The sequence below is a fragment of the Ceratotherium simum genome, chromosome 27 (genome assembly GCF_057802395.1).
Source record: "Ceratotherium simum simum isolate JZ-2026a chromosome 27, ASM5780239v1, whole genome shotgun sequence".
Lineage (NCBI taxonomy): Eukaryota > Metazoa > Chordata > Mammalia > Perissodactyla > Rhinocerotidae > Ceratotherium > Ceratotherium simum.
This window is the reverse complement of record NC_141926.1, coordinates 1,743,195-2,029,299: the sequence shown is the minus strand read 5'-3', so window position 1 is coordinate 2,029,299 and position 286,105 is coordinate 1,743,195. Positions and strand designations below refer to the sequence as shown.

Sequence of the window (286,105 nt, the reverse complement as noted above, 5' to 3'; positions counted from 1 at the left end):
TGGTAATTCTGTGTTCAACTGTTACAAATGTAAAAACACATTTATACTGTCTTTTCCATTTCCCTCTGTAGTTACCCTTCTCAGTGTTCTTTATTTCTTCATGTCAATTTAACTTACGATGTAGTGCCCTTTCGCTTCAGCCTAAGGCCTCCTTTTAGTATTTCTTGCACGGCAAGTTTTCTAGTGATGGATTCTCTCAGATTTTGTTTACTTTTGTTCATTTTTTTAAAATTTAAAAAATTCTTTGTATTATTTTATTTATATTTTGATTGTTTTATTTTGTTGTGCATTTTCTTTATTTGTTTTAGTTTCTCTTTTATTTTGGAAGGACAGTTTTACCGTGTATGGAACTCTTGGGTGACAGGCTTTCCTTCAGCACGTTTAATGTGGCATTCCACTGCTTTTTGGCCTCCGTGGTTTCTGATGAGAAACCAGCTTTTAATCTTATCCAGGATCCCTTGTACGTGATGAGTCACTTCTCTCTTGCTACTTTAAAATCTCTCTTTGTCTTTGACTTTTCACAGTTTGATTATGCTGTGTCTAGCTGTGGATCTCTGAACTTATCCTACTTGGAGTTTGTTAAGCTTCTAGCCTGTGTAGATTAATGATTCTCGTCAGATTTGGTAAGTTTTTGGCCATTATTTTTTCAAATATTCTCTCTGCCCTTTTGTCCCTCTCCTCTATTTCTGGGACTCCATCATGTGTGTTTGGTATGCTTATTGGTGTCCCACAGGTGTCTGAGGCTCCGCTCATCTTTCTTCATTCCGTTTTTGTTCTATTCCTCAGACAGGATAGGCCGACCTGACTTCAAGCTCCCTGATTCTTTCTCCTGTCTGATCAGATCTGCTAGTGAGTGAATCTTTCATTTCAGTTATTGTACTTTTCAACTCCAGAATGTCTATTTGGATCTTTTTATAATTTGTATCTCTTTGTTGATATTGTCTGTTTGGTGATACATTGTTGTCACACTTCCTTTTAGTTCTTTATATATAGTTTCCTTCAGCTCTTTGAACATATTTAAAAGGGCTGATTTAAAGTCTTTGTCCAGCTAGTTTAATATCTGGGCTGCCCCAGGGACAGTTTCTATTGATTGCTTTTTTCCTGCATATGGGACATACTTTCTTGTTTCTTTGCATATCACTATTTTTTTTTAAACATATCCCTTAAACAATACAATGTGGCAACTCTGGAAATCAGGTTCTCTCCCCTCCCCAAGGTTTGATGTTGTTGCTATTTGTCGTGGTTGTTTGTTTAGTGATTTTCCAATTCTGTAACTTCTGTATTCTTTGTCATGTGTGGCCCCTGAAGTATCTCTTCAGGTAGCTTAGTGGACAGCTAATGATTGAACAGAGATTTCCTTACATTCTGGAACAAGTGAGTCTCCTAGTCTTAGCTGAGGGGCTCTGTGGGGAAGGAGGTGCACCTTGACAACTCTGCCTTAGCTTCCACTTCTCGGGTCTTTACTGAGAATGTGTGCAGCCCCGGGCATGCACTGGCCTTCTGGATCCCTAGGAACATGGAGGAGCTTGTCATGTCTCCCTGTGGACGTGTCGTTCCCCAACTTTTCCTTTTGAGCTTGTTTGTTAGTCTGTATTTTGCCCCAAGTGTTACCCTCTGCCACAGGTGGCTGCGATGTTAAACAATCAACTCTGATTTTTTTAAAAACAAGTGTCCTTGGGGAAATGGCCGTTCCTACTGGGCAAGCTCAGAGTCAAGTCTGATGAAGACAGCCTTGCAAGCGTGGTCTACCAGGGACCAGCAGACAGGTCAGATAGGATGCTTCTCTGGGATGGGGCTCTGAGGGGCTCCACCTCCATTCTGCCCCTCCAGCAGCTGTCAGGCTGGTGGTTTTCAAATCTCCTGTGGAGGTGGGATGGGAGGACGGTCATAGGGCACGTTAAAATGCCACAAAGCTCCCTGATCTTACCAAGATCCGGCTGTTTTTTTGAATAAACATTCCTCACTGCAAGTCTTTGGTTAATGTCCAGAGGTCTGAAAATGTTGATTCTGACCCTTTTTGCCAGTGTTCTCATTGCTCTTATGGTGAAGAGTCTTTTCAGATGTCCTTACTCTGTCATTTTATTGATATCATTCAGAATTTTAAAAACAGCTTTATAGAGATAAAATTGACATATAATAAACTGCACACATTTAAAATGCACAATTTGACAAGTTTGACGTGTTTATACACCTATGAAGCCATCACCACAATAGAGATAATGAACTTATCCATCACCCCCAGTCTCCTCCTGCCCCTCTGTGATCCCTGCCTCCCACCCTCTGTACTGCCTCCCATCTCCAGGCAACCACTGGTCTGCTTTCTGTCACTGTAGATTACTTTGCATTTTCTATAGTCTTATGTAATGGAATCATTCTGTCACTCAGCATCATTTTTTGAGATTCATCTACGTTGCTGTGTGAACCAATGTTTCATTCCTGTTCATTGCTGAGCAGGAGTCCATTGTGTGGGCATACCACAGTTAGTTTATCCATTCCCCTCTTGATGGACCTTTGGGGTGCTTCCTGTTTCTGGCTATTATAAATGAAACTGCTATGGACATTTGTGTACGAGCCTTTGTGTGGATGTGTGCTTTCATTTCTCTTGGGGAGTAAAGTGGCTGGATCATATGGGAGACAAATATTTAACTTTTTAAGAAAATGTCCAACTGTTTTCAAAAGTGGTTGTACCATTTTACATCCCCACCAGCAGCGTATGAGCTACTCCACATCCTCGCCAACACTTGGTATTGTCAGTCTTTTTATTTTTAGCCATTCCACTAGGTGGGTAGCGGTCTCTCATTGTGGTTTTAATTTCCCCAATGACTAGCGATATTGAGCATTTTTTGTGTTCTAATTTACTGTCTGTATATCTTCTTTGGTTAATTGTTCATATCCTTTGCCCATTTTTTAAATGGGTTATTAGTTTTCTTATTTTATTGAGTTTTGAGAGTTCTTTATATATTTGGATACAGGTTGTATCAGACATATAGTTTATAAGTATTTTCTCCCAATTTATGGCATCTTTTCATTCTCTTAAGTGTCTTTTATTTTTTACTTTTTTATTATTTTTTTTGTGAGGAAGACCAGCCCTGAGCTAACATCCATGCCCATCTTCCTCCACTTTATGTGGGACGCCGCCACAGCATGGCCCTATAAGCGGTGTGTCAGTGCGCACCCGGGATCTGAACCCGGGCCGCCAGCAGCGGAGCATGCACACTTAACCACTACACCATGGGGCCAGCCCCTTAAGTGTCTTTTAGAGAGCAGACATTTTAAATTGTGATGAACTATAGTTTATCTATTTGTTCTTTTATGGGTCATGCTTTTGGTGTGGAATCTGAAAAATCTTTGCCTAACCCAAAGTCACAAAAATTTTCTCCTATGTTTTCTTCTAGAAGTTTCACAGTTTTATGTTTAGATCTACAATCTGTTTTGAGATAATTTTTGTATATGGTGCAGGGTATAGGTAAATGTTCATTTTCTCCCCACGTGGCCTGACAACTTTTCCTACGCTGTTTGTTAAAAAGACTCTCCTTTCTCTACTAAACTGCCTTTGCATTTTTCTCAAAAATCAGTTGTCCATATGTATGTGGGTCTCTTTTTGGACTTTATTATGTAAACACCCTATCTTAATTACTATCTTTATAAAGTCTTGAATTGAGGTAGCATAAGCCCTCCAACTTTGTTCTCTTTCAAAGTTGTTCTGGCTATTATAGATCCTTTGTATTTCTTTACGGATTATTAGAATAGGTTCATCAAATCCTACCAAAAAAGAATCCTTCTGGGATTTGATAGGGATTTTGTTGAATCTATAGATCAATTTGGGGAGAACTGGTCTCTTAAGAATGTTGAATCTTCCAACCCATGAAGACAGAATAACTTGCATTTCTTTAGGTTCTGTTTAATTTTTCTCAGCAATGTTTTGTTGTTTTCTGTGTATGAATCTTTCACATCTTTTGTCGGATTTATCCTTAAATATTTCATTTTTTTGACTTGGTTATAAATGGTATTGTTCTTTTTGTTTCAATTTCCAGTTTTTTGTTGCTGGTATATAGAAATACAATTGAGTTTTATATGCTGCTCTTGAGCTCATAACCTTGTTAATCTCGCTCATGAGCTCTAGTAGGTTTTGTGTAGATTCCATTAGATTTTCTGTACAGATGAACTTGTCATCTGCAAATGAAGATAGTTTTGCTTGTTCCTTTCCAACCATGACGCCTTTCATTTTCTCTTCCCTTCCTAATTGCCCGGCTAGAACCCCGTAGAAGTGGGGAGAGCAGACATCCTTCCTGGCCCCTGATCTTAGGGAAAACATTCAGTCTCACCACTGAGCATGACGTCTGCTGTGGGTTTTTCGTAAGTGCCCCTTATCAGGGGAGGAAGTTCCCGTCTATTTCTAGCTGCTGAGAGTTTTTATCAGAATAGAGGTTGGATTTTGTCAAGTGCTTTTTCTGTGTCTGTTGAGATAATCATGGTTTTTTTTTTTTTTCAGTTTATTAATATGGTGAATTACACTGATTGAATTTTGAATGTTAAATCAAACCTGAATTTTTGGGTTAAGCTCTACTTGGTTATGGCATATTATCTTTTTTATGTACTGTTGGATTCAGTTGAATATGCTTTTGTTTACAACTTTTCATCTGCGCTCATAAGATACATTTGCCTGTATCTTTTCCTTTTTTCCTTGTAATGTCTTGTCTGATGTTTTGTATCAGGGTATTGCTGGTCTGGTAGAATGACATGGGAGTTTATGTGGAATTGCTATTAGTTCTTCCTTAGCAGTCTGATGGAATTCCTCCGTGAAGCCATCTAGGCCTGGAGTTTTCTTCACGGGAAGGTTTTTAACTACAAATGCGATTTGCTGCTCCATCCTCTGGTGTACACTCGGGAAACTCTGCCTCTCCCTGCGGTTCTCTGAGACAGCTCTCTCCTCTCTGGTCCTCCGTCCTGCAAACTGTAGCTGCTTTGGTGTCTCTGGATTCTTGGCTTCCTCAACTCAGGCTGTCCACCAGCCTCCACCTGGTGCCCCTCCCCGCGCTGTGGCCTGGAAGCTCTGTGCAGGCAGCCAGCTGGGGCGCTCGTCCGGCTCACCTGTCTGTTTCCTGCCTCTCGGGCTTCACAGCTCTCCATCACCTGGTGTTCAGCACCTTGAAAATGTTTGGCCTGGTTTCAGACATTTGGTCTGGTTCTTGGTTGTTTCAGGTGAGACAGTAAATCTAGGCCCTGTCGCTCCATCTTGGCTAGAAGTGGAAGTCTACCATCTTTTGTTTTCTCATTATTAGAAAGTAATACATGTTTATTGCAGGAAATCTAGAAAATACAGAGATGTCTGAAGAAAAAGGTAAGAATCACAGAGGGTCTCATTGGCAGCTAAAATGTTTGGTGTTCTTAATAGGATAATATTTTCTAGTCTGCTGTGCACCCCACCCCCAGCAGAGGGGCACCCCACTGCCAACCTCCTCATACCACCAGGCTAGCTCTGGACCGTGAGGGGCCAATGCCCCCGCTGACTCAGAGAAGCCGATGTGTGCCCAGGGCTGCGCGGCCAAGGCACCCAGGGGCACCCTGCTTCCTCTCCAGCAGCGGTCAGCGAGACCCGCATCCTGCCCGGGACCCTAGTGCCAGGGCGTCTGGGAAAGCAGCCGCCCACGCTCGGTTCCAGCAGTGTGGGAAAACCCACCAGAGGGCTGAGGTGGTGCCACCATGGATCCGCAGAATCCTGGGGGAGCAGAGTTTCTTGAGTCTCTGATCACAGACGTTAGGCCCCTTCCATTGTGTGTAAATGGATCTCGGTGCTCGGCACTTCCTTAGAGTAAGTTCCTAAAAATGGGATTTCTGGGTCCAAGTGTGTGAGCTCTGCAGGCTCTGACATTCGGCCGAATATCCCTCCAGGAAGGAGATCACAGTTACCAAGTAACGGCTGTGTTTTAAACAACACACAGCAGAGCAGCACACAGAAGCCAAGAGTCTGATGTCTGTGACTTGGTCAGGCCCCGTAGACGGCGTTCCTGGGGCGCTGTCTGGCTCCCTGCAGCTGTGGGCCCTCCATTTCCTGTCACGGGGGCCACAGTCCTCAGCACCCTCCTTCTGAGTTCAGGTTTAAAATAGAAACCTTTCCTCCTCCCCGGGCCCCGGGCACCTCCCAGCCAGGCCTCTCTGTGTCCACAGCTGGCAGACAGGACCTTGGCGCGGCACCTGGGATGCTGGGTGAGGGGCCACTGGCACACTCGCAGCCTGACCTGGGACTCGCAAGGGTGGACCTGTCACAGGCTCTCCCAGGAAGGACACTTTGTCCCCAGCCCCAGCACTGATCCTGGGCATTGACGCAGCCCCTAAACCCTTAGCGGGGAGCCCAGGACCCCGCAACAGCCCCCTGGGCTTGGGCGGGTGTTGGACAGTAAACTTAGCCGAGGGCCTCACTCAGTGGGACGCAGCCTCCATGTGGACGACGAGGGTGGGGAGGGGCCTGGGGAGCCGTGTCTGTACAGCTGTGGAGGCCGCTCCTGTGGCTGCCGCTCTGATAACTGCAAAGACGGTTCGTATGACAACGGGCCAAGGGAGACAGTGGTGCAGGTGCAGCCAGGTGGCAGCCGCCCCGGGATGCTTAGATGTGGGAGACCCACGGCTAAAACCAGAAAGTCCTGGGCACGCCGGGACGCGTTGGTCACCCTAAGTGTGACCTCCCTCCCCCCGAAGGGGAAAAATATTAACAGCAAGAGCAAAACGCCTCCTGTGTCGTCCATTTGCACCGTCCGTCTGGCCCACGGGACCCTAAGCTTTGGGATTCAGTTTGTCCTGATGTGACCTTCATGGAGGGTGCGTTTTCAGCTGCTGTGTCTGCAGGTGCAGAAGCTGAGACTGGGCTCTGGTGGCCGAGAGGAAGCAGAGCCCACCCAGTGCTTCACATCATCCCCTGAGGACAGGCTCCCCTGCCTGACAAGGGCCTAGGAGAGCGTGGTACACACCAGAGCCAGTGCCCCAGCCCCTGTCCCCTGAGCTGCCTCTGCTGGCCCCTGCCACTCCCCGTTCAGCCTCCAGCCAGGAGCTGCCTCACACTGGGCAGCCTGGGTCCAGGTCTGGGGTGGCCCCCTCTGCTGGGTGGGGCTGGACCCTTCCCTCTCTCCAGGCCTCAGCCTCCTCTCCCCAATGGACACAGCACACCTTTCTGCTCTCCAGCTATGTAAACAGGCCGCAGAGGGTCAAGGCTGAACAAGCCGCCCAGACTCTCCTGGACGCCAGCAGCAGGCCGGATATCTCCGCAGGATGCCAGCGGAGCCAGCAGAGGGGCCGGCCTCTCCTCGGAGACCTGGCTCTGCCCATCAGTCAGACCGTCCACTCGTGCTGCCAGCACCCAGCGGGCCTGGTCTGTGCACCTGCTGTCCTCTGATGGGGGATCTGAACTCCTGTTCTAGGGGGAAAACCGGTGATAAAGAGAAAGCCAAGACAGGCAATTGCGGGGATCAGAGGAAACAAAAACAGGGGAGGCTAGGGAGACAGGGTGGGGAGGAGCCATTAGAGCAGAACGCCGCCTGGGTGAGGAGCCACTCGGGGGTCTGGGAGAATGTTCTGGTAGGAGGAGTAGGTGTTCAGTTTCTGGACGTGATGAGAGGCCAGGCTGAGGGGTCTGAGGAGGTGACAGGACAAGGGGACAAGGGGAGGAAGGCAGGAAATAGGTGTGTGGGGTCCCTGGGCCACACAGGAGGTTCGAGTTGAACTCCAGATGTAACAAGAGGCCCATGGAAGGTTCTAGCAGGGAGAGGCAGTTCTGATCTGGTGGAATAGTATACATTTATTGTCTCTTTATTTGGGTTCAAAGGGCGTGGGCTGGCCCACTGTTGGTCACACTCTGCCTCGGTGCGGCTTTGGAAGTCCTCCTCCCCGGCTGGGCAGAAAGCCCACGAATCTTCTTTTGCACATCTCAGCCCTTTGCAATTTTTCATGACTGCTTGCAAAAGTGAGAGGATGGTCTAAGCCGACCAGAGCAGGGGAACCTGGCTTTAGGGATCGGCTCGGGTGGTCCAACCAGCATGAAGGCCCTCTTACCGCCAGTGGCACCCGACATGGGGAGGCAGGTTGGGCAGAGGGATGAAATGGCACACCCCCTCCACCGTCCTGGGCAGCCCCTGGATCAGCCATGCCTGAAGCCCACAGCATGCCCAAACTTCCAGTTCTGACCATCCTGAGTGAATGTTCTGGCCGTGTGGCCAGTTGGAGAAGAGTATCTGTTAGTTGCACCTGGAGCATCCTGGTAGTGGCAGGTGGATGGAGCCAGGATGGTACCAAGAGGCAGGAAAAAAAGAAAAGCGGAGAGGAGGGGGGACAGGGGAGGCGCCTGGGGGTCAGGAGCAGGGAGCGGGGTGCCGTCAGCCTCCCCAGCCACTGTTTACCTCACGGCACCCCGAACTGCTGACCCCAAGGCTGATCCTCACTGAATGAGCCCCAAGGACCCCTCTGGGATCCTCCAGAACCAGCGTCCTGTTTGTCGGGCCACGGCCCAGCCTGCTCTTGCCAAGTAATGCCCGACCTTGATTCGGAGACTCAGGAGAAATTTTCTGAATTCGGTAAATGCAGCTGTGAAGCCAGGTGGGGCGAACCTGGCCGTGGTGATTGTGTAGACGCAGTAGAACACGCAGCATGACTGTCTCTCTGAGGTTCCGAACGGGCGAGGGAGACTGTGAAGACAGAGGTCGGAGTCAAGGTCACGGGCTGGGTGGGGGCTGGTGATGTTCTGTGTCTGGATCTGGGTGCTGGTTAAACAGTGGGTTCAGTCTGTGACAACTCGTCGGGTGTCCACGTATGGTTCATGAAGCTGGGCCGGGAGCCGCCACCTGCAGAAGCTGTGAGGCAGGTCACAGCGTCCCGTACGAGGGGGTCTCCAACCCTGGGGTCGTGTCTCCCTGCAGGACAGTGGTGACGCACTCATTTGAGAGCTCAGAGGCAAAATGCACCTTTTTCTTTGGCTTGTTGGTTGGCTGTGTGAGCTCAGCCCATCTTCTAGAAGTCAGCAAATCGCCAGCTGTCGCCCTCCACGGGGCCACAGGCCAGAAGCTCAGGGAGTCACTGTGGACTTGGCCTCATTCACCCACAGCCTCCACAGACCCCACCTGGGGCTCAGGCGCTGGCGGCTCCCAGTGAAGCGACCCCATCCCCCAAGAGCCGCTCCGCGCAGGAGACAGGCGAGCAGCCGGGACAGAAGCTGTCCAGCAGGTTGCCAAGGACGGCACATGTTCTCCATCAAATTAAATATTTCTATCCATTTGCTTGATGGATGTTTGACCAGAGGAATTCAAACCTTAAATGTAAGCGGTGGGTCTGCTTTACAGTGAATTATTCACTAGGAAACAGACCAAGCATCCCATGAGATCAATACTCGGATTCTGAGCTTTTCTTTTCTGAAAGGATCACTAAACGCTGGCAGGCAGGGGCAGCGAGGAGCCTCTGAAGGAACCTCGGGGAGTGGCTTTGAGCAGGAGCCACGGCCAGCTTCGTTTTGGGGTGACTGTACCCCTTGAATTGTGGGGCCCCCGATGGAGGACGTGCATGCAGTTGGGAGCTTTGCTGGTGACAGACAATCACAGCTTTCGCTGTTGGGGTCGGGGATGGCCAGACCCTGCTGACTTCTCTGTGGCTGGGGGGTGACTGTGGGGGGCACCGTGGGAAACCTGCTCTCACATCAGGTGGGACAGATGGGCCCGGCCAGGTGATTCAGGGAGCCGGGGAGCCGCATGGCCAGGGGAGGGTCTCAGGGGGAGGCCCTGGGCCTTCCACTGGAGGAGATGGGGGCCTTTGTGAAGACTTGTGGGCTGGTCTAGTCCCCACCACTAGTCCGCCTGGAAGGATGACTGGTTAGCGGGTGAGCTGCACCAGGCCGTCCACTGCAGCCCATAGATTACCGTCCGAGAGCCAACCTAGGACGCTGACAGGAGGCCATCCCGTTCCCACAGCTCCTGTCACAACTGGCAGGGGCCTGGGGTACCCTCTAACCTGTTATTAATAGCGATGCTTTTCCTTTTTGTTACAAAATCCATGCGTCGTCTTTTTAGGAACTTGAGAAAGTGCAGATGGGCAGCAGGAAGACAGTAAAACCTGCTGGTATTCCAACCACTCAGATAAAATTACTGTGGCATTCGTTTTATCGGGTGGCATTTCAGATTTGTCTGGGACTAGCTTCTCGTGCCCTTTGGCAACCTGCTAGTTCACTCATGCTGTGAGCCTCTGTCCAAGTTACCACGCACCCCCATTTTAGCTGGTCGGGTGTGTCCCCAAGTCTATTAAGCCGGCACCAGACACGCGGTGTCCCGTGTTTTCACTCTGATTTCATTCTGAGAGCGAGGCAGCGATGAAAACCTGGGGTGGCCTTATGTCTGTTATCTGCCCAGCATGTAACTGGGGACCCCGTTCTCAGACCACGTGGTTTGGCTGGAGCTAATCACTCTCCAGGTGCCAGACAGGGATGTGTGGGGCAAGCTTGACCAATCATCTGGTCAGAGATTGGGTCAGGGTGGCCATGTGGCCTGAGCTGAGCCATCGGAACCCTCCCGGGGAAGGAGGTGGGCTCTGATCCTGGAGCTTGCTGGCCGTGGGGGTCACCTCTGGGCCACCACAAAAAGAAGCAGGCTCTGGGTGTGAGGGGGACAGTGCGGCTCACCTGGACTCCCGGCTCAGCTGGGCCCAAGTCAGAGTCCCATCCATGTCTCAGTAGCACCAGCCAGTGGTGCTGATTTGCTTGTCTGAGCTGGCAGGAGACCCACCTGGAAAGTAGACCTGGCTTTGCAATCAGAAGCATCTGGACAGATGCAAAAGTGGTCCCAGGAGGGGGACGTTGCACATGGCAGCGCCAGAGGGGAGGACGGGCCAGCATCGGTGTGCTGCGGGCAGGAAGGGTTCCTCGGCCGCACAGGGCGTCCGCAGGCAGCGGCAGAGCGCGCCTTCCACCAGGTCGCGGGATCCTGGACTTGGCCCAGGGGCTTACCAAGGCCAGGAATGTTGTCTTGGCCACTTCCTGGAGGCTTCGACCCGTGTTGGCCCCAGTTCAGCTCATGCGATTGCGGAGAGGGAAGAAAATACAGCTGAGCGGGGAGCAGCCTCTTCAGAGGTCAGTGGGCGTCCCGCTGACAAGGGCGGGAGGGGTGTGTGCCTCTCAGTATGAGAAAGCAGAGGCTCTTCCCCAAACCAAGGCCAGGGGCTGGAGCCCGCGCCCAGAATGACGCGGGGTGTAAGGCTGGGGCCCGCCTCTTGCCCCTACCTCCCGGGTCCCTTACTGTTGCTGTCCGAACCTTGGCGACAGCCTGGGGAGTCGGGGGGAGGCTCCCCTCCTATCCTGTGGCCCCCTCGTCTCTGGGCCACCAGTGAGCAAGGCCTCAGGGCCTGTCCTGAGAGATGGAAGCCCCAGGCCAGGGTCTGGGTCAAAGGTCAAATACCATTTTCTCCTTTTGGGTAATGGTCCCGCCCCACACCCCCATAATTGGGTGAATGCAGTCAACCCACAGAAACAAACGAAAGTCTGTGATTGCTCCAGCCCGGGGCAGTCTTGGACCTCCGCCCCACCATGGGAAGTGGACAGCTAAAATGCTGTTGACCCCAACTCCACTGTGCCTGCTTTGCAAGTGGTCACTGAGATCATGAAGCAGAAGTGCTGGGGGCCCAGACGGACTGGACGTGCCCCTCCTCTGACTGTACAGCTGGGCTGTCCCACAGCTCCTGGCCCGGACTGTGGCCAGCACCCCAGGGCCTTGTCCCCACCCCCGTCTCGGCAATGCCTGGTTCTCTACTGTTTCCGTGGCCAGTCGTTCATGCCGGGCCTGAGTAGCTGCATCCTGACCCCCTCGGGCCTGCAGGTCACCAGCGCCTGCACCTGGAGCAGACTGTGACCTGACCTGGTGGCCTCCGCGGGGGAGGGGGCACGCCTTCCCTGTGTGGTTCTGGGGGACCCTCTGCAGTCAACACACCTGTGACCTGAGTGAAACCTCATAGGATGCTCCCCTAAAGCCGAGGACGTGACGCAGGAGAAAGACTCCACACATCCAGCCAGGAGGAAGGTAGAGGGACCCAGGAGAGGTGAGGTTGGGGGCAGAGCCACGCCGCGATCCATGTGACGACCTGTGGTCCTTGTCCCAGAGCCCATGGCAAGGTGAGGGCTGAGGGTACAAAGACGGCCGCGAAAACCAAAACCAAGAGACAAAGAGGCAGGGGCCCCGCACTCAGCCTCGAGGGCTCCACATGGACCCTGTCTGAGCCTCGGCCGCACAGGAGGGCAGGGCAGGCACCCTGGGCTCTCTCCTTCGTGCTGCCAGACTTGTGCGCTGGGTGAAGGGTGGCTGAGACAAAAAGAAATGTAACCAAGGAAAAGACAAGGAGGCCCCCTCAGGGCCGACGGTTGTCGGGCTCAGACCAAGACCCGCGCCAGGGCCCCTGGGCCCACAGGAGCCTCCCGGGTTCCTGTCGGCTGGCTGCTCAGGCTACTGCTTGTCAGCAAACCCTTTACTGCAGATAAGACATGAGGCGGTGGGAGCAGAGACAGGAGTGTTGTCTGGGGTCAGAGTCCAGCCCCCACCAGACCCCACATCCTCCCTGTGAGTTGGATCTGGACATAGAGGGTTTGAGCTCCCTCCAGCCCCAAGTCTCCACCTGCCCCCAGTGCTGGGTCCCTGTGCGGCTGGGACCCGGGGTGCTGGCCGTGCCAAAGTCAGCAGCAGGGCCCGGAAGGCAAGCTCGCCAGCCTTATCTGCCACACTGTTTTCCTTGAGGCTTGCCGTGTCCCGGGCTGGCTGGAAACTCTCACCCCCGGCTGCTGTCGAAAGTTCCCAGACATTCTTTGGGCCCCTGGGCTCCTGGCATCCTGGTGGGCGGCGCTGGGAAGCGGCCCAGCTCTGGCTCCCACATGCCCAGTTCTGCCGTCGGTCCTGCTCTGTTTTTGTGGGCAGCACACCCTGGGGCTCCATTCCCACACTGCCTGGGCTGCAGTGTTCTGGCCATCGGGGCTGACCCGTGGGGCACTGTGCATGGGCCACTGCCACCGTGGACAGCCAGGGGATGGGCTCTGAGAGGGGAGCGGCCCGCTGAGATGGCCCAGGCACCCAGGTGGCTGAGTGGAGTGCACGGGGGGCTCCCTGGTCTTGGGGAGTGCGGTTTGCCAGCACCGGCTCTCGGGCAGCTTGGGACGGGGCTACACTGTCCAGTGCTTTGCAGGTGGCGTATTCCCACTGACCCCCTCATTCCACAGATGAAGAGACTGAGGCTGCCAGGTCGGTGCGCAAGGGAAGGGGGTGTTAATAGAACCCAGAGGGCTGCACCTGCTTCTCCAGGTGGGGTCCTCACCCACCTGTGTCAGATTACCTGGGTGCTTGTCAACAATGCAAGTGATTCTTAGTGTTGGGAAGGCAGCGACGTGGAGAGGGCTTCTCAAAGGTAAAGCGCAGATCTCCTGGGCACCACGCTGACCTGGTGCAGGGGTCCGTGTGACCCGGGTGCAGCATTCCTAACCAGCTCCAGGCTATGCTGGTGATGCTGCTCAGAAGCCTCACTGTGAGAACCCAAGGGGTGGAGGTGGGGGAGCTAGCAAGGTGCGTCCAGAAAGGTCGGCCAAGCCAGCCTCCGCGCGGAGCTCAGAGCACACCAGAGACTTGGCCTCGAGCCCGGCAGGCAGCCAGGCAAAGCAGGTGGGCAGGGCTCATGGAGCCGAGGCTACACCGGGCTGCACGTCAGATGTCAGCAGTTCTGCGCTGGGCGCCTCTCCCAGAGACAGGACGAGGACGTGTCCACAGTGGCACCGTTGGCAACAGCTGGGCCTTGGAAACAACCTGACGACAGATAAATCAAACACTGGCTCCAACTTCAAAACCAAATCTGGAACCCTCCCCACCGCCACCACCCCCGTCCCAGGCCAAGCTGCCCCCTGCTCTGCCCTTGTGCCTCCCATCCTGGACGAAACAGCTGGAGGTAACCCTTCAGGGCTCCCACCTCCCAGGAGAACCTGGCCCCACAGGACCTGTTGCCCCTCTGACCCCCCAGCCCGCCCACTACACTCCTGCCGCCAAGCGCCTGCCTCCCCTGCTCATCTGCCAGGCTGGCCCTGTCTTCCCTCAGCTATGTGCTCAAACGTGCCCTCACGGGGAGCTCTTCCTGGGCCCCCGAGTATAGCGTAGCCCCCCTACCCTGCATCACCTGTCTTCTCAGCCTGCTCCACTTTTCTCCCCACACTTTCTACCAATGATCCGTCTGCTCGCTTGTTGTCCCTCTGGCCACCGATGTCCTACTCGGGCAGGAACTCTGTCGATTTGGTTTGCTGTTCCATTCCTGCACCCGGCCGGTGCCTGATAAACGATAAACGCCTGTTGGACGGTACAGTGACGACCCACACGTGGCAGACGTTCCGTGGAGTGTCACCCAGAAGCCAGAAGCACTGCCTGAAATCTGGACGATTGGTCGGGACACATTGCCGACGGGATGTGACGTCTGCCCACGACCACCGCACGGACAGAAAGCTGCTCATCCGTGGCTCGCGGAGACATGCATGTGCAAAGGAAACGTTGAAGGGCTGGCACTGGCAGGCACTTGGGGGCCGCAGAGCATGTGTCCCGGAAAGAGGGGACAGGAGGACGGGACAATGAGGCAGGTAACCAATGCCAGCCACAATGTGCGCGACTCGGCTCCTGAGGTTAGAGGTGAGCAAGCGGTGTGAGAGATGAAGCAGACAGCGCTGGTCCACCAGGAACCAGTGAGCATCTGGACCAGGAGAGATGCAGGGACCAACCTGAATGGTCCCCGTCCTCAGTAGACCAGGCCCACGTGCCCAGTCTGCACAGCCTCACAGTCGCTGGAAGGACACAGCAGAGCCCAGACTGCTCCACCCACCTGCTCCATCTCTCTCCTCCTGCTCCCTGTGCTCCCTGGGCTGGGGAGGGGCTGGGGAGAGTGTGAGCGTCCTCACCTGGTGACAACGCAGATTTTTGGGGGCACACCTAGAGGGGTCTAGTGGAGGGCTCACACTTCCTGATTTCACACTTATGACAAAGCCACAGTGATCAAAACAGGGCACTACCTGTGTAAGGACAGACACATAGGGCAGTGGAGCAGAACAGATTGCTCAGAGAGAACCCCCGCACGAGTGGTCACTAGACATTCCAAGAAGGTGCCAGGACCGTTCAGTGGGAAAAGGACAGTCCTTTCAACTAAAAGTGCTGCGAAAACTGGAAATCCATGTGCAAAGGAATGAAACTGGACCCTTACCTCACACCGTACACAAAAATGAACTCCAAATGGATCAAAAACCTAAATGGAAGGCCTAAACAATAAAATTCTGGGAAGACGACACAGGACAAAAGCTTCACGACGTTGGATCCGGCAATGGTTTCTTGGATGTGATACCAGAGGCACAGGCAACAAAAGAGAAAACAGACTAACCGGAGAACGCAGTCTCCTCTGCTGGCACCCCAGGTCTGTGCAGGCCCACCCGGACACAGGCCTCTGCTTCCACCCTGTCCCGTGAGGATGCCTGCTCTCACCTGTGCACGGTGAGGCCAGGCGCCGTCTGGGCCCTGAACAGTCTGCCTGCCAACCCTCCGCTGACGCGTCCCGGGGGATCCTGCACACGGTGAAGCCTCCTTCACCAAATGTGTAAAGCAGCAGAAATGCCCGTGATTTCTGTGGCAAGTGGTGCAAACACTTATGGTTTTTCGCGCACACAGGTGAGAGCATCTCAGGGGAGCACCCGTCAATGGGCTGTCAGCTCGTAATATGAACTCTCCGGGGAGACGGGAGGCTGTGTTCCAGAACAGCACATGGGGGCGGATGTGCAGAATCCATACCCTCCCATATCTCACCTTCCCTGGGTGTCTGCACCCTCAAGACACAGTCTGTGGACAGAGGGGACACGACCCTGCGTGGCGTCTACCCAGAGGTCAGCCCCACAGGCGCCGAAGGCTCCTCTGTGATACATTCAGGTGGAGTGAGGAGGGAGAAGGGGAGACAGACCCCCCAAAGTCTCCTTCATGCATCTTGGAACATGTGAGCCCTGTCTGCTGCTCTGCCCTTGGAGATGACTTCAGGGTTTCCCAGTTCACAGGGATCTCTGTCCCGGGAAAACAACAAATGGAAGGTGGTGATTGAAGCTCAAACACAAGACATCGTGAGAGGCCACTGGATGCCAGCTTACGAGTATTATCGTGTGGAAATTATATGACATTCGAGTTTAGTGCCCATCAAGTTGTCCTGGCATATGGCCACCTCATGCATTTCTGTACCATCCGTGGCTGCTATGGTGCTGCACACGTGTAATCGAGAAACTTCGAGAGACCTCATGGCCCACAGAGCCTGAAATATTGATTTTCTGCCCCGGGTAGAAAAAGTCCCCACACCTGAAGTTGAAGTAGTTTTGTAGCAGAGTGAGCACAGCCCGCTGCCTGTGGAGCAGTTCCGGCCATGCCGGCTTCAGGCAGCTCCGCACCCATCCCGCCCGGCCTTGTGCCAAAAGGGCCGGGACCACATAGGCAGCCTCAGCCGCGACAGGGTCTCCGACACCGCGCAGGGGATGGCAGGGCTGGGCCTCTGCCTCCCTGAGTCTGCAGCCCACCCCTGCCCCATGTCCATGCAGGTGGCCAGGGAGGAAGGACCACCTGTGTAAGAAGGTTAAGTGTGGCGTAGACGTTTGCTGTTATTTTGCAAAAGGGCCTGCTCGTCTTATTCAGCTGATCCATGTCTAGATTCACCCCGTTTTCTGATACGGATACAAAATCAAAATCGGGCCTTTGGGGTCCAAAATGCCCCCTGCCTCGCCGCCCTCCCTGCATCCCTTCCCGACTTCTCACCAACATTCCAGTGAAGACTCAAAAGCCAAGTGTCAGATGGATAAAAGATTTATTTTTAAAACAAAATGATTAAAATAACGAAGCATAAATGAGCACAATGTTTCTATTCTCTCAGAGGGAAGAAATACTCTCTCAAGTATCGTAAAGGCAGAAACAGTAAGGATGAGGATTAACATTTTTGCATGACAAAAAATGTCCCATAAACAAAATAGAATGGCAAATGGCTTGGGGGGACAGTTTCAGCCTCTGTGACACACCATATGATGGTGTCGTCCACACTTTGAACTCTAAGGAGAGCTTTCAGAAGACCAAGAGGAAGGCGGTACTGGGGCGGACCTCGTCAGGTGCTCCGCTCGCTGGCCACCAGCGTCCCCTGTGCCTCTCTTCGGGGCCGGCACTCTGCTGGCCCCAAGTCCTGAGGAATGAAGCCCCCACTCCCACCCCACCAGCAGCCTCAACAGGGTGGGACGGAAGTGGGGGTTGTCACCCGGCTGTCTCGCTCTTGGCAGGGGTCCCTATCCCAGTGGGACAGCGGCAAGAGGCTTATAAGACCCCTCACTGGCTGCCTTCTCTTTCCATCTCACATCCCCACTCACTGGGGGCGGTTTCTGACCACCTCCAAATAAACAACTTGCAGGCAAATCCTTGACTCAGGACCTTGTTCTGAGGGACTCAAACCAAGACATATCCCCAATTAAAAGTGGGGAAATGTCCACAAGAAGAGAGATACAAACAGCCAGCAACTATAGGAAAATGTTTAGGAATCTAGGAACTACAAATTCTATCAGGAAGCTGTACTTCATCCACGAGACTGGTGGAGTCTTAGCAGCGTGAGAAAGCAGGACAGGGGACCTGGGAGCCCGTGACCCACTGTTCCCACCCCCTTCTGGAAGTTATTTGGGTAACATGCGCTGTGATCATCGGACATACACCTGCCTGCACTGCAGCCGTTCCTCTTCCAAGGGGATCTTCCAAGTTATCTCCAAGGAGTGAATTGGATAAACGTGCAAAGAGAGCCACGTATGTACAAGATGTTCAAAGCAAAACCAAAGAAAAGCAGAAAAATTTAAACACCCAATAGCGATGGATTGTTTATTTAAATTATTGTCGCTTTCCACAAGGAAATACCACGCAGCCATTAAAAATATGACTGTGTTTTATACTTGTTGTCATAGAAAAATGTTGGTGATGTGCTAAGTGAAAAAAGTGGGATTATAAAACAGAATGTGGAGTAGGAACCCATTTCTGTAAATATGTAGACACCGACAGATAGGTGCAATTTTTGCAGAAGAAAATGTCTAGAAAAGGATAGAGCAGACTTCCAACTACTGTTACTTTGGAATGGTTTATGGTTTTATGTTATTTTGTTTTGGCCTGCCTATGTTTTCTCACTTTTCCATAATAAATATGCATTAGTTATGTGATTTGAAGAAATCTGGCACTGGCTTCTGCCAGAGAGAACAGTTGCTGATGGCTGACTGCTCTGAGAGTTTACACACTGTGCGGATCTACACTCAGTAATGTGTGATGTGTGCCCCAAATCCAGAGGCTCCGTCTCCACACCACCGCCCGGACCAGTCAAGGCAGGAGCACGAGACCCCCAATGCTCATGCCTGAGGGGCCCCGGTTTAACCAGCTAAGCCCAGCCAGGGGGCTACTCTCCCCAGGATAACTATGACTTCAGCCCAGGGGGTCACCTCTCTGCTTCTCCCCTTGGCTTTGTGACTGCTCATTGGCCCCACTCTCTGGTGGCCCTGGTCAGCCCCAGGGTGGTGTCCCCCAGGTGGAGAATCCCAGCAGGGACCACGTCTTTCCTCCCAGTTCCAGCTGAAATCCCAGAGAAGATGCTCATTGGCCCAGGTTGAGTCACATGCTCATGCTGAGCTAATCACAGAAGTGGGGCCGGGGTGGAGTGCACTGATTGGCCAGGCCGGGCACTGTCTGTCCTGGGAGTGGCAGAGGTAGTGTCAGCCCCAGAGAACCACATAAAGGGAGTCCTCAGGGAACCGGGGTGTTGGGACTTAGAGGAGGGGCGTGGACACACCCACCACATGTGCCTGGGAGTGTCCTGCTCCATGCTGGTCCCTCTGAGTGTGCAGAGCTCCTGTCCTCACGCAGCCGTAAGGAGGGGCGGCTGCTACTCCTACCCCATGGGGCAAGTGACTGCCAGGAGGGGCAGAGGCGAGCCCTGGCCAGTTGCTGGACACTGGGCCAGGCCAAAGGCAGGAGAGGGAGGCTCTGGGCAGCCGTGTCTGGGACCCCTCAGCCACCGTCAGCCTTGCAGGGAGGGGGGCTGAGGGAAGGTGGGAGGACCCGCTGCCCAAGGCTGGGGGGTCTGGTTGATGCCCCACGAGTTCCAAGGTTGAAAGGCAGTGCTGGGCCAGGGCCAGGAATGGATTTCGCACTGACACAGGAAAAGGGCCAGAGTCTAGGCCAAGGGGACATTGGGAGGCCAGTGCTAGGGGGACCCAAGAGTCCCCAGTCCCCACACCCCTCCCCTGACTAGCCGGCCCAGGAATCTCCCACTCCCCTTGAACCCAGCCACACCCACTGGGGGCAGCAGAAATGTGTCCGAACATTATGAAGTCATAGCCAATAGCCTGCACCAGCCTAGACACAGTGACCCTGGATATGCAGGACACTGAGATCATGGACTGGACAGACGAGTGGCCAGCTGGACCTGGCGGGCAGCCTGCACCCAGGACAGCCAGACACACACACGGCCTCTTTGGGTCCAATCCCAGCCAATGAGCATCCTCCCCAGACTTCAGCAAACCAGGAGGAAAGAGGCGCTCTCTGCTGGGCTAGCCCACCTTGGGGGCACATGGCCCTGGCCTGGCTGGGGTGACCCGAGAGTGGGGCCAAAGGGAGTCTGCAAAGTGAGCAGGGATGTAAACCCTCCTTGCAGGGTGGTGATGAGGGATGAAGACGGTAATACGGTGAAGTGCCCCCTGAACTGCAAGCCCCGTGTGTGGACATGGTTCTATTTTTATCACCGAGAGTCCTGCTGTGCTGACTGGCCTTTCAGATATCTCAGGTAGGGAGGGCCTTCCCTGGATCACTGGACCTCAGGCCATCAGGGGTGGGGGCAGGGTGCAGGAGCCCCCCTGCTCACCCAGTCACCTCTCAGCAAACGGTGGGCCCGCCCCCTCCACCTGACACAGCCGGATCTTTGGCCTGGTTGTCTCTGCTGATGACACGAGGTCTTTTCATCACTCATGGGGCGTCTCAGAAACAGAGTGGCTGAGGCCGAGCTTCTGTCCCCGGCAGAGGGAGTGGAGCCTGTCGGGGACCCAAACCAGGCCACCCAAATGCTATGAGGCGGGACAATGACAAAAGCATAAAGAGGCAATGACAGGACGTGCATTTTATAGAGCAAAGCTGGCCTTGCACTGCGCACACGCCGTCTGAGAGACTGCATTTCTCCTGCAGCAATACAGACAGCGTGTCTCCCGGGAGAATCCTTGATGTCACCCGCTCCCCGGGCGCTGGTGCAGAGGTCGTCTGTGGGCAGCGGAGGCATTCCCCTGCCTTTCCTCCCCCACACCCGGGGCCAGGCAGTGGGCCCTCTTAGCACCACGGATCTTAAACACACACAGAAGACTTCTATTTCTGGCAGATCCGGGAACCTGGTTCCCTGCCCGTCACTCCCACTGGAAGAAAAGCTCTGAATAAAACATGAACAGTGTTTTCTCAGACACTCAAGCGAGCTGGCAGGTGAGGAATGAACACTTGGAGGCTGAAGCTGGAGTGTGTGCAGGAACCCGGAGCTGAGCAGAGCTCTATGCCTTTGGGGGAGAGGCGTTTGCTGGGCTGCAAACCTGGACTTGAGCTTGGCTTAGAGGCCCAGGTGGAAGAGGACACAGCTCACATAAGGGACCCAACAGGGGACCACACCCTCCTTATAAGCATAAACCCAACCCCTGCCACCCCTGGAGCTGCCTATCTCAGATTTTAGCCCTGAGTGCAGGAGAAAGCTCTCCCCTGAGGTTTGTGACCACCAGCTGACCCTCAAGAGGTTGGCCTCTCAAATTCACGTGGCCTGAGGGGTCCAAAGCCCAGATGTCGATTGAAGTGGTTTCAGACGGGCAGAGACTGTGGGAGACCCAAGCTCAACCTGACCTCAAGGGGCTCCTACAGGGAAAAGTCCAAGACACGTGGAATCGCAGCACAAAATCACAAAGCACATAGGCCACAACGGGCCGGGTGGACCACGGGCAGCAGAATTTGCCTCACAAATCCCCCGCCCGTGGGCCTTCAGGGCAGAACACCCAACAGGTTAGGTATGCTAAGGAAATAAAAAGGGGATTTAACGTGAATAAAGAGCACGTGACCATAAAAAAGTGATCATGCCGCCAAACTGAGAAAGACCAAATAGAATTTCTAGAAAGGAAAAATATAATAAATGGAGATAGAACTCAGCCGATTAAAAAATAAATAAAATCTTAATAATAAAGATTCAGTAATCAATGGATTGAGTCAGTTGCAGTTAGATATAGCTAAAGAAAGAGCTAGTGAAATGGAAGAGAGAGCCCAAGAAATTATCTCTAATTCAACAGAAACAAAAACTTGGAAAACACGTAAAGTACATGATTAAGAGTAAAGAAAGTGGCAAATATGTACAGTCAAATCTGAAAAAGGAGACTAACACATCACACGCATTGTCTATTAACCGAGGTAAAACTAGAACAGAACGCGAGTGCACAGAGCAGGGTGAGGCTGACCTCGGCCTCGGTGAGCTAAGGAGGCAAATCACTAACCAGTAAGATGCCGGATGCAGGGCACTCGGCTCCCACACTAGTTAAGGGGAAGGAGAGCGGGGAAGCCGGGAGAACAGTGTAATCTGTGCAGAGATGGCAAGAAAGGATAGGAAAAGAAACTTGGAGAAAGGGAGCAAATAGCAAGTTTAAAACAAAAGAGCAATAGGGAAGCAATGGCAAAAGTTGACTCTTTGCAGGTGACTGTAAACTGGGAAAACCTCTGGTAATGTTGATCAAGACACAAGAAGAGGACACAAGTCAGTAGTGTTAGGAAGGAGAGCAGAAGACACAACCACAGAAGCTCCAGTGATAACCGAGGGGTTGCTATGAATAATTTTATGCTGATATATTTGAAACTTGGGATGAAGTGGACAAAATTCTAGAAAAATATAACTTAAAAGCAACCAAGGAGAAATAAATAACCTCACTAATCCTAGAAACGTTAATTAAATTGGATCAGTAGATAAAAATCTTTCAAGGAAAACCAGGCATAGATGGTGTTACTGGCAAGTTTCACCAGCATTTAAGAAAAAAATAATTCTAATCTAAAAACAATTATTTCACAGTATATAAAAAGGACGTATTTTTGTAAAGCCTATATCGTACATCAAATCTTAGCAGTGAACTCTTGAAAACAGCCCCTTGAAGATCAGGAACAAGGCAGACGTGCCCATGGTCACCATGCTAGTCAACATTGTATGAGTCCTAGGAAAGGTTTGTAGGGAAGATAAGAAAAGACTTAAAAGGCAGCTTAAACAGATGGTATTTTCATTTTCTCATGTAAATGTAGGCATCCCAGGGCTGGGATTGGGGCTCCATCCTCTTTTTATTCTGCTGCACACTCATCCTCAACACTTGGTTGCTAACTCATAGTCCAAGATGGCTGCCCAAGTGCCAGTCATCATATCTGTATTCCAGCCAACTGGAGAGAGGTGAGAAGGAAGTATGCCTACTCTCTGGACATTACTTGAGAAGCATTTTAACCAATTCCATTTCCACCCCACGGGCCAGAGTATATTGTCAGACTTAGCTGTCACCTTGATCCTGGATGGGCATGAGTCCAGAACAAATGGAGAATGAGATGGGGGGCCCAGGGACAAACCCTCAGAACTGGGGGGAGAGCCCAGGTAAGGGGCAGACGGGTGGCCCAGGCCAAGACCAGAGCTCACTTGCTCCACCAGGAGCCGTGCCGTGCCAGCACATCCACAGCCCGCCCAGCCCCCAGCCCCTCTGGGGGATGAGGGAAGGAGCCGGGGTGGCTGTTGGTCCTTCCTGGCATCCAGAGCAACGTGGGACACAGTCGACAGTGCAGGACCCTGGCCCAGTTTGCAAGACGCCGTGTGACCTTCCTCGGTTCAATGTCACTGAAGGAGAAGACGCTTTGAGCAGCTGTTTTGCTGCCCGATCCGTGGACTGGCAGGAGGGCTTTTAGCAAATTTGTAGTGCACCCTTGCGTTTTGTCATAATTTCAGCAAGCATTATTTTTAGCTTAAGGACTCAGGAGCGACCTGGCTGCACAGCCCCTGAGCCCGGAAGGTGCCGTCAGAGCCCGGGCCCGGCGGCAGGTCCCGCTCTGTCCAGACAGCATCCCATCAGGAGGGCCAAGACCAAAGGTCTTCCAGGTCACATCACTCTGGAATGTTTTAAATGCCTGCCAGACAGGGGAACGGCTGAGTCACGCTGGGGCGCTGGTGCTGCATTTGAGCAGCAAGCATGAGGGGGCCAAGAGTGCTGCAGCAGAGCAGAGGACCCAAGACGCCATGTGGGGGTGTGGGATGCTCAGAGTGGAAGGGGCAGGCAGGGGGTCAGAGGGGGCAGGCTCTGGGAGCTATACGATGATGTTGTCATCATTTTTCTGTGGACTTTCTGTTCCCACGACAGGTCCAGCAAGAGAGGCCTCTGTGACAGGGGAGCCCATAGGCCCCAGACTTGCAGATTTCTCGTCAGGGTCATTTCTAAGGACAGAGCAGCCCGAAGAACAGGGGTGTTTGTCAAGATGCGGTAAATGGGCAGTGTGCACTAAGGGGAAAGTGGGCTCCATCAGCAAAACCCCACTAGTGACTGGGTTTAAGTCCCTTCTGCAGGTTGGGTCTAAGAGGGGTGTGAAGGCCCCACGGGCTGCTTGCTGGAGGTTCAGGAACTGGGGTGGTGGGTTTGCGCTCCCCCACTGGCTGCTCGGGCTATCCCCTCCTGGCCCTTCTGGAAGGGGCACGGGCACCGCCAGCCTGACAAGTAAGCAAGGGACATGACATGAAGGCTCAAAGCCCAGAATGTTAAAATAAGCCTGGATGTGCAGAGAGACGATCGGAGTGTGAGTCTGACGGAGGCAGGAGGACTGAGCTGCACCCCCAGAGCAGGACCCCCAGCTCCTGCTTCTGCCCCATCATGGACGGCCCAGCTCTGGGCCTCCTGGTGGGCATGGGGCAGCCCCCCGCCCGCATTCATGGGTTGACGAGACTGGAGTCCACTGGGGTACACCAGCAGGACAGCCGGGGCGTGGGGACCGCAGGTCTCACCAGGCAGGTGTACCAGAATCTTCAAGTGAGGGTCCCTTCCCCCAGCAGGGCATATTAGACAAGGGCGGGGTCCCGGGTGGGGCCTTTGTTGAGGGTTAAGGTTTGCTCACACGGATGAGAACTCCTATTCCAGAAACTGTCCTGGAGTCCTTATCCATTAAGAAACATGTCCCTAAGGACAGGTCCACCTTATGTCCTCACGGTGGAGGGTCCCCGCCCCGTCTCACAGTGGAGGGCCCATGGTGGGGCTGGGAGGGTGGACGCCCCCCCTCCCACATTCTAGGCAGAGCCTCCTCGGTCGCTGCCCTCGGCTCTGCGTCCTGAGCCTGGGCTCCCTGTGGGACATTCAACAAGCCTGGAGCCCTTGGGGCGCTGCTCCCTTTGGGGAGCCCCTGTGGCCTCCTCAATACGCCATCCCCCACCTCCCATCAGAGCCCACCACGGCTGGGCCCTCGTATCTGACCCTGACTCAGAGAGCTCACTGCAGTGGCCGGGCCCAGGTTCTGGGGGAGGAGGCCCTTGCATTCACCACGGGCAGCGTGGAGCCCCCGCAGTTCTGGGGCACCAGGCGTTTAGGGGGGTGCTGATTTCCCAGTATCAGGACTTAATATTGAAAATAGAGGCCAAGATTGACCAGCACGAGGTCGTGACGCCCCTGCTGGCCAGGCTGCGTGTGGTCCCCTGTCGGGAATGCGGCTCTTGTCCCCAAGAATGGGTGTGACGGGCAGCCCCGCATTGCAGAGTGCAACCCGTGCAACCCGGCGTGGGGCCCCCTCATCACCGGCCCCCGAGCCCCTCTATCCTGAATGGACACGTTGAGCATGTGCCCAGGAGGGGAGCTCGCCTCCAGCCACCCTCGTCCCCACGTCCCCACGGGGTAATGAGGCTCCGTCTGGCAGAGCGTGCTGTGTGTGACAGCTCAGAAAATGCAACTAATGATCCAGTGTGGGCGGACAGGCTGGCATTCAGCGTGTCCTGGGACAGCAGAGCCCTCTTGCCCGCCCGCCGGGGCAAGCCGTCCAAGTCCCCAGCTTCGAGAGGCCGCCCCGCCCCCCAAGCTTGCGTTTAATAAGCGGTTCCTCTTCGAAGGCCCCGTGGGTTCCTCACTGCCACCCCAACCGGGTTTGGCGGAGCTGAGCCATTGTCTGAAGTCGCAGTTCCCACGAGACTGTCGGCCCAGCCTGGCTGTGCCCCCGGGCGCCTCCCACTGCTCAAAAGTCCTGCTCCTCTGTCTCATCTTCCTCAGACACCGGCAAAAGCTGATCAACAATGGGCTTCAGAGGATTCGGAGCTGCTGCTCCATTTGAAGCAGTTTACGTGGGCTGAGAACAGACTTGAAGGGGGAAACTGTAGTCAGTGTACAAATAGAACGTACTTTCTGATTCAGTACACGAAACACGACAGTGTTACGAGTAAACCAGAGTGTGCACGACGCAAGTCTGTGTTCAGGGACTAGCAAAGCTACCTGCCCCTCAAAGGCCTGCAGACCCCCACCGCCGCCAATGTTCGCTACCACTTCCTGGAACAGTTCACAACCTCTGGAGTTGTGACGTGTGACTGCCACAACTTCTCGCGCCCTAGTGAGTACAGGGGGCGCTGGGATCCTGTTAAACACAGAGTCTGATTCTGGTCTGGGGGCCCTGCCTCTCTCAGCCGCTCCCAGGGTGCTGGAGCTGCAGGCCCACGGCCACTGGGAGCAGCAGGGTCTACGTCCTGGGACCGGGAAGCACGCCCTCCATCCAGTTCACAGGCGTTGGGAGTGTGCTCTGGAGGGTGGAGGAAGAAATCAGGGTGGCGAAGCCGGAGGCTGCCCAGGCAAGTGGTGGTGCCCGGAGGTGAGGAGGCAGCGGGGAGGACCCCGCAGGAGTGACAGGGCAGGACGCGGTGTGGTCCTTCTGTAGATAAATAATGATGCTCGCTGCAGAAAATATGGGAAACCTGTGAAAATGTAAAAAGGAGAAGTCACACACACGGCTACCAGCCTTTATTTTCTGTGTGGCCTGATGCTTTCCCAGTAGTGAGCCTGCAACTTATGCACGGTTACATAAACGCATTCCCAATTTATTTAACATTCTGTCTGGGAGTTGGGGTCCCACCTAGGTGGGTGCACCTGCAGGGGCCAGGGTGGGGCCAAGCGTCCCCTGGGGTCAGAGACCCAGGGAGGCAGAGTTGGGGGAGGGGACCAGGGAGAGGAGTGGACAGGAAACAGCTGTTTCTCTGAACCCCTATGACAGGGACCCCATCCTCAGTGTCCTCTAAATTCTGCAAGAAGCTCATCTGAGCACCGGGAGCAAGAGCCCACGAAATCCGGGGTTCCTGCTGCCCCGAGCCCCAGAAGGTGGTGAGACCTGAAAACCAGGCTCCGCCCACCTCATATTTATCAGCTTCCTCAGAGGTCAGGGGTCGGATGTTGGAAGTCAGGGTCTCCACGGAACCACTTCTTGTTATTGGACATCTGAGGGCTACATTGTGTTCTAGAGCTCGGAGGAAGAAGGAAGGGACAGGAAGGAAAGACCGTGGTGGGGTGGGGTGGAGGGCCAAGGCCAGCTCCGTCCAGACCGCTGTCTGGGGTCTCAGCCCGCCACCTCCTGGAAATGGGCCAGCCACGCTCCATGTCCGACAGGCTCCTGATGGCGGGAACAAGGCACATCAAGACTCAACTGATTTTCGTGGGAAGAACTTGATATTTGGAGGAAGGAGGGAGGCCAGGAGCAGACCCCGGGGCTTCCTGGGGGCCTGCAGCCAGCCATGCAGGGTGACATGGCCCTGTGATGCTGGCCACCCGGGTCCTCTCAGCTCCAGCCAGATTGGGGGAGTCCTGGGGGGTGCCCCAGTGCACAGGGCAGGTGTTGCCCTCCCCAGCCTGGTGGGAGCAGGAGCAGGAAGCAGAAATCCTTCCTTTGTTCATCGTTTTCCATCTAAACTTTGAGTTGGCCTGGAAAGTAGGCCGCAGCCAGCAGGCGAGAAGGTGGCGCCTGGACCCTCACCCTGGCTGTGCGGAGAGGCTGGCTGCCCAGCTGGAAGCTTTTCCTTTTCTGACTCACGTAGATATTTATAGCGGAAGAGAGATGCTCCGGCCGAGCGCTCCGAGTCCGAGTCAGGAGTGATTAGATCTCGGCGCACTGCCTGGCCGCCTGTCCTCTCTGTCTGGCCAGGGGCTGGCGGCCTCTGATGAATGACAGTGACTGCAGCTTCCCGCCGCTCGTTCTGGACGAGACGCACTTGCCCATCACTGTGGTGAGAGGATGCTGGCCCCAAAGGAAGCAAACCAGTGTTAAGAAATGAGGGTCTGGACGAGGGGAGGCCATCACTTCTGTGCCCACCCTGCGCCAATGAAACCTTGATGCTCCCCCTTCCCCACACGGAGCAGGAGCTTCAGCCCCTCGATGTGCTGTCACCCCGTGCCCCCCCAGGCTCAGAGCGACATAGCCCACCAGAGGCCGTGTCTGTCCTGGGAAGGGCCCCTGGTCACGGTGGGGATGGGAGGGAACGGACAGCGGCCCGAGGAAGGGCTCCTCAGGCTCAGCTCTGGCACACGCAGGGTTTTAGCAAATGAAGGCAGCCTGAAGAGGGTGTGACCAGTGTCACAGTGTCACCAAGCCTAAGGGGGCAGTGAAGTCTCAGCTTCTCCCCAACCCCTGGGTTCTGGCCAATTGTAGACAGAGAGCCACAGATGAGATGAAGGCCCAGGAGTGTCCAGCCGTGCTGGAGAAGGATGCCCGAACGCCTGGCTCCCGGTCCCCAACACAGCCTCCCCTCCCCATTCAGGGGCCAGGTCCCCACCCGCCCCAGGTCCTGCCACAGAGAAGAAGCTTCTGGAGTGGGTGCTGCTCCCCCCACCACACCCTGCAGATCTGGTTCTCTTCCCCATTAGGCCTGGGGTCAGCCGGGCACCTGCCGCCCCATCGTTGGGGGAACCATTCTCCAGCAGGACAGCCCTGCCCCCCTTGACCAGGCTGCCACCATCCCTACCCCAGCTCCTCCAAGGCCACCTTGCACCCTCGTCCTTTCTGTCCAGCACAGCCTCTCTGGCTGACTAATGATACCTGAGGCCCTGTCCATGAAACGCCTCTCATGTGTCCGTGAACCCTTGCCAGAAGTCCTCAAGGAGAAATTAAGACCCGAAACTAAATCTCAAAGAAAAGATTAAAATGCCCAGTTCCTGGGGAATTCACGTCTGGGCTCAGAGCGAGAGAGCCTGTCTCTGAGTAGCCGCTCAGGGGGGGTCAGCGGTTAGCGGGGCCAAGGGATGACCCCAGACTCTCGCAAGCTGACCCTGCTGTCATTGGGCACGAGTGTCCACAGGAGCCTGACTCAGGGTGCAGGGACCACGACAGAGGCTCGGGGGGGTCCAAGAGGGAGAAAGGAGGAGGAGACCACGTCTCCAGGGCAGCGTGTCCCCCTCTGTGTCCAGATCCAGGACCCACAGATGTGACCATGTTGGCCAAGAAGCTGGCGATGGCTCTGGGCACCGACCGTACCTGGGCGGACACCCCCAGGCTGCCCGCCTCTCTGGAGGCGTCCCCCACCTCCTGGCCACGGCCCTGTCCTCAGGCCTGTTTGTGACACTTTTCTTCACACACAAGGTCCCCACGCCCACTCCTCTTTGAGCCCACATGGGCCCCCGAGTGTGCCTGGCTCCCTGACCACAGTCCTGGGGGGCGGGCCTTGCCCAGTGACCTGGTCCCGGGCCAGCTGTCCCCCTCAGGTCTGTGGGCCCTGCATCCCTGTGCTCTCTCCTCCCACATGTGTTTCAGGAGATGTCCTCCACAGGGGGCTCACCTGGGCTGCTGCTGGGGGTCCTGGAAAGATCCAGATCACAGACAAGCAGACAGCCTGACCTGTCGAGATGCGTTCTCGCAGTCCCGTGTGCGTCCGTCAGAAGTCAGACTACACCTGCGCTGACCCCAGTGATTTCATATTTAAATGTCTGTATGTACAACTGAAACCACTCACATGTTAGAACAAAACTAGGGTAACGGCTGGAGGCTGGGGCTTCGGCGAAGGACTTGGTAGCACAACCCCAAGGCCAGAAGCTGTGAAGGAACGGGTAAGAATTTGGACTTTCTCTAGAGCAAAAGATTTAGTAAACGTAGTTGGAAAGTGACGTCAGGCTGGAGAGACGGGGTTCACCCCATCCTTCCAAGGAGCTGCTGGTGGGTTTGGGGAGCCTCTCTCCTGGGGCACCTCACTCGGCCTGGCTTGGGGAGGTGTCTTGGCCGCCCTCCTTCCATTTCCCACAGCAGATCATCTCGGGATTTATCCCCGTCAGGCTCGTCTGCAAACCGCTGTGTGTGGACGGGCAAGAAGGCTCCCCATGCCGTCTCCCCAGCTCCCCAAGTCTGCTGGCACAGCCCTGGGGCGCTTGGAGGCGAGCCGGGTTTATCCTTCGCAAGCAGATCTCCCATCACCAGCAATGTGCTTCTGGGTTTGTTCTTTATTTTAAATCCTTTCAAATAAAAGTCTCCCTATCTCTCTGCCTCTCTCTCTGTCTCTCTCCCTCTGTCTGTCTGTCTGTTTCTCTCTCTCTCTCATTTCTTATTATCAGTTATCCTGTGCGCATGAGCCCTTCCAGCCTGAAGACGGGTCTTTCTCTGACTTGGAGGAAAGGTTCCCTGTGTCTCTGTTTTTCTTCTCTTCTGTCTGCTCTGCGCCCTTCACTCACGTCACTGCGGGTGCCCGGCCGTCCTGGCTCCATCTCCAGGTCCCTTGGCCCCTGTGGTCACATTCGTCTCTTTACGTCTGTCTTTTCAGTCCTGGGAGGATTTCTGAACTTCTCTTCAAATTCCCGGATCGTTTTTCTGGGGGGCCAGGCTGCCCTTTGCTGTTCCCACTGCATTTCAGAGTTGGCAAGCCCAGGTTTCTCCCCAGGCCCCTGTCCTGCTCTCAGAGCGACTCCTGCCCATGGCCAGCTATACTCCCTGTGTAGACACGAGGTCCCTTTAAGACGTGCTGGGTGCACAGGTGGGATTCTGAGCCCGGCCCCTCCTCTTCCACGCGGGGTTCTCTCGCCCTCCTCCCTTTCTGGAGGGGATGGCTCTCGCAGAGTCCATTCCTGGGGCAGGAGTTTGATGTCAGACCCTTCAGGCCCCACTGTTGGCTGGCCCTGCCCCATGGGGGGACTTGACCCCCCATCGGCAGAGGGCAGAGCAGGAACTTCCCAGAAGATTCCTGTCTGCGTCTGGAGGTGGTGGTTGGGGTCGGCTCAGCGCCTCTGTGGGCTGACATCCTCCCAGTACCTGCCGGCCCAGGGAAGGGGCTGGAACTGTCTGTGGGAAACCCCTTACCGCCTCCTTGGCCCCCTCCCCACGAAGGGTGAACCTGGGGGCCTCCACTGAACCCCCTGCATCCCCATGTGTGAGGAATCATGGGGTCATTTGTCGAGCTCCCTCCATCGCTCTGGGCTGTGTGCATATTCTAGAAACTCTGGGTAATTTCTCCGGTGGGCGACGCACTTGCCACCCCCACCATGGAGGTTCCTGTTCCTTGGGGTGATTTCAATAAGAGCCGGGAGAGGGTGGGAGGGTGTTAAGCTGGAGGCTGGGCCATGCCCCATTGGCAACTGGAAGTCCCTTCTATTTTTCGAGGTGAAGTTTGCAGATGCATCAGACATATGCAGGAACCTCGGTGCTCCTGGGCTGGGGGCGGCCCCGGGGCAGCGGTGGGCAAGGGGGGACTCAGGTCTAGCCCAGGCCCACCCGATGCCCAAGCGGGGAGGCCCACTGTGACAGCCGTGGCTGCGTCCGAGGCTGTCCTGGCTTCGGAAACACGGAAAAGGGGAGAGGCCGAGTTTACGAGAGGTCACCAGCCTGCGTCTGTTCGGGAGCCCGGAGATTTATTTTCCTGTCTGAGTCTTGCTTTGCAGTGGGATTTGCAGCCACGAAAGTTCTTGGCCAGGACATTTGTGTCTTAGGAAATGTTGGGTTGCACTTTTATTTTTAGCTTCAGGAATGCAACGCTTGATATTATTTGGGTTTTTTAAGATGGGCCAACTTAAAGATGAGAACTATGTCCCCTCCGCCCACGCCAATCCTGGAACACTCCTGCCTGAAAGAGGGGGTCGCAGGTCTGCACTGGAGAATGCGAGATGTCCGTGCCCTGTTACTGGGGGGAGGCTTCTGCGGACAACCCCCCACCCCAGGGCCTGGAGCCCCCGCCACCAGCCAGGAGGAGCCGGGCTCTTCCCTTCCAGCAACTCTCCAGGCTGGGCGGGTGCCACGAGTGTGGGGGACGGCAAGTTGGAGGCAGCACATCTCTTTCACATGCTGAATCAAGCCCCTGAGTCTCTGAGCATTTTCTTCAATAACAGCTTCATTTTTTTCCATTTCGAAGGGATTTTTTTTTTTTTAATGGGAAACAAAGGCTTTTCCAGCATTAAGTGGAGCTTGCGAGTCACGCCATGCTCACCCAGGAACCCAGCGGGCTGGACAGGGAGGGGTTCCCCAGGCCCCGGCCCGGGCTCTGCAGAAACCACGGCCCTCTCTGTGACTCGTTGTTCTTGTGCATCAGTGGGGACCATCATCCCTGCCAGAATGTCACACTGGTGTCACATGTCACATTCCTCACCTGGTGCAGGAGAGGTCTCATAAATGCCGGTGAAATTGAGCATACGATGAGCTAATGAGCGAGTGAAACCCTAAAACCCTGGGGTGCTCCACGCGCAGGAGCGTGGCCTGTGGACTCTGCCCACACTGAGGAGGACCCGCCTGGTTCTCCAGATTCCTCGGCTGCGGCCTGGAGAGGGCGGGGGCGGCGAGAGACTCGCACACCTCCGGCGCCGGGTGGCTTTAAGGGCGTTAGACGTGCTTCTCCCCATTGAACTGTGGAGCCCGTGCAGCTGGGCGCTCTGCTCCATGCCCCCGGGGGCCAGCGGGGCCCGCCTCAGTCTCAGGGGCACTTCGAAAGCCAGCTGGTGCTTTTAGGGTGAGACTAGGTTTAGGGGTTTCTTCCATTTCTTTCTACTCTTCTTTCTATCTCCCTGGGTTTTCCACATTTTCTATAACATTTTCATAATTTAGAAATGTCTGCTGTAATTTTGAAAACTTAGCGTTTCTGGTCAGGGACATTGCCCAGTCTTGCTCCAGAAGGAGCCACAGTGCTCTTGGCGATGTGTCCCCTCCCTCCCAGCATCAGGCCGGGATGTGCTCAGTCTGAACTCAACCATACCTGTCCATCGTGTGTCAGATGTCACCACAGCCACGCGCTCCCCTCAAGTCCCCCCGAGTCCTCCCTCATTCTCTGCTGGGCTCATCTTGGGCATTTCCTGTCCCAAATCTGACGTAGCCATTTCTCCAGGAAGCCCTGGTTTCTCAGAGTGAGGAGGGTCTTTAGAGACCACAATGTGGGTGCGTGGGGAAGAACACGGGGCCCCATCTCTCCCGCTGTGAGGAGCACCGGCCCTGGGAAGAGGTACAGGGGCAGGACAGGGCATCGCAAGGTCCGGGTGGGCACGGAGCAGGAGCTGAGGAGGACGTGGGTCCTGGGGCAGGTAGAGGTGGGAGGATTTGCTGAGATTAGATGTGGTTGTGAGAGAAAGAGAGGGGTGGAGAGGGACTCCAAGGATGTTGAACTGAGTTACTGGAAGGCTGGAGGGTCCTGAGCCAAGACAGGAACTCATAGGAGAAACGACTGTGGAGGAAGACTCGGACTGATGAGGCAGAGGCTCAGCCCCCGACACAGCCCCTGACACAGTCCCCCGACAAGAATCCTCCGGGGCCTTCTCCTCTGTGAGTTGTGGTCTTCGTGCCCCAGCACCCAGCACAGAGGTGGGCACATAAGAGGACCTCAGAACATGTCTGTGGAACCGAATGGGAAAAAACCACCTACTCTGGCCCCTTGAGGTTTACAGGATAAACTGACATGCGGAGGGGGCGATGTGTCTGAGGCTGCTTGTTGGCAGGGTCAGAGTGAAACCAAGCTCTTTCTACTCAGCTGCTCCAAACTGCCCCTCAGGCACCACGGTTAGGAATGGGGCCCAGGTTCTCATAGATCCTCAATGTGTTAGAGCTGGAAGAACCTTGAAAACCATAGTTATTGTTGGAAGAGTACATGGAGATACCACACCTACAGCAAGAACAGGATTCTCTTAAAAAAGGAGCAACTGGAGGATGAGAAAGAGTTCTTGAAATCTGAATGTGATTTTCAAAAGAAAAATTCAGCAGGAAGGCTGGAAGAGAAAGAGAAAGAAATTTCCTAAAATGCAGAGAAAATAGACAAAGATGTGGACGAATAAGGGAAAAATTAAGTATGGAGATTTAATCCAGGTACTCCAAAACCACCTGATAGATGTTCCAGAAGGAGAAAACAGAAAACTTGGGGAAGGAAATACTAAAGGAATTAATAGAAGAGAATTTCCCAGAGTTAAAGAAAGACAATCAGACTGAAAGGCCCTCAGTGTCCTAAATGGGGTGAAGGACACAACGTCCACACTGGATACATCTGCCAACACTTTGGAAAATCAAGCACAAGGAGAAGATTCCACAAGCTTAGCGAGAGGAAGAACCAGCTGTCCACAGAGGAACGGAGGCATGCTGGCATCGGCGTCACTGATGTTTGATTGCTGTGGAACAGCCTTGGAGCTTCTGATCAACGATGATCTGGAACCTAGAATTTGATACCCAGCCAAACAGTCCATCAGGACTGACAGTGAATCAGAGACGTGTTGGGACAAAGAGCTCAGAACACGCACTTCCTATCTGACTTGAAACAAAGTTTGAAAGAAGAAGGAAGACATGGGATCTGAGGAAAAGTGTCCCCATCCCAAGAATAACAGAGAGAGATCCAGGTTGGCAGATGTGGTCTAGATGCAACTGTCCAAGTCAGGCAGGAGTCAGAGGCCCCTCAGAGCCACGTCTCCTAATGCAGGTGGGTCCTTTCAACAACAGAATAATTAAGAAGCAGATGAGCTGGGGAGAGGACACATATTTCTGTCGTCAAGAAAAAAGAAATGCAATTAGAGACTGCAAGATAAACACAACATGCCCAAGTGAATCGACAACCAGCTACGAAGCCCGGTGCGTGCGGCAAGAGTCTGGGAGGTTGAGGAAGCGTGAGATGAGAGAGCCCGCCTGTTCTGGTGCCTGGAACTCATGGCACGGGCTCGTCTCATGAGACTGCATGCCTCTCTGCAGACTCCGGTCAAAGCACGACAGGACGTGTGTGTCACGGTTACCGTCTGAAATGAGAAGGGACCCAGCCCTCTAAATGAGAAGGGACTCAGCCATCTAAATGAGAAGGAACCCAGCCCTCTCTTCGACAGTGGAAATGGGACTCCAGAAACGCCAGCCTCTCTTTCAGAAGGCACGTGGCTTTAATTAAAGAAAAACTTGGAATGGATCATTTGGGTCTGATGGCACTTTTGCTTTCTTCATTATTAAGTTGTAAATCCCCTTTCTGTGCTGAGTAGAGAAGCCAGCAGTTAAGTAACATTTTTTGGCCCAGGAGCTAGACACAGAACCTCCATCAGAGGCGGCCGGCCCGGGGAGGCTCTAGATAGGATCTAAGATAGAGGTGACGCATGCTCTGCTCTCCATCAGGAGCTGCGGCCTGGCCATGCTCTCCGGGGTCAAGCCCCGACCTCCTTCTCGCCGCGCTCTTATCACAGGACTGTCTCCCTTTTGGTGACTCGTGGGTGGTGCTCAGACCTCAGAGTTGTCCAGGTGGGACTAGTGAGAACAGAGTGTGTCCCTCGCCTGCCACACACCCTCCTTCTTGGCCTTGAGTCTACACTCGCTATAAAAACACCAATGCGCCTCTGGGCTAAGGACCAGGGCTGCTTTTCATCTCCTCCCTGCCACAGCCATTCGCACCGAGCTTGGAACAGTAAAGACGCTGCTGACAGCTCCCAAACCCGAAACGCAAAGCAGAGGTTTGTAACTCCTTGACATAAAAGGGAATGTGAGTGGTGTGAACCTTGTAAACGTAAAGTGATGCTGTAGTTAACGGAGGAGGGGAGGAAGAGAGGGAGGAGGCAGAGAGGGAGGAGGAAGAGGGGGGAGGAAGAGAGGGAGAGGGGAAGGAGGAAGAGGGGAGAAGGTGGGAAAGGGGGAGGGGGAGGAGGAAGGAAGCGAAGTATGCTGTTTCCTCATTCAGCCAGTGTGCCAGGAGCCAAGAAGACATCCACAGTTGGCTGGATCTAGAGGCCGAGGTCCCACGGGGCTGGCAAAGCCAGCATGTCCTTTTTCGCTTCCTAGACGTCACCCAAAAGCAACAAGGAGGAGAAACAAACACACAAATTCCATTTTCTGGAAACTGAGGAACAGGAAATTGCCCGGACTGTCCAATGGCTGGAAGCAAGGGCTGCAGGAGTCATGGTGACGAGCAGGAGGAAGAGAAGGTTGAGGAGCTGAAGGTGACAGAGAGGGCCACACAGCACTGCTGGAGGGCATCGTGGGCACAGAGGAGAGCGGGTGGCTGAAAACGAGGACCCATCTGTGGGACCGGCCTGCGCCGAGGTGGGGAAGAAAGGAGACTGCGTGACCAAGGGCACAGGGAGAAACGAGTGTGCAGGAATAGCCAGGATAATTTCTCAAAAGAAGAGTATTCAAAACATGTCATAAAGCCTCAATATGTGTGGTAGCGCCAATTGGTGTAATAGAATAGAAGGTCCAGAATCAGACCCAGATACATACGGGAATGTCGTCGGGGCTAAGACGGCCCCTCACATCTATAGGGGAAATCAGTAAGTGGGTTGGGACACCTGGTAACTACCTAGAAAAAAAATTAGCTGGGTTTATACATCACCCCATACAGCAGGTTAAATCCCAAATGGCTCAAATACTTAATAGTTAACAAATAAAACCTTAAGAGTTTTTTAAAAATGGGAGAATTCTTTAAAACTTCAGAAAGGGAAAAGGCTTTTTATTTTTTTATTTTTTACTTTTTTATTATTATTATTATTTTTTTTTGGAAAAGGCTTTTTAAACTGTGACACAAAACCCAGAAGCTGTGAACGGCTGATAAACTTGACTACATGGAAATAAAACAATTTCTGCACAGCAAAAGCTGTCATAACCAAAGTCAAAAGACAAGCTGGTTGTGCACCTGTAGTATATAAAGAGTCCACTAATATATAAAGAGCTCCTAGAAATCAAGAAGAAAAAGACTAACAACAGAAAAAGTGAGAAAAAAAATGTCAGAGAATTTGCAAGAACACAAAGTAAAATGCACGGGTTCTAAACCCATGAAAAAAGTGCTCCAGGAGAGAAATGCAGATCAGCCCTACCTGGGACACCCTGTTTGACCGTTGGACTGGCAAGCGTCCCAGTCTGCTGACACTGTGCTGTAGGCTGTGAGCTTGGCCTGTCACACAGAGGTCGTTCCACACCACAGGCCCTTGGACCTCTCATGTCCACTTGTAGGAGTTTTTCCTGTAGATCCACCAGCACGTGCGTGAGAGGCCTCCAGTGCGGGGCTGTAGGTCACACCCAAGACTGGAAACCACCTGCCTCCCGCCAAGGGCAGCCCAGCCGAGGCCTGCCCGGGGCTGTTCACACTGCAGGTCGAGCCATGCAGACACAAAGCAGGGAGACCCTCTTTCTGACGCATGAGGTCTCCAGGACATCCTGGTTCCTGGTACAGAGAGCAAGGCAGGTCCATTGGCACGTCAGTGAGAAGGAGGGAAGGGTACCTGCACACAACGTCCCTGGAAAGACGACAGAATCCTGATCCTGTGATCGCCCGCCCACTGTGGGTGGTGGAGAGGGGGGGAGAGGAAATCCCCATGCTCCTTTATTTCAAATCCTGCAAATGTATTCTCTATTCTAAAATGGAATTATTACTACTTTTTAAAGAAATGGAGGTGTCAAGCTCTCACTTGGCGTTAGGTGGCCACCGCCAGTGGAGTGTAGCGGAGCGGCACACGTTGGTCACTCCCGGGCAGTGGACCCGAGGATGTGGGAGGGAGGGAGACGATCCCTTTCTGTTTTATGTACTTGTGTTCCTACAGTTTGAGTATTTATGATTACTTTTATAATTTTTTAAACTCTTATTTTGGCTCTTATGTTTGTGATTTTAGAAAGTAAACAGAGGAGAACTCAATGAAGTGGGAATAAGTTGCATGAGAAAACAGAGGTTTAGCAATAGTATTTGAAATACACACTGTTGATTAATAGAACTGAAAATAATGGCTGACAACCAAAACTTTCTAAGATGGAGGAGGGGAAGCGGAGGAAGGAGCGGAAAAACGCTAAAATTTTCATCTTTCGTAGTGAAGGGGCCAAAGTCAGGAAAAAAAATGTACACTTTAACAAAAGAAAAAAGAATAGAAAACGAATCTCTGCTTATTATTTTAAACATTATTATTATTGTTTAAAATTACATTTTTTTAAATTTAAGAGAGGATAAAAAGGAAGACCAGGCACCGGCCCAGCGGCACAGCAGTTAGGTTCCTGCTCTCCGCTTCAGCCGCCCTGGCTTTACCGGTTCAGATCCCAGGCCCGGGCCTATGCATGGCTTGTCAAGCCATGCTGAGGCCGCGTCCCACATAGAGCAACTAGAGGGATGTACAACTATGACATACAACTATCTACTGGGGCTTTGGGGAGAAAAAAGGAGGAAAACTGGCAACAGGGCCAATCTTCCTCAAAAAAAAATCCACTTAAAAAAGGGAGACCAGCCACTCAGGAGGGTCCTTCTCCACAGCCTTGTCACTCTTCACCCCCCAACCAGGACCTGAACCCTGGGATCCTCAAACCCTGGGGGCATCCAGCAAGCTTTGGGGTGCTCCCTGGGGTTGGCAGGTGGGCTAGAGGATCCATTTGCATCCTGGGCTGGGGACCCCCCCCAGGGATGTCTGCATCCTGGAGAGGTTGGGGAGCGCCCCCACCAGCTGCGTGGCGGCGCTGGGTGTTTGCTGGTGCCTGTGTCGGGAGCACCTCATCTAAGGGTCCTTCGGCAGGAACAGCTAAGCAGTGTCCTGGGGACCCAGGAGGCTGGACTGTCAGGGGTCCTCATGGGGCAGGGTGGCTGAGGGGTGCTCCTGAGAGGGCTGCTGGGGGAGTGCTCTTGGAAGGGTGCTCCTGGGGGGGCTCCTGAGGAGGCTCCTGGGAGGGGCGTTCGGAAGGGGGGGTGCTAAGGGGCACTCCTGGGGGGACGCTGGGGAGACGCTCCCGGGGGATACTGGGAGGGGGTGGCGCTCCTGGTGGGATACTGGGGGCGCTCACGGGGAGGTGCTTCATGCCTCACCAGGCCAAGGGTCAGGCTGGGAGGACACCCAGGGAAAGGCGCGAGGGGGCGGGAGCAGACAGCTCTGGGCTGGGGCGTGGGAATGGCCGGGGTCCAGACAGGTGCAAGCTATCCCACATGCCACCACCAGACCTGTCGGGGTGGGCAACAGGGCAAGGGGTCTCATCTTTTCCTGTAGGAGAAAGTAACTCCCCGCCACCCAGACAGTGCAGCTATGTCCCCCACCTCTGCCCGTGTGAGCCCCACCAGGTCCCCGCCTTGGACCATCCTCATGCCGCCTGTCTGTGCGCCCCTGGTTCCCCACCAGGCGTACCCCTTTCCAGGCTGTCACTAACCTCCCTTTCCCCATGAAGTGTCCCCAACCCCCAGTCTATACTCTCTGCTGTGGCTCCAGAGACTCTGTGCCCATAGCCCTCACCCGTGCCGTGTCCCACTGACCCCTGCCCCCACCCCTGCAGGGCTGCCACTTCCCCGGGTGCCCTCCGCCCTTCGCCACCTGGTGCCCATGGAGCTTTCCAAGGCTCTAGGGTGCTGGGGTCACCCTGGCCTCCAGAAGGGCAGGAGACCCAGCGGCCCTTCAGGTGCGGAGGAGGCTGACTGGAGAAGTTTCCTCTTACCTGATTTATATGTTTGGGTAGTATCTTACTTGGAGTACAAAGAGTTTCTGCTGCTAAATGTAAAATGGTTGAAAACCACTGCGCAGGGCACACACAGTGTGTGCTCAGCACGGCTGAGTGAACTGGGCGCAAACAGCCCCGATGGACTCTGGAGAGTTCCCGGATTTTTGTTTTCAGGGCGAAGCCATAGAGAGCACGTGCTGCTGGCTTGTGCTCTGTGCCAGCACAGAGGTCTCTCTATTTATGGACGTGAAAGTGGTGATTAAGGTGGAAACCAGCCCTGGCTGCGCTCACTCTTATTCTGAGGCTGTTCTACGGATTTCTGTGTTCAGCCTGAAGTTTTCTGTCTAAATTCACATTTTACAGCTTAACAGAATAACTTTCATGCATTTTAAAATTTACATAAGGTGATGAATTCCTTGCTTGCCACTTTAAAAGCATTTTCAAGAGTTTTGTTATTTTGCCCACAGATAAATCAAAAACTGCTGAAACTTAAATGTTGAAAAATTTCATTTGTCTGGTCTTCTCTGAGAGTCCCCTGGGGTGATTCAGGGAAGGACAAAAAAAAAAAAAAAAAACATTACAAGTAATTGAAAAATCTCTTGGCCCGATGAGTCCCATCTCAGCAATGTTCGGGGCTGTTTGTGCTGGTGAAGTTTGCTGATGACTGTTCCGTCTCCTTCTGGAGTGTTTCACAACTATCTGGGCGGTCTCCTGGATGGTGGGGAAAGGACAGGACAGCTCCCCTTTCATGCTCTTCCCCTTTCCCCAAGTCCGCTTTAGGAGAAAGAAATGAGGAGAATTCAACCAGGCCCTGGGTCCCACCATGATGCTGGACTGGCCGGGGCTGTGGTGGCCCCTGTCGACCAGCCGTGAGGGACCGTAACAGGAGCATCTTGTCACCCAGAAATGACGGGTGCAGAAGGCTGGGGAGCCTGATGCCTGGCTGGGGCCTGAGGCCAAGGGGTCCCTGCTCCTACATTTGTCCACTACGTTGGTATTTTATTCATCACGGATTCTTTACATCCAATTTAATCTGTGAAACATTGCATTAAATATTATTTATCCTGATTCCTGAGTTGTTTGGTGCCCCTGACATTTTGGGCCTTTGCCTCAGCCTAGTCCAGGCCCTAGTGAGTCAGAAGGCTTCACAGTGAACTTGTGTGTATGCACTGTATGTGTGTGCGTGTATGCGTGTGCATGGTGTGTGTGTGTGCGTGTGCATGTGTGTGTGAGTGGTATGTGTGCATGTGGTGTGTGCATGAATGTGTATGTGTGTGGATGCCACAGCCTGGGGGTGGGGAGGGACCGGAGCTGTCGGAAGATAAAATCAGGAAAACCAGCCTGAGTCTGGCCTCTGTTTCCACGTCACTCTTACCACCTGGGGCCTCAGACCTGCAGCAGCATCTGGGGAGTCAAAGGCACAAATGCCCTACTCAGGACAGGTGTGGACACAAACAGGGAGACTTGCGTAGCCCCCAGCGTTCGCTTTCCCACACCCACCCCAAACCCCCAGGGCTGGAGAGTGGGTGAGGATCTCGGGACGCCTCCTCTGGCCTGCTCTCTGGGGTCCGAGGAGGAGGGGCTCCTTAAGGAGGAAGAAGGACTGAGAGAAAAGCACAGCCCGTGTTACTTAGGCACCTGGATGCGGAACCTTCAACGCTGTTCTGGCTGACTCAATCCAGCTGTGTGTTAAACACAATGCATGCAAAGCAGCCACGGTGGGTGCTGGTGGGAGCTGGGGAGAAGCAGATGAGAGGGCACCGGGGCAGCGTGTGGAACATCTGGAGTGGGTGGCAGCTGTGGCTCTGCAGCAGACTCCTCGCTCCCGGGGACACACACTGATGCCCTTAGGAGGGAGTATCACAGTGTCTGCCTCTGACTTTGAAATGGTTTACCAAAATAAAAGGTGCGTGTGTGTGTGTGTGTGTGTGTGTGTGTGTGTAGGAGAGAGAGAGCAAAATATACAAAAATGTCTAAAATTGGTGAACCGAGGTGCAGGGTATACAGTTGTTCATTGTACTATTTTTCAACTTTTCTGTGAGCTTGAAATTTTTCAAAGTAAAAAATTTAGGGAAAAAAAAAATCCAACTAAATTAAACCATGTTTTTACTCATGTAACTCAAATGTCCCCTAATTAAAAAAGAAAGGTTTCCCATTCCTAATGTAAGAATACCCATGACCCATGAGCTTCCTGGTCCACAGAAAGTGTAAACTGCTCTCAGTGGGGAGTCCTTCCTCCCTCTGGGTGATGTCAGAACGTCCTGCCTCTGGGACCCGGGACCCAGGCTCCAAAGGCAGCCCAGTCATGTTATCTGACCCGTGGCTTTGAGCTCCTTTACATTACCCAGCAGCCCAGCTGCTAAATCTGGGAGCTAGAACAAGTCCTTTTCCTTCTCAAATGCTCATTTTCTCGTCTGAGTTTTAAAATGAACATTACTATTTGCTTTGCCTATATCACAGGTATTCTGTAAAACCACTGAAACTATATAATATATATAATGTTTTTATATACAGTGTAAAGAATGTACAGTCAAATTTTTTTATCATTATTTTCACAGTCATCCATATATTTATTATTCTGAAGTGTCAACCATAAAAAAAAAGATGATTTGTGTTTAAAAGATGAGATAGAGTCAATAACAAACACCTACTTTGTGTGTTAATATATAAAAATAAATGTAGTCAGTATTTTAACTATTTTTCAATGTTATTATGATTTGAAAAAGTGTTTCTGCTCATATCATAGTGGTCTGGCGAAATAAAGAAAAGCCAAAATAATCTAATGAGGTTTATCACAGGAATTCAAGGATGGTTCAACATCAGGAAAATCTACCAACATACTATCAACATGATATTCATAGACTAAAGGAGAAAAATCATATTATCATCTCAATAGTAAGACCAAAGCATTTGACGAGGTCTTAATGCCTAGTCATGATAAAACTTATTGTAAACTAGAAGCAGCAAGAAACTTCCTAACCTGATCAAGTGTGTCTACCAAATGCCTACAGCAAACACTGTACCTAATGAGGAAACACCTTCCCTTTCATCCTGGGAAAAAGACAAGGATGCCCAGTGTCACTGCTTCTGTGTCACATGATGCTAGAAGTCCTGGCCCACATGTGGAGAAAAAGAAAAGGAAATGAGATACGTAGGGATTGGAAAGTGAGGAATAAAACTCACTATTTACAAGAAAATGGATCATCTCCAGTGGGAAACTAACAGAATAAACACACAACTATTAGAACTAATAAGTGACTGCAACAGTCACCAGATATAAGATCAACTTGAAAAACTCAATAAAATTTCTGTCCACTAATAAACTAGAAAACACACTGGGTAGTAAGTAATAAACTAGAAAATACAAGTTAAAAGAGCCTGCCCAGTCCTCCTCAAACTGGCAAGGTCATCTAAAACAGGGAATGTCTGCCAAGTTGTCACAGCCAAGAGGAGCCTAAGGAGGCATGATGACAAAATGTAAGGCGGGGTCCTGGGTGCGATCCTGGGACAGGAAAAGGACGTTAAGTAAAGGACATTAAGGAAATCTAAGGAATGAGTGAACTTCAGTTAATAACAATGTGATAATATTGGTTCATTAATTGTGACAAATGTCCTGTGGAAATATGTTAATGAGGGAAACTGGGTGCAGGCTATACGGACACTCTGTACTATCTTTGCAACTTCTCTACAAATCCAAAAGTACTCTAAAATTAAAAATTTATTTAACAAAGGACTCAGGAGACCATCTGAAGGACAATTTCAGCTGCAATAATGATTATAGCAACAGCCTTAAACCCCTGAAATGTGCGTAACTCTGCAGATTCATAATGATATTAAACAAAAGGACTAGTCATCTTCAGAGGGATTGGGAACCAATCTATTATCAGAAAAACTGGAGAGTGAAGGGAAAGTCAAGCAGGTATGCCGCCTTTCTTATCCAAATTTCCCCACGGGGCAACCAGGTAATAGAAGAGAGAAGTGTCCCTTTATGATAGTACTACAAGTATTAAACGGAAGAGAAATAATAAAATGAGAATATCACCCTCTTGTAAACCCAGTGATTTCAGAGATGTGTGTGGTAAGAGTTGACGGCTGCTGACATCCCAGAGAAAGACAGCCCACCATGCTTCCTGGAGTCCCGGCAAAGGCTGGAACCTGAGTCTGTCCTTGTCCCTGCTCCACCTACCAACCCCCAGGAGACAGAGGGCAGAGAAACATGCTGAGCTGCACCATGAGGGTGCACTCAGGTGCCAGGCTGTGGGAGCTCCTGCAGGTCAGTCGGCCCAGGAAGGACAAGACAGGATGGAGGGAGGCCCTACAGATTCAAAGAGACCTGAATGACACACCAAATTATCTAGAAGCTTGGGCAAGACCCAGTTACAGTGTCTAGAGACACAATGGGTGATAAAACTAGACGGAGAGCACACAGGGATTATTATGAAAGCTAAGTCATGGTTACCGTGGGAGGAAGGCAGGTGGAGGCTGCACGGCACGAGAGGGGCTGCGGGGGGTAGGGGTGAGGGGGTGAGGGGGTTAGCAACGTTCCACTTCTTGAAGGGCGTCACTTTGTAACTCCTTCAGCTGTGCTCGTTTTGTGTGGTTTTCTCGATCTGTGTTTTATGTTACAATAAAAAGATTTTTAAAATCTAAAACATTAAGAAAATCTAAAAAAAAAAAGCAAAGGTACAGCAAATAACTTTTCAAGTTAATGCTTTTAACCAGAATATTTCATTCATGTAACCAGAAACCCCATCTGAGCAATTTAATAGGTGGCCCTCGGTAAGGCAAGTGAGGGCGCAGATCAGGGTGAGGTTGAGATGAGGCTTCGTCACCATCTAGACAGACGTATGCGTTCACAGGATTCATCCTAGCCTTAAAAGGGAGTCGTGAGCTGGCTCACAGCCTTTTCACATTTCGTCACCTTGTAAGCATCCGGGAGGCCTTTTGTTGGTATGACTGCACCACTGTGTAATACATGTGAAGCTGACTTAGCAGTTAATGTAAATTACCTACTCAAACACTTCTCTCTGGGCCTGGTTTAGATTTCAGGACCCTGCACTGCCAGGACCATGGTATCTGCCCCGTGGGAAGCTAACACAGAGGGCCTCTGGCAGGTGGAACTGCTTGAGAATTCTTCAAGGCCCATTCCCTCCCCCGAGACTCCCAGCCAACCCAAAGCCAACTCCACAATCCTTCCCTGCAACCCCAAACACAACAGCAACACTGTGATTTTCTGAAGTTGACGTCATCTCTTTGGCTTGGAGAGGAGGTGGGACCTGGGAGAGGACAGCGGACAGGTGCCACAGGCTCTGCCCACGACTATGGGTTTAGTGCAGCGCAGTGCCAGTGAGGCTGGGAGAAGCAGGCAGGGACCAGAGTGTCGACCTGTGACCTATAGAGCCGGGGCTCTGGAGTAAGCATGGTGATGCTGAAGATGAAGACCGTTTGGCTTTGGACTTTTTTTAAGTGAATTTAACACCCAGCCAAAGGAAAGTGGAAAATAACATGACAGAGTCCATCTATCCCACCAGGGCATGTGAGACCACAAAGCTGGGTGATTACCCAATGTCCTTTCTGGTCCCAGCCTCGGCCCCTGGGAGTGCTGAGCCCTGAGTGGATGTGACAGAGCCCGAGGGAACCTACCCACACCCAACACTGCAGAAAGGACTTCACTGTTGCTTGGGTAGAGATGATTTAGATGTCAGTCTAAATACAAATCATTAAACTATTTTCAACATTAAAAATAAAATGTGAGCTGCTTGTTTGCATCTGAAGGAATTTTAACGTGGAGTTAGAAAGATTTTTTTTTTTTTGCTGAGGAAGATTCACCCTGAGCTAACATCCACTGCCAATCTTCCTCTTTTTATATGTGAACCACCACCATAGCGTGGCCACTGACAGACGAGTGGCGTAGGTCTGTGCCCAGGAACCGAACTCGGGCTGCCGAAGCGGAGTGCACTGAACTTAACCACTAGGCCACCGGGGCTGGCCCGGGAGTTATAAAGATTTGATCAGGGAATATGTTTCTTCTCTGAGAGATTGCAGATTATTACTGATTTTCAGACTATGGCTGATTTCCCCCCTGCTGTTTTTACCTTAATATATTTTAATGTTTTCGTTGTGATCTCCTTGTGAACAAAAGAATGAATTTTAGCAGGTTCTGCTTCATGTCATGGCCAGGTAGCTTCTAATCAGACCACCCCTTTCACAGATGACAACTGTAAGCTCTGAGCGATAGATGAAAGCAGCTCCGTGAGGCTCTGGGTAGCGGCCCAAAGCAGGTGGATTTGGAGGGATGGGTGCACTTGGAGGAAGGGATGGCACTGGGTGAATTTCTGTATTTTACAACCCCCAGCCCCAGGGCAGGCTCTAGTTCACACAGAAACTCAGATAGATCATGTTATTGATTACTTTTTTACATGTTTATCCAATCAGAAGAACAGAGAGGAAAAGAAAAGATGTAGAAAATGAAATGAGACTCAGGAGCCTGTAGATAATATTAAAAAGTCTAGTAAACATTTAATTATAGCCTGAGAAGGAGAGGAGAGAAATAACAGCTGAAAAATTCCCAATTTTGGTGGAAAACATAAATTTGTAAATTTCAGAAGCTCAGTAAACCCCACACAGAATAAACACAAAGAAAACCACACCTAAGTACATCATAGTCAGAGCACTGAAAACCAAAGATCAATAGAAAATGGTCACAGCAGCCTAGGAACTCAGCACACTGATAACAATGGTTAAAATAATTGCCTAAAAAAATGGAGTCTCCGTCAGGCAGAAAATCAGTAAGGTCATAGTTGAACTCAACAACAGCATCAATCAACTGGATATAATTGACATCTATAGACTACTTTATCAAACAACAGCAGAATACACATTCTTCTCAAGCCCACATGGAGCATTCACTAAAAGAGACCACATTCTGGGCCATAAGCACACCTTAACAAATTCAAAAGAATAGAAATCATACAATGTATGCTCTCAGACCACAATGGAATCAAACCAGAAATCAATAACAGAAAGATAGCTGGAAAATCCCAAAACATGTAAAGGTAAAACAACAGACTTCTAAAGAACACATGAGTCAAAGAAGAAAGCTCAAAAGAAATTTAAAAATATTTTGAAATAAATGAAAATGAAAACACAACTTATCAGAATTGTGTGATGCAGTGAAAGCAGTGCTTAGAGGGAAATTTATAGCATTGAATGTATATATTATAAAAGAAGAAAGATCTAAAATCAATCATCTAGGTTTCCATCTTAGGAAACTAGAAAAAGAAGAGCAAATTAAATCCAAAGTAAGTAGAAAAACAGAAATCATAAAAATTAGAACAGAAATCAATGAAATTGAAAATAGGAAATCAATAGATAAAATCAACAACACCAAAAGCTGGTTTTTTGAAAAGATCAATAAGATCAATAGGCCTCTAGCCAGGCTAACTCAGAAAAAAGAGAGGACACAAATTACTAATATCAGAAATGAGAAAGGGGACATCACTACAGATCCCATAGACACCAAAATGATAATAAAGAACACTATAAACAATTCTATGCTCACACATTTTATCTTAGGTGAAAAAGACCAATTCCTTGAAAGACACAATCTGCCAAACTCACACAAGAAGAAATAGACAATCTAAATAGGCCTATATCTATTGACAAAATTGAATCAAAAATTAATAACCTTCCAAAACAGAAAGCTCCAGGCCCAGATGGGTTCACTGGTGAATTCTATCAAACATTCAAAGAAGAAATTATACTAATTCTCTACAATCTCTTTCAGAAGATAGAAGCAGAGAGAATACTTCTTAATTTATTTGATGAAGCCAACATTACTCTAATACCAAAACCAGACAAAGACATTATAAGAAAACTACAGACCAATAACTCTCATGAACATAGATGCAAAAATCCTCAATAAAATATTAGCAAATTAAATCAAACAACGCATAAAAAGAATTATACAGCACAACAAAGTGGGATTTGTCCTGGGTATGCAAGGCTGATTCAACATTCAAAAACCAATTAATGTAATCCATCATATCAACAGGCTAAAGAAGAAAATTCACATGATCATATCAATAGATGCAGAAAAAGCATTTGACAAATTCCAACACCAATTTATGATAAAAACTGTCAGGAAAAAAGAACTTCCTCAAATTGATAAAGAACATCTACTAAAAACCTACACCTCACAATATACTTAATAGTGAGAAACTAGAAGCTTTCCCACTAAGATCAGAAACAAGGCAAGGATGTCCCCTCTCATCACTCCTTTTCAACATCATACTAGACATCCTAGTTAATTCAATAAGACAAGAAAAGGAAATAAAATGTTTAGAGACTGAGAAAGAAGAAATAAAACTATCTGTTCTCAGATGACATGAGTGTGTATGTAGAAAATCCAAAATAATTGACAAACAAAAAACCCACTAAAACTCCTGGAACTATTAATGAATATAGGAAAGTTGCAGGATACAAGATTAATACACAAATGTTAATTGTTTTCCTATATACTGGCAATGAACAAGTGGAATTTGAAATTAAAAACACAATACCATCTACATTAGCACCCCCCAAAATGAAATATCTAGGTATAAATCTAACAAAATGTGTAAAAGATCTATATGAGGAAAACTACAAAGCTCTGATGAAAGAAATAAAAGAACTAAATAAATTCAGAGATGTTCCATGATCGTGAATAGGAAGACTCAATGTTGTCAAAATGTCAGTTCTTCCCAGCGTGATCTACAGATTCAATGCAATCCCAATCAAAATTCCAGCAAGTTATTTTGTGGACATCAACAAACTGATTCTAAAGTTAATATAGAGGGGAGCCATAAGACCCAGAATAACCAACACAATATTGAAGAAGAACAAAGTTGGAAGACTGGCACTACTGGACTTCAAAACTTACTATAAAGCTACAGTAATCAAGACAGTGTGGTATTGGTGAAAGAATAGAGAAATAGATCAATGGAACAGAATAGAGAGCCCAGAAATAGACCCACATAAGTATAGTCAACTGATTCTTGACAAAGGAGCAAAGGCAATACAATGGAGCAAAGATAGTCTTTTCAACAAATGGTGCTGGAACAACTGGACGTCCACATGCAAAAAATGAAACTAGACACAGACCTTACACCTTTCAGAAAAATTAACTCAAAATAGATCATATACCTAAATGTCAAATGTAAAACTATAAAACTCCTAGAGGATAATATAGGAGAAAATCTAGATGACCATGGGTTTGGTAATGACTTTTTAGATACAGCACCAAAGGCACAAAGCATGCAAGAAAGAATAGATAAGCTGGACTTCATTAAAATTAAATTTTTCTGCTCTGCGAAAGACACTGTCAAGAGAATAAAAAGAAAAGCCACAGATTGGGAGAAAATATTTGCACAAGTCATAGCTGGTAAAGCACTCTTATCCACAATATACAAAGAACACTTAAAACTCAACAATAAAAAAATGAACAACCTGATGAAAAAATGGGCCAAAGGCCTTAACAAATACCTCACCAAAGAAGATATATAGATGGAAAATAGGCATATGGAAAGATGCTCCACATCATATGTTAACAGGGAAATGCAAATTAAAACAACAATGAGATACCCCTACACACCTATGAGAGTGGCCAAAATCCAGAACACTGACAGCATCAAATGCTGGTGAGGATGTGGAGCAACAGGAATTCTCATTCGTTGCTGATGGGAATGCAAAATGGTGCAGCCACTTTCAAAGACAATTTGGCCATTTCTTACAAAACTAAACATACTCTCACCATAGGATCCAGCAATCTTACACCTTGGTATTTACCCAAAGGAGCTGAAAACTTATGTCCACACAAAAGCCTGCACGCAGATGTTTATAGCTGCTTTATCATAATTGGCAAAACTTGGAAGCAACCAAGATGTCCTTTAGTAGGTGAATGGATAAACTGTGGTCCATCCAGACAATGTAATATTATTCAGCACTAAAAAGAAATGAGCTGTTGTGGAAATTAATTAAAGAAACCTAAACTAAATTGGAGCAGGAAAGCCCGCAGGGGGCGCTCTCACATCCCATCGCACATTGTCATTTGCAACAAACAGAAAGAGAGGGTCGCTTGAATCTCAGACAGGAAGTAAAACTACTTTACTACTAAAGGAAGATTTCTCTCCTCTCCTGGAAACAGCCCAGCCAATAGGAAACCGTTGCCGCCCTGAACTGTTACTCTCCCCCAATGGACTTTCCTGTAGAACAGCCCCGCCCTCTCCCCCTTTTCTCTATAAAAGCAGCTCCCTCCTGTGTTTTCTGGATTTGCCTATGGTTTGCATAGCATGCACATCCTGAATTGCAGTTCTTTTGGCTGTTCCTGAATAAACTCATTTTGAGGATAAAATAACAGATGAATTTGTTAAGTTGACACAACCAAGCCATGAAAATACATGGAGAAAACTTAAATGCATATTACCAAGTGAAAGAAGCCAATCTGAAGAGTCTACATACTGTATGATTGCAACAATATGACAATCTGGAAAAGGGAAGATTGGAGACAGTAAAAGGATCAGTGGTTTCCAGGAGTCAGGGGGAGGGCAGGAATGAATAGCTGGAGTACAGAGGATTTTAGGGCAGTGAAACTATTCTGTATGATACTATAATGGTAGAAAAATGTCATTATACATCTGTCAAAACCAATACAACGTACAACACCAAGAGTGAACCTAACATAAACTGTGACCTTTGGGTGATGATGACTTGTCCACGTAGGTTCACTAATAATAACAAATGTTATCACTCTGGTGGGGGATGTTGACAGTGGGGGAGTCTGTGCATGTGTAGGGGGAGGCAGTGGGTATATGAGAATTCTGTATTTTTCGCTCAGTTTTGCTATGAAACTAAAACTGCTCTAAAAAACGTCTATTAAAAATTGTACAACTAAGAATTGTAGATTTCAGAGTACACAAATTTACACAAAAAACTAAAATAGTAATAATAACTGAGTGAGGAGTGGGGAATGAGCGGAAATATAGACTATACAAGAATGGAAGAATGTTAATAAGTATTGAAGTGGTGGATACACAGAAGTGTATTACCTAATTTGGTATACTCATACATGTTTTATATCTTTCATAACAATGTTTTCTTTAAAAAAGCAATTGAAGGGAAAGTGTTCAACATGTAAGACAGTCAATAGAGGTTCAAGATTTACATTGGAGCCTCTGAGGAAGAAAATTACACTAATGGAACAGAACACATATTTAAGCACATAATTCAAGAATATTTTTCATAATAAAAGAAGACTTAAACTTACAGATTAAAAAAGTCACATTGAATCTCAAGAAAAATGAACACTCTACAGCATTGTCAACACTAAGACACCCTGGAAATTTACTAGCTTTCAAATAATTAAAATATAAATCTTTTTTTAGCAGCCTAGCAAGAATATCAAGTTAGTTATAAAGAGAAAACTCAGTCTGGCCTCAGACTTCTTCACAACAGCAGTTGATATCAGGAGACAGCCGAGCAATGCTCATGAGAGCCTCAGGGAAAGACGGTATGAACACCATTTTATATCCAGCTAAATTGTCATAAGCAAAAGCAGCTAGCAAACATTTTTCAACATGCAAAAGCTCAGGGGATGTTACTCCTATGAGCAAGAGGGTAACTTCAGTCAACCAAGAAGTGAATTTTAAAATAGTATCAAAATAACTAGCAGTAGAGACCTGCCCAGTGGCGTAGTGTTTAAGTTCTAGTGCTCCACATCGGTGGCCCGAGGTTCGCAGGTTTGGATCCCAGGCACTGACCGACACACCGCTTGTCAAGCCATGCTGTGGCAGGCATCCCATATAAGTAGAGGAAGACGGGCACGATGTTAGCCCAGGGCCAATCTTCCTCAGCAAAAAGAGGAGGATTGGCAACAGATGTTAGCTCAGGGCTACTCTTCCTCCCAAGAAAAAAAAAAATAACTAGCAGTAGGCCGTGAATCTGTTTAACTCTGGGACTAAGGCTAGACCAAATGTGGCTAGGACAAATTTATAAGAAGGTAAGGTAATAAATTTCCGACCACAAAGAAATCACAACACTAACCATAAGTGCAAAGGAGTGAGAAGGTGGGAAGTAGGCAAAATCTGCTGATTTCCTCATCTTTATGGCCAGGGGCTAAAAGATATTATTTAAAATAGATAAAGCATTTATTATAGAGGAACAAGTCCATTTCACACTGACGGTGAGCACTAGGAAGGTGACAGGTGATGGAGGAGAGCACGAGACAAGGGACCCCTGTGTGACTACGCACTGCTCAAGGTGGCGCTCAGAGCATAGTGCTTAAGGATGGGAGAATAGACCACTACAAAATGCAAAAATTAATCATTTTAAAAATAAAATATATCCAAAGTTGTTCTTAAAATATTAGGTGTTTATTTTACAAAAAGTGTTTTGAGTACAAGAAATATTGCCAATATGTATATCATCCCTTTCATGCTGGTCTCTCTTATTTTGTATCCAGCAGCTATGGCGGTTAAGACTGGGTAGCCAGAAGCTGTAACAAAAAACCCACTTCCATTGTGTGGTTGTGTAATTATATTCTCAGAGGAGCTCAATAAAACAGAATTTTAGAATTGCTTTTATTGCTTTCCTAAAGATTAAGTTTCATAGGCCCACAGGAGGCTGGATGGTTAACTTTTAAGATTTTTCTGGAGAATACATTTCAACAATTTTAAAATCTTAAGACTGAGGAATTGGCTGACGAGAACCACCATGATCCGGCTTTCTCAATCTGGGTGTGGACTCCAGGCATTCTGCTAGGAAAAGAAAGGAAACCCCTAAAATAGATTCCCATCACCAGATGATATATTCCTTCAGTAAGAAATAATTTGCAAGGAAAATTCCACATTCAATAGCTGCAGTTTTAAATTTTATTTTGGGTTCTCCGTATCCAAAATATGTTGAGTGGAAATTGTTAGCAATTAATAAGGTAATTATTATGCTTAAAAGCTAAATTTATCTTCTTCTGATCAAGATTTCCCATCTAAAGTTCTTGAACTTGAAAGCAATTTAGATAAGAGGGATGCTTTCTTCTCCTTCCTCTGCAATCTCTTCATTTCTAGATGTTGGAGGCAATGAGGCACGCAATCCATCCATCTTGCCCCCACTCAGTCCGTTGTCAGGAAATATCACGACCATCTGGCAGGATTCGGACACGTTCTCTGGAGAATGCCAGACACCAGCCCATCTGGTGAACATTAGTCTGGGGACTTCTTGGTCGAGGTAACTTTCACATAGTTTTGGTACAAACTGAAAATATGGTATTTGATTACAAAAGAATTTAGAAAAATAAGTGTGGTCAGAGCAAAGTTGTACAGGGATCAAAAAAAAAAAAAAAAACCCAGAAAAAAGACTTTGGAAGAAAAACAGGAAAATTTGTTTAAAAAAATTAAAAGCCCTTCAAAGATATGCAATGTTTGCCACAAAAGTTCTTTTTAGAAACTAAATCTTCAGTTCAACCTTTTTATGGTATTTACATTAATTTTGGTTGAAAAGAACCACATAGATAAATATTTTCAGTAATTTGTGAGTCTAAAATCATTATGTTTTTCTATATGCTCATAGAATAACGATACTACTTATATTTGCTAATTTAAAGGAAAAAAAATAGTTTATAAATGCCAAATTTGTGGCTCCAGAAATTCCTTTGTTTCTTGTTTCAATGACAGAGTTAAAGAGACCCACTGTGTCTATATGGAAGCACCTCTCAGGAAATTATACCTACGTCATTGCCAAATTCAAAGTTTTCTTGATCATTTTTATTCTAGAAAGCATTGTAACTTCTCAAGTGTCAAAATAGTCAACTCTTAACTATTAATGTGTGCAGATGCTGCCCACTGCTTCACAGATCTATTTCAGCCTCTTCCTGGTCCCCCATCTGATGACGTCTCCCAGCCTCCTGGGGGCTAGGGGCTATGACTCAGTTCTAGCCACAGACCGTGAGTAGAAGTGACACACCGCTTCCAGACCGGCTTAGACCTCTCTCTGGTCTCTTCCTACAGCCAGTCGGAATGCGAGGCAGCCCAGTGACTTGGGAAGTCCCTTCTGGTCCCTAAATGGCGGAGCAGGAGAGGGACCCTCTCTCCTACTCAGACCTCCTCACCTCCCCCACCCCACCCGCCCTATCCACTGGAACCTCTTTCCACTGTTTACATGAGCAATAAACATACTTCTCTTGTTTGAGCCATTAAACATTTTTATGTCTATTTGTTACTACAGTTAGCCTAACCCAATAGACCCAATAAATTGTAAGATTTCCTCTCACTCGTTTCTCCTGAAATATCGCTAAACATTTCCGTGTTTTCTCATGATGTTAGCTTCTGTTCTGTAACTGGAACTGCTTTAGAAACGTTATTCCCAGACACTGAGTTTTTGTTTCGAACACCATGTTGTTATAGTTTTTCTTCCCCAACAGCAAAGGATTTACGCTGCCTTGTTCACACTTGCCATGTTTTGTATCCATCTTGGGATCTGGACAGTGGGTGTCTGTGCCAGAGCTCCCGTTCTGACCTGCTGCTGCAGTTCCAGAACATTCCGTCCCCGGAGGTGTCTAAACACAGCAGGTGCTCAGTGGGGCTGAGTGACCAGCTCAGACTCAGTCGGATGTGCTCGGAAAAGAGCCTTTAATTAACTGCAGACTCTCCAGCGCAGGGAGCTTGCAAGGCCTTTCCTTCCAGAAGGCTCAGGTGTGCCTTTAGCAGACCTCTGAGCAGGTGATGGACGGGGCAGGAGCAAGACTGCAGCAAGTCTGCTGTTCCAATCTATGTGTTCCAGTGGACTGAGACCTAAGAAATGGAATACAGACTCTGCTTATGCCCTGGGGAAATGTTTTTTTTATCACTTTTGCTATATAAGTTATATATATTCATTGCAGAAAAGTATAAAATTAACGAACAAAAAGAAAAAGACACTCAACCCCATCACACAGAAAAATGACTCATATCTATATTGTTATGAACATACAAACTGTAAGCCCATTGGTTCCCAATGAGTATGTGACATATGATCCATCATATACAACTTTTCCTGTAATAATTACATCACCAGCAGTTTTCAAGGTCAATCAATGTAAATCTACCAGATCACTTTAATAGTTGCATAGAATGACATTGTTTGAATAAATACAATTTATTGACTAATCCTTTCTTGTTGACGATTAAATTGTTCAGATATTGGCTACTATAAGAATGCTGTGAAAACCCTGTTGTGAGTATATTTGGGGGCACATCTCTTCTTATAGCCTCAGGATAAATTCTAAGAAGTTGTACACATTTCTAAGGTTTTGGGCACCAAACAATCCCAGAGACACAAGTGACAAAAGCTCCCCCGTCCCCCGAGCTCCCTGCACACGGGGACAACATTCTGTTCAGTGTTTGCTCATCTGATACCTGAAACTCGGCTGTTGTTATTCTTTTAATTTACAGTTTTATCGGCAGTGTTGACCCATTTTCATGCTCGTTGACCATTTGCTGTTCCTCTTGTTAACTGCCTGCTATCCTTTCACCAGGTTTTTCTAGTTTATATATATTTTTAAATGATATATAAAGGTTCTTTAAACATCAAGATATTAACCCTTTGTTTGCTGCACATGTGGCAAATGTTTCTCCCAATTTCTCGTGTGACTTTTGACTGTGGGGCTTGGGTTTTGTTATTGTTGTTGTTGTTTAGTTGCAATCTATCAATTTTTCTTCCGTTATGATTTATGCCTGCACCCTCAGTTATCACCGCGAGGGTATGTTATTCTGTGCGTGTGCACGCATATGTGTGTGTGTGTTTGCTTTTCACACTCAGTTCTCTAAAACGTTGGGCACTAATTTTGGTGCATGGTGCAAGGTGAATTCCCTGTCCACAGGTAATGTGTGAGTGATCCTCAGAAGCACATAGAGTCCAGACAGCTCACCCCACCTGCCTGCGAGGAGAGGGTGCATGCTGGGGCTACAGTGATGGGACTGGAGCCCAGCTCGTCCACTGGCTGGGTGACCCCAGGAAAGACTCCACCTCTCGGTACAGTCTACTCACCCATGAGCAGGCATTGTAATCATAGCAACCTCGTGGGTTGTTTTGAGGCTCAAATAAGCAAATATATGTAAAGTTACTTATATTAGCATCTGGCACATAGTAAGCACTACAGAAATGTTGTAGTTGTAGAGTTTGATCTTAATTTTATGAAGATATATGGTTGTTTCAATACATACAATGACAAATTAATATTTTATAAGCTCTCCTTAAAATTGTTCCAAGTCTTCAGATCCAAATAGGCTGCACCAGACACAACTGGAACCTGGTGGTACAACTGGAGGTGACATTTGTTAACCATTCCTCCCAGGGCGAGACCCTGGGCCTGAATTGTGGGTCTGCAGGAGGGGGAAGTTCTGAGCCGCAGGTGACTGGGGCCCGGGGACTAGCTGCCTCATGGTAGGAAAATGATTGGCAAAGACGGTGTCCCAAGGAAGGAGAAACTTAGAAGGAAGATTGGAGCCCTCCAGAGACTGTCCATTAAACAGAGAAAGATCCTTCAGACGCCAACTTGGCTCTGCCGCCCAGATGGTAATAGACAAAAGCCTTAAGCAACTGCACGTAACCAAACTGGCGGGAGTCCAGGCACGTTAATGCAGCCACAGCTGATCGACCGAGGGAACGCAGGCGGCTCTAGAAGTTGTCAGGTTGTGCGATTCTGCTCAATATGTCATCTTAGAACAATGCCCTCGATTCTCATACAGAGCTGGCGGGAGCAAGTTCATTCGCTGTCAGATCACGAATAGGCAGGCCCTTCCTCCTGCACAACCGCCTCTGGCAATTATAGGAGAAAGGGTGTAAGGTCCCAGGTAACTCTGTTGTGCTGTTTATAGAGGAAAGGACTGGAAACACCAGCCGTTACCAGGACTGGAGGAAGTCCCGGGGCCACACGGCTCCCGGCACAGCACGCCCCGGCTGGCCGCCCTCGCTGCCCCTCGGTCACCCCCGACCCCATCCGTGCACCCCTTCACTTCTCTTACAGCCACTCCCGTGGATCTCACCTCATCTATGGTGATAAACCAGCACCCAGGCCTGCTGCCTGCACTTCTCCCTAGAACTCGAGGCCAGCACACCTGCATTCCTCAGGGCTCTCCAGAGAGACAGAACCAACGCACATGTGTAGAGAGAGAAAGAGATTCATTACAAGGGATGGCTCACGCAGTCATGGAGGCTGACAAGTCTCAACACCTGTAGGTTGAGCTGGCAAGCTGGAGAACCAGGAGAGCTGAGGGTTTAGTTCAAGTCAAAGGCAGGAAAAGGCTGATGTCCTGGTTCAAAGTCCATCAGGCATGAGAATCTCTTCTAACTTGGGGAGGGGGGTCAGTCTTTTTCTCTATTCAGACCTTCACCTGATTGGATGAGGCTCACTCACATTGGGGAAGGCAATCTGCTTACTCAGTCTATAGATTTAAATGTTAGCTCATCTGGAGTTACCCTCACAGAAACACCCAGAATAATGTTGAACCAAATATCTGGGCACTCCATGACCCAGTGAAGTTGACACATAAAATTAACCATCACAGCACCCAACTGCCTACAAGACTTCTCCCTCTAGGTGGCTAACAGGCACCTCAAAACAATGAAGTCCAAAATAAACTTCTGCCCTTCCTTCCCAAGACCACCAGAGGAAGGAGCAATCCCACTGGCCCCTCAGTCAGGTGGGATCCTGGGACCCACTCTCCACGCCCCTTTCTCGAATGCCCAGCGGCCAATCAACCAACATATCTTGTTGGTTCTACCTAGGAAGCGCACCCAGAATCTGGCCTCTTCTGGCCATGTCCCCAGCCCCTACCCTCTTGCCTCGTCTCAGCCACGGTCAGCCTTATGGTGCAGATGGTGAATCCTGCACTGGGAGCCTCGCTCCCTGCCCCCGCACTGAGTGGGGCTGCAGCCAGATGCCCCACGGGATGTGGGCAGCAGCGGGATGCCCACCCCAGGCCTGGCCAAGGAGCGTCCCTCCCCCACCTACCAGTGCAGACCCCAGCAGCCTGGGACTCCGGATGGCCCTGTGAGCAGACGCCCACTCCTCCCCCGGGTGTGACAGTGACAGCAGCCCCAGCCACCTGAAGTGGCATATAGGCTGCAGATCAAGTGTGTCCTTTCTCAAACCCTCCAGTGACATCCCCCACGTCAGTGTCAAATCAAAGTCCTGACACCGACACTGACCGTCCTCAAGGTCCTCCCGGTGGGCTCCCACCCCCTCTGCCCTGGGGGCCCTTCGCTCTTGGATGGCAGCAGGCCGGGCCCTGCCGCGGGCTCCCCTGCCCCCATTTCTGCCCGGGACTGCTCTCCCTCCAGGTGCCCACAGGCTCCCTCCAGCCTTCTCCGCCTTTGCTCAGATGCCACCTCCTCCCCCAAACCTCGGGCCACCAATCAACACGGCAACGGTCCTTCAGCCCCGTCTTGCTGCACTTCACGCTTCTGCATGGCGTTCACGGCCAGCGGTAGATCCTGCATCGTGCAGGTGCATGTCTTCATCCGCGTCCGTCTCTCCCTGGGAGAGGACTGAACCCCTGCTCCCCACCACACCCCTCACCACGAGATCAGGAGACGTTGTTGAATGGATGTGTTGGTTGAAGGAAGCGAGGTGAAGAGCATGTGTATAAACCGCTACTGCTCTGCAAGGGAGACGCTGCGGTCTGCACGTGCATTTAAACTCTCGGGAGGATAGGAAGGCAACAGTGATGCGGGAGGGCCCTGGGTAGGAGGGGCGAGAGTGGGAGGGACACCTGATGAAGTTGAACCAGCTATAACCTATTCAGAAAATTAAATTAATTTTTTAATTAAAAAACCAAGATGAGCCCACAGTCCAAATGGTCGGAGTAGGCATTCCCTAAGAAATGCCCCCACGCCCCTGCTTCCCTAGGAGTTTCAACAAGGAAAGCCATGACCAGCGACTACCCTGGAGGCTAAAGGGAGGTGCGGGGCCGGGAGCCGAGGAAGAGCAAGTGGAGGGCCCAGCGGCCAGTGTGCTTCACATGCCAGATCCTGGGTGGATCGTAACGTGTCCTCGCCTGTTTGGGAGTACAGACGGGAGGGTCCTCCTGGCCTGGACCGAAGCTGTTAGCAAGAAGCCATCCAAACGGAAGCCAGCCCCTGGGTCTTCGGAGCATGGAGCTCCCTCACAGAGGCCGAAAGGCAGGGAGTGTGGCCAGGGTGGGGGCACCTGGGTCCAGGAGATGTTGGGTTCCATGCTGAGCCTGCCAGGCCGTGACCTGCTTTAAATCGGAGAGGGACATTCCCCCAGTGTAGACACAGGGGAGCCAAGGACAACCCATAGACTCGAATCTTGGAAACTTCTGGGGTGGAGGAGATAGCTCATAGTAAAGAATGAGGAAATGAGACAACTCGAACAAGAGAATTCACTTCCAGCCAAGATGGAGTAACAGGGACCACATTTACCCTCTCACTTGCAGCAACCAAAAAAGCCCCAAGAGAGACAAAATACATCAAACAATGGTTCTCAAGACAAAGTCACTGGGCATCTGACAAGGAAGGACAGCCATTCCTGAGGGACGGGGGACAGATGATGTGGCCCTGCGACGCCCCCGTGACTGCCGGAGTGTCCACTGCTGCAGTGCGGGGAGGGAGACCAAGGAGGCTGACCTGAGTAGTCTCTGCAAACCTGTATGGTGAAAACGAAGGGCGTCCTCGGGACGGAGCTGTTCAGAGCGATGCTCCCTGTGTCTGCCTCCTGTAAACGCCTGCTGGTGTGGAGCGGGGGACAGGGGCGGGGGGGCGGAGATCTTGGCAGTAGCTGACAACTTGGTCCTGGAGTGTCCAAGCGGCTGGAAGCCACCTTCCTAACTCCTGCCCCGCTGCCTGTCCACCACGCAGCCTCCACCTCTCCCAGGAGCAAGATTGCGCCACTCACAGGGGAGGCCAGGGGAACGAGGGTGAGCAGCGCCTGCAGGTCGTGCTCGACGGCCTTGGGTTCCAGGACAGGAATGGGTGGATGTGTCGTCAGGAGCGAAGGACGGTTCTAAAGGAACAGGCTGCCAGGGAGCAGCCGTGCGGGAAGGGAAGCCACGCTTCTCCCTCCTTCCACACCCCATCAGTGGGTCACGGCGAGGACGCGATGCTCTGGAAGAGCCGTGAGCCCCAGTTGGCCCTCAGGTTGTGCAGAAAAGTGCACCTGTCAGGACTGCCCCAGAACATCCCTCTCAACAATGTGGGTGCCCCAGGCCCCTCGGAGATGCACAGTGTAGAGATGGGCTGGAGTGGCAGAGTGCACGGCTCTGAAAAAGGGAGCTGCTGCAGAGCTGAAACAGCATCTGAAGAAGAATCCCAGGAGCAGAGGGCCGACAAAGAGGCCTTGACTTCTGGGTACAAGCCGCAAGGGCGGGAGCAGCCGCTGCCATGCTGCACGGGCGTGTCCCGCGTCCTGTGCCCCATGGCCACCGCGCCACCCGGGGTACGTGCCTCCTTCCTTAACCAGACGCCAGCAGCCTAAGGGCTCTGTGGGTTTTGTTGAAGAAGAGCCGCTATGATGGGGAGAGTATTTTTAGATTCTATTTTCTGCCGAGTGCCTTGAGCTGGATTAACAGAGCCAGCATGAAAAGCCCACATCACAAACAGCAGCGAGTACCTGCTCCACCGGGCGAGAGGTCTGAAGGAAACCCCCCTGCAACCCAGACTCAGCCATCTGCTTCCATCTCTGGGCTCCTTAACTAACCAGGAGCTCAAATTAGCCTCGAGGAAAAAGAAAACAAAAAGCCATTCCTTTATTGTAAAAAGGAAGACAAAACCCAAAAGCAGACATGCAGGGCCGAGACGGCTGCATGTGTCGACGGTTATCTCCCTTCCTGCACCTTTCGGCTCCTTCTGTTCGTGGAAGGCCGGATCTGAGCTGTGGCAGGATGGAAGGAAACGCAGGACCAACGGGCCGCCTCGGCTGAGCAGGCCATCCACTGCTCCAGAAATCCTGAAATAAAAATGGCTTTCCCATAAAACATTTGCTGGTCGGAGATGCAAATGAGAGATATTTTTAGGAAATATTAATGCACCGAGTGCTCATTTGCAGACTGCCACTTACTTCCCCCGCACCCCACCCCCATCTGAGTGTGTGGCTCCTTCCTTTTTCAAACTCTGTTTTAGAATAATGACTTGGCTGGTTTTTATAGGACGGATGCGTGCACATTGTAGAGAGTCAAACAATTGCAAAAGTTACAAAAGAGAAAGCAATAACAAACCAAACAATTCACTGCCAGGCCCATGACCAGAAATGCCCGTCATTCACACGGAGGAGGCGGCCCCGGGCAGACCACCAACAGGCAGAGGGAGAGGGAGTGGGGATTTTCCTGGAATTGAACAGAAGAAAAAGAAATTGAGTGAAATCGAGGACTGCTAAATCTCACATAAATGAATCTTTGTCACAAGAAATAATTTCTGAAAGATCCTTCATAGATAACCATGAAAAGCCTGAGAAAAAGACTCCAGGTTGGGCCCAGCCCTCCTCAGCACAGCGTCCCGCGTGGTGCTGAATAGACAACCAGACCTGGGACGGGAGAGAAGCCAGACACAGGCCCCCAGACGTGGGGAAGTCGGTATGTGATCTCTGGGGCAAAACCTGACTTTGAATAAAAGGTGGGGCACAGGGTTGGCCTCTGGATGAGGAATGAATAGATCCACCCCTCACACCAGACACAGGAACGGACTTCCCGGGGACCTGGTGTGGATCAGGAGACCACGCGGGTCCTAGAAGACGACACGGCAAAGCCCTCTCTCGCCTGGACGTAGGGAAAGACTTTCTGCCAGGACTCAAGGAGAAGTTGACAAATAAGGGTCTAAAACATAAAATTTTTGCACAGCAAGAAAACACTGTGAACGAGTCAAAGACAACTGAAAAATGAGGAGGAAATATTTGCACCGTACACCACAGGTGAAGGACCGACATCCCCAATCTATGAAGGACTCTCACAAACAGGGACAGAGGACCAAAAACCAGATAGAAAAATGGGCAAAGGACATAGAAAGACAATTCATTAAAACAGGCTTTAACACGTGAAACATCTGCACCCGCTCCTGACTAGAGAACGCCACTGGAAATCACGCTGTGTGCTGTTTCTCACCCATTAGGTTGGCAAAGCTCACCGGGGTGACAGCACAGGCTGTGGGTGCTGCTGTGGGCCTCGGGCCCTGCGTGCGTGGCTGGTGGGAATGCAGCTCCAGTACTTTCTTCCGGAGGGAAATTTGGCAACAGCACCTAACCAACGACACATGTGCTAACCTCTGCACCGGCTTCTAGGAACGGACCCTGAAGATGCCGCCAACAAAATGAAAACGCCTGTGCACCAGGTCACTCTGCTGCAGTCCTGCCTGTGATGTAAAACACCGGTGACACTCGAGTGTCCACAGGCAGGAGAGGGTCAGACAGGCTACGGTCACCAATCTGGAGCTGGGGGCAGTGGGGGCAGGGTAGGCAGAGGGGGCAGAGGGGGCAGTGGGGGCAGAGGTGGCAGGGGGGCAGAGGGGGCAGTGAGGGCAGTGGGGGCAGAAGGGGCAGTGAGGGCAGTGGGGGCAGTGAGGGCAGAGGGGGCAGAGAGGGCAGAGGGGCAGAGGCGGCAGTGGGAGCGGAGGGGGCAGTGGAGGCAGAGGGGGCAGTGAGGGCAATGGGGTCAGAGGGGGTAGAGGGGGCAGTGAAGGGCAGAGGGGGCAGAGGGGTCAGGCTTTCTGTCACGGCTAGTTAGAGCCCGGGGGATTTTGCAGTTTGGTGGGTGGAAGGGGAGGTGGGATTAGAATCAGCATTGAGGACCCTGCAGTCTGGCCCAGCTCCTTCCTCTGCTCCCCTCCTCAGCCCTCCCCTGCCACGCCCACCCCTCTTCCAGGACACCCTTGATTTCCCTTGAAGCAGGGGGCACTCGCTGGGCAGCCCAACCCCTTTCCTGGCTCTCCTGGCTTTGGCACACCGTGCACTTCCCTTCCAACTTTGCCTCCAAGATCCCCAAAGAGAAGCGTGCCCTGGTCACGGAGACTTTGACCTGCTATCCCCCAGGCCTCTCATGGACCTGACAAATGACTACTAGTCCTTTAAGACTCAGCTCAAATGTCACCTCCTCCAGGAAGGCCTCCCTGACCCGACCAAGGCAAGTACCAGTGCAGTCACCGCTGTGCCCATGGCACCTCACACATCTGCTAAGGATCTGCCACCCTGTGCTGGCCAACCGGGAAGGGGAGATGGGGCTAGTGCAGACTGCTGTGTTCCAACCACAGTGCCATCTCTTCCCAGGTGCGTGACCCAGGGCGAGTTACGTGGCCTCTCTGAGCCTAGTTTCACGTGTGGGATGCCGAGCCTGTAGCAAGTGCTGCGTCAGTGGGAGAGGCTGGGTCCTGGAGAGCAGGCGGGTTCTAGACCCCTGAGCAGAGCACTCGGCCACGATGGCCTTTGTCTGGTGAGCGAGAAGCAGGCAGGTGATTTTATTTGTCTCGTCAAAGGTGAAATGATCTATATGGTGTTCGTCGTATGGTAGCCCTCAATAAATGTTCACCGAAATGAATTTAATAGATTTAGATTTCTGTCATTGAAGAAGGTAAATGTAGAAAAATGAGAAAAAGGCCACTTTACACAAGACACAGGACCTTCCATTAAGTGGGACAATGAATCTCAAAGTGCTTTGTAAACACTCAAGCACGGACTCACGGGCGTGTGAGCCGAGCAGTCGCGCAGGACCCTGCTTATGGGGCCCGTGCCCAGCAGGGCCTGTGCTCAGGAGGGTCCACGCCCAGGAGGGTCCATGCCCAGGAGGGTCCATCCCCAGGAGGATCCGTGCCCAGGAGGGTCCAAGCCCAGCAGGGCCCACGCCCAGGAGGGTCCATGCTCAGGAGGACCTTGTTTGCCGTTTAAATGCTCTGTGGCTGCCATCTTGAAATTTTAATAATTTGATTGTTGAATTTGTGTTTTGAAAATGGAGCTTGTGCTGGCCTTGGAGCCTGGGATCACAAACGGTCACACCCCCCACCACCTGCCCACCCCCATCAGTGACCACCTCTGCTCTGTCAGGGGCCTGGGCACAGGCTCGGGAAGAGGTGGAGATGGGCACATGTGCCCTGAATATCGAGCATTGGGGTGGGGCCAAGGGTGCCTGTGAGGGTCTATATTTGCCCTGCAAGTATTTCCATGCCCGAGGGAGCATGACATTAAATAGCAAATAAAAAACACCAGGTCCAGGGAAGAGAGAGACGGAGACAGAGACAGAGAGACAGAGACAGAGACAAAGGAGGAAGAGAGGGAGAGACAGAAGTGACAGAGGAGGTGAGAAGGAGAGGGAGAGAGAGAAGCACAGACAGAGAGACACAAGCTTCAACAGAAAGGAAGGAAGATCTTTTTCCTGCTTTTTGAATAAGGGGCCCACATTTTCATTTTTCACTGGGCACTTCAAGTTACACTGCCGGCCTGGCTCTCAAGTATGGTACAAATATGAGATGTCCTGCCAGGGTTTGCTCTCTAATGAAAATGAGAAGGCAGCCAGGCCCCATAGGAGAATCAAGTACTGCACCTCCTCTTGGGACCCTGGGACCTCGGAGCCATCTGTGTCCCAGCAGTAGCTTCCTCACATGCGCACAGCGAGCCCTGACTGCAAGACTGAATCCCAGGTCCTGGCCAGTGTGATACGGCAAGAAAAAGAATAGCAGGCACGCAGATTGGAGGGGAGGAAGGAAATCTGTTCTCTTCATCGACAACGTGATTTAGACATAGACGTAGAAAATCCTAAAGAATCTATACGAAAGTAGTGGAGTTAGTAATGAGCACAGCAAGGACACAGAATACCAAGTCAGTACACCAGATCAGCTGCATCTCTGCACTAGCAAGAAACCATAGGAAAAGGAGATTTAAAAAGACCATTTACAGTAGCAGCAAAAACATAAGACACTTAGGAGTGAATTTAACAAAAAGGTATACAGGACCTCTACACTGAAAACTCCAAAACACTACCGAGAGAAGGGAAAGACAACCAAGCAAACCGAGACACATTCCACCACCATGAGTGGAAGACTGGTATTGCTAAGCATCCACTCTCCCCGAAATGACCTACATCGATAGCATCCTCATCAAAATCCCAGCAGGCTCCTTGCAGAAATTGATGAGCTGATTCTGAAAGTGTAATGGAGATGCAAAGGGCTTCCAGTGGTCCTGACAGCCTGGGGGGTTGGCAGCAGCTCCATCTGTGGCAGAGCTGCAGGAATCAGGCAGCGGGTTGGCGGCGCAGACAACAAACAGATCAATGGACCGAATGGAGCCAGAAATAGACCCAAACGGTCAGAAATAGCAAGAAGGGTCTCCTCATGGCTTGACTTGAAGGGACTTTCTGGGGAGAGTTTTCTAGTGTGACTGGGGTTCTGCTCTGTGTATAGATCTGTCTCAAGTCCTCTGCTGTGCAGTCGAGGTCCTTGCATTTTCCCATGTGTAAACTGTCAGCGCAATGGGCTGATAATTAATATGCGAGGGTCTGAGGGGCTGGGGGCAGATGCCCAGCAGACATTGGCGAGAGGGAGGGAGGGGTTCGTTTTTCTGGTAAGCTTACTGCAGGCTCTTTTGGGGGGGAATGTAGAGTAATTGCTGTTTTAACAAATGTATTAATAAGTTTCTGTGACTTTTTAGAAACGTTTTTAATAATTAAGCTCAAATCTTCCTGACAATTAACCGATTGTGATGGAGGCTGACAAGCAGGTGGGAGTGAGTAGAGCTGGGCACATGAGCTCCTCACTGCCCAGCATGACCGGGCTGAGGGTTTCCTGAACTAGCCCTGAAACTCTATTTCCTTTTGTAACAAGAGCGCTAGTGCCCACCACACACACCTTCAGGGTGGTGCAAGGAGAGGGCGAGACTACCTCCCCTCTCCTCCCCTCCCCTCCTCTGTCCCTCCCCTCCCTCGCCCCTCCCCCCTCCTCCCTCCCCCTCCCTGCCTCCCTTCCTCTCCCTGTCCTGCTACCTCTCCCCCTTCCCTCCCCTCCCCTCCTCTGATCCTCCTCTTCCCCTCCCACACCCCCTCCCTGCCTCCCCTCCTCTCCTTGTCCTCCTGCCTCTCCCCCTCTCTTCCCCTCTCCCTGCCCCTCCCCTTCTTTCTCCCTCCCCTCCCCTCCTGCTCCTCCCCTCCTCCTCCTCCTCCATCCCCCTCCTTTCCTCCCTTCCTCTCCCTGTCCTCCTTCCTCTCCCCCTCTCCTCCCCTCTCCCTCCCCTCCCCGACTCTCTCTCCCTCCCCTCCCCCTCTTCTCTTCCCTCACCTGGCTTCACAGCAACACAGGGGCAGGCCTGGGGCAGGAGGCCTGGAATCCTCACAGAGGGGCTTCCCTGGGATCCTGTTACAGATTGGTGGGCATGTCTGATGCCCGCCTCCAAATGCACTTGTTGGGATGTGTGTTAACACTGATGCCTGGAAAACTAAACTGAAGAGCCGGGCGGGGAAAGCCTTCTGCGTGGAGCACTCAGCCAGCTCTTGCTCAGGGAGTCAGGAGGGAGCTCACGGGCACCCGTCCAGACGGAATGCACTTATTTAATGGGCAACCAAGATATCATAAGACAGTTGGGGAGAAAAATGTGTTTTTCCACTTCAGGAAACAGTCAAAGCCTTTATATTCCACCAAAAATAGAAATGGAATTCTAGAAAGCAAAAATAGGTGGGCTTATACATGTATGCATTCAAACAGATCTGCACAGACTACAGTGCTCTCATCTTTCTGGAATGTGAGCCTGTGTTTCCACGGAGTCGTGGACCAGCCAGGACAGGAGGGAGGCCGGGACCTGCTCCCAGGCCTTCACTAGCTCGGCCACCCCGGACGCCTCTCCAGATCCTTGTTTCTTCCCTCGTGGCCCCACTCTGACGCCCCTGGCGTGGGTCCTTGTGGGCTGCAGTGGTCCTGCACTGCTCAGGGGTGTGCTGTCCCTCGCCTCTGTCCCCTGAGGGATGATGACGAACATGAGATCCTTTCCCAAGACTTTTTTGTCACTTGAACCCCCGCCCCCGAAAAGAGACTTGCTGAATTACTGATTAATGACTCTGTCACAAGTCCCCATCATGGCTGGCACTGGATGGGGGGAGACATTTGTCGCCTTTAGGACCGTAGCTTGTTTTCAGACACTAAGTGTCACATCCCACATGGAGGAGGGGTCTCTGGATAGACCTCACCGCAGGCAGAAACAATCCTTACATCTGAAGAGTGCTTCAGGGAATATTTAATATGTTTAGCTTATGTTTTGTTTTTACATAGCTTGTCAATACACGACTTTCAGACAACCTCTCTGAGGAGGATTCTGAGGCCCAGAGAGGCCAGCGGCCCACCCAAGGAGTGCCCATCCTCGCACCAGCTCTCAATCTAAAGCAAGGCCCCAGAGCATCTCTTCCTCTAGGCATGTTGGGTCATTAGGACACAGCAAACCGGCGGGCAGCCTCCGCAGGGCCAGCTGGAGGCCCAGAGGCCCGAGCCTCTCCATGCATTCTCCTGTGCCTTCCACTGCTTGTCCTTGAGCAAAGACGCCTGCACAGAGACTATGGGGGAGGGGCACAGCAGAGAGTGGTTCCTGGAGGGATGCTGGGGTTCCGCAGGAACCCCAGGAAGCACTGGGCACACAAGCCGCAGAGGCACAGGGAGCAGGGTGGGGCCAGGTCCTTGGGCAGTGGTTTGGGCACCATCTCTCTGGAGAGTTCTTCCACCAAAATAAACCACGTCCCAGAGCTGCCCACCTGTGCATGGGGCCCGGCAGGTCTTTGGCCAGTCAGCCCGAGACAGCACACAACACATCTGCTCAGTAACACTCAAACTCCCAGGCTTCCCACTGGAAACAGGCTCCCAGGCCCTGGCTGTAGGTCTGATGCGCTTAGCCCGCGGGTCCAGGTGTGCATCTGTGAGAAGCAGCCCAGGTGACTGTAACCTAGCTGGTCTGGAGGCCAAACTTGGGGGAAAACTCACCTAATTTATCCAACTGTAGCAGACAAATGCAGAAATATTCAGAGCTGCTCTGTTCCATCCCTGCCTGTGGCTGAATTCCACTGAGTAATGGGGACAAACAGAGGAAGTAAAGAGATTGAGATTGATTTAATTAATCACAAGGAAAGGGCAAGACAGATACTCCCTGAGAAGAAAACAATAGATCTAGAAGGTGGCTGGGCAGGAGCAAGCTTCTGGAGTTCAGGAGAGAGTTGGGGCAGTGGCTGTGCCGTGATGGGGGGGTCTCTGGGGAGACAGAGGCGAGGGAGGTCTGCAGGAAGTTGCACCGTTTATAGGAATGTAACCCCCTCCTGCTATGGCATTCTCTGATCAACTGGCACAGGATTTAAATTGCTTTTCAATTCTTTTTGTGTATCAGACTGGCATTTCTTCCCAAGGCAACGTCATGCCAGGGCAGGTAACCAACTCTGCTGCCCCTTCCCGCCTGCCTCAGCCAGTCCTCTCTGGGACAGTGGGCTTAGCAAGACCAGACTTTGATGCGTGCCCAGATAAGAAGAAATAGAAAATCTTAATAGTCCTATGCCTAGTAAAGAAATTGAATCCAGAATTAAAAACTATCTTACAAAGCAAGCTCCAGGCTTAGAAGACTTCTGAATTCAACAAAGTTTAAGGAAGAATTAACACCAGTCTTCTCCAGAGAATAGTAAAAATGGGGCACAGTTCTTAACTCATTTTATGACATCCAGTATAATCTTTGAACTAAAACCTGATCAGGATGTTATAAGAAAGAAAAACTATAGCCAATCTCTCTCATAAACATAGATACAAAAGTCCTAACCAATATATTAGTGAACCAAATAATGCATAAAAAAGATATGTTGTGACCAAGTTGAGCTTATGCCAGAAATGCAAGGTTGGTTTAACATTTGAACTCCAATCAATTTAGTTCATCGTATTAATAGAACAAAGCAGAAAAATCATGCTAGCATCTCAGTAGGTGCAGAAGAAAACATCTGATAAAATTCAACATGCGTTCATGAAAAGAAACTCTTAGCAAAGTAGGAGTAGAAGGGAACTTCCTTAATCTGATAGAGGATATCTACCTAAAAAATGTCCCTACAACAAATATCACACTTGCTGGTGAAATACAGAATGCTTTCCCTCTGAGGTCAGGGATAAGATAAAGATGTCCACTATTCACACTTCTAGTCAGTGCCAGCAAGCGAAGTGAGCCAAGTAAAAAGCTATGAAGGATAAAATGATAGGAAAGGAAGAAATAAAAAAGTCAATATTCACAGACAAAATGATTGTATATGTAGAAAATCCAATAGAACCTACAGATAACTCTTAAAATTATTAGTGAATCTGGAAAGATGGCTGGATACAAGGTCAATATACAAAAATCAACTGCATTCATATCAACCAGAAACTGGTGGTTACAACACAAAAATAGAGAAAATTTAAAAACATCATCAGAAGCATCAAACACCTAGGAATAAACCTAAAGAAATACGTGTGAACTATCTACACAGATTATAAGATAATGAGAGCAATTGAAGAACACAAATCAATGTGGGAATAAACATGAATTGGAGTACTCAATATTATGAGAACATTCATTCTCACCAATTGATCTATAGCTTCAAAGCAATTCTAGTAAAAATTCTAGCAGATTTTGGGAGAAATTGAAAAGCCAATTCAAAAAGTTGTATGGAGTGTAGAATAGCAAGGATAGCCAGAACATTCTGAAGAACAAAACTGGAAGATGGCTTTCCAGATAACACTACATGATGAACTTCAGTGATTAAGACAGTACATATTGGTGCAAGGACAGGCATGGCGCCTAACAAGATAGTGAGTCCCGTGTAAAAACAACCCACACTTGTGTGGGTACTGGGTTTATGACAAAGCTAGTGCTGAAGAGCAGCAGGAAGAAGGGCAATCTTTTCAATAAACAGTGCTGGGTCAACCGGATGCCAAATACAAACAACAGCAACATGAATCTGGACCCCTACCTCACACTGTACAGAAAAAACAATCCCAGGCGGCTGTTGCTGTAAATTTGAACATTTCAACCACAAACCTTGTAGAAGATAACAGGAACATATCTTTATGACCATGGAGTAATCAGGTTTTCTAAAAAGGACACAAAAAGCACTAACTATAGGAAAAAGTAGATAAATTGGATCACATTGAAATTAAGAACTCCTGTGTGTCAAAAGACACCATTAAGATTATGGAAAGGCGAGCCACGGAGTGGGAGAAGGTATCTGTGACACATACCACTGACAACAGAGTTTGTGTCCAGAATATACAAAGAACATCCATAAATAAGAAAAAACTTGAGCAGCTTCTTCACCAAAAAGGACGTGTACCTAAACAATAGGCACATGGAAAGATACTCAATCTCACCACTCATTGGTGAAAACCACAGTGGGCTGCCACTGCACACGCTCCAGAATGGCCAAAATGAAAAGACGGCCAACACCAAGTGTTGATAAGGAGGGGCAGCTGGAACGCTCACATACTGCTGTGGGAACGGAGAGTGGGTCAACACTTTGGAAAATTGGCATTACCTACTGAAGTGGGACATACTGTCCCCTGTGACTTGGTATACACCCAACAGAAACATGTGCACACGTATACCAAAAGGCATGTATGAGATTGTTCACTGAAGCCTTATTCATATAGCAAAAAATAGGAGCCAACCAAAATCTCTGCCAACCGTAGAATGAATAAATACAGTGTGGAATGTTAATACTCTGGACTACTACATAAGCAATGAAAATGCATTCGTTAGTGCTGCTTACATGGCAGGATGGGTCTCCCAAACGAGATATCAAGCAAAAGAGGCAAGACCCAAAAGAGTGTGTGCTGTATGATTTCATTTACGACAAGTAAAAATAGGCATTACTAATCTTCAGTGCTAGAAGTCAGGGCAGAGTTTGCCTTCAGGAGCTTGGAGGGAGTAGAGATTGGGAAGAGGTGCAAAGGGGACTCTGGGTGGGGGTCACATTCTATTTCTTGCCCTTGGAGAAGGTTTCATGGGTGTGTCCATTTTGGGTTAATCCATCCAGTTATATACTTATGATATGGGTACTTTTCTGTACACGTATTACACCCCAACACAAATGTTTAGAAATACACGTACGATGGCCCCTTTTCACAGCACCATTCACAGCTACTGCACGTCCTAGTCACTCACATGTAACAGTCGTCTGGGGCCCTGAGAATTCTAGTTTAAAGCTGCAAACTACAGGATCTTGACTACATAGTAGTTGCAAGTCCCCCAGAGAGAAGGCTTTAAATAACCACATGAGCCCTCTAATTTGTCATTAACCAAACTTTCATTAGGCACGTGTTCAGCCTCCAGCCCTCTCTGGAAAGGCTCCTGGAGGGCAGAGAAGAGGGAGCTGGGGTCCCTCCCATGGTCCCCGCCCTCCTCCCTCCTGTGCCTGCTTCAATTCCTAATTGCCTTTGGGCTTCTCAAGAAAGACTGCTAACATAATAATTAACAGATAATTCAGCAAAAAAGAAAAGCTCCTTTTACTGGTTCTAGTCATTATTTCAGAGTATATGTTCCCAGGAGCCATACTGTTTTAGCATCTGATTTATAAAAAAAATCTCCAACCATTCAAAAGAAGTTGGTGCAGCTGTTAATTTTGTTTGGTTTATATGTTCTTGTAGACCCATTTATCCCACAAAGAATTGGGGGCGTTTGGCAACACCAATCCCTAACATTCATAGTCCTGCAGAACTTACAAAGATGTTTGTTTTATTTAATCCTCACAACCATGTGTGATGTCATTGCCCCAATCTCCCCACTGAGAATCAGCTTCCTCACTAACCCTTCCCCACACACCGTCCCATGTGACCCTCACGCAGCCCCCGCCTCTATGTAGGGCATGTTGCCCTCGCCATGGCTCTCATATTGCAAACTCTGCTGTGACACGTCTCCTGGGAAACACATGCAAGCTTCTTTAGGGTGCATGCTTAGCAGAGGGACTGCGGGCTCTTAGGAGACCTACATCCCCTCACATGAAGATTCCACATCATTTCCAGAGTGGTTTATCCGTGTGTTCCCGTGCGCACACTGGTTAGGACACCAGCTTTATCAGTCTTGAGACCTGGCGGAGGACTTCTCCTCCCTGGTTCTCTGTCTTGCCCATCTTTCTTCTTTTTTTAAAATGTAGGGTTTAAAATATACTTAATATGCTATTTGACTTATCAAAAGGTTATATGTAACACACATGTAAGTTATAGAGCATCATCCATGACCCCTCACTCCTCACCACCCCACCCACGACTGAGACTTTTTCCAGCACCTTCACCAACATGCTCCTCCCCAACCTATTTATACTCAATTTCAAGTTTTGCAAAGTGGTTGCAAATAATACTCCCACCAGCAATGTTCAAGGGTTCTGGTGATCCACATCCTCTCCAACACTTGATCTTGTCAGCCTTTCTAACTGTTGCCTGTATGGTGGGTGTAAAACAGGATTATTGTGATCTGAATCTGCACTTTCCTGTGACTCATGAGGTTGAACATCTTTTCATGGGCTTATCAGCCATACATGTTTCCTCTTCTGTTCACGTCTGTTGTCCATTTTTTATTAAGTTGTTTGCCTTTTCTTATTGGATTTTAGTTCTTTATATATCTTGGATACAAATCCTCTGACAGTTATATGTGTTGCAAACATTTTCTCCTTATTTGTTGTGTCTTTTACTTCATTGTATCTTTTAATAAACAGACGTTCTTAATTTTAATATGATCAAATTATCAATCTTACTTTTTATGGAGAGCACTTTTTGTACCTTAGGAAACTCTTCCTTCCTAAGGTCATAAAGATATTTGTCTATATTTTAAAAGTTTAAAAGCTTTGTTTTCCTTAATCCACCTGGAACAGAGTTTTGGGTAGGGTGTAAGATACATGCCTAATTCCCATTTTTTCCCAAATGGACAAACATGTGTCCGAGCATCATTTATTGAAGTCATTCCTTTCCCCACTGATATGCCTCTTCTGTCATATATCAAAATATGTGTGGGTCTGTTTCTGGACTTTCTATTTGCCTTCAGTGGTCAGTGTGTCCACCCGTGGGCCAATAACAAATGGCTTGATTTACTATAATGTAATAGTAGGTCCTGATAGTTGCTGGTACAAACCCCCGCCTGCCGCTTCTTCTAGAAAAGTCTTGGCTCTTCTAGATCCTTTTCCTTCCTGTTATCTACTTTAGAATCAGTCGAGTTGTGTAAAGATCCCTGTTGGAAGATGTATCAGAATTCCATCGAGTCTGTAGGTAATTTAGGGGAGAAGTGGCACCTTCACGTGCTGAGGTCGTCTTCTTTATTAAAGTGGTGTGTCTCCACATTCACTTGCTCTTGCTCTAAAAAAATATTTTTTCTCCTTAAAGAGCATACACTTCTTTTGTTAGATTTATTCTTCATTCATATTTTTGTTGTTACTATAAACAGGTTCATTTTTTGAAATCACGTTTGTTGCTGTTGTACAGAAATTGGTTTTTTTGGAGGGGGGTGTTGATTTTATCCTCTGTCACCTTGCTAGAGTCTATTAACTCTAACAGTCTACCTGTGAATTGTTTTTTATTTTCTGCTATGTAATCGTATTACCTGTGATCAAGTATTCCTTCTTCCTCTCCAGCCTTCATAGATTTTATTCCACTGTGATGTCACCCTCTGTGGTTTGGGCTCCATTACGTGCTGAACAGGAGTGGAAAGAGCGAGCGTCTGGCTTTGTTCCTGATTTAAAGAGACTGTTCCTTACCTGTCACCACAGTCTGATGTTTGTCTCAGGTGTTTGTAGGCACCCTTCATCTGGTTAGGGAAGTTCCTTCTATTCCTAGTTTTCTAAGAGTTTGTTTTTCTGAACGTGAATGTCACTGGGTTTTATTAGAAGCCTTTTCTGCATCTATTGAGATGATCACACAGGTGTTTTCTCATTTACATTAATATGTTTTGAAGTGTTAAACCAGAGTGACATTCTTGGGTAAACTCAACTTGGTCATAATGTTCTTGTTATCATTTTTACATTACTGGATTTGGGTTTGCTGAGTGTTCTGTTTAGGATTTTGTGATAATTTATTTAGATTTTGTTTATGAGTGAGGTTGGTGCATGCTTTTTCTCCCTTAGGCATTCTTCCTAGGTTCTGAAGTCAAGATGATGTTGGCCTCATAATATGAGGTGGAGAGTGTTCCCTCTTTCAGTCAGTTCTGTCCCCAACACTCCACTGAGTTCTCAAAGTCACCATGACCTCTGTGTTGTCACATCCATTGAATTTTCTGTCCTTGCTCTATTTGGACTTGTCATTTTTCCGATTTACCTTTTCTTTTCTGGTAGGTTTCTCGCACCTGTCAGGGTTCCCCAGCCCCCTCTGCTCACCCCCTCTGTACCCCACTCCACTGGGTGAAGGTCTTCAGGTCTGGCCCAAGTCCTCTCCTTGTCTCTCCCCTCCCTTTAGGCAATCACTTCCATCTTCATGGTTTTCCATGTGTACCCCAGCACAGCTCTCTTCTCTGGACACCAATCTTTGTATCTTCCTAACACAGCACTTGGACATCTGACAGGCCTTGCAAACTCATCAACCAGAAGGGACTCCTGGCTCCCCCCACCCCCAGTCATTTCTTTTGGTCGTTGTTCATCTCGGTGTCGCATCATCACCCTCCAACATGCATGGCCAGAATCCTGTGTCTTGGTTTGGTTTGCCCCCTCCACACCCCTTCACCCAATCTATCACCAAGTCTTATCCAGTCTCTTTCCAAAAACGACCTAACTCTTTCCACCTCCACTGTTCCCACTGGAGCTAGGCCATCAGCACCTCACCTGGGTAGTGTGCTAGCTTTAGAGCAGACATCCCTGGTGGCCTAACAAGCCAGTGTCCCCCACTAATGGCCCCCTGATTTTGGTGTGCATTTCTTTCCCTCCCCCAGACACTCTGTGTACTTTGACAGGAGTGGGTCTAAGTCCCAGCTCCAGGGACAGGCCCTACTTGGCTTAAACCAGGGATTGGCACACTTTTTCTGTAAAGGGCCAGATGGTAAACATTTTAGGCTTTGTGGGCCACATAGGTCTCTGTCACATATTCTTCCTTTTCCCCTAAAGCTTTAGAATGTAAAATTCATTCTGAGCTTGTGGGCTGTACACAAACAGCCCACCTCAGGTCTCCACGCCTCTGGTTGAAGCACTCAGCACATCCCATTTTGCCAGTGGTTTAGGGAAGGTGGGAGATCCGAGCGGTCCAGTCAGGATGACTCTCCTGACAGAAATGCTGACGGAGAAGTCCTCTCTCCTCCTTTGAATCCATGTGGTATGGAAACCTCCTCCCTCTGCCTCGGGCACCCTCACCACCCACGCCTCCTAATCCTTAAAGCTCGGCTCAGAGGCTGTGGCTGCACGAGGCTTGTCCTCTCCTGAGCAGGGCGGGCTGCACTCTTGGACCCACGCACTTGCACACCTCTCCCTCTGTCACAGCACCCACATTCTTCACACTGCAGCCGTCCACACGTGGGGCTCCGGGCCAGCCTGTGTGGTGGGCATAACTGTCTCCTTTCATGGATGGAGAACAGGCTCAGAGAGGCTGGACGACTGGTCCAGTCACACTGTGTGGTGGAGTGGGGTGTGAGCCCTGCTCGACCCTCATGCCTGGCTCCTCACACTAGACTGTCTTCCAGTTACCATACGGTACCACACCCTTTCCCCATCCACCTCTCGACTCCGAACAACTGGAAAGTGATTCGTCATCCTAATCATCTGTGCTCACCCCTGCGCAATACACACTGCCTAAGGCACCAAAAAGCCACGAGAATGTTCTCAACGTCCTGTCTCTTCTTGTCTCCCCATAATTCTCACGTCAGGCCGGCTTCCCCTGATAGGTAAGCACGGCAAGTGATGAAGACCATCCTAACCGCCCTGGTTTCAGCGTTTCAGGTCTGGGCACACAGAGAGATACAGGGTTGTCTCAGTGCCAGCTCCACATTACCAGTGAAATCCCCTGGAGCTGGGCAGTGGGAGGTGAGTCAATGTTCCAGGGCACAGACAAGGCCACTCCTGGTCCATCTCTCCACCAGGGGGATCACTGTGGGGGTTGGGGGGCCCCAGAGAAGCAGGCATGTTGTGAGCTGGGCAGATTCCATGCAAGGTGTCTGCTCCCAAAAGAGGTGATTGAGAAGGTTTAGTACCATCTGGTTTTTATCACTCCAGTCTCAGGCTTCTTAAAAATATGGGACAAAAAATATTATGTCTCAAATAAATGTATCCCAGTGTATGGGTTACATTACAATTTTATCTTCTTATTAGCAGTTTTATCTTCCTGGCTTTTTTAGAAACCAAGAAATCAATAACCTACTTTTAGACGACAATCTAAAAGTACCCGTGAGTGCCCTTTCCCAAACAGACAGGGCGGAATGAAATAAAACAGGCAGTGCACGTTTTCTCAGACACACTTTTGGTGGTGCACAGGGACCACAGGGAAATGGATTTCAAAAGGCCTAGGAAAAGGCTGTCCTTGGAGTTAAATGATGGAAATTCCCACAGATGCATACGTCACAGGCCGGCAGGCACTGTGGCTGTGATCCGGGTGCAGTCTCAGCAGGACAGGTCAGGAGTGTGCTCACCAAGTGGAGGCAGTAATGGGATCACGCTGTCACCCTGTGTGAGCAGAAAGGGTGGCAGGGCCTAGAAAGGGGCCAGAGAGCCAAGCCGGGACAGCCGGGTCAGATTCAGGGCCACCAGCCTGTGCTCAGGTCATGTGGTTTACCCCTCTGGCGGCCACCCTCTGCTGGGCAGTGACGAATGAGTGGTTTCTGTACCCGTAAGCCTTGAACACATCCTTGGTCTGAAAGCCTAGGATGTAAATGAAGGCAGAGCTGCTCCCTCTGTCAGCAGTCAGCTGGGCACCTCACCTCTCCTCCCAGCAGCTCCCCAACGGGCTCCCAGGGCCACAGTCTGATATCCAGCCGCCCCTCCATCTCCTGGTCCACTGGCGGTCTATGTCCTAAGGTCATTACTAGTGCTTTTGTACCGTTCTGTCCTGAGGCATCTGCAGTGCCTGCAGTAATTCCTAACTCTGCCTGTGGGCTCCAGCTGCATGGTCATGCCAGCTAATTCAGCTGAAGGAAAACCTCGGCCAAGGCAGTTTCCTGGTGTTGTGTAGACAGTGTCTGCCCAGTGGCTGAAGTTTCATACTCTTGTGTAAAACCTAACACCACGTCACTGGGGCAGACAGAGGGGACCACTAGATTCCTAAGGGGAGCATTTGAGCATCCTGTTTGTTTTCCAGGACTCAGAGTGATACTTTATTTTCACACTTGGCATGGTGAGGTAACCAACAGAACGAGTGTCTGGGGGTGGGGCGGGGGCCTACACCTGGATGCTGCTCTGTGTCCTGAGGGCCAGGTCGTGGCTGGCCAGCACAGTCACAGCTGCCACCACCTCTGTGGAAACCCAGGGCCCATCCTGGGTGCCCAGATGTCTGGCATTGATGGTGGACAGGGGCCGGTGGGCCTTCCACAGGAGGCTGTAGGATCCCTCATCAAAGCACCCGGCCTCACAGGTACCTGAGTGGCGGCAGCGGTGCTCCCAGGCACCTGGTAACGCCCCACAGCTTGGCCCCACATCAGCATAAAGAGGCATGCTCTGCATGCCATTCTGCCAGGTCAGGGAGGACGCCGAGGTAAACCTGTCTCTGGAGATGACGTGTCTGAGGAAGACTAACAGCAAGGGGCCACCCCGGGGGCTCCTCGCCTGTCACCAGAGCAGCCCAAGGGGCCAGCCAGCCAGCAGGAGCAGATGAAGGTCCTGGTCACAGCCACGTCCGCTCTCTCCTCTGCTGTTGAGGGACAGAGGATGACATCGACACTACCAGCTCCGATGGAAGGGCAGTCATGTTGTTTTCCCTGGTAAATGATACTAAACGAAGGCCCGTAGAAGATGGCCACAGTGACGGCACTCAGTGAATCATGCGTCCCTTTACCACACCCCTGTGCAGTTCCTCCCGCACGGACTCAGGGCTTGGCCCTCTGACTTACTTTGGCCAATGGGACTTTAGTAAACACGGTGCAGGCTGGAAAACCCCTGTGCACCGAGCTTTCCCTTCCCTCTTGCTGCTGACAAAGTCGTACCACCATGAGAAGCAGCCCTGGACAGCCTGTGGACGGTGGGTGACACATGGCTGGTTCCCACGGCCCATATGAGCGGGCCCAGCCCACACCCCACAAAGCTGAGACGAGCCGTCCCCCCTGCTGGCCCACAGGATCATGAGCAATTAAAGGATTGCTTTAAGCCACTTGGTTTTGGGGTGGTTTGTTACACAGAAATAGACATCAAGTCCTCATGCACATATTTGTTTATTAAGGATGAACCCCTAGAGGGCATCCCAGGAGTCTTGATTTTTACTTAGTTGCCAACAAGCACCCCTTTGGACTCTGTACCTGGCGCTTGGCCCTCAGGCAGGGTGATGGGCTTGCCTGGGAGCTGGCTGGCTCAAAAGACAGGTTTTTCCTTTCCCCCACACAGCAACCCGAAGCAGGTAACCAGCCTGTGCAGCACGTTCCCCTGTGGTTAACTCATGCTTCGATCATCGAACTTTTCAGGGGTGTTCAGCTCTGTTGTGGGACTCCAGGACTAACAGTAGTAGCTAGCACAGACGGGTGCTTACCACATGCCAGGCTCTGGACTGGGCTCTTCACCTGTCTTAGTCTTTTCTTCCCCATTTTACACATGATGAAACAGGCAGAGATGCCAAGAGATGACTAAGGCCCCACAGCTGAGAAGTGGCAGCAGCTGAACTTGACCTCGGAGTCTGGCCTCTCCCAGGGCCCCTGTGCAGGCGGAGACCCCAGGCTTGCCAGGCCCCAGCCCTCTCTGCACCCTGTTGTCCTCCTAGTAAATCACCAACAGCCAAGAGCACTGCCTGGCTTGTCCCCGCTCCTCCACTCTCAGCACCCGCACTCAAAAACTATAGTTTTTCCTTATTAAACTTTATTTTCTGTTCTGAAGAGAACTGCAGCCTTGGGTTGGTTGTTCTGGTCTTCGGAAATGTTACATTTCTACACATGCTTACCGTCATGCGTGTCAACATCTCCTGGTATAACCGTGGAACAGTCAGTAAACACAGATAGAGGAGTAAGTTTATTGCATACACTGTAAAAAAAGCTTTAAAATGTCTTTCCTCTCAACCCCACCAACCCAACCAGCGCCTTAACTTCGGCAATTTGGACTTGCTTCTGATCCCACTGAGAGGTCTACACAGAAATGTTGGTAGCGGGGGCACCTCTGGAGTCTGGGGACCCGGACCCCACCTTCTCCTTCAAACAGGACCCCGACTTCACCGCACAGGCAGGGCCTCGGCTCCACGCCGCTCGCCGGGAAGGCGGCCGAGCCGGAGAGCGCGAACGCCCGGCTCACACCGGCCTCCAGGCGGGGACGCGGCGCCCTCCCGGGGTCTCGGCCCCCGCGCCGCCCGCCTCCCCGACCCCGCCCGCGGCAAGCCAAGAGGGCCTCCCGGGTCCGCGCGCCCCACCATCGCCGGGTCCACCGACCGGGCCACCGCGCCCCCTGACCGCCCCCTCCGACCGCCCCACCCCGACCCGCGCTCCCGACCCCGCGGACCGCGGCGGGCTTGGCGAGGCGTGCGTGCGCGCGCACGTGCTGCGTGGCGGCGGCGCCCGGCGTGCGCGCGTCCGGGCGGGGGCGGGGGCGGCGGAGCGCGCCGCGGCCGAGCTGAGGCTGAGGCTGAGCGCTCGGAGGCTGAGGGCGAGGCGGAGGCTGGGCGGGTCTGGCCGCGCTCGGGACCGCGCTCGGGGCCGCGCCAGGACACGGCCAGCGCGCCGCAGCCCCGGCGGCCGAGGGAGCCCGCCGAGTGGCGGCCCGTGCCCGGCGCGGCGTGCGGAGCGGACTGAGCGGCCCGGCTGAGGTGAGCGGGGGCGGCGGGCTCGGGGCCGGCGGCCGGACACACGCGGGCAGCGCCGGGCCGCGTTTATGTAAGCGCCGCGGGGCAGGTGGGCAGGCCGGCCGGGCGTGCGGCTCCCGCGGGACCCGGGCTGCCCGGCCGCGGTGTCCGGAGGGGCCGCGGGCCGCCGGGGACGGGAGGCTGCGCCCGGACTGTCCGCGTGTCGTCCCCGGGCGCCGCGTCTGCGCGGGATGCTCTGCGCCGGGAGAGAGGAGGCTGCCCCCCGGGATGGAGGGGGGACTGCGCCCTGGGGAGGGAGACTACGCCCTGGGATGGAGGGGGCACTGCGCCCCGGGATGAGGCTGCGCCCGGGGTTGGAGGGGGGACTGCACCCCAGGATGAGGCTGCGCCCCGGGATGAAGCTGCGCCCCGGGGAGGGAGACTGCGCCCTGGGATGGAGGGGGGACTGCGCCCCCAGAGAGAAGCTGCGCCTCCGGAGAGGGAGACTGCGCCCCAGGATGAAGCTGCGCCCCGCCATGGAACGGAGACTGGTCTCTGGGATGTAGCTGCGCCCAAGGGGTGGGGGGACTGCGCTCCAGGATAAAACTGCGCCAGGGGAGTTGGGAGACTGCGACCCGGGATGGAGCTGCGCCCCCGGGGAGAGGAGACTGCGCGAGGAACAGCCTCGTCCCTTCCCCGGGAGTGCCGCATCTTCTCCGGATGCTCTCCGCCCCACGGAGGAAAGATTGCGCCCGGGGATGAGGCTGCGCCCGGGACGGCCCTGCGTACCCTGCGGGAGGGCACCGTGTCCGCGCGGGAGGCTCTGCGCTCGGGGAGGAGAGAGTGCGACCCCGGGATGAGGCGGCTCCCAGGATGAGGCCGCGGCTCAGGGGAGGGGAGGCTGCGCCCCCAGAATGAGACTGCGCCCAGGACCGCCTCGCGTCCCCTCCCGAGGGCGCCGTGTCCGCGTGGGATGCTGTGCGCCGCTGGCGGCCCTGGGTGGGGAAGTTCCCGCGGGTGCCCGGCGTCTGGAGCGATCCGGAACAATCTGGGGCGATTGGGGGACCGAGGTGAATTCTGACGTGTTCAGATCTGCAGTAGGAAAATTACCGGGTTGTGGTTGGGTCCAAGGGAGGGTGTCAAATTGGGCTGTGGACGCTCAAACGTGTTGGAGTTCCGATTTACATGGCGAGAACCTAAAGTGTTCCGGTCCGGATTTATACGTCGGAAACCCGCGCTGTTGTGTTTGGTTCGCAGTTCATGTTTTGAGCCAGCAGGTTTGGGTTGTTTCTTCTGACACGGGCGTTTTGTTTGCGTCTTAACGCAAACCGTAATGGTTAGCGTTCCGTTCTGGAAGCGTAACAAAAAGTGGTTTGATATCAAACTTGCTTCTTTACTCTTAGTGCCGTCATTAAAGTCCTTGATCAGTGAGTTTTGGAATGGAAATGTTTATGTAATCCTCTTCGTTCCCTCTTAAATTTGCCCGTATATTTTATGCCTTTGAAAGGTGCCACTCACAGCTGCATTTTCCAAAACACTGGGTTGTCTTAAGAGCAGTTCCTGGCAATGTCTTTTGATTACTATCTTTTCTTTGGGGCTGAAACTACTTTGCCCCCTGCTCGCTGCGGGTTTCCCAGAGGGGAAAGGAAGAAGGAAAAAAGGCAAAAGGTTGACTGATACTGCTCCGTGCTGGATAGGAGAGTTTGCAGGATTCCTCCAGAGGCAAGATCCTCTGGACATGGACACCCACAACAGGGCTAGATGAATAGTTGATGAGACACGCTGAGCTGGGTGCGGGATCCTGCTGGAGGTGGAGGCAAGGGATGCACAGGGATTTGAAAGGAATGCATTGTCTGTGAGTAATGCCCTGCTAGATGTCTGGGGTTCCTGAGACTGAGTATATTCAGCCATGTCTTCAACAAATTTGAAGCTATAGTTGGAAGGAAAAAATGGAGGCCTTTCTGCAGGGGGCAGTGGTGAAAAGAAAATTGGTCCAGCTCTGAGAGGTTGATGACACATGTATCTGGAGGTGCGACGTGCTCCTGAAGTCAGTCCTGGGAGGTGAGGAGAGAAGAATTGGCTCATGACATCAAGGACAAAAACTTCTGGCTCACAGGCTGATTCACTCCTTTGTGAATTTACATGGCGTAAAGGCATTTCAACTGCTTTTGGATTTTTGGAATAAGAAAATTCTTTAAATTTATGTTTGTCTGGTGAATGAATAAAGAAAACTTAATTCATTTGATAAATACTTATCTGTGGCTTGCTTTGTCTAGGCCCTCCCTGCTTTAGGCCTGGGGATGCAGTGCTGAAGAAGATAGGCAGACTTTAAAACAGTTCAAAAGCTGGTACTTTGTTTTATTAATCACTTTTATAGCATTATATTTTTTTAAAATAAAACTTATAGTTTAGTTATAAAATAATAAAATTTAAAAATGTGTAGCATCAAAATTTTTATTTATAGATTTAAAAATGTAAGCATGCCCAAAGTACATTCAAAGATACAAAAAGATGATAAAACCTCATCCCATTCCATCCCCAGCCACTCTTATCCCTCCAACTGCTGTGACCAGTTGATTATGTATTCTCCCAGCAGGAATCAAAACATACACACGGTTGTATGTTTTAATATAGTTTTTAGTATTTTCTATAACAGTGAATATTTTTTATACATATTAATCATTTTTTATTAATCATCGAAATTCATTAGCTGTAAGGTTTATTTAAGAACTGAGTTTTAGTCCGTTGAGCTCTGTGATGAGCTATGTAAGGACTTAGGAGATAGATAGAAAATACACTTTGGAGATTAATAAGTGAAGTCATACATTTACCAGCTATAAGAAACTTGTTTAAGAAAAATTATCAATCTTAGTATGAAACTGAAAAGCTTAGAGAGGTCCAATTTTATTAGAAAACCTGATGGTTTTTTGTGTCAGTTTTCTAAAATGTTAATTTCCAAAATCAGTAATTTGGTGTGATGGACATGGTGGTGTTCAAAAAAATCTTTTAAAAAATGTGTTCATAACATGTGAGGTAGGAAAGGCAAATAGTGAGACGTTCATTTAAAAATTGTACATTGAAGTCATTAAGATTTCCTTAATCCTTGAGTGACTTTTCTCTCCGGTGTGACATTTCATTTGGCACGTGGACAGGGAAATGTGGTAGCCAACAGAGGTCTTTGTGTGGCCTTGCTGCATAGCTTGACAGCTGTTGGGCCCAGACCATTAGTATCAAATAATCACATTTTTTCTGTGATCTGATGAGTGGTACTTGCCACTCTTTTCCACCTGTATGTGTAAGGTGTTCTGGGAGTGTACAAAGGAAAAGGACTTTGGTTTTTGGTTTCATGTCTTTGTGATGGATTTAAAATGAAGAAGGGGCAGGGAGGGTGGATGGAAGTAGCTCTGAGGGGCCTGGTATTTTGAGTGGAAGTGCAGTGAAACTCTGCTTGTCTCTAGGTTACTTCTCTTTCACTCACAGCTCACCCCGCAGGTGTTTACCACTTGCTGGGTACTGTCCTAGGCGCTGGAGACGCGGGCGTGAACACAGCAAGGATAGTTCCTGCCCTCGTGGGGTTCACGTTATGGGGGAGGAGGGGATGGTAAACCCCAGCTAACGTTGTAAGTGCTGGGTGGTGGACGGGGATCGGAGAGAGGGCTCAAAGGATGGAGGGCGCTGGGTGCTGCCAGGCAGCGGGAGCTCTGGAGTCAGAGCCTTGGGCCTGAGCTTCCTGGTCCTTGCTAGTAATAGCAGGGAGGCCAGGGTGGCGGGAGGGCTGGAGGGTGGCAGGAAGTGAGACGGAGAGGCGGGTGGGCTGCATCTCGTTGGGGCAGGGGCTGTGGTAAGGAATTTAGTCATAAATCTCAGTGTGATGGGAAGCCTTCCCATGTGCCTTCCTTCCTTCCCTCCTTTCTTTTTTTCTAGTTGACTTTAGAGAGTGTTGAACAAGGGAATGACAAGATCTGATTTATCTTTAGAAAGAATCACTCTGGCTGTCATGTAGCTAATGCTTGTTAGGAGCTTGTGACATGCCAGGCCAGTGAAGCGCTTTACATGTGTTATTTAATTCTCATGCGAGTCTAGAAGGTGGGTGTTACTGTTAGTCTTCCTGTGTTACTTGTGTGTAAAAGTAGGCACAGAGAGGCCACAGAATTGTGGCACAGGCAGGATGGCCTGAGTGCCCACACTGCAGGGGCCTGCGGTGACCAGGCTGGGCCTGTGCAGAGGTGGCACGATCAGACCCGGCTTGCTGGATTTCATCACGTGTCAGATGCCGTCGATTGTAAGTTGCAGTGTTGTTTTTTGTACTATTAACAGGAAAATGCTGCCAGTTGGACTGTAATGTGCTTTCTTGTCACTTAGGTTTCACTTACGCTCAGTGAGAGAGCTCTTAGACTTCAAGTGTGGACTTTTAAAATCATACTGCTCTGTGCTTTTATAAAAAAGGAACATATGAGTGAAATAAAGTAATTCTAAAATTCTTCCCGTTCAGAATCCAGTCCTTCCAAGTCGGCCTTTGACCTGGCGCTGATGTGGTGCTGTGTTGTCCACTGTGCAGTCACTGAGTGTGGTGGAGGCGGCTTTTCTTAAGACCGAGCCACTGCTGTCTCTGGGGTGTTGTCCCAGCTGCCGATACCCGGTCTGCAGGCTTGGGTGCTTTCTCGATCTTACTGGCAGGTGTTAAGGAGAGGTTTCCGGTCCTTGAGTGATTTGTTGACTGACCTGTTGTTGGGTCACCTCCGAGAGTAACAGCTGAGTTTGAATGTGCCAGGGCGAGAGTAATACACTCGCCTCCTGCCCGTGAGTGAGATAGCACAGAGACGCCACCAGTGCCAGGCGCTTCCGCTTTCATGGTTGTTAAGATGTGGGAAAAGGCACGTCTGAGAACTGATGCACTGGGGCATGCTTTGCAGACGGGCCCATCAGGATTGTCAGTAGTCTCTCTGTGAGATAAAACATCCCAGAAGGACCCAAGGCCGTTGGCCTGAGCGGTTGGCTGGTGCTAGTTATGAGATGGGGAAGTCCGGCAAGAGCAGGAGTCTGGGTGGAGCGCTGGTGGCGGGAGGCTTCAGATGCTCCTGAAGGCAGTTCCTCAGCCCGCAGACCAGACCTCGGGCACGTGGATTGGATCTTTGTTCCGCCACGTACCAGATGTGTGATCTTGAGGAGGCTATTTAATCTTTCTGTGCTTCAGTTTTCTCATCCATAAATTACGAAGAATAGTAGCAACTTGTCTCCCAGCGTTGTTGGGTCGATAAACACAGCTAACGTGAAGTGCCTGAAATAGTACCTCCCTGACAGTCCTTAAGAGGGTTTACTGTGCTTGTTATTTTTATGATTAATCATCTGAGTGGAGATGTTTGGATACCCGTGGAAATTCACGGTTGGGTTCAAACAGAGGTTGGGGCCAAATATGTAAATTTGGGACTAATTTGCATATCGATGGTATTTGAAACCATAGGCTGGGTGGTGGCTGTAGATGCAGAAGAGCATAAAGGCGAAGACAGAGCCTGGGGGCTTTTGGCAAGGGGTCCGGGAGCGGAGAAACAAGAAACCAGGGGTCTGGCTGCAGGAATCCAGGGCTGAGGGAGTGGTTAGCTCCCTCTTCTTCTGCTGGGGAACTCTTGGCTTTGATAAGAGGCAGGTGGCCTTGTGGTGGAGAAGAGGTGGAAGTGGGGAAGTGGGGAACATTGAGGGTGGAGGAATCTAGAGGAGTTTTGTTAAAAGGGGACGGATTAGGGGCCGGCCCCGTGGCTTAGCGGTTGGGTGCGAGTGCTCCGCTGCTGGCGGCCCGGCTTCGCATCCGGGGCGCGCACCGATGCACCGCTTCTCCGGCCATGCTGAGGCCGCGTCCCACATGCATCAACTAGAAGGATGTGCAACTATGACATACAACTATCTACTGGGGCTTTGGGGGAAAAAATAAATAAATAAAATTATAAAAAATTATAAAAGGGGACAGATTAATGGGACAGTAGCTGGAGAGGTCATGTGCTCAGGGGAGTTTTTTATTTTTATTCTTTAAATGAGAGCAATTATAGCGTGTTTATGGGCTAATAGGAACGATCCAGTAGAGAAGGGCAGATTTATAATGTGTTGGGAAAGGGGGTAATTGCAGGAGGACAGTCTTTAAGAAGGTAGGTGGGGGTGCTGGAGGAGCAGGAACAGGTCAGCCTCAGGAGCAAGGCAGGACTTCTGTGCATGGGAACCTTGATTCACTTAAAAAGTATCTCTAAAAGACACACTGCCCTTGGATCTAGTTTCTTATTAGCTTACAGTGCTAAACACACCTTGGGACATCCTCACAGAAAGACACGTGGAAATGGCATTTTTCTTTGTTAAAAAAATTCACTTGTCTCTAAAAGTATCATTAATTTACTGGAAGTTGGCACCTTTATTCACCAAATTTGGTACTACTCAGATGACTAGCAAGACTTGGCTCCTGATTTGTGCGTTATTTGTCTTAAAGTTCTAGAGGACAGTGCCAGTTTTGCATCCAGGACAGCTCTCCCACCTCCTGGAGAGGGAAGGTGCTGCTGCTTTCGGCCCGGTAAGCTTAGGTGCTGTCAGGGCTGCAGCAGTCACTTGAAGTTGCCTATTAAAATAGCTTTCTTTTGTGTTGATTTGTGTTATCTTTCTTGTGTGTTGATTTGTATTATTGGTGGTTATTTGATTTTTTTTTTCTTTTTGGTGAGGGAGATGAGCCCTGAGCTAACATCCATTGCCAATCCTCCTCTTTTTCCTGAGGAAGATTGGCCCTGAGCTAACAACTGTGCCCATGTCCTTCTATTTTATATGTGGGACGCCTGCCACAGCATGGCTTGATAAGCGGTGCCTAGGTCCGCACCCGGGATCCGAACCTGTGAACCCCAGGCCGCCAGAGCAGCCCCTTATTTGATTTTTTTAGGTCTGGAGTTTTGAAATCTCAATCTTCTCGATAGTTCAACGAATGGGATGAAATGTAAAGAAGCCCTTCACCTGACTTCCTTGCATTCCGTCCATTGTTGTATGGTGGGAGAGCTGGTTCCCACTGCTCTGGGCACACTCTGACTTCACTGTGTGGTGGGAGAGCTGTTCCCACTGCTCTGGGCACACTCTGACTTCACTGTGTGGTGGGAGAGCTATTCCCCCTGCTCTGGGCACACTCTGACTTCACTGTAGCGTGGGAGAGCTGTTCCCACTGCTCTGGGCACACTCTGACTTCACTGTAGGGTGGGAGAGCTGTTTCCCACTGCTCTGGGCGCACTCTGACTTCACTGTAGGGTGGGAGAGCTGGTTCCCACTGCTCTGGGCACACTCTGACTTCACTTCTCTGGGCATACTTTGACTTCAATGCTCTGGGCACACTCTCACCTCCCTCTTCCTTCAGTTGAAGGTTTTACTGAGTGCCTTCCTCTCTGTATGAGTCATCGAAGAAGGACGCCCTGGGAAGGAGAAGGTCTCTGCTTCTTTGAGCCAGCATTCCAGCAGGGGAGACTAAAGCGAGCACAAAGGCAGATATTGTATCTGGAAATTAATTGATCTGTGAATGACTGAAGAAACAGGGCTGAGGTGGATGGCGTCAGAGGTTTGCTCCTGCCTGAGGTGTGATCTCCTGGGAAGGCTCTCTGCATAGGGGTGCTGTGCTGAGGCCCAAAGGTTGGAGTAGCTGAGGGGGCCAGTAGCCTTTATTGGGTCGTTGATGGGGAGCGCAGTGGAAGGTGAGATTGAGAGACAGGTAGGGTCTGGCCGTGCAGGGTCGCATGGGCAGGAGGAGAGTCTGAAGGGTGGGGGGTGGGGTGCAGGGGGGTGGGGTGGAGGACAGAGGTGGTGGGGCAGGAGACAAGAGCAATGTGGACTGTTCATTGGTGGCCAAGTCAGCAGAGTTTGGTGATGGATTGGGTCCGGGAGATGAGGGAAACGGAGGGATTAAGAAGGACTCTTAGACCTCTTTGAGTTATGATGATGCTAAGTACCAGAATGGTCCGAGGTGAAGATTCCTCAGTTACAGGCATCATCTTATATTGGGTTCTGTTTGAATCTCTTGTCCCCTAGTGTGCAATGTGCGGAGTATTTATGTATACTTATATATGATCTGTAAGACCTATAACATGTTGTTTGCGAAACACAGACAGATTCGTATCTTCCAAGTTCTGACAGGTAGAGCCCTTGTACTTCCATCACTTATTCCTCACAAGTCTTACGTAGAGCTTTCGTTACCTCTTTGTCAGATCAGAAACTGATGTAAGAGGTTCAGTAACTTCCTGGGAAGGCTGGAAAATATTTAGCTAACATTTATTAAGCTCTTACTGTGTGTCAGGGGTGGCGGACCGAGTTTAACCTAATTACTCCTTAGGATCTTAGGAGGTTACCTTCATGGGGGACTGTCATCACCCCTCTTACTGATAAAGAGACTCTTCCTGGCTCAGCTGAGGAGCCTCTTGGCGGGTCTCCTTTCCTCTCCTCTTGGTCCCCTCCCATCTGTCCTTGACCTGCAGCCAGATCAGAGCCTTGGGTGGAGGATGGATCAGTCCCCCTCCTGCTCAGAACCCTGCAACTGCCCGCATCTCTGAGTCTTCCCAGGCGCCTCCTCTCCTGCCATCCCCTTCGGTCACCCCTCCAGCCTTGGGGCCTTGCCTCCAGCTGTTGCCTGGGCCTCACAACTCTGCACCCTCGCCTCCTCAGGCCCTGCGTACCCTGCTGCCTCTTCTGCTTATCCTTGCCTGCCATACCCACCACTCCCTCCCTCCCGTCAGCCTGCCTGGCAGAGTGGAAGCCTCAGGAAGGCAGGGGTCTTGCCCTGTGTCTGTCCTAAGGGCTCAGAACCATGCCTGGCTACAGCAGGCACCTACCAGTGTTTGTTGAACAAATGAGTAAATGGTAGAACCCAAGGCGAGGCTAAGTTTGCCTCTGAAAACGTGTGCTTTTTCTGCCTCAACACCCTGCCCACCGTGTGCCTATTGTACTTGGTGAATCAGTCGTATATTTATGCCCCATATGTCTGTGTTATCTCCAGATTTCCGTGCTTTTCTTTGTAGAATAGAAACATTTACAAAACATTCAAAATTGTTCTAAAACCATAAAGTGCAATATAGTAAATTAATCTGTTGAAAACAGGGAGTCTTCAACCTGAAAAAATAGCTCTGTCCTCCCACCATCATTTTAACCCCTTTTGGGCAACATATAATTGAAATTCATTCTTTTAAGTAATAACAGTATCCATAATAGTCACAGAAGTTATAGTTATAACTACATCTTGACAAAAATGAGACTACTTTGAATAATTCTGGAAGGTTTCAGAAAAGCAGCCAAATAAAATGAAAAATACTTGATTCAACTGTGGAGGTTTAAAGGATTTCAAAATTGAAGAGACTATGGCTTATAAGCTGTTTGGTAGAGGAGCAAACAGAAGAATTTACCAGAGTTTTGGAAACTGGGGATTTAATCCCAGCCTTGCTTCTGAACTTGACGGACTGTTCCCATCGTCTCTCTGCCTCAGGTTCCTTGAGTGTAAAACGGGGCGGTCGAGTTGGTGATTCCAAGGTTCATTGCACTTCTAGAAGACTGCTGTAAGTAGGAGTGAAATAATACATTCTAAGTGTTTCAAGGGTCATTCAGTCAGATGTTCAACAAGTACTTATCGTAGGACCTCTGTGCAGTCCTGTGTGAAAAGTGGGCAGTGCCTCCCCACGTCACTTTGTGGTGCTTCAGATCCACCGGAGGCTAGCCCTTGCACAGAAGTGTCCTGTCACCCCCCTGTGGACCAGCTGGCTCCGCTGAAAGAGGGGAGGTGCAGGAAGGAAGGTGTGTCGGAGGCGGGACCTGGGGCTGGAGCAATGGGTTCTGACTCCATGAGAAAACATGAGACCCCGGGGCGTCCAGGTGACCCATTTTCTTAGTCTTAGGGGACTAGACTATGTGAGTTGTCTTGAGTTAAATTGAGCAGGGATTGTTTTCAGTTTGTAAGTCTAGAGCATGTCATAACTGACTGAAGGTAACTCAGTAGTGGGTAATGTTAACTAGCCCCCTCTTCTGACATGGCAGAGTTAGAGGCCGCGATTGTTAACGTGCGTCAGTCAGGCTGGAGAGTAAGCATTGTGTTCCTGTGCCTTCACTTACCGGCAGTGCATGTAAACCCAGCTTCTTGAGTATGCACAGATTCTCTCTCACCCTCCGAGTGTTAACTCACTCAGGTGAGTGCATTTCCTTGAGAAAAGGAACTTACTCAGGGACATAAGGCAGCTTCTCATCATCTGCATGAGGCTGCGAGTCACCACACCCAGTTACAGGGCGGGACCATGTGTGCTGAGTGTGGATGCTGCTTGTGGGCGCTCTGCCCACTGTTGCCTCCGAACGCCCAGGTCTCTCTCGTCTCAGTTTCTTCCCTTTCGGGAATCGATTCTGCCAGCAGCTGCTTTCTCAGGTTTCTCTCTCAAGGCGGGGTTTTGTGTGTGTCAGATTGGTGCAGCCTGCCTCTTGTGTGTGCTGTGGCTGCGTGAGGACAGGGAGTTCAATTTCTGGCTTATGCCTTAAGACTCATCCTGGGGAGAGACGGCAAGTTATGAGATGCTGGGTGGCCACAAATGCGGCCCCGGGCAGTACATGAAGAATGATGGAGGACACTCAGAGATCGCTGAGACACAACACCTGGTGTAGGCACAAACAGCCTGAAGTCAGTCTCAATAGGGGTAGTAGTTTCAAGAGACTGACGTGCTTGGGCCACAGTTTAAATAGCAATGATTGGACTGTTTATACCTGCTAGATTCTAGATATGAATGAAATTAGTCACATCAAATGCATGTTTATTAGTGTTGATCATTTTGAATTTGATTCCTTTTCAGAATAGGAATCTACCCAAAATAATAGTCACACAGAATTATTATCCTGGAGTTGATCATCTGCGTTAGGTTTTACAGTATGCCTCTGTTATGATACAGTGTTCCTTGGCAGGCCACTTCAGAGGATTATCTTTTCTTTCTCAATACATTAAAACAATTTTCATTAGAAGGCTATCTAAAAGTTTGAAGAGCCTCGTGTAATAATTATTTCAGTTAACAGTTCCAGGAAAGTCGTGGCACAAGCAGTAAACAGTGAAGAATTGTTTGCTGCAGGTAGAAGCGGGTTTGGGAGTTGAGGCTGAAAATTCTTAATCCAGGAAGATGTGGAATTCGTAGGAATTAATCATAGGATTTCAGAGCTGCGATAACTTAGGGTCACAGAGTTCAACCTAGATGTGACCATCACTGAAACCCTGTGGAAAAATCACTTCCGTCAAGTTTTAGGTGGTTTTTGGCAGTGGTAGGATGAAAACCTCTGTGTCAGGACTGCTGGCTGGCTGTCCTTTTGAGTGTGTGGTGCAGTGTCACCCAAATAGAGGTTAGGGCTTCTCTGCATCCCCTGACTCCTTCTCTGGGGTTTTTCCTATTCGTATTTTTTGGTGTCACATAGTAGATGGTTTTTGCCCACGAGCAGGTGAATGAGTGACATGTTTGATCATTTCACTGTGAAGCTTTCTGTTCTTTAATGTTATTCTTCTAATGAAACTGTGAGGGAATTGATGATATTTCCATAGGAAGAGCAGGTATTGTGTAAACCTGCAGGGTGTTACACAGCACGGAGCATCGTGTGCCATGCCCCCTGTCCCGCGCAGCTCCCCCTAAATTCTCCATGTCTGGATCAGCTCCAGGCATCTACAGCACAGGCAGGAAGGAGGGGTGCTTGATGATTTTCATTGTTTCTCACTGAAGCCCTTGCTGTGGGAAAGGGAGGTATTTTTCCTTTAGTCAACCAAGACTTGAGCCATGATGTCGCCTGGGAAAGGTGCCCCAGTTTCGCCGGTCAGAGCTCCGCTGTGATGACGCAGGAAAGGGCAGTGCTGTGTGATGTAACACGCTGCCCGCGTGCAGTTGGCATGGTGCTTTCACGTAGAAGAGTCCATCCAGATGTTTCCCTGGTCTTACTGTTAGTTGAAAGAAACACCTCAAATGGCACGTATGATCAAATTACGGTCTGAGTGTTCATCATTTAGAGTGCTCTGGGAAGATATGGGCAGGAAATGAAAGGTGGGAAGGTATGCAAGGAGGTTTTGTTTTCTTCTCTTTTAAACAGCTACCATGAGATTCACCCTCTGTAAATGGAAGAGTCAGGGATTTTTGTGGATTTCTAAGCTGTGTAACCATAACCACAGTCCAGTTTTAAAACATTTTTATTACCCCAAATGTTTCTTGTGTTTGTTTGTGGTTATTTCTCATTCTCCTCTCCAGCTGAGGCAACCACTGATCTGCTCTCTGTCTCTGTAAATTTGCCTTTTCTAGACATTTCATGTGAGTGGAATCATGCAATATGCAGTCTTTTGTGTCATTCTATTTTCACTTAACAAGGTTTTTGGGGTCTGCGCATGTTGTAGAATGGGTCGGTAGTTCTGTTATTGCTGAGTAGTACTCCATTGCGTGGATATGACATGTCTCTTTTATCCCTTCACCAGGGGTGGCCGTGTGGGTTGTTTCTACTTTTTGACAGTTGTGAATAATGCTAATGCTGCTCTGAACACTAGCACACACGTCTATGTGGACACACACCTGTGTGGACGTGAGCTTTGGAATGGAGTTTGGGATGAAAGTGTGTCTTTGATATTGGTAGTGCTAGTAGAAACCAGTTCTTAGATTCGGGGGCGTGCTCTTCGGGTCTGTCTCTGTGGTGTGCATTGAGCTTCTTGAATATTGTGAACCTGTTACTTCTGGGATGAAATGTTGTGGTCCTAAAGTCGAGCACGGGCTATTAGGGTTTCCTAGGATGATGGCCCTATGTGTGATATACACTGTTAGGTCCCGAACAGATGGACTCTTTCCCAGTGTTCGATTTTTTCTCTCACTCATCAGGGTAGGAAATCAATGAAGCGCTATTGGGCATATTAAAAACCACACTCAGCCTATAGAACTACATATGCATGATGCTTTGACCCAGCAGTTCCACTTGTAGGAATGCACTCTGAGGATACTGTCTGACGGTATGGAAACACCTGTGGAAACAACCTGGTTATCCCTATAGGAGAGGGCGAGTTGGCCCTGCTTGCCCACGCCACAGAGTGCTGTGTAGAGGAGGTCGGTCTCTGTGAACTGATTGGTGGTGATTTCCAGAACGTGCAGGGAATAAGCAAGGCAGAGTGCCAGAGAGTGTCTAGTGTGCTGCCCTTCACGTAGGAAGAAGGGATGTGGGGAAATACGTGCGTGTCTGCACATTCGTGCAGAAGGGGTACAGGAGGGTAAGCCAGAATCAGGGAGATTGGGTTATGGGTGGGTGGGGTGGGAAGGAAGAGGGAGCAGACGCGGCTGCAGGGATGGGCGTGGGGCTTCTGAATAGACCTCTCCGTACAGCCCCCCTCTGGGAACCACAGCAATATTTCACAGACCCCAAAATGAAATGAGTGCATATCAGCCAGGATGTGGGATGGAACACAAACAAACCTCAGTGTAGGACAAAACAGTAACAGAGCCACAGCAAAGCGGAGAGCGGGGGAGTCTTAGCCTGAGTTTGGGAAACAGTATTTGGACTAGTTCCGTAAGACGAAAGACAAGAAAGACCGTGCACCCTCCTGTACTCTAGTGGTACGTTTGTTTCTCACAGGGTAAGTTAGTGGTGTGAATCTACCTACTCTGTGTGTACACGAGGATTGAACAAATAGTAAGTGTGTAGTGGGCACTGAGAGCCAGGAAGAAGATACAGGTGAGGAGCGGAGGAGGGCTAAAGGCCCCTGTGGGTTGGGTTGACCCAGGCATCCGTGTGAGTCCATACAGAGAGATAGGTACGGAGGTGAATAGAGATGTATACAGAGCACGGGTTGTGTGCTGAAATACAGATCTCCTCGCTCTGTCCCCTGGGAAGGCCCAGCAACAGTGAGCACACCAAAGAGCATTCTCCTGGGACACCTGGTGGTGCAGAGAGTAAGGAAGTGCTCAGAAAGGATGGGGCCTGTTGAAAGGACATGGAGGCCAAGCTGAAGGAGGAAAGACGGCCAGAGCTGGATAGATCTGAGCAAGGAAATAAATAGTGATAGTGTTGCTTTATAATCCGTGGAATAAAATAAATATCCATCACTCCATCCTGATATAAACAAATAGTTGAGCAAATAGGTAGATAAGGGGGGGAAGGGACAGCTCTTCCTGACAGAATTCCAGGTGATCAGTGTAGAAGGAATGAAGACATAGAAGGTCACCGTGAGGCAGACACCACGGTAGTAATTACTGTAGGCGAGACCCAGGGACTGGTGCTAGCATTAGTGGGCAGAAGTTTGAGGAGAAACAGGATATTTGCCTAGTCTCAAAGTATCTCTTCCCCAAGTTATTTATTTATTAGAAAGGGAAAATAGTAACTTTAGAGTGGAGCAGGCCAGCAGACACCACCTTGCCCAAGTGACGCGTGGTGAGACGGTCACCGTCACACACTCCTGATTCCACACGGCATGTCACCTCTCAGGGTCTCTTGCCACAGCGCACAGTCGGAGCGTCATGACAAGGAGAGAGCAGACAAACACGGCTGACTAGTGCTCTCCAGGCGTCCAGGTCCTGCAAGACAAGGACGGACTGAGGGATGGTCTTGGCCTGGGGGATACACAGCCTAAGGATACAGGAGAGTGAAATGCAGCATGAGTTCTGGATGGGGTCCTGGAACAGAGGGATATTAATGGGAAAACTGGCGAAATCAAATACAGTCTGTAGTTGAGCCAATAGAATTGTGCCTGTGTTAATTTCCTGATGTTGCTCATTGTTCAGTGGTTCTGTGAGACGTGGACATTAGGAGAGGCTGGATGAAGGATATATGGGAACTCTCTGTACTGTTTTTCAACTTCCCTGTAAGTCTAAAATTTCAGAATAGAAAGTTGAAAAAGAAGGTACATGATGAGATAGCTGTGGAGCTGAGGGTGAGGATGGGGGAGCCCCCAGCCTCGGTCTCCCCGTGTGTCCAAGCTTCTGTCATCTCTGCCTCTGACAGAGGAGTGAGTTGTCTCAATGAGAAATCCTTTCGTGTGTTCTTACTGGACGTTCTGGCTGCCTGGAGCCCCGCTGTGGAGCGTCCGGGAGATGTGCTTCCCACGCCTGTGGTGCGGAGGGCACAGTTCCTTAAAGGGGGGGCCTGTGCCCATGGGAAGGGGCGCTGTGACCAGGAGGCAGCTAGAGGCCCTGCTGACGGGAATTCCAGAGGCGCCACATCAGGGACCACTCATAGTGGTGACGGGTGCTCTCCTAGGGTGTCCTTGGGTTTTTCTTGTTTTTTCTTTTGTGAGGAAGACCGGCCCTGAGCTAACATCTGCCAATCCTCCTCTTTTTGCTGAGGAAGACTGGCCCTGGGCTAACGTCCATGCCCATCTTCCTCCACTTTATATGGGACCCCGCCACAGCATGGCTTGACAAGGGGTGCATCGGTGCGTGCCCGGGATCCGAACTGGCGAACCCCGGGCCACTGCAGTGGAGCGCACGCACTTAACCGCTTGTGCCACCGGGCCAGCCCCGTCCTTGGTTCTTTTGATTTCTTTAATTTATTTTTTCCAAAGAGAAATTTTAAATTTTTATGTATGCAGATTTGTCAGTCTTTCGCCATGTGACTTTCAGGTTTTGAGTCCTGTCTAAGAACATTTTTTCCCACCTCCAGAATCACTCCTCTTTAACTTCTAGCAGTTTTATGTACTGTTTCCACATTTAGCTTATTAATCTACATGAAATCTGTTTTATGCACTTGAGGCCAGCATCTCATATTTACTCCAGTTGGGTAACCAGTTGCCTCCATCGCTGAGTCGTCTGCCCTTTGTGCAGTGATCAGAAATGCCACTTTTATCATCTAACAAGTGCTTTCTTCAGTTACGTTTCTAATTGCCTGTCCTTGCTGTGTGGGAAAGCTGTTGATTTCTGCGTGTTGATTGTGTGCACAGCAGTCATTAGTGTCTCATGTTTTCTAGGTGGAGGATCGATTTGTGCAAACAGTGCCTCTTCCTGTCTGATCTCCGTGCTTCCCTGTGTTCTCCAGCTGGGACTTCTGGAGCAGGCGGAGGCCGTGTTCCAGCAGCGGCGGTAGCCAGCGGGCGCTCCTCGTGTTCTGACTTCAGCCCCAGCGCCTCTCGTGTTTCCTCTCAGGTGTGATGTTCACTGTTGTTGTGTGGTGTGCACCCTTTATCTATTTAAGCGAGTTGTCTTCCTACTTTGCTGAGTGTTTTTGGTTAGTAAACTTTATCATATGTAGCAGTAGAACTTGGCTGTATGATTGTCCTGCATCCCAGCAGATGATCACGTGGTTTTTTTTTGGGGGGGTGGGCAAGATCAGCCCTGAGCTAACATCTGCCAATCCTTCTCTTTTTGCTGAGGAAGATTGGCCCTGGGCTAACATCCATGCCCATCTTCCTCCACTTTATACGGGACGCCTGCTACAGCATGGCCTGACAAGCTGTGCGTTGGTGCGCGCCCGGGATCCGAACCGGCGAACCTCAGGCCGCTGCAGCAGAGAGCGCAGACTTAATCGCGTGCGCCACTGGGCCGGCCCCGATCACGTGGTTTTGATCGCATGGTATTCCCCCTCCGATCTATTAATGTAGTAAATAGCATTCATAGATTTCCTGAGGTTGAACATCTTTCAGTCTCAGGAAGAACCTTACTTTTCTCTTAACACACTGAAAATTAAATTTGCTATTTATTTTAATACTTTCTCTTTCTTCAAAACGAGTCCTTCCTCTCCCTCCTCAGACCCCAGCTTTTTTCTTTTTGTGAGATGTAGTTTACATACTGTAAGGTGTACTCGGTGGTGTGCTGATACATGTTTAACAACTGGCTTTCTTAGCGAGGGTGTTGTAAAAAGCCCTGATTTGTAGCATTTGCCAATTTCTGTGGCATAAATATTCTCACCATTGCCTATTTCAAGCCACCAATGAGCTGTCAGCTGGTTCACAAAATTCCTGAAAATGTCTCAGTCCTCTCTCGTGAGCTGGTACGAGCTGGCACCAGTTGCCACTGGAACCCGGTGTGCAGCCTGGTGACCTGTGTGCACTCACGTGGCCGTCTCCGACGTCTGTCCCCAGGCTTCCTCGTGCCCATCCAAGTCAGCACTCCCACTTCCCCAGGGCAATACTAGTCTGACCTTGGTCACCATTGTGTCCTCACTCCTGGCTTGAAGACTTATTTTATTTATTTTTCAAGTCATCCTTATTTTCTTTTCTGTGCATTTACAGTTCTACGTTTCCCCCCTAAGAACTGCCTCAGCCACCTCATTTATAGAGAGTAAGATATGGGGCTTGTAGTGATTTTTATTGACAAATCAAGCATCTGACCCATGATGACCAGTGTGGCACTAACTTTATTAGAAAAACAGTGTAGGGGGGCCAGCCCGGTGGTGCAAGCGGTTAAGTGCGCGCGCTCCGCTGCGGCGGCCCGGGGTTTGCTGGTTCAGATCCCGGGTGCGCACCAACGCACCGCTTGGCAAACCACGCTGTGGCAGCATCCCATATAAAGTAGAGGAAATGGGCACGGATGTTAGCCCAGAGCCAGTCTTCCTCAGCAAAAAAAGAGGAGGATTGGCAAATGTTAGCATAGGGCTGATCTTCCTCACCAAAAAAAAAAAAAAACAAAACCCAGCGTAGGTTCTGTGATACAACTTTTTTTAAATCTGAGAGGTTGTTAGCATCTTATATTCATGTAGCTCTTCATCTTCCTTAGTATAAATTAAACCTTTTTTCATTCATTTATTTATGCAATCGTTTGACATGTATGTTTTTTAGCACCTATGGTGTCTCGGGCACTGTGGATGCCAAAGGTGTGGCAGTGGCTGGAACGACTCAGCCTCGTTCTTCACAGAGCACAGGTTCTGCTCTCTCGTGCAGTTGTGTGTTTTTTCAGTTTGAGTGTCCTTGCCGATTTTCTTCTTACTCAGACATCCACTTGTCTTTGCCCCTGGTATTATCTTAAATCAACCCTAAATCAATCCAGTTTCTTCCACTCCTTCAGTTTTGAAGTTCCCTGCTTCGATACTAGTTGACGTTTAGCTTAACTCCTTATATAATTATTTCTGCTTTTACTAAATTCTCGCCAAGAAAAGGCAAAGGAGTTGAATCTGATGATTTTTACATTAGAAAAGGTTAATGTTTTAAAAGGGTTGTGACAGTAGAGCAACTGGAAACGTTGAGTGAAGCAACACTGCTTGTGGTGCGTGGACTGTCACCTAAGGAGGAGCCGTGGACAGGCTTGTGGTCTTCTGCTGCAGTTCTGGGTGTCAGCAGGCTTTCCCCCCCAGCAAGGTCTCTGTCCAGCTCCCGAGGGCATTAGGGTCTGTGGGGCTGTGCCTTTTGGCAGCTTGGTGCCTCCGAGGGGTGGTGGGAGCCTGGTCCCCAGGCACCCATAGCATTGTTACACATTTGCTGCATGCTTTGGGGTCAGGTGGAGTGGAGGAGACAGGCACTCAGGTCCCTGTTCCCCTGCGGCCACAGTCCGGGGGAGTGGCAGGTTTCCCTGGGGGAGGAGGAACTGGAGGAGCACAGTCCGGTTTCGCCGTTGTGGTGGTTGGGCTGGGAAACGTGCATGCAGGCTGGTGGGCCTCAGAAGGCCATCTGCTCTTCTTCCTGCTGAACTGACTTGGATTTCTGCTTTTTTAATCCTTTGCAAAATTAATGTTTTTACTTTAAAAGTCAGTATTTTATTTTAATAGGAGAAAATAGTTCTATTTTATTTATTCAGACAACTTAAAGACGTCAGAGGTCAGCTTTCTCCATCCCTCGGGGAGGGTGCTGAGGAACAGAGGTGTGAAAAGCACGCTCTGGGTGGGTCTTGGCTCCTGTCCTTGAGCATCCTGTCTGCAGAGAAGAATCTTCTGAGGAAGGACGGATTACTCTGCTGCCCGGCCGTTGGTCCAGAAGGTGTGGCCTGGCTCTCAGCCAAGACCCAAAGCCAGCCACACATTCCCTTTCCTCCCCCTGATCCTGCACAACACCCCTCTCCACCAGCTGGCATCTCTGTCAAGGGCGGAGAGAAGCCTCAGGCCCTTTTTTTATCAGGTGACTTTCTGACCTCTCATGAATGAATGACTGAGCTGGCCCTCCTGTGACCGTATTGCAACTGGTCGATGAGAGGGGTTCCAAAAACGGACATCAAAGAAAACAGTTTTATGGGAATACGTATTATCTTTTTTTTTTTTGTATAGTTACATCTTGGAAGTTAATCTTTGAAAGTAATAGTTATGAGGATCAAGTCTTCATCTGAGGGTTGAATCCTTATAGATTACCTTTAAATCTTAGGATCAGAATTCAGGAGCCCTTGTTAAAAGTAATTTTTCCATTGTTGTGCTCCTATTGAATTTAGAAAAAGTGGATACATCTTTATCTGTACTTAAATGTATAAGTCAGACTGATACTAGTAGTATCACAAAATAGGAAAAAGAAAACATCTTCCTATGAACATTAAAGTAATGAAGAAATTAGGGATTGTCCCAAAACACAGAGCAGATGAGGTAGAGGAAGTCAGTGAAGCTCTTAGTAGCTTAAATCTAACTCCTGACCTGAATAATTATTTTAAAAAGTGTTCTAATAAGTAAAGCTTCCCAATCCTATAAAATAGGAATAATTCGCTATCACACATTTTTGTATTTTTTACTTTTTTCTCTTGAGGATAGATCCTGGGTCCTAAAGATGTCAGAACTAGTATCGCATCTCAATTTCTCAAGCCGAGGAAACCTTCATCCTGTTTTCTAGAGCCGACGAGGTGCTCTGTTAGTAGGCTGTTGAAACCCTCTTGATGAGTCTCAGTTCTCCCCCCAGTATTTACACAGTAGGCACAATGAAGACCAAGAAATCAAGGCTCTGAGATGGGCCAGGTCTCAGGAAGAAGGAAGCAGCACGGCCCCTGCCACACTGCGGGGGCCACACACTCGCCTTCACAGGACTCGGGCCACAGAGGAACCTGGCGTGAGCCACGGCTGGCAGGGCACTGAGGTGCTGATCAACTGGCTGTGCTCGTTCTGGCTCTCCCCGGCGTTTCCAGGACGGCTCAGAGTCTGTGGTAGGAGGATGTTGCTGGAGCTGGGCTGCAGGGATCCCTGTGGGAGCTCCAGGCCTGGTGCACCGGCTGTGGCTCTTCCAGGTCTGCTTACCACTCCCACTCGCAGGTTTCCAGAAGCCCCCCTGACATCCCTGACAACTGGAAGAGAGCAGCGGGCATCTTGTGGGTGCTGAGCCCTCAGAGCCACACTGCTGCTGTTCTCTGCTGTGGTGGTGTTTTCCTGCTACCTCTTGCATTTTATTCTGCGGTTCTGGAACTGGGTCTTGTCCTGTGTGGCGAAGGTTCAGGGTGTTCTTGATCTTCGGCTGAAATCTGTCATTACGTGTGCACAGTGGTGTCTGGGAAGACCTGCCTGTCTCTTGACCTTCACTCGCGTCCTTCACCCTGCCCTTCTTTTGTGAGGAGGCCCTTGTATGCGGGGCCTGGACGAGGCATAGGCTGGGTCTGGACGGTGTGGTGGGACGGGTCTCCCGCAGCCCCAGGGAGTCTCAGGCAGGGGGCGGGGCCCTGGTGGCGGGTGCTGCTGGACGAGGCCTCCTGGATTCTTAAATTACAGTTCAGAACTTAATTACCCTGTGTCCTCCTGGCTGTAACTGTGGGCACATGTCTCGTATCTGCCCTGAAAGCACCTTAGGATCGGGCTTCCTGCCCCTGCACAGCCACACTTCATTTTTACTGGTGATTTGTCAGTCATCTTCTCAACTTGTGACTCATCTGGTTATTTGTGTGGCTCTTGGTGATTGTAACCTGTTTATTCCTAGGATTTCAAGAGGTGGTTTCTTGATTTTAATGTAATGTATGATGTTCTCTTTCGTAAGATGGGTTTCTGGTGATTTTGTGTTTAAAAAGTGAGGGTCTTTTGAGAAATAAAATACACCAAATGACTTGTTCAGAAACATCCACAGGTGTTTTTTACAGCTCCGTGAGTAGCTGGGTTTTCAGCACAGAGTTTACCATGTGTTTTGAGCTTCATTAAAGACCCAGAATCCGAGCTTCTGTGGGCGGCTCATGGTGTCCTTTGTCGAGGGCAGAGCTTCCTCAGTGCTGTGAGCCCATTTTGGACCCAATGCCAGTTTGTTGTCTGAAGCTACCTTTACGTTGGGAAATCTTTAAGTAAAAGTTCGGAAAGTTTTTGATTAATTCCCCAGGATGCTTTTGAATTAGGGATTTGGTAGAAAATGTATTTTTGATGTTTTGGCCCCACCACCATCCAGACCACTCATTGCTGCCTGGGCGCTGGTGTGGCCACCTGTCAGGACACACCCTCTGTGCACAGAGAAGCAGCACCTGAGCGCTCACGTCTGTTGCTGTCTCGGCTCCCCACCGGTGGGCCCTGTCCAAGCCCTGTGCCCATGGGCGTGGGAACTCACAGGACCCTCGGGACGCCTCCTGGTGGGCTGCCGTCCTGGTGGGCCACCTGTCCACACGGCTCTGCTTGCCTCCCTCACTCTCTCCCTCCCAGCCGGTCTCCCGAGTGCCCCGTGCATGTGGGGCTCTGGCACAGGCACTGGGCAGAGAGAGGGTGCGAGCAGATGAGAATGGACCTTGCTCACACGGGGATGCCTGGGATATAGACATATATGTATGAGTGATCACATACACACATGTAAAGTGAGAACGCCCAGAGCAGAACCCGGACCTTGACTTGGGGGGCGGCGGGACGGTCCATGAGAAGGTGTTTGTGCTGCGGTCTCCCCGCTTGGACTCCTGTCCCCACGGTCACAACCTCCTCGGCTGATCTAGTCAAGTTTCGGCCCCACCGTCCCTCTGAAATGGCTCTTCCAAGTCACTAGTCACCTGTCTTTGTCAAGGACAGTGGCCACTGTCCTGTCCCTGTCTCACGCAGCCCTCAGCAGAGTCTGACAGGACCGCCCATGCCAGCCTGATTTCCATGCTCCTCTCCGCCCTGCCTGCCCTTAGCCCAGGGCCACGCTCCTGGCCAGCTCTGGGTGGCGATGCCTCTCAGCCCGCTTGTCCACCAGCCCTAGCCCCTGCCCTAGCTCTGGTCGTGGTGCAGTACGTGCCTGCACGGTGCCCAGCCCGGCCCCCACGGCGGCCTGCAGCCGTTCTCCTTCCTCTCTCTCACGCTCACTGCAGCATCTCCCCGAGGCCGCCAGCTCCTCCTCCGCATCTCTCTCTGTCTTTTCCCTCTAGAACCCCGCTCTAAGCAGCAGGAGCTCCTCATCGGCTTTCCTCGGTCCAGACTTGCTCCCGTGCAGTCCCCCCTTCATATAGTCACTGCAGTCATCTTTCTAGGGGCACATCCCACCAGGTCGCGCCTGCTCGACCCCTTCCAGTGACTTCCCATCACAATGGGGGAAGTGAGTTCCCTTAGGAGAAAGCTGTTTCCCTCCCTTTTCCCTGTTCACTGCTCTGTACTGACGCAGCCCCCACCTCAGGGCCTGGGCCTCTGCTGTTCCTGCGGTGGGGACAGTTGTTCTCCGGGTGTTCATAAGGCTGCCGCCTGCTCATTGTTCAGCCATCAGCTCAAATGCTGTCTCCTTGGGGGGGCCGTCTCTCCCTGGCCTCCCCCCCGTGTCATTCTTGTCCATGTCCCCTGTTTTATGGGCACTTGAGATGGCCCTAGTTGTTTGTATGTGTGGTGTCTGTGCCTCTGCCCTGGTCCTGGTCACCACGGTGGTTCCAGGTCTGTGGCAGCCCGTCCACAGTCCTTGTGCCCAGGCATTCTCTTCAGCCCTTGTTTGGGTCGGGTTGGTTTGGCAGCATGTAGCAGAGAACCCGGCTGGTGTGGCTTTCAACTCCTGGGCCCTTCGCACCAAGAAGTGGGCATTCTGGGGCCGGGCGGTGGTTTCTGGACCCTTTCGTCTCTCCACTCTCCTGTTTCATCCTCATGCTTGGCTCCTTGGGTCTCGTGTTCTGACTCCAGCCTGATGTTCCAGCAGAAAGGAGGGGAAGCAGGAAGGGGCGTCGTCCCTATCAGGAAGGCATTTCAGGAAACCCCAGCTTCCATCTCATTGGCTGGAAGAGTGTCCACACCGCCTCTGGTCACTAGGACGTCTGGGACTGAGTGTGCTCAACAGAATCAGGCTCCGTGAGGAAGGGGTGAAACTGAGTGGGCAGCGCCGAGTCAGGGCCCCCATGGCCATATCAGCAGGAGCCCTGGGACCCTACTACCACGGGCTTTAACAGTGTTGGGGTTCTGTGTTTAGCACCCACTTCTTGCTGTCTCAAGTTCTGGACCAGCTGAGAGAGCCCCCACTCCATAGACAGGTGAGTGGAGATCTGATGCGGGCTCTGTTTCACGTAGATTTCTGGAGATTGGAGTGTCTGTGGGAGGTGGGCTTGCTCATCTTCTATCTCAGATTAGACAGACTTACCCACCTGGTGATGAGCATGGCTGGGGACAAGCCCCCTCTGTTCAGTGACCTGAGTGCACGGTGCTATGGGTGGGCCCAGCGAGACCTGAGGGTGAGGAGAGGAGCAGAGGCTGGCTAGGCAGGCCCAGTCTCCCTCCAGACGCATCAGTAACTAACCCCTGCCTCCCTCTGAAGGGAAGAGTGAACAAGCTGGGTTCTCTCCACAGGGCACAAGAGGAGCAAGGAATATGTGCCCCCGTCGCCGCCCACCCCCCCACCAGTGGGTTTTGCTGTATCTCTTGGAAGAAGTCTGGAAGCAGGGCGGTCTCTGGGCTGGGCTGCATCAGGAATGCAGGCGCCGTCTGTCTGTCAGCCCCAGGGATGGCTGCCACAGCCGTCCTCATCAACTCCACCAGAGGCAGGGAGGGGACAGGCTCTCGTGCATTGCCCTCTGGAGTTAATTCTGGCGAGCCACCCTCCCTCCGGAAAGAACTGCTGATGGAGTCACCCACTTCCTTGCAACTTCTTTCATGGTTTGTGACGTTGATTACACTGGAGAGAAACCCCACCCAGGGTCATATCCAGAACAGCTCTTGAGAGCTGGGTGAGCCTGCTGAGGCCCGTCTGGGATCTGGGAGGAGCCTCTGTCCTCTCCAGTGCCCGCGCATGGCTTTCTCTCCAAGTTCCCCTCTTTCCCCTGTGTTCTCTGCAGCAAGCTAGATGTAGGCATGGATTTCCCTGCCTTCCCAGCCGTGCCTGAGGTCAGGAAGAGCAGGGGATGGGCCTCTTCAGTTCTTTAAAGAGAGTATTTTCCACCGTGAGATGGTCACAATACCTTCTCTTTGTTAACTGAGAAAGAAAGAGCAAAGCTGTGCTTGGAAAGCGAGAATGAACTTATAGCTTTGCTACAAGTCTAGTATGCAGACAAGGAGGCTGGAGAAGGGCCTGTGGGCCACAGCAGGTAATTGTGTCCTCTTTTGGGAATGGGGTGGGCCACCGTGGTGGAGGTCTGACACCGAAGTTGTGGTTTGGAAGGTTCTCTGTGGTGCTAGCTGGAGAACAGGTGCAAGTGGGGCAGGGAGAGCGCTATCCAGGCAGGAGGTGATGGATTAGGGCAGGAGTTGGCACACGTTTGGAGGTTTGGACCTGGGCAGCGGGATGGAAGGCGGTCCCTTGCCCAGCAGAGCTTGCAGGGGACCAGCTTCGGTGGCGGACGGTGAAGAGCAGCGGGTCTGTCTTGGATGTGCTGATGTGGACATGCGGGCAGTTGCCCCATCACTCACTTTTGCTTTTCCGTCTCTGCTCCTCATGGTGCTCTGGGCCTCGGACCCTCCAGGTACCACATCATACCTCCCTCTGCAGGATGCTGTTTCACATGCATCCCAAACTGAACATCTGAAACCAACCGCTTTATTTTCCTAAATTTCCTACCCCTTTTCCTCGTAGTGAATGTCACTGACACCCTCTAGTTGCTAGAAACCTGGCAGTCATCCTAGACTCCTTGCTTTGCCTCCCTGGCACATCCGATCCCGAGCACATCTTGTGCCTGCTTGTCTCTGCGTTAATCCTCCAGCCAGGATGCCTGTGTCTCCATGTGCCTGCTGCCCAGAGGCCTGCAGGCCACCGTCATCTCTCCTTTGGCTTCGATAGAAGCCTCCTAGCTGGGCCGTGAATCTTTCCTGGTGCTCTCAGCGCCCCCCACACAGTGGCCAGACGTCATTATGTTACTTGTGTGCTTGGTGACCTGCTTTTGTGTCTGCACTAGAACTGTATCTTACTCCTTAGCCACCTACGCTCTGCTTGGCCCGGCTCCCACCTGTCTCCAGCCTCCCTCTGATCACTCTGTCCCTCTGCTCCAGGCCCACAGCCTCCTCCCTCTGACCACTCTGTCCCTGTCTGCTCCAGGCCACAGCCTCCTGCCTCTGACCACTCTCCCCATCTGCTCCAGGCCATAGCCTCCTCCCTTTGATCACTCTCCCCATCTGTTCCAGGCCACAGCCTGCTCCCTCTGAGCACTCTGCTATCTGCTCAGGTCCAGCCCCGGCCTCTCAGCTCTGACACATGCTTCTCTTGTCCCCACCTCTTGGCCTTCCCTGTTCTGCTCTCCCTCTGTCAGATGACTGCCACCGTCTCTGCAGTGGTCCTGACCTGCCCATCTGCAGAGGAGTCCTCCAGTTTTCAGTTGAGAGGCAGCCCAGGGAAGTGGTGATTTGCTGGGTCTCCGGAACCAGACTGTTGGATTTGAGTCATCCCGACCCTGCCTCTTACTAGCTGTGTGACCTTGACATGTTATTTAACCTTCTGGGCCTCAGTTTCTCCATCTAAAAAATGGGGACACTGATACCTTATTACCATGAGGACTGAATGATGATGTAAAGCGCCTGTGACAGCATCTGTGGACAGCAAGTGCTGGGTGAGAACTGGACTGGCACCTGGCAGGGCCTCACAAATGGTGGGTGCTCAGGGTGGCAGGAGCTGGCCCCCCTTCCTTGAGCCTCGCTGCCTCTGCCGTGGAATAGGAGGCACAGCCAGGTGATGCTTAGTCTTTTAGGCTGATAGGCCAGATGGGGCATCTTCCCTGTGGAGCAGAAATGGTTGATCCCTAATATAGGGACATAGTTCCCCTCAGCAAGACAATACCTGAGTCATTGTACCAGCAGGCGCATGGAGCTGGAAACGGCTTTTCAAGCTTTAGAGGTGAAATCTGCTAGCTACTTGGGATGGAAGCTAAGCCTCGGATCATCTGATAGGAGTTCTGTGTCTTAAGGGTCGTTAATTCAGCATTATTCTTTGAGAGATGGGTAGTAGGATTTGTGACCAAGAAAAGTCTAATTTCTAGTGGGAGAGCAGCATTTTCATTATTATTTTATGTCAGATAAAGCTACAATGGGTCATCCTGTAATGCATAGAGTAAAACCTAGCTGTTAAGTTAGGGTCTTTTTCTTTAGATTGCTCTATGAGCCTTTTAACAAAATAATTTGCCATTTATGTTCAATACAATATCAATACTGTATCGTTTTATGTAAATAGAAGCATAATTACTAACAGTGTGCAATCCAGAACACTCTCAGTGTTTGTTCACACACACTGTTCTTGTTCTCAAGACTGGGTCTGGTGTTTCTGGAATGCTCTGAGGCTGGCACATCTTTGGTTATGAAGGCCCCAAAGCCTGCTGGACACTGGAGTGTCCCTGTGTGACTGTGAACCAGACTTCAGAGAGGTGTCTGTGTGCTGTTGGTTGTGTTAGATTTACCTTCCAGAATCTGCTTTAGGCTTCGTCCCAGGTACTGTCTAAAAATATGGATAGGAAGTAGTCCAAATGTGGATTTTTGGAGATTAAAAAAATGGTATAAAAATAGCATAAAGCTTGTGTGAACTTAACTCAAGTGAGCTGCTCATCTTCCCTTTCCAAATACCTGATTTACCGTTTTCCTGAATCTTATATTCAAGATTTTAAAATGTTTGTCACCTTTAAATTGTAAAAACTATTCAACATGCACAGAAATAAAACAACATTTGAAGGTTATGAAATCTTTGGAATCTAATCTAATTTTTGGAATCAAGTTATAAATGCTAACCACATTTTTAGCTAGGGTTCCTGTTGAGTGGCAGCGTGTGAGGAAAGAGGAGTGTACAGCTGGACTTAGTAACTAGACCTGGGTCTGGGCTGATCCATTGTTGCGCTGGCTTCTGTCACTTGCTGTCCCCAAGTCAGATGTAGCAACCAGCTCCCAAGAGAACTGCCAGCTTGAGAAGAGCTGCGGCTAGTGGGAGGCCGGGCTGCTGCCTATCGCCCACAATACAGAGGAACACTTGGCACAGCACTCGGTCATTTTTTGACTTTATAAATTTAATGAACGAAAGTAAAGGTAAAGCATGTTTTGATTCCCGAGGTAGAGTTGTGGGTACCCAAAGTTCCTCAGCCCCATCTTGAACTCATTGATGGCGCGTCTCCTTCAGTCCATTCCTGAAATTGCAGGAGGTGTGTGGCCCTTGCGTCCACGTGCTGCGAAGCGGTCGCGGTGGGGTTCTCTGTGTCTGGACCTATTTCTATCAGTGAAGTCAAGGCGTGGAGGCTGGCGAGCCGCCGGCGCTCTGTGTCCACGCTGGGCAGGCCTGGACGCGTGGCGGGTGCTCCTACCCGAGGCCCAGCCGCAGGGCGAACGGGGCGAGCGGAGCCAGCAGGGCGAGCGGGCCGGGCGCGGGGCGCGGGCTGCGGGCTTTGAGCTCGATGCCGGGCAGGGGCCGGCTCGCCGACGAGTTCCCGCCGGGGGTCCGGGTGGGCGCCGCGTCCGTGGGCTCCGTGCGGGTCTGCGCGGGCAGGAGCAGGGTCAGCAGCAGCAGCAGCAGTGCGGGCGCGGGCCGGGCCGCCATGGCTGTGCGCTCGGGGCGCGTCCCCTCCTCGGTGCCGGCGGTCGTGGTCGGCGCCTGGCGAGTCAGCTCTCCGGAGCCCTCTCGGGGTCCTGTCCGGCGCGGTCTGGGCGCCTGCACCCCTGCGAGCCCCTCCCCCCGGCGGCTGTTAACGGTCGGCTCCCGGGAGCGGCCCGCGCGCCCCCGGCCCCGGAGCCGGCCGTGCGCGCAGGTCCGCGCTGTGCCCTGCGCGCCGGGGCGCCGTCGCTCGCAGCTCCTTGCCCCTTCGTGTTACTGCCGGGCGGGGCCCAGGAGCCTACGTGAAGACCCGGCGCGGGTTCGCACCATTCCGCAGTCCCTGGGTTCAGTGGTTTTAGCGGACGTCGGAAAACCTTACCGCCTAACGCATGACACAAAGTTTTTGTTTTAAAAACCTTGAAATTATGATACTTTTTTTTTAAGTTTATTTGTGACCTAACTAAAACATGTTTTTGTTAATGCTTCTCCGAGGTTATGCTAATGTGTAACATTTACTTCCTGGCTAGAGTTCAAAGGATAATGTTTTTCGCAAATAAATCAGGGATCCTTTTGCTTTTGGAAGTTATCATGGACTTCACCATCTTTAGAGCTGTCGGTTTTCTCCCCAAGCAGAACATGTGTGAAAATTTCCAAATACTCTATGCCTAATACACAAACATTTGAATATTTTGAATGCCCGTGATGTTAGCAAACCAGAGTCTTTGCTGATTGTTAAATGGGAAAAAAGAGCAGCTTAAAATTGTCTAGGGGAAGGAGAGTGGTCACACAGAGTACCTACTTTTGCCAGACATGGCTTCTTCCACAGTGAGCATGCTTTGTGTTTATTTTTATTCTAAATCGGAATTATTAGTATTATCTTTCTTACTTGGATTTGGTCTCTACTTGTTATCAACACAAGGGTCTAAAACATTTTACATAGTTTTAAATTATGAAAGTAACACATATCCTTGGAAATAATTATGCAAGCAGTTTAAAATGAAGAGTTTAGGCTTCCTCCCCCATCCCACTTACTGCAGGCAGCTCTGTCCACAGGGCCACCTGGTCAGTATCCAGTGGGACAAGTCCATTTCCTCGAAACAAATTCGGGTGCTGTTATCAGAAGGAGGAGGATGGATTCAAGGTAGGCAAAACTAGCTGTCTACCACAAGTATATTTTTCAAATGTGTAACTGTGTGCTCCATATAAGAGCATATAAAACATGAAGAGTGAGGGCTCCTTTCCAGGACCTGCCAGGAAATGCCGGAGATGAGCCTGGATGGTGAAGATGAGCCAAGCTGGGCCTGAGCACCTGGTGGTGCCAGAAAGGAAGGAAGTGCTCAGAAACACAACCCCTGCCCTCCTTGGGTGGGATGTGTCAGAGGGACCCAGGAGCCGACCCAAAGAGCTCCCGATGGCCGGAGCTGGAACGGTTTCAGCACCAGAATAAAGTCATGTTGGATTACAGCGCAGAGTGTAAGATAAATGTCCATGAGTCCACACTGACATAAATGAGCAATTGACAAGTACACGGGGGAGGAGAGTCAGTCTCCTCTGCAGGAGAATCCAGATCGTCTATGCAGCTCCTCCATCCGCAGGGAGGGAGCACAGCTCCTCTTCCTCAGGTGTGGGCTGTGCACGGCGCCCTCCTTCCACAGAGGACAGTGTGGGGAGGGACAGAGTGATGCCGAGTGGAGACACCAGGGTCATGTCCACACCTACAGTGACAGGTCACGTGGACGGCACGCACCCTGGGTGTGATGCAGTGAGAAGGGCACCTCACCTCTGTGGTCTTCCTCCCACCACCTACAACCCCAGCCCAGCCAGGAGAAACCATTATACGAATCCCAATTGAGGGGCACCCCAGAAATGCCTGAGTAGTGCTCCTCAAACTTTCAAGGTCGTCAAAAACAAGGCAAGTCGAAGAAACTGTCACAGCCAGGGGGCGATCTGAGGGACATGATGACTAAATGTCATGTGGGATCCTGCATGGGGTCCTGGACAGAAAAGGGACATCAGCAAAAAACTGAGGAAATCTGAATTAAAGCATGACTTACTAGTTTGGTTAATAATAATGCATTAACATTGGTTCATTAATTGTAACAGATGTGCCCTACTAATATCAGATGTTAATATCGGGGAACTGGGTGTGGTGTGTGGGGAAGAGATCTCTGTACTGTCGTCTCAGGTTTTCCTTAAAATGGTTCTCAAAAACTGAGTCTATTTAAAAAAATAGTGTTTAAAAAAAGCTAATAATTCAGTAGAAGCTCCTTTTGTGTCCTCACCCTCTGCCGTTAAGTAAGTATCATCCCGACTTTCGTGGTAATTGTTCCCTTGGTTTCCTCAGTCGATTTGTCACCTTTGTTGCCCTAAACACTTCGTCCTTTGGTTTTGCCAGCACAGACTCACTCAGCGGGAAGGGGTCATGTTGCCAGCAAGGGCTCCTGGGGAGGCCCGGGTCTTAGTGACTGGGCTTTTCCAGGGGCTTCACCTCCAGGGTCCCTCCCGGGCATTGTCTTCACCAGGTCACACACGTTTAGACATTTTCCAGAAGTGAGATCTTTAACTTCAGTCATTTAGGGCTGCGCTGTCTCCTTGCATTCGCTTCCCCTCTCTCCCCATTTGCTGTGCCCAACGCCTTGGATGGCCTTGGGCATCTCTGCATCCGGTGGAAAGGAAGTTGTGTGGGGATGCATTTAGTTGGGGTTTCATGGGATACGTGTGTGTGGGTATGGTCATGTCTGTGAAGAGTTAGGTGCCGTCCAGGTGTTGTCAGCTGGATTCTGGAGTCGTCCTCTGCAGCTTGGGCACAAAGGAGCAGGGCCAGAGGAGAGGTGCCCACTGTACGCATGTACCTCGGGACCCCTGGGGTGGAGTTAGACTCCAGAGAGAAGAGAGACGATTGGAGCAGCTGGGGTCGGCTCAGGGATGGCCTGACTGCTGCTTGGAGACACGAGGGAGTATTGGGGGTGGACCGGGAATGGAGGGGTTCAAGGAGAGGATTCTCAAGGAGCTTTGAGGTCACTCCTGTCATACTTGCCAACAGTGACCTCCAGCAAAGTTGATGTGATCTGTTTGCTGAGTCGGACAGATGTGGTGCTGCAGGGGACACTGTGAGGAGCTTGAAGCAGAGGGAGTGTCAGAAGTGACGAGCGGGGGTTTTGGGGAGCAGGGTCTCTGCCTTGCAGCAGTGGGCAGCCCGTGGGGTTACAGATGCCGCTCACTGTCCTGGCGAGCAGCCGGATGGCCGGCTGGGAGGCCTTGCACGGAGCGCTGCCTCCACACATGCTCCTGCATCTTTTGGGGGTGACTGCTGCCCTCAAGGGGTCTTGGTTCTTGTGACATTAATACAAAGTCTGCACTTTTTCCTGGGGGGAAACACCCAGATAATGTACACAGATTCTGTGTGTGGAGTCGGAGAATAGTGTTGACTTGAAACTTCCCTGGCGGGGTTAGTGTGAAGATAAAGTGAGGCCATATGTGGGTGTGGGGTTTACTTCCAAAGTGATTTATCATTGACCCTTTGCATTTTTAATATTTGACTATGTCATTTGCGATTTTTTAGAGGAGCATTTGCTTTCATTTTGGCCTTTTAAGTATGATAAAAGATGTGGAGAGCCTGGTCTCTCCATTTTCCTCAGACGCTCCTGACTAGTCACCCATCTGCTCGCTTGCAGCCTCCGCGGTTCTCAGATCACAATTAATTGATTATGTTGTAAAAGAGACAACCCCTAAGAGTTAGCCCTAAGGAAACATTGACTTATTTTTTAACATTGTGCAGATAAAAGCGTGCTGACAGAGTGTTGTTTCTATGCTCTCTACTAAACTGCTTCATGCAAATACGTGTAAGTGGGCGTGCTTCAAGAAGTGGCCTCCCTGATGAACGCGTGAGGGCTGTGGGGAGATGTGGGACTTGAAGATGTGACTCACCTGTCCTCAGGACTGCTGAGAAACGCCCCGCTGTCCGGGCTTTCTGAACTTGTCGGAGGAGTGTTCTTTTTATAGTATGCCCGTGTCTAGGAATTTTGGCTGAAATCAGCTTCTTTGCTTTTTCACTCTGTTTTGCTAGTGACGCTGTTGTCTCTGTTCTCTAAAACGACTGTGGGGGACTGTCAGCCATCTGGTGTAGGAATTCTCTTGTGAGGACAAAGCCACCTTGATGGTTTCGTGTTTTAGAACGCTTTGCCTCTCAGCTTGTTGACAGAGTTGTTCTTAGATTCTCAAGTGTTACCGGTAGGATTTCAAGCTTTTGAAGCTGTTTGCTTTTTTTTGTTTCTTAGTTCCTTTCTTTGTACTGCAGTGGCACCTTGTAACAACAGGCGTATTAACCCTCCGGGGGCTCCCCTCTCCACTTGGCCACGATGCCTGCTGAGTGTCAAGCCCTGGTAAGATTTGACAAAGCTCTCTGTGTTCAGTGTGGGTTGGGGTCGTGGTGAATGTTCACCTGGACTAGTATATTAAGTGCAAATATAGTCTGTCAACTGACTTATCATTCTGAGTGTGCTCATCGTCATCTGTCTGAAGCTGTCCTAACTGTGTGAACTGGAGACTGAGGGGTGCGTAGACATGAGTACTGCGATGCCTGGGTTGAGTTTGCTGGGGTGAGTCGCCACGGTAAACCCAAGGAGAGCACTGGGGAGCCACAGCCTTTGGTGTATTTGCTTCCTCGTCTTCTCTTATTCTCCTAATAATGAGGGACTTGGGAATTAGTCAAAACAACAAATTAATAAAAAATGAATTTTCTTAGCAACGTAAAAACGTTTAGCCTCCTTTGCTTTTACAGACCACATAGTGCTCTCAGTGGCAGGTTAGGGTCCTTCCGGTGGAAGGTGCACCAAGCCAGAGATTAGCAAGATGAAAGACTCACGTGTGAATGAAAATTATGCACATGGCTAAAGATATCATTGGTAAGATACATGATTATTGGAACACTAAAGTAATGAAATAGACTTCAGAAGTGTGTTTTCTATTTATTTCAAATTCTAATAAAAAGTAACATTTAGAAATCTAAAGATCTCTTTTTCAGGACCCACAAGTGTCAGTCATTCAGTTTGATGGAAGTTTTGTTTTTCTCCATGAAAGAAGTCTTATCAAAGGTTTAAACAAGAGCCAGAGAGTAAAGAAGGCTTTGCTGGAAATGCATATGGCATAATAAATTTGGGGTGCTAATTTGTCCTTCCCCACCCCGGGTATTCCCCCACAGCAGGAGTAGGTGCTGGACTGGGGGACCTGAGGGGAGGCCAGGAGGGAGACGTTGCACAGAACACAGATGCGCAGTTTATGTCAAAATTAGAAAGGGGCTCCTGGTGCTCCCACTGGCCAGGCTGAGAAAAGGACAAGAGGAAACAAAGGCATAAAATTTGGAACAGAAGAGGTACAGTGGTCTCTGTTTGCGGCTTAACACTGAAAACCCTGGAGCGGTGCTGTCCAGTAGAGCTCTCTGCAGTGATGGGATGTTCTCCATCTACAGTGGCCACCATGTGGGAGAGCACAGCCCCAGAGAATCGATGATGAAAACAACTCTAATAAAAGGATTTGCCAAGGTAGCAGAAATACAAAATTAATATGCCAACATCAATAATAACGTTCATATCCACAAAAATAACTGGTTAGAGGATATTATGGAGGAGACAGCCCTATGTACAATAGCAACAATAAGGATAAAGGATTTAGGAATAAAAGTAATAACTGTTCAAAACCTAAGTGAAGAAAATTCTAAAAATGCCCAAGAAAGACACAACAGTAGCATTGAACAGATGGAAGGACATGACTTATTCTTGGTTAAGATGTTGCATTAAGATGGCAGTTCTCTCTAAGTAACTTTACAAATTTAATGTGATTGCAATAAAAATACAAACATAAGAGTCATTTTTTCCCCTTGGGCTGAACATGTTGATTCTGAAATTGACATAGCAAAACAAGCATGCCTGAATACCTAGAAAACTCAGAAGAGAAGGGGCTGAGAAAAGGAGAATGGCTCAACCAGACATGAAAACGTACTTAAAGCCGCTATATGCACGTGGTGTGGTGGCGATGCATGAACAGACAGACCAGTGGGCTAGGAAGTTCAGAATGAGCCCAAATATAGATGGAACTCGAGTCTGTGGTTGAGGTGGGATCTCGATTGCTGGGTCCGGATGGACTTTTTAGTAAGTGATGGATCTGATCCATTGGGAGCTTACTCTCCTATGTGGTGTAAGGTAGAAATGTAACGTTGTCATTTACAAAGTGGTGTCCAGTTGTCCCCAAATCATTTATTAAATGTCCACCTGGACCTGTTCTTTGTGTAACACTTGAACAGTTTCCTCTTTTACGTTAGCCAAAAACAGGTGATATAACCTATGTGCTGGTAAAGGCTTTTAAAAGTTTACTCAAAATTCAGGTTCAGTGAAAGAAAAGATGGTCAAATTTGACTACATTAAAAAATACTACAACAGTGAAAAACCTCTGCCTGGCCAAAAACAAAAGAACAAAACCCTGTAAGGGAGGTCAAGAGACAAAACGATCAGTTGTGAGAAAAATCTTTGGAACATACCAAATATTTTCAAAATTGCAGGAAAAAAAGACCAAAATCCTGTAAGAAAATAGGCAAAAGACACTAACAGACAAAACACACACACACACACACGTATAAAAATGGCCCTTCAGCTTCCCGGAGATGACATTTCTCACACATCAGATTGGCAAAAATTCCAAAGCTCTTTTGAAAGCTGTCACCACTGTACATGCTTGGTTGGCAGTGACGTGTTAAATAATGATGAAGGGGGCTTTTCAGCTCTGTAGAGAGCATTCAAGTTTATGGTGGCTGATTTCTTTTTCTTTTCTTTTTTTTTTTTTATAATTTTATTTATTTATTTTTCCCCCAAAGCCCCAGTAGACAGTTGTATGCCATAGTTGCACATCCCTCCAGTTGCTGTATGTGGGACGCGGCCTCAGCATGGCGGGAGAAGCGGTGCGTCAGTGCGTGACCGAGATCCGAACCCAGGCCGCCAGCAGCGGAGCGCGAGCACCCAACCGCCAAGCCACGGGGCCGGCCTGGTGGCTGATTTCTGAGCTTACCTGTCGATGCTTTGAAATGGACTTTATGGTGAAAGCAACAGCTCTGCCCTGGATTTCTCAGGTCGAAGGTCTGATCACGTAGAGTCAGCGGGTCTTTGGGGACTTGTGTGCACAAGCTGCCGGATGCCCTCAGCCCCTTGCTGGCTCTCGTGGATCACTCCAGGCTGTTTCTCCGTCCCTCCAAGCCCCACGCCTCATCCCCACACCAAGGGGTGTTAAATTTAGGGGTTTCTACTCTGCTGCCTTTTTTCTTAGGGTGGCTCTGTGTTCATTATAGATTTCATACTCTCTTTGGCTGGAAGGTATCCGAGATAGAGGAAGGAGTTCAGCGAGGAGGGCAGTGCTTTGTCCGTGCAGGCTGTCTGGTCATGGCCCTGCTGAGCCATCTGTGAGCTGGGTCATCTTAGGGGGCCCGCCCTTCAGTGGCAAGATGAGCCCCATGCAGACAGCACTGAGTGTTGGCCTCGCTCGGCCAGAGTCTCTCTGGGGAGAGAACTGAAGAAGTCAGGTGGAGAAGAGGAGATGGAGATAGCAGAGTCACCTGAAGGGCCAAAGCTCGTGCTCAGGGCTGTGCTAGAGCCTTTGTCGCTGAGCCACAGGCCCGGCCCTCACCTGCCATCTTACAACAGATACCCTCTGCTGAGCGCAGACTGTGTTCTTTGCTTCTGCATTTTTGTTAAAGGCTGAATTGTTGTTTTGAGTTAAAAACTAATTTATAGTTCCAAATGTGGACCTAAGAGCACATGATCTTTTCCTCTGCTGAGTGCCTTCTGCACAGAGGATGGTCTCACAGGGAACCGTGAGACAGACAGCACTGGTGCCACTTCCAGTCCTCCTGGGGCCGGGGTGGAGGGGCAGGACGGGGAGGTCCTGGGCCAAGGCCCCCATCCAGGCCCGGAACTGCTCACTCGCTCTATGATGGGTGAACAGGAGGGCAGTGCCACTCCTGTGGCCACCTGTGGTCTCCCAAGGCACTGGTGCTTGCTGGGATGCGGGGGGTCAGCTTGGCCTCAGCCAGGTCTCAGCAGAGGGACAGCAGCCGCCCTGCGTGATGGGACAGTGCCAGGCACAGTCAGTGGTCCGGCAGAGTGCCAGTGCCCACCACCCCATGGGGCCTGATGTCTCACTGGCCCCTCTCAAATGGTCTGCTGGAGGTTTGCCATTTTGACTCCAGGCTCCCCGTTCCTCCTTATCCAGTACCGCACACCTTCAGCCCCGTTTCTTGATTGCCACACGCCCCTCCTCTGCTGACCCCAGCCCATCCTGGAGGGTGTATTTGTGCATAAGAGGAAGCCCGGAATTTAGATATATTAGGAGCCTGGCTGGTGAACACCTGCCTCCCTGCTTCCTCCACCACGTCTCTTACCAACAGCAAACTGTCTAAAAGAAGAGTCGAAGTCGGAGGTCTCAGTGCCCCGTGTGAGGCTGCCCTGGGAGACAGCCGGGGCGCTTGGGGCTGTGCTCTGGCTGGGCTGCCGTGCGTCTGGTCGTCTTGGCCTGCAGGGCTGGGCTGCCCAGGCACGAGTAGCCCACTGTCCTTTGCAGACTGTGCTGGCACGAGCCGGTGAGAAGGTGATCAGAAGTATTGTGCTCTCATCAACTAGCATCTTCCTGCTCTTTGTGTAAGGCTTTCAACTTCATTTAGTTTGGGGGACTGTCTGGAGATCAGAGAGAGAACACCTCATTATGAAGTGACCTCAGGGGAGGCCTGGAGACCCTTACTCCTGCGACACCATCACCACCTCCCCGAGTTGCTTTAAGAATTAAAGTAACATTTAAAGCTGTGCCACCAGCCACATGTATGTGGCTATTTATGTAATGTAAATGTAAAAATGTAAATGGCTATTTACATTTAAGTTAAATAGAAATAAGGTTTGTTTGCTCAGCCGCTCTGGCCCCAGCAGGTGGCTGTGATGGGGGCAGCACAGGGGAGGGGTCAGCAGGAAGTTGTTGGTATCGGGGTGCTGATGGAGGCTTGCAGCACAGGTCCTGGGCAGAGTGGTGGCACACGGCGCACTTGCTCCATGCCACCTGCCTTTCCTGTGTGTGGAATTGCTTCTCTCACCTCTTTAACTTTTTCTCTTATTAAAATTGTATGCTTCATCATAGAAAATTCAGACAATAGAAACAAGCAAAAGAAAAGAAGTCATCTGACCACTCAGAGATAATGTCTGTAGCTGCCTTTGGTGGTTATACGTGTGTATGCAGGCTGGTATTTGAGTGTCATGGGTGCCACTGTCACTGTATTCACTTTATTCCTGTTATCTGTTCACTTCTGCGTGGCCATGGGGAGTGAGTATTGCTCATGCTCTCCTCCTCTTTATAGAGGAGTGAGCTGAGCCAAAGAGACTTGAAGCAACTGCCCAAGATGGCACAGCTCTCGCTGCAGAGCTGGGACCCGGCCCGTCGTTTGGGCTCTGGAGTTGATGTGTGAGTCACTGGTCTGCACAGCAGCCTCCGTGTGCATGTGTGTGGACATACCTGTGTGCCTGCACGCATGTGCATGTGTGGGCATGTGCATGTGTGTGCGCACAGGTGAAGGGTGCAGCACCGATGATTTGTCGGGAGCTGTTTCATTTAGCGTGTCATGAGCAGCGCCCACTTTGAAAGCTGTTTTCTTGGCTGTGTAGTGCTCACCCTTGCATATCACCTCTGGGCGCTGGTTTGTTTTTCTTGCTGGCCCCGTCACCACCACCTGGCTTTGCATCAGCAGCATCATTCCCTCTTCCTCCCACTGGACTGGGGTGTCCTCCTGGCCTGGAGAAGCCATGCAGAACTTGTTGAGAAGTGAATGGATGCACTCTAGTATTTTTAACCTAATAGTGCACCTTTTGGTTGTTACCGGGTTTGCTGTTCAGACTGATATTTTGGTGCACCTCTTAGTATGCTTTTGGCGACAAGTGATAGAAAAGCCAACTGAAACTGGTTTTAAGAAAAATAGTTTATTTACTCTTCAAATTTTCCTTTGGAATTCTGCAAGAGATCGTTCCATGTGTGCGGTTGTTTGTCAGTGTGGAGTTTCCAGCTCTGCTGTGAGGAGTTTCTCTCTCTCTCTGTCTTTGAAGATGTTTAGAGGAAAGCCGAGCGTAGCTGTGGAGGGTTTGAACCAGTCACGTCTCAGCACGAAGCCTGATGTGAGTGTGTGTTTTTACCCCACAGCCTTTCTCCACAAAGCTCAGACCTTTTATTTTTAACTCTAACTTTCTGCTCTGTTAGCTAGTGCAGGGAGAAAAAAAGCTCCAATTAGTCAGTTTGCTTTGTATTTATTTTTACTTGACCTTTTCACTTGCAAATTTTGAGAAGAAAATGTGAGATTCTTTTCTCTACATAATTTTCTTCCTTGACAAGAAGCCACTTTCAATAATAAACTCTCTGAAAGTGGTGGAATTAACCTCAGGGTAGCGTGTTTAGCATTTTCCATTCATGAAACAAACTTTAAAATGTTAATCTGTTTATTTTATGAAGTAGTTATCAATTTCTGTTCCAGCTAGCTTGGAAAGCAGTCCATATCTATCCCAAGTAAGGTTGTGTTTCCCGGACAGCCCGGCAGGTTTCCAAGACAGAGGGACATGGGGTGGGGTGCGTGTGAGGACCAATTTGTTAAGGAGCCAGATGAGGCAAGAGTGGGGAGAATTTGTTCCCTATTTGGTTTTTATTTTTTTTCTTCAGAAATTGAACTAAATACTTGTCACTGACAGGAATCTATTTTAATTCCTAGGAGATGAGACTCCTCACCTCTAGCGGTTTGAGGAATGATCCTAATATATGTAAGCACGTTTCCATCCCTTTGGAAGGTCTCATAGTCAAGGAGTTGCTGGCATTTATGGTACCTTTAATATTTCTAGTTACAGTTCTCAGGATTTATTTTATTTTGAATAGATAATTTTTGCCGTTGTTTTAAGGAGGTAATAAATAAACATATTAAGGCAAATCTCATGGAAAGTCATATGAAAATGAAGATTCCTATCCTGCTTCATAAAAGCAAGCCATGCATCTCTTTCAGTTTTTTTCTTTTGGAAGATTCTTGTCAGTGCTGTGCTGAGGTGTCTGTTTCTCTATCCAGCGTCTTGAGACACTCATCTGCTTTCCCACACCCTCCTTCAGGATCCTTTGTGTTCTTTCTCTCTTTCCTCTTCCAACTCATCGGCACTGACTTGAGAACGATTAGCATTTTAACTGTTGTTGAGAAGCATCACACACACAGGAAAGTGCACAGGGCGTAAGTGTGCAGCTCAGTGAATTCTCACAAAGCAGGCTTTGTGGAACTTCCACGCGGGTCAGGACACAGAGCACTGGGCCCCGCAGCCCTCCTGGAGCCTCCCTCCCGCAGCACCCCTTCCCCCCAGGGTGGGAGCCCGCAGGCCGGCCTCAGCGTCTGTCCTGCAGCTCTGGGCTCTAGATCTACCTGCCTGCTTATTTGCTTGTTTTAACTTGACGTAAATGCAGTCAAAGATTGCAGTTTTGTATCTGTTTTCTTTTGAAAACAGATTCTTCTATCTGAGGCTCCCTGTGGTGTTGGAGTTTATTTTACTGCTGTGTATAATGTTCCACTGTTTGACGATGTCATGTCTTTATTCATTCTACTGATGATGGATATTTAGGCGTTTTTTTGGCAATTATGAGTAAAACTGCTCTGACTATTCTGATCCATATTTTTTGATAAAGAAGCACAGGCCTTCCTAGGGCGGGCCAGAGTGTGCATGTGGAGGTCCAGGACAGTGCTGAACCGCAGCCCCAGGGCGTCCCACTCCCTGCCGCTCTGCCCTCCCCCTGGGGATCGACTTCTTTTAGTTTCCATCCCTCTAACCCTTACCTTCTGGCAGGTTCGAAGTGGTGTTTCTCTGCAGAAGCAGTTCCCTGATTACCAATGAGATGGAGCACTGCTTCTGCATGTTTGGGGACCATTTGGACTTCCTCTGCTGGAGGGCCCTTTGCAGGGCCAGCTCCCACTTCTGTCACCAGGGAAGAAATGGATATGGGGACGGTGGTCTCTGCCACAGCTCCTGTCACACCTGCATCTTTTCTTTAAAAAACAAACCTCTTTTTCCCATGTAAGTTACAGAAACTGGCTCATCCTTTTCGCATTCTATCTCGGGTGTCCTCTCTAGAGCCGCCTGTGTTACTTAGCTGTTTAAAAGGCATAAATACTCCAGAACCTTAATAAGTGTGGCAGGCTCCCTAGAGATGCATCGAGGCTTCTGGCTGACTCTCCACTCTGTGCCTCTGGGACTCCTTACAGGGCTTCTTCTCCTCTCCCTCCCTGGGCCGGCTGGGCGGGGGCCAGGAGCCGGGAGGGAAGCCAGCCCTTCTCTCCTTGGTCATCTCCCTGCGGGCTGCTCCGTGAGATGCTAATGCTGTTCTAAGTGCAGTTGGGAGGAAATAAGGGGTGGGGGGGGGCCATGGATGGCCCGTGTTTCCGTGGTGGTTCTGCCTGGCGTGAGGTGCGAAAGTTGAGTAGCCGGCAGGCCTCTGCAGATCTCTCACCTCCTGTTTGGGGACTCAGGCTTGTGTTAAAGGAGGTGACCATGCAATTTACTGTTCAGATGGAGACACTTTTGAGAGTGATTGCGATTGGTAATTACCACAAGATGGCGTGGTAAACTGGATGTCCTGGGCAGACTAGGTCATGATCCCAGAGGTATGGTACCAGAGGCTGAGAGGGTCACAGGGGCATGAAGGGTGAACTGTGAGTTGTAAAGGGCCACGTGTGTCCCCTGTGCCACAGCCCAGAGGGGGACCTTGGGGGGCCACGTGTGTCCTCTGAGCCACAGCCCAGACGGGGCCTGCGGGTGCCGTGGGAAGATCACTGGAGTTGGAGGCAGAATGTCTAAGTATTTTATGCATCTTTTTACTCTGTTTAGTTCTATTTGTCCATGAAAAAGCGAATCTACTTGCCTTGCTTGGATGCCTTCCCCAGGGCTATTTGGAGGACTAATATGTGATGATAAAATTTAGAAATATTTTGTAAAATGTTAATTATTCACCTTGCCTCAACTTGTTCCTTGTCTATTTTTTAATGGCCACTAAAAGGAAGTGCCTGTAGGGCTTTGTCTCTTAAAGCTGCTGTCCTTAATTCTGCCTAGGAAGCTGCCCAGGACGTTGCATTTGTCTGACGGAGTGCTCTGATGTGCGGTCAGTGGTCCTGCCTGGGGGCGCGTCTGAACTGCCGAGAGTCACTCTTCAGATGAGCTCCCACAGTCGACACAGTTACAGCCCTGCGTGGATGAGTGCCAGGGTCCATTTAGCTTAGCCACTTCATAAATTTTTCAGAGACTTCTAATTGGAAGTCACAACTGGCTTTTACTTTTGTCAGCAGTCCACTGTTACCATTAGTCGTATATACATAGCACGTGTAAGAAGATTAATATTTCGCTAGTTATAAAAACTTGTAAACACCTGCTAAAGCACCAGAATTCTTTTATAAATTGAGGAAAACCATGTGATCTAACACGAGCATGACATAAAGTTTTCTTTTAATGAATGTCAGAATTGGTAGACATATCCTACGTACCAATCAGAGGTTACTCCCTAAATATAAAATCCTTATTGGGCACATTCTTGTCAGGCCGTGGCTCGGGCATGAGAATACTTGGAGGTTTTCTTGGTTCCTGCCCTTAAAAGGCTTACAGCCTTTTGGATCAAACACAGAAAAACATGAATAGTGATGGGAAGGAAACTGGTCTCTGAGCTCTGTCAAGAGGAGGGCGGGTGAACCACGGCTTGCACTGCTATACCCATGGCAGATGCCAGAGACCCTTCGTGACGTTCTGTTCCAGAGACCTCAGATACCCAGAATGTGTCTCAGGACCATGCACATCCCGTTCAGAGGCTCGAGGATGAGGCCTCTGCCCTCATGTGGGCAGACAGGCAGTCCCGGCTGGAGAGTCCTTGCGCACTGGGATGGCTTTGCATTGGCATTCTCTTGACGGAGCCGGTGGGACTTGAGTTGGACGTTGTTGTAAAGGTTTGATTGTACTGAAAGAAGCATTAAAACCACTCCACATCACTTCATTCTTTTTTTTTTAATATATAGTTTATTATTTTCTATTTTTTAAATTTTTGGGGGATATCCCTGACCAACTTCGAGACTTTTTTTTTTAATTGATGTTTTAATAGTTTTTAACATTGTGAAATTTGGGGTTGTGCATTTTTGTTTGTCCATCACCATATATGTCTCCCTTCACCCTTTGTGCCCACCCCCCCACCCCCATTGCCCCTGGTAACCACAATACACTTTTCTCTGTCCATGTGTTGGTTTATATTCCACATATGAGTGAGATCATACAGTGTTTGTCTTTCTCTTTCTGGCTTACTTCACTTAACATAATACCCTCCAGGCCTAACCATGTTGTTGCAAATGGGACGATTTTGTCTTTTTTTACGGCTGAGTAGTATTCCATTGTATATATATACCACATTTTCTTGATCCAGTCGTCAGTCGAGGGACACTTAGGTTGCTTCCACTTCTTGGCTATAGTGAATAATGCTGCAATGAACATAGGGATGCATAAGCCTCTTTGGATTGTTGGTTTCAGGTTCGTTGGATAGATTCCCAGTAGTGGCATAGCTGGATCATAGGGCATCTCTATTTTTAATTCTTTGAGGAATCTCCATACCGTTTTCCATAGAGGCTGCACCAGTTTGCATTCCCACCAGCAGTGTATGAGGGTTCCTGTTTCTCCACATCCTCTCCAACGTTAGTTGTATTTTGTCTTGGTGATTATAGCCATTCTAATGGGCGTGAGGTGATATCTTAGTGTTGTTTTGATTTGCATTTCCCTGGTGATTAGTGATGTTGAACATCTTTTCATGTGCCTATTGGCCATCTGTATATCTTCTTTGGAGAAGTATCTGTTCATTTCATCTGCCCATTTTTTGATGGGGTTGTTTGTTTTTTTGTTGTTCATTTGTGTGAGTTCTTTATATATTATGGAGATCAACCCCTTGTCAGATGTATGTTCTGCAAATATTCTCTCCCAGCTGGTGGGTTCTCTGTTCATCTTGATTCTGGTTTTGTTTGTCTTGTAGAAGCTCTTTAATCTGATAAAGTCCCACTTGTTTATTTTTTCTTTAGTTTCCCTAGTCTGGGTAGGCATGTCATCGGAAAAGATTTCTTTATGACCATGTCAAGTAGTGTGTTGCCTATATTTTCTTCTATGAGTTTTATAGTTTCAGGTCTCACCTTCAGGTCTTCGATCCATCTTGAGTTAATTTTTGTGAATGGCGATAGCAGCTGGTCCACTTTCATTCTTTTGCATGTGGCTGTCCAGTTTTCCCAACACCATTTATTGAAGAGACTTTCCTTTCTCCATTGTATGTTCTAAGCTCCTTTGTCGAAAATTAGCTGTCCGTGTATGTGGGGTTTTATTTCTGGGCTTTCAATTCTGTTCCATTGATCTGTGTGTCTGTTTTTGTACCAGTACCATGCTGTTTTGATTACTATTGCTTTGTAGTATGTTTTGAAGTCAGGGATTGTGATGCCTCCTGCTTTGTTCTTTTTTCTTAGGATTGCTTTAGCTATTCGGGGTCTTTTATTGCCCCATATGAATTTTAGTATTCTTTTTTCTATTTCCGTAAAGAATGTCATTGGGATTCTGATTGGGATTGCATTGAATCTGTAGATTGCTTTGGGTAATATAGACATTTTAACTATGTTTATTCTTCCAATCCGTGTGCATGGGATGTCTTTCCATTTCTTTATGTCATGATCGATTTCTTTCAATAATGTCTTGTAGTTTTCATTGTATAGGTCTTTCACCTCCTTGGTAAGATTTATTCCTAGATATTTTATTCTTTTTGATGCAATTGTAAATGGTATTATCTTTTTGAGCTCTCTTTCTATTAGTTTGTTATTAGCATACAGAAATGCAACTGATTTTTGTAGATTGATTTTGTACCCTCCGACTTTACTGTAGTTGTTGATTATTTCTAGTAGTTTTCCACTGGAATCTTTAGGGTTTTCTATATATAAAATCATGTCATCTGCAAGTAGTGAGAGTTTCACCTCTTTGTTACCTATTTGGATTCCTTTTATTCCTTTTTCTTGCCTAATTGCTCTGGCAAAAACCTCCAGTACTATGTTGAATAGGAGTGATGAGAGTGGGCAGCCCTGCCTCATTCCTGTTCTCAGAGGAATGGCTTTCAGTCTTTCCCCATTGAGTCTGATGTTGGCTGTGGGTTTGTCATAAATAGCCTTTATTGTGTTGAGGTACTTTCCTTCTATTCCCATTTTGTTGAGAGTTTTTATCATAAATGGATGTTGTATCTTGTCAAATGCCTTCTCTGCATCTATTGAGATGACCATGTGGTTTTTGTTCTTTGTTTTGTTGATGTGGTGTATCACGTTGATTGATTTGCGGATGTTGAACCATCCCTGCGTCCCTGGTATAAATCCCACTTGATCATGGTGTATGATCTTTTTAATGTATTGCTGTATTTGGTTTGCCAATATTTTGTTGAGGATTTTTGCATCTGTGTTCATCAGCGATATTGGCCTGTAATTTTCCTTCTTTGTGTTGTCTTTGTCTGGCTTTGGTATCAGGGTGATGTTGGCCTCGTAGAATGATTTAGGAAGTGTTCCATCTTCCTCTGTTTTTTGGAATAGTTTTGACAAGGATGGGTATTGAATCTTCTTTGAATGTTTGGTAAAATTCACTGGAGAAGCCATCTGGTCCTGGACTTTTATTTTTTGGGAGGTTTTTGATTACTATTTCAATCTCTTTACTTGTGATTGGTCTATTCAGATTCTCCATTTCTTCTTGGTTCAGTTTTGGGAGGTTGTATGAGTCTAAGAATTTATCCATTTCTTCTAGATTGTCCAATTTGTTGGCATATAATTTCTCATAGTATTCTCTTATAATCCTTGTATTTCTGTGGTATCCATTGTAATTTCTCCTCTTTCATTTCTAATTTTATTTACTTGAGCCTTTTCTCTTTTTTTCTTAGTAAGCCTGGCTAAGGGTTTGTCGATTTTATCTATCTTCTCAAAGAACCAACTCTTTGTTTCATTAATCCTTTCTACTGTTTTTTTGGTCTCAATTTCATTTATTTCTGCTCTGATTTTTATTATTTCTCTCCTGCTGACTTTGGGCTTTGTTCACATCACTTCATTCTTGTTGATTAAGAGTGTCTCTGGGTTCTCTCGTGGGCTCAGGAATCTGGTTGTTGGTAACACTGTAGTCACCACTGTCACCTTGTCATCCTCGTTTGCTGAGCGCTTCCTCTGTGCCAGGGGCGGTGCGGAGTCCTTTGCCTGGACTATTTCATTCAGTCTTTGCTGCAGCCCCACATGGTGGGCACTGTTACTAAGCCGGTGTCCAGGAGGGAAGCCCGAGGCACTGAGGGCCAGGCAGCTGGATTTTCAAGCAGACCAGCTTCCGACTCTGTTCCTACCCCCGGGCCTGCGGGTCACACTGTCTGTACAGAGGCCGGCGTGCTGGCTCACTGGGAGTGGGCCCTCCAGCTTTTATTCAGAAAGGCAGCAGCAGGGCAGTGTGATCTTTCAGGAGGGCCGCTCCTTCCAGCTCATTTATCCACTTACAAACAAGCTTTGTGAGGGCCCAGGAAAGAGTTAAAGTGACCCATCATCTGGTGACAAACAATATTTTGAACTTAGTTCTATTTCGTCATCCCAGAAATGCAAAAATACATGTTTTCGGACATTTGATCTTGTCACTTGGTGGTCAGGAGGAGATAGCCACTTTATTCCTAATGGCTGTCTGTCGTCACAGAGTCAGTGATGTTTGGGGGCTCATTATTGGGTATTAAAGCGCTGCTGCACACCGGTGTCCTCATTGGGTGTTTGATAGCCAGGGTGATTGGCAGCTTCGCTGTGCTCCAGGCCACCGGTCTTCTCCCTGACAGCGAGAGCAGGAACCGCTCGCAGGTCACTGTTGGGCTGTGGTCTTCTCATGTGCCGTGTACATCTAGTCTGTCATTAAGGGCACTGACTTCCTGTGGGTTGACGTCTTGGACTTCAACATGATCTCTCTGCATTTTCCTGCATCTTTGGGTTTTGAACGTTACATGTTCACTGTGTCAGTTTAATAGTCGAGACATGTTTTTTTATTTGTGTCAGTTGACCCCGAGGATTCTTGCGGAAGTCGTATGCTCTTTCTGCTTTCATCTGCAGTGCACGTGAGGAATTATTCATTGGCTCTAAGACTCCAGTGTGTAGTCTGCAGTGCTGTTAGGTCGCGCACGGTGTCATTGTGGAGAGCCCAGGCGCCATGGCTTTGTTCAGGGGCGCTTAGTGTCTCACCTAAAACCTGGCTCGAGGATATTCGCTGAATTAAATGTTATCTTTTAAGGGACTTTATTTTATTCTTTTCTGCAAAGCCAAAAGCTGAAGAGCTATGTATTTCTTAATTAAATGATTTCGTGTTTATTGCCTCTTTGCATAAGGAACTATGCACTGCGCTTTTACTGGCAGACACTGCCCTTTGCATGAGGGTGGACGCTAGGGGGAAAGACAAGTCTTTTCAGGGATGCTGGTTAATTAAGATGTCCACTTCCACATCTCTCAGTGTCCCCAGGACGAAGTTCCTCAGGGTTCAGCACAGGAGTAGCTGCTTGTTTGAGCTAGTTTTATCTTGTAAACAGCATCAGTCTGGGAATTGGCCTTGTCTGGGGGTGGGGGGCCTGGTGGGACCTGCGCCTGTGGTCCCCAGCAGCAACCATCTCTGCCACGTCTGCCCTCTGGAGGGCCTTGACTGCTGAGACTTTGAAGAACACTTCTTGCGTTTCTGAGTTTCTTTTAAGAGATTTTATATTTTATTCGAAAACAAAATATGCTCATTGTGGACTATGTGTATTTTGCAGACAATAAAAACTAGAAAGAAGCAGGCACGATTAACTCCATTGCCTAATAGCAACTATTGGTAACATTTTGTGTGTTTACTTTGAGTCTTTTCTCGTATATATATTTCATTTTCTCCCCCTGAACCGGTGGATAGACTGCTGTTCCTCTGTGTGTTTCTGTAGGCCTCTTCAGATCACTGGAGTAAGATGTGGTACAAATTAACAAATAACGTCGGGCATGTGGAGAAACGGTCTGTATTCGAATTTCCTGAGATGTTTTCTGTCCACCCTCTTTTGGTACCTGTGAGGTAGCCAGCACTGCTGTATTCTTGGATTTCTTCCTCTAAGAATAAAGGATCCAGGATAAAGGAAGCAGCTCCCTTGGAGGGCTGTTGCTAGTACTTTCTTCTGTGAGGGAGATTTCACCTGCTGCCCTTTTCATCTCCAACACTCTGGCTTGTTCTTGTGACGTCTGTGTTCACTTTCTAGACCAGCTTTTTGGGCCTATAAAAGTGTATGTGTGTAGTATACATAGGGAGAACGTGGATGGGTGCATGTTAGCACAGATTTCTGCCATATATATGGGATTTCTGTGATATACATGGATTTTCTGTGATTATATGGGATTTCTGTGATATATGTGGGATTTCTGTTATATATATGGGATTTCTGTGATATGTATGGGATTTCTGTTATATATATGGGATTCTTGATATATCTATATGTATATGGGACTTCTGTGTTATATATGGGTTTAATCTCTCCATCATTCTGTAATGCACCTTTGTCGTCACACCATGGACATGTTAGTAGAGATGGTACCTCCCTCTTCATAGGGCTGATGCATTTTATCTTTTTTCTTTCACAGTAAAAAAATAGTTTTTTAAAAAAATTCTGATTTTATATAACTAATAAAATGCTCATAACTGCTTCACATTGTGACGAGAGCGTATTCCTGTGTCCTGTAGACATACTGCAGTTACTTAGTAACTTAAGAACATCGCTCCCTGAGTGATGAGGGTGCCCTTTGAATTTAACTATTAAGAAAAACCTTGACATAATACCAGCACATGGTGTTAAAACATATTCCAGCCCATCCATGAGTATAAATTCAGTTGAAGATTCCCTCTTTCTCTCCCCACTCCCCAGAGGTAAACTCTTTATGGTTCGTGTCTTCTCCCTCTTGTTCTGTGTTCTTCTTGTGGTTGTCATAACTCTGTCGTGCGTCTGTTTGTAGGTTCACGTGGGAGTCGACAGGTAGAGCCCTCCAGCTCTCCTGTTGATGAGTTGTATTTTTAGATGGATATTGACAAGGCTGAAAACATGGTAGTCTGTTTCTCATCTGTCATTAGGCTTTCAGTGCTTCTTCTGCAGCTTTAGTCTAAAAATGTTAACAAAAGGAAAGCAACACTTACAGGACCATAATATAAGTATATTTCACTGCAGAGTCAAGTAGTTTGACTGGAGAAGGCAGAAAATGTAATTCTATGTCACAAAACTCTTGCCCAGGAAAAGAGAATGTTCAACGGGAACCTCTCAGTTTCTTTTCAGGTTTCTGTGCGTCTTAGCTGCTTCAGCTGCCGTGGTTTCTCATATCCTGTGGTGTTGTTTCTTGGATTCTGTTTTTGTTTTGCTGGAGTGCCTCCTTAACCCACCTCTTTGTGGAATGCGTGGCTGAGAGACCTCTTGGGCTCTTGCGCACAGTGTTCAAACATGCGGTTATTTTGTTCCAATGCTTGATTGATAGTGGCTGGGTCTAAAGTTCTAGGTTCATATAATTTTACCTTCAAACTCAGAAAGTATTCTCTATCATTTTCCAGAGTCTAGTGTTGCTAATGAGAAGTCGGCCGTCAGCTTGGTCCTTGCTGTTTCGGCTCTCCCTCTCCGCTCGCCTTCCCATGGCGTCAAGTGCCAGATTTGATTGAGAATTACCTTCACCGTGATTGCTTCTCCTCCAGGCCCTAAATGCCCCCCTGGCTGTCTTGCACACAGTGTCCTTTGCTCTTTTTGGACCTGACTTCATCTGCTTTGTGCCTCAACCACTTATTTGAGCTTCCTTGTCTGCTGCTGAGCCCCCTTGCAATTTTTTTAGCACTATTATGGTTCATTCATTGCCAGAAAGTACCTTTTCTGACATTTTGACGGGTTCTTGGGAAGAAAGGAAAGAAGATATGTACTTTATCGCCATTTTCAATTAAAAACCTTTTTAGCTCACACTTAGCGGCAAGGTTCTGTACCTTGAACAAAATGGTGGTTCGTTCTTTCCACTGGAAAAATAGCTTAACATTATCAAAGACTTGGGAAGAAATTAAATAAGCCAGTTCCAGTAAATTTGTCAGCAGCATATATAAATCCTTTATGAGACGTGTTGTACTTTTACACATGTCATTTTATGTTGTGTAAGAGCGCTCCATAAACTTAAAAATAGCTGGGTAATTTTGTCACACTTACCTTGATAGGGTACTGCAAGTTAGTTATATTTCACATACTGTTGAGTCAGCACATTGCCAATAAATAATGTCATCACCTCATCGACATTTGGGGGAGGTTCTGTACCTCTGCTTTGCAATGAAGTTGGAGATGATTTATGATACTGATAAGTTTAGTTATTGGAAAATTATGGTTCAAAAAAAACTGAGGTAATTTTCAGCACCGTACAGACAAACAACCCATGTAAACTAATGTGAGGTGATAAAACAAAACCTATATTATACTTGTAAAAACAGGAATGGTAGCAATTGAAATCCATGATAAATTAAAGCTGTCGTTGATGACGCGCTGTCCTCGTGGAGCTGCGGGCACGTGGCCCTCTGTGTGCGGACGTGCCGTGCAGCTCTGCGGCAGTGCAGGAGAGCCACGCTTCTGGAATGGAATTGCACCTTTGTAAACTCTAGTGACACTCCAAGTTTAGGTTATGAATTCCAAATTTTAGTGCCCCTTAATAATTCACTTTATAGGTTACCATGGACTAGCAGTAGTTGTATTGAAAAAAGAAAGGCTGTGAAATGTTGGGTGAGTGCCGAAGAGAGGAATGGGTTTTGGTCCGTTCACAGCCCAGGGGAGGGCTGGCTTTGGACTCCTGCTAAACCAGGATGCAGGCCAGAGGCTCTGCTGAGCGTCTGATGACAGCTATGTACATTTCTCTTGAAAGATGCACCTGGGCCTGTAAGCACACCTTTTTGTGTGTAAGCTAACCGTTCTCGAGGACTTCCTGAACCCTCGCTGCATCCCTGCTCTGGATACATGTGTAAAGCGCTGTTCCTCCCCTCGCGACACTTGCCCAGGCGGGCTTCCAGATGTGGAAAGCTAACTGCAGAGGCTGCAAAGGCTGCGTGTCCAAGTCTTGTCCTAGTCTCTGGCTCTCCTCGTGATGACCTCGTGATGAACACTCTGGAGTCTTCTGAGGACATAGCCCCACCAGCCCCATGCTCTGCTGCATCGTCTAAGCTCTCTAGCCCTTCCTCCTTCCCAGCGAAGGAATGTGTAGGGACTTGCATGTGCTTGGTCTTTTTTTCATGATTGGCAAAAACATTTGTTTTCATTTTGTCAGCTTCTTTATTTCTTTTTTCCTCTGTTTTTAGTTATTTTCCACAGGTAGAGCGTGTTTTTTGAGAAAACGTTCATTGTACTAATGGAAATCTAGAAAAAGGCGAGTTTGAATTATTGAGGAATCTAAGTTACGGCCCTCTTGAGTGGAAATGGCACTGTTGATCTGGCACACTGATTAATTCCACATATTCAGCCAGCTGTGCCTTCTTGATCTGTACATAGTCAACTTGGTCATGATGTGCTGTCTTTTATATATCACTGGATTTCAGTGTGCTCATATTTTGGTTATGATTTTTATGTCTGTTCATAAGAGAAGTTGGCCACTAGTTTTTAATTCCTGTAACATTCTTGACAGGTTCACTACCCAGGTTATTCCAGTCTTGTAAAAAGAGCTGGGAAGTGTTCCCTCTTTTTCCTTCTCTGAGCAGCAGGCGGTCCTTGGGGTCTCCCTTTCACTCGCTCTGCCGGCTCTGGGTCCTGAAATGCTTTTTTCTTGGTCTTGTTTGTTAGTGAAATTAGTCTTCATTTTTAGGCCAGAAAAATCACTCCCTAAAAGCAAGGGGAAAAAAATCATGTAAAAATAGCATGGCTGATCATCTCTTTTAGTGTAGAGGAACTTGACATAAGTAATGTATTGATTATGGGAAACAAGAGCCTCAGGACTCACCCAGTAAGCTGTGTTGACATCTGTTAGTGCGGACCCCCACTTCCCACTGCCCAGAGAGATGAACCAGGCCTGCAGGGATGTGCCTGAGGACAGAAAGCTGCCCGTGGAGGCCGGGCCTCCACACCTTCGTGCTCCCCTTCCACACCTCTTCTGCTTGCCTGTTGGCCTTTCTGGTTTGTTTGGACATATCTGGCCAAAGGGTGGGCAGGTGTCCTGCAGGGAACAGGCGCTGAGGACAGGGAGGGCCCAGAGTGCCTCCCCACGTGCTTCTTATCTGTCTCTCCATCTGCCGTCCTGGCAATTCAGGCCGTCCCCACTGTGCCCTGAGCTGAGATGTTGCTGCTCTGGGATGGGATGGTGCGGGGTGCAGGTTGCATTCAGGGTCATGTGTCCTTCTTGACCTGAATGCTGGACAAGCTGAGCGGTGCTCCTCAGCACTGGTGGGCGACGGCGCTGGAACGTGCTCGCTCTCTGTCTGTCTCTCCCTCTCTCTGTGTCTCTCCTTCTGTCTCCCTCCCTCTCTCTCCCTGTCTCTCCATCTCTCTCTCTCTCCTGTCTCCCTCTGTCTCTCTGTCTCTCTCTCCCCCTTTGTCTCTCTCCCTCTGTCTCTCTATCTCTCTCTGTCTCTCCTCTCTGTCTCTGTCTCTCCCCTTCTGTCTCTTTCTCTCCCTCTGTCTCTCTTTCTCTTTCTGTCTCTCTCCCTCCTCCTCTCCATCTCTCTGTCTCCCTCCATCTCTCTCTCTCTCCCCCCTCCCTCTCTCTGTCTCTCTCCTCCCACCTCTCTTTGTCTCCCCCAACCCCTCCACCCCGCACCCCACACACCATGACATTTCTTTCTTTCCCAATGCAGAGCTCATTCCTAGTATTGGGAGCCTTCGGTTCCTCTGGAAATGATCAGAAAACAATAAAATGTAGCCCAATAGGGAAAAATCCCCACCTGTTTAATGAGTTGTTTTAATGTTTGCAACAAGCTTTAGTTTCCCGTGAAGCAGTTAGATTGTTGAAAGTTTAAAAAAAATAACGTTTTCCCTCAGGCTATAAAAATGTTTCCAATAATGTTCACGAATTCACTTCAAAAAATAAGATGGGGGGTTTTAAAATATAAAACAAAGTAGTGTTTTTTTAAACCAGCTTTTTTGAAGTATAATTGACATATCAAAACACTGCACATATTTCAAGTGTACAGCTTGCTGAGGTTTGAGACATCTGGGAGACCATCGGCACAGTGAGGATAGCGAACACGCCTGTCACCCGCAGCAGCCGCCTGTGCCCCGGGGTCTCCCCACCCCACACCCTGCCCCTGACAGCCGCTCGTCTGGCTGCTGTCACGGTAGACCCCTTTGCGTTTTCTAGAGTTTTATATAAATGGGATCAGACAGTGCGCACTCTTTTTTGTTTGGCGTGTTTTGCTCAGCGTAATTACTTAGAGATTCATTTGTGTTGTATCTGTCAATAGTTCATTCTAAAGTAATCTTTCTTATGAGGGAAAATATGTTATTTTTGTGTGTGTGTGTGTGTGTGTGAGGAAGATCAGCCCTGAGCTAACATCCACTGCCAATCCTCCTCTTTTTGCTGAGGAAGATTGGCCCTGGGCTAACATCCGTGCCAGTCTTCCTCTACTTTATATGGGACACTGCCGCAGCGTAGCTTGACAATCAGTGCGTTGGTCCGCGCCTGGGATTCGAACCTGCGAACCCCGGGCCGCTGAAGTGGAGCGCACGAACCTAACTGCTATGCCACCGGACTGGCCCCTGAAAATATGTTATTCTTAATTACTAAGAACATGGAATATATTTAATCCAGTAAGTAGAACAAATGACAAAGTGCTTTTGAGATTGGTCTGTTAGGACCAAAATGTAGGAAAATAAAAGATGGGTAAACTGAGGCTTAGGCGGGTGTCACTGGCAGTCCCAGGGTCACGTGAGAACATTGTGTATTTCGTTGAGTCTTCAAGACAGAGGTGCATCCAGTGTTCTCGACCTAGTGCAGTCCACTTACTCAGACTGAAGTTCACCCTGCCCAGGGGCAGCGAGGTGGTCATGGTTCTCCGACCCCATGGAACAAAATGTGCTCTGCAGACCATTTCCCAAATTGAATTCAAATATTACAAAAAATGTTTAAATTAAACCAGGACCTCTGGACTAGACAGTTATTTCTGTCTGCATTTCTCTTTCTTTGTAGAAACAGTGAATGGAATGAAGGCTGGCATCACCCCCCGCCCCGACCTCATCATTAAGTACTGTCTATGTGACAGTACATTCAGTGGCCTGTTCTCTCTCGGGATTTATAGTGTAATATTCGAGTGTTCTTGTATTTAAGTGTTCATTGTGATTTTATCATGTAAGCGTGTAAGCTAGAACTGACTTTATCCTTAGGAAACTTCAGTTCGCCAGGGAAGGTTTTGTCATTGCTGAAGTTGAAATATCAATGTCTCTAGTCAATATATGTTGGAGGTTTTCATAGTTCAGAACAATTGAAAAACACCTATCTTCTAAAATTTCCTCTTTTGATTTTCTTGTGTTGGCTATTGAACGTTCCATCCGCCCCTTTGATGGAGCCAGGATCCTTGGAGTCCTAGCTTCGTTTCCCTCCTCCCTCTGTGCTGCTCGTCACTGAGTCCCCTCCATCCCTCCTCTGAGATGACTCTGACATGTTTCGTCTCTGTCATCCCTAGTCCCCTAACTGTCCTCCAGCCTTCAGTCTCAACCCTCCAGCCATTGCCCGCAGAGCTGTTAGAGCGATCTTTCTGAAAGCAGACTGGATTGCTCTTTCTTACGTCAAGTTTGTCCTTGGTGCCTTCTGCCAAGAGCCCTTCCACCCTCCTTCTCACCAAAAGCATCCTGACAGGCCTCTTACATTTCCATCCCAGCTCAGGGGTGTCTCTACCCTTCCTGTGCCCAGGCTCTGTGACTCAGCCCCTTGTTGTCCGCTGGCTTTCAGTCCTTTGCTGGGTACCAATTCTTAAGACTAAGTAAGCACTTCAATTAGAAGCCATTATCAGAAAGTAGGAAGGATGTTTCTTGGTCTTAGCATCCTGCCCGTTGATCATTTACCTGTTTTTCCCTTGCCTTGTGCATATCAAGCCTTCGTATCTTGAAATAATTGGTTTCTCTAAACATCACGCAATCTGCTCAGTTGAACATCTTTCTTTAACTGTACACTCATGTAATGGTTTTATGCATCTACACGGTAGAAAATGAGAGTACTTATTTTTTGGCAGGGCAAAGCCCTAATTTCCACAGTCTAATTAAATTATAATGATAAATATCACTTTAAAAGGAAATGCAGTTGCTTCGTTTAATCAATATGATTATTACTGGCACAGCAAACCCATCAAGTGCCGAGTGATACATTTATGTTCGTACAGCTAGTTCTGTGCTTGCTGTTAGTCTGAGGCCTGTCACGTCCTCTGGTTCCCTATTTTATCAGCAGTGCCGTGGCATTTGAGTTTCCTTTTGTTAGCTGAGTCGGCTATGAGCCCCTAGTAGAAACCCCTCCAGCTTGACTAATTTGAAGTCACACTATTTTCAGAAGAGGATGTTCTGAGCCCAGGAGCAGTAACCAGGAGAAGGTTCTGGAAAGGCAGTGGTGCTGGGGCAGGCAGTGCTGCCTGCCCTGAGCGTGTCAGGAGGTGGAGCCACAGAGCTACCGCAGCTGTTGGGGCTGTGTACCCGCACGACTCCCACTCAGTCCCCTGTCAGAGAAGGGGCCGGATTATGGCTCTCAGCCCTGCTTCACTAACTTGCTTTCTCGCCCCCCAACCACAATGTCCCTATGCTCCTTTCTCCTGTTTCTTTTTCTCCTTTTGCAAGAAATATAAGACCTCTAGCTGCCTTTCCTGAACCGTGTGCACCTGTGGTTCATTAGCTCTCATCTTTTCTATCACAGATGGTTGGCTGGTTGCAATGGTCAATTGGTGGTTTGTTGTGTTTCATCATATGGCAACTACTCGGTTCCATCCTTGTTGATGATACTCTAAAACCAGCGGTCGCACTGCCTGCTGTTTTCTAATGTGCTTTTGTTGTGAGGTATATTGTTCCTACAGAAGAGTGCATATGTAAAAGAATAATTACACATCCGTGTAACCATCACCCGGGTTAAAAAAAAACAGACGTTGTGTACGTCAGTCTCCCTCATGCTCCTCCTTGATGACAGCCCCCCTCACTGTCGATCTGTCCGCTGTCCTGTATTCTGAAGTAACACTATCCTTGCTCTTCGTCTCACCGGGGAAGCGTGCATCCCTAAGCAGTATTGCTTAGTTTTGCCTGTGATTGGACTTCATGGTCATGGGTATATTCTGTGTCCCTCTTGGTTTATTAATGTGGGGGGTTACAGTAATTGATTTTCATATGCTAAATAATTGTTGCATTCCCAGCACAAATCCAGCTCGATCGTGTATGTTAAAAATATTGCTGGACTGAGTTTGCTGGCATTTTGTTTGGAGTTTTTACATCTGCATTCATGAGTGAGTTCGGCTGGTACTTTTCCTTCCTTGTCATCTCCTTGACAGAAGTGCTCTGTTGAACGTCAGGTGGAACTTTCTGGAGAAACCCTCTAGGCATGGAGTGTTCTTTGTACGATCATTTTTGTTTCCTGATTCTAATTCTTTAATGTTTGTAGTTTAGTCAGATTTTCTATTACTTCCGGAGTCCATTTTGACAAGTTGTATTTTTCTTGGAATTTCTCGTTTTAACTAAGTTTACAAAATGTTTGGAATAAAGTTCCTAATACCCTGTCGTTATATTTTTGGTGTTGTCAGAGTTTAAAGTGATAATTCTGTTGTGGTTATCTCTTGCTGCCTAACCTACCCCCCAAAACTGAGTCGCCTAGGACCACCACCATATGGTTGTGCTCATGACCTTGTGGGTCAGTGATTCGGTCAGGGCACAAAGGGGGCGGTCTGCCTGTGCTCCGTGGTGACTGGAATGTCAGCAGGGTCGCTTGAATGGCTGGAGGTGGCCGTGTGTCTGGAGCAGCGATTCTGGCTGTTGGCTGGGTTCCTTAGTTCTTGTCAACATCCTGTCCAAGGAGGCTCCTTGAGTGACGCGGCTGGCGCCTGCCCGGGGCCAGCCTGGGCTCTTTCCCTCTACATAGCCTCTCGGACCTCCTCACAGCAGGGCGGTCTCTGGGTCTTCAGACGGCTGACCAAGCTGGCCTCCTCAAGAGAGGGCCTCCCCCAGAGAGGGCCTCCCCCAGAGAGAGGGTCTCCCCCAGAGAGGGTCTCCCCCAGAGGGCCTCCCCCAGAGAGGGCTTCCCCCAGAGGGTCTCCCCCAGAGAGGGCCTCCCCCAGAGAGGGTCTCCCCCAGAGAGGGCCTCCCCCAGAGGGCCTCCCCCAGAGAGGGCCTCCCCCAGAGAGGGTCTCCCCCAGAGGGCCTCCCCCGGAGGGCCTCCCCCACAGAGTCTCCCCCAGAGGGCCTCCCTCTGGAGGCACAAGCCCGGCACCCGCAGTGCTGCTTCACCTTTCACCTGACCCGTCCCAGCGTCACATGATAGTGGCCCCTAGTCCTCACTGTCCTCTCCTCGGTTCTGAGGCTGGCCAGTTTGGGCCTTCTCCCTTTTGTTCTCTGTGGGTTTTGATTAGCCTTGCCAGAGGTGGGTCCACCGTGTGGCCTGCTCAGAGAGCCAGCGTTCTTCTTGTGTGCCTCCTATTACGTGTGGTTAATGCAGGTGAATTTCTTATTTTCTTCCTCCCATTTCCTTTGGGCTTCTTCTGTTCCTCTTTTCTCGACTTCCTGGGGTGGGGGCTCTTTGAAGTTTTTACCCCTTTTCTAGAGTGAGCATCGAGGCTACACATTTCCCTCTGATGTACTGCTTTATCTGTGTGCCACACTTGTCGGTATGCGATCTTTTTAGAGTTCTAAATATTTTCTGTTCTCTGCTGTGATTTCCTTTAGTCTGTGGATTATTTAGAAGAATGCTACTTAACTTCCAGCTGTGTGGGAGTTTTTCTGGCTGTCCTGCGGTTCTTGGTTTCTGGGCTCATGGCGTCACGGTCGGAGCGTGAGCCGTGTGACATCAGCCACTGGGAACATGTTGATATCTGCCCGAGGGCTCGGGACCCATCTGTCTGGTCAGCGTTTCCTGTGTGCCGAGGGATGGTGGCGGTCCTTTGTGAGGAAGGGCGCCCTAGGTGTGACTGTGGTGCGCTTGGCTCATTGTGTTGCTCTGCTTGTTTTGTCAGTTGCCCTCCCACCTCCTTGACAAAAGCCCCTCCGTCTTGCCCACCTTCTCTTGCGCTCTCACCCTGATTTTCACGAGTGGGCGGAGCTCTCTGCATCTGTTGCTCCCTTTAATCCTCGCCATGCCATATGCAGTGCTCGTTGCTTCCTTGTTCCAGGAGGCCTGGAGAGGCTGAGTCACTCCCTCAAGGCACTCAGCTACAAGCTGCAGAGCCAGTGGGCAACCCAGGGCTCCTTTCCTGAGGTCTGCACATACTGCCCCTCACCGTCCCCTGGAAAGTATGGCAGCTTTGATCAGCCTGTCCCAGGATTTTGTGTTTAAGCTTTGCAGTTTACAAAACCCGTCCACGCAAGTCTGGCCCCCCCGTGCAGCCTTGCTGGGTTGTCCTGGGCACATTCCCTCTAGCGGACGCCTGGGAGGTCAGCCTTCCGCCCCACTTCAGTCAGTGTCGCAGTGTGGGCACTGGAACCCAGTTCTGAAGGCCTTGGTCGTGCTCTTCCTGCCGTGTTCTCCTTTCTCTGTTTAGTCTGTGGACTTTGGGTTTGTAAAGCTTCTAGACGGGCATCTCACCTCTTTGTGGTTCACACGTGGTCCTTCCTCTTCTCGGGTTGCAGGAGGGTCCACGTCCCGTTCTCCGTTAGGGGGGCTTGCTGTGACGCACCCACGCTGCCACCTATCCCGGGTTATTGATGAGGTGGAGGTCCACTGAGGAATGGGAGGCCAAAGCGGTGCCACTTCCCTTTACCCTCTCTGCCTAAGCGTGGAGGGAGATAGGACCGATGGGGTGAGGGGGGGCAGTGGTGTGTGCACAGTTCTGAGTACTCAGCCCAGAAGCCTCTGTGCCAGACAGGACAGCTGTGTGACCGTAATCCCGGGCTAGTAGGGCGTTGCAGTAAGTGCCCATTAGACCTGGTGGCAGTAGCACAGAACACGGGGAACCGTGTCTTAGACCTGTCCTGACAGACCTGCCAACACATGTTCCAGATGAATCTAAGCAAGTCACAGCTTGCTGTGAGAGGTGTGGAAGGGGCTCAGACACCAGTCAGTCCTCACTCTCTGAGGACTGGCAGCTGTGACTGGGGCCCCAGGTGGCCCCAGGGAAAGTTCCTGGTGCCTGGGTGGAGTCTGCACAGTGAGGGGCTCCTGCACAGTGAGACGCACCTCGTCTGCACTCCTGGCCTCAGTCTTCTGGGCGCCCCTCAGGGACTCACCATTCCTCCCCATAGACATTGGCTGGGAGCTCTGCACTGGAGACTTTCCCTTCATTTGGACATTGGTTTGTTTCTCAGAAAATATTAACACTACGTATTTAGGTTTTGGAAGTATATTACATGTTGAAATACTCTCTTTAGTGACTTGCTGGTTGAAGACATGTTTACGCAGAGAGGAAGTAACGTAGAGGTGTTGTTGCACAGCCTTCTGCCCCCAGATGATGGGTGGCCTGTACCTTCTGAGCCTGGGCAGAAGGGGGCAGCGAAGAGGCCTGTGTCTGTGCCTTTTTGTGTCTCTTGTGCTCATACCTATGTGTGTGTGCACGTGTGTGCATGTGGCTTTTTAGTTTACAGAAGGTGAGTACACCCAGGATTGTGCCTGAGGCCTCGTTCCTTAGCGGGTGGGGGGGTGCTTGCACGCGCTGGCGTGTTGGCGGCAGAGATCCGACTGTGGATGGTCTGTGTGCATCTGCCTGTTGTGGCAGGCGCAATGAAGGCGTGATCGATTATTGTGTATTTGCTTTAAAAAATCGTAAGAATATATTGAAAATAATTTAAACTTGTATTTAGGAAGAGGATTTTTAATTAAGAGTTTGTTAGAGTTTACATCTGAAATGGTGAGAAAGCTTTTAATACTGAGTTAAGTTAGGGTAAAGTAATTGAATCTTTATTACACAGAGTGAAGTCTTTCTAGCTGGGCATGGAGAGCTTACAAAGTGATTGAAGACGACGCTCAGACCAAGCGCCTGTACTTATGGTCGTCTCAGTTCTGCTCGCCCTGACGGCAGCTTCGCCTTGGGACCAGGGCAAACATAGCAACTAAACAAATTTCAAGGTGAGAGTAAAAATCTGCTAACATTTGACTGATGAAAAATGACTTTTGCTTGCTGTAACCTGGTTAATTAAGCCTTTTGGCCTGCCTTTTAAAATGTATTTTATCGAGTAACCTCCAACACAAGAGTGTTTGTTACTATGAATTCTTCTCTGTTCTTGCCGTGGCCTCAGATCGCCTGCAGGTCCCTGCAGCCCCTCACGGCTGGCACTCTGCTGCCCCCCAGCGGCGCGAGTGCCAAGGGTGGCCTCTGGCGCAGGATCATGTGGAGAGTTGGTGGCCCGTGCTGGGCGCTCAGCTGGACTTGCTGCAAAGCCTGTTACCCTAGATTATCTTCTTTGAGCTGATTAAAAGAAAATTTCTTTGGTACTTAGTTTTGGTGACTGTTACATGGTTCAGCATCTGCTTTTGAGAAAAGTCGAGACAAATATTAATCTCAGTAAGGTTAGTGTGCTGTGAGGTTAACTTTTGGCCTGCAGAGGGACTAACTCAAGAAAGCCGAATTTTAAACCTTCAGGGAAGTTTTTTCATTGGGAAGAAGTATAAGAGGGTCACCATCGGAGGCTGCGGGGTGCTTAGAGGGCACAGGCATGTCCCTGTGTTCGTTCATTCGTTCGTTCTGTAGATGCTGGTGAGCAGGCACTCGTCATGTCTGGGCACCATCTGGGCAAAGATGGAGGAGCGAGCGTGGACCCCATGGGTGGTGGTGGGGGGATCGCCAACTTTGGGGAGCAGAGACGCGCCCACATTGACCGCCAGGTTTTGAGTTGGTGCCTGGGAAGGCCCGCTCGTTGTTTCTGTGTCTGTGAATGTCGGGAACGTAAGGTAGCTGGTTTTCAGGGAGACCTGTGAAGAGGGTTTGCTTGGTCTTCCACTGAGGGTTTTTTCTCTCTCTGTTGGCCCTGGGAGTGAGAAGGTGAAGGGCTCCGTCAGGTAGTGCCAGTGGCTGTGCCAGTGGCTGTGCCAGTGGGCCGGAGCTGTATGTTAGCCACAGCTCTTCCTTCAGCTTGATTGTGATATGAAATCAGTGTCTCTAACCAAACTTGATTGCGAGTTGTGAGAATCCCAGAGCGAGGGCGAGTCTGAAGGAGACATGGTGCTTTAGTGCTGCCAAGGGGAGCGCAGTTCATGACCACCTGCATTTAACACGCCAGAGAAGGACACCATTGCGTGAATTATGCTGTTTATGGGAAGTAGCGAGTATTTTTATATGATGAAGCATGCGTTGGAGAAATGAGTTACTTATAATCTTTTGCACAAATAAATTGTCCTAAAAGGCATAGAAAAAATCATCAGGCTGAAGGAGATCTCTAAAGCATGTGCTGAGAAAGCAGGACGAAGGGCTGAGGTGACAGGATCTTACAGCATCGTAAGTCATCTCTTGCCATCCTGTGATGAAACCTGGCGGCTGCAGAATACACACTTTGTATCTCTTTTCTTTCATAAAACTAGGGCTAATTTTGGCAACAAATAGTCCAGTGTATTATTCTTTTTCTTTTTCAGGGTGGTTTGAAAAAGAAAAATAAACAAACATGAAAGTTCTTGGCTAAAAAGAGACTTCATTAGTTGAAGTGCTCCTCTTCGGCATCTGCCTCGGTGTGCGTCTGCTCCCCGTCCTGGGGCCTCAGGCCCTGCAGGGCGCTGGAGGTGGGGACTCTATTCTCAGTTGCAGGCACCGTGGTTGCTTTTGCCTTGCTTGTTCCTTAAAAAGATTGGAGTTGTTTCTTGAGTCTTAAGACATGCGGATATCTTCTGAGATCGGGGCATCTCGGGGGTTACGCTGTGGAATTCCTGCCATATTTACCCAACTGCTCAGCCCGGACTCTTGTTTTAACTGCACAGCTTTTTCTCGTGTTTCTCATCGCCACACACCCCCAACATTCTTTTATAACAAATATTTATTAGCTCCCCCTTTTTATTCTGAAATGAAATTCCTAGAAGATACTACTTCATATAATTACAATCATGTAATTTAAAAAAGTGATATAATGCCAAAATGTAATAAGAGAGAAATTAAGAATGCATAATAAAATAATGTTGTGTCAGTATGTAAACACTCAGGCACCGCTGCTCATGGAAGAGCCTCTGTGCCGCGCACCTGTAGACGCAGGTGGACGTGGCGCTGGCTTGGTGCCCCCAAACCACATCTGTGGGCTGAGCGGCCTCCTTCTCTGAGACGGTGGGCAGCTCATGGGTTAGTTCTGAAGGAAGCAGGGTGTCGTCTTCCCTGTCTTCACGTGCTGGTGGCATTCCTGGACAGTCGAGGGTGTGTTACAGTGTGGAGAAATACCTTGTGCTCACACGGAAACAGAGTTGGGCCTGGGTTCAAAGAGTTGGGAACCGCCCATTCACCTGCGCGAAGTCCTGCAGCGCAGGACAGCTCTTTGTTTCTGGAATGGTCCTGCTGGTCCCATGCTGTGCCCTGTACCCACAAAGTGCCGGGACCACTTCCACACGTGGCCACCACCACCGCCCCCCCCCCACCTTCTCTAGAAGCCGTGGCTGAGAGGAGAATGTGGCAGCAGGGTGGGTCGGGGGGGAGGAGAGCTGTCTTTGAGGTTCACACAGGCACCTTGCCGATGTGCTGTGCTCTCGCTGCAGCTCAAGGCTGAGATGGCGGGGGTCCTGCGAGAGAGCTTCTCGGTGTCACGCAGGGCCCACTCACTGAGTGGAGATGTCCAGGCTTACTTGGAATGTCGAGGAAGGCCTTTGAGTGAAGTGCGTTGTTGCAGTGGCACTGCGTTCTGAAGCCTTACATATTGTGGCAAAAACGGGAGAGTTCCTTTAAAGTGATTTATTGGCTAAAATAGCATGTTGAGCACAGACGATGCTTTAAGTTATAAGCATTCCCAAAGGTTACTGAAGTAAAGTGAAATTTGGCTGTGCATGAGAAGTGATTCTCAATGTGTTTTTCTGGCGTTAGCCATTGTCCCTGAGAAGGTATCTTTGTGTCATCTGGCCTGACTCACTGGCAGCGGTTCGACAAGCGGCATTAGTGCATAAGCATCTCTGTTTTGTGAGGTCTCAGGTCTCGAGCAGCTGCCAAGGTGGAGAATGCGTTTCTTTCTGAAGCGTAATGGGGACTGGGTGCTTTTCCAGCACTCAGTCATTCCGGAGTTGAAGATGGCTCTCATTGCTCTTCTGTTCTGGAGCTAGGAAGCCAGACAAGAAGAGTACTCCCACCAGGGATGAAGTTCTTTACCTCGAGGCCCTGAGTTTGCTCACACTGATGGCCCGGAGGAAAGTTCATGTCCTGCCCTGTGAGGCGCAGGCCTGGGAGGGCATGGTGGTCCCACAGATGGAGCAACCCCTCTGGCTTCCTGGAAGGTCCACGAGGAGTGAGGTTCATCCTCAAAGAGGTCACTCCAGATGTGGGTTTTTTTGCACAGCCGCTGTGTCCAGTTCCATCAGGTGACAGGGCGGGCAGTTCTTATTGAGGCTGTGGGGTACAGTGCTGTGTCAGGACAGCCCGGTAACTCCAGGCAGCTGTTTGCTCCTGGCATCTGAAGGTGCAGTGAGAGCAGACCCGTGTAAACCGACATTTCACTTCAACTTGGAAAGCACAGTCAGCTGAATCGAGAGCTAGGGATGGATAAGGGACGAGACGGGTGCCCTTGTGCACACACGAGGAATGAGACATTAAAGAGAATGCCGTCAGTATTCCAAACCGAGAGCCACGGTGCGCACTTCCCAGTCACCTCTCTGCCCGGCCCGACTCACGCCTGCCGGGTTGTGGGCATTGTCACTGTCACAGTCACGAGCTTCTGGGCCACCGCCCTGACTCATTCCTCTGGCATATTGGGACAGCTGTCCTGGGGTGTCAGCTTGCATTCAGAAGCATGAACCCCTGATTCTCTCCCTGGAAGTGTCATTAGTCAGGGGACCTGTGGATTCATTTTCTGTTGCTGTGTAACCAGTCACCACACACGTAGGCTCTCACATTGTCAGGAAGCAGGGCACAGGTTAGCTGGGCCCTGCCAGGGTCTCACCTGGCTGCAGTGTCCTCTGAGGCGCAGGCCCCTTCCCAGCTCACTGCTGTTGACAGAATTCAGTTCCTTGTGGTTGTAGGACTGAGGCCCCCAACCCCAGGAACCGCCTGGTGTTCCCTGCCGCGTGGCCCTCCCCACAACGTGGCAGGTTGCTTCTTCAAGGCCCACGGGAGAGTGTCTCTCCTGCTCCTTCTCACTCTGGCTTCTCCCATCCGTTAAGGGCCCACCTGATTAGGCAGGCCCACCAGGATAGTCTCCCTTTTGATTAACTCAGAGTCAACTGATGAGGGACTTTAATTTCAACTGTAAAAATCCTTTCAATTTTGCCTTATATGGCAGTGTACCCATTATATTCACAGCTCTGCCCACCATCAAGGGGAGGAAATTATACAAGGCATGGACACCAGAGGGTGAGGTGCCAACACCACACAGACTGCACAAAGAATGTGTGTGTACAGAGGTGTGTACCTGACAGAGGTGTGGACCCAACAGAGGTGTGTGCACGATGGAGGTGTGGAGCTGACAGAGGCCTGACTTAGTTTCCAGAATCCGTAATATGTGAAGATTCCTACAAATCAATAAGGACAAGACAGTGCAGTGGAATTAGGGGCTAAGGGCTTGCACAGGTTTTTCACAGAAGATGAAATCTAAATGGCCAATGAACATGTGAACGATGCTCATTCATTTAGCAAACCTGAGAGCCTACAAAAGGCCAGACCCCCTGCGCCCAGTGATGGAGGTGCGAAGGTGAGTGAGTCAGCATCCTTGCCCTTAAGGCCCACCCGGGTGAAGGCTGTGCCACAAAGCCGAGCCCCAGACCCCCTAGTGACAAGCTGTGTACCCCGAGACCTGGGGCAGAGACCTCCCCTGCAGGTGGCCAGGTGGATCCTAAGGCAGGGGTCTGGAGCTGAGAATGGTTTTTGCATTTTTAAGAAGTTGTAAAACAAACAAGCAAAAACAAAGACGCTGCCACAGAGAGCGTATGTGGCCGCAGACTGAAATACCCGCCATCTGGCCCTTCACAGAAACTGTGCTGACCTCCCTAGGGGTGAGCTTGCTGCGGGGGCCTTGTCTGGGCTGCCATTCCGCCAGCCCTGACAGGCCTCAGGAGGTCCTCGAGGTGGACAGAGCTGCAGACCCGGAGTGCCCGGCGACGTTCGTGTGAACCGAGGGTGGAGAGGCCTGTCCCCGGTGCCCCACCCACCCGCAGACAGCACCCAGGCTCGGCTCCCTGAGCCCACAGTGTGGCTGGGTCCCGAGAGAATGACCACTGTAAATGGGCACAGAAAGCGCCGGGTGTCTGTGAGAACTCTGACTGGAGGGAAGGAGGCCAAACGGAACAACCTGGAGAAGGTGGCTCCTGACGAGGTGGGAAGACTGGGAGGCAGATGCTGACTTCAACGCAGAAGCACAAGTGACGGCTCAAGATGCTGGCAGAGACCGGAGAGACTTTCTGGAACTGTTGAGTCTGCTTCCGCATTTCACAGTTTATTAGGTCGGAAAAAAGAGCAGCGCGCCAAGCACATGAGTCTGCTGGAAGTTCAGGTGAAGGCACAGGTGACGGATGGGGTGTGAGTTGAGGGCCTCGGTGACATCACCCCCTCAGGAGGGTGCTGCAGGCCGGACTGTGGGTGGGGCTGGATGCAGACTCTGCCGCCCCTCATGCTGCAGGGGGGTCCTCGCTGACTTAGGGGTTGGGGTGAGCCGAGTGCCATCCTAAGACCTGACCGAGCACAGCTGCTCCCCGAGACGCCCTCACTTGGGAGCCACCAGTGCAGTGGAGCTGGGTGGAGGTGGGGTCGGGACTGGGACATCCACTGACCATGACAGGTCAGCACCACAGCCTCTGTAGCGGCCCAGGTACAGGGTGGAGCCCGGCGGGGGCGTAAAACCAGCTCACCCCGGAGCTGGTGGAGGGAGTGAAGGATGCACGCTCCTCTCCCACTTCCCACCTGGAGGGGGAGGACACACTCTGAGGACTCTTTCTGGGGAGGACAGTGCTGGTTTCCCTGCTGTCCTGGCTCTGCCCCGGGTGAGTGACAGTTAAGGACCACGGAGCAGGTTTCAGTCTCCACATGTGCTGCATAAATGGGGCACCTCTCTTTCGAGTGCGTGGGTCCTTAACACTGTTTCCCCAGTGTGGGGGCCTCGGCCAAGCTGAGATACAGGGAAGTCCCAGCTGAAGTGCAGATACCAGATTTAGGGACGGTGACGTGGAGTGGTGCACGTCAGTGGAGTCTCCGTGTGCACTCTGGGCTCCAGGGCTGTGGAGTCCGTCACTCCGGGATTACAGTTCATAGAACCTACAGTGACGTTCAGGAAAGGTCCGTATCTCACCCTGGACCGCTCTTCCGTTTATCCAGCAGACGTGTGCTGGGCACCCATGGGCGGGTGCTGACTGAGCCCTGGGGACCTGCCCTGTGGAGCTGACAGCGGTGGGGAGCAGAGAACAGTGTCAGTGAGGCAGACCACAGAAGGAGGGGTGGGGGCCTCGCTGAGGGGCTGGCATTTGAGGGAGGACCCAGGAGGGGTCACCACACCACCATGAGGCTCCGGGCCTCTCCTGCCTTCTCTTCTCTGGACCCCTTGGGGAGCCCTGTCGGCTGGTGCGGCAGCAGGCCCGAGGGCGCGGGGGAGGGCCACCTGCTGGTGGCCACGGGGCCGGGGAAGGTAGTGGACGTGGAACAACAGGAGTTAGTGATTTTGGATTGTTTTCCATTCAAAAAATTGAAAAATAATCTGAGAAAATCTTGATTTAAACAGCATTAAGTTTGAAAAATTTCTTAAAAGTGGTTGGATCTCCAGTTCTTATGTGTTGTGGCTTTAAGTTCCCAGAGACGGAAAAGTGCACAATTAACCACAGAAGTGTGACTTAATCAATAAGAACTCCGTTGCCCGCAGGTTGTTGGATGTGGATCATAAATGCCTCTTGTTCTTGGAGTTGGCTGGTAACTGTCTTCTAGCTGTTTTGTGCTCTGGTCGTGATGAAATGTCAGATAATGGGCCCGCTGCCTTAAGACTGCCGCGTGAGAGAGAGATGGTCCATGTGCAGAGGCAGAGGAAACGTCTCGGGTGCCGCCCCGCGGTTCCTTCTTTTCAGTTGATTCCTGAAGGCTTTTTCTACAGGGAGGGACTTGAGAGACACAGAGCGCCCTCTGGTGGACGCGTGGTTGTCTTGTTTCCACTCCCTAAACTCCTGACTGCCCAGTTCATCAGCCTTCTGAGCCTGTTGCAGAGACCCTCTGCCCCTGATGTGCAGACAGGGAATTCTGGACGATGATGACTCCTGACTACCTTATTAACTCCGGTAGCTGTACCCAGGCACCTGCAGGCCCTTGCTGGTTTTCTGGCCCCCAGATGGCCTTTTGAATATGGGCTAGAGCGGTCCATGTGGTTTCCCCGTCACTCCCTCGCATCCGTGCCTTAGTGGCGGCAGCAGTGATGAGTAGAGGTCCATGGGTCCTATTCTAGAAGAATGGAGCACAGAGCCCTAGAGGAAGGGGTGGGGGTAATTCCTTCACTGGTAAAACGGTGGCCTCTGCGGCGTTCCCCAGGCGGGTACTGGGGAAGGGATGTGGCCTTGACGTGTGGACAGTCTCATAGGCTCAGGGGGCAGGATGTAAGCAAGTGACAACAGTGGTGTCTGCTGGTGCTGTGACAAAGTGGGGGCGAGAGGGCGGTGGCCTGTTCTCCAGGCAGGGTGGTGGGCTTCATGGGGGTGGTGGGGAGGGTGGAACTGAGTCTCAAAGGGTGAGCGTGTGTTTTCCAGATGGCCGGCATGGGAGGTGGGCACGGGCAGAGGGGCTGCAGAGCAGGGGTGGGGGCAGGAAACAGCTCCAGCAGCCTGGTGGGCCCAGAGTGGGAGGGGGCGAGGCAGGGCCTTGGTGGATGCACATGGGGGTGGGGGGAGAGGAGACCAGACTGTGTTCTATTTCAGTTTTCATCAAAGTGATGCCTTCCAAGTCAGACAAATCACATAACTTAGGAAGGCTTTTTATGAAAAACGGCTGTCCACAGCCCTCACCCTCCTCAGAGGCAGCAGTGATTTTTTTAAAGTGTTGTAGATATTTGTACTTCTGGATGGGTCAGTGTTAGGACTGGCCGCAGGTGACAGAGAGACAGCATAAGGGACTTCACCTGCAGAGAGGGCTGCTCCCCCACAGCAGCGTCTGCTCAGGTGGACAGGGCTGGGATGGCGGTCCAGCTGATGAGGCCCCATACTCTTCCTGTCCTGCTGGTGGTCTGCTGCGTGAGCTCACCCACACTTGGGGTGTGTGCTGGAGAAAGTGTGACAGGGCACATGCATGCTGTCTCTCAAGAAGGTTCCCAGAAGCTGCCACGTGACACCTGTTTTCATCCCAGTGGACGTAACTGTAGTCATGTCCCATGACCAGTTGTGAGGGGCTGGGAGTGCTATTCTTCGAGGCTGGCCCTGTGGGTGCTCTACCTCGCAGAAGAAGGGAGGAATAGATGTTGGGGCGCAGATGGCTGTCCCAGCCATGCTTCCCATTTCTACATTATACACTTGACGTTTTTTGATTTATAAATTTTAGATGTTATCAATTTTCAGTTCAGATTTGGCTCACTTACACTTCTCCTGCCTTCTCGTCCTGTGTCATTTAGGAGTGCTTTTGGCTGAAAGTAACAGAAAACAAGACCTCTGGTGTCTTAAACAACTGAGGATTTATTCATTTATTGATTTCATAATAAGTAATGCACAGGTAGGTTTTTGCTAGAGTTGGTTAAGAGCACAACTACGTCAGAAGTCTGGTTCAGTGTCTCTGCAGACCTGGTTGTATGTGGCTACTGCAGCTCCAGCCATCACTCTGTGTTCAAGGCAGGAACAACTGGGAAGGGGCAAGCAGTGCACCCATTTCTATCCTTTTCATCAGGGGCATTCCAGAAGCCTCCAGCGTATTTTCATTTTCATCTGGTTGGCCAGAACTGTGTTGTGTGGCCAGCTGTAGTCACAAAGGAGACGAGAAAATGAGTGTTTAACTCTGGTAGCATCCCTGGTCACGGGGCAGGGGCAGGGGGCTTGGGGAGGACCTCTGGGTCAGCAGCCAGGGTTGGCTCCTCTGCTGGTCATTTAGGAAGTGTGGACGCATGTCCGTTCCTTGTGCCTCGTTTCCGGGACCGTGTCCTAGCCCCACTCCGTGTCAGGTGGGTACCCGGCCCGTCACCTCCTTCTCTCTCCTCCCACTCTCAGCTCCCACTGTCAGGTTTGGTTTTCTGTTTTCTTTTTACATTATCAAGGTAGAAGACTTTCTTTGCTACTCTGTCACCGTGGTTCAGTCAGCCTCAGATCCATACACGGCATTTGCATTATCATGATGAGTAGGTGCTCATCACAGAGCAGGCGAGATGCGCATGATTAGATTCCTTCTCCGTGTCCCCCCCCCCCCCCACTAATCGCTCAGTCACGCCACGTCCTAATTTACTGTAGATTGAGTGGCACCTTGTTTTGTCCAGGTTTATCTTTTTCTAGCATTCGCACCTTGCCCCGGGCGGTGGAGCCGGGTGCTGAGCGGTGGCTGCAGCCTGAGCTCAGACCTGGCCCTCCCAGGACAGCTCTGCCCTGGACACTGCTCCTCGTCCCGCGTGGTCTCCTCGTCTGTGAAGTGGGGTGGCGGCGGACCATGGGAATTGGTGAGTTGTCGGAGGCAGTGGATGTGGGCAGGTCAGCGTCCTCCTCTCTTGTGGAGAGAGGGACCACGTGCTGGCTTTGTCTCCATCTTTTCCAGCTTATTCCTTCTCTCTTTTGGAATCCATTCATTCATTCTTCTTGAAATCTACATATTTTCTATTTTATTTCAAGTTAAGACTATGACTTTCCTACACGATTTGCTTTTTTTCTGGGATACTGTTTCTTAAGTTGGATTTATTGAGGTATAATTTACATACAGCAAAAATCACCCTTTTTAAGTATTCAGTCTGACATGTTCTGACAAATGTGTACGTTAGTGCATACATACAACCACCCATTTGAGATGTAGGCTGTCTCCTCACCCCAGAAGTCCCCTCCTGCCGGCACTCTCAGGTGTCCTGATCCTCCTGCCGCAGACTGGCCTTGTCCGATGTTGACGTGCCGTGACATCGTTTATGGTCAACAGAGCACCAGGACCAAGCCATGAGGGGCAGACCCAGCCCGGAGCGGCCTCTTTGGGTCCCTTGGGGGGACAACTTCAGACAGTGGGTGGCGCTGTGGGACCGCCGAAAGGCAAGGAGCAGGCGGCTGCTGAGAAGCTCTTCGTTTGCGCGTTCTTAGTACAGTTGCCCATGCATTTCCACTGTGAGCCCCGATACCAGTTTCCTTCAGAAAAGCGTCTGTTCACCAGCTTTATTTTAACTCTTTTAAAGGACCCGTGAGGTAATGGTGTGGAATATTTACAGCTGGTTTAGTTCAATGAGTGACCTGGTTTGTAAATTAAATTTTATTGGATAATTTGTAAGTTTAACTATGATAAATTGAGTTCGTGGAGGGGGCTTACTGTGTTATGGAATTCAAAGGTACAGTTTCATACATCTGTTCCAGTCTTTAAAAAATTATTACTTTGCTTATATAGTTCATGTGTAACATAACTAGGTAGTAATTAAGATAAAATGCAAAAAACCCAGAACAACAACCAGCCTATACTATCGAGTTATAAATGTGTGGTGACAAATTGCTAATTTTAGTAAGACTAAATTACCCAGAAGTTGTGTGTGTTTGACCTTTAGTGAAGAGTTGCCATTGAAGTGGAGGGATGATGACATCACTGTTTAAGTTCCCAACTCTCTCTTCCATGAGCTCTTCTCTCGCACCTGCTCCTCCGCTTCTGGCCGCCTTGACACACGTTCCCACTTTTCTCCCCTGTGCCCCCCTACTTGCTCTTCTCACCCTCAGTGTGGGGGGCACAGGGTCCACAGGGGTCGGGTCTGGCCTGGCAGCTGCCAAGATTGATGATGTAGTCCAGGAGTCAGATTCCGCCACAGGTCCCAGGATGCTAGGATTTTAGGGTGAAGGGAGACTTCAGCCAGTAGAGTCCTCTCTGGGCAGAGGGAGTGAGGGACCTGCCATAAGACCTCCCTTTAGTGTTGGCCCAGTACGGCACCCAGCTCTCCTGGGAGCCTCAGGATGATTGTTCCCCTTCCCACCCACCATGGGCCTCCTTGTCAGTTTGGGGGATACGGGTCTGAGCTGGGGTAATTCTCAGTGCCTGTGCTGAGGGGTGCTGCCCCGCACCAGGACTCGGGATTTCGAGGACCTCATCTTTATGTTGAGCAACAGGTTGACAGGAGCCGGGTTGGGAGGCACACTTCCTTTTCTTCGGACTCGGTAATGACATGCCTCGGTGTCCTCAGCCCGACTTTATTCTTCAGTAATCAGATTGCTTTGGTCTAGACTCCCTGAGAATTCTTTATTCCTGAATTTCACTCATATTGCTGAGCAATATGTGAGTTTTCATTGCCTTTTGTCACCTTTTCTGTGCACACGGGTGTCTGTTTGGTGGCAGATTTAGGTCTTTATTTCTGGGAAGTTTTATCTGTCGTAACCTTGAGTATTGTCCCGTTTGTGTGTTCTGGCCTTTAGACCCATGAATTTTGTGCCTTTGGCTCTCCACCCCGTGGGTCCAGCCTGTCGTGTCTCTAATCTCATTTTAGCTTTCTTCTTTTCGGTTTAGTCTCGTTTGAGTTTTTAGTTGGATCTGATCATTTTTGTCCTTTTTGTACATTCCTTGTACATGTGTATGTTTGTCATTTCTTTCATCTACAAATATCCAGTTAAAAAAAACCCTGAAATCCTTTGTAAGTAGATGAACTCGGCCAGAGGCTTTCTGTGCTGGATTGGGCAGTCAGTTTGTCGTCTTTGAAGAACCAGTCAGTTTTATTTTATATTCCAAAAGGTTTGTGTTCTATTTTGTTTTTAATAATCAGTAATAGAAAGCATTGTTTTTAAAAGATGCTTCAAAAACTAATCTTTAGGGCCGGCCCCGTGGCTTAGTGGTTAGGTGCGCGCGCTCCGCTGCTGGCGACCCGGGTTCGGATCCCGGGCGGGCACCGACGCACCGCTTCTCCGGCCATGCTGAGGCCGCGTCCCACATACAGCAACTAGAATGGATGTGCAACTACGACATACAACTATCTACCGGGGCTTTGGGGGAAAAATAAATAAATAAAATCTTTAAAAAAAAAAAACTAATCTTTAAAGAAATACCTGTTTAAACTGTGGCTATCAATTGTATATCCAGTTTAGTTTCAAATTTATTTTTAGACTTGATAACAGTATTTCTTTCAAACTTTCCCTCAATCTGTAACTAGGAATCAGAACTTTTTAACTAGGAATCAGGCCCGCGTAGCTCCAGGCCTTGTGGATATGAGATGTCCTCTACAGCCAGCATTCATCCATGAGCCACCTTAGCCAACCTGGGCCACCGTAGCCATCATGGGCCGCCTTAACCATGCATGGTCCACCTTAGCCATCCATGGGGCACCTTAGTCATCCGTGGGCCGCCTTAGCCATCATGGGGCACCTTAGTCATCCGTGGGCCACCTTAGCCATCCATGGGCCACCTTAGCCGTGTGTGGGCCACCTGATCCATCTGCCTGTCACCTGAGCCATTTGTGGGCCACCTTTACCATCTGCATGCCACCATCTGTGGCTACTTCCTGGCTTTAGGTTGCTTTAGGCTATTGGAGCTAAGTATAGAGGCTTCCACTCAAGTGCCTTGTTTTCTTTCTTTCAAATCCCACACCTGCTATACCTATTTGAGAAATGTAGATTTTGATTTTAATCCAAAATTCTTTGGTGAAGTCACCTTAAAAGAAAATGAAAATGTCTTAATTGAATTCATGATCTTAATTGAGTGGAGGAATGTTGCAAGTAGACTGAAAACTATACTTATCCTAATCTGTTTGAAACCATTTTAATATAGAAAATAGAAATGTGTCGATTTAAAGAAATACGAACAGTCATGCAGTGCTTAACGACAGAGATAGAACATTCTGAGAAATGGTTGTTAGGCAATTTTGTCATTGTGTGGACATCACAGAGTGACTTACGCAAACCTAGGTGGCACAGCCCACTACAAACTTCAGCTGTGATCTCATGGGACCACCGTCGTATGTGCGGTTTGTCATTGACCGAAAATCGTTATGCAGAGCATGACAGTATATGTTATTTTGACTTAATATTGTAAGGAATCTTAACATATTTTAAAAAAGACTCGAGTAGTCGTGTTCTTGCTTTAATCGGACGGCATTGTCGAGGAGTGAAGAGCTTGAGGCCTGGATTCTGAGCAGTGTTCTGCCACCTACCCAGTGCGTGACCTTGGACAAACCACTTAGCTTCTCCGGCTGCCAGGCTCCTCTTTATAAAGTGGTGGTGCTGATGACAGCGGCAGCCAAGGCCCAGGTGGGCACCGTGTCCTGCACACTGTCCTCATCTGAACCTTCCGGCGAGCCTAGAGTGTGTACCATCACTGTCATGCGTGTTGTACAGATGAGGAATTTGAGGAACCAAGAGGATAAGAACTTGCCGAAGACCCCTTGGCTAGTAGAAGGTAGAGTGGGCCTTCAACCAGGGGCACCCGCTCTGCGCTTCGTGCTGATGACCACTGTGCTTTAATCATGGCCACACTGTACATCTGTGCAGGTAGTACACTGCACAGCTCCACTCAGAAAGACTTGAATGGCATCCCTGATGGTTGTAAAACAAATGTTGGCCGTGTCTAGGCTGCCCCTTGCGCAGTCATTTCAGAGTCTCCTTTACTGAGATTTGGTGAAGTTTAAGTGAGCTAATACACATGTAGTGATTGGCCGGTGATGGTCCCTTAATAAACTCATACTACGCACTCTGCCTCAGTGGCTGCTCCCTATCCTAAGCTCCCAGCAGCAGTGCACTACCCGGCTCTCTCCCCGGCTCAATCTACTCTCGTTACTCTCATCCACTCTCACCTGTGTGCAGGTGAGTCCCACACCTGAATCTCCAGCCCAGCCCTTCCTCCTGCTCTCCAGACTCAGACCCTGGGTCCACATAGCATCTTCTCTTGGGGTTCACCTCATCTCCAACTTCAGACATCAAATGAACTCCTGATTCCTCAGCCTACCCACAGTCTTCCCATCTTTCCAGGCTCTCAGGCCAAAAGCCAGGGCCACCCGTTCTTTTCTGCCCCACATCCAAGCCATCCGGAGAACCTCCCCACTGTGCCGTTAGAACACATCCAGAGCCTCGTTATTCTCACCTCACCCACTGCTGTCACACGCTCTGATTGTCAAATATGTTTGCACTTGTCTCCTAGCTGGTCCCTGCGTCAGCCCTGCCCTGCATCCCTTCTTCCCCATGGCCAGAGGCCGGGACCAGGTTAACTCCTGGGCAGAGTGACCGCCAGCTCCACACACTGGCCCAGGAGGCCCCACAAGCTGACCCTCCGGGACTTCGCGGCCACCCCCTCTGTCCGGCCTCCTGGCTGTTCCTGGGCTGTGCTGGGCGCTGCCTCGGGGTGTTTGTCCATCTGTTATCTGAGAACACTCTTCCCCAGGTGCTCAATGGCTTCCACCACCTCAGTCTTTGTTGCATTGCATTCTTCCTCAAAACAGCCAAGCACCCCCGCCACGGCCTGCCCGCCCCACTCATCCCAGAACAGCACCCCGTCTTCCGACATGCTAGGTCATTTAACTGTTGACGGTCTTCTCGTCCTCATCAGCCCCACACAGACAGCTGTCACTGTGCTTGTGTTCACGATGCATCCCCAGCACTTGGGTCAGTCGTGGCACAGGATGGGTGCTCACTGACCATTGGTGGGGTCAGTGAATGAGTATTTACTATTTTTCTTATTAACAGGTATTTCTGAGGCACTTTAGTATTAAGTAATGTTAGAATTTGCCATGTGTTGACTATATGTAAATAATTAATGAGTAACTGACTCATTTAGGGAGTTTAGAATTTTAATGGAATCAACTCCTTTTTTTTTTTTCTTGTAAGAGTAGAAATAGAGTTTTATCCTAAATTAATATTCTGGGAACATTAAGTTTTGGAGTTTTTACTCTAGGACATAGATAAAAATAAAATCAATTAGATACCAGGAATGTCAGATGCTAAATGGTGTATGGCTATTTATGACGTTCTCCTAGAATTCAATAGTTATTAACTTGCAAAGACGTGGCAGCTGAAGTTGGATATTGATGGACTTTTAAAGTTGGAATAAAAAAGAGCTTTAAAGTATTTTTTATATTATAAACTGTCAGTTTAATGGTTATAGAAACCGCATCTGATGCAGCAAATCATTGCCATTCTGCTGTGAATTTCCTGATGCTCATAAATGCAGGTACTCCATCTTTATGTTTCTCTTAAGTAATCCTAGAGGTAGAAGGCAGCAATGGGAAGAAAAAAGAAGAAAATGATGGATGCGGAGTTAGGACCTGACTTCAGCTGCAGTGACTCTGTGTGGAGTGACTGAAATAAATTAATGCGCAGTAAAAAGACCTGCTGCTCTGTTAGGGCTCCTCTCCAGCCTGAGGCCCACAGATCCACCGCAATTAGGGCACCGTTTGCCTCGTCATGCTGGTGGATTCTAAATTACTCTGACTTTCAAGAAAGCAAAAAATGTGGCATTTATTATGTTGGGAAGATTTACTCTGCATTGGGTTGTGTCATTTGATGAGAAAAAACCCAGATTATCACTTTATGAAATGAAGGCAAAATATGCATAACTGCCGTTTTTATCTAACTTTTTATATGAGTGTGGAGTAGATATCAAACAGGATTATGTAAGGTGATCGTCATGAAACTAGCTCGTCCTTGCGTTTATAGACTATGATTTGCCCTGTAGTAAAAGGAACCTAAGTAGACATGGTTTTGTCAAACTAAGCGAGTCTTGAGAGCTGTCCTGCTGTCTCCTTTGTGCCTGCGGGGTTGTCATTTATGGAGGGGCCTGGGTGATGCCGTGGAGAGGCCAAGGCCATTGAAAGAAGACTTTGGTACTTAACGTTTTTCTAGAGGAGGGGGCACTCCACGCCACACCGTGCCGCACCACATGGGGAGCACCAGGTTTGGTTAGGAGTTAGGAAGGAGTGAGAGGAAGGCCCAGGCCAGAGCCTTTACTGGGGTTTCCACAGGAACTGACAGCAAGGTAGGGTAAGCAGCTTAGAATTGGCCAGTTTGAATAATTCTGGCGGGCTTTGGGTGATAGGGGTGGTCTCTGTACCTGGTACCTGGCCTGCGTTGATTTAGGGCAGGAGCAACATTGGCTCCAGTGAGAGTCAGATGAGGAAGGGCAGTTTGCGTAAGGACGCACTCCTGACCGAGCCCTCGCTGTCTCTAAGGACTGGCTAGCCCTGGGAGGGGCGGTCTCTCCCTGGGTCTGTGAGGCCTCCACGCACCAGAGCATCCGGAAAAAGAAAATAAGGTTAATATCATTTGCCCTATGATGAGTGGACGCCAAATAGACAATTATGGAATCCAGACAGCTCAGCTAGAACAGCTGCCTCCGTTGACAGCATGGCACATGTAACCCGAGACAGACACACGGACGTCAGGGTGACAGCCTCACTGTCGTGTCTTTCACAAGATTAACTGTAATCCCCAAATTAATCTCTAACTCAGCGTCTCTCTTGGGTTGTGGTTTCAGTGTCTTATTTGGTAGAGTCCCGAGAAGCTGCGTGTGGGTTAGGGCTCTGCTGACAGTGCTGTGGAGCTGCATGGCATAGGTGTGGTGCTCTTCTGACGGGGCCTCGCCAGGAGCCTCGAGTCAGTGCATGCAGCCCTCCATCACTCCCCCTCGGCTTTCCAGTTTATCTCCTTCATTCTACAGGGGTTTTAAATATGGGAGTATATGCACATTTTGCAAGTTTTTCGTTTTATGAGTATATTTTTTATAAATTGTGATATATCTCAGTGTAACTTTTTTTGTCTCCTTTAAGTTAGAGTTGTGATGGAGATGGAGAAATTGTAATTTCTCATTTTAAGGAAGTGGATAGGAAACGTGTGACAGGAAGCCGCCAGGGCAGCTTGGTCTCGGCTGGTGGTGGTGTCACCCAGGGCTGTACCTGTGGGCCGGGGGTGCAGAGAGCGCAGCCAGCCCCGATGACGGCTGGCCTCTGTGCCACCTCTTCCCAGATGGGGGTGAGCTAGAGACTGCAGCCTACCACTGTGCTCAGCTCCCCTCCAGATCCAGATGAAGACCCTAACGCAGAGAGAAACCATAAAGCTTTATTTTTCAAACATGTTGGTGTCCCCAGCAGCTGGGGAGATGTTCCTTATTTTGACCTGACATCTTTAAGCATTGTTTCCCCAGAATAATTTCATCATAAAGAATCCAGAATCCAGACAGCTTTTTACCATCTACCTTTTTAAAAAATTCTGTTTGGTTTGATCTGGACTGCTCAAGACTGGTGGTATTAAGCTCTTTCTCCTGGATGAGAGATCTAGACGTTCTGGCTCCACGTCTCAAATTGTTTCTTCCGTGGTTCGGTCCCCATAAGGAGACCCCTGGGGCCAGTCCTAGTGGCCGTGTGCGCCAGCCTGTGCCAGCGTCTCCTCGGAGGGGCTGGAGACTGATGTTCGCACGGTTCCTCTCAGCCGGATAGGTTCTCGAGCTCCCGGGTTAGAGCTCCAGGCTCATCCTCAGTCCCTCCAGCCTGGTTAATCACAGTGCGTGGGCGTCCTCGTGGTTAGGTACCTAACTTGCTTTGATGCCTGGCAAGGGAATAATTAATAAAGAAACCCATGGAAATCCCCAAACACAGTTTTTGAATACAATAAGTGACTTTGTATTATAAAATAGGCCCATTTGTATTATAAAATAGGCCCAAAGAGATTTTGTTTCTTATTTAAAATAATTGAAGAATAATAGTTGAAGTTTATGTTTTCCTTTTGAATAGTCTCCTTTGTGGTTTCTTGGTTCTAATTCCTGTGTGTTGCTTCCGAATTCCTCTGTTGGGGGTATACTGTGCATCCGAACTTGACAGAGATCCCAGACTCCTGGGTCCCTGACGGCCGGCAGCAGGGAATGCTAACACAGATGCTGTTGATAAGGGTTTTGTCCAGGGCAACTTGTAACGTGAAGCTGTCAAGTACGCTGGTCAGACTGGCGAGAGAAGGGGGTTATTCGATGTTGTCCAAATGCTTCTTTTACCAAAATAGGGCATCTTGTAGATCTCAGGCCAGGCCTCTGGGGGCACAGTTGGAGCACAGCAACAGCAGAAGAGGGGTGACTCCAGCTCTGCAGCCACGGAGCTGTGGGAGCCACGCTCCACCGCAGCATTGGTCCCCCATGCTCAGCATGAGGACCCCAGGATGTGGACGTGGACGGTACCTGACCTGTGTCCCAGGCTGTGTGCCTGCTCCCTCCCGCCTCTTCAGGCTGTCCTTTCTTAGTCCTGCTCCCAGACTCCTCAGGGTCTCCTAGGAGCCTGGTTCAGGGCCCCTCTGCCCCTCCCTGAGGGTGGGGCTCCGCCCTCAGGTTCCGCCCCACAGTGCAGACCCCCTGGAGGCTTCACAGGGGTGGTGTGTGGGGCCTCACAGCACAGCCCTGAGGGCACTCACCACAGGCCTGTCTGGCACCGTGGAGTGTCACTGTCAAAAATAGTTCCCCCACCCCACCCCAAACCCAGGTAACAAGCTAGACGTCTCCATGAAAGGAGTTCTCTGCTTCCGGAAGGAATCCTCCCCAGACAAGGGGGACAGCCTTTGCGGAAGCTTCTCTCCTGGCCCCAGTGCGATGGCTGACAGCCTTGCTGAGTTTGTAAGCAACAGAGATATATGACCGCAAAGTCTAAAATACTTACTACCTGGCCCTTGATCCAAAGGATTGAAAATAAAATATGTAATTGAAATTAAAGTATACAAAATTTGAGTGTGTTTCTGTCAAAAATGGGAATTTAAGTAAATAACAAAGCAAAACATTATAATTTTTTTCACATTTTCAGAAAATATTTTTTCAAAATTATTAAAAGTTACCAAATATGTTAGAGTTAATATCAAATGTTTAAATCAAAATTATGTAAAGAAAGCTGAATTTTTAATTTAACACTTTGAAAATTTAGTTAATTCATATTGATAATTTTATAAAAAATAAAAGTCTTGGGGCCGGCCTGGTGGTGCAAGTGGTTAAGTGCGCAGCTGTGCTGCGGCGGCCGAGGGTTTGCCGGTTCAGATCCCGGCACGCACCGACACACTGCTTGCTAAGCCATGCTGTGGTGGGGTCCCATATAAAGTGGAGGAAGATGGGCACAGATGTTAGCCCGGGGCCAGTTTTCCTCAGCAAAAAAGAGGAGGATTGGTATTGGATGTTAGCTCAGGGCTGGTCCTCCTCACAAAAAATAAAAAAGTAAAAGTCTTGGGGGCCGGCCTGGTGGCGTAGTGATTAAGTTCATGTGCTCTGCTTCAGCAGCCCGGGGTTCGCAGGTTCGGATCCTGGGCGTGGACCTACGTACCACTCGTCAAGCCATGCTGTGGCAAGCGTCCCACATATAAAGTAGAGGAAGATGGGCACGGACGTTAGCTCAGGGCCAATCTTCCTCAGCAAAAAGAGGAGGATTGGCAACAGATGTGAGTTCAGGGCTAATCTTCCTCACACAAAAAAATAAAATAAAGTAAATAAAAATAAAGTAAAATAAAACTCTTGGCATCTGGGGTCTGACATCGTCTGGTTGCCCGTGTGGAGCGTGGATGTGTCTTGTCTCATGTGGAGAACGTCTTGTCATGCACACACAAGGTTAGGAGTCATAGGAATTGCTGAATATGGCACAGCGCTCCTGAGGCTCCACGTGCAGTTGTGATGAATCCTGCCTTAATTCGTGTGTGCTTTTGGAATAATAAATCGGAAAAGGGTGCTGGGAATTCCTGGAAAAGACACTTTGCTGTTAAATCATTAGTCTCCTCTGTTACCTAGTGCTTCTTCTTGTCCCTCCTGCCCGCGGCCGCCTCCCCAGGCAGCCCACCGTCTCGGGGCTTTTGGTTGCGGTTGCCTGTTGTCCCAAGGACATGGCCGAGATATGGGAGAGTGTCTCCCTGGGGTCTGAACGGTGTTTGTCTACACAAGAGGCTGTTGAGGGCTGTGGGTTGTGCTGTGCCAGCCCTAAATGCCTGATCCCCGGTGACAGGACCATACACCGTGAGAAGCGTGTGCATGTGTGCGTGTGCATGAGGTATGGGCCCTGCTGCCCTGGGCTGGTCACGGCTAGCTGTCTTGTCGTCCACCAGGCCCGGTGGACATGTGAAGGGTTAGTGTCTGCCCCGCCTTTGGGTGCTTATCACGCAGTTGGGGGGCAAGGCTCTACCCCAATGGAGAAGACAGCAGCATGTGGACTGTCACACGGGGATCTGGACAGGAGGAGGAGCAATCCCGGGAGGAATGGGGGCAAGCGGGTGTGGTTCCCTGTCTCGGGGCTCCCTCCCGGTGCCCTCACTGTTGGCGGGCACTTCTGTGGAGTCCTTCGTCAGGTGCTCAGAGCCCGCGCACTGGGTTGCGTGGGAGCCTGTCACTTTCTACAGGTCACTTTGTAAACTGCACTCTTTTGTGGAGACTTTTACTTCCTTATCTTAGGAACTCTGTGTTAAAGACACCAGAAGGCTTTCCCTAGACAGGACTTGGTGTGTTGGCTGTGGAGATTCCTGTTTCCCTGGAAGGAGTCTCGGGCACGTCTTTCCTCCCTCCTCGTGGTGTCGTGTCCATGGCTGCATTGAAGAGTTAGCTGTCACATGTCACTTCTGGGGGGTGTGCTGGGGAGTCCCTGTGGTGTGGGTGATCACCCTAATTCTGCGGTTTGGTGAATGAGCCGGGGCCGAGGAGGAGCGGCTCCCGCGTGTCGGTGGGGGGCTGGCCATTGTCGCAGCTGCCGCGCTGCTGAAGTGAGACCGGGGCTGGCTCGGGCGGTGTCAGCTTGCCTGGATGGCGTCGCTCATCGCTGGGACTTTGAGCATGGGGACCTTCTTCAGCATCGTGGGGCGTCGATATAAACGGAGGCGCAAGAAACGCTCCGAGAGGAAAGGTAATTCCTTTAGCTTTGATTCTACAGTGTGAGGTATTGGACTTTGAATGCAATATAGGAATGTTTTCTGGGGTAGACTGCTCTGTGAACTCATCTTGTTGCTGCCAGTTACTTTATACTTTCCCTTTTAAAGTGCCTCTCTTTCTGCTCTTTTTTGGCATTTGGAAGAATTTTAGATAGGGGCTAGCTTAAAAAGGTAGATTTAAAAAACATGTCTCTAAACATGTATAGCAATCTAAAATGATTTCTGTATTTTTAGATATTTATGAAACATTAGAAGTTTGTAGCTTTGAGTATTAGAAGATTTTCCCTCTAGAGAGAGATGCTTTATAATGATTTATCCTTTGCTGTCACCTCATCAGTGACTTCTCTAACATTAAAACTATTCTTCATGCTGTAGAAAGTCACACTGTGGCAGCACTTGTTAAAATATTTTCCCCTTAAAAACACAAGAGCAAATTCCTTCCATTCAACACTCCAGGTAATTTCAGTCTTTAATTCAACTTGATGTTTTAAGACATTAAAATCTATGTTTTTTCTTAACACCAGATTCAAAAGTTGTCCATGACTATAAAAATCACAAACTCCTGGCTTTGGGGTGAATTGTAGCCTTAAAAGGTATTGAGAGTTAGCTGTCTTGGTATAATATTCGTGACCTAATAGGACACGTCTCAGGTGAGAGGATGCCCCCAGTGAGGGGACTAGCCCGTTGTACGGTGAGCCTCTTCTTCGCGTCACCTCATTACCCACCCACCGATGGGACTAGAACACAGTCTTGCACCAGCAGTGTCTCTGGGGTAGTCTGTGGCAGGAGACAGCCATCCCTTCAGGAAATACAATGAGCCACAATTTTTTACTGTGGCTTCCTGAAGAAAGGAAGAAGAAGTCAATTTCAGATTCAGCAATCTTACGATAATATAACAAAGACGGATTGTGCCTGTGGAGTTCTCTCTGGGATTGGCAGGGGCATCGTGATCCGCAGACCCGTGTGACCGCAGACCGTGCCTGCTGTGCATGTCCAGGACAGAGGGCACCGTCCTGAGGGGACGTGGGGCTCGGCCCAGCCACCTGGGGTCTCCAGGCTACTCCCCGGTGCGTCTCTGTTGTTCTCTGGACTCCCACCCCAGGTTCCAGCGCTGGCATGTTTTGTTTCCTCAGTTAAGCATTAAAAAGCAAGATGTCATTAAGACAAGCGACAGAGAGTAAGACAGGCAAAAGCAGAAACTGTAAGAATTTGATCAAATACCCTAAATTTAGAATGGCACTATTTTTTCCATGGCCCCTCCTCACTAAACATTTAAGTTGGGGAAAAGATCAAGAAGTAGACAAATAATTCTGTCATCATTCTCTTGGAATTTACTGTAATTCAGATGGTTTATATCAGCACCACTATATGCTTCTTCACACATTCTAGAATCTCATTCTTCGTAGGAAAACCATTCTCAAATACATTGCGTTTTTGGACCAACGTCTTGAGAAACAGAGTGTTACAAGATGTAGCAATTAAGGCCGTGTATTAAATGTCACGTTCGCTGGGCATTCCTGTGTGTGTAAGTTCATTGTGAATGCTATTAACAGCATAATGTGATGTGTTAGTACCCGTTCTTATTTATAATATGCACTATATTTAAAACTAATAAAAATGCCTTTAAAAATTATGAGAACTATTAAGACTGGCCATCCCGTTTATACCAAGTTGGCAAAGTTTTACAAGATGTACAATTTTAAGGTGCTGCAAATCATGTGTATTGCATTTTTTCCTAAGGCTCATATAATGTGAGCCTTTTCAAATTTAATTATTTCTTGAGAACAGTGTAGCAGCAGGTTACTTGTCAGCTTTAGTAGCAATACAGTTTCAGTGATTTTCACCGCTCCTGAATTATCCATGCCGTCACTTCCTTCCACAGGACAGGTCATTGACTATTGACTGTGTATGAGACGCAGATGGATTCGCTTAGTCATCAGAAAATTATGGTTGAAGCAGAATAATATGCAATTTAAATATTGACTAGGATCTCCATGAAGCAGACATTGCTACCCTGCAGGTACTGCTAGCCCAAGACCTGAGGCAGGCGTGGAGCCCAGGTCATACTACTGGGGACAGTTAGACCCCGCACACAGGCCTTCCCGGGCCCCGACCAGTCCAAGTGCCTGCCACTGTCACCCTCTTTCCACTCATGGCACTGCTGCTGCATAGAGGAACAGTGGGAGGGGAGTAGGGTGGATGAACTGCGAAGACACTCCTTCACTCCCCACCCCCCTGCCATGTTGTATAAATAAGGTCCTGTGTTTCCCGACTGAGGGCTTTCTCATTTAGTCCTTTGTCTGTCTCAAGTGTGATAGCACTCTTATCTGTGCCCAGTCATTCTGCATACCATGTGATGACCACTCAGGTGGGCAGCAGCTCTGAACTGGGCTGCAGTCTGAGGCTGGGGTCCCCCATGTTTCCAGGATGGAGAAGTGACGAGGGTGTGGAAATGGAGACCTAGACCCTAGAGGTGTGCAACCTCCGAGTACTGCTGGAGGATGGGACACTAAAGATTCTGTGCTGTCTCTTCTTCAGAGAGTGAGGAGATGCGGCTGGCTGTGGGGTGATGCAGGCAGCGCCTGAGGGAGTAGGCGGCTGTCATGCCAACCTTCTTACCTGGTTTCAGCCCTGGTTTCACCTTGCTGAGAGAGTGCCTATTTCTGAGGTGCAGTGTAGAGTGGGATGGCATGTATCCACCCATCAATCATCCATCCATCCATTCAGCCTTCCATCCATCTATCCATCCATCAGCCAGCCAGCCAGCCAGCCAGCCTGCCTTGCATCCATCTATCCATCCATCCATCCATCCATCATCCATCATCCATCCATCCACCCAACAAGTACCCATTAGAGCCTTCTGTGTGCTGGCACCAGGGATTCGGGCATGCACAGGACACGTGTGGGTGACGGGATGGCAGTGGCAGAGGGACAGCCCCCACTTTCAGGCTTGGGGTTTGCTCTGAAGTGGTCACCTGAAGTACCATTTGGGGTCTCAGGAGGGTGGATATGTGTGATGTGTTGCTCTCTGCAGGGAGGGAGGGATCTTCCCTAGTCCATGGCAAGAATGGAAGACACCATGTCTGCCTGGCATGGGGCTCAAGGAGGGAAAGTTGCTAGCACCTGCACGAACAGCAGCAGCTATGGATAGAAGGCCGAGGTTTTCTAGAACCTATTGTGACAGATGTATGGGTGCATTTCATTACATTTGTGCTGGTGGGCTTCACAGCACAAGTGTGGACCCTGCTCCCTGGGAAAGAGCTCCTGCAGCCAGAGGGCACATTCTAGGGACAGGCAGAGCCACTCTAGGTTAACAGCTGAAATCCTAAGCAAATATGTAGAATTATCTCTTTTATTTGGGGGGGGAAGAGTAGCCCTGAGCTAACATCTGTTGCCAATCCTTCTCTTTTTGCCGAGGAAGAGTGGCCCTAGGCTAACATCCTTGCCCATCTTCCTCCACTTTATGTGGGACGCCGCCACAACATGGCTTGACAAGCGGTGTGTTGGTCCACGCCCGGGATCCAAACCTGCGAACACCTGGCTGCCGAAGCAGAGCGCGTGCACTTAACCGCTATGCCACCAGGCCGGCGCCTAGAATTATCTTAATTCTTAAATCTTAATAGTGCATATCCTTAATGTAATTATTAGTGTTCATGTTGAAAATACAGGTCACATTATTATCTTTTTTCTTTGATTCCAGAAAATATAGTTTTCAAATAAACGGAATTTTAATTAGACGGTGTTAAATAGAGCAAGCATGGACAGCATTTCAAATGCATTGTTACTGTGCGCCCATTTTGAAGGACGAAGTATGGTTATAAAAATATTTTATGTGGTTTTTTCTTCTACTGTAGTTGACTCTGAGCTGGTGATGTTATTTTATTGTTCTAGTATCAGACTTCAACCATCTGTGTACATTTCTAAAGGTTGCTGTTGCTGAGGCGTGCCATGCTGAGGGGCAAGAGATACAGCAAAGAGGAGAGACAGCATGTGCATACGTCTAGGTCTGTGTGTGTGAGTGTACACACACACAGGGGGCGAGGTGAGGGGATGGGAAGAGAGGAGCAGTGACCGTGGAAGGAGCAAGCCCAGTGCTCTGTGACTGGCCCGGTGGTCACTCAAGGACTCAGGCTTCTTTCGTCCTCTCTTTAGCAGCAGGTTCTGGAGTCACCCTGGGGGTCGCCCCCACCCCTGTCTAGCAGTAGGAAGGCGAGAGAGGATGCAGAGACGCAGGCAGGAGGTTGTGTGGCCAGGCCTGGAAGAACACAGCGCTTCCCGAGGGAGATGAACCTGCCTCTTTTCCTGTCACCCCATCCAGCCCAAAGTCCAGATCTCTGTGGTCCTCATTGTCTGGTGGGGCTCTCCCTGGGCGGCAGCCTGCGAGCTACACGGGGACAGGACAACCACCCCCTTCAGCAGGGGGTGGGGGAAGGCGCCCAGCGGTCCTGGCCCTTGGTGATGACGAGGCCCTGCAGGCCAGCGTTGTGCGCCCTGCCCCAACGTGGGGCCTCTTCCTTGTTTACACCCCCAGTCTTCTTTGGGGGAGCACTCTCGTCCATTGCTCTCCCTCCTTGGGCTTCTTTCCGTCCTCCAGAGCCCCATCTGCGGTGGGGTTGGGCAGAACAGAGGGCCACCACGGCTTGGCTGTGGGCTTTATCAATCACATAATTTACTCTTAGGCGACACTGGTTTCCATGTATTTGTTGGCTGTAAAATATACATGTTTAGGACAGTGTGTGTAATAATGATAATTGAATGGAGTAAGTGCCTCAAAATTTTCAAACCCACGTCAGAGAGTTGAGAGTCCCCTGGTCCCCTTGTACCAAAGATGTCATCTTGTGGAGGCTCGTGGGGGTTGGGGTGCCTGCCGAGGTCGCCGTGCGGCAGCCTCACAGACAGGACTAGACCCAGGTCCCCGCTGTGCCCCAGTGCCCTGAGCTTTTGCCCTTTCCTCAGCCGTCCCACGTCCGCTTGTTTGTCCTCTGCCTGGCGGGTGTTTAATTCTGCCTGTGTTTTGGTTAGTTGCACTGTCTCTGAGATCTGACATCGGGATGAAATCTACAGGGCACCCAGAATTTGGTATAACATCACCGAGAAGTGTGCACTTCTGGTCAGTGGCGACTGCAGACGAGACTGCAGAGGCGGAGCGCACTGGGTAGGTGTGGCTCGGTTTCAGACGAAGGTCTCTGCCTTTCCAGACTGCTCTCCCAGTCTGTAGAACAGGGCATATTTGTATGTAGGAGGATGACCTAAAATAAAAAGTCTTTTTTTCTCATTATAGAAGCATTGTTTATTCTAAGAATCAGGACATACGGGTACAAAATAAACTTTATGAACAAGCAAAGGTGCTAATCCTTGCAGCTAAATCTTTGAGTAAGCGCAAAGCTTTAATAATGTTCTTCCAATTCTTAGAACTGGAATTAGAGTTAGAAGTTTGGCGACTGTTTAAGGCTTTGCATTTTGGTATTATGGCCAGGAACCCAGTAATGCTTGACTTGTGCCTTGGCCCTCACAGGGTCCCCCAGGGAGATGAGCGTACCCACAAGAGGAGTGATTTTGACTTAGAACCGTGGTGCCCATGGGGGCTTTGCCTGAAGCCCAGGCGACGGGCCCATCCACACCTCTTACAGCCCTAGCTCTGCCCACCCCAACTCGCCCCACCCCACCTCGCCCCACCCCTGCCCCTTCTGAGTCTTGGGATTGTTTTATCCTCTGCACGGCAAGGTGGAGAAGGCAAGTCAGGCTAAGAGTGCTCCCTGCAAGAGGCATGGCCTTGACCTTGAGAGGGGCCTCTGGTTTTTGTTCACCGTAAAGAGTGACCCCCTCCCTGTGACTTTCACTCTCTGTCACCTGGACAACCAACATCTTTCTTTGCTTACTAGCGAATGAGGTGAAACTTTAAAAAATAAGCTTATTAAAGCTCATTTGCTTTTATTCTTTTAGGAATGTTGTTCATATTCATGTACCATTTTTTAGATTGGGTATTTGTCCTTATGTTATTGACTATAGTAGTAGGCTGTTGAGAGGCTGACTAAAGAGACGTGGTTCTTATTTCCAGACAGACTCAGCACAGGGGTCACCGAGCCCCCAGGTCAGGCCTATGCAGAAGGTGCTGCCCTCTGACGAGGGGTTCCCAGGGCCTGGATGCGCAGGGAGGTGCGTGGTCGTTTACCCAGTGGGCTCGGTGAGAACTCACTGAAGCAGTCGCCTTCACCTTTACTGGGAGCTCTCCTTCACTCTGAAGCCCTCCTGCATTTTCGCAGGTTCACAGTGCGGTGAAGCAGGAGGTGGGCGTGAGGGGCCAGGGCTCAGGCACAGAGCCCAGCTGTGTGGTTGTTGTAACCCCAGAGAAGTTGCTTTTTGTGTTTTCATCGCTCCCTGTTCCTGTGCCAGTCTCTTCACTTGTATCCAAATCTGTGACCCTTGGGTGTTTTCCAGTCCAGGCTTCGTCCTTATGTTCCGCACGCACTGTGCTGTCCGCGTTGTGCTTCGTGAACATTCCAGCAGCTCCATTCTCTTCAGTCATCTCAATGCTAAGCACAGTTAATTAATTACATATAAGCAGAAGAGTCTGGATTTGATGTGTCTAGAACTCTCATTTACTAAGAATCTTTCTGGACGTGACTTTACTGCGTAATATTACGGGCATTTATCATAAGCAAAATAGAATTTTGTTTGCTGTCTAATCATTTGGTTACAGTGAATGTTCTGCCTAAAGAGAATATACTCAATTTGGTTTTTACTCCTTTTGAGTTAATTTCCAGAAGTCAAACCCTGGCTTATTATCCCAATTCTGTTGGGATACAGAATTGTGCTGTTGAGTACAAAATCCACAAGCGATATGCACCTGAAGGGTTAACAGTTAGAGAACAAGTTGAGACATGACTTTGAAAATATATTTCTTTAAGATTTACTTTAATTCTCCTGAGAGTATAAATAACCAAGGTTTCTAATATCTGCTATGGGATTGATACTGCAAACAATGTGCAGAATTAATTAGCCTGGGACTGTCCCTGGCTTCCACCCAGAAGCGCCCTACTGAGTGCCGTGAACACAGAGGATGAGCTCCAAGGCCACCCTTGTAGAGCTCACGGCCTGCTGGGCCAGGTGGGGAGTGGAGGGAAGGGTGGTGGGGCCAGAGAGGCAGCTCAGGAGGACGGGAGGAAGGGACCAGCTCTGCAGGAGGAGCTGGGCCTCCCCTTGAGGCGGCCGCAATGTTGGTGCCAGGCCTTCCAGGCCGGCAGCACCGCAGCTCCAGCTGGCAGGAGCCTGGAAATGCACCACTGCGGGGCTCACCTGTAACCTTGGATGGGCGGTCAGAGGTGGGAGCAGCCTGGGCAAAGAAGTCACATGTGGGTGGGATCCTCTCTCAACCATCACAGGAGAATCCTGGATATCAGGTATTAGTGAGTGGAAGCCAGTAAACAGACGCATGCACAAACGGGGAATTTGGGACTCTGATCTTTGCCACAGCTGTCTCCGTGCTTGCTTTCTGGTGGGCCTGCTGCTGGCCTGGATCCTCCCCAGGGTGACCCTTGTGCGTGGGAACTTCTCCACATAGCTGTCCCCCGACATTGCTGTGGCTGAATCCACCCCAGCACCACCATCAACTTGGGATTTTGTGCTCTCTAATAAGGTCCTGATTAGTAACAACGGCTTGTCTGTATTTGGACGAGCTGCCATGCAGTTGGCACATTACAGTTAAAATTGTGAATTAGGGAAAATTGATAAAAGCCCACATCTTTCCTTCTGGCAAAGATGAACACTTGGCCTCATTAGAGCAGCCAGCGTTGAAGGGAATGGAGCCCGAGAGCGGGCGACACATAGTGCCCCCGTCTGAGAAGCAGTAAGAGTTTCAGGTGTTCAAGGTTTGCAGAGCACAGTGTGATTTATTTTTGGGAAAACAGCTGTGGCAGCAAGTGAAGACTGGCATGGGGTGGGAGCTAGAGGCAGGGACGCCTGCTACCTGGCTGTGGTAGTTGTCCAGGAAAGCTGTGCGTGAGCCCTGTGTGTCTGACACAGGCACGGGCCACCAGGAGGGAGCTGGAGGCAGAAGAGCTCACGGCCACCCGTTTGGCCCATCCTCACAGCCACGGGGTGGGCACTGGGTGTGCTGAGGCAAAGGCCCCAACAGGGAGACAGACAGCAGGTTATAGACTCCACCGTGTGTGGAGGGAGGTGGAGGGTGACACGCCTGGGTAGGACCGTGACAGAGCCTCTCTGAGAGTGAGGAGGCACAGCCCTGTGGTGACCTGGGAAGAGAGCACCGCAGAGCAGGCGGCCGGGGAGCGCAAAGGCCTCGATGCAGAAGAGAAGGCTGCGTGTCCAGGTCACTGAGGATGCCGCATGGGCCAGGTGCCGTAGTGAGGAAGGACGAGGGCGGCCCCATGTGGGAGAGAGGCTGCTGCTCACCAGGCTCTGGTGGGCCCTGGCGAGGCCCGTGGGTGTGGTTGCCAGTGCGGTGAGCACGTTGTGTGGGCTGGAGGACGTTGCCGGTGACCTTTGTAAGACCACCCTGCTGCTGTGAGGGGAGCAGGCAGAGGCCACGTCCATGGAGGACACCCAGGGGCCCAGGTCCCTGGCGCTGGGGGCAGGGCAGAGGGGGAGGCTGATGCATTTGGTGCTCACTTTGGGGGAAGACCTGGCGGGTCGTCAGATGCTCTGGGCTGTGGGGGGAGAAAGAAGACAGAATCAGGGTGGGCTCTAGGAGTCCGGCTTGAACACCTGCTGCATGTGGCGAGGTCACACATTTGTGTTGGCACAATCACCACCAAACCTGCAGCCCCTCTAGAAGATGCCACAGGCGCCGGGCCAGGGTGCTGGAAGAATGCTTCAATCCCGGTCCCCTGGGAGCCAGGCCCCCAGAGGGCCACTCCAGCCCTGCCTCCTCCCTAGGGCTGCCCCTGAGGGCGCCGTCTACGGTATTCTGCTTCCAGTTTCTGCCCATGCTGTCACATGCAGTTTCTTCGTGATATTTTCTTTTTGATGAGGTGGCAGAACCATACCCACAGCTTGATGTTGCCAGCTCGCTTCATTTGTCCCATGGCAAGAGAGCGAATGTTAACAGTGTTGTGTTTTTTATTTCAAAAGCTACTTGGTCATTGCTCGTATATAGGAAGGCAATTGACTTTTGCATATTAACCTTGTATTTTGCACCCTTGCTATAAGTGCTTATTAGTTCCAGGAGTTTTTTTGTTGATTGCTATGTTTATTTTAATTATTCCATGTTGAAATCATTTTCCTAGAAAAAAACGTTTGCTAAAAGTAACGCCTGAACCTTCTTTGCTATGCACAGTATGCCATGTGCTGTTCAATGTGTACAAAATCTCTAAAGGGTGACCAGCTGAACATCCATTACATGGATGGTTTCCTAGAAAGGAAAATATTTATTGTAAAATATTATAAATTGAATGTTTTGAACACTTTAGTGATATTATTTTGTTGAGATAATATTGCAAGCAAAACACAGATCGTGAAGTGTATTCTCTAAACAGGCGTGATTAAATTGTTGAATTCAGATTATTTTCCTTCCTATAATGTAAGAACTTGATTCTTTGGTTACCTTTGTTAAATAAATAATTTACTGTAGCTACAGAATTAATCTAACCTTTAGCAAGTTGTTTGGTTTATAGTAAAGAATCAACACAAATAATCTCCATTTTAACACTTCTGTTTTTTTTTAATTTGCAGTTTAAGGCTATTAAAAATAAAACCCATAACAGTCATAAAGAATATGTAAAACTTTTCTCAAAACCATCCTTTTTTGAGAGTAAAATGGATTAAATCCAGGAATAATTGCTAATAGTTTTAATCAAGTTACTGCTTATCTTAAACATTCTTTAATCTATAAATTTTTAGTGAATTCCTAAAGGTAGCACTGTCACCAGCATAATAGAGAATATTCAAGTTCTGATGCATCTTTAATATAAATAAGTCAGTTCTTTATATTTTATTCCAGAGTATCTTTTTTCACTGAGGGCAAGGGAGGTGAGAGACAGGGTAGGGTGCGTCCATGGTGGAGAGAGGAGTACTGTCAGAAGTCGGTAGGGACATTAGATATATACTTTTTATACTTTGTTTTACAACAGAAGTATCCTCAAAGGTATAAAGAATAACACAGCAGGTAACTGTCTACTCATTACCTGGCTTAAAAAGTACAACATTGCCAATTGGATTGTGTTGTTTGAAATCGAAGGTTAACCCTTGGAGACCTAAAGCTGACACTAACTGAATGGCAGTGGTGGGTCAGCCCCTCTTCTTCCACGTGGTCACCCAGTATCCAGTCCCACTTACTAAGAAGTGCATTTGTGTGTCACCGATCTGGGATGCCGCCTTTACCAGACAGTGTATTTCTGAGTGTGCTCTGTTCTGATTCTGGGCTTGGCTCTGTCACCCCCCTCCTCAGGCTGTGAGCCACGTGCGTTACTTTGGGTGTTGAGGGCTAGCCCCACCTAATTGCTCCCTTAGTTCAGAGTTGTCCTGAGTATGCAAACCTGTTTATTTTTCCACATAAACTTTAGAATGGGCTTGTCTAGTTCCATTAAGAAAAGAAAAGTTGGAACTATAACTGGAACTAAGTTAAACTTAAATCCCAGGTCTTTTGAGGCCAAATTTAATGGTCTTTTCACACCTCACTACCTCCCAAGTTTAGCGTACTTCTTGCTGCATTAGGAGCATCCTGAAAAATGAAGAAATTATTTGAATATTGCTGTTGAATAAAGCTTTTCTTTAATTTGCCATTCCTGGAATTTTGTTCCATATGGGATTTTTGATGGGGTTTTAATTCTTATGTGTTTGTAGTTCAGGCCATAAGAGGTGCTTTTTGGAATGAGAGAAAAATGGTTACGTGAAATGCTCTAAAGTGCTTGCATTTGCTGTTTTGCTTTGTTTTATAACCTTTGGTACAAGAGTTGGCATTTGTAGAAGCTGAAAATGTTGGTTTCTGCTCTGCAAGAGATTTCTGGCTTCCATTCTTAATGTGCACACCACCGGCCACTGTGCACAGCCTGATTAGTTCCCACTGTGAGACATTTTCCATGTCCTTTTTTAGAATTTTAATATGTAAGAGCAGGAAAACAAGGTGAGCTCCACGAATCAGGTGAACCCCCTTAGTGCCGGGCTTCTCCTGTGGCTCAGACTCACCGTCATTGTCATGACAAGTGTGTTCTTCCTCGTCCCAGAGGTCCAGGGAAGCCGCCTTTTCAGCACCCCAGTCATTGATTAATTATGGGTATATTCTGTGCCTTCTGCCTACTTTTTAATTAAACTTTTTATTTTGAGATAATAGAGGTTCATATGTAGCTGTAAGAAATAATACAGAGAGAACCCATGTTCACTTTACACAGTGCACTGTCACAACCAGGACGTTGACCTTGATACAGTCAAGAGCCAGAACATTCCATCATCACCAGGATCCCTCCTGTTGTGCTTTTATAGCCACACCCATGCCCTCGCCTGGGAACCACTAATCCGTTCTCCATGCCTACAGTTTTCTCATTTCAAGAATGTTGTGTATAAGTGGACCATATAGTATGTAACCTTCTGGGGTTGGCTGTTTTCATTCAGTCCAGTTCTCTGGAGATCCATCCAGGGTGTTGCTATGTCAATAGTTCATTCCTTTTTATTGGCACATAGTGTTCCATGGTGTGGATGGACCACAGTTTGTTTAACCACTCACCTGTTGAAGGGCTTCTGGGTTGTTTCCAGTTTGGGGCTATTATGAATAAAGTTGCTATAAACATTCCTGAACGTGTTTTTTATGTGAATGTAAGCATTCATTTCTATGGGATAAATGCCTATGTTTAGTTTTTGAACAAACTGCCAAACCATTTCCCAGAGTGGCTGCACCATTTTGCATTCCCGCCAGCAGTGTCTGCGAGATCCAGTTTCTCCTCGTCCTCCCGGCACTTGGGGTTGTCACTGTTTTCATTTTAGCCATTCTCCTGGGTGTGCAGTGGTATCTCGTGTGGTTTTAAGTTGCATTTCCCTAATGGCTCGTGTTGTTGGACATCTTTTCATGTATTTTTCCCGTCTGTGCCTCTTCTTCAGTGAGATGTCTCTTCATGTCTGTGCCCATCTACTAATTGGATTGTTTGTGGTTTTACTGTTGAGTTTTGAGAATTTCTTGTATATTCTATTTGCTGCATATGTAGTTTTCAAATATTTTCTCCCAGTCTCTAGCTTACTTTTTCATCTTCTTTAGCAGAGCAAAAGTTTTTAATTTTGATGAGGTCCAATTTGTCAGTTTTTCCTTTTATGGATTATGCTTTTGGTGTCTAGTCGGCAAACGCTTTGCGTAGCCGTAGATGCCGGGGATTTTCTCCTATGATTTTCCTAGAAGTGTTATAGTTTTGTTTTTCACGTTTAAGCCCATGGTCCATTTCAAGTGAATTTTTGTGTAGGGTGTGGGACTGGGATGTGTAATGGCCCAGCACCATTCACTGACAAGGCTTCTTCTTCCATTGAATTGCACCTTGTGATTCCCCAGCTGGGCACGTTTGTGTGGGGCTGTCCCGGGGTTCTCTGTCTGTGCCATTGTGATCTGCCTGTTGATCCCTCGCAATACCACGTGTCTTGATGACTAAAGCAATACAGTAAGTGTTGAAATCGGTTAGACTGATTCCTCCTACTTTCTTCTTTTTTATGATGGCTGCTCTAATCTTTCTCAGATAGTTCTAACATCTCTAGGTTGGCATCTATCGACTGTCTTTTCTCATTTAGTTTGAGATATTCCTGACTCAGCGTGATGAGTGATTTTTCTGTTGAAACCTGGACATATTATGTTATGAGACTCTAAATCTTACTTAAACCTTCTGTTTTAGCTGACTTTCTCTCACACTGCTGTTAGGGCAGGGAGGATGCTGCCTCCTTACTGCCAGGCGGGGGTGTAAGTTCCGGTGCCCCACCAGGCCTCTGCTGACAACTCCTGGGGTGCTGCGCCTCCATGGCCTCCACCAGCACCGCTGGGTGGGGGCGAAAGTCCTGACTCTCCACTGGGCTTCCTCTGATACCCCAGCAGGGTGGAGACAGGCACCTTGTTACCTCACTACCAGTGGGCTTGGAAGTCCAGGCTCCCCATGCGTCCTCCCTGACTCTGCATTACAGGGTGGGGGGCACGGGGTCAGTGGGAATGAGAGTCGAGGCTCCCCCTCATCCTTGCTGAGTGGGAGAGTGGGGTCTGGCTCTTCCTGTCTGTCAGTTTCCTGCTCTGCTGAGCTTTTCCTCTCCTGGTCCTTTGGCCAGAGAAAGCAGCTTTTGTTGGAGACTTTTTTTGTCTGTGCCTGTTGGTGTTTCCAGGTTACTGGCTTCTTCAGCTCCAAGTCTGGGATAATGATACAAAAAGAAGACCGGGGGTCCTCGGGTCCCTGGCTGATCTGCCTTCTTCCTTCCAGCCTTCGGAGCCTTATATGTAACATCCGGGGTTTTCAGTGATACTTAGTGGGAGGAAAAGGGAAAAGGACATCTACCCATCTTCTGACCGAGCAAGTCCCTTCTGCCTGTTTTAAAACCGGATTTCAGCTCATAAGAACAGAGTGCTATGCACAGTGTATGTGTTGTTTCTCGGAAGTCCTTGTGATTGCCTTTCTCACACAGCCTCTGTGCTGCCCTACCTGCCACCTGTTTCCTGTCTTCACGGTGTGCCCACCTGACCCCTCCTCCAGCCTCATTTGCCCATCGTGCCCATCTTCCCGACCTGACCCTCCAGCCAAGAGGCCCCGTGGAGCACCTGCGCCTTACTTCCCATTCTAGACCTCAAGGAAACTACTTTTTATTAAAACTTTCCGTAATGGAAATATTAAAACAGATACAGAATTGCATAGTGAACCCCACGTGCCCATCAGCCGGCATCAACAATTACTAGCCATGCCCTGTGGTTTCATCCACATGCCACCTACTTTTCTCCCCACCACACAGGATTGAAGTAAGTCCCTGATATTATCATTCGATCTATAAATACTCAGTCTGTGTCACTAAAAGATAAGTGCTATTTCCACACCTAAAATGATTAACAATAATTCCTTAATAAAAGCAGCTATCAAGACAATATTTATATTAAATTTCTCACTTGCAGAATCTGTCTGATTCATTTTAGGTTCTTGTAGTATCCAGTACTGTGCTGTGCACATGATAGATTTTTAGAAAATATGTCTTGAAGTAATTAGTGAATAGAAATAGTAATGCTTGTAAAACTATCTGGAGCACTTTCATGAATAAAGGGTTCTAAACAGAAACCCATTTAACTTTTAGCAACAAATTTGCCAGATTTTCAGTGAGATTCAAAGTTACTAACAAATATTGTCATGAAAACTCTATATATTTTAGATATATGATAGATACATAAGATATATGCCTAGTTTACCACATTTTAGTCACCATTTCCCTAAAAGCAATGAATTTGCCTTTTAGTGATTTATAATATAAATTCTATTTCTATACAGAGCAACACGTGGCTACAGAATCTGCAAATCTTCTTTTTCCTCAATGGCAATTTGGTGGGATTCCTTATTGCAGATTATATGTTAGTACAATCTTGCAAAGTATAGCCAAAATATTTAGGAAGAGGAAACTCTTAAATTTGTTGATAATTGGATAATTAGAGTAATTGTTCTTTGAGGATTTCCTGTGGTTTCTCCTGCCAACAAAATAATGTTAGACATGGCTAAGAAGTTATATCAGATGTTAAACAATTACATGCTTTTTAGTTTCATCCATATGAGATACTATTCAAGATGAAAGAGAAGTAGTGAAGTGAAATACTGTGGGGTGTTTGTTCTTGTGCTAAAACTTTATTTATAACCCAAATGAAAAGTCCACCCAGAGCACAGATCACATGGTGAGTGAGTTAGAGTCGTGTTTGAGTCCTGTCCTTATGTGTCGTGATGTGGTGCGTCTTCAGTCCATCCTACAGGGAAGGTCTTTCTAAGACGTAGATGTCATTACCCTCTCCCTGGTTTGGAGCTCTCCATGGCCTCCGACCCCCTGGCATCAAGGCCACCCTCCTCAGAGTGGCCGCTGAGTCCCTGCGGCTGGCCCCAAATCTTCCTCGCTATGATTGCTTCCCACCCTCGGTCGTCCCTCCTCACCCGGAATCCTTTGGGGAAGAGGTGGGAGCATCAGAACGTTGTGTCCCGGGTGGCAGACCTAACCATCCTTGTTTTATGATTTTTTTCTTTAGTTTGTAATAATGTTGTAATCGTTTCCATAGGGTAGACTTACCTCCTATTACTCATACAATGGACACACTGAATGTTATTTTTTGCTGTCTTTCAGACAGAAACAGTCTCCGCCAGTCAAGAAACCCTCAAAAGTATTTTGCCATGGATTTAGAAGATGAAGAAAACATGAGTAAGATCTAGGCCTATCATGTAGTATCAAGTAGCTAATTTTTCATTAGAAATGTTTTTGTAAATTTATTTAGTGAGACCAATTTGGGGAAAGTGATTTTTCCTATTATATGGGCTATTAAGAGTGGCATGTTTTTAACTTTTGATATAGTCTCTACAATAGGTATCAGTATTTACTGTGGACATTTTCCTTACAGCCCTGTGTCCAGACTTTTCATTCCTTCTTATAGTCCTGGGGCCATCACGCATCTACCTGGACGTAGAACACGGGCCTCTAGATGTATAGCTTCTGTCTACAAGGACCTAGAAGCTGCAGGGTTTCATGCTAAGTCACAGCGTGGTTCTCACACTAATGATCTGGATTTTCATCTGTGCAAATCTAAGACGACCTCTGAGAATTGATTTAAATACCTGGTCATTTGAGATAACAGTACGTAAATTTTTCCCTTCCAATACAGTGGGTTCTCCCTGCATCTTGAGGGAAGGGGGTTCACATGAGTCAGTTGATCTTAAGTTTCCAGAGACTTCAATGACCCTTCGGGCTGTCGTGGCCCGAAACTCACCTCTGGGCCTTCTCCTTTCCACACTGTCTGGGGGGGAACCGAGAGCCCAGGGGTAAGCCAGCTTCCCCTCTCGCAGCGTTGTTCTCCAGGAAAAGTTTGATGATTGTACTTCTCTCTCTGCTGTTTTACCTTTAATCCCAGATAGCAATGCATTTAAATAAGGTTTAAACGCTCCCACAGAAGTTGGGAGCTTTTAGCAGAGAAATTGCAACAGAGGTGTCGTTTTTCTGATATACGTACACGTGTACCTTCTTACTTGTCCGTGCTCGGTTGTTCCCAGGGAAGAACATGCAGGCCTAACTGATGAGTCACACTTTATTGAGAGCACTCATGGCTGACTAGAACACAGTTCAGTCCATTTCCCTGTGACTTCACCCAGAGCCGACCTTGAGGCCTTGGAGCTGGCTTGTCTACTCCTATAACCCGGCAGGGCACCCGGGAGAGCACTCCTGAGCCACAGACTGCTCCTCTAGTGTTGTTGTGGGGAACATGGAGCGGGCTGGGCTTAGGTATACGAACCTCCCAGGAAGTGTCTCCTTGGTTGAAGTCGGTCGGTCCCTGTGGGATGCGAGCGTGAGGAACCATGACCAGTTGCCGTTCCAGAACCATGTGGCAGTGTGCTCTCCCTCCTGCTGATGAGTGAGTGGCCTCCGGTGCCTGGTGGGTGCTCTCTTCAGGCTGGCATCCCCATCAGAGCCTACTCTCGAGGTCTTTTTAGAACCCAGCCTTATGTTTTCACTGGTCACTTCCACTGGCCACTTCTGGCTCTGCCCGTGCAGTATTCCACATCACGAGTGTGCGTGCAGGTGTCTCCCCACCTCCTGTCTGTCGGGACTATGGGCTGTTGCACGGTGTGTAGATGATACAGCTCTCCCCAGACCGATCCTGTGGTAACCTACCAAGACAAAGAATCCTGCTGGATGATTTTCCTGGGGAAATAAGCTACTGGTTCTAGTGCTGAAACTTCAAAATGCCAGTCCTGTATTTTGTCATTTCAAAAGCAATGAAAAGTTTTATCATGATTAATATTCACATTTATGAAATAAAGTAGCATGATATGTAAAGAGAAAGCATCTATTTAAGAAGAGTTGTGATAGGGAATGTCTTTCTCCAATTTTAATATTTGTTTTCCTTTACATAGTAGCATTTTTAATAAAACAGAATATGAGAATTATTTCAGTGCTGCTGAAGCAAATAAGAACTTAGAATTTATGTGAACTATCTTATAGAAAGTATATTTTTCTTATATCAAGATTATTTGTCGATCCAATATTATTTTTATTTCCTGAGGGAATGCATTTGGTTGTTTCAAAGGTTATAAATATTTGATTAAATGCATGTCAGAATATATTTATAATGATTTGATTTTCCATATTGATAATTCTGTCTAGCCACAACATCAAATGTAAGCAGTTGTCCAGTGTCTAATGCTCTTGCTCACTTGTTAATCTCCATTCTCTCTCTTGCTCTGCCCTCTTTAATCTTCTGTTTCCTTTGAGCACCGAAAGGAGTAACCTATCGAGCTTTTGCTGGAGGATGTTATAAATGAAAATTTAGTGTCCATTCCGTCAGCTTTGTCAACTGGGAGAAGTGGTGTGTGTGTCAGGAGTATTTGGGAGAGAGGTTTTCTGTAGAGAAAGTTGACCAATCTCCTATCTCTGCCACAGTGCAGAATCAGTTTTCCCTTGGGTGGTGCTTAAACCAGGGTTACTCTTTATATAGAGGCTGAGTGACGACAGCCCTGGAGATTCGAGAACTTTAACTGCGGGGATTGGCAGCCAACGACCCCTGCTTTCTGTCACATTGAGCCCTCCCATGGGTAGAGCTGATGAACATTTCCACCGTTTTTTCAGTTTGCTCAGCATGAGAATCTACTTTGACATTATGTATTAGAAATAGACCCTAGGGTCACCATATTGGAGCAATTGTAAAGTGGTTTACATTGTAAAAATATTTTGGTTCCTTAAAAGACTTATTGTGGATTTTCAAGAGCTAGTGGTAGGTCTTTAAATACAGTCATACCAACAACACTGTAAAGCCCTGTGGTCGTTAGTCCTGCGCTTCATGCGGCAGGTGGCCTGTGAAACTAACCAGGAAAACGAGGAACTGTTTGTTTTTCTCTCTTTTAAAAATCTTGATAAACTTAGAGGGAAAAGTGAACACTTTTTTATTCCCCTTTTTGAGATTAAAATCATATTTCTTTTGCCATGAACTTTTAGAGTTCTAAAATTATCTTTATTAATTTTAAATACAAACTACTTTTAAAAGGTAGGATAACCAGGTTATTCTGTAAATCCATCAAATACTTGTTTTAAAAAAGGAAAAAATTACTAGCTTAAGTTAGGAAGTTTTAGCCTGCCTGCAGCTTCAATTTCGTATCTTCTCCTCATATATTTTTTCTATCATGAAATGTATTAAGAATTCAGAAGTAAATCAATCCCCATATATAATGAAAAAATTTTAAATGAATGCTAGAAATGAAGTGTTATCCTTCAAAAACAATTTCTAAAAGGCCAGGATATTTTACATAATTATATAGGCAGTTTTCTAAGATTGATTCATGAACTAAATCAAATAACTGCATATATTGATTGAATATTTTAAACCTGAAAAACTAATTAACTTGTGAATGCGTATGTTAAATAACGTTACCTCTCCTAGGAGACGCTGCGGTTTAAAGCCCAGTGTGAGTATAGCCTGAGAGTAAATGACATTGGAAAGGAGGAAAATGCTAAAATAAGATCTACGTTTTTGTCAATACTGATATTAGACTCATTAATGTAAGGTCTTTCTGGATTAATTTATCATCCCACATTTTGATAAGCTTGAATGAAGTATCTCTAAATGCTTCAGAATATTCTTGTGGAAAAAATTATTTTAAAAATTCGCCTTTTAATGCAAAAGCAGTTGGTGATACTAAATAGAAACAAGATTAGGCACCATTTAGCAAAATGCCGAATTACTCGTTTCAATTTAGGCTGGCAGTTCTTCGGTTAAATGTGTAGTTCTTCACGTTACAGAGGGAATAAAATGTATGAGCACACATCACTTAACCAGTTACAAAGAGAGATAAAGGAATCTATAAATTTTGCATTTACAAGATCCTGCAACGAAGGCGTTGTAAGTTACTCTTTCTGGGCACCGCAGGTTCAAGCAGCACAGATGTTAAGGAAAACTGCAATCTGGACAACGTGCCCCCCAAGGACGGCGGCGCACCGGGGCCTGGCGAGGGCGCCCCGCTCTCCAACGGGGGCGGTGGGGGCGCCAGCAGGAAGCGGCCCCTGGAGGAGGGCAGCAATGGGCACGCCAGGTTCCGCCTGAAGAAGAGGAGGAGGACGCCAGGGCCCGCCCTGCCGAAGAACGCCCTGATGCAGCTGAACGAGATCAAGCCGGGCCTGCAGTACATGCTGCTGTCCCAGACGGGGCCCGTGCACGCGCCTCTGTTCGTCATGTCCGTCGAAGTGAACGGGCAAGTCTTCGAGGGCTCTGGCCCCACAAAGAAGAAGGCCAAACTGCATGCTGCCGAGAAGGCCCTGCGCTCTTTCGTGCAGTTCCCCAACGCCTCCGAGGCCCATCTGGCCATGGGGAGGACCCTGTCCACCAACACGGACTTCACGTCTGACCAGGCTGACTTCCCTGACACGCTCTTCAACGGCTTTGAGACCCCGGACAGGTCAGACGTGCCCTTCTACCTGGGTTCCAACGGCGATGACTCCTTCAGTTCCAGCGGAGACCTCAGCTTGTCGGCGTCCCCGGTGCCCACGAGCCTGGTCCAGCCTCCCCTCCCCGTGCCACCGCCGTTCCCACCCCCAAGCGGGAAGAACCCCGTGATGATCCTGAACGAGCTGCGCCCAGGACTGAAGTACGACTTCCTCTCAGAGAGCGGGGAGAGCCACGCCAAGAGCTTCGTCATGTCCGTGGTCGTGGATGGGCAGTTCTTTGAAGGCTCGGGAAGGAACAAAAAGCTCGCCAAGGCCCGGGCCGCACAGTCCGCCCTGGCAACCATCTTTAATTTGCACTTGGATCAAACGCCATCTCGCCAGCCCATCCCCAGCGAGGGCCTTCAGTTACATTTACCACAGGTGAGGACGCAGGCTGCTGCCTTACACAGGGTCGTGTCCCCATGATGCTCTTAGACGGGGTTTGGTTTTCATTGTCACTGTGGCTTCCCATCTTACATCACTCTGTCCTCACACGAACAGTTACTGTAAGTCTGGCCCTAGGCGGCCTTTCCTGCTTGCAGTGGTCATGTGGTCACTGGGAAGCCCGTCCACGGCCATCACATGCAGGGTGGGGACACCTGAAGCCCCGTCCCCCGGAGCAGTGATGTCAGCGCTCTCCACGCTGAGCCTCACTCCACAGTAGTCTGCAGGTCCCTCCCTTGTGTGGCCCACCCTACGGTGACAGTGACCCACGTCCCACATCCTGCAGCAGCCTTGTCAGAGAAGAGGGAAGGGTAGGCCGGAGTGCTGGACCCTCACCCCAGCTCAGTGCTGTTTTCCCTCAAGGTCTTATCTGGGAATCCTGGGTATGAGATATGTGAGGCTGGCTGGTCAGCTGCTGAAACCCCAGTCTGGGCCAGAGTGTCAGGGCCTCGTGGCTCCTCCAGGACTGGCTGGTGGCTGTGTTCCTGAGGCTGAGGAGCCCGTCCAGGCAGAGAGGGGCCACATGTCAGGGAGGTGAGGGGCGTGAGGGGGCCTTCAGCTATAGTCCGGAGTCCATCAGGTGCCTGGGAGTCTCTGTGCCTGGAATTTCCTGCTCGGCCGGAGGTGGGCGGCCACTCTTTAAGTATGATCGTGGACAACTCCTTCCATAAAATCAGGCTGAAGAGAGGGAACATCTCTGGGTTGGCTCAGGTCGGCTCACGTGAGGGAGGAAGAGTGAAGGAGAAATAGCATAGCTGTCATCTCTAGATCCTAGAACTTTGATTACGTATTGCTTCTTTTCTTGGAGATCCAAAAATCTTGTAGTCCATTGTAAAAATTATTCTTTTAGGGAGAAAAATCTGACCTACTTCTCGATTTATTCCTTTGTTTCAAAATGTTATTGAATTTGAAAATAAAACATACACTGGTTTGATCAGAAAATATGAAAGCCTCCAGGTTGACAAGACAGGCTGGGCTGTGTTCTCTTGGAAGAGTCCCGGAGTGGCACGCTGCCTCTCATGCCTTTGAGCACAGCTAGAGGAGCTTCTGTGCAGTTGTCACCTCGCCTGAGATGACCAGCAGTTCTCAGTTTTGAAACAAGGATATTTATTTAATTTTGCCTAAAGCAACCAAATGCAACATCAGTATAAAGTAACATATTCAAAGTATCTTACTGATTTTTTTTATTAACCAAGTAATTGCTCCCTACAATAACCTCTTGTTAACATTATTCATTAGAACTTTAGTCCATTTATAATTTTACAAATTGGTGGCACTAGTTCCCAAGTGATTTTTTATTTTCAGTTTTACTATTTGCTAAAATATTTCAGCCTGAGTTCAAAATAGTGCCTGATGTGACCCGTCTTCCCTCAGCGTCAACAGAGTCATGAGTGAGACGACTGGAATCGCATCGAGTGCTGTGAATCCCAGATGCCCGAGTTTCTAGGTGTTTAGATGGATGACACCGCAGAGGGGTGGCAGACAGAGGTCCCCCTCTGCATGTGTATGCATGCATTTGCATGCGTGGGCATGCGTGTGTGTGCGTGGCAGTCGCAGCCTGCTCCCCAGGCCTGGTTCTGTGACTTTGGTGTGGAACAGTGACCAGAGATCCTTGCTTGGGAGGCTGTGTGGAGCCTCGCTGCGGAAGGGCATCTGTTGGAATTCAGCCTAAGGGGAGAGGGTGTGGGTAGGCAGGGGCTGTCTCAGACCCACCCGATGCTGCTTGCCCCGAGTTCAGCAGGTGCTGAGCAGCAGTTTCTGGACCTCTGTGGTCCAGGGCCAGCAAGGGGGGCGGAGCTCTGTCTCCCCCACCTCTGCTCACAGTGGCCCCCGCCACGGTGTCTCCCGGAGCCCCCACCGTAGCTCAGGATGTAGGACCTGGGGGTGGCCTTTGCAGAATCGGTCCCTATTTTTGGGCTCCGTTGTCTTCCCGCTAGGAATCTCCAAAGGTACATTCTAGGATGGGTGAAAACCCTTACCGTTTTCCCAGAGTAACCCTTGCAGGACCTGGGCCCACCATCCCTGGGCTTAGGACTTTTTGCCTTCATGCTGTTCATGGTGGCATTCAAGGATTCAAAACTCAGACGACAGTGCCCACGTGATGAGTGCAGAGCACCCTGTCGGCAGTGACTTCTGTTACTAACCGGGCGTCTCAGTGCGGAGCTCAGCTCTGAGCCGGCCTCTCAGCTCCCGGGTGTCCTTGCAGGAAGCGGTGCAGCCTGGGGCTGTGGTGGGGTGGGTGTGACTTTTAAGAGCATGTTGCTTTTGTTATTATATCTGCCCCTAGAATTTAGAGGGAGAGTCGCTTCATTACCCGTAAGAAGGAGATAGTGATTTCTTTAGGGGATGGAAGAGCCATGTGTGTGTCCCAGATGCCCACCTCTGACAGCAAGTGTCTGCATTAGTGCCCAGCCTCCATCTGAGTGTCTGAATCTGCAGTTAAACTTGTCTGCTTCTCCCTGAAAATCTGGAGACTTGCCTACCCTTATACGAATATGACACGGAGACTTTTATTTCCTCTGGCTTATCCATAACCTCTCCTAGTATTTTCCTTCTGTATAAATTGGAACGTCCTTTATCTTTGATGCCCTCGCCATCATGTTGGTCACGCGTGCTGTGTTTCTGTCTTTCCTGGGCTCACCCCTGTGGCATTGATGCCTCTGTCGAGGGTGCAAGGTGAGGCCACGGGCCCTGCCTCTGGATCTCTGTCCACACTCCCTGCGTCTGGTCTTGAGCACTGTCTTCCAGGGCCCGTTGGTGTTTGCTGGTGCAGTGACAGGAGGAAAACATCCTGACAGCTCTGTGTTTTCCGAATAAGTCATGATTTAGGATGAGTGACTTTCCTGTTCCTTTTGCAAGTATTTTATCAGAGGCCAACCTGGAGACACTGTATTCAGCTGTTGGATTGTCACGAGTGTGAGATTGGTGGGATGTGGGTCTAACATGGCTCCTTACACACACCTCCCGTCAGGCACTGTTTCCAGAGCACTGTGGGTTCATTATATCCAAGAGGCATCGTCAGACCATGTCCAAACTCTGACATGTGTGTTTGCTTCTGACAAGACTTCCCTTTAGTACAGGTGGCTGTCTGATCTGGTGACACACCAATCGAATGTTCCCAACAGCACATACAGCACCTTCTCTTTGAGTGTAGCCTTTAGTACATTCCGATGTCATTTGATCTCAGTGACAGATGCCCTTACACATTCTGGTCAGCGCGAGCTTCTGAGAGAGTGACTGAGCCAGGCTGGTTTGTGTCAGATGTTGACGTAACTGAGACAGGTCTGACAGGCACCTTTGAGAGGGCAGTGCTGTGCAGAGCTCAGTGATTCCTTCACTTGACCATGCTTCACATTGCCCTCTTTCTCTGCCCGCGATGTTGCGTGTCACACCCCAGGGTGTGCTCCCGGCCCTGCCAGCCCCTGAGCTGACCGGGCAGCGTCTCCTGTGGTCGAGAAGAGGAGCGCCCTCACTTCCTCCAAAAGCCCTGTCGCTTTTGTGTGACCGAGGGCCGCCCTCGGCCGAGAGAGCCCTGGGCGGGCGCAGAGCAGGGGAAGGCAGGAGGCAGATGCCCTGGGAAGGCACTCTCGCTGCTCTGCGGAGGAAGCCGAGGGCAGGGCTGGTGCTGTGAGGATCGGAGGGACGGCGTGAGCACGAGCGCTGGCTCTCCTGGCCGGTCTCTGGACTCTCCCTGTCCTTGAGACCCCATCACAGGAGTCCAGCAGTGCCTCACATGCTCCCTGGGTGGCTGCTTCCCAGGAACATTTGGAGGAAACAAATTCACGTGTGTACACAGGCACGCACACACTTGTTTGCCAGATTTACCTGTGTGATTTTCCAGAAGAGAAGCCATCTGTGTCATCTCTCTGATGGGGAGCACGAGGTGACATTGGCGGGCAGGTGCAGGCCGCTCCCCTAACCCCCTGCTTGTTCCTCAGGTGTTAGCGGATGCTGTGGCCCGCCTGGTTCTGGACAAGTTTGGTGATCTGACGGACAACTTCTCCTCCCCTCACGCGCGCAGAAAAGTTCTTGCCGGAATCGTCATGACGACAGGTAAACACATTGGTCTGTTAAAGTCTCTGTGACGCCTTGACTGTTTCTTCCTTCTTCAAATGTCCACCACGTGCGAGTGTAGGAACTTCGCTTCCAAACATTTTTCCCCAAATGTACATCTTTTTAACCTAAGTTGTCTTCATTTAGAGAAAGCAAACTATATTAATATTCGATTCCTATAATCTTATGTGAATGTTCTTGATCTCCTCTGGAAAACTACACTTACTAATTCTTACTTCATTCGAAAGTGTGGCGTATTTGATTTATCAGCTAACGTTCATGCCGCCAGATAAGTTTCTGTGTGACTTTATCGGGGGTAGGGGAAGCACTGGCAGTAGAAAACCCACGGGGGAAGGCACACTTTGGGGTGGCAGAAGAAACCTATTCAGTTGGTCTAGTGTTCCCAGCAGCAAAAGGGACCCTCCCTGAATCCTCTTCCCACATCGGGAGTGAGCACTCTGAGCAGGGTCTCTCGTGGATCACTCTTAGGAACAGGAAATGGCAACCAGTGCCAGGATGCCTTCGGCGGGGCTGGGCGAGAGGACCCCGCCACCCCCGGTCATGTGGGGCCCTCTCTCCTGGCGGCCTCTGCTCAGCCCAGCTGGCCGAGCCTGGCTGGCTGCGTGCAGGAAGCCAGCGCCCCAAGAGAGAGGGAGCTGGGGATGGTTTATCTGTCTACCTCCACCAGCCTGGGAGAAAACCCCGGTTCTCCGTGTAGGTGGCTGTTGTCCTTTTCTCCCGAGGTCGTTCACCTCCATCTGCTGATGGACAGCACAGAGTTCTGCAGTCCTCAGCGTTGATCCTCCCCTTGGAGCCCCAGAAAACATGGCTTCTGTTTTAATCACTGCAAGCGTTTCCTTGTGACGCGTTTACTCTGGCACAGCCCAGACAGTGTCTGACGGACAGGATGAAGGACTCTGGATGTTAACTTGGGTCCAGTTTTTATTCTGATACTTGGTGCCTCTTATTTTTCTCCCTCTTCTCCCTCTCTCTTTACTGTTATCTTTTACATTATTAAAAGGTGACTCTTCAGCTACTGAATAGAGTAGTTCCTCAGTGAGGTTCTGAACCTCTTCCGGTGGCCAGAGTGAGCGAGCTGGTGGTGTTCTTTCATCCAGTTTTTTACCCACCTTAGAAGAGGCAGTTACCTCATGGGAGTATTTTGCACCCTAGTGTGTATTTCAGTGGGGTCCGTTTGCTCGGAGCCACAGTTCACACCTGCAGGCAGCACCACCCCACACTTGGCACGCAGTTCTGAGTCAGACGCACAGCTCTCGCTCCCACTGGTTGAATGGCCCTGGGCAGGCTATTGACCCATCTGTGCCTGGGCGTCCTCATCTGCAGGATTGGGACACTGATAGCACGCACCCCAGAGGACGCTGTGGGAGTGGAATGAAAATACCTCACCTGGTGGACCAGCCTGTGCCTCCCATGGCGGGCACACCATTCGTTTAGCTGACAGTGAGAGCAGTCTGTTGTCAGGCCACATTCAGGGTCTGGCACCACGACTGTGGTACCTGGTCTGTCAACAGATTTACTCTCAGAGTGACCGCTCTGTGGAAGTACCCCAGTGTGGATGGTTTCACGGTTAAACGGTGACAGAGATCCCTAACCGACACTCTGGGAGTGACTTCTGTTTTCCTTCTTGCTTCTCTAGGTGTCTGTAAGCCATTTCTCTAGCCTCTTGAGGGCTTTGATATTAATTTCAGAATTAATTACCGGACCCATTAGTCTACCTTTACAGTGCTTCCTACCTGTATCCAGTGGGGAATGTTCAAGAAAATACTATTGCATTCTGGAGGAAATAACTTTCTTAAGTTTAGAATCTTTACACTAAGTAGTGAGGAAGGTTAATTCCCAGAAATATCTCAAAGCAAGTCCTCAGTGAGAGGCCGTTTGCAGTGCATAAGTCTGCACAGGTAAGAATTAGGTGGTAAGGGTACTGACCCCTCAGAAGTCAAGTCGTCTGTCACACCCTGGGGGCACAGTCAGGCATGCATTACTGGCAATTACGAGGAATAACTCCTCTTTTGTTTTTCAGGCACAGATGTTAAAGATGCCAAAGTGATAAGTGTTTCCACAGGAACAAAATGTATTAATGGCGAATACATGAGTGATCGTGGCCTTGCATTGAATGACTGCCATGCGGAAATAATATCTCGAAGATCCTTGCTTAGATTTCTTTATACACAACTTGAGCTTTACTTAAAGTAAGTTTAGAAGTAAATAAGTAAAAGAAGCTGTTTTTAAAAAATATTCCCTTCCCATCAGAAAATATTGCAAAACCTTTTATTGTTTGGTAATTACTGAAAAATTCTCAAAATAGTAACTTTATTGGTAACAATGAGGTTGGATCCCATTTTCCCATGATGCTCAAGCTACAAGATCGAGTTGGCTAAATTATAACACACATACACACACACATACACGTACGTATGTACATATACATAACATAGTCATGGATTCAAAGTCTGTGTTCAAGACCTTGTGCTTTTCTTTTAAGCAATATGAATATAAGTAGAACTGAACTGCCTGGTAAAGACGGTCATTTTTATTCTGGTCGCTATGCCTAACTTGTCTTCACAAAGCTGCTTCTCACGCAGTCTTTCTGTTTCAAAGTCATAAATGAGGATGTAAATGAGGACAAGGAAAGGTTACTCGTGTGTCGATGACATGTCTGTTATTGAGTGGACAAGAACTATGTTAATTATCATAAACATGTAAAATAAATATTCCGGTTCAAGCTTATCTTGACCCTTGAAAATACTGGCCTTTGAAAACCAGTGTGAACTGATGGACTAAATTTTGACAAACTTATACAGCTTTTATGTGTATTTTTGCAACTTGTTTCCTTTCAGTAACAAAGATGATCAAAAGAGATCCATCTTTCAGAAATCAGAGCGAGGAGGCTTTAGACTGAAGGAGAATGTGCAGTTCCATCTGTATATCAGCACCTCTCCATGCGGAGATGCCAGAATTTTCTCCCCACATGAACCAATCCTGGAAGGTAGGAGACTAGGTTCTCAACAGTTGACAGTTTCTCACGAAAATTCGTGAGTATGAGTAACAGATAAAATAATAAACCTATACTAATATTCTTTTTTTTCTTTTTTCTTAAATTTCAGCCTCGAATGTGGATCTGATAGAAGTATATAAAAGCATGAGATTTTTCTTTTCGATTAATAATTTAGTTACAAAATTTGAATGAATGAAAAATGTTGATTCAGATAGACTAAGTAATTAGAATAGAGTGAGGATATTAGATCAGAATTGTTTTCAGTGTTTAAATTTGGATGATTTGTATCTCTAAATCAGAGAGGTCCATCCTCATCATGTCCCTGATGAACTGTGCTGTAACACATGTGTAACCCAGGAACAGACTAATGAAAAGTGAGACCCCTTTGCTATCACATTTTTCTCCATCCTTCTGAGCATATGAGTTAGTGCTTCTGTTTATAGTAACTTGTAACTCCCTTCTCCCAAGCTTAGGCATTATTTATTCCAAATAGAGTGTTAGATTACATTATTTTCATTAATTATAAAAGCAACACATGCCCACTGTGGAAAATTGCTAAATATTTTTAAAATCTAAGAAAGAGAATTTAGATCACCCATATTTCTGTAATCCAGAGACAGTCAGTCTGGACATTTGAGCATGCTTCCTTATGGATTTATCTCTGCGTCTCTATAGATTTATTTTTGAAAATTTAAAAATACAGGGAAAAAATACAACAAACACCCAAATATCCATTACCTAGAATTAGCAAATTAGTATTTTGTCTTGTTTGCTTCTGCTCATTTTTAATGATAGAAATAAATCGTTTTGGTTAAAATGGATCCCCTCTTTTTCCCCAGCCCCTAAGGAGACACTTTCTCGAATTTGGTTTGTATTAAATCCTTCCTGTCCAATGTTACTACTTATATTGTACATACATCTTATATTTGTAGAATAAACATATGCACATGCAGGCATAAACTACATGTTAAATTTATAGGGTGTTGTTAGATGTGCCTCTCGGTGAATTAAATAGATGGTTTACTTCCTATGGGTTCTTTCACCCTGTTTTTCTCTCGTAGAACCAGCAGACAGACATCCGAATCGTAAAGCCAGAGGACAGTTGCGGACGAAAATAGAGTCTGGCGAGGGGACGATTCCAGTCCGATCGAACGCAAGCATCCAGACGTGGGACGGGGTGCTGCAGGGGGAGAGGCTGCTCACCATGTCCTGCAGCGACAAGATGGCGCGGTAAGGCCTCCCGTCCCGCAGGCCTGTACGCCGCCTCACTCACGCGGGATTCACTCCTCTGTTTTTCAGAAACAGTTGGATTTTGTCCCCATTCCTACTCAGGTGCTCCACAGCACTCCTTGAAGGACTAAGGTGCTATAAACAAGTGTTTCAGAGGCCTCCTTGAGGGGAAAAAGGTGTGCCTGTACACAGGAGGCTCCGGGCTTCCCACACTGCCGTCCTTCAAAACACGCATCTCAGCTTTGCTTGTGTACTTTATATATGGGCTCCTGGGGTGGACTGATGTGTGTCGTGTGCTACACACTGGGACATTTTAAAACGGTTTGCTCCCAGAGAAAACAAAGAGTTTCCTGCTTTTGTGGTCATATTCACAGTTCAGTTAACATTTTGGATAATCAATATTTGCATTTTAAAAATAATGTGGTCATGGGCCCGCCCCATGGCTTAGCGGTTAAGTGCACACGCTCCACTGCTGGCGACCTGGGTTCGGATCCCAGGCGCGCACTGACACACAGCTTCTCTGGCCATGCTGAGGCCGCGTCCCACATACAGCAACTGGAAGGATGTGCATCTATGACATACAACTATCTACTGGGGCTTTGGGGGAAAAGAAGAAAATTAAAAATAATGTGGTCTGTGAACCATTTTGAGTTAATTTTTGTGAAGAGTGTGAGGTCTGTGTCTAGACTCATTTCTTTCCTGTGGGTGTCCGGTTGTTCCAGCACCATTTATTGGAAAGACCATCTTTGCTCCGTTGTACTGCCTTTGCTCCTTTGTCAAAGATCAGTTGACTATATTTGTGCGGGTCTATTTCTGGGCTCTCTGTTCTGTATTCTCTTCCATTGCTCTGTTTGTCTGTTGTTTTGCAACACCACACTGTCTTTGTTACTTTTTGGGTTCTGGACCCAATTCCACTATGTGTGTGGCAAAGGGGGTTTCCCCACACATCCAATAAGCAAGTCTCAGACACCAGCTGGGGGTCCTACAATTCAACTCAGTTCTGACACTGTCTACCTGGAGATGGCATCAGATCCCACAGGTTAAGGGGTCAGTCCCACAAGACCCCCCACCCCCACTTCAGATGATACTTGCAAGTCCAGGTTGTCTCCTGTGCTTCTTGCTGACCAACTGTAGAGCAGAGGTTCCAACCACCTCCTCCTTGGTTCGATTAATTTGCTAGAGGGGCTCACAGAACTCAGAGAAACATTTTACTTACTAGATCACCGGTTTATTATAAAAGAATACAACTCAAGAACAGCCAGGTGGAAGAGATGTGTAGGGCAAGGTGTGTGGGAAGGGCACGAAGTTTCCATGCCCTGTCCGGGTGCACCACTCTCCCTGCATCTCCACGTGTTCACCAGCCCGGAACCTCTCTAAAACCTTTCCTTTTGAGTTTTTATGGAGGCTTCATTACAAACGCATGGTTGATTAAATCATTGACCATTGGTGTTTGAGCTCAATCTCCAGCCCTTCTCCCCTCCCTTAAGGTCAGGGTGGGTGACACTGAAAATTCCAACCCCCTAATCATGAGGTTGGCTCCACTGGCAGCCAGCCCTCATTCTCAGGTGAGTTACAAGTCATCTCATTAACATAACAAAAGACACCTTTATGGCTCTCATCACTTTGAAATTCCAAGGGTATTAGGAGCTGTGAGCCAGAAACTGTGGACAAAGACCAACTGCATATGAGAAATATATTTTGTTCATCTGAATGACCAAATATATATTTGTTATAAATCACAATATCACCATTACTGTAGCTTTACAGTAGGTCTTGAAGTCAGGTAAGATCAGTCCTCTGACTTTGTTCTTTGTCAATGTTGTGTTGGCTGTTCTGGATCTTTCGCCTCTCCAGATAAACTTTAGAATCAGTTTCACAATATCCACAAAATAACTTGCTGGAATTTTGATTGGGTTTGCACTGAATCTATAGATCAGGTTGGGAGGAACTGACATCTTGACAATATTGAGTCTTCCTGCCCATGAACATGGAATAGCTCTCCACTTATTTGATTCTTCTTTGATTTCCTTCATCACTTTTGTAGTTTTCTTCATATAGGTCTTGTACATATTTTGTTAGATTTATACCTAGGTATTTAATTTTTGGAGGTATTAATGTAAATGGTATTGTGTTTTTAATTTCAAATTCTACTTGTTCATTGTCAGTCACAACTGATTTTTGACCAAGGCTCAAAGCCAACTCAGTAAAGAAATAGTGTTTTTTACAAATGGTACTGGGACAATTGGATATCCCTATGTGAAAAACAAACAAATGAGCTTCATATTTTGCACCACATACAAAAATTAACTCAAAATGGGTCATAGGCCTCAATGTGTAAATGTTCTGGAAGAAAACAAAAGAAAATCCTGGCAGTTGGGGTAGGCAGTTGCTTAGATACAACACCAAAGGCACTCTCCATAAAAGGAAAAATTGATAAATTGGACCTCATCAAATTAAAAATTACTTCTTTGAAAGACACTGTTAAAAGAATGAGAAATAAAGTCACTGACAGGGAGGAAATATTTGCAAATCATGTATCTGATAAAGGACCTGTATCCACAATATACAAAGACCCTCAAAACTCAACAAGGAGGAAAAACAGTTCTTTTAAATGGGCAAAATATTTGAATGGACACTTCACCAAAAAAGATGTCAACTATGCATGTGGAAAAGTGCTCAGCACCGTTAATCACTAGGGGAATGCAAATGAGAAGTCGGGCACAGCCGCTAGAATGCTAAAATGAGCACAGCAAGCCCGTGAGGTGTTGGCAGTGTGGTGGAGGAATGGAGCGCGCCCTCTGAGGATGGGGTGCGAACAGTGCAGTCAGTTCTGAGGACAGTTCACGGCAGTTTCTTAAGTTGAGGATGTGCCTACCAGATGCCCCAGCCATCCTACTCCTGGATGTTTATATAAAAGCGTACGTCCACACAGACTTATCCATGAATGTTCATGGCAGCCTTCTTTGTAATAGTCAAAAACCGGAAGCAATCCAAGTGGCCATCAGTAGATAAGTGGATAAGCAAGGGCAGTGTCTCCCTACGATGGAATACTACTCAGACAAAAAAAAAACAAGGAGGAACCGTGGTACGCAATACAACATGGATAAATCTCAAAATAAGTCTGCAGAGGAAGAGAAACCAGACAAAAAAGAGTGCTTACTGTGTTACTCCACTTCTACAAATTTCTAGAAAATGCAAACTAATCTAGTGACAGGAAGCAGACCAGTGGTTGCCCAGGGGTGGGGCCCACAGTAAGAAGGGACAGTAGGGAAGGACTGGAACAAGGTGTGAGGAAACCTTTGTGGGCGGGCCTCAGGGGCATGTACACATCACAGCTTACCGAATTGTATGCTTTAAATATGTGCAGCGTGTCCTACGTCAGTTATACCTCAGTAACTCCCAGGAGGAGGGATCACGGTGGACACGAGAAGGCGGTCGTGGATAAATGGTGGAAAGCAGCACAGCTGATGGGTTAGGAAGAGGACAAGAGAGCAAACTCAGAGAAGGGGAAGGACAGAGTGAAGAGCAGACATTATTAAAGGCAGCAGAGACACACGGCGAGTGGTAACAAAACCCACGTTAGTTCTTTGACATGTGTCTTGAAATCGACAGACGCTGGCAAGTGTGATCAAGAACACAGGGAAGGCATGGCCAAAGCTTATGAGGAATGGAAAAGAGGATAGTTAAAATGGAGAATTCTACACAACCTTGCTACCAGTGTGTTTTAAAACGAGATGAAATGAAAAATTTTTTTAGAAAAATGTACATTCCTAAAATTGACTGAAGTATAGGTATAAAATTTGAATAGAATTACAGTCATTAAAAATATTAAACCAGTCACCCCACTCCCAGGAGAGAAATAAATTGAAGAAACTTGACAGAAAGGAGGCTGCTGTGGAGAAGGAGGAAACAGCTCACCCAGATGAGCCTTTGGGGACCAGCAATCTGTTTTATATAATCTTTTCTACAGATGAGAAAAATAGAGAAAGACCCCCTGCTCATTTTGTGGGATTACTGCCACCTTTATCCCCAAACCAGACAAAAACAGTGAAGGAAGACAGTGATGAGCCATCCTCAATTATGAAAACACAACACTCAACACCAAATCCAAGAGAGTTTTTTTAATAGTTTGATCAGGTCCTTCTAAATCTATAGCGGTAATGTAATTTTAATCAAAATCTCATCATTTTTCATTGCACTTGAAAATCTAATCCAAGCACTCAGATGAAAAGTATCAGTAGAAACCTGAGTGGCGATTGGTAGGAGGGCAGTGGCACAGAGGGCAAGTCTGGAAAGAGGCCGACGCTGTACGGTGCACCACGTGGGATTAGGTTTGCCTGTATTCAAGAGGAGACGTCAACTAGATGGATGTTCATTTCTCTCTCATGGAAAATTCAGTTCAAAAAACAGGTCATCCAGAGCTGCTCTGGTGGGTCCATGGTCACCCAAAACCCGGGTTCCATCTCCCTGCACCATCCAGGATGTTTCTTCTGTCCCCCAGGTCTCCACAGTGCCTGGAGATGGCCAGATCCCCAGGTGTCAGGTCTGAATCCCCAACAGCAGGAGGGCTAGGCAGGCGTGCCTCTCCGCCGGCTCAGTCGTGACAGGCAGCTGCGTGTCCTCGTCCAGACCCTGGGCGCAGGGCCGCCTCGCACTGTGAAGGGAGCTGGGGCTGGCCGGTCCGCATGTTGCCGTCTGGAATAGGATGGAGGCTTAGTTGCTCAGAAGAAGGGAAAGAACGTGGGGCCGCAGCTGGCAGTCTCTGCTGTGTGTGGGCTTCAGGCAGGAGCTGAGCTGGACGGCAGGCGGTCCTGGAATGATGGGCTGTCTGTAAGCCCTTGTCCACAGTGCACAGAAGCGCCTTCCCGAGAAGGGAGGGACCTGAACGTGAAAAGTGGTCCCTGCAGTTTTTGTGGCTTGCATTTAAGCAGGTTTCTTAAACTAGGCACAGAAAGCCCAAATTATGAAGAAAAACATGAATAAATTCGACTAAATTGAAATTTTAAAACCTATTTACCAAAACGCCCGTAGATTATAGTGGAAAGAAAAGCTACATACTAGGAAAAGAGATTCTGACTCATAACTACCAAACAGTGAGGACCCAGATTATAAAGCGAATTCCTACAGCCCAACACTGCAGAGGCATGGACTGGCAAGGTCTTTGCTGGGAGTGATTGAACGTTCTGTGTCTTGTTGAAATGGGTGACATGCACATCCACTCAGAACTCATGGCCGTGAGACCGTCCAACCATGCCTTTCCCTGTGTGCTAATTGTATGTCATCTCAAGGAAAAGGAAAGACAAGCCAGGAGGAAAGGAGCAAAGCCTGCTCCTAGAAGGGACGACGTAGGGGACAGCTCCCACGGCCTCCTCCCACCCTCAGCACTCCCACACCACGTGCTCTCCTTCTCTGCGACACCACGTGCTCTCCTTCTCTGCGACACCACAGTCGAGTCAGCGCGGACCTCACAGATGAAGGCTCAGTCCCTCACGACTTCCCCCACTTCAGACATCAGCTGCCCCTGTTGGGTGCCCAGAGTCCCCATACTTCTCTCTGACATGGCTGCAAGTCAGGGGTTCCCATGACCCCCTCCTCAGATTCAATAATCTACTAGCACAGCTCACAGAAGGCAGGAAAAACAGTTTACGTACATTTATCAGTTTATTATAAAGGATACAACCCAGGAAGAGCCAGATGGAAGAGATGCACGGGGAAGGTGCTGTGGGTGTGAAGCCTCCGTGCCCGCTCCGGACACGCCGCCCTCCCGGCATCGCATGTGTTCACCACCCCAAAAGCGCTGGAGCCCAGTGGGTTAGGGGTTATTACGCAGATTTCCATTATGTGGGCATGATTGAATCCTGGGTCGTTGGTGATGATCTCAATCCCCAGCCCCCTCTCTTCTCCCCAGGAGTGGGAGCGGGGTGGGGGGTGGGGCTGAAATTTCCAACCTCTGATTGCAGGGTTGGTTTCCCTGGCTAGCAGCCCGCCTCCTCCAAGAGTCACCTCATTAGCATAAACCAGGTGTGGGTGAAAGGGGTCTGTTGCCCAGTGTCATACCGGGAATGGCCGGATGTCCAGGAAAGCTGTGCTCTAGAAATAGCATCGATGGCCAGAGTGCTGCCCGTTGGCCGCAGTCCCCCTGCCCCTGCCCTGAGGGAATGAGCGGCCCTCCTAGAAGGCCGGTGGCGGTGTAGGGTGAGGCTGACCTGTGTCTTTTACAGGGGGACAGAGCCTCGTCCCACAGACTTTCCGGCCAGAGGGGCATGGGATGGGGGCAGGGACAGTGGGCAGGCTTAGGAGTGAGGGCCACAGGAGACTGGGGGTGGGGAGGGCGGTGCAGCACTGCAGCTAGGGTCACCAGGTCTGTCTGTCTGTCCGGTAGCAGTTTGGCGGTGAAAGCAGCCCCAGAAGGCTGCGTGGGGGACAGTGATGAGGGCGTGGCCCGAGTGGTGAGTTACGAGGGCGCTAGGCCGCGGGAGGAGTGAGGGTCTCAGTTCTGATGACCGTAGCCTCTGTGCTCAGCTGCATGGGGCTGTGGGAGGAAGCGGAGACCACCCACCTGAGGACAGGCATTTTGTTTATTCAGAGCTGCTATAGCAGGGGGTCCACCACCCTCGCTGTGTGGGCAGAGACTCAGAGACAGGCCAGAGGGGATAGCTCTGTGTGGGAAGGGGAGGCTCAGGGGTGCCCTGATGGAGGCTGTGGCCCAGCAAGGGGAGCTGGATCAGGGGTCATAGTATGACGTTGCTCAGAACCGTGTCATCTGAGAAATAACGGGTAAGGAAGATGAACGAGAAAGAGGCCTGGGCACCGAGCGCAGCCGGCCGAGAGAGCACACCTCAGCACCTGCATGGTTCTTTACAGTGTCGCCCAGCACACTTTCCTGGGCAGACTGCTGTGAACCCCTGCACCCTCCCCCTGGTCAGGGCCAGCCGGGGAGGTGGGACTGGACACTGGCCGCATCTGCGCCCGGGCATCCAGTCTCCGCAGAGGTTTACTTAGGGGGTGTTGGCTACATCAACACACAGCCCTTCTCATCACTAGTCATTTCCACTCCTGTGAAGTCCCGTCCTCACTGTTCCCTGTGTGGGTCACTGGCAGCAGCCCATCAGCAGAAGTGGCTGGTGTGCCACACCATTTCCCACCCACGGCCTCCGCAGAGCAATCATGGCTCCCAGAATTCTCTTACGAGGCATGGATCCAGAATTAACGACTCGTCACAAATTTGGGTTTCTGCAAGATCACTGTTTTGAAGTTTGCCCCAGGAGGCTGACTTCAGCTTAAAGATGGACTAGACCAGCAGACTGGCTTCTGAATTTGCATAAGAACGACGCCCTGCGGTTTCTGTAGGCACTGAATCATTTCACAATTTTTCTCCTAGGATAGGAAAACCTGTTTTCATTTTCTTTTGGGAGGGAGGGAGGAGCGTTGTGGGAATTGGAGGGTCTGTTCAGCACATAATTTATTAACCTGTGTGTGCCAGGTTCGTGGTGTAAGTGCTGGGATGGATCCGTGAATAAACAGACAAAGTCTCTCCTCGTGGGGCCTACATGCTGGTGGGGTCAGTCGGGGATGGATAATGAAAAATAGACCCATAAGTTATGTAGGAAGTTAGAACAGGAGGGGACTAGGGACTGGGGGGCACAGAGAGGGACTTTCTGCGGAGACAGAGCTGGGGGCACCGGGGCCAGGGGCTGTCTGGGGACCGTGTTCCAGGCTGAAGGGGCTGAGGGCAGAGGCTCCGGGGGAGCAGCCGGTAGCCCCATGGCCCGGGCATGGGGAGGGGAGTGGGGAGAGGTAGTAAGGGAGGAGGGCCCAGTCAGACAGGCTGGCCAGCCATTGGAATGATGGCTTTTTCTCTGGAGAAGACAGGGAACGTTGGAGGGTTTTGCAAAAGGAGTGACCTGGCCTGGCCTGTGTTTTCTCAGGGTCGCGTGGTGGCTGTCCAGGGATGGGCCCCTGAGGGCAGGGGCCATGGTCTCCTGGAGAGTGGCCATGAGGCAGGCAGGGAGGCAGTAGCAAGAAGAGCTCCTGGCTCTGCTCTGAAAGGAGGTCCCGCAGGTTTGCTGGCCGCTGGCTGGCGACAGGGAGCAAGGAGGCGAGTGTAAGTCCACGGGTTTGGCCTGAGCCACAGAGGACAGTGCTGGGTGGCCAGGAGTTTGGGCTGCGTACGTGTGGGTGCAGCCTGCTCTGCACCGCCCCATTTGCCAGCACTGGCCCACTGGGCACCGCCTTCCGCCCCCTTCCGCCCCCTTCCACAAGGGCCCGACACAAAAACGCTGTCGAGGTGGAGCTGGCGGCCAGTGCAGTGAGGGCGTAAGAGGAGGGGAGCTCTAGGGACGGAGCCTGGGCCTCACCCTCCGCATCCCACGGTCCTCTCCCAAGTCCTGCCAGCTCCCCAGACCTCAGCCCAGAGTGCTTCTAGAATCGGCCTCACCCTCTGTCCCTGCTTATGTCTGCCCTGCGCTGCTGCTGAGCAGGCTCCCCAGGCCTCCTACCTGTGGTCCCGTCCCTCCGCACCCTGGCTACACACTGACCGTTCACTGTCGACAGCACGGGCCTGGTCAGTCTCTCTCCTGCAAACACTTCCATTAAGTTAGGTGGTGCCGCTGCCCTTCAACAGGCCCTCGGCAGCTCCCTGCTGTGTCCTCTGAGGACACCCCTTCCCTGCCGGGCCCCAGGCTGCTCGCGCCGTCCTGCCTCTCCTCCTGGCCTTCCTCCCCGCCTGCCCACTGCACCCCCTCCTGGGGCTGGGCTGGGCCTCCCTCCCTCTGCCTCACAGCCCCTTCTGAGGCTGAGCTTCAGGGTTACCCTCAAGGAGCCTTCTAGAAGCTGATACCCCTCTCTTTCTTTTTCATGGAACCCTGCTTTCTCTCAAATTGATTTCACCTCAATTTATAATCCTTGATTCCACCTCAATTATAATCCTTGATTCACGTGTTTACCTCTTTACTGCATGTCCCCCGTCCAGACACCCCACTGGCTCTAGGAACGTGTGGGCCGTGTCTTCTTTGTCCCTGTGGCCTTAGCACCCAGCACTCTGGGTGCTCGGACGCGGACTCCCCAGGCTGTGAGGAGCATTTGTAGGACTCAGAAAGAGAGCAGTGGCCTAGTTGTGAGACCGTGTATGTGTTAGAGCTGAAATGAACCCTGGATGGTCAGCGATGGGAGAGATGAGCGTAATAAATGTCAGCTGAGCAGCTGAGTCACCTCCCACCCCTGTCCTGGTGCAGTCAAGGCATGGTCATGGCTGCCAGCCCCCGAGGGGCAGGTGTCGGGGTGGGCGAGTGTGCGGATCTGGCGGCGGGGAGCTTGCACCGCCTTCTGCGTGGTGTGGCTGAGGCGCTCGAGCTGATTCTCACCTCCACGTGGTAGACTGAGCTGGATGCAAGTTGTCGCCAAGGACGGGAAACACCACCAGTTCACTGTTTGCAAGGACGCCTTTAGAGCTGTCATTTTTATTAGAAGTAATAAAATATTTACTGTCCCTTTTGCTTTTGCTCACAAGAAACGTGGCTCGTTGATACCTTTTTAGAAGTAATCTTCAATAAATGTGTCATCATGGGAAACACAATGGCAAAGTTTGTCCCATAGCTTAAAATTTTTAAATAGATTTTTCTCTTTAAAATTCTAAACTGCTCATTCAGTTATTTTTAACTGCTCTCTGAGTTGGTTGACACTGTACAATATTAAGAGTACGTGAATGTAAGCAGGCCCCTTGGGTGCTGTGCCAGGTTGGCATTAAGTCCAAGATGGACACTCCTCCTCCACTGAAGGGCGTGTCCCCTCTGCCTCCAGGTGGAACGTGGTGGGCATCCAGGGATCCTTGCTCAGCATCTTTGTGGAGCCGATTTACTTCTCGAGCATCATCTTGGGAAGCCTCTATCACGGGGACCATCTCTCCAGGGCCATGTACCAGCGGATCTCCAACATCGAGGACCTGCCCCCTCTCTACACCCTCAACAAGCCTCTGCTCAGCGGCAAGTATCTCTGCGTGTACTTGCTCCATCTCTTTCAGGACCTTGTTCTGCTGTGTCCAGGTCTTACGCTTGAAGCACCATAGGGAAGCCACCTTGTGGCCGTCGGGAGTCTGGGCTGTTCTAAAAGGAGGAAAGGTGCTGTGTCAGGGCCTCTAAGGGCTCTTAAGTGAGCCCCTTGCAAGATTACTCTGTCTTACTGAAAGCCTTGCCATTCACAGAGAGATTGCAGCCCAGACTTGGCATCTCCGTGTTTTTATTTCACTCCTGTGAATATGCAAGTCCTGTCTCAGCGGCAGAGACTGAAAGTTACGCAGGCGTGGGCTGGGCCACCCGGGGTGTGTCGTCACAGTGGGGAGCTGCCAGCCACAGAGCAAGCCTGCTGCAGGCGGGTGCCAGCCCCACTCCTTGGAGGGTGCCCAGGCTCACTCTTAGGAGGTTGGTGCTGTAACTAAAATGTGCCCATGACAAGTAGACAACATCTCAGTGGTGTGATCGCATGTGCCTGTAACAAGTAGGTGACGTCTCAGGGGTGTGATTGTGTGCCTGTGACAAGTAGGTGACGTCTCAGGGGTGTGATCGCGTTTGCCTGTGACAAGTAGGCCACGTCTCGGGTGTTATCGCGTATGCCCGTGACAAATAGGGGACGTCTCAGTGGTGTGATTGTGTGTGCCTGTGACAAGTAGGGGACGTCTCGGTGTGATCGCGTGCCCATGACAGGTAGGGAACTTCTCAGTGGTGTGATCGCATGTGTCCGTGACAAGTACGGAACATCTCAGTGGTGTGATCGCGTGCCTGTGACAAGTAGGTGATGTCTCGGTGGTGTGATCACGTGTGCCCATGACAAGTAGGGAACATCTCAGTGGTGTGATCGCATGCCTGTGACAAGTAGGTGATGTCTCAGTGGTGTGATCGTGTGTGCCCGTGACAAGTAGGCCATGTCTCAGTGGTGTGATCTCGTGCCTGTGACAAGTAGGCCACGTCTCAGTGGTGTGATCTCGTGCCCGTAACAGGTAGGCCACGTCTCAGTGGTGTGATCGCATGTGCCTGTGACAAGTAGGCCACGTCTCGGGTGTGATCACGTGTGCCCATGACAAGTAGGCCACGTCTCAGGGGTGCGATCGCGTGTGCCTGTGACAAGTAGGCCACGTCTCAGGGGTGTGATCGCGTGTGCCTGTGACAAGTAGGCCACGTCTCAGGGATGTGGTCGTGTGTGCCCATGACAAGTAGGCCACGTCTCAGGGGTATGATCGCGTGTGCCTGTGACAGGTAGGCCACGTCTCAGGGGTGTGATAACGTGTGCCCGTGACAAGTAGGCCACGTCTCAGTGGTGTCTTGCACTTTCCGTGTATTCCCTTTGTTACTGGTTTGTTTGTTGTTTCTCTTTTAGAATTTCATGGCTGACAGTAAAAGGGAACAAGAGCTTTTGAATTCAAGGTTCCTAACTTCTCAGTTCAGCCTTATTTAAAAGGACACAGTTAAGGTATTTTTATCCTTTTGAAAATATCGTTCTACATACTTGTTTTAAGCTCAGAACTAAAACCGTAATCCTAGACTAAAGCGCGTGTCTCCTGGTGTGCGTGTGCTCTGCCTCGCCTTGTGGTGCTTGGCTACCAGCACGTCTTAACTGGGGAAAAGCAGTGTGGAATTTTACTTGAAAGCATGTCTCTTATAGCACATAAATTAAGCGGGAATGGGGAAAAACAGAAGTTGTTTTAGATCAAATTTTACAGCTCCCTAACCTTAACCAGTATTTTTTTTGTTTTAAAAATTGATAAAACTTGATGGTAAGTTGAAATTGTAGCATCCACATCTTTTGAACTTCCACTGGTAGATACAAAATAAGTGTATTTTGTTGTGTATCGGCTTATGAATTTCTCACGACTCAGAAAATAATTTTCTCTATTTTGTCTCTGTAGTCTACATTTGAGGGGAGAGTGCTTGTTTAATTTCAGTTGTCACTTGTCTTTTATATTCTTAGACACTGAAAACATTGATTGTGAAATACATGGCACATAGGAGATGCTCCAAAACAGTTGCTAATTAGTGCCTTGTTGAATAGTACTGTCTAAGCAATATCGCATCCTTAACTAAAATCTGAAAAGACAGGATCATTTTGTTAAAGGAATGTTCTAAGATATTGAAAGGGAAACTCACTTATAAAAGTCAAATTATTTTTATCCTATCATATGTATATGAAGTACATAGATAGCTGTAAAAAGATACTGAAAAATAGTGTTTGCAAGATAGACACCTTAAAGTGTCTATCTGTATATGGTTGTTAAAAATGTGAAGTATATAACAAAATAAAAGAATCTGCTCTTCATTCTCCTCTTCCTAATATCACCTCATCCCGAAAGCCTAAAGCACATAACCATGCGGTTTTGGCAGAGTGCCTGGCCGTGGCCATGCTGAGCCAACCAAGTGGCTGGTTGAGAGTCAGGGTTGGAGCTGGGAGGCTGGGCCCTGCGGTAGCTCCACGTCACTGGCAGCCTCTGGGCCTCGGTTTCTTCATCTGCCTAATGACAAGGACAGACTCGGTGCCCTGCATGGTCCTTCTGGACGAGTGTGTTAGAATCTATGAAATACAGGACTACCACTCAAGTTTCAGGAAGCAGAGCGTTTCTCAAGTGCTGAGCCAGTAGACAGCATCACTCTGGCATCACAGTCTATTTTGAAATGCAAATTATTTGAAATATCTTACTGTGGATTAATGCTTTATTTTGGAAACTGGTGTTTTATTGTCCTTCCTTCAAGAGAGTTCACATTGGCGCAACAGGTAGATTTGGAGAAGGCACTTTCAGACTAGGGCATTCCCGTGGGGTCAGCAGGTCACAGTGCAGCAGGACACAGGCGAGCCAGAGGACTGAGTGGAAGGGAGGTGTGGATGCCTCTCCCGCAGTGGACCAACCCAAAGTCAGGCTGCCTGGAGCATTGAAATCTAAGGGAAATACTACGGTGGGTGTTATTACAGACGAAAGGAATCAAATGGGAGAAATCTGGCAGAGACAGTGTTGATGTCTTAATAGATTTGGGAGATCACAGTCCTTTAAAATAGGCCTCCAGGCAAAGCCCTCAAAACTTTCTTAAAACAGAGGTCTTACATTTAACAAGTGACCCCGACGGTGGAGCGGCAGGACATTTGGGTGTTTCCTTCTGGTCCTCCTGCTGTGCATGCGTCGTGCGTGTGTGTTTGCATTTATTACAGTTCACGCCACATTTGTGTTAATTACGGTTCACCTCATGTTTATCACGGGTCGTCCCTGTGTTAGAGAGAGCTGGGGTGTCCTAAGGGAGGAACAAAAATGGACATGGATGGGGGGCCAGCCCGGTGGCGCAAGCAGTTAAGTGCGCGTGCTCCGTTGCGGCAGCCTGGGGTTCGCCGGTTCAGATCCCGGGCGCGCACCGACGCACCGCTTGTCAAGCCATGCTGTGGCTGCGTCCCATATAAAGTGGAGGAAGATGGACATGGATGTTGACCCAGGGCCGGTCTTCCTCGGGAAAAAGAGGAGGATTGGCAGATGTTAGCTCAGGGCCAATCCTCCTCCTCAAAAAAAAAAAAATGGACATGGATGCAGCACAGAGAATGACTGAATTGATTTAAAATAAGGTAATCTGAAACTAAAGCAAATCAAGATAGACTTTAATAAAAGATTTAGCGATGGGCTCTTATTTTTAATGCTGTCAAGGTTAAAATGAGAAGAGTTTCATTTTCACTTCAGCATAAACTGTGTGTTTTACTTTAAGGAAGAATCTCTTGGTGGCCAGCTGGGAGCTTTTGCCACAAGTGTTCCTGTGACACCTCCCTGGCACTGGGAAGGGGAGCCTTTCGAGCTCTGTCCCATCCTCTTTCCAGATGAGTTTCAGAGTCGGCACCTCAGGGTTCAGAACAAGTCCAGCTTTGATTCAGGTCCACTGGCCCTGGAGTCGGAGTCTCTTGATGGCCCAGGTCGCTGTCAGGTGCCCCAAGAGAACTCAGGGAGAAAGACGGGGTGCTCACCTGTCCCTATGCCCTGGCTCCCGGGCCTTGGGATGCAGGCTGCCCTGGGGTGAGACCCCCACTCTGTGGGTGGTACTGCCACAGTGTTGTCACAAGATGCTAACCACAGGTGGCATCTGGGGAGCAAATCCTGATGAATCCAGGCTGAGTTTGGGGAGGGATCTGCGGGAAGATAGTACAGGAATCAGGGGAGACGGGCGGTAAGGGGGTGCCACTGGCATGTACGCCCCTGCCCATAGCCATGTGACTATTGATAATAGTTGGTAAAAAAGCTGGCTTTGGTGTCGGGATAGCAAGGCCTTAAATGAGAGAGAGAATATAAATATGAATGAGGATGAGAGTGTGTGTGTGTGTATTTTCCAGGTAAGACTAGGCATCGGGGCCGTGGGGTACAGTCGTTTTTGTCCTGCCCAGTGTCTGAAGAGGGAGTGACCATGCCGTGTCCTTCTGGAGCAGAATGTCCACCTTGGCCGAGAGGACTGGATTTGACCCAGTGTACAAAGGTGTCTTCCTTTCACCTCCCATACTTTCTGCCCGTTACACCTTCTGACTGTTTTTCCTCCTCTTTCTTTTGTGGCATTGACTAAATTGTCTTTTTCCCTTTTCCTCACGGATGGTTTGGGAGTCCTAAATCTTACTGCTGTTTTACCCAGTAGTTTCCTTTAATTTTCAAGCAAATATATTTAAACCACTTGAAAAAAAATTTAAGTACGAAGAATTAATCAGTGTTTGTAAAGATCCCCACCCAAGAAAATCTGAAACCTCAGGCTGGTTTTTACTCTTTCTTTCTACTCTCATCCTTTGGATTCTGACATCATGGTGAGTTTTAGCCACTCTTTCAAAAAGCCCTTCCTAATAAGTCCCTCAGCCGGGTTATCAACAGTGGTTTAGACAGAAGCACAAGGGCTTCCAGTTTCTCCTCTCCTCACTGCCTTCCGTGTTCCGTGGCCTGCTCTCTCTCATGCCACATTCGGATTTATTTTTCATTTTGCTGGAATATGTCCTGAATTTGGAGGACAGAGTAGAGTTGTTTGTTGGTTGGATTTTGGGGAAGAAGCCTGCGTGCGTGGCGCTCTGCGTCTCGACGCTGCCAGCGCACGTCCAGCTCTGGTCTCTCCCTCAGGCTCCAGTCGCCCTCCGTCGTCTCCTGCCATCAGAGCCACCTCGGTTTTCTTTCCTTTCCAGGGACCCCCTTTTTGTTTTCCAACTGGTAGCATTTATCGCTTTCCCTTAAAATTTGGAAATTTCAACAGCAGAAGCCCAAGTGTGTGGCTAGTTTTTCTTTTTTGCTGCTTATTACTGGGAACTTTGGTCTGGATAGTTGAGTCGTCAGGTCAGAGATTTTCTTCAGTTTTATCTTTTGTTGTTGCATTTTCTCCAGCCTCTCTGGAGTTCTGAGCAGAGCTCATAGGTGTTGGTCCAGTGTCTCTCCTGTTTCACAGTGTCTTTGTCTGCCATGCTTTCTAAGGGAGCCCCTAGTTTGCTCTGTCACGGCCATGCCGTGGGGATTCTGCTCTCAGGGACGAGACTTCGTGGGAAGTAGAGTGTCGTGACCGTGACATCAGCACCCCCGTGGAGGCTGGCACCCAGGACCCACCTGGCGCGTGCCACAGCTGTTCCCTCATACTTGCCTTCTTGTTGCTCTGGATCTTCCATTCTGGGAGAATGTTTCATTTGGGCTTCCACGTCTCCAGTTAGGGTTTCAGTTCTCCTTTTGTGTCCAAGGAGAAAAACTTTCTGGTGACCAGAACTGTCTAGAAAAGAGTTTCCCAAGAAGAATTGAGTGCCCCTGCCTGGAAGGCAGTGTTCCAGTTGGAGCAGATAGGCAGTGCCTGTTATGGACGTGGTGACAAGGGTTCTGGTGTGAGGGATTGACCCAAATGACCTTAAAGTGTCTTCTAAACTTAAGATCCTCTGGAATGTGGTTTACCTGTTGTTTTTTAAAATCTCCTTGTGTGAGTGTCTTTCATGGACAATGCAGTTACCTATTTTATTGATGACACCTTTGAGGATTTTTCAAAAATAATAGTTGTTATATACTTCATTGAGTATTATCTTCAGATCATGCCCTGGGGCGTATACGTACTCCTTCCAGTCACTGAACCAAGTTCTTTATTTGCCTCCATTCTTGAATCCTCCCCAACTCTGGGTGTGTCACCCCCTTACAGGTGGAACCAGCTGAGCTGCAGGCACTGCAGGGCTCACAGAAGGTCACTGTGCTGTTCCATAGCACACATAAACCTTGAACAGGGTCTCACCGTGCCTCCTACAGGGACGTGAGCCCTGTGTGTCTCTCCTGGGGTCTGCTGCCCAGAGTGGGTGGGACTGGTCGGCTTACTGTCTGTGATGGCCCAGCCCTGCCCCACCCGGGTATCCTTCCCCCTCCTGCCTCCAAAGTTAGAATTCCCTCCTCTTGTTCCCCTGGGGCGTGTTAGCGGGGTGGGGACTTGACATCAAATACACCCAGTCCTGTGTTGTCTTCGGGAATGCCAAGCCCAGGTGAGAGTCCTTCTCGATTCCCTGCTTCCAAGTTATGTGGGCGCTCCTCCAGGCCAGGTCACCAGCAGCACGCACATCACCTTCTGGACCAGAGCACTCAGGTTCCTTCCCAAAGTTGGTGTTTTTAAACCCCAGGTTCTCGTCTAAGAGAGGAGTCTTGATTGGCTTGAGGTTCTCTGTGCAAGGCCCATGGCGCCCTCTTGGGGTCCGTGAAGGAGCAGGACGAGGTAAGTCTGAGCCAGCAGGTGGCCCTGAGAGCCGAGAGAGTCCCTGCTGCTTTATCCTTGCAGGTGCAAGGCGGGGCTCCGAGGCCTGTGCCGCCCTCGCTGTCAGGTGCCGTGCTCTGGGCTCACGCACACTGTAGCCCCTACCCCCGCCCTTGTTCATCTGCAGAGGAAAGGCCACACTTTCCTGGTCAGTGAACCAATGACTAATAGCTTCTGTACCAGGAACCCCTGGTAACCCTAAATATCTGGTACTGATCATTATGTATATAATTCATTAATGATGAGGAACCACAGAAATGTCTTTAAGAGGGAAGTAAGAAGAAATACCCGTGTCAGCTCAGTTTTCTGCCATCTTTACTTTCATCAGTTATTAAGCCAATTCACAGTTTCTCTGCATTTTTGCTCTAAAAGTTCTGATTCAGCACACTTGATTTACAACAGCAGAGGGACTCGCATTACCAGCCAGGTTGTTCCTGCTTTTATCGGGTTCTGCATCACGGCCTGTGAGTGACTCATTACCCTAGTTCTCGCTTTGCAGCCCCGGAAAGATAAGGTCCTCGGTGGTGTCAGCCCCACAGCAGTGTGGGCCCCGGGGACTCACAGAATTGTGCTCTCGTGATCATTTGGGGGCTTTCTGTCCCAGAAAGAGCAGATGGTTAGTTTGGAACCTCAAGCTAGCTATTTTATTTTTGCTTTATTTTCTCTATTTTTGCTAAAGATGGCACTTTATTTAGCTTAAAATATAAAAAATATTTGTACTATTAGGATCTTGTTTTTTCAGCTAGTTAATTGACCATTTCTAGTTTTAATGCAAAATGTTGCAATTCTGAAGTGTAAGTACCATTCAACAGTAATCCTTTATTTGACTTTGTTGTAGAGAAGTAATAGGATTGCAAAGGAAGAGAACACAATATACGCGTTACCATTTACTCATGAAAGACTCAATCCCACTGTGGTCAGACATTCCCCACCAATTGTGCCTAAACAGATCCCCTCCCTCCACCCCCAGAACCCATCCCTGACTCTGTCTTCTTGAAAGATGGTGGCCTTGAATAAGCTCAGTGACAGCTCAGTAACCTGCGTGCCACGCGGGTGCCGGAAGTAGAGCAGATGTAACAGCCACCGAAGACCCAAACACCCTGAGAAAACCATGCCGATGGAGAAGCGCCAGAGCGTAAGGTAAGAAGTGCCCTGGCAGCAGTGAATTAATAAAACGAAGAAATGGTGATACCAGAAATACGTTGAACTCCTAACAATGCCGTGGTGTCCCATGACCTCTTGCCACCTGGGGAGAGGCCAGTGCTTCCTGTGCAGGGGTCTCGCCCATTGTGAGGCTGGCTTAGCCCTGTGTGTGGTTAGGGCCCCCTGACTGTCCAACAGCCAGGCACGGACCAGGCAGGACCTCTGGAGTCTTTGTCTAGAAGGGGAAGTGAGTGCTGGCTGGATGTGGCTTTCCCTCCAGGCTCTCCCAAAATCGGATGCACATCCAAGAAACAGGCATAAGAAACCATACCAGCTACCTGTGTTAATCCACCAAGATTTTTATTCTCAAACATGAATGAACAACCGTTATCAAATGTTTGAGGGAAATAAATAGCACAAAAGAGAATGACCTATATGAGAAAATAAAGCAACTGAGAGAAAATAAAAATACAGAGAACAGAAGAGGATATAAATAATAAACTTTATTAATATGTGTAGAGTATTTAGTAAGTGCAGAAGTCAAATACTGATTTGAAGGTCTGGAAAATATTCATTCAACAAATATCATTTGAGTGTGTAGTAGGAACTGTTCTGGGTGTTGGGATGTGGAGTGAACAGAACAAATTCCCCACCCCCCCCACCCCACCGTGGAGCTCACGTTCTCATGAGGGTAGGGGGAGGTAAGTCAAACACATTTCAAATAACTCAGAGCAGATAGGCAGAAGATATGAGAAAGGAGTTGACAGGTGTGGAACGTTAATCCAAAAGGCCCGGTGTCTATCTAGTAGCATTTCAGAAAGAGAAAATAGAGAGGAAGAAATAAGAGAAGAAAATTTCTCTGTAGTGAAGAAAACCATGAGTACTGAAATTGGAAGGAAACCCTGAGTACTGAGCAGCATTAATTTTTTAAAAATCTATTTCTAGCATATCATTATGAAATTTCAGAACACCAAAGATAAAGAGAAGATGCTAAAAGCTTCCGCGCTAACTCCAGTAAGTATCAGATTTATGTAACACTCATCAGGGACTCTGGAAGCCAGAACTGAGTGATGAAGTGACGTCCCAGTGCTGAGAAGAAAATATCTTTATTGTAGAGCCTTCCTATGGACATTTACTTACATTTCTCTTTGGCAAATACCTAGGAGTGGAAAGGCTGGTTTATAAGATAGGTGCGTGTTGAACTTTTTGAAACACTGTCATACTTTGCGAAGTGGCTGTGCCATTTTACATCCGCACCAGCAGTGTGTGCGAGTTCCAGTCTTGCACGTCCTGCCAACACTTGGTGTGTGCAGTGGGTTAGATGTTCTGACAGTGTGGAGTGATGTTCCCTTGTGGGTTAATGTGCATTTCCCTGATGACTAATGAAGTCGAGCATCTTTTCATGTGCTAATTTGCCGTCCGTTATGTCTTCTTCAATAAATTCTTCAAAACTTTTGCACATTTCATATTGAGTTGATTTCTTACTACTGAGTGTGAGAGTTACTTATATGTTCTGTATACAAGTCCTTTATCAGATCTATGATTTGAAAATGTTCGTCTTTTCATTCTCTTAACTGTCTTTCAGAAACCAAATAATTTTAATTTTGATAAAAATCCTATTTATCAATTTTTCATTGATGGATCATGCTTTTGATACTATATCTAAGAAACATTTGCCCAAGTCAATGTCTCAAAGATTTTCTCCCATATTGTATTCTTAGAAATTTTACAGTTTCAGTTTTTACATTTAGGACTATATTCTATTTTGAGTTAATATTTGTATAGGATGTGAGGTATAAATTGAAGTTCATTTTTTAACATATATCCAGTTGATTCAGCACATTTGTTGAAAAGGGCCTCTTTTCTCCACTGAATTGCTTTTGCACCTTAGTCAAAAATCATTTTGCATATATATGCACAGGTTTGTGTGTCTGGATGCCAGTATCACACTGTCGTGATTACTGTAGTTTTAGTGTAAGTTTTGCCATCAGGTGGAGTTAGTTCTCCAGCTTTGTACGTTCTTTCTCAAAGGCTCCTTAGGTCCTTTTTGCATTTCCATAACAATTTTATAGTCAGCTTATCAATTTCTATGTAAAAGTCTGCTTGGATTTTTACTGAGATTGCATTGAATATGTAGATCAATTTGGGGAGAACCAACATCTTAAGTATTTTGAGTCTTCTAACTGATGAACACCGTATGTCTCTCCATTTATTGAGCTCTCCTTTCCTTTCTCTCAGCAGTGCTTTGTGGTTTTCAGTGGATACACCTTACACATCTTTTGTCATATTTATCTCCACGTGATTCATATTTTGATGCTATTTTAGATGTTGTACTTCCATTTCAGTTTCCAATTGTTCGTTGCTGTTATGTGGAGATACTAGTCCCAGAGCTTTTTTATAGAGTTCATTGAAGTTTTTTATAGTTGATCCTGTTGTTTATGTTTTATTTCTTCCTTTACAGTCCAGATGCCTTTGGTTTCTATTTTCCCTCATTGTACCCGGACAGGCCCTCCAACACAATATTGAGTAGAAGTGGTGAGAGCAAACAGCCTTGGCTTGTGTGTGATCTTAGGAAAAAGCTTTCAGTCTTTCATCATTAGGTATGATGTTACCTGTAGTTTTTTTCATAGATGCCTTTATCAGTTTAAGAAAGTTTCCTTCTATTCCTAGTTTGATAAGGGTTTTTAATCAGGAATGAATGTTGGATTTTATCAGATGCTCTTTTCTGCCTTATTGAGATGATCATTTGGTTCTTTTTTTTAGTGTGTTAATATGGTGACATTGATTGATTGATTTAAATATTAAACCAACCTTGCATTCGTGGGACAAACCTTATATGGTCATTGTGTATTATTCTTTTTATATATTGTTGGATTCGACTTGCTAAAACTTGGTTTAGAATTTTTACATCTATGGTATACTGCTCTGTAGAGAGATTGGTCTGTAGTTTTCTTTTAATGTCTTTATCAGGTTTTGGTGTCAGGGTAATGCTTGCCTCATAAAATGAGTTGAGAAACATTTTTCCTCTTCAGTTTTCTGGAGGAATTTGTTTAGATTTGATATCAGTTTTTCTTTAAATATTTGGTAGAATTCACCAGTGAAGCCATCTGAGCCTAAAGTTTTCTTTGTGAGAAGTTATCTACAAATTCAATTTCTATAATAAATATAGGACTATTCATATTTCCTATTTTTTTCTTGAGTGAGCTTTGGTAATTTATGTTTTTCAGAGAATGTATCCATTTCATCTAAGTTGTCAAATTTACTGGCATAAACGTGTTCATGACATTCCTTTATTATCCTTTTAATATCTGTGGGATCTCTAGTGATGTCACCTCTTTTTCATTCCTTATATTGGTGGTTAGTGTCTTCTCTATTTTTTCCTCATCAGTCTAGCTAAAGGTTTATCAATTTTATTGATTTTTCTCTAAAAACCAACTTTTGGTTTCATTGATTTTTATTTTTCTGTTTTTTTCTGTTTTATATTTTAATAATTTCTACTCTAATTATTATTTTATTTTTTCTGCTTGCTTTATGTTTCAATTGCTCTTCTTTTTCTAGTTTTTTAAGCTGCTAACTGGAGGTCATTGTTTTGAGACCTTGCTTTACTGCTTTCACAGCATTTCACAAATTTTGATGTTATCATTTTCACTCACTTTGAAATACTTTGTCCCATGGGTTATTTAGAAGTCTGCTATTTAGTTTCAAACTATTAGGAGATTTTACAGAGATCTTTCTGTTGTTGATTTCTATTTAGTTTGACTTTATGACTTGAATCTTTTTAAATTTTTTGATACTTGTTTTATGGACCAGAATAAAATCTTTGTAAATGTTTCATGGAAACTTAAACAGAATGTGTATCTGCTCTCACTGGGTAGAGTATTGTATGAATGTCAGTTAGGCCAAGTTTGATTAGTTGTGTTGTGCATATCTTTATGTCCTTACTGATCTTCTACTTTATCCGTCAATTATTGAGGAAGGAATATTGAAAGTCTCTTGACTATAATTGTACTTTTGTCTGTTTCTCGTTTCAGTTTTTTCATGTTTTACTTCACAAATTTTGCAGCTCTGTGATTGGGTGCATAAAAATGTAGGATTGTGGGCTTCTCTTAATAAATTGGACTCCTTTATCATTATAAAATGACCTTCTTTATGTCTGGTAATATTCTTCATTTTGAAATCTGCTTTGTCTGACATTACCATAGCCTCTCCAACTTTCTTTTTATTAGTAGTAGCATAGTACATCTTTTTCCATCCTTTTATTGTAAACTATTTTATATTATTTTGTATTGAAAATATGTTTCTTCTAGGCAGCATATGTTTGGATCTTGCTCTTCCCTCCACCCCAATTAACAATCTCTGCCTTTTCTTGGGGTGCTTAGACCATTTACGTTTATTGTGATGATTGATGTATTTAGGTTTAATTCTATGATCTTGGTACTTATTTTCTGTTTGTTCTATATGTTGTTTGTTCCCTTTTCCTCTTTTTCTTCTTTTGCACTGAGCATGTTTTATGATTCCATTTTAACTCCTTTACTTTTTTAGCTATAACTTTTTGTTTTGTTAATTTAGGGTTTGTTTTGTTGTTTCGGGGTTTATAGTATACATCCTTAACTTATCACAATCTGCCTTCAAGTGACACTATACGACATCATGTACAGTATAAGAACCTGACAACAGTACACTTCCCTCCCCTCTCCTGGCCTTTGTGGTACTGTTGTCATACACTTAACTTTTGCGTATGTTAAAAAAATCCCACACTACACTATTATTTTTGTTTCAACAGTCAATTCACTTTTAAAGAGATATACCATTCCTGGTGCTTTTCATTCCTAGTAGTGCAAGTCTTGTGATGATGAACTCTTTCAGCTTTGGTATGTCCAAAAAAGTCTTTATTTTGCATTTATTTTTGAAATATATTTTCGCAGGGCACATGTATTTTTGCTGGAATGGCCGAGTTTTCTTCTCTTTTCAGCACTTTGAAGATGCTGCTCTGCTGCCATCCTCTTGGCATTGTTTCCAATAAGAAGTCTCCTGTCATCCTTATCTTCGTTCTCTGTGTGTGATGTGTCTTTTTTTCTCTGGCTGTGCTAAGATTTTCTCTTTATACTGGTGTTGAGCAATTTGTTATGATGTGCTTTGGGGTAGTTTTCTTCACATTCCTTGTACTTGGGCTTCATTGAGATTCTTAGATCTGTGGATTTATTGATTTCATCATATTTGGAAATTTCATTCATTTTTTTTCCAAAATATTTTTTCTGCCCTCCCCGCCCCCACCAGGAGCCCCAGTTACACATATATCAGGCTGCTTAAAGTGGTCTACCGGCTTGCTGATCTTCTGGGATTTTTTTTCAATCTTTTTTTTCTCTGCGTTTCATTTTGGATAGTTTCTGTCACTGTGTCTTTAGGTTCACTAATCTTCTACAGTTTCTATTCTGTGGTTAATCCCATCCACAGTACTTTTCATCTTAGACATTGTAGTTTTCATCTCCAGAAATTTGTATCTAAACTTATATATCTTTTTGTATCTTTGTGTCTGTATGTTCTGTGTGAGTGTTGGCACGTTCCCTCTAATCCTTTCAGGCAGTCGTCCCTGGGCCTCAAGTGATGTGTGTGCTCTGATCAGGCCTCTGCTTGTCTTCAGGGCTCCCTCTGTGCCCCTCTCTCGCCTCTGCTGCTCTGTCCTGTGAACTCGGGCCACTTTGGTTTCCCTGTACTTCAATTCAAAGAGTCTGCCAGGCTTGGCCTGGGCTCCCCTCCACACATTGCTGCCTAGAAACCTCAAGGCAGCTGTCTGGGGCACTCGTGGGACTCACCTCCTGTTTCCGTCTCTCAGGAATGGCTATCCTTCGTCACTTGATGTCCAGGGTCTTGAAGACTGGTGTTTCATGTATTTTGTCTGGTTTTATGGTTTTTTTTAGGCAGGAGGGTAAATCCAGTAGCTGTAACTCCATCTTACCCAGAAGCGGAAGTCTGAACTTATTTTTAAATTGCAATAACACATAGAATGCCCATCCTTGAACACTGGTCCTTTCTGTTTTACCCTCCAAGATAAACTGCTTTTACAACATACACCTGACTGTACACCTGGTCATCCAAACTAGCTAGTTTTATAGGATTCACGTTGGTTGAAAGCTAGGTTAACCTCTCCATGTCGTAGTCGGATTCCCTGGGATGCAGACTGAGGTGGGATTTAAGGTGCTTTACTTGGGAAGTGTGCTCAGGGCAGCAGAGTAGATGACAGGGAAGTGAGGTGGGGAAGATCTGAAAGGAAAGGTTAGTTCAGCCGCAGCCGCTTCAGGACAAGGGCAGAAGGTGTGTCTGCTCAGCAGGCAGGACGAGCTGCAGGGAGAGACTGCCCGCGAGTGTCTGTGGAGGGCCGCTCCTCCCCCGAGAAGCTGACCCCTGCACCTCAGGCTCCGTCATCCTGCCCTTTACGTTCTGGTTCCTCACCTGAGGTGTGATGTTTCGTCCAGGCTGATGTGTGGGAGGCTGGTCTGCCCAGCCATGCAGCAGTGGCCACGGGAGGGGAGGGCCTGGCAGCAGGGACGTGACTGGAGAGGAGTGTGGGGGCTGTGTGACACACCAGAACTGGGTGTCTGCCACCCACCCGTCACTGCCTGCTGTGATGAGATGGCGGAGTGAGGGACCCATGCCGTGGAGATTCACAACCACGTGATGGAGAAAGTGTGACCAGAACGCCGGATTGGAGCCCTTCAGTGCCCGTTCTTTGGGGAAGAACAGCCACTGGCGGCAGGATTCCCACAGAGTCTCAGGCAGCCATACTCCTCTGCGCTTATTCATCTGCTCTCCTCCAAAAAGTGTTTTCACGTGTATCATCTTGTTTATGTCAACAATATCAGAATTTAATGAAGGTTTAAAGCCTTCTAAAGAAATATTACAGCCATCTCTTTCCAATTCTTTTTGTTTTTGGGAAATGGAGTTGTAGGTGGGCTGCACCTCTCACTCCAGTGGCCCCCGAGTCCGGCTCCCTTGGGAGGTGGTTAATCTGCTCAGCTCTGCCTGCTCTGGTGGGGTCAGTTAGATGCTCCTTGTTGCTGTGTCATTATTGAACAGACACAGTTTTATCAAAATGAGGTGACACCTAGAGAAAAAGGAGAGACTTTGTCTCGGAGGTTCTAAGAACTCAATTTTTTTTTTTTTTTTTTTTTTTTTTTTGCTGAGGAGGATTCGCCCTGAGCTAACATCTGTTGCCAGTCTTTCTCTTTTTTGTATGTGAGCCATCGTCACAGCATGGCCACTGATAGATGAGCGGTGTAGGTCTGCACCCAGGAACTGAACCTGGGCTACCAAAGCAGAGTGCACTCCACTAAGCCACCGGGGCTGGCCCAAGAATTCAGTTTTTAAAGGACAAAATTTAACCTAGAAGTTGTGAATATTATCTTTTTACCCAGACCCTTTAAAACTTATCCTTACAAATTGAAGAAGAAAAACATTCTCTGTACATCAGGGACATTACGTGAACAGCATTAGAGCATCATGTGGCCTCCTGGTTCACGAGAACTTTCCTAGCTGTGCTTTTATCAAAGTGCGCTAGGCACTGGGAGACATCCGCCCAGTGGGATTTCTCTTTAGGAAGGCAGTGTTGTTGAATGGGTTTGTGCTTTCAGTTTGCTTTTCCTGCTTTTTAAGTGATTTCTTGAACTAAGTGGTAAATAAGTTTGCTGATTGGTTCATTATTCCCTCCTCCTTACCAGACACCTAGTGGTGGGTTTGTTTTATGGTTTTCTGTGACATTTTCACATTAAGTAGAAAAACTCTTTTAGCCAACTCAGCCTGGTTTGTCTGGTGCTTTCAATGCTTATGTGCAACACTGAGCACACGCACACCCAGCTGTTCTCCCCCTAGTGTATGTCCATCAGAAGTACGTACACGTGTCACCAAGACACACGATCAGAAATGTACCTGTGCACGCTCCTCAAGAGAGCCAAGTACTAGAAAAAGCAACAAGTGAGGAAGCATCTGTGGTGTGTTCCCACCGTGGGATCCTGTGTAGCCGTGAGAGGGGCTGGCCGCCATGCTGTGTGAGATGTGGGTGAATCTCACACGCGTGATCTCTACTGAAAGAAGCCCGACACAGAGGGATCCCTGTATACACACAGCCCCACTTACCTCAAGTCCAGAGCGGGCAGCACAGGTCAGTGATGCTGGAGGGCAGCGTAGTGGCTCCGTGGGGCAGGGCAGTGACTATGGAGGCAGGGGGCCTCCAGGCCCAGAGGCTCTGCTCATGGACCAGATGCCGGCTATGGGTGTGCGCACTCTGAAAAGTCATCAAGCTGTACACTTACCATTTGTTTTGCTTCAGTTAAGACACTTAAGTAAAGTAAAGTAGTTAAATGCTCACATCTTAGAAGGAACAAACGATTCAGCAGTTTAATGCAAAAGGCAGAAACCTTTCCTCAGAATCAGGTCTCGTGTATTAAGAATGACCTCCAGGTTTCCAGGCTCTCGGCTGGATAGATGGAAGGACCCTGGGTTGAGACTGAGGTTGGCGACGCTGGAGGAGGGCAGGCAGGGGAGGGTAGGTGGCGTGAACCAGCACTGATGGCCAGTGTTGCTTGTGAGACACTAGATTCCTGTGGCCATTGGGTGGCCATTTGAGAGGATGAGTCTGCACTTAGGGGAGAGGTCTGGCTGGAGGCAAAGTGTTGGAAGCGCATGTCTTTGCAAATGTTAGCAGGTCAGTCCTGTGACCTGAGGGACAGTGGGGCGGTCTGTACCTTCTGCTCCGTCTGTGGCGGGTGTATTCCTCACACGTGCCTCATCGATGTCTTGGACTGGGGTGTCGCTGAGCTGGAATCGAGCTCCTTTGACTTTCAGGCTCCTCACTGGGTCTTTGAGAAGGACTGTGTAGAGGAGATGGCTCCAAAGCCGATGGTTAGGCAGCTAGACTGCGCCCCGCGGTGCTCAGGAGAAAACCTTACAGGTGGCCACTGTGGCAAACACAACAGAAGATTATAGTTGACACTGGTCAGTGTTGTGGGTGGATGGATAGAGGGTGTGCACCTTTTAATGTACAGTCTTCTTGTAAATGCATGATTGTTTTTTAAAGTGTCCATTTAGTGCATTGTAACCTGAAGTCACATTAGAATTCACTGTGGGATCTCTGGGTGACACGTAATCCCTAGAGAATGCTGGCTGCTGACGAGCATGAGGCCTCCTCTCGGGACCAGCGCCAGCTTCTGGTACCCTGAGGTCTTTCCTCCACACGGGAAAGGAGCATTAGCTGCCTCTTTCCCGTCCTGGGAGAAGCCGTCGGGAGAGTGATCCTCGGGGGAGGAGCTTCCCTCCAGTGTCCACAGGATTTGTGTTAAATGCCACAGTGACCCTTTAAGAAGCCCCCAGCTGGAGCACGACGTGCTTATTACACTTTCTGGAGTTTTTAAGGAACAGCACCTACTTGCCCTGATAGTACTGAGTCTTCAAGTTCAAACACGCATCTGCCTGAGGCAGCGAAGGTGCAGACGAGGCCGCCCCTCCCATCCTGAGCCTCTGGCAGAGCAGTGCCCGGAGTCCTCCCCTGACTGCCCTCCTCTGCTGGCCCTCCAGAGGGTGGGAATTCCATCCCGCTCACAAGGGCACACACTTCACATTAAGCCCATATTGTCACTTTCAGTAAATATCCCAGACCTCGGTGGCATGTAGAGGTGAACGTTCTCCCTTTGCTGTTTCATCCTGCCTTCACACAAACTGCAGGCTTGCCCTAAAGAAGTGAGGCTTGTTTGTTGAAGCCTCACATGAGATCTCCACACTCTGACCCAGGCCTGAGGGACCACCATGAGCCAGCCAGACCTGCTCGTCTTGTCTTTAGCTTCCTGTGCAAGGGAGGGGTAACTGGTCACCGGAGCAGAGGAAGAGTGAGGGAGGAGAGGGGGGCCCCGTGAGCTCGGTCAGCGCTCCTGCTGTAGGTTTGTTCTCAAGACTCACACCCTGAATCTGTTCTGATTTTGTGGGCCGTATCATCCATGTGATATGTATTTTCAAGCTCAATATACCATTGGGGATATGTGCATTTAATTCCCAGTTATCTGAGTTTTTTTAAAAAACTTTCAACCCCACAAAATGAGCCTTTGACTAGTTAAGACAGGGTAATTTAAATGTGGTAAGAAAACGTGTGTAGGCACATATTAAGAATTAGGATTTCTTGTATCTTGGATGTAGCGCGTGTGGGGCATGGAGGGCGTGAGCAGCAGGCCTGGGCGTGATGTGCTGAGGAGCAGCCCCCAGCAGCATGACTTTGTGGGACCCTGAATTAATCCCAAAAGTGGCTTGCCCATCTCTGCATGGGCCGTCCAGATTTCTAGCTCTCCTGGCGCCTGCGACCTCAGAAGTGCTGTGCGGTCTCACGGATTTAGGTTTCTGTGGACCTTCTGCCTGCCTGCCCAGCACAGACAAGTGTGTTTCTGGGCAGCAGAAGGTGGCAGTGGGCTGGGGTGAGCCCGCCTGGGCCATGCACACCTGTCAGGCGCCGAGCGCCATGCCGGGCCCCGCATCACCTCGCCGTGTCTCTCTGTTCCAGGCATCAGCAACGCGGAAGCACGGCAGCCGGGGAAGGCGCCCAACTTCAGTGTCAACTGGACGGTGGGCGACGCAGCCATCGAGGTCATCAACGCCACGACAGGGAAGGACGAGCTGGGCCGTGCCTCCCGCCTGTGTAAGCACGCGTTGTACTGTCGCTGGATGCGTGTGCACGGCAAGGTACTGAGGTGCCCTCACAGCGGCGCGCCGGCCCCACCTCCCCACAGCCTGTCCGCCTTCACAGGACCGCTCCCGTCAGCCCCACTGTGTTGTCCCCACAGCCCTCTCAAAACCTCTCTGTTCCTTGGTGGTTTTCAGCCTAAAGTCTGGCCTGGCTCTTCAAATCTTAAAGCAGCCTCGGCCTCGGAGGCAGCTTCTTCCTTCCTGCCCCGTGATCTGGGACCCTCCCACCCTGCCCCTCGCTCCTCCTGGGGGCACCTTCTCCCCTGAGACCTCAGACGGGAGACTCACTGAGAAAGAAGAGCCAGGCTCCTGGCCGCACCACAGGCCCTGGGTTCAGTGCAGCCCTCTAGGAAGGCTGTGCACTTTTTTTTTAGTAGCAGAAGCTGCAGGGCCCTTTTTTTCCCCAAGTGAAATCTTCTGTAGTAAATCAGCGTATTACTAGTTTTCATTTATTTGTGAGTCAAGTTTGTAGCGTTTATTCATCGTGAAGCTGGCACTAAACTTGGTGTGGGAGGACGGACAGCAGATACCGTGTTGGGGAGGCCCTGTTCACATAGCAGGGTGCTCACACGTGCTGGTGGTCTTAAGTCTGCAGAAAAAAGAGTTAGCTAGCCCTGGGAGGCAATGCCTTGGGGTCATCAGTGTGATAAAATGTACGTAACGCCAGAGGTGGTGTTTTTTAAATAGCTAAAAATGTTGAAATGTGAATCAACTGTTGGTGGGTTGCCAGAAGCACCCCCCCCCCAGAACTTGGGGTCTACAGCTGCCCACTTAACCACAACCTGCTCCTTGGGGTCAAGAAGCAAACCCTCAGAGAGGGTGTTCACGCCTGTTCTGTGGGTGGCAGTCCCTCAGTGGCAGGCACCTTCTCCTGGGTGGTTCCCCCCAGAAGCCTACGAATGCCATTTTTTGAACACCTTGTGTGAGTTTTACTTTCTACTGTTACTGCTTAAACAGTTGTACTTGTTTTTTTATCTTTTTACAGGTTCCCTCCAACCTACTACGCTCCAAGATCACCAAACCCAACATGTACCACGAGTCCAAACTGGTAGCGAAGGAGTACCAGGCTGCCAAGGCGTGTCTGTTCAAAGCCTTCATCAAGGCGGGCCTGGGCGCCTGGGTGGAGAAGCCCACAGAGCAGGACCAGTTCTCCCTCACCCCCTGACCGGGGCCGAGGCCGGGCTGCCAGGAGTACAGCGTCGTCCTGGAACCTCACATCTGAACTGGGACAGGCGCGGGGCAGGGGCTGCTGCGCGTCCAGCACTGTCCCTGGAACCTCATCTGACCTGGGGGCAGGCATGGGGGATGTGGGGGTGCCAGGCGTCCAGGTCTGTTCCCAGAACCTCATCTGACCTGGGGACAGGCATGGGGATGTGGGGCTGCCGGGCATCCAGCGCTGACCAGCAGACCCTCACATCTGACCTGGGGCAGGCGCGGTCTGGGGAGGGTGTGGGAGGTGTTGGGGTCTGGCGTCAGGGCCTGGCGTTGCCACCTGGTGTCTCTCTGCAGCAGCGTTCCCCCTGTGGATCATCCAGTAACTCTTCGATCTCAGTTTACGTTTAGAAGTTGAGTTCTACTGAGTAGGACTTCCTTAAGTTTAGGAAAATAGAAATTACTTTGTGTGAAATTCTTGAATAATTTATTCAGAGCTAGGAACGTGGTTTATAAAATAAGTAATTATGTCAGGTCACTCACACCACATTATTTTAATTGCAAAAAAGCGTTTCTATATGGAGGAGGTGAGGACGTAGAGATAGAAGTAGTAACCTAAAGAACTGTCGGGCATGTTGACACGAGGTCCCTTGTCCCCGTCGGTACTTCCATGATGGAGCTCCCACCACAGGTGTCAGCCTGCCCCGGGAGGAGACTCCCGCATGATGGGGCCAACCCTCCATGCACACGAGTCTGCAGTGCGGTGACCCGGCTGTGTGTCCCGTGGAGTCACGGCCCAGGTCCCTGTAGCCTTCAGCCTCCTCTAGAAGCTTCTGTGCTCCTCGTAGGATCATATCGTGGAAAACTTTTCTTGGTTTACTTCTAAATAATCAAAGATAAAACATGGCCAGTAACCCTGGCCATTCATTTGGATTTTTTAAACAGTATTTAACTTGTAGGGACTAGAAGGAATCCACAGGGCCTGCTGCACAATAAACTCCCTCTTCCTTCCTCTGAATCTAGTGGACAGGAATGGCTGTCCACAGATCTTCACAGGATGGAAGTAGCATTAATTAAGTAGATGTTCATTCTTGGAAAACGCCACGTAAGGCGTATTTTTAAATTATTCTTTCCGGCTTTATCAAAGATGTGTTTGAAAAATAAGTATTCAGGCTGCCAGCTGGTGGGACAGCGTGCCACTGGCATAGTCTCAACCAGGGTCCGGATGTTGATTCTCACGGCAGGGAAGGGGGTGCTGCTGGCGTCTGGGGGGACCCCAGGATGCTGCTCCGCACCCGACAGCACACAGGACGGCCCCGGGCAGGCTGAGCCAACCGGAAGGTGGGGCACGCGGTCAGGCCCCTGGCGGCCCGCCTCCACCCGGCCTCAGAGGGTCGCACCACTTGCCTTGTGCTTCCACTCAGGATCAGGGGAACTGGAGAGAGGGCTTCCTGCCCTTTGCCCATTCAGTGCCAATTCGTGGTTCTAAAGGGGGTCTCTTGGGTGCTGTAGGCAGAGACGAAGGCAGACCCCACCCCACGGCGAAGTCCAGGATGTCGACACCTGTGCAGCATCGAGCTGTGTCCTGTGTCCTTTACGGGCTCAGAAAATGCAGAACAGGAGCAGAGCAGCCACTGTCATTCTGGCCCACACCCGTGTACTCAGAGCGGGAGGTTTAGACCCGGAGCGCCGTGCCTTCTGATGTCTCCTTGTGTCCACACGGAGCGGCGGGGGTGGCACGTTGCCAGCGACTGACCTGGGTCAGAGAACGAGGGGCACCCACACCAGCCTTCTCCTCTTCTGCAGGGTGGCTGCTCGTCCTGAACCAGTCAGAGCTCGGGGCTCAGGCCCCCCATCGCCACGGTGGAGTCTGGTTTGGTTAGAATGTGCTGGAGTTTTCTTTGCACCTATAAAAGGAAAGGGGTCTGGTGGGTCGCTGCCTTCCCCAGAGTAGGCTCTTGCACACTCGGAAAAACATCTTGTGAGTCTCTGCATTTTTATTCTTATCTCTATAAATGGTATTTTTTCTAATGGGGATTGGGAGATGGACTTAGTTTTTAAAAAAAAAAAAAGTGGATTTTGGTTACAAAGTCCAGTGGAAATATATTCCATGTACATACGAACAAAAAAATCAGTATGTCTAGCGTGTTCCCTTCTGTCAGATAATAGCTGGAATCAGCCTGAGTCTCCCCTCCCCACCCCAGGTAAACAAATGCCTTACTGTGCGTGGGTGGCTCCCAGCGGACCCATGAGCTGTGTGCTGCCACCTTCCCCAGGTGGGGTTTGTGGACTGTCCAGGCCAGGCCGACGCAGGGTTCACGTCCGAGGAAGCCCAGGCCTGGGGAGGAAGGCAGCAGAGGGTCGGTCAGGGAGGGGTGGGGAGCCCCGGGCCGGGAGGGAGCAGAGCCTCCATCGATGAGTCAGGCCCCAGGCCGGGGACAGGAGGCCTGCACAGCCTCTGCTCCTGGGACAGGACAGCTGGCACAACTCATCCGTAAAGCAGAAAAAAGAAGGAAGTGTTGCTCGTCCGTGAGACAAATCAGGACACTTAGCACTTTAAACTCCCCTCTGAGCGCATGCTGTGCATTATATACAGTACATTATATCCTTCAGGTCTTATTTTGCATCCAATATCCTTATTCTGGATTTCAGAGACTTAACAGAAAATTTGATACAACCAAGAACTTGATTTTTTGAGAAAAATCGTAAATTTTGAGGACATTTGACCAGTGTGGGTTGGGAGGATTTCTGTTCCGTTCTGTTAGCCAAACCTGAAGTGTTAATTCCACAAAGACCCTGGCCCTTCTGCAGTGCTCAGGCCGGCGGGCAGCTGTCCTGCCAGCCGGACAGCCCGAGTTGTGGAGGTCTCAGGAGGGGCCGAGGGTGGGGCATGTCCTCGCAGCCGCGTCCATTGGCCCTGACCGCCTCCTCAGGGTCAGGTCTCCCCTCTTCCAGGCGAGGGACGCCAGTGGACTGCAATTTTGGTTCTGAGTCTTAATTGAACTTTTCCTCATCTTTTCCTATTGGAGATTTTTCTAGTAATGAAAACAAATTTTATTTTAAAATGTACAAGCCAACATCTCACAAGGCATTGGTTTCTCTGGAATTTATTTTTAGTCAAATAATTTTGTTGGTCTGCACTGTGGAATCACTGCTCCATCTGTGAAGGCAGCGTCCCCGCCGGGCCACCCACTGTTTTCAGAAAAAAAAAAAATACAACACGGATGAATCTCTTTCATTTCTAAAATATTTTACACCAAAATATAAAGTCTTCCCCAACCATACATTTGATCCAGCGTGAGAAATGAAGTTAGCTAGGTTTCCCATCTCTAAATTCTATTAAATTAGAGAAGCTCTCAAAACGTTTCTTTTTATCAACTCTAAACTATTTAAATGAAAAGAGCAGAGTATTTGTGATCATGCGTCCAGTTTTGTGTGTCCTTGTCCCCTGGTGTGTCCTGTGACCACCTCTCCCTAACCAGGTGCCAGCCCTCGGCGCATGGTTCCTTGTCCACTTGCTAGGGAGGCGGAGGGGAGGGTCTGGCTGATCCTGTTTCTGGCAGCGCCGCCTGCACTTCATCCACTGTTGGGGGGGATGAGCCCGCAGCCCCAAGAACACTTATTTTGGCCACAGTGTGGGCTGATGGTGCATCAGGAACTGGGGGCTGTCCTGGACTTGACCGTGAGTGGTTACAGGCACAGAGTGGAATGTTCATGGAGTGAGCCCCAAAAGCTGTTTGCTTCTCCAGACTTTATCATGCTTTTAATTTTATTTTAGAATTTGGACACTTTATGTGAATGTAATTCAGCCAAGAAACCTGTTGCTAAGACACACTCCTCGGTGTTCTCTGTCTGTACATTGATGTATATACCACACGTTACAGCCTGCATGAGCTTCCTCTCGCACCGAGACCAGCCAGAACCGAGCATGAGACGCTGTCACATAGACAAAGGACTTGAGACGTTCTCAATAAAAAACAAAGTGTTTCACTACCGCAGTGTCGCTGAGATTTTTTCTCCTTCCTAGTTACTTCTCCCCGCGGTCCACTGACAGGTCTGGGGGATGAGTCCTAACGCACGAGTTTGGAAAGGTGGATAAACGCCGGCGAGGGCTGCGGCTGGCTGGTGTTGGCCTCTGTGCGTTGCTCCAAGCTCTTCCCCATCTGGGAACAGGCCCTCGGAGTCCCCTCCCCCTTGGGTTCTTGGCTCCTTCACCCACATGCAAGGGGTGTAGAGGACAGTGGGGCTGCCCCTGCTCCTGTCCCGTCTGTAGAAAGGGACGGTGACGGCCGCCCACGTGACCTGTCGGGAGAACACAGAAGAGCCCAGATGCCACAGTGGGCCGGCGAACCAGACGGACTGGGTGTTCCAGGACGGGACAACACAGCCACCAGGTTAGGAGAACTCCGTTATTTAGGACTAACGTTTCGGAAGGACATTCATGACAGGCTCAGTGGAAAACTGGCCACAAGGCAGTATTTATGTTCACGGTCATAAAGAAATGCAGATGCTCCGTGTAAGTGTACGGGCGCACCCAGAACAGTCTGGAAGGGACCAAGGCTGGTCTTGGTGTGTGGATGATGGGATTTTAATTTTATTTTCCTTTTTTAAAACCTATTTGTCTAGTGTTCCTACAATTAAATGAAAAACAGGAAAAAGTCCAAAGCCCCATACAAATAAAAAGCACTGTGATAGACAAATAATTTGCTCTCTTTGCATTAATTTTGTTTTTGTTTTTGTGAGGAAGATTAGCCCTGAGCCAACATCCGATGCCAATCTTCCTCTTTTTGCTGAGGAAGACTGGCCCTGGGCTAACATCCGTGCCCATCTTCCTCTACCTTATATGGGACGCCGCCACAGCATGGCATGACAGGGATCCAAACCTGCAAACCCCGGCGGCCAAAGCGGAGCACTTGCACTTAACCGCTGTGCCACTGGGCTGGCCCCTCTTTGCATTAATTTTGATCTGTTCTTTCATCCCTTTTCCCACAATAAAAGCAACATTAAAATGAAAGTATATGGCATCCAAAAAAAAAAGACAAGCTTCAGAGAAAAGATTGGGGGCGACATCTCCTTCACAAGCTCAATCCACAGATGAGGACTTCCCCGTGGATCTTTTGTGGCACACGGCGTGAACATCAAGATGCCGTATCTGTGATGGACTGACCTGGGTGCTGGGGACGGATCCCTGAGCGTGACGAGGACCACAGCCCACAGAGGGGCTCTCCTGGGAAAAGACTAAAAATAAACCCGCTGGATGGTTGGGGTCATGGTAGAGGCTCCAGAAAGAAGAAAAAGGTGAGGGGGAAGAGGTGGGCAGGTTGTGTTCAATGCTGGGACTGGTCTAGCCTCTCTGGGAAGACTTGGGGCTGATGGGCTGTATGGAAAAGCAATTATTTAATAAATTATTTTAATACACATTAATATTAATTTAAATGTAAAACATTAAAATTAATAATTATTAATATTGTCAATAAATTATTTAATAAAGGCAGAGGGGCCAGCCCGAGCGAGCCTGGCAGTTGGGCGCACTGGGCCAGCAGCAGTGTGCTGGTGCCGAAGGCTGAAGTTCCAGGATTCTGGGGAGCCAGGAGTTGAACACAGCCGTAATGTAAAATCACATTATATAGATCACAATTACTTATAAACAGAGGTAATGAATACTTAAAACGTCACTTGTTAATTACCGCGCTTGCTGCCATCTATGCTATGCATATACTGCGTGGTGGTGGCCCAGCCTCCCCAGTCCACTCAGGGCCCTCTTGTCGGCAGCCTGGCGAGAGCGTGGACCCCACGGATGCCACAGACCCACAGCTCGGGGCTTGACCTACTGTTGTGATTGTCCCTTGACCTAAGAAAGTGATGCAGAAAATGCACATCACAGTGTGCACAATGTAAAATGTACCCGTTACATTGTGAATGGCACAAAAATAGACATGTTCTTGCAGCCTCTGAAAACCATACCCCACATGAGCAGAGAAGCCCTTGGTTGACCGAGTAAGGCCCCGACATGCATCCTGTGGCTTCAACTCCCTCTGACTCAGGAGTGGAAACGTCTGCCAGCATCCTCGTGGGAACCGCACTGGTCCATCAGTCATAGCCTGTGTTGGCTGTGGATGGAGCCGTCCAGCAAGAATCTGCAAAAGCGTTCCGTGAGAGTCACTTGGCTCTGTGGGTATTCAGTAGAGTACTGTATGTTTTATTATTATTTATAAAGTGGGCACTGCAGTCTTCATGTCCATAAAGTTGACGCTAGGCTTAGGTGCACGTAGACATGCATACGTCAGGGAGAGGGGCACGTGGTGAAGCAGTGCTGAGTGCACCGCCGGGTCCCGGTGTCTCCAGAGCAAAACTGTCCGGGGCAAAGGCTGTGCTGCTGAGGGGCCACGTGTGTGGGGGTTCATCAGCCTCTGGCAGTTACTTCCCCATCTGATCCCAGCCCCCAGGACGGGTGACTGACAGTCTCCTCCTACAGGGGACCTGAAGGCTGAGGAGTGACTGTGGACCCCTGGCGCCCGGGGCTCCCCACCCTGGGCTCATCCTTCTCTTCCTGCCCTCAGCTCCCCAGGGCCACAAGGTCCCCCCTTCCCCATACACACCACTGACCCAGTGGCCAGTACCCCCGTGGAACATGACCTCATGAGGGGAAAGAAGACATTGAAGAGTAAACGATTTGAAAATAAAAATGGTAATATTGAATTAGATATTCCATCAATATATTCTGTTATTTTAGGACAGTCCAAGAATTTAAAATGACTGTAGTAAACTTTCTGTAAGAGATAAGAAAACAAGAGAACCAAGCGGAATTTGAGATAGTGAATGCGACAGATGAGCTAAATAGCAGAATGAACGCACAGCCGGAAGGCCAGATAGAGAAAGGAAGGGCGAGGGGAAAAGGGGGCAGAGGAAATGCTGGACTACGTGGGTGCCAGCGGTGGGAGTGCTGACATCCGCTGATGGGGCGGCCGTGTCGTTCGTTGGCCGTCACTCTGGAGCCGCTGCAGACGGAACCACACGTCCGGGGCTCCTTACAGGAAAGAGACAAAACACAAAACTCCATGAATGGAGGAGAAAAGGTCTAAAGGAAACATTGGCCGAGTGTAGATAACTGTTGGAGCTGGTACACGGGGATTCATCAGACTATTCTACTTTTACGTGTTTAAAATTTTTCATAAGGAATTTTGAAAATTCAAACATAGATTTTTTAAAATACCATTTTGTGGTACTTTTAAGTGTTCATGTAATATTTTTACACAAAAACAGGTAATGCACACAGAAAAACATTTAATGCTGTAAAATGTAAGTTTTCCAAGTTAAAAAAACAAGGGAAATATCAGGAAGGCTTTTAAATTGCAATCATTTCCTTCCTTAGAGAGTCATTTAAATGCATTTTCTTGGAAGTGAGTCCTTCACGCATCAGCCTAATCTTCTGTTCCTGACACCTGCTTGGTTCTTCTTCCTGACACCTGTCACTCTGACATAGCCTGCATTTGCTATTTTGTCCCCGCAAGAGGTAAACGCTGCAGGTCAGAGACTTTGGCTTGTTCACGCTGTTCCCCGTCACCGGGCACAAGCCTGCCGTGCTGCAGACACTTACTAAATATGTTCTGAATTAATAAAACGATCACAGGCGTACAGTGCTCAGAGCTTGGCCGCACGGAGACCTGCACTGAAAGCAGTTCCGGTGAGATGCTTAAATGGAGAAACAAAATTTAAGAACTCTTACAGGAGGTTTATGAAGAAAAAATAATCCATGCGTTGGAAAGTTTGTGGTGGTTTTTAGAAGGTCAAATACCGTGTGATCTCCCTCATTAAGTAGTAGACAATAACAACAACAAACAAACACGTAGAGACAGAGATTGGATTGGTGGTTACCAGGGGGGAAGGGGGGAGGGAGGAGGGCGAAAGGGATAATTCAGCACAAGTGTGTAGTGATGGGTTGTAATTAGTATTTGGGTCGTGAACATGATGTAATCTATGCAGAAATAGAAGTATAATGATGTACACCTGAAATTTATACAATGTTATAAACCAATGTTACTGCAATAAACAAAAAATTAAAAAAAAAAAAAAAAAAAAAGCTAAGGTCAAAGTAAAAGAGAACATGTACCTTTAATAACCCAGAATTTAAGGCCCGGGTAATATCAAAGTGACAGCGGCTGAGGTGATGGGGACACTATAGGATATGAGAATATATTTAGGTTTTTGTCTTATTGGGGCAGAATTATGAACATTTATTATTTTTATAATGAACACGTGTCAAAGATTTTACTTAACTCTAGGAAACTAATAAGGTGTTAAAACCCATTCCATTGAGAATTTGACTTTACTCGATTAAACACATTTGGCCTTTTTCTGCTTTTCTCGGGCAGAAAATAGTAGGGCCGAAGTGGAAGTCAACAGCTGGGGGATAATTTCTGACCTTGTGAATGTCGAGCGTCCCCAGTACTCCCTCCCTCCCCGTTCAGCTGACTGACTGATTTAATTTCACCTGCCAAGAGGCTGCTTACTTCTCTACTCATTTCTAATTTTTTATAGACAAATTGAATATTCTTAAATAATACTGAAAACACACATTGCAATGAGCCAGCTACCAGACTGATTAGTTTTTAGCAATATATACCTTTCTTTTTCATTAAACACAAAAAAAAACTTTGATAGTGAAGCTACTAACATAGTTAAAAGGGGAGGGCTTTTTAAAATGATTTTTATACTTAATTCTTATTTACTCTTTGGCTCCTGGGAGTAATGTTCAATACGCTCATATACAAAAATTTTTTCTCATTCTCCTCACGTACCTAACCTGAACATTTACCTACATATTTCATTAAATTGTGACAAAGAAAAGCAGCATATAGACTCATTTTCTTTTAATGGCATATTATAAAGTGGGTCAATTAATTGAATCTACATGTTTATGTCTTGGCTTTACTGCCCTCAGTAATTTATCTGATAAGGTATGTTCTATAATTTTTTCATGGTTTGCTTTTTGACTCTTCCTGGAAAAGCATGTTAACACTTTTATTTATTTATTTATTTTTTATTTTTTGTGAGGAAGATCAGCACTGAGCTAACATCCATGCTAATCCTCCTGTTTTTGCTGAGGAAGACTGGCTCTGAGCTAACATCTATTGCCAATCCTCCTCCTTTTTTCCCCCAAAGCCCCAGTAGATAGCTGTATGTCATAGTTGCACATCCTTCTAGTTGCTGTATGTGGGACTCGGCCTCAGCATGGCTGGAGAAGTGGTGCGTCGGTGCACGCCCGGTTCCGAACCCGGGCCGCCAGTAGCGGAGCGCGTGCACTTAACCACTAAGTCACGGGGCCGGCCCTAACACTTTTATTTTTATTGAGAAAGTGGGTCAGACCTTTTCTGACAGAAAATGAGTCTAATTTGGTTCATTGGTTTGACAAGGAGGAGCACATTACATGGAGGACTTCGGCCATAAATAGCGTGAACTAAATCTGCATCTCCATTTGATGAAAATGCATTTAATGTGAAGGTATGATGAAAGACGTTTATTGAAAAGTGTTCAATTGGCAAAACCAAAAAAGCAATGAAGTTAACAACATTTCAATGTTCCCAACCCACCCAGAGTATATCAGGTTACACAAGCTGCCCCTAGGTGACAGAATCGTGCATGAATGACAGTCCCTTGATAAGTCGAGGGGAGGACTCCCCAGTATGTGTCCTAGAAGTTGAGAATAACAGCATAACAAATCTACAAATCAAGTACTTTCTAATCCTTTGCTTTCAAAACATTTGAATGAAAGCCCAATCGAATTGATAATTGATAAAACAATAAAATAATTTTTACAACTTTTTACTTCAGATCACCTTCTGCTTTGAGGGATATTACTTAGGAGTTCAAAAACAATTTAAGGGTGTTGCTATAATATGCTCCTTATCTGTGTATTCAGCAAAGCGTCCTAGGATTTACATCTATAAAAGCAAGACTAGAATTATGGCTGAAGCTGAAGTGTGTCTCATTGGAGCACAGTGCTGCTGATGCTTGCATATGGAAACCATCTGGTTGGAAAAACAGCCCTACTCATCTCATTAAGAGATGCATTTTCACTGAAATTTTGCTTTCCTCTGTAACAGTTACCTATCAATGTTTGCTACATATTTATTTTGTTAGGAAAATAGTAAACTGAGGGTACTGGAGAAAATAACAAATTCAGGAGATATTATTAATAATTAAAGCCTTTTGGTCACAGGGAAATGCAGAAAGGGGATGGGTGAGGAAGAGGAAGAAGATGATAAATGGTGGATGGTGAAAGGTGGATGATGGACGGTGGATGGTGGAAGGTGGATAGTGGAAGATGGAAGGTAGATTGTAGATGGTGGATGGTGGAAGGTGGTTTGTGGATGGTGGATGGTGAATGGTGGAAGGTGGAAGATGGATGGTGGAAGGTGGAAGGTGTATAGTGGATGGTGGATCGTGGAAGGTGTATGGTTGAAGGTGGATTGTGGATGGTGGGTTGTGGAAAGTGGAAGGTAGATTGTGGGTGGTGGAAGGTGGAAGATGGAAGGTGGATGGTGAAAGGTGAAAGGTGTATAGTGTATAGTGGATGGTGGAAGGTGATTGGTGGATGTTGGATGGTGGAAGGTACAAGGTGGATGGTGGAAGGTGGCTGGTGGATGGTGGAAAGTGGAAGGTGGATGGTGGATGGTGAAAGGTAGATTGTGGAAGGTGGAAGGAGGAAGGTAGATTGTGGATGGTGGATGGTGGAAGATAGACGGTGGATAGTGGAAGGTGGATGGTAGAATGTGGATGATGGATGGTAGATGGCGGATGGTGGAAGGTGGATGGTGGTTGGTGGATGATGGATGGTGGATGGTGGTTGGTGGATGATGGATGGTGGAAGGTGGATGGTGGAGGGTGGATGGTGGATGTGGATGGTGGAACGTGGAAGGTGGATGGTGGAAGGTGGATGGTGGATGGTGGAAGGTGGATGGTGGATGGTGGATTGTGGATGGTGGAACGTGGAAGGTGTATGTTGGAAGGTGGAAGGTGGAAGGTGGATGGTGGAAGGTAGATTGTGGATTGTGGATGGTGGAACATGGAAGGTGGATGGTGGATGGTGGATGGTGGATTGTGGATGGTGGAACGTGGAAGGTGTATGTTGGAAGGTGGATGGTGGATGGTGGATGGTGGAAGGTGGAGGTATCCATCCATCTTTCCAGCATTCAGACCCTAATGAATTCACATTGCCTCCATGCCACATGTGGCCACACTATTACGTAGGTCCATTGAGAGTGGCTGCACTTGGCTCTGGAGCTTTTCCCGATCCTGCCTAATTCACTCTAGGGAGTCGGACAGTAATGTCAACAAGGCATTAAAGGGGCCAGGTAGCTGGTGACCCAACATGACAGAGTGGCAAGAGGAGGGCTCAGGTGGCTCTGGCATTTGGATACAGGGCAAGGTGAGCTGAGAGACACAGGGCCTGGGTGGTGTGGGGACCCGGGAAAAGCTGGGAGTGTGGGGTGTGTGGAGTACAGACAGGGGCGTGTGGGCACAGGTGCCCTGGGAGGCTAGAGCTAAGATTGACCAAGTCGCAAGTGCATACATGTAAAGAAGGAATGCAAGGGTTTATTTTAAAACTTCAATATCTACAGTAGGCCAGAAGTCGAATCCTTTATAAAAACCTATAATCAGAAGATTTAGTTGTAAACTAAAAGTATATGAGGAGGTACAGCTTTTCAGAAATCTTTCTGCAATTAGGAGCAAAACCCAAAACTGCAGGGGCTTCTCTGCGAGTCCCTCCCCAGACCCTCCCCAGCCCAGCCCAGCACCTTCTGCTCAGGCTGTGTCACCACAGCCCCCAGCGCCCGGGGGACTTCCAGCCAATCCCGACAGTTCCGGGACCCCTGTCCCCAGGCCCATGGGGCACACGACAGGCCTGGAGGTCGTCAGCATGGGGCCCTCCCTGGGCTGCCCGGGGTCGGGGCCTGCGGGGCTGGGAGTCCTGCTCTGTGTCCCGAGTCCACTCCCCACTGCTCGTTTTGCAGAGAGACAACCTGCTTCCTCGCAGCAGGTGAACGGAGCAGCTAAGGGGAGCGGGAGGCAGGAGGGGCTTGTTTGGAGCTGGAATGTTTTTGAGCAAAGTCAGCCCACGGTGACCTTCAAACCAGTGTTTGTCTTTCTTCTTTGCCCAGAACTAATCAGCTTAGTGTGGATGCCTCGGTGACCCAGGGAGACGGGATCCACCGTGTTCAAGGTTTATCTTTTATAAGAGAAAAAGCCCATTTCTCCCCAGTACTGCTGTTTGTTCCCGAGCTTTCCTCAGGAACAGCCCATGTGTGGTCAATAAAAGGACAAAGGAGACACACTCTTTCCTGGAGCATGTCAAACTGCTTTATACTTCCCTATTCTCGGGCAGAAATGCTGACTGTAGGTTGAGTATCGTCACCTGCCAAGCAGAGAGCCACCTGTCACCTCCCTGTCAGCCCTCCGTGGTTGGTGCGCGGCGTGTGTGGGGACATGCTGCACTTCCTGTCGGCTCCTGTCACCTGTGCGGGTGACACGAGGGACAGTAATCTCTGTGGGATGACCTGTCTGTTCAAACTGAAGACATCACAGGACAGAGCTGATTCCTGGTGACAAAAAGGGTGACCTGGCTCCTGACGATTAAAGGGACGAGGCTGCATTTCCAAACTCATTATTGTCCGTCAGTTAGCTCTGCTCACTTCCATGGCCCCCTCTCCCCACAACAAAGCCAAGGAGAGAATAGGTGCGGGGGTGGGCTCTGCTGAAAACACTGTCAAGTGGGCCAGACTCCCCTCTGTTTAAAGAACAGCACACGTGCTTGTTCCCTGAAGGTCGGAATGCTCTGGGTAATTTGCTCATAAAGCAGTCACGTGTCTGGAGTGACCAGTGGGCACGACTGTGGCCACGAGGGGCTGCCCGGTTCTCCCTGCCCGTCATCATCTCTCCCACCCTCACCCCTTAGTGGTCCAGGTCACCTCCTGCATCCCTGGGTCAGGCCCCTGCCAGATGAGCAGGGGTGGGCATCACAAGGACGACATCGTGATAGAGGCCTGGCCACCCAGGCCCACGCAACTGCAGGCCTCTGGAAAGGTGACAGAGCGTCAGGGAAGGGGACAATTTGGTGGGAGGGGAGGGACAATCTACAGGGACCCTGAACCAGGTCCACCTTTCGAGGGGAAACAGGTGACGTTGGAAGGGCCCTGGTCTGGGGGTCAAAGGACGTGGGCTCCCATCTGTGCGCCACATTCCTCTCTGCCCCTCAGTCTGCTCTTCTGCAAAACGGGGCAGTGAACCCGGCCAGTGCCTCCTGCTTCGCTGTGTCTGGGGGAGCTCAGGGTGGGACAGGAGAGGCTGTGCGCCGAGATAAACGGACACGGGTGGCTGCCTGGAAGAACGGGGCCTGAGGGGGGCTTCACCATCAGGTGGCCCTCACCGTGGAAGAGAACTGCTGAGTTGTGGGGGGGTGTCCTGCAGGGAGGCCGTGGACAGGAAGAGGCCGGGTGACCAGCCTGGTGCAAGCAGACAGGGCCTCCGCCTCCCAGCTGTTCCCGGGAAACGGCTGGATGGGGAAATGACCCCATTCAAAGAGGGGTGCCCGCCAGGAGACCCATCCACAGACTCTACCAGAAATAAACAAGCATGTGGATGAGACAGAGGTTTTAAAGGATGAAAAAGACAGAATAAGCAGAGGCCGAATCCATGAGACATTTCAGAAACATGAGGACGTAGAAACAGCCACACGAGCTTCTCTAGAGGTCACCCAAGGAGCAACATGGGTGAGCCCAAGAGAGCGGAAAATGGGGGATGAAGAGACAGTGGTGAGGGAAGATGCAGTGAGAGTTGTAGCGACATCTGAGCCACTGCTGACCACTTGTGTGACCCACAGTCTGGAGCCACAAATCTGAGTGTGGACAGTGGGGTGCACGGGCAGTGGGACCGCCATGGGCCTGATTCCTCGGGGTGAGGACATGAGAACTGGTCAATTCTAGCTGTTGAGAGAACACGATGACTAAATGTGCGTCTTAACAACGTGAAGGTCATTACCAGTGAAGTAGAAGCAGAGTCTGTGACTTTCAAACCAAGAAAACACAATAAAAACTCAACCGTTTCGCTTCCTACAACACAGTGGACAAGGATGAGCAGGAAACCCTCCTGCCCTGAACCCCCAGATGTTGGGGACAATGCAACGGGCATCATTGGAAAGCTTTGAGACATTTTCCACCCGGGGATGTAGACAGCTGGAGAGAATGTCACTCCTGCCTTTGCAACAACAGCAAAAATTCCAGACAAACTCAAGTCCATGAGTCTTCTGGAACCCCCAGAATGCTGTGGTCATGGGGTAACCAGCAGTCTGACATCGAAGGAGAGACAGGCGCCCTGGGAAGACAGCAGGACCCAGACACAGCCGGCACATAGGAAGGGGTCAGACAGGACATGGGCCCTGTGCCAAGGAGAGTTAACTTCTCTCGTGGGCCTCTTCTCCGCAGACTTGAGAGAGTCCTGAGACATGTTGGAGGAGACCAACAACAGCCCCCGACGGGGGACATATGGCGAGGCTGGGCCCTCTCCTCTTCAATCCATGGGAGAAATGCAACAAGCATCGCCGCCCTCAGGATGCTGGTGGAACCCACAGAGCTGGAGGCCGGAAGAGGTAGGAGTGCCTGCTGGGCCCAGACCTCAGAGACCCCTGCTCCTGGGGGAGGCGCAGCCTCACTGAGAGGACGCCCCCCCCCCCCCAAGACCCACGGACACCCTGCCTGCTGAGAGTGCAGGGTTTTTGGTAATAAAAGATATCTCAGTAAAACTAATTAAGAGAAAATGATGGATAGAGATGACAGGCAAAGGAAATGTAACATACACATAATTGGAATCCCCAAAGAAAAAAATGAAAATTGGATAAGAATAAGTACTAAAAAATGTGAGTCAAGAATACTTTCCATGGGGGCCGGCCCCGTGGCGTAGCAGTTAAGCGTGCTCCGCTGCTGGCAGCGCGGGTTCAGATCCCGGGCACGCACCGAGGCACTGCTTGTCAGGCCATGCTGTGGCAGCGTCCCATATAAAGCAGAGGAAGATGGGCACGGATGTTAGCTCAGGGCTGCTCTTCCTCACACACACACAAAAAAGAATACCTTCCAGGATATCAGTGCGAGAAGGTCCACGGCAGCAAAACAACAACTGGTGAAAAAAATTTGTTTTAATTTTTTAAGTCTCTGGGAATTGTTCTAAGGGCATACAGCAAATGAAGATCGGGGCTTCCTTCCCCCATCCAGCCCCCAGTGGAGACTCTGCCCCGGGTGCAACAGGCTGGGTACATGGAGCCCTTCTCACCTTTACTCCAGTCACTTGCAGGGTAGGGGCTCCACGAGAGGCAAGTTGAGATGACCAGAAGTGACCACCCCTGCCCAGGGCTCTGCTCATCAAGTCAGAATGTTACTCTGAGGGAAGTGGACCACTCCCACCACCCACAGTCAGAGGTTTTGCCCAGGGAAAGGCAGTCTATAAGAACAGAGAGCTCCGAAGCTCTCCCCAAAGGAACTGGCTTTATTTGAATCAGAGTGTGGGGAAGTTCCAGCCTAAGGGTGCTCTTGAAAACAACGGGGATTTTGGTGACAAGCAATTAGGAGGAGACTGGTAGCTCCATTAGAGAAACCAGCTGACCCATCGGCCAGCTAGTTTACCAGAAAGAACAAGGGAAAGAGACAAGTAAGAAACTTCCTGGTGTCAGACAAGTCTCAAAAACTGGCCTCAAAAAAAGACCCCTGCAAAGGAGCCCAAGTTTAATTGGATCAGACTGCGGAGAAAGTTGTACCCCAGGGCACTGTCAAAAATAATAGAGCAACCAGCTGGCCATTAGTGGACTCTAAGAGCTAGGTGTGATATCAAAGGAGCCAGATGGCTTACCAGAGAGACCAGGGAAAGAGGCAGAGAGGGCCCTGCTAAAACCTCTGTCACCCTAGGGTGGCCATGTCCTCTGAGGGGTGACACCACGGGCCTCAGCCTGCAGGGGAAATAGAGTTCACTTGCTCTCTTTTCTTGTCTCAGTTTATTTAAAAGACATAAAATTATATAAAGTAATAATTTAACAATGCATTTTTGGGCTTGTAACATATATGTAAAATATATATAAATATTACAGTAATATCATAAAAGGGGGAAAAGGGAATAGAGATATAGGAGTAATGTTTCTATATCTCACTGGAACTAAGTATAAATCTGAAGTAGATTCCTATAAAAATGTATATGGTAAGCCTGAGAGTCACTACAAAGAAAGTAATAAAAAATATAGTTAAAAAAGGAATTAAAATGTTACATTAGAAAATATTCACTAAAAGCAAAAGAAAGCAGCAAAGTAGGAATGAATAAAGGAAGTAAAAAATCAAGTGGCAGATGAATATCCAGCTATATTAATGATAACATTAAATATAAATGGATTAAATACAATCAAAAGTTGCATATTATCAGACTGGACAAAAAGATTTCACTAAATACTGTCTACACGAGACACACTTTAGAGTCAAAGATACAAGTAGACTGAAAGTAAAGGATGGAAAAAGATAAATCATGGAAATAGCAACCATCAGAGAGCCACAGCGACTATACTAATATGAAACAAACTTGATTTTAAAACAAATGGATGGGGAGGGGGGAGGGAGGAGGGTGAAAGGGATAATTCGGTGCATGTGTGTGGTGATGGGTTGTAATTAGTATTTTGGTGGTGAACATGATGTGGTCCATGCAGAAATAGAAGTACAATGATGTACACCTGAAATTTTTACAATGTTATAAACCAATGTTACTGCAATAAACAAAAAATTAAAAAAAATAAAAAAATAAAATAAAACAAATGGTTACTAGAGATAAAAAGGGATATTTTATAATGATAAAAGGGTTAATACACTAGGAAGATATAATAGTTCTAATCACATACATACACGCACCTAACAGCAGAGCACCAAAATACATGGAGCAGAAATTCAACAATAATAGTTGGAGACTTCAACACCCCACTTTCTATAATGGATAGAACAAATAGGCACAACAACAAGTACACAAAAGACTTGAACAACATCATAAACCACTAGACCTAACACACACACATCTACAGAACACTCCACCCAACAAAGCCAAATGCATGTTCTTCTCAAGGGCATGTGGATCATTCTCCAGGATAGACCAGATGCTAGGCCATAAGACAAGATTCAATAAACTTAAAAGGATTGAAATAATACAAAGTATGTTCTCTGATGATAAAGAAATGAAATTAGAAATCAACAACAGGGGCCGGCCCTGTGGCTTAGCAGTTAAGTGCGCGTGCTCTGCTACTGGCAGCCTGGGTTCGGATCCCAGGCGTGCACCGACGCACCGCTTCTCCGGCCATGCTGAGGCCGTGTCCCACATGCAGCAACTAGAAGGATGTGCAACTGTGACACACAACTATCTACCGGGGCTTTGGGGGAAAAAAAAAGGAAGAGGATTGGCAATAGATGTTAGCTCAGAGCCGGTCTTCCTCAGCAAAAAGAGGAGGATTAGCACGAATGTTAGCTCAGGGCTGATCTTCCTTACAAAAAAAAAAAAGAAAAAAGAAATCAACAACAGAAGGGAATTTGGGAAATTCACAACTATGTGGAAATTACACAACATGCTCCTAAATAACCAATGATTCAAAGAAAACATCACAGAATAAATTAGAAAATACTTTGAGATGAATTAAAATGAAGACACAGCATACCAAAACTTATAGGGTGCAGCTAAAGCAGTTTTTAGATGGAAATTTATAGCTGTAAAAGCCTGTATTAAAAAGAAAGACCTCCCACTAAATTGATGGATTTGTAGGTTTCTCTTTGTATGTATATAGATTTTTGCTTTATATATTTTGAGGCTATATTATTATTATTATTTTCATTATTATTATTTAAGATTAAAATTAGAAGTTTTCTGATGCATTGAACTTTTAAAAAATCCTAGGTGGTAATCCTCTTTTTCACTAATAATCTTAAGTCTAATTCATCTGATTAAGATTAGCAAGTTCACCCTTCTTTTGGTATTGATTGGTTTGTCTTTTTCTAGTTTTTGACCTTCCATCTTTTTATGCCCTTATTTTTAAGGTTGATCTCTTATAAAAGGGGGAGCCATACTTCCTGGTTTGCCCTGGACAGTCATGGTTTATGCCTGTTTTCTGGGCATCCCATCTGGTTAGCACCTCCTTTTATCCTCCAAAGTGCCCTGGTTTGGACAATACAGTGTGTGACACCCCCACCCTGGCCCTGCCACTTATAAACAGTAGATATCTGGAATTCTAAAAACCATCCAATCTGGTACTATTTGTCCGTTTTTATACAATGTAGCTGCTGACATAGTTGGATTTATTTTTCCCGTTATTACCCTATTCCATCAATTCTAAGATGTACATTTGCTTGTTTGCTTTTTTGCTGAGGAAGATTCACCCTGAGCTAACATCTGTTGCCAATCTTCCTCTTTTTTTGCTTGAGGGAAGATTGGCCCTGAGCTAACATCTGTCGCCAATCTTCCTCTATTTTGTATGTTGGTTGCTGCCACAGCATGGCTGCTGATGAGTGGTGTAGGTCTGTGCCCAGGATCTGAACCCAGGCTGCTGAAGGGGAGTGCGCCGAACTTAACCACTAGGCAACCAGGCCGGCCCACTAAGATGTATATTTTTCACATATTAAAATATGTGAAATCAGGATGTCTCATAATTGATATGAGAAAATATTATCATAGTTTAATTTTCAGTGCTTTTTCTTCCTTAATTGTACACAAAATAATGGCAAGACTCACAATAGACAGCATTTTGGATCTAACGTCCAAGCTTTTAACTTGTCCACTTTATAGCTTTTCCCTCCCTTCTTTCTTGTCTTGCTTTCTATTGACTGACATGCTTTTAAATCCTTTTTGTCATTCTCTCTTTTCCTCTACTCGTTTGCAAGTTGTGTTTCCTGTGGCCATTCTTGTAGTAACTGCCCTATCGTAAATGCCTGTTTAGTTAACAAAGTCTGTGGTAAGTGGACGTCTTTTCCTCTTCCAGAACAGCATAAGAAACAGAATATTCAAACACACAGTTTATGTGACTCTTGCTCTGTATTGGATTTCAGCACAAATCAGACATTATACTGATTTTAATACGATCCACAGTTGTTTTCTCTCCAACATTTACCAACGTCTTTACCCACCAACCCTACCATTTAGAACAATTTTTCCTCTGTTTAAAGTTGCACTCGTCCCACAGAACTTTCATTGGTGATGGCAACGTTCTATATCTGTGCCATCCAGTATGGTAGCTGCCAGCTCTGTGTGGCTAGTGAGCGATTCAAATGAGGCTAGTGTGATCAAGGAGCTGAATTTTTAGTTTTATCTAAATCTCAATTTAAAGAGCCACTTGTAGCTAATGGCTATCATATTGGACAATACAGATCTAAAGTATACTTTTCCCTTTTAACTTTTTTGTGTGTGTGTGAAGACTGGCCCTGAGCTAACATCCATTGCCAATCTTCCTCTTTTTGGTGAGGAAGATTGTCCCTGAGCTAACAGCTGTGCCCATCTTCCTCCATTTTGTTTGTGGGATGCTGCCACAGCATGGCTTGATGAGTGGTGTGTAGGTCCACACCCGGGATCCAAACCTGCGAAACCTGGGCCACCAAAGTGAAGCGTGCAAACTTAACTACTTACACCACTGGGCTGGCCCTTACTTTTAATAAACATATTTTGGTGTTAAACTCTCACATTTCTTGTTTGTTTGGAAAAGACTTACCCTCATTATAGTAAGATATTCTAGAATTCTAGGTTGTTATTTTCTCTCAGTACATTGAATGGCATTATTATACCATTTTCTAGCTTCCGTTGGTACTGATGAGATGTCAACAGTTGATCTAATTGCTATTCCTTTGTAAATAATCTATTTTTTCTTTTTTGGCTATTTTAAGAGATCTCTTTTTCCTTGGTTTGTGCAGTTTCACTATTATATGTTTAGATATAAATTCATTTTTATTTATCCTCCTTTGGATTTATTGGGCTTACTGAATTTTTCAGATATCTTTAAACTATTTGAAAAATTCTCAGCCGTTGTCTCTTCAGATATTACATCTCCTCCATTCTCTCTCATTTCCTTAGGAAAAATCTTATTAGATATACGGTTGAGCCCCTATTTGGATCATCCATGGTTTTCAGCTCCTTTTAAGTTTTCCTTCTGTGTCTCTGGACTGCATTCTGGTGTAATTTCTTTGGATCTGTTTTCCAGTTCACTGTTTCTCTCCTCAGCTGCGTCTAATCTGTTGTTTAGACATTGAATTTTATGGTGACTTGTGTCCTTTGTTCTTACGACTTTTGATCATGAACAGCCTGTTTGCTTTGGAAGTATATTTGTTTAGAATTCTTTGAGGCCTCGATCTGATTTCCCCCAGAATATTTGTGTCTGCTTCTGTCACTTGGGGGTGCCACCAACATGGGACCATTTTTGTAAATAATTGGCTTGGAATTAGGACCGCACAGTGAGCATGAATTTAGATCTCCAACTTCACTGAGATCTGGCTGGAGTTTATGTGTTTTCAGGGGGTTTTCCTCCCTTCTCCATGTCAGGGCTGCTATGGGAACGTATCCTGCATGTCTGTCTACCTCTGCATGCAGGTTCTCATTTGCCCTTGGAATCTCTGCTTTGTGGAGGGTCCTTGTCTGCATTTCCCACTTTGGGAAGACCCTCAGCCTTTTTTCCCTGCTCCAAGGCCTGTGTGGTGGTCAGTTTCTCAAGATCTGCAGGGCACTGCAGAAACCCCAGATCTGAACCAACCTAGCTAGCCTCCTGGGTTCCTATTTCTTTCTGTTTGGGGCCTCGCAGTTTCTTGTTTTCATGAAAGATCTGTAGTGTATTTTATAAGTTTTCTTTTAATTCAGTTGTTCTATTGTTTTCTTCAGAAGGGTAGCTCCGAGCATCTGATCTGCCATAAGGAAGAAACAGCAGGCCCTGCGGGTGTTCTTCCCTCTCTGTGTCCCTTTGGTGTGGCTCTGTCTCAGCCAGGGTTCTAGAGGACAGAGCCTGAGGCACGGACGACAGTGCTGGTGTTTGATTGACAGTGAGGAGCAGGAAGTGACGCAGGAGACACGTGGTCAATGCAGAGGGGTCTTGCTGAGCCGGCTGCTGCTTCAGGGGGAGCTGAAATGACCCCGCTTGGCAGCTGCGTCCACTGGGCACATGGGACTCCTCAGGACAGGCTGCACAGAGAAACGGCCCTGGGGGAGCCCACAGGAGGGCGGGGGAGGGGACACGTGTCTGCCTGGCCCCCTCCTGGCACCCACTTTCCATCGCCCCCCCAGAGAATCAGCCGCCCTGAGTTGCATCCTGGCCTCCTCACAGCCGCTCTGGGGACCACAGCCTCTGGCTGTGAGCGGTGCCTCGCTCAGGTCCAGAAGTGCGGGAGGAGCAGGCGCTGGTCCACCTGGCTGCCCCGCGGTACAGGAGTTTGTGCTGACGCAGGACCAGACATAGGACCCTGTGCACTTCTGGGCCGCACCTGCTGGACTGAGGTGTCAGTGCCTCCACACGTCCTCGACTTCTGGATGAAATCTCACGTTTTTAGAAGCAGCGTGAACTGATTTCCAATTCCCTTGCCCTTACAGCTCTGGAAATCTCCCACCCACCATCCCCAGCCTGGCCCTGGTCAGCCCTGGACAAAGTCACTTGATGCTCTGGGTGCAGGTTATGGGGCGGGGGAGGGGTGATAGGCTCTGCCCCTTTGAGGGTGGGGGGCTCTGGCCCACCTGCCACAGCCTGGGACCTGATGGGTGAGTTCAGTTCGGGAAGCAGCGGGAAGCTGGTTTTGGCTGCAGATCCACGCCTGTCCCCAGGCCAGCATCATCCGTGCTCCACTGGTCTTCAGACCCTCTCTGGCCTGCCGTCCTTCCAGGGCAAAACTCCAACTTCACAGGTGTGTTCTGTGGGCCCTTGAACAGGTCCTCCACACGTCCTCGTCCACCTCCTTCCCCGCCTGCAGGAAAGTCGCACGAACCCTTCGAGTCCTGCACGACCTCCTCCCTGTGATGCGATTGGTAACGCTGTAGAACATCTGTCATGTTGAGCAAGAGGAAAGGACCCCACAGCTGGATAAACGTGGGCACCACCCCCGGATTCACAGGGCCTGTCACTCCTAGAGTTAGTTATACCTGACCGTGGAACTAGCCTCCCGTGGACATGAGCTCGGGCAGCATGGCCAGACCGTGTGTCCCTCCCCGGCCCTGGGAGGGTCTTGTCAGATGAAGTATGACCTTCAGGTGGGACGAGAGGGGGTGGTGGTGTCAAACGGAGGTGGCGACATTGGGGGGAACCAGGCACCCCCTCAGGCCCCACAGCCCTGCTGCAGGCGCATTGCGAGGACAGCAAGTTAAGCGGTGAGGTGGGCGTCCTGGTGTCCAGCTGCCGATGAGCAGGGACTGGTGGGAAGTTCTCCAGCAGAGCAGAGTCATTGCAGCATGTGGTATAGCCGTGGAGAACTGATGCCAGGGATCTGCTGCGGCGGGGAAGTTGGTATTTAGGGACTTTGCCGTGTGACCGCGTCCTGCTGGTGGGGTAATGGGGCAGACAGGACGGCGCAGCAGATCTCTGGTGCTGGAGTTGATTGACTATGTCGCACTGCGGTGGCGGCATGTACGTCCTCCTGCTTTTCCAGGCCGACAGTGCCAGCTGCCTTTCCTGGGCGCACTTCTGCTCCGCGTGAGGAGGAGGTGGTCGTGGCAGCCACTGGGCAGGGAGAAGGCACCGGGGCACACACCGGTCTCTATGGATGAGCCCCACGGGGTTGTGGGGGGCCACGGGTCACGGTCACGGACACGGACATGGGGAGCCCACGCCCTTCTCACTGCATGCAGCTTTGCAGTTCTTCGGAAGGGTATCCAGCCCCCACTCAGTGCTGAGAATGATGTTATCTCGCAGAGGTGTCCCCACAAATGGCAACGTGACCATGGGAAGGCGTTATTTTTTTCTTCTTCTTTCTTTCTTTCTTTCTTTATTTTGGGAGGAACATCGGCCCTGAGCTAACATCTGCCAATCCTCCTCTTTTTGTTTTTTTTGCTGAGGAAGACTGGCGCTGGGCTAACATCCATGCCCATCTTCCTCCGGAAGTCATTATTGAAGTTTCTTAAAACAAGAAAGCAGAAGTATTGGAAGCAAGCCTAAAACAAACTGGGGACCCATCGCCCCCCCAAAACACACACACACATTCTCTGGGTCTTTGCAGGCGTCGGACGTAGCACTGACTCAGTTATACGGACCTCCTCCCTCTTCCCTTTGCTTCAAATCAAACACCTGTCCATGTGCCTCATCATTTTACTATACTTTCCCATGGTGCCCATTTGTCTTCCTAGGATAAGCAGTCATTTGCCAAAACGTCTCTCCGTTATTGTACGTTTAGCCACTCGTTCCTTTTGTGTAGCTAATGCTGCAGTGAACGTCTTCTTGGTGTTTGAGGAGAGCCTCTTACGATACATCCCCACGGGCGGGACTGCTGGGTCAAGGCACACACGGCTTTGTGACTTTTGCCGCGTATTTCCCAAACTGATAATAATTAAGTACTGTTTGCAAAGGGGTTGTGTTTGAGTTGGTTCAAAAAGAATCAAGACTTTTAGGCAGAAGTTTGTAAAGTAACACCACCCCCACCCCCGATGCAGACAAAGTACGGATCTTATAAAAGAGACAAATGCGTATGTAGTTGAGTAGAAAAAACATGGTCTATTGAGTCCGCTTTTCACTAATTAATCACAATGTTTCTTTTTACCATAGTTGACTTGTTTAAAAAGCTTAATTTCAGGAGTTTCATTCTTTGTATTAATAATAGTCACTCGCCGACATTTATTGAACTCTTTTTGATGTTCCTGTGCCCAAGGAAGCACTTTACAGGAATTCTCACGTTTAATCCTTAGGACAACCTGAGAGAGAGGCCCTATTTTATTTTATAGCTTTGGAAAGTGGGGTTTAGAGAAATGAGCAGCCCCGAGTTATGCAGCCAGCCAGAGGCGGCCAGATTCTCCGCAGGCGGTCGGCAGGCCGGGCTGCGCTGTGCTGCCGATCAGCTGTGCCAGAGCCCTGATTCGTTCATAGCGAGCTGTGCGTGAGCGGCAGAAAATGACCCGCGAGCTTCCCGGCCAGGTGGGTGTCAGGAGGCGCTCTCCTGTTGGTGCAAACAAGCTCTGGGGCCGCCTTCAAACGCGGAGCTCCCCCCGGGCCGTGGGTGCCCAGGCCGGCACCTGGTTCAGCCCCCCACACACGAGAACGGACGCTGTTGAGGAGAGTGACACCTGGTGATTGAAGGGGAGGAACTGTGCCTGGAAATAATATCTTCGTACGTGTTTAGAACCAAAACCCCCACCTGGCCCCAGTGCTCCTGGGGGTGAAGGGTAATAACACTCCCTCTCTGGGTGAGAATCTGACCGCTGGGCAACAAGCCAGCTCTGTCCGTCTGGAACCAACAGGGACACTCATGTCAGCTGAGTTCCTAGGTGTGGTCGGCAGAATTCAGGCCCCCATGATCTCCGTCTGAGAGTGAGATGCCCGTGAATATGTAACCTTATGGCAAGAGGGATGGTGCAGATGTAGGTAAGTAGCTAAGCATCTGACCTGAAAATAAGAGGCTATCCCAAGTTATCCAGGTGGGCCTGGTATAATCAGGTGAGTCCCCAAAAGCAGAAGAGAGAGGCAGGAGGGGAAGCAGAGACTGGAAGTGTGGGAGGGCTCAGAAGCCATGGCTGGCCTTGAAGAGGCAGGAGATGTGTGGAAACCACGAGAAGGACTGAAATCTGCCAACAACCCAAAGGAGCCTGAAGCTGCTTCTCCCAGTGCCTTCACACAAGATCCCGGCCCGGCCAACGCTGCATTCTGGCCGTGGGAGCCTCTGAGCAGAGGACCCCCACACACTGTGCCAGACTTCCCATCTGCAGAAACCGCAGGTGTGTTGTGATCCAAGGCACCCGGGCTACACCCTCTTCATCGGGGCCTAGAGGAGCCTGTGGTCCCCACGCTGGGCTCAGGCACAAACCACAGAGGGACCCGGGGACCAAGGCGGGGTTCCCCAGGACGGGGCAGCCCGCCCGCCTCTGCCTGCTGCGGCCTGGCTGTGAGTCTCTCGGAAGCAGCACACAACCCGACTTTAAACATCAACAGTCGCGTCCTCTAATGAGAAGGTTTGTCTACTCACACTGAAGGAGATTTCTGATATATTTGGGTCTGTATACCTTTCTATACTGTGCTTTCTAATTCGTCCTTTTTCTATCTTTTTTTCTCCTTTCTTGCCTTCTTTAGGTTTGATTCATTCTTTCTCATTCCACTTTCGCCCCTTCAAACGACTTTAGGAATTAAACTCTCAATTCCTATCGTTTGGTGGGGAATCAAAAACCTTTAATCTACTGTTTACCTTAAAAAGTCCAAAGTTATCCCATCTCTTGTGATCCTTCTCCAACATCCTGTGATCTCTGGGCACCTCCTCCCCCGCTGCAGGCGACCCCCCCCCCCACCACGTGTGCCCCTGGTGTTTTCAGCCCCAAAGCCGCCGTCGCCACTGCTGAGGTCGCTTACGGGGCGGCTGGCTTACCGCCACTCGGGTCTGCGGTCTCCCCGCTTCCCTGGCCCCTCTTGCATCTCGCACTCCTGTCTGCGGTTGTTTTCCACCTTCAGGCTCTTCATAACGCTCGGCAGCTCCTTCAGTGAGGAGCGTCGATGGTTTTTCTTCGCCTGGAAATAAGCCACGTTTCACTCTGGGTCTTGGGAGAGAGTTTTGCTGGTAACACAAACCAGGCTGACAGTTGTTTCCTCCGGGAGCTCTGAAGACGCGCCGCCCCGCGCCCCACCCCGTCTCCTGGCCTCCGACGTGACGACGTCGGCCGTGGGCCTCATGTTCTTTGTGGGTCGTCAGTAAGTCGCCTGACTCTCTGGGGACTCGTAGCATCTCATCTGTCTCCCTGCCGTCTCTCCGTCACTGTCCCGGCGAAGGGTCTTGGGATTTAACCCCTTGGGATTCATCGGGTCTGCTGAACACGAGGATCCATGTCTGGAGCATCCCCCCCAGCACCTCTTTGAATATGGCCTTTCCTGCACCCCTGTTCTTTTTCTAGAACATCCGTTAGAGGAGGGTGACACCGTGTGCTCTCCCTTCTGTGGCCTTCATGTTTCACTCACTTTCTACATCTCTGCTCCTGGTGCCGCGTCTGGGAAACGTCACCACATTTCTCATCCGTTCTCTAGTCATTTTTTAGGTGTGTTGAATTGCTATTTAACTATCTCATTTCTAATTTGAATCATAGCTTCCTTTCTAGAACTTAAATTTCCTTTTTGACAGCGTCTTGTTCCTGTGTCATACTTTGATAGCCTCTTTCATTCCTGTAAACGTATTGATCACAGTGACTTTATATCCGATAGTGGATTAATCCAGTATCTGCAGGGTGTGGGTCTGGTTCTACGTGTGTCGTTTCTGCTGACTCTCGCACGTGGCAGGTGCCTCCTTGTCCGTCTGGTGATCTTGTGAAATCGGGTTCACAGAGGCGGGAATTCTCAGAGGCATTTGAGGGTGCCTTCCTCCAGAGGACCTGTGCGTGTGTGTGTACTTCAAGCTCTAAACCTGCTGAGGACGGCTTGTGGTTATAAATTCTCAGAGGAGACTTTTTCTTTTATTTGCCCACATGGCAAATGTCCCCACCGCGTTCCTGTGACCAGCGGTTTCCTGGCTCACCCCAAGAGCACCTCGTCTGGGAGCTCCGGGCTGACCGCAGGATTTCTGTTCTGACTTCTTGCCCGGCACGTGTCTCCTGTACCTGTCCAGGGCCCGTAAAGCCCGGGATCCTGCCTGCAGGGATCAGAGGTACCGGACAGCGTGCTCAGCCCTCGCATGCTCTGTGGATTCACACTTCTCCGTGGTCTCTGGCCTTTGGGGTTCCCCTTATGCTCTCCTCCGCTCAGCCTGGTATCCGGAATGTTTCCAAAGCTGTTCACTGGGCATCTTCGGGCTTCAGAAGCTCTCTGTTGGGAGGACTCTCCCACATCCCACTCACCACGTCTGGAAAGGACCCTTGGCTCAGCCCCTTGGGGTCACTAAGGTGTCCCTGAGTCCCCTTCCAGGTCAGCCCCACCCAGCCCTCACAGCCTGCAGAATGGCCCGGCCCACTCTTAGCTGGTCCACCCCCTTCTCTCCGGCACTCGCTGAGCCCCCACCAACTGCCCATGCGTCCCCTCCCTGCTGCCCGGGACCGTCCTTCCCCCTCGTCCAGGCAGCAACTTGTACAGATGCTGTCTCCACAAGGCCCTGGGTCCTTCTGACTTGTCTTCACGTTGCTGTCACTGTGGCCACTGTATGCTTGCTTATCCATCCTCATCACTGCCCGGGAGCTGGGGGCCTAGGGGGACACCGTGGGGGGCACTTCTCCTGGACGCGCGGGCCCGCCCAGGGGGCACCAGTGGGCTCAATAAACTGCCTGCTCGCTGGGCTGGTCGGAAGCAGCTGTTCAGAGCGCCCTGGCTCTCAGACCAGCCCGCGCTCAACGCGGTGTTCATGTCCCTCCAGAGACTCGGGCTGGGGACACAGTCAGGGGACGATGGCTGGCATGGCGGCGTCCTGCATGCTTGTCCACCGTGCACACAGCCACACTGGCTGCCAGCCCAGCCGTGAGGAGAGTGGCCCCAGGGACACGGAGCCTCTTGGTTTGTCCTAAAAAGGCCTTTTACCAGAAACGAGAGATTTCATTTGTCACAGGCCATTTCTCCAGCCCACAGCCTTCATTAGTCGGCTAATGTGGCAGCGAGGAGTAAAGGATGGGGCCGGGAACCAGATGGCTCTGGGCCCCGCAGAGAGGTGTGACTTCACGGCGCTCGGCCCTCTGGTCCCCTGAGATGGTAGTGACCGGGTTGTGAGTTCATAAGCCACCTCGGCTGACTTCAGAGGGGAAGCGCTGGCTCCAGCCACCCTCTCCCTGGGGACCCCACGCGAGAGGGGACGGCGCCGAGGCCCAGCAGTGGACTCTGGGGACATCTCCCTGTCACCCTCCTTTGGGGGGGCTCCTTCACCCCTGCTGTGTCGTGTCCTCTCACAGGCTCCAAGTCTGCCGCAAACTCCGCTCCAGGCAAGTGACCCATGTCACAACTGGGCTCCGGGGGCCGGGGGCCAGGGCTGGCTGTGGTTCTCGCTGCCCCGCCAAGGACAGGGGATGTCTATTCCCCTTGCTCTCCATCTATCTGCGTCCTTGTGTTTGGAGAGCGTCGTCTCTCGTAAACAGCATGGGGGTGGTGCCTGTTTGCCTGTTATCCAGTCTCATAAGCCCTGTCTTTTAATTGGAGTACATGGTAGGTTGAAAATGGCCCCCAAAGATGCCCACGTCCTGATCCCTGGACCCCGTGAACGGGGCGCTGTAAGGAAGAAGGGTCCGTGTAGATGTGAGCCAAGGACGTAGAGCTGGGAGGCTCTCCTGGATTGTCCAGATGGGCCCTAGATGCCGTCACAAAGGTCCTTGTAAGAAGGGGAGGGGCCATGAGACCACAGAGCAGAGGTTGGAGTGAAGCGGCCACCAGAGCTGGAAGGGGCAGGAGAATCCCCCCAGAGCCTCTGGGGGAGCATGGCTGGCGACACCTTGACCCTGGACTTCCGGCCGTGGACTGAAGAACAGATGTCTGTGTTTCAGCCCCTCAGTGTGTGCTGCTTAGTCAAGAGGCCCCAGGACGCTGACCCCCGGTGTCTCCTCTGTGGCATCAACGTGATGACCGATCTGGGCGGTTCTATCCAGCCCTGGGTGATCGCTCCCTGTCTGCCCCTCTGTCTGTTCTTCATGCCCCTGCTCCCCTCTCCTTCCCCTTTAGGATTAAGCAGGAGACCCCGCAGCCAGACCACCACTGCCCTGTTTCCCAGCAGAACGACACAGCCAGCCGAGTGGCGTTTCTCACCTCCAAGTGGCTGCCCTGGGCCACGGCGGGGACCCCACGGCCCCGACGCTGGAGCCAGACCCTCCCCAGGGCCCCCAGGGGCTGGTGGTTTCCCTGGCTGCTTGGACCCCAGGGATGAGGGTATCTCTCACCCCCCCACACCCACTCCTGGGGCCTCACGGGGAAAACAGCTGAATTTGCACCTGGTGCTCTGAGTTCCCCGACTCCCCAAGGCCCTTGGACACCCCCTCTGCTGTGCTGGGTCCTGCTTCTCCAGCCAGCGTCACACGTGGCCACTGTCCTGGGCTTTTCCTGTTTCCCAGGCATCGAGGAGATTCTGTCAGAGCTGACGGAGCCAAGCCGTCCCGGGGGAGAGGATCAGACTCAGGGCCACCGGACAGGCAGAGCTGAGGGGCGGTGCTTAACAGGCACGGGGTGAGGCGGGGTGGGGCCCCCAGCTGAAGGTGGTGGGGGAGCCCTGAGGTGAGGGGTGGCATGGCTGCTGGTCCCACTGCTCAGAGCCTGAGGCCCCTAGGCTGTCTCTGTCCCAGGGCCCCTGGTCACTGCACCACCACGGTGGACGCCTCTCCACCAGGCAGGACACAGGGAGAGAGAGGAGGCAGCAGTGGCCAGAGGTGTCCACGATGGGCAGTCAGCCCCAAGTCAGAGATCAGGGGGTCAAGAAGGTGCCGAGTCACCCTCTGTTGAAGATGACGCAAGGTCTGTCCGCCACCCAGGGAGGGCCAGGCCACTGTGCCAGTGGACGTGTGGCCCTCCAGCCCCTCCACCCTCACAGTGGCCCCTTGGGGAGGTGCTTACCCCAGTTGCCTGGCGGGGAGACTGAGGCTGGGAGCCAGCCCCACAGGAATCGGGGCACCATCCGTCCATCCCCACAGCGCCCAGCAGGGGTCAGGGGTGAGTGTTCCGGCCTCTGCGCGCAGTCCGGGGTGGGGCGACAGGAGTGTCAACAGTGACCACACGGCAATCCCGGCACCAGCCCTCTTGAGAGTGCCTGCAAAGTCCACCAGGTGGGAACAGAAAACAGAGCAAAAACAGCCTTGGTGACCATCCCTGGGCCTCGTCCTTCCATCCACACAATGGGGTGGCGGTCACAATAGACCCGCAGACGACGGGAGGCGGTGGGGCCTCACGGCATACGGGAGGACTGTGGGTTCTGAGGCCATCCCTGGAAAAGCCCTGTGGGAGCCAGCGAGCAGCAGAGGCCACGAGAGCACAGACCACTCCGTCCCGGGAGGCGGGCAGTGCCAGGCCACTAGGGAGGTGCCAGGAGACCCCTGGGTCCCCCGATGTCCCCTCGCACTGGCCCTTCCGTGTGGGGTCCCCCCCTCCCCGCACCTCCGGTTTCATCTCCCTGGACGACAAGCCTCTGTTTCCCTCGCGGGGCCCTGGGCCATCGTGTCACCTACGGCTGTGTCTCCAGGGGACTTGAACATTGATTGATCTCAGGAACAAAACGCAGGGTCCGTGGGAGCCTGATGCTACAGTGACGCGGTCTCTCCATTTCCAGGGTGAGATGAGCGGTCATCTGTCCTCTGAGTGCTGGACTCGGAGCTGCGGCTCAGAGAGGGGACAGTCCTGTCACTTTCCCTTTGTGGCTCAGGCAGGTCCCCGAGCCCAGGACATTGACGTTTCCCTGCAGGAGTGACGGGTGCCCGCCCTGCTCCCTCAAGCCGCCTGCCTCGCTCTCCTGTCGACATAACCCAGCTGTTGCCAGAGGCCGGTCTGCTCCTTCCTGTGTCCACTGAGCAGCAGGACGTGGGCGTGGGCTCTGGCCCGCAGCCAGGAGGAAACGTGATCTCTGCTCTGGTTCACGGTGACCAGACACCCCTGGGGGTGGACATCCATGGCAGCAGCCTGACTGCACCGTGGCCACTGGGTGTCCGCATCTCCCTCGGCATCTTTGGGTCACCTCCCAGCTGATCCTCGACCTGAGCAGCCGACCTCCAACCAGGCCCGGCGCGCATCTGGTCAAGGCCCTCCTCCGCCTGGACCTTCCTCAGCCCTCGCCGCACTGTCCCCTCTGTCCCGGGCTCCCAGCCTCGCCCCCTCGGCTCCCACGTCAGCTCCAGCTCCCCCTGCCCCCACTTACCTGGGAGGGGAGGCCCCTGCTCCCCTCATCTTCACTTGCAGATCCACACCCCCTGCAGCGGCTGCCCTGTTGGCACCAGACTGGACCCCAGGAAGGACGCCTCCCTTCCTCTCTGCTCTGCCCCGAACCTGGGGAGGTGCTTGGCGCGTCGTGGGCTTCTCAGCAGACAGGTGCTGGAGGGGCTCCTCTCTGTGCCTCGTGACGTGCTCGCCGCCACGGGGACAGCACTGGTTCTCAGACTTGGGGTGAGCCCACGATGGCACCTCTCTTGCCATAAACGAAAAATTGAAATACAGAACGGGCCATGAGTGGGACCAGTGGGGCGAGGGCAGGAGGGCCTGGGTAGCAGGGGCCGCGTCTGATCAGGTCCTTCCTGGCCGGGCTCTGCAGACGACAGTCCACTGCAGGTCAGTTGTCAGCCCGTTAAGGGGTGGGGCTGGGGCTGAGCCGTCCTGTGGGGGACAGGTGGCTGCCTGTCTGTGACTCAGGAAGAGAGCAGGAATGATGTTGCCCTTGGACCTTACGGCTCCTTCTTCCAGGCCTCAGCCTTCTCCTCGGCGTCCTGGTCCCCTCCTTGTCCCGGGAAGTTCTGGGTCCCATTTCCTCCTTAGCACTCACTGAAAACAACGTCACCCCTCTCTCCCTGGAGATCCTTTTGTGGAATCAGGGGTCAGGCCATCAGTTGGGGACTGTCCTCAGTCCCAGAAGGTCCTGCCCCCGGGACACGCCGTGGGGACGTGAGCGGCCCCCGCAGACGTGGGTGCCCCGCCCTGGGGCAGACCCACCCTCCCCACAGGGGGTACACTGCCTGTGGGGGTCCCTGCCGTCTGCAGGAGAAGTGGGGCTGCCCTGCTCCGGCTCCTAATCCCAGAGGGAGGGTCAGAAACAGGCTCTGCCGCCCGCCGGCTGCTTCTGGTGCCAGGACCGCCTGCCTCGCCCAGCATGACGCCCGGCCGATGCCGCCTCCCGGGGGGTTGGCGGGCACACAGAGCCCCGCTCTTCGGGTCGGCTTGGTCTGGCGGTTCCCTGAATCAGCAGTGTCACCCCTTATTGAGGGAAGACAGTTGCACCAATGGGGCCGTTGCCAAGGCGGGGCTGTTCTGCCCCAGGTTAGCCCTGGAGGAGGCCCCTCAGGAGCAGGGGCTGGGGTGGGGACCACGGGCTGCGCAGGGGAGCTAACACACGCAGGTCGACGCTTTCTCTGCCAGCCCCACCACAGCTGGCTCACTCGGGCATTTCCTCGGGGCCACCACGAGGTGCCGCGGCTGGGCAGCTTCAACCACGGAAACTATTCTCTGGCGGCTCTGGGGCAGAAGTCCTAAATCCAGGTGTCACAGGGCCGCGCTCCCTCCCGAGGCTCTGCGGGAGGATCCTTCCCGCCTCCTCCAGCTCCTGGGGGCCCCAGGCGCCCTGGCTTGTGGCCGCAGCCTCGTCTCTGTCTCTGCCTCGTGGCCTGCTCCTGGTGTCTGTGCGTCCAGGTCTCTCTCCTCTTACCAGGACACCGGTCGTGGGGCCCATCCAAGTCCAGTAAGACTCATTTTATGTAATTGCATCTGCAGAGGCCTTGCTACCAAATAAGGCCACGTCCACAGGTGTGGGCTTTAGGACGTGGACATGTCTTGTGGGACACAATTCCACCCACAACAGAAGTGGACCCGGCTGGTCAGCACCTCTGGGCAAAACAGAATCCAAGAGAAGGGGCCAGGGTGGTAACGACACGGTGCTCGTCACAGCAGAGAGGGGCCGAGGGACCGAGCGCTGGGGGAGGAGCCACTGGATGGGCAGTGACGGTTCCTGGAGGTTTTGCCATCTCACGGGCAGCGTGCCAGGACACGTGTGGTCACTTTCAGAGCTGCGTCTTCTCTCTGGCCTGTGGGGGCTGAGCCCATCTTGCATCCGTCCCACAGCCAGCCCTTGGCGGGGGCCCTCGCTCGAGGCCCGGCCGTCCCTCCTTGGGGCTCTGTGTGGGCAAAGGCCGGGAGGGCACGGGGAGGTCACGCCCTGGGGCCATGCTGCTCTGGTTCCAGACCCCTAGCCACACAGAGGTCTCCTCACCCCTGGGCACCTTGGGGAGGAGGGGGGATGTGGGGTCAGCACGGCATCGGACAACAGAGTGGGCACCACTGCCCAGAGCTGCCAGGACCGACCCAGGGAGCAGCCTGGACGTGGGCAGCACCAGGCCCTGCTGGTGACCCTGGCACGCAGGGGTCATGGAGAGGGGCCCCTCCCGCGTGGCCCAGTGGTCCTTCCTCCCCACAGTGAGGGGCACCAGTGCGAGACCCTCAACAAGCATTTGGGGTTCCAGGGCTGGAGACACACTGGGGACGGCTGAGAGCAGAGCGTTTGGCGATGGCGCTCAGGGCAGGGGGAGGGGAGGCGCACATCACAGTTCGTGTGGCGGAGGGGGCCGCCAGCAGGAGTCAGGACCAGCGTGGAAACAGAAGGTCAGGCCGGGAGGGACAGCCTAACTTCATCAGGAGTGTTTGCCGTCCGCCTCATCGTGAGAAGCGTTTACGGCGGCTCACGAGAATAAACACCAGGAAGCGGAGGAGCAAACACAGCGGGAACGCAGGCGACAGGTGAGGGGCAGGAGGTGGGAGCGCCAGACAATCTCACACAGTGGGGGCTGGGGTCTGCAGGGGTGCAGGCAGGCCAGCTGCCCCGAGAGCAGAGGGAACCTGGCGGGGGGTCTCGGGCTGACTGCTGACTGAGGTGGGCTCTGGCTGCCCCGCAGGGCTGCAGGTGGGAGGGAGGACAGTGAGGGGGTGCAGGAACTTGGGGTGTGGGCCCCTGGCGACGTCACTCCATGGGTCCCCAGGGAGAGGGAGGGAGGGGGCTGGGCACCGGGTTGAGCTCTGAAGCCCCTAACTGGGGTCTGGGGGTTATAAAGCCCCCAGCTGACACAGGGGCTTGCAGCCCAGGGGGTGCAGGGCTCTGGCTGTGTGGGTGTCTCGGGGTGGGCCAGGCCCAAGCAGTGCACAGGGAACAGTCATCACCGCCCCTCCCCTGGGCAGATGCTGGACAATGAGAGCTCAGCCAGGGAGCAGAGGGAGTGCTCGGGCTGGTCAGGGAGGGGGGCCCGGTGACCCCATGGCCAAGAGGAGGGGCCTGGGGACACCTGGCAAGGACGTGTCCGGGACATGACAGCGGGAGCCAGGGCACTTCTGGGGCAGGCAGCCTGGTCAGGGGCCACATGGGACCCCCAGTTCCTTGCTCTGCTGTCTTGGAGTTAGTTCCTGGTCACTGGGAACCAGGACCGCGTTTCCAAGCTCACCGGGCTGTCCTGGCAGGAGCCCTGGGCTGATGGACAGTGGGGGGCCTGGAAAGGATGACACACGGGGCGGTGTCTACAGTGCCAGGAGCAGCGAGGGCAGCTGGGGTCTCCAAGGGGATCATGGGGGCCATGGAAAGGCGGCCACTTACCCTCCACCCTGGTTCCAGCTGTGCCTGAAGGCCGTCACACCGGCCTCTTGAGTGGTGGAGCTGTATGTGCTCGTGTACCGCTAAGCAGCTTGGCCGGTTTCTGTTCTCTTGGCTGATACACGACTTTACGAAAAGCTGGGTGTCAGAAACCACAGCATCCGGGGGCCGGCCCGGTGGCATAGTGGTTAAGTTCGCACACTCCACTTCGGCAGCCCAGGGTTCACAGGTTCGGATCCCGGGCGTGGACCTACACACCACTCATCAAGCCATGCTGTGGCAGGCGTCCTACATAAAGTAGAAGACGACCGGCATGGATGTTAGCTCAGGGCCAATCTTCCTCAGTAAAAAGAGGAGGATTGGCAACAGGTGTTAGCTCAGGGCTAGTCTTCCTCACCAAAAATAAAACCAAAAAACCACAACCCAAAACACCACAGCATCTGTGGTTGGAAGGGGCCCTGGCACAGCTGCCCACAACCCCGGAGAGTGGTTGTCCCCCATCGTTGGACGTCTTCAGGGCGGGGGACTCACTCCTGCAGCGGCAGTTCCCCAGGGAATAGCTCAGCCCCCACCCCCCCCGCCCCCCCACCCCTGGTTCTTTCACCCGAATCGGTCACCCTGGAGCTCCCAGGATGCCTCATGAACCCCCTCCCCACCCTGTGCCCTGAGCACAGGAGGCTCCTCACTTCCTGGAATTGGACCCAAAACATCCGCAGCGTTGACACCCAGGCTCCATGGCCAGAAAGATGCGCACCGTGTTCTGAAAGTCAATCGTCACCTTAAATAATGTCTTGCACTTTCCCCGTCGTCTCTCTTCCCTTCTTGGTGGTGAAGGGCCCCGCATGTCCTGGGCTTCCTTTAGCGCTGGCTGGCAACGGGGCAGCGAGTGTTAATTTGCTGTGTTGTCACCTCCCCGAACAAGGACCCGATTTAATCACAGAGATGCCGGCAGGAGGGGAGGGGGGCTCGAAGGAGGGATGGAAACATTTATCTCCAGGTCGGGCCTGGCTCACTCCTCGCAGAGCTGCAGCCTTCGTTTGAGGTCAGGGGAATAATTAGAACATCAAACCGTGCCTATCCCGCTACGCGGCAGGCCCGCTCGGTGACCTTCTCCAGCGACTGTCGCTCCTGTCCTGCTAGTGAGTCCAAGGCGGCCGAGGAGACGAGTCCTTGAAGGTTCAGATGTCTGCATCCGATGATTCCCCCTTTGCTTCTAGAGGACTAAATGGAAAAGGTTAAGAACAAATGGTTAGTGGGTTTATCAGAAGTCAGCCGGAGACGGTGCCGTGGGGACAAGAGGGAAGCTGGGGAGGGCCTCCTCCCTTTGGTGAGGCCCCTCCTGGTGCGTGAGTCCCCCCAGGGAAGGGGCACCCGGCCCCCAGCTCTGATCATCTCCCCACCTGTGCCTCCCCAGACCCCAGCTCAGGAAACCACACACCGTCTGACCAGGGGCCCTGGGGCGGCCGGGTCTCCTGCACCGGCTGCTCCCTCTCCTTGAATCCTCTTCCACTGGGTCCGGGCTCGGCTGCCTCCTTATTGCTCAGACCTCATGACGCAGGCGCACAGCGACCACCTCAGTTCCACCCCTGGCGGTTCTGCCTGCCCTGAGAGCAAGGGGCCTCCAAGTTCATTTTGTACCAGGCCCTTCAGGTGGTTGTTGGTCCTCAATGCCTGCCCTGACCGTCCATCTGGAGGACGGCCCTTGCTGACCAGCACAGAGTCCCTTTCCAATGCCCCACACTCGCAGATCTGTTTCTGACTCGCCTTCTTGTGCGTCTCCCCCAACAGAACGCTCGCTCCTAGAGGGTTACCCCACTCTGGCCCGGTGCCCGGCCCACTTTGGCACTCAGGACCGGTGGGTCCCCCAGGGGCTCAGGGGGAAGTTGTTGTGAGTGCAGACTGGGTGGATGAGGGGGATGGAGATTGCGGGGTCCCCCCTGCAGCCCAGAGGGCAACTCAGGTTTAACGCAGTGTGTGTCATCTTCATGTAGATCCCTGTTGGATTTATGCTGAGAACGCCTGCATGAAGGGATGATTGATAGCACCCCCACCCAGAGACACCAGCCCCCCAGACGAAGCTTCACAGCCCAGAATGTTCTGTGACTTCTTTCCTAATTCAAAATATATTGTGATGACGCCCACGACAACACGGACGGACAAGGGCACTGTGCTGAGTGAGGAAAGCCTGTCTCCAAAGGTCACAGACTATTTGGTTCCTCTCATGCAGCATTCCTGAGATGACAGAACTCCAGGGATGGGACCAGAGTAGGGGCTGCCAGGGGTGAGAGGGGAGCCGCCACACAGGGTAACACGGGGGGGCCTTGGGATGGGACCCCTCACTGTCCTGACTGTGGTGGTGGCCACATGAACCCACACACGAGATGGAGTCGCAGAGAACTGCACACACACACACAATGCACACGTGTGCACACACTCACACAGGTCTGCACACACACATGTACATAGGCACACCCATGTACACAACGCACACAAGTGCACATACTTGCACAAGCACACACACTTGCACATATGTGTGCACACACGTATACACACGCACGGGCACACATGTACTCAATGCACACCTGTGCACACACTTGCACAGGTCCACACACATGAGCACATGCACACGTGCATAGGCACACACATGTACACAATGCACACATGTGCACACACTCTCACAGGTCCACACACAGGCACACGCACACGAGCGCAGGTGGCACTGGGGCATTGGAGCATGTCTGGGCAGCATCGACATGGACTCAGGCTGTGCGAGGCGTCACCCGGGGGCCCAGGGGGAGGGCAGCGCTGTCACTTCTCACAGCTACAGGTGGCTCCACAGTGGTCTCGAGAGAGTGAAGACCCTTGTCTCGTGGACACGTCTGCCATTGGGCGTCCATTCAGGGGATCCCAGCCCTTCTCTGAGACAAAGGTCGCAGCACCTACGTCCCTGCAGCTGTATCTCTGAGGACGCGCGCTCTCTCTCCCGGACTCTGGCCTGGACCCGGCACACGGAACAAGGCGTCTGAGAGGGAATAATGTCACCAGCAGGAGGGCCAAGAGGCGGAGCGGGGAGTCGAGGTGGGGAGGGAAGGCGCTTGGCCAGGGGGTCAGGAAAGGCCGCTGCCCTGGGGGCCCTGGCCAGCCGGTGGCCAGTGGAGAGGGCTTTGGCTGCCCTCGCATGGCCTGCAGCAGTTCTGCCTGGGCCGAGCAACCGCCCTCGGGGACGCGTCCAGCTCAGGCCACGCAGACCTCCTGGAGGACTGAGTGTCTTCACGTGGACACGCCGCAGAGAAACCTGGATCACGACAGCCTTCATCACAGGAACTTTCTAACGCGCGGCCCCACGGAATCTGACGACCGGCTCCGACTCGTCCCACTGGGAGCTCCTCGTGATTTAACTGTGTCCGGGGAGCATCTGGGGGCCAATGAGACTTCAGCTGGCGCCGTGGGTTTGGGGCTGCGGGCGCGTCATGGGAGGGCTCCTGCTGCGACACGGGGGAATCCACACGAGACGGTCTGGCTGGGGGGAACCGAACCAGAAGAGAAGTGGAGGGTTGGCCAGGTGCGCGTCTGCCAAGACTCAGGGACACACCCTCACTAACCTTCACCCGCGGGAGGCGAGCTGTGCAGGAGGCTGTGTGGGCCCTGGGGCCTGGGTCCCCTCTCCCAGCATCCTCGCTCAGGCACCGGGACAAGCTCTGCCTGCTCCTCTTCTGGCTCCATCCCGGGTCAGGGGGGCGCTGCTTCCCCAGCTCCATGCCCCAGCGGCCAGCGCTCTCACTCGGGTTCCAGGACTTCCCTGAGGTCAAGGTCAAGCGCCCAGGCCTGGGGCAGTCACGGGGAGGGGGGGACATGGGGTTCCTCCAGGAGAGAGTCCGTTACCAGAAGGGGACACAGAAGGTGCCATCTGCCCAGGCCTCCGGTCATCCCCTCCCACCCCCACTGAGGCAGGACCCGCCCCGTGAGGAGGGGTCACAGAGACCCGGATCCAAATTCGGCTTGGGCTCCTGCTTTCACAGGTCTTGGCCATTCGTTTTGCTCCTGAGCCTCAGTTTCTCCATCTGTAAATGGAAGAGGAGGTGACTGTGTACGGACATACTCGTGGCCCGCACTATTACGGCATTTTCCACGGACCAGCCTGTCCTGCTGGGGTGGGGCACAGTAAGAGGAACACCTCCCAAGGTCACCAAGGGGGCCAAGTGTGGAAGGCGCCGGGTCCAGCATGGCGGTCAGCAGGACACCGGGCAGGAGGGCAGGAAGGCCGGGTCAGGTCTGCTGGGCTCAGAGGCCTCCAGGGGTCAGGTGTCTGGCCTGAGAGCACTGAGAGCCCTGGATTTGCTGGGCGGGGGGCTTGGGGGAGATGGAGCTCCAGGCACAGGGAGGCCCCCAGTGTAGACGGGAAGGGGCCTGCCCAGGGTCACTGCCGGACCTGGTCCCTCTGCTCTTGACTCACGGCCCGACCCCTCGGCCTCCGCATGGACCCCACGTCCCAGCCGTTCCAGCATCGCTGTCGTGCGGCTCCGTGGTGCCCTGGAAGCTTCTGGTTCTCCAGGCTGGGGACAGAGGTGACACCGGCTTGGACCCCCAGGCCCAATAGCAACCTCTTTGAGTGACATTCCCCAGGGGTGATGCCATGTCCACCCCCCAGGGAGGGGCTCTGCGGTCTCCCCACCATTGCTCTCGGGCCCTCTGCGACCTCCCACCGGGGCCTTGGGAGTGAGTTTGATGTGCTGGTGGAAACCGCCCATCAGCAGGCTCTTCCTTCTGTCCTTCTGCCCAGTCTTCGTCCAAATGTGCGGGTCTTGTTTCAACCCACAGAAAAGCCAGGAGGTGTGCGGAGTGGGCGCTGGTGGGGTCTGTGGGCGCCGACGGCCGTCTGTCTTGTTAGGAGGAAGAGGAAGGGGCTGAGACGGACGGAGAGGGCAGGCGGGGGTCCCACCAACGCGAGGCGAAGCCACTGGCGTTAGGACAGGGCACATGTGGCAGAGAAAAGCAAGCTGATGCCAGGAGCTGGCCTGTGTCACCAGGACTGGAAGACAGCAGGCATTTTCCACACAACATGGCAAGTGCCAGCGTGCCAGCAACCATCCCGGGCCCCAGCCGGGACACAGGATCCTGCGTCGTCCTCTGGCCGAGGTCGGGACGGTCCATTGTCCTCAGCCATCCTGCACACGGAGGACCCTCCCAGATGCTTCCCAGGCAGCCAGGACTCAAGCAGACCCAGCTGGACAAGAGCCTAAAGCTCCCAGGAAGCGAACGACAATTAACAGTCATTGTTTAACAAAGGGATGGTTTTCCTTCACCTTCAGCTAGAAGGAAAGGTTATCTGCAGAAACGTGGTCCCTGGTGGCCCGGCTGGGCTTGGAGAGTCAGGCAGGCTGATTATCATAAGAAAATAATCTTCCCAACACACTCGCCCTCGCAGGAACGGGCACAAAGAGCAATTTCAGGTCATCTCGGGAACGTCGTCCTGCCCCGGGGGAAGCGCCTGTGCGCCCTGGAGGCCAGGCAGCCGTGTCCCGCCATGGAGGAGACCCCCAGCCTGCGATGCCGGGCCCCCCTTTCTGGGGAGCCCCACTGGTCAGCTGGATTTGATGCCCTTAGGAGCGGGAGATCACGGAACCTGCGCAGGGCGGACGCCTGTCTGTGACCAGGCGGTTAATCACTGGGTCAGCCAGTGCTGGGCGCCCTCGGAGGGTAGCGACATCCCAGTCCCAGCAGGACGCGTCCTTGGTCCCGAGCTCCCAGGCGCAGTGCTGACCTGGTGACTCTTAAGAGTCGGGCGCTAATATTGGGTACAGGGTGAAGGTGGCACCGGACGTGAACAGGGGTGGTTCCATGTCCGGGGGCCCCTGGACCCCGAGGGCACTGCCATCCCTGGTGGATCCTCTGGGAGCCCGCCCTCGGGGGACACCCACCCACACGCAGGCTGAGATGGCCAAGGACCTTACTAAGGGGTGGCTTCCACCGGAGGAGGACGGAAGCCACGGGCCCTCGGACTCTCATTTCACCCTCAATGCGTTTCTTTTCTTCAACAATCGTAGAGAAGCTCTAAACAGGCTGAAACAATGATACCCCTTCTGGGACTCTGCAAACTTCCACTGTCACAAGCGGCAAAGAGCAACAGTGCCTGTGAGAGATTTGAGGCAAAGGCCCAGGGAGGCCACCAAGGTGGGCGGCTCATGCTCCCTTCCCTGGCCATGTTCCTCGGCCTCAGCCCGTGGTTTGGGTCATCCACCCATCCACCCCTTGGTTCCTTGGCTTGGCCAAGACTACAGGCCCTGACTCCACTGGCCAAACCCCGCGTCCTTCCAGCAGCTGAGACCCCACCTCATGTCCTCCCTTTCCCATGGCCCCCAACCAGGTCTCTCCTGGACCCAGCTTCTACGCTGTTCATCCCCTCTCTGCTCGGACCTCCAGCGGCCCCCACCCCCACTCCCTCGGGGCCCCATGAGACTCACTCCTGCCCTGTCCCTGCAGTGGTTCCGTCACGCCCGCCTCCCCGCCATCCTCAGCTGGCCAGGCTCGCACCTCTCACGCCTCTTGGGGTCTTTGTACTTGCCGTCCCAGGGTAGACCCTGAGAGGGCCCCCGCGTGCTGCAGCCCCCCGGCCTCCGTCCCCCTCCAGCCTCTACCCGGTATTTTCTTGCAGCATCTCCATCCTCTAACACGAGGTGTTTTGTCGGCTGGTGTTTCCCCCACAGCGCAGACCCAAGAAGGGTTGCTGCTGCCTCCTCGGGCTCTAAGACTGGCAGTGCTCAATTTTCTACAATCGCAGAATTCTTTCTCCAAACAAGCCTGGCGGTGGACCGTCCAATGGAGGAGCAGCCGGACGCTGTGCCTCCGCGTCCCCGTACAATCACACCGCCACCACCCTCCCCGAGACCACACACTGACGACCACAGTTTATTTTCCCTAAAAGGGAAGGTAATGGTCACGGTGCAAGTTGTGCACAGCTCTCACCCAAAACAAAATTCAAGAGTAGGAAAAAGCACCATTTCTAGAATTCTAGCTTTCTAGAAAATTTATTTTATTAATAATATTTAAATGTACAAACTGAAAAAGAATAAATATTTCATCATTTCACTCTGCACAGCTCTGAGTGACAGCACAGAATCCTACCGCGTGCTCAGGACCAGATTTCAAGAGCGTGGGAAGGAGACACAGGAAGAACGGAGGCGGCCTGGACCCACCGGGGGGCTGGTCACCCCGATGTCCGGGGGAAGTCGGGGCTCCCGGTCAGTGAGGACACGGCGGGGATCCCGAGGCAGCGCTGCTCCACGCTGACCCCCGGGCCCCGTGGTGGCCCCTGGAGACGGCAGTGCTCAAGGTCTTGAGAGGCTTTCCGAAGCAGCAGAGCCCCAAGCACGGCAGCCTGCCCCCGGGGCTGGAGCACCTGCGCTCCGCCCTCCCGTCGGCCCCACCTCCACCAGGGAGGGGGGCAGTGCTGGGGGCCCTGCGGACAAGCGCTGCTGCGAGTCACGGCTGCAGGGGCAGCCGGCCCAGACGCAGACGTGAGGACCCACTGTTGGCTTCCTACCACCACAGAGAGCTTCTCTCCACGTGCACAGGACACATCACTGAACTCCCACTGAGGAACTTGCTGGCACTCTGACTCGCAGGGGAGAGAGACGACTTCATGGGTCTCGGACCCGGCTCTTCGAGGCAGCCATTCACCTCCCCCCCTCACATGAGGTCCCGCGGTGGAAAGGGCAGAACTAAGGACTCTGCTCTGGCGCCACTGCAGAAGCTACGATGACTAACAAGAGACGAAAACCGCACCGAGTCCCAGGCAGCGCCAGCCCCGCGGCCCTCTGGGGCCGGAGCTGCTCACGTCCCGCATCTGCCCGACTCAGGGCTGGAAAGCCCCAGACGGAGGCCGAGACCAGCGTCACTCGGGCCCTGCCAGCAGCAGACAGTTCAGACCTTACGAAACACAACCCAAGTCCCGGAGAGCGGCAGCCTCTCCACAGGCAGACCACGGCCGGAGGAAACACCAGAACAGGCACAGCTCCAGACCCAGTGTGGCTCCATGCCGTGGCTCACGTGGCCGTGGGCTGTGCCTGCATGTGTCCTCCTATGGGCCCAAGACCCAGAGAAGTGACGGTCTGCCTGCCCAGCCCACCGGCCGGGGTGGGAGCGAGCTCCCGGTGACACGTGTCGTCAGAGGGAAGCCCTGAGTGCACAGCGGGCACGAGAGGTCCAGGGCAGAGGGGACCAGGGGGCGCGGGCTCAGTACGCGATCCTCCAGTGCGTGGGCTGCTCGCACACTTTCTCCTGGTCTCCGCAGAATCGGTTGTATGTCGTCTTGGGGTCCAACCCCAGAATTTCCCTTTCCTCATGAATCCGAAAAGAAAACGTGGAGACCGAGGTGCCAATGAAAACCCTGCAAGGAAGCACCAGGGGTCAGCACGGGAGAGCCGACCCCCTGACCCCCCGACGCCTGCCCGCCTCTCCCTGGGCTAATCCCTGCTGCCGAGCGGCCAGGGCTGGCAGGACGGATCAGACACTGGAGGAGCCCGAGGCCAGGCTGGGGGCCAGCACGGGGGGCCGGCCTGAGACCCCTGCAAGATGCTGGCTGCTCGGGGCGGGGGCTCAGAGCCAAGCTTGGACCCCAGAGGGGCAGGACTTCCAGCTGAAGGACAGAGCGACAGCAAGGCTGGGGCAGCAGGAAGAAGAAAATCTCCAGCTGCCAGGTCCCCTCCAGGACGGCGGGCTTGGGGTGCACACAGCCGAGGTGCGCCCCTGACATCCGCCAGATCTGAGGCTAGGAAAGGCAGGCAGAGGAATAGCGAAGCTCAAAGCATCCCTCAGCAGAAATCAGGGGGCCGAGGGACAAGGCTATGGAGGGCCCAGCCGAGGCACAGGGCTGAGACCCGCCCCCACTCCGTCTGCTCAGAGGAGGGAAAGGGCCCTCGCCCTGCAAGATGGCTTCCCTAGCCTTTCATGCGCCATGCCCAGCACAGGACAAGAGATTCCCGCACCCCTCACGCAGGACAGATGCACACATCGACTTGTTAAAACCAAATATGCACACAACCAGCGTGCCTGAGAACGCTGGAAACGCAGAAAATCATCTGCTCCACCTTTATTTCCCCTCTCACTGAGTGTTCTTATCTCATCCCGGCCCTGGTCTCCCAGGGCTGATGGACACTCGAGTCCACAGAGGAATCCACACAGAGACCCAGGCCCAACGCCCCCCAGGAGGGCCAGCCTCCACGAGAACAATCCACAAAAACAATGCAATAAAGGGCCGGTGCTTGCAGACTCACAGGATGCCCTGTGCTCAACCTTCAGCGACAGGCGCACGATCAGGGGCAGAGCGGGGCGGGCGGGGCAGGGCTGAGAATGAAGGAGGCCCCTCCCTGCCGCCCCCTCCCTGCTGCCACAAGATAGAGGAGAGGTCTCAGGGGAAGTAATGACGACAGTGCACCGTGGAGGAAGCCCGTGAACGAGGACCACAGGAGGAAAACGAATAGCGACCATCCCTGAGGAGCCCTGAACCAGTCACGAGAGACTTAAGCACAACGATGGAGCAGACGGCAGGGAGGTGACCCGAGGGGGACAACAGCCGCCATCTGCCATGACCACCGAGACTCTAAGGACTCCTGGGCCCAGCCCCGCGCGCAGGGACAGGCACCTGGCGTGTGAGCAGATCCACTGGTCGATGATGGCCACGCCGCCGTCCTTGTACAGCTCCAGCTCCTCCCACGTGGGCTCGAAGCGCACCATCTCAGGCAACAGCTTTTTCAGCTCTTCGTACTCTGCAAGTGAAAGGACAGGCCGGTGAGCTGGGATCTGCAGACGACAGACAGCCGTCTGCTGAGCGGGATGACACGCGTGCTCTGGTCCGTGTCAGCTCTTAAGAGCCGGCTAAAGAGGAGGAGGACAGAAACACAGAATTCAGGGTCACCCCCCGGAGTCAGGGTGGAGGGTCAGGACGCACGCGAGGTCCACCCAGGACTCCAACCGCGCTGAGGACAGATGGATGGACACCAGGGCTATGTACCCTTTCTGATGGCGTCTGTGGCCACGAACACCCTGTCCAGCTGGTAAGTCTTCATGAGGCTGCGGATCTGCTTCACGGCGCCGTCCAGACTGGGCACATCCTCTCTGTGGCCCCAGATGAAATCTTTTCTCCTCAGGTGAACTCCGAGGTACGGGCCCCCCAGTGAGGAGCCCAGCTTGACCTGGCGAAGGAGGACGGGACATGCCGAGACGCTCCTACGAGCTGAGCTGGCATGAAACAGGAGCAGCTTGGAATGCAGAGGGGCGAGTGCGTCCACCTGGCAGCATCCAGCACGTGGAGTCTGTCTACGGGGTTCTCAGGGCAGAATCGGGGGGAGGCGGGGGCGAGGATGACACTGGATGTCTTTCTAAGACCCTGAAGTGGTTAAATTACCACAGACCCTTTTATCTCAGAGAAACAAAAATAGTAAATGAAACATCTGAAAAAAATACAAATTGGATAAAAGAGAAAAACCTCTAATACTGTATTTTTCCAGTAAAGACTATCCAAACGACCTGATAATTACTGCCTGAACAACACCATTCCACTTGGAAACATCCCAAATGTCCGGTAAAAAACAGGGGAATGGTGTTCCTCTCTATGAAACCATTTCCTGTTAAAAACTACACTAAAGGAGATTAAAACAACTACATTATACTGAAAATGCTTAAAAACAATGTCCATTTGAAAAAGCAGCATGCTATTTGCTGAAATTACATTATACAGAAATGCAACCTTTTAGAAAAAATTTTGAAAAAGGATGACGCTCAACCCAAGGGCATCCAGGGGCTTCTGTGAATCCTGCTTGTCTTTTCTTTACGGCTCTTATATCACAGAGACAAAAACACTGAAGGTAACTCCGACCACCTTTCACTTCCCCCTTTCCTATCTAGACGTCACCTCCTTTCAGTCTAAGAACCGCTCCCGGCGGATGGGACCTGCAGCGATCTCCCCATTTCACTGAAGGGAGGACTGTGCCCAGCGACCTCCCGTGAGCGGATCTGCAGTAATTACGGTCACGTGGCCTAAGAAGCCCAAGCACCGGGGACAGGGACCGACGCCCACCCCCGCTGACCCTTCCTGAGTTAAAGGCTGCGTTACCGTGCACTAAGAAGATAACTGACACCCCTCTGATTACAAGAGGTGGGAACTACCTTCATCCGGGTCCAGTCCTCCTCGAAGGGGATCCTGTCTGCCTCGTCCGTGGAGTTCAAGTACCTGCTTCTGAACTCGTCCCCCACGGCCCGCAGGTGCCTGGCGAACACCATGCTCCGCCGGGTCTGTGGGCGCAGACAACAGCGCTGCTGAGTGCCCCACCATCTCCCCCAAGCCCGAGACAAGCCCCTGGGGCCCGAGGATCTGACGGAAACACCTAGGACGGGAAGCCGGAGCTCTCGGGAGGGCCAAATCACGCGCAGGTGCCTGAACCAGGCGATGAGGTGGTCCAGGAGAGTGAGAAGCTGTCAACATCGAAACAGCAGATGGTATGGGGTGCATCCAGGAGGCACATCACCATGCACTGCGTCTGTGACGCTCAGAGAGGCTCTGCAGGCTGACACGATGACCCCATCCCCTCCCCCGAGGGGCCCCTTGGCCTGGGGGCCAAGCCCAGTTAAGAAAATGTGGCTGACACGGTGGGGGGATGCGCTGAGGGGGCACCACCCTTAGAGGCTAGTGGGGGGACCACAACGCTGACAAGAGGCACAGAACCGCTGTCCACAGTGATGACAAGGGCACTTCCGTGCTTCTGAGACGACCCGCCCAGGAGGCGCCCAGGTCACATGTCCAGGGAGCAGGGGTCTCGCCTGGGTCCACTGCCCCGCGCCTGACTCCTGCCCAGCCCAGCCTGCCCAGAGGAGGCTCCACGACCCAGACTCGAGGGCTGGGGAGGTCATCGCTGCAGAGGGGACGTCTCAGGCTCCCCCGACCGCAGCGACAGGAAGTGGTGCACTCCCGGACTCGGACAGCCCAGTTACCTTACGGTTAACAGCAACGTGGGCACCGCCCTGCAGGAGTGGTGTCGAGATTACAGGGTGATACTAACTGCATCTTCGTGAAAGCAAAGTACTGGCTTTTCCTTTTTCAAACATTAGCCGCCATAAATCACAACCCTGTAGCTCAGTCAACAAGCCTGGGAGCCCCGAGCAGCCCACACAGAAGCCGTGACGCCCGGGCACCAGGGCGCAGAGTCCCGCAGAGGGGCCGCTGGGGGTGACGGCGCCGCTGGGCGCCTCCACGGGGCAGCCCCAGGCAGGAAGGGGGCAAAAGATAATCTACTGAAGACGCACATGAGTCCCGCAGACGGGAGGAGAGAACGGGTGGAAGACGCGGCCTCAGTGGCGATCTCAGGGTTCGTTCTTTTCAAGAAAGCTGGAATTTACCTAAAAACTGATATTTTACTCCAGCAGCAGACAAATAACGCACCTCTGAGAATCAGTTTCTCTCCACATACCAGGATCCAGGTAAGACTGGGGCTGACTCTGGGGGGAGTTGCCCCTTGCCCAACGCCCCGTGTCCCCCACCCCCAGATCCTTCTGGAGGCCTGGCGCCAGGCTCCTGTGTGCAGCTCACTACAGGGAATGCCGCCTCCTGGCCCAGCAGAGGCCCCGACAGGCCAGGCCAGGCCACGCCGGGCACAGCTCCTCCACCTTGCCCCCCAACCGAAGCCTCAGGCTTCTCTCGGGAAATGCTTTATGCCTTTGCCACAATGGACTGGACTGCGGAGCGCCTGTCTTTTCCAAACCACGATGGACAAGCCGTCACCAATGCCGAGACGCCAGCAGAATGCTGCTGCCAGAATGAGAGAAGCCACTCTCGGCCCCCGCCCTGGTTATTCTGCCGCAACACCAAGACACCAGAGCCAGCTTCTCCCCGTCAGAGCGGAGACGGGTGCCGATGTTAAGGACGGCTGGCAGAAAACACCCCTACCTTTCAGAGTGGCAGAGAGAGGAGCAGAAAGAGCTCTCATTCTAGTTGCTGAGCAAGTGAACAGATGTGGGGGAGGGCTGGGGGCCGACAGTCTCCCAGGACCAGGGCCCGGGCACCAGGGCCCCAGGACCCTCACCCCCCGAGTCCTCACCCTGCGGCACCCGCGTGCAGGTGGGGCGAGTCCACTGCTGGGCCCACAACCGTGCTGCTGAGAGCCTGTGCCTTCAGTCAGCAGGCTGAGAACAAGAGTGGTCGACCGTCTCAGATTTTCGAAAACTAAACAAACTTAAACGACACAAGAAAATTTAGAAAGATGCTGGCCAGGTGACACTCACATCCCAGTACTCCTTTCCTCCGTAGTGGTCGTGAAGCAGGTTTTCGGCTCTGTCTAACATCACGGACCTATTTTTAAACAAGAGGAAAAGAAAGAGTTTAACTCTAAAAATGATTCTATTCCCACACTCCAGAGAGTCCTGTCATCGTGGGGGCCTGCACGGGCAGTGACCCTGTTGGGTCACCAGGTGCATCTGGGCAAATTATTGCTGACGCTGTGAGAGGCAGCTGTCTGGCTCTCCACACCACGATTCTGAGAGTTTCCAATTCCTAAGTGATTCTGAGCACTCATGGCCTCTCTCCCATCCTAGCCACTGAACTGGCTGTTACCAAGCTCGCTTGTGACTGTCGATGCAAAAAAGAAAACAAACAACTATGCAAAACAAATAACATTAGCAAACAGAACCCGCCAGTATATGAAAAGAATAACACACATGACAAAGGAAGCTCATACCTGGGATGCAAAGAGGGTTCAATATCAGAAAATTGATTACTTACCTCCACACTTAACAGGTGAGGGGCACAGCCATATAATGACAGATACCACAGAGGCATAAAAGGCAGTTTTACTCCTATTTCTGAAAAATCACCTTAATAAAATAGGGACTAGGTACCCTTACCATGTTCGTGTTTCTCAAACCAAAAGCTAGCACTTCTTCACTGAATGCCCGGCTCCTTCCTTGCACAGTGAGAGACAAGAGAGGCTGCCCTTTAAGAGGTAATCAAACAACCCGAAGCATCAGATCATGCATAGAGACACTCCAGGAAGAGGCCCATGTCTACTCAGGACCGGGCGATCCAGGCGGCACAACAAATCTGAGAGGAGAGGGCTCACGAACAACACGCTGCACTGTGGAAATGCGGAAGTGATCAGGAGCCTCTGCTTGACACAAAATAGATCTTCAGAGGCTCAGAAGCTGAAACTATGAAAGTAGAACATAAAAGAATTTTTAAGAATATCGGGATGGTAAAGGTTGGAATAAAAAAAACAGTTAACAGATGAATACATTTCAACATATAAAAATTAAAAACTTCTGCAGAGAAAGAAACTGGCAAAAGATTTCAACGGGTGCACAAATGAACAGACCAGGGACCCACTTTTCACCTCTCAACTCCACAGAGACCAGAGCTCTCTGCCCTGGTGGCCACAGAGGGACGATGCCCCAACGGCTATCACTCAAAAAGCACACACCCCACGGACCCAGGCATTTCTGTTCTGGGTGTGAGCCTCCATTTTTACTCCCCCACATTTCTGCAAAAATGTCTCCTGTTTGTAACAGCAAAAACCTGGAAACAACCAGAGGCCACCCACTTGGGCAGGTTCAATCCACTCTCTTACTTCTGTGCAAGGATGACTGCAAAAGTCTGTAACACCCAAGTGTGTGGTTAAGAGGGAAAAAAGGCAAACAAAAACCTTGTAGAGAACATGTATATGGTAGGACCCCATCTGTGTTTCACAAGGGAGATGAACACAAATTTATTTCATAGGTGTAGAAAGTTTTGGAAAAAACTGGGAGTGGCTGGATACAGTAGTGGCCCCTGCGGTCAGGGCAAGAGCAAAGAGGGTTTCCCAAGCATTTGTTTTATTATAAAATGCAATATTGCCTGTGGAAATGAGCATTCCATCACATACACAGTTGAACAAACCACTCTACAACAAACACTGCAACCCCCTGGCTGCAGAGTAGAGCTCTCTACACATCTGGCCCCCGCCCCCAGCGCCTCCCTATGCACCCCGTCTCTACCTCCCCCTACGTGTCCCTATGTTGCAGGTTAGCCGGGCCTGTCTTTGAACTTCATGCAAATAGAATTTGACTGGATTTACATTCTGCACTTTTTCCACTCAACATTACATCCACACGCTTTAACTTTGTTGAACACAGCAATGGTTTTTTCATTTTCTTGGCTGAGCCATGTTTCAGTTTTGAATATACCACAACCTACGCATCCAATCTACTGCTGAAGGACATGAGGGTTTTTCTGGTTTGGGGCCATCATGAACATTCTGGAATGCAGTGGGTGCACATGCACTGCATGTAAGTAGGGCTGGGTTTGCTGGGTCACAGGTCTGCCACCTTCAACCTGAAGGCCAACTGTGCCCAGCATTGTTCCCAAATTCTGCCAGCAGCAGCATGCTCATCCCTGTCGCCCCATCCTTCCAAGGGCGTCACTAACGGGCAGAGCGCGGCTTTCCTGGGTTAACGCTGGCCCGGCCATGTCTCCTCTGGCCGTGTACCCGACTGTGTCCTCTGCTGAACTGACTACAAGGCTGCCAGCCCTTTCTTCCCTGGTTTTTAGGACCTCTGTCTATATCCGGGATTGAGTGCTTTATTAATCAAACATGCTGACAGTATCCTCTCTTCCTCTGTGGTTTGTCTTTTCATTTTGTTTAATAGTATCTTTTGATGGACAGAAATTCTTAATTTTAATGTAATTGAGTTTACCAATCTTTCCTTTTTTGGTTAGTGCTTTTCACATCTTGTTTAAGAAATCTTTCCCCATCCCACGGTCATGGGGCTGTTTTTTCCTAAAAGCTTCATGGTTTTGCCTTTCCTGTTAGGTCTTTATCCACTGAGTCTCTGTGTGGGGGAGTGACTCCCCCAACCGTCCAGCCTCACGTCTCTCAAAGGGCACCGCCCTCTGCTCGCTGCTCCTCACCCAGGGGCCTCTGGGCACGGGTCTCTCTCCAGGCTCTGCTCCGTTCTTTTTTTTTTAATTGCAGTAACAGTGGTTTATAACATTATGTAATTTCAGGTGTAGATCATTATACTTCTATTTCTGTGTAGACTACATCATGTTCACCACCCAAAGACTAATGACAATCCATCACCACACACACGTGCCTAATCACCCCTTTTGCCTTCCCCACTCCCCCCTTCCCCTCTGGTAACCACCAATCCAATCTCTGTCTCTATGTCTTTGCTGTTGTTTTCATCTTCTACTTATGAGTGAGATCATATGGTATTTAACTTTCTTCCTCTGACTTATTTTGCTTAGCATAATACCCTCAATGTCCATCCATGTTGTCACAAATGGCTGGATTTCATCGTTTCTTATGGCTGAGTACTATTCCATTGTGCATATATACCACATCTTCTTTATCCATTCGTCCCTTGATAGGCATCTAGGTTGCTTCTAAGTCCTGGCTATTGTGAATAACGCTGCAATGAACACAGGGATGAATGTATCTTTACGTATTCATGTTTTCAGGTTCTCTGGATAAATACCCAGCAGTGGAATAGCTGGATCATATGGTACTTCTATTCCTAATTTTTTGAGGAATGTCCATACTGTTTTCCATAGTGGCTGCACCAGTTTGCACTCACCAGTAGTGTATGTGAGTTCCCTTCTCTCCACATCCTCTCCAACACTTGTTTCCCGTCTGGTTAATTATAGCCATTCTGACGGGTGTGAGGTGATATCTCATTATAGTTTTGATTTGCATTTCCGCCATATTCTTACCCATGAAATGGAACTCAGAAAAAACCAACTGGCAAGACTACACGTGCCACAGATCCAAAGCTTCAGCCAGATCTGCTTCTGAAGCCCAAATGTTCTTCAGCGAGAACCCTGACTAGGACACTAGTGAACCTGATCTCAACAACCCGCGCCCTTGGCAGTCTCCTGTGTCCACTTTTCTCTACGTGAAAACCGACTCGCTGAGCAGCAGATGTCTGCATTTTGTATACAAAGGCCCAGCATGCCCCACAGTGGTCCTAACACAGAGAAAATGGGCTGAAATGGACAGGAGGGGCACCCTGGGGGCAGTGCTGTCTTCTATTGGTGATGTGCAGAGTCTGGGCACCCCTTGGGCCTCGGAGACGCACGCTGAGTGCACCCCAAGAAAGGCTGCCCCAGGCGCTGGCTGGCTCCCGCTCCCCGGGCCTCCAGGGGCATCAGCAGGGCAGTCCTGGGAGGCGTGCCCCACGTGCCAGCACCTGTGTCAGGCTCGAGGGACACTGAAGGCAGCTCACAGAGGGGCTGTGTCAGGGTCCCCACGTCCCCAGCAACTCAAGCCCCAGGGGAACTCCTGAGGACGCGGCTGCCTGGCCAGCACTTGCCTGCGTCCTCCGGAGGAGCCTGTCACACACACCAAGCCCGGCGCGCCACGCAATCCTGTAAGTCCCATGTCCCTTCCTGCTGACCTCTCAGCACCACCCAGTGGTAAGGGCAGGCAGCTGCAAGGCTGGTTTTCTGTGTTTGAGGGGGGATGGGGGGCACCAGGAAGGGGACAGAGCACAGCCCGTGCTGACATACTTCCCATAGGAGAGCCTGCGAGCAGCTGTCCACAACGGTATTTCTGGAAGAGGCTACAACCGTTCCTCTGACACTCAAAGGTCAGGCTTCGAGGGGGCCGAGCGTGACGACCTGACTTCAGAAGTGACCCCAGATGGACGGTGCAGCGCTCCTCCACCACGGAGCCCCCAGAGCTGCTCATTTCAAAACCCTCCTGGCCTCTGCTCATCTGCTCTTGTCCTGGCCCCACCCGGCTTCAGCCACACATCCCCATGGCCAAGGGCGCACTTTGCAATCACCAGGACGGATGAAATAAGAAGTAAAATTGGCACCCCCTTTCAGTTCAGCCCGCCTCCTTCGTCCCCCGTCCTCCCCAGTCACTGCGTCACTGCCCTCCTCCCCCACATGCCCCCTCACACCCGCTGCACCCAGCTGGGCCCCAGCTCCTCACCATCACCTCAGATGGGGACCCTGTAGTGGAATCTGGGTGTGAATCTGTCTCCACCGCCCACCAGCGGTGTGACCAGAGACCCATGTCATGGAGTTCAAAAGAACAATGGCCCAAGGATCACCCCGCAGGGACAGCAGCTGTGCTGCCACACAGAGCCTCAGAGCGTGGACACAGCTCATCCAAACCTGGGGCTCTCCTGGGCTCGAGGACACACGCAGGTCCTCCCAGTCCCCAGTCCCCGTCCCCGCCTCACTGCAGGGAGAGGGCCTGGGAGAGGGACAAGGCATAACTTTCCAGTGACCCGACACCAGCCTCGGGGAGGAGGTGCTCCAGAGCCAGGAGGACGGAGGCAAGCACGCACACACACGCACACACATGCCAGCGGGCTGGTCTCGGAGTGCAGCGTGCAGGCACTCACCGTGCTGACGTGTTTCTCAGAAGCACAGGCGCGATGATAGAAGCCGATCCTTGAACGGACAGACAGGACACGTTTAAACCCCTCGTTTCTTCATAACCCCAAAACCATCCTCTGGAAAAGAAGACCCACAGGACCCCGAGGGGTTTAGTCTGTTTTCACCTGGGCAATAAGGAAACTCTAGGTGCACACATACGGCTCGCCCTGATCAACTCAGCTGCTGCTCTCAGTGACAATACAGTGGTCCTGATTACAGGTAGTGACAGTCTTGTGAAAATTTTCAAAGCAACCACGAATTTCGTTTGATTTGATGAGACCACAGAAGCTCTCTTCAGGTGTCTGAACGGTACAATGACGGGAAAGCTGGGCAGTCAGAAGGACAGAAATGACACTTGACCGTCAGGGTCAGAGCTGTGACGTAACCGTCTTACAACTCCATGCTCCTCGGAAGAGCCTCTGTGTCACTCGGGTTGTCAGAGCCCCGGGGTTCTGGTGCTCTGCCCGTGGACGCTGCTCAGGGGACAGCCCTTCCACAGGGAGGTCTGCTGATGGCATTCTGTGTTTGGGGGGACAGGACCGCATTTCCACAGCCTCATTCAAGTGCATTAAACGACACAGGAAAAGGTAAACGTATGGTCAATAGGCATTTCTAGAACAGCCTGTGCCCGTGTCTGTAAACAGGGGACAAGGAGGTGCTGAGAGGCTGGGCGGGTGACAGAGACCCTCCTCCAGGAACCAAGCAAACACACCTGTAGTATTTGGGACCCTCCTCCAGGAACTAAGCATAAGCACCTGTAGTACTCGGGACTCTCTCCCAGGAACTAAGCATATGCACCTGTGGTACTCGGGACCGTCCCCAGGAACTAAGCATAAGCACCTGTAGTACTCGGGACCCTCCCCCAGGAACTAAGCATAAGCACCTGGGGTACTCGGGACCCTCCCCCAGGAACTAAACATAAGCACCTGTGGTACTTGGGACCCTCCCCCAGGAACGAAGTACACGCACCTGTAGTACTCGTGCTTGTCTTGCGAGTACAGCGGCGGGTCGATGCACGGCCGGTCATCCACCTTCTCCTCCCAGCTCCCCTCTTTCCACCCTTCTGCGTAACTTTGCAGGACATAGACCTGGTCAATAAAGGGCCCGCCGGACTCTGAAAAGACCAAGAACTGACAGTGTGACAGTAACCAGAAGTACGTTTGTGCACGTATCACACTGCCACGGACACAAACAGAGGATTATCACCCTATATAACTCCACCTTCGTCCCATAAAGGACTGGGGGAAGCTTACAAAAGCGGAGGACAGAACAAATGACATCAGGGCACGGGGTCCCTAAAGAGGATGAGAGGGGCTGCCCAGGAGGTGGCCTGTCCAGGCCTGGCTGCTCCCAGGGGATCCTCACGTCCCTCCCAACCTCTTACAGCCTCTGGACTTGCCCCCGGCCCTCTTCTCTTCTCTGTTGCACTCCACTGCAGTGCAGGCAGGCCCGGTCCTCACAAAGCCACAGGTCCCACAGGTTCCGTCCTCCTCCTCTCCTGGGCACCTCGAGTGCATCCGCATGCTCCCTCCCCAGGGCCTCTGCACGGCTGTCCCCACCTGGACCGTCCCCTCCAGAGCTCATTCCTGACCCCTGTGAGGCCATTCAAACCACAGGTCCCAGGGATGCCTTCCTGAGCCACGGCCACCCGCCCCTCTGACATTCTGTATCCCTTCCTGCTTTCAGGAATTACTTATGTCCTTTATTTTCTGGCTGCCCACTCCCCACACGAGCGCCAGGAGAGCAGGGGTCTGCATCCCTCTTACCCACTGCTCCCACCCACACCTAGAACGTGCTGGCCACATCTGCAACAGTCAATGGAGATTTGTTCAAAGATGGAAAGAACAAGGGCACTACCATCTGCGTTGCTGATGGGGCCTGACGCCAGAGCACCAGGGGTTCCTCTTATAAGAGGGAAAGGACCGGACATCGAGAGGCTGAGATGGGGCACCCTGTTGCACACGCCCCAGCAGCTTGTCCAAGGACAGGCGCCCCATCCCCTTCCCCTGTGTAGGGAGGAAAGAGCTGAGCAGAGTCAAGGCTGGTCAGCAGAGCAGAGGCAAAGCCGGTCTGCTGCCTCTGCAGCACGTCAGCCAAGGCCTCTGACTGCTCTGGCTCCAGGGATGAGGCCTGGAGAAGGGCAAAGAGGTCACTCGTCTCCCCATCCCCACACACCCGCAGTTTCCAGTCACTAGGCACAATCTCAAATGGCTGAGGCCCAGACCTGTCCCCGTGTCCCGCCGGGGAGTGAAGGGCGGGTTTTCTGGGAGGCTCCATAACCCGTGGTTCAGACCAAGGCTGAGACTGTCTCCCAAGCTAAGGCAGGTTGGACTAAATACCCTGCTTCAGCTCTCCTCTCGGTCGGGGAAGGATGCGTCCCAAGAATGAGTTTACATGTCTCAGAGTATGTTTTTCCAGCAAGAATGGAGACGTCAGGAGATACCTTCTGTGCCACCCTGTGCCTGCAGTGTCACAGGGCTGACTCCACCACAGAACACCTCTCAAAGTGACTGGGTCTAAGGTGCAGCGAGAACAGAATTTGAAAACAAAGATGTGTGTGTGAGCCCCATCCTCAGCGCCAGCCCCAATTCTAGGATGTGCAGGATGTTGTCCCAGAGTGGTGGGCCACTCAGAGGCTGCGCCCGCCCTTCCACGCCTCTCCACTGACTCTTTAACTTTGTCTTCTAAACAGAGCCACGGTAAGCTCTAAATACCCTTATTCTAAGAAACTCTTCAACTCTCCTCTCTTAGAAACATCACAACAGGAAGACCGAGCGGAAGTAAGTGAAACAAGCTGTGTGGTGACAGGTCTTCACCAGCACGTGGTGAGACACCACGAGGTCAAGGCCACACGCATCGTCCTGCTGGGACCCCTCCCGGCATCCGTGGTGGTGGCTTTCTCATGCTCACAGCCCTAACTGCACTGTGCTGACCTAGTGCGCTGCCTCAATTTTCAGAGGCGAGGGGGCACGTATACCTCATTCGCCTTGGGTCTATTCCCTGGAAAAATGACGGAAAGACCAAGATCACTGGTAGGCAGTTCGAGAAATGGAAGCAGGGCCCCTACGCGTGGAGCAAAGGTGACAACAGCAGGCCAGAGCAAGACGGCCCGCCAGCCTGGCCCAACGTTCATAGCAGAACCAACAACCGCCCGGCCCCAGTCAAACGCCCACCACCTCACCTGCAATGAACTGCTCGTACTCAATGACGGGGATGTTTCTGTTGAGACTTGGAAGATCAAAAAAGTCGGACCAGGGAATCCGGACCTGGTGGATGTCGGGGCTCTGCCAGTGATAGAGGCGGCCCCAGGGGGGCAGCACCAGCACCCACTCCTCGGTCTTCAGCAGAGTCTTGAGGAGGGAGGCGACCCGGATGTAGACGTCCCTGCGGAGGTTGAAGCCCTCGGGGGGGTTGACGTCGTAGAGAAGGTACCTGGGCAAGAGCAGGAGTCGACTCTTCAGGGTCGAGGCCTCTGGAGAAACCCGGACGCGCCCACGACCCACCGCCTGTCGCCCAGACTCTGGGCGCTCGACTTCAGTAGCTCTAGTCTGTAGAGTGGAGGCAGCTGCCCCACATGTCTATATAGCCCGTTACTCATACAGCCCTCAAGTAGGAGCAAAAGGCATCTCAGTGTCCGTTTAACAACCAACAATAATTTCCAGCTACGACCTGCAGCGTCTGAGCGACAGGAACCTGCGAGTCAGCCCTCCAATGGTTCTCAAACTTTTCGGTCTATAGACTCCTTTACACTTTTAACAATTACTGAGAACCCCATATCTGCTCCTGCATCAATGTGTTGTGATACCACAGGTCAGGTGGTCTCCGGCAAAACCCCACAGAGAACTGTGAGAGGAGAGGGAAAAGGCAGCTAGCATCCTGGAGTGACCGCGAAAACGGTGCTGACACCTCAGGGTTCCCTGGACACACTTTGACAACCGCTGCCCTCCCCAGAGCAAGACTCCCCATACAAGACGCAGGCAGGGTCCTCAGCTTCTACTACAACACGCACTGCTGTCCTCAGCCCTCACTTCTCTGCGGGAGTTTCTTCCACAATTTCTGTGACTACAGATGAGGCTGTGTTGTCGTGCCTGGCTTGAGCCTCCGAATCCCCCCGACTGCCAACACCAGAGGAAGACCCTCCGCCCCTCTGCACGCCCGCGCCCGCACGGTCTGCTCTGTACCGAGCCCTCAATAACCGCGGGACCGCACCGACGCCTGTGTTTTATCCGGAGACTCGTCTACGGAGCATCCGACGTCTGGATGGAAACGGAAAGATCCCGCGCAAACAGGCCGGGCTTTCCTAAGAACCGGCCCACGTGAGCGGTGGCTCAGGTGGCTCCTGGACCCCGGGGAGGACCCCATCATCTGACAGGCCGGGCTGCCCTTACGCTGGCCCAGCCTCCCCTTCCTGGGGCTCCGGGGCCGCGTCCGCCCGGGCGCCCGGTCGGGGGGGACCGGGGTACGAGGCTCGGCTGAGAGCCCACCCCGCCCCCCGCCCGCGGCCCCCCGCCCCTCCGCCCCCAGCTCACCCGCAACACCCGGCCCCAGCCCCGGCCGCCCCCGAGCCCCGCCGACGGCGCGGGCGCGCGGTTACCGTCTGCGGGACGCCGCCCCGGACAGGATGTCGGCCGCCGACTGGCCGGGCCAGAACTCCTCGCCCGAGGCGGAGGCCGGCGGCCAGCACGCCGCCGCCAGCAGCAGGCAGACGACGCCAAGCGCCGCCATGGCCTCGGGCGGCCACGCACTTCCGGCGGCCGCGCCCCGCCCCGGAAGCAACGCACGCCCGTCCCTGCGGAGCGCGGCGCCTGTAGCCACGGCAACGCCGCGGGCCCGCCCCGCGCATGCGTCCTGCGTCCTCCCGAGGCTGGAGGTCTACCCCGCCTGGCCTAACGGCGGGGCGTGGTCGGTGGCCGGGGGCGGGGGAGCGGGGTGCCCGGCCGGGTGGCGGTGTCTCACGGCGGAGGAGGACAGTGCGAGGGCAGCGGAGCCCTCCGTGTTGGGGTCATAGGACGTTCGGGGGCGGGGTGGGGATGGTGTATGTCACGCTCCGTGGTCGTGGCAGGCCGAGGGGTCTCCTCAGGAACCCCCATTCCAGAGCAAGGACCTTGCTCCCCGCCTCTCACTGCAACCCCCTCCTTCCCCGGCACCGCGGCCCCTTGCCCCAGGACGCCCGCCAGACCGCCGCCGCCGGGCACTGTCTCTGTTAGGGGGACTTAGCTCCTGTCCAGAGGCAGGGACGGCAGCCGACCTGTCCTGGAGTGAAGCGCACCCCCCCTTTCCCAGGAGGAGGGCCGACCGCAGCCCGGAACGCAGAGCTGGCTGCAGCGGGCCTCTTCAGCCACGACGGGACCCTGAGGAGGGCAGCGAGGGAAGGTGGAATCATGACATGTCTTGTTGTCTAAGCCACTGCCACCTGGAGGCGTCTAGAACCAGGCGTGTTTGCCGCTGTGCCTCGGCACGCGGAGCGCTCACCAGTGGACCCTGATTTCCGTCTGCTGAAGAGGGGCCAGCACGGGCCTGAACACTGCTGGGCCTCCTCTCAGGCAAGCCACTCCAGGGCTGGCCAAATGCCGGCTCGCCCCTTTGTCCCCCGAGGGGACCCCGAGCTAACAGCGCCGAATTCCTTCTTTGATGCAAGCAGCCCCCAGAACGGCGTAGTGAACACCTGGAAGGCTGGCCGAGGTGGGCAGGGCCCTGTTCCAGGCGTGGTCATCACAGGGCAGGATGGCAACCACGCAGGGCTTGGACATAAGGCAGAACACTCAGCTAGTGTCTGGGGGCCCAGGGCGGGCATCAGGGGCCCTGGTTCTCAGGTGACCGTACCCTCTGCCTGCTGCACTCGCAGTTAACCCACAAATGAACAGTCCTCACCTGGGCTTGAGTCGTTCTTTCTTCTTTTATGTCTCTGTCTTAGTAAAGCCATCTCAGAACGTACCTTAAAAACTTTTATCATGAGTTTTCAAGCGTTCACAGAAGCAGAGGGAATACGAGCACCTACATGCCCACCCCCAGGCTCAGCGACTTCAGCATTTGCACACTTGTTCTTCCCTCCCTTTCTTCTTCTTTTCTGTTTTTTCTATAATATTTTAAAGCAAATGATTGACATCAAGTTGTTTCACCTCAAATATTTCCACGTGTCTAAGAAATAGGACATTTTCTTACACAGCCACCGTATCATTATCCCACCTAAAAAATCTATTACTTCTGCTGTAATATCATCAAATACACTATCCACATGGAAGTGTCCCTGGTTGTTTCAAAATGTACTTTATTACAGCAGATCTGTTCAAATCCAAGCAAGATCCACATTATGGTAGATTGTTATAAAGCTTCAGAAAGAAAAGTGCAGGGGGCTTAAGAACCGGATAAATAGAAGTGAACCAGCAAACACAATATGTCCACATTTATGTGATGAAAATACACTAGAGAAGTTTACAGCTACAAATTATTAGAAAAGAAGAAATGGTGTAAAATCAATGACCTAAGTATTCAGCGTGAGAAGTGAGAAAAGAGAGCAAATTTAACCCAAGCTAAGTACAAGGAAGGAAAAAATAAAGATGAGAAAACAACAAAATGGGAAACACCATGGAGAAAATCAATGAAACCGAAAGCTGGTTCCTTGAGAAGGTTGATAAAGTTCATAAGCTGCTGGCTGAACTGATCATGAATAAAAGAGTAGACAAAAATCAACAACATCACGAAAGAGGGAGCACCACTACAGATCCTACAGGCATTAAAAGGATAATGGGGATAAAAACTAGACTATTGGGGGTGAGCATGACACAGTGTATGCAGAAACTGATATACAATAATGTGCACCTGAAATTACATGATGTTATAAACCAATATGACCTCAGTAAAGTAATTTTTTAAAAAGGGGTAATGGGTAATTATTAACTACTTTATGCCAATGAATTGGACAACTTAGCTGAATTGGCCAAATTCCTTGAAGGATGCAAATTATCAAAACTGACACCAAAAAAAAAGAGAGAAAATATAAATTGCTCTTTATCTCTTAAAGAAGTTGCCTTTGTAATCTAACATCTTCCCACAAAGAAAATTCCAGGCCCAGAGGGATGACCTGGTGAATTGTATTTCAGAAGGAAATAACCATAATCCTACACAAACCCATTCAGGAAATGGAGGAGGAGGGAGTATTTCCCAACTTGATTTATGAGGCAGGGTTATCCTGATACCGAAACCAAAGCCATCACAAGAAAAGACGACTACAGCCCAGTATCTTCAGGAACATAGACACAGAGATCCTTAAAAAAATTAGCAACCAATATGTGGAAACAACCTAAGTGTCTGTTGACGGATGAATGGATAAAGAAAATGTAGTATATATACAATGGAATACTACTCAGCCATAAAAAAGAAGGAAATCCTGCCATTTGCGACAACATGGATGGACCTGCAGGTCATTATGCCGAGTAAGTCACACAGAGAAAGACAGATACTGCATGATCTCAGTTTTATGTGGAATCTAAAACAAACAGAAAATCAACCCCAAAACGGAACTCATAGATACAGAGAACAGATTGGTGGTTGCCAGAGGCAGGGTAGGGGGTGCGCAAAATGAGTGAAGGGAGTCAAAAGATACAAACCTTTAGTTATAAAATAAGTAAGTCCTGGGGATGTCATGTGCACCATGGTGACTGTAGCTAACAATACTGTATCGTAAATTTGAAAGTTGCTAAGAGAGTAGATCTTAAAAGTCCTTATCACACACACAAAAAATGTATGCTATGTGAGGTGATGGATGTTAACTAGACTTATTGTGGTGATCATTTCACAACACATACATACATCAAATCACTATGCTGTACACCTTACACTAATACAATGTTATATGTCAATTATAAAATAAATAAAAATATAAAAAAAATAGCAGATGATATATTTTTTTTTCCTGGGTTTCTATTCTGTTACACAGATCTTTATGTCTGTCCTTTCATCAATACCACAATGGCTTGATTACTGTAGTTTTAAAATAAGTTTATAAATTAGGATTATAGTAAGTATTTTAATTTTTGCTCCTAATTTTTCTACCCTCAAAATCTGGTTGGAAAAAAAATATAGCCACGAAAACTTAATTGAGAAAGAAAAAGAATGACAAAGCTGAAGGATTTACACTAATTCATACACTTATTTTAAGGGTACCGTGACCAAGGTAGTTCGGTACTGGCACAAAGACAGATATATGGATCCGTGGAACAGAACAGAGAACCCAAAAACAGACTGGCACATATATGGTCATTTGCTTTTCAACAAAGGCACCTTGGTAATTCACGAGGAAAGCATAGTCTTTACAACAAGTGAAAAAGGAGAAACTCTGGTCATTGCTTTCCATAACACACACAAACATAACTCAGAAAGAATCACGGACCCAAGCCGAAAGATAGAACCCTAGCACTTCTAAAAGAAAACATAGGAGAAAATCTTTGTGATCTTGGGCTAAGCAAAGATTTCTCAAATAGGACACAGACATGAACCATAAAAGAAAACAGTGCTAAGTGGAACTTCATCAAAATTAAAACCTTCTGGTCTTGGAAAGACACTTAAGAAAACAAAAGGTAAGCCACAGACTGGGAGAAAATACTTTCTAGCTAACAAAGAACTTGATCCAAAATATATAAAGATCTTAAAATTCAAGAATATTACAATAAGATGCTAGACGACCCAATACAAAAAGGCCAAAGATTTGAACACACGCTTAACAAAAGAAGACGTGCAAATGGCCAATAAAGATGCTCACTGTCCTTAGACATTAGAGAACAGAAAATTAAAATCCCAGTAGGATCCCATTCTTTCCCCACTGGAATGGTAAGGGTAGAAACAGCGACTGTACCAGGTGAGGAGAGGATGTGGAACGGCAGAGCTCTCACAATGCCGAGAGAAATGGTACGCCACTTTGGAAATCATTTTGACAGCTTCTTGTAAAGTTAAACATACGCCTACCGTATGACCCAGCTGTTCATTCCTGTGTGTTTACCTAAGAGAAATAATCAAAACACGTGTACTCATGGGGAAAATGGACACTGGGGGAGCCAGCGCTTTCTCCTGTTCAGCGTCTTGCTTATAACATCTCAGTAATTGGTTAAAGGCCAGACAGATACTTTCCTTTTGGCTCTGTGTTAGTCAGGGTTCTCCAGAGAAATAGAACCAACAGGATATATCTAGATACACATAAGAGGAGATTTATTATAGGAATTGGCTCACTCAGTTATGGAGGCCAAGAGGTCCCACCATCTGCATCTGCAAGCTGGAGACCCAGGAAAGGAGACCCGTGATTCAGTCCGAGTCCAAAGGCCTGAGAACCCGGAGCACTGATGTCCGAGGGCAGCAGGAGATGGATGACCTAGCTCCAGAAGAGAGAGTGAGAATTCACCCTTCCTCCCCTTTTTTGTTCTATTCAGGCCTCAATAGATTGGTGAGGCCCACCCACGCTGGTCGGGGCTGTCTTCACTCAGTCTACTGATTCAAATGCTAATCTCTTCCAGAAACACGCTCACAGACACACCCAGAACCAGTGTTTCACCAGCTATCGGGGCATCCCCTTCGCCCAGTCGACACGTAGAAGTAATCATCACAGGCTCCTTGTCTTTTTTTTTTTTGGTGAGGGAGATCAGCCCTGAGCTAACATCTGTGCTAATCTTCCTCTTTTTGCTGAGGAAGACCGGCTCTGAGCTAACATCTATTGCCAATCCTCCTCCCTTTTTTTTTCCCCCAAAACCCCAGTAGCTAGTTGTATGTCACAGTTGCACATCCTTCTAGTTGCTGTATGTGGGACGTGGCCTCAACATGGCCGGAGAAGCGGTGCGTCAGTGCACACCTGGGATCCGAACCCGGGCCACCAGTAGCGGAGCGCGCACACTTAACCGCTAAGCCACAGGGCCGGCCCAACAGGCTTCTTGTCTTAACTGACCACCTCGACACCTGGCAGCTCAGCCCTTGGCACTGCAGTGTCCCAATGGATCAGTCCAGCTCTCCAGCCAGTGCGGCCACCCAGCCGGCCCAGGGCTTCACTCTGCGCTGGGGGGCACAGGGGGGCCCTCTGCAGAGTGGGGCCAGCCTCCACACCTACTCTGTCACCACAGACCACGCCTGGCCCTAAGGCCCGTCCAGCCCCCTGGCCTGGGAGAGACCAGCAGGACAGGCTCTGGGAAGTCCGGGACTCCTCCATGGTAGATGGGCAGCCACCTGGCCAGCTGAAGCCCCCTGTCCAGGAACACAAACAACCCGCCTTCTCCCCTCGGACAAACACCTTCTGGCTGAAGATAACCCCTTAGAGACCTATGCCTTCTCTCCGGGATGGGTGACCTGCACGCAGCCTTGGGGGGGACACGACGCCCCCAAGGAAAGGGAGGATGCTTTCTTCGGCTCTCCTCACCAGGCACCACAGCACTGCAGTAATGCCGGGGGCCACTGCCCTGCCAAGGACTGCTGGTCCCACTTCCCGGGCCTCCTGTCCAGGAGTGCAGCATCTCACACTTTAGAAAAGCTGCTGCTACTTTTGTGAGCAAATACACGCTCTTCTGAAAAGATTTGACCACAAGGGGTTGTAGGCACACTTTTTCTGTTGCCCTGGAATGGGTGACTTCAGGCCCCAAACTGACGCTAAGCCACTTTTTTTTTTTTTTTGCTGATTCACCCTAAGCTAACACCCGCTGCCAATCTTCCTCTATTTTGTATGTGAGCCACGTCCACAGCATGGCTACAGATGAGTGTTGTAGGTCCGAGTCCAGGAACTGAACCTGGGCCACTGAAGCGGAGAGCGCTGAACTTTACCACTAGGCTACCCGGGCTGGCCCCCAAGCCACTTTTTAAAAAGAGCCACAAAACACCCCACAACCAAAGATCAGCGCTCCACAACAAAGACAACAAACAAGAGGAGAGAGGGCCATACCCCTCCCACTGGGCTTCTCCGTCCCTGGGACCGGGCACGAGGGTGCTTGGGGGGCATGGCCTGCTCCATCTCTAACAGAGCACCTAGCCCCAGAACATGCCGGAAGTCGTTTCTCAGAAGACCGTGGTCTCCACTGTAGGTGGCCTGGCCTTGCTCCAGACCCCAGGGCCGGCGTGGTGACTCTCCCTCTGCCCATCCAGGAGGTCTAGGACCCTTCTGCGGCCCCTCCACCATTGTTTCTTCTGGGAACACCTCCCAGATGAAGGATGCCTGAGAACAGATGAGCCACACTGGGTCCAGCAGCCCACGGCTCTCAATGCTGGGCACCCACTGCTCAGTTCCTTACCCGAGGGCAGTGCCTGCTCTCTGTGTGCTCTCCCCTCCTTCCCCTCCCCTCCTGCCTCTGCTCATTGACCCCTGGGCTATGGTCCTTACCAGGAATGACCTGGGAGAGGTTTCTGCGTCTTTCATTAAGAGAAAAAGAGAAATCTTTATGAAAGTAACTGGAAGCAGCTCCCTTCTTCTGCACAAGTCTCCCCAAGGACCCATGGCTAAGGTTTGTTGACCGGCTGTAAATTTTCGGAACTACTCAGTCTGAGAAGATACTCACTCTCGCTCCATCCCACAGCAGCGTCCACTGCAGCGACGTCGCCACAAGAGGGCAAGAGAGCCCTGTCCCCCAGCGCACCTCCTGCTTCCACGAGGACAGAGGGAAGGGAGGCAGGATAGAAACAGCCGCCCGGAAGTGTGACAGCGGGCACCAGCGCAGATGGAAGGAGCTGCGGGTCCTCAGACTCTGGGCCGAGCAGGGAAACCAAGTCTTTCCTGCCCCCGTGAACCCCGAGAGCTACTCCGCCCCCACACCTGGTCAAGCTCCCCGAAAAGAGGAGCCGTCAGAGCCTCACCTGAGGAGGGAGAGGAAGCCTTCTGGCCTGGGGTCCAGGCAGGTGTGGTTTGAGAGTCCTGGGGCCACACCTGTTGAAGACCCCCATTGGGCCCTGGGGTCTCATCTCTCCCCACACGTCTCAGAAGGGTCAGTACTGGGCACCCTGGATCCTAAACCCGGGGTTGAGGAGACACAGGAACAGGGATCATTCCCCACCCCCCAGCCCAGGAGTCTCTGAAGAGGGACAGAGAGATTCTTCTGGAAGCTGGGATTCCAGGGCGAGGCCCTGCCCAGAGCTGGGAGGGCCGTGTCCTGAGCAGACAGCCAGGAGGGAGGGTGGGACAAGGATCCACAGGGGCCGGGAGGGCCTGTGGGATGGGATGTGGGGTCCTCTTCAGAGAGGGGAGCAGAAGCTGTTTACAGGGGGACCCCAGTGCTCCGACCCCGTCGGCTTGGCCCAGTCATGTCCCCAGGTTGAAGCCACATCACAAACAGCTCCCAGCCCACCTGGGGCTCACCCCGGGGGTTGGGGCAGCCATGGAGAGGGAAAGGGCAGCCTTAGGCCGCCTGGCCCCCCCAGGGCGCCGAGGGTCAGCAGTAACCACGCAGGGGCTGGGGCAGGGAGGAGGATGGGCAGCCGGCTGGGGGACATCACTATTGCCCCTCTGAGGCCACAGCAAAGTTGCAATAAAATGGCACAAAGTCACGAACCCTTGACCGTGAGACGCGGCGGCCGTCCCCCTGCAGAAGGAGACTGGCGAGGGGAGAGGATGAAGATGTGGACTGGGCCAAGACCACCTGAGTCCAGGACCCCCGGGGAGCGGCTCTCCTGGGGAGTGCGGACACCCCAGTACGCACATTGCTCACAAGATGCGCACTCCGCTCTCCAGCATACAAAGCGAGTTACCAGGATCCGTGTGTTACCAGCTTCTGGAATCCCACCCCCTTGCTGGTCACAACTTCCCAGCAATGAAGTCCTGCTTTTGTCTCTGGAAATGCACAGGGAGCTGACCGCTGAGTCACCGAAAGGGGCAGGGGACCCTTAGTTTGGACTCTGTGGCCACAAATCACATGCCAGAAGGATTTCTTAACAGGAGCACCTGGGGCCCACCTGCCAGGATGGCCCTCAAGGGACAGCCAAGGCACCTGTGGGACCCAGACACCAAGTGACCAAGACGTGAAGGCTGCCCAGAGTTTCCTGGGGGCATGCAGATTCCTGTGGTCAGCACGTGGGTCCAGCACCCCCAGGTGACCTGCCCACAGCGGGGTCCGCCTTCTATGGTGATGGCTCTCCAGAACCTGCAAGAGGGCCCTTCCCGGGGGTCCCAGGGTCTGCAGGAGAGTGCGACTAGGTGGTGTCCCAACGGCCCCTCAGGGCCACCTCGCCCTGAAGCAGAACAGGAGCTTTCCCCGTGGATGCGCACCTGGGCACCTGGCTCTGGTCCTGCCCGCCCTGGACACATCCCATCGGCCACCCGTGGAGGAAGCCCCCAATCACCCACACAGCTCAGGGTGTGGGTCATGTGGGGGCAAGGAAGGTCTAGGATGGGGCTCACTGGGGCCCCGGGCCACTCTTCAGGGACTCTGTTCCTGGGGGCAGTGACGCCACCTCGGAACTCTCCCTGCACCGGGTTCCCCAAGCTGACCTCTCCTTCCTCGGGCGTGATGGGGGAAGCTGGACCTACAGTAAAAGATCAGCGTGCCCCTGCGCACACACGTGCCCTCACGGTCATTGGGTGGCACCTAAAATGGAGTCTTCACTACATCTGTTCACGAAAACAAAGATTGGCCCACTCCAAGCAGGAGACTCAGAGAGCCATTTAAAAACGTTCTGAGTCCCCAATTCTGGCTCTAATTAAGATGTGACCGGCTCGTGACTATGGCTCCTTGTTTCTGCCTCCAGGGTTGGGTTTTCTGCCCGGGGGCGGCTTTTCTGACAACAGGCACCTCACAAACATCTGCGTCTCTGTGGGAGAACACTCCCCCGTCCCAGCGGGAGGCGAGCTGAGCTGCCCTTGTGGGAAAGCCCTGAGTGTGAGCCGAGCAGAGGCTGCCGGGTGCCAGGGAGGCGCTCGGGACTATGAGAGTTTGTCCCACAGCCTTCCTGTGATCAAAACAAGTGGCAAATGTCAAAAAGCACGTAATTTGTTTTATTAAACAGGCTGCTTTTTTACGTTTGGAGGGCTGGTTCCAAGGACTCGTCTCCCCCCTCTCAGAAGATAGCGTCAACGGAAACACAAACAGAGCCAGGATCTGGGGGTCCCTCCCTGGAATGAAGTGCAGAACAGGGGTAACAACTCCACATGGCCTCTGCCCTCTCCGGTTTGGGGCTCTGGATCTGGCCAGGATTGCAAATTCTTCAATTGAGTTCCAGAAACTGCAGAGGGTGGCCTTCGGGGGCTGCATTTAGACCCAGCCCATGAGAACATGGAGAGGGGTGGAGGGTCCTTTATCCCGAGTCCCCTCAGTCTGGAACACTGTAGCTGAGGCACAGTCCCACCCCCCAAACCCCCAGGGGCAGCAGGCCTGGCAGGGGACTCAGGGTCACCTGCGAGGGGGCAGCAGAGGGAAGTCACGGCTGAAAGCAGGCGAGTAATCTGTGCGTTGATGGGGTTTCATATTTTCTTTTTCAAATGCATGGCCCATTGTCACCTCATCCTTTGTTGAAAGAGGTACTCTTTCTGCACTGACATGAAGTGCTACCCTCATCCTAAATTAAATCCCCACAAACACCTGGTTCTGGCTCTGGTCTTCAACCCTGACCCGAGACCCAGTTGTCAACGTCTGCACAATAACACCGGCATTAATCATGATGGCTTTACTGCAAGCTCCTTCTCCAGGTCCTCGTAACACATTGCGCAGCTAATCTTGCACATTTTCTCTTCCATACGGAGTTTAGAATTGGTTGTTTCAAGTCAACCCTGTTGGGGACTTTATCAGAGTGCGCTGAGAGTGTGGGCACAGCTTGGAAAATGACACTGATGCGGCGTTGAGTCCCCACGTTCAGGGACGGGTCTGTCTCTCGGCTTATTCAGAGCTTCAGCACAGTTTTCTAGTTTTCTTTTATGTCACATCCACTCATTTCTTGGTTTGCTCCTGGGTTTTGCTGCTGTCACCAATGAGACACTTCTCCTCATGCCACATCCTAATTACACATTGCTGTTTTAATAAATGCTGTTGTTTTTGCATGTTGACCTTAACATTGGCCACTTTTAATTCTATTAATTTGTCAGTTGGTTGTTTTGGATTTTCTGGGCAAATAGTCATATAATTAAGCAAATAATCATACTTTTATCTCTGCCTTTCCAGTATTTGTACTTCATAAATACTTTGTGTTACTACATTCACAAGGACTCAAATACAAAACAGGCATCTTTCTCTTGTTTCTGACTACAATGTGAGTGGTTCTAAGGCAGAGGTCTGCAAGCTACAGCCAGGGGACCAAATCCCGCCCACGGTTGTCTCTCTTTGTAAATGAAGTTTTATTGGCACACAGCCACCCCCGTTCGTTCGCTTATTGTCTAATGGCTGGTTTCATGCTACAGCTGCAGTGTTAGGTAGTTGGGACAGAGACCATGTGGCCTGAAAAACCTGAAATATTTGCTCTCTGCCCCTTTATAGAACTTTGCCGACCCTGGTTCTAAAGTATTAAGTACACTGTTTGTTAGATGTTGAGGAATTTTCCTACCATTCTTAGCTTCCTGAAGATCTTTGGTTGTGTGGGCTTGAAATTCAGTAATGAAATTAAATTTTACCAAATGCTTTTTGGGGGACTATCTTTTGAGATGATCAAGGATTTTCCTCTCTTTAATCTCTCTCTTTTTTGCTTTTTGTAGGGGAAGTTTCGCCCTAAGCTAATGTCTTTGCTAATCTTCCTCCATTTTTCTTTCTTTCCCCCCCACAAAAGCCCCAGTGCATAGCTGTGTATAGTTGTAAGTTCTTCTGGTTCTTCTCTGTGAGCCGCCATCACACGGCTACTGACAGACGGGTGGTGTGGTTCCATCACCATGGTGTGGTTTGCCCGGGAACTGAACCTGGGCCCCCAAAGCAGAGTGTGCCGAACTTGAACTGCTAAGCCATCCGGGCTGGCTCCTTTAAAAGAAAAAATTTCTTAATGTAATGAATTGTGCTAACAAATTTTATAACATTGACTCATGGTTGCGTTCCTGAGATAAGCTTTGCTTGCTCCTGATGCACGGATTCTGTTTCTCGATGCTTCTATTTAGGGTAATTATGTCCCTATAAAAAAATTATATGATCCTATTATAAATAATGTGTCCCTATCAGCATGTGTGTGGGTGTTATTCCCACCATTGGTTTCTCAGGTTTTCCACCAGCTATATAGAATGAATTGTGATGTTTTTGTCTTTTCTGTGCTTGGAAATAATAGTAACTCTTCATAACACTTCATCTGTATCAAGTTCTTATGCATCAGGCACAAGTCTATATATTTTACATGAGTTAAGCTTTTAACCTTCAGATCAACCCTGTGAACTGGTACCATTTTCACATCCATTTGACAGATGAGGAAACTGAGGCAAGGAGAGTGTAAGTAGCCGCCCAAGATCACTCTGTTGGTAATAGATGGAAATGGGATTTGACCTCAGCAGTTGGTCTCCAGACCTCATGTTCCTGAATGCACATGGTTCTGTCTCTCTGTTGCAGGGAGATTATTCCTTAAAGGCTG

General features: G+C 50.2%; 2 protein-coding genes and 1 pseudogene across 5 annotated transcripts; 1 reads left to right on the top strand and 2 right to left on the bottom strand.

The window, feature by feature from the left end:
• Positions 1-76,192: 76,192 nt before the first annotated feature.
• LOC147913383 (translocon-associated protein subunit delta pseudogene) lies at positions 76,193-77,900 on the bottom strand (annotated as a pseudogene).
• Positions 77,901-78,632: 732 nt separating this feature from the next.
• ADARB1 (adenosine deaminase RNA specific B1) lies at positions 78,633-220,789 on the top strand. 4 transcript variants are annotated; one of them, XM_087417928.1, is made up of 11 exons: positions 78,633-78,746; positions 94,651-94,825; positions 173,960-174,034; positions 177,744-178,678; positions 182,680-182,794; positions 184,836-185,004; positions 185,653-185,801; positions 186,872-187,040; positions 196,839-197,020; positions 215,463-215,597; positions 216,630-220,789. In XM_087417928.1, the coding sequence occupies exons 3-11, from the start codon at positions 174,007-174,009 to the stop codon at positions 217,205-217,207; spliced, it is 2,460 nt and encodes an 819-aa protein (XP_087274054.1). In that variant the 5' UTR covers positions 78,633-78,746; positions 94,651-94,825; positions 173,960-174,006; the 3' UTR covers positions 217,208-220,789. The 4 variants fall into 4 exon arrangements, with proteins under 4 accessions (XP_087274054.1, XP_087274055.1, XP_087274056.1 ...); XM_087417929.1 differs by having other exon boundaries at positions 215,463-215,641; positions 216,630-216,951; XM_087417930.1 differs by lacking the exon at positions 196,839-197,020 and having other exon boundaries at positions 216,630-216,847.
• Positions 220,790-259,302: 38,513 nt separating this feature from the next.
• POFUT2 (protein O-fucosyltransferase 2) lies at positions 259,303-274,380 on the bottom strand. The gene is made up of 9 exons (XM_087417927.1): positions 274,218-274,380; positions 272,805-273,055; positions 270,593-270,737; positions 269,590-269,700; positions 264,487-264,553; positions 262,378-262,503; positions 261,224-261,404; positions 260,855-260,978; positions 259,303-259,600 (listed from the first exon to the last, which is right to left on the bottom strand). Exons 1-9 carry the CDS (start codon positions 274,346-274,348, stop codon positions 259,447-259,449), a joined length of 1,290 nt encoding a protein of 429 aa, XP_087274053.1. The 5' UTR covers positions 274,349-274,380; the 3' UTR covers positions 259,303-259,446.
• Positions 274,381-286,105: the final 11,725 nt, after the last annotated feature.

Bases quoted from the DNA above. Each gene is read 5' to 3' on its own strand.
- ADARB1 (XM_087417928.1), top strand. From the start codon at position 174,007: ATGGATTTAGAAGATGAAGAAAACATGA. The intron at 174,035-177,743 runs GTAAGATCTAGG...TGGGCACCGCAG, and splicing joins AGAAGATGAAGAAAACATGA to GTTCAAGCAGCACAGATGTT. The intron at 185,005-185,652 runs GTAAGTTTAGAA...GTTTCCTTTCAG, and splicing joins CAACTTGAGCTTTACTTAAA to TAACAAAGATGATCAAAAGA.
- POFUT2 (XM_087417927.1), bottom strand. From the start codon at position 274,348: ATGGCGGCGCTTGGCGTCGTCTGCCTGCTGCTGGCGGCGGCGTGCTGG. The intron at 264,554-269,589 runs GTGAGTGCCTGC...GTTTAAAAATAG, and splicing joins CTGAGAAACACGTCAGCACG to GTCCGTGATGTTAGACAGAG. The intron at 262,504-264,486 runs GTGAGTGTCACC...CTGCGCCCACAG, and splicing joins GAGGAAAGGAGTACTGGGAT to ACCCGGCGGAGCATGGTGTT.